This window comes from Myiozetetes cayanensis, unplaced genomic scaffold, assembly GCF_022539395.1.
Source record: "Myiozetetes cayanensis isolate MyiCay16 unplaced genomic scaffold, myiCay2020 scf4, whole genome shotgun sequence".
Lineage (NCBI taxonomy): Eukaryota > Metazoa > Chordata > Aves > Passeriformes > Tyrannidae > Myiozetetes > Myiozetetes cayanensis.
In genome coordinates, this window is record NW_026087631.1 from 52,379,467 (window position 1) to 52,624,270 (window position 244,804).

At 40.7% G+C, this 244,804-nt stretch overlaps 5 protein-coding genes across 15 annotated transcripts; 1 reads left to right on the forward strand and 4 right to left on the reverse strand.

The window, feature by feature from the left end:
• Nucleotides 1-70,907: 70,907 nt before the first annotated feature.
• Nucleotides 70,908-140,362, reverse strand: ARHGEF28 (Rho guanine nucleotide exchange factor 28). Of its 9 annotated transcripts, none has more exons than XR_007630584.1 (28): nucleotides 140,116-140,338; nucleotides 126,790-126,920; nucleotides 124,121-124,398; nucleotides 121,554-121,698; nucleotides 120,123-120,234; nucleotides 115,426-115,471; nucleotides 114,763-114,892; nucleotides 113,237-113,369; nucleotides 112,818-112,873; nucleotides 111,271-111,322; nucleotides 110,566-110,713; nucleotides 110,339-110,460; nucleotides 109,326-109,466; nucleotides 108,614-108,864; nucleotides 107,613-107,735; nucleotides 107,106-107,223; nucleotides 106,011-106,265; nucleotides 105,036-105,112; nucleotides 104,183-104,361; nucleotides 103,445-103,542; nucleotides 102,449-102,631; nucleotides 99,892-100,020; nucleotides 99,229-99,314; nucleotides 94,417-94,464; nucleotides 92,167-92,646; nucleotides 74,204-74,253; nucleotides 72,532-72,669; nucleotides 71,839-71,973 (listed from the first exon to the last, which is right to left on the reverse strand). XR_007630584.1 is itself a non-coding variant. In XM_050329612.1 (28 exons), the coding sequence occupies exons 1-27, from the start codon at nucleotides 140,249-140,251 to the stop codon at nucleotides 74,246-74,248; spliced, it is 3,789 nt and encodes a 1,262-aa protein (XP_050185569.1). In that variant the 5' UTR covers nucleotides 140,252-140,338; the 3' UTR covers nucleotides 72,592-72,669; nucleotides 74,204-74,245. The 9 variants fall into 9 exon arrangements, 8 of the variants coding, with proteins under 8 accessions (XP_050185565.1, XP_050185570.1, XP_050185566.1 ...); XM_050329612.1 differs by lacking the exon at nucleotides 71,839-71,973 and adding an exon at nucleotides 88,733-88,856 and having other exon boundaries at nucleotides 72,592-72,669; XM_050329608.1 differs by lacking the exons at nucleotides 72,532-72,669; nucleotides 74,204-74,253 and adding an exon at nucleotides 88,556-88,856 and having other exon boundaries at nucleotides 70,908-71,973; nucleotides 140,245-140,362.
• A 6,667-nt stretch (nucleotides 140,363-147,029) lies between these two features.
• On the reverse strand, nucleotides 147,030-192,202 carry LOC126647534 (rho guanine nucleotide exchange factor 28-like). The gene is made up of 6 exons (XM_050329832.1): nucleotides 192,175-192,202; nucleotides 168,970-169,114; nucleotides 155,196-155,379; nucleotides 153,764-153,944; nucleotides 150,474-150,546; nucleotides 147,030-147,061 (listed from the first exon to the last, which is right to left on the reverse strand). The coding sequence occupies exons 2-6, from the start codon at nucleotides 169,016-169,018 to the stop codon at nucleotides 147,030-147,032; spliced, it is 519 nt and encodes a 172-aa protein (XP_050185789.1). The 5' UTR covers nucleotides 169,019-169,114; nucleotides 192,175-192,202.
• A 2,095-nt stretch (nucleotides 192,203-194,297) lies between these two features.
• UTP15 (UTP15 small subunit processome component) lies at nucleotides 194,298-206,231 on the reverse strand. Of its 2 annotated transcripts, XM_050329640.1 has the most exons (12): nucleotides 205,996-206,228; nucleotides 205,542-205,634; nucleotides 205,273-205,457; nucleotides 203,917-204,095; nucleotides 203,008-203,133; nucleotides 202,250-202,385; nucleotides 201,065-201,149; nucleotides 199,821-199,970; nucleotides 199,542-199,643; nucleotides 199,212-199,345; nucleotides 198,681-198,739; nucleotides 194,298-198,188 (listed from the first exon to the last, which is right to left on the reverse strand). In XM_050329640.1, exons 1-12 carry the CDS (start codon nucleotides 206,083-206,085, stop codon nucleotides 197,965-197,967), a joined length of 1,563 nt encoding a protein of 520 aa, XP_050185597.1. In that variant the 5' UTR covers nucleotides 206,086-206,228; the 3' UTR covers nucleotides 194,298-197,964. The 2 variants fall into 2 exon arrangements, with proteins under 2 accessions (XP_050185597.1, XP_050185596.1); XM_050329639.1 differs by having other exon boundaries at nucleotides 205,273-205,634; nucleotides 205,996-206,231.
• An 88-nt stretch (nucleotides 206,232-206,319) lies between these two features.
• ANKRA2 (ankyrin repeat family A member 2) lies at nucleotides 206,320-215,517 on the forward strand. Of its 2 annotated transcripts, XM_050329650.1 has the most exons (9): nucleotides 206,320-206,364; nucleotides 207,504-207,892; nucleotides 209,836-209,994; nucleotides 211,380-211,445; nucleotides 212,663-212,760; nucleotides 212,914-213,039; nucleotides 213,437-213,503; nucleotides 213,595-213,675; nucleotides 214,724-215,517. In XM_050329650.1, exons 2-9 carry the CDS (start codon nucleotides 207,592-207,594, stop codon nucleotides 214,777-214,779), a joined length of 954 nt encoding a protein of 317 aa, XP_050185607.1. In that variant the 5' UTR covers nucleotides 206,320-206,364; nucleotides 207,504-207,591; the 3' UTR covers nucleotides 214,780-215,517. The 2 variants fall into 2 exon arrangements, with proteins under 2 accessions (XP_050185607.1, XP_050185608.1); XM_050329651.1 differs by lacking the exon at nucleotides 206,320-206,364 and having other exon boundaries at nucleotides 206,956-207,892.
• A 12,130-nt stretch (nucleotides 215,518-227,647) lies between these two features.
• On the reverse strand, nucleotides 227,648-235,150 carry BTF3 (basic transcription factor 3). The gene is made up of 6 exons (XM_050329655.1): nucleotides 235,086-235,150; nucleotides 234,720-234,788; nucleotides 231,385-231,498; nucleotides 230,985-231,186; nucleotides 228,541-228,597; nucleotides 227,648-228,007 (listed from the first exon to the last, which is right to left on the reverse strand). Exons 2-6 carry the CDS (start codon nucleotides 234,786-234,788, stop codon nucleotides 227,961-227,963), a joined length of 489 nt encoding a protein of 162 aa, XP_050185612.1. The 5' UTR covers nucleotides 235,086-235,150; the 3' UTR covers nucleotides 227,648-227,960.
• Between the last annotated feature and the right edge of the window lie 9,654 nt (nucleotides 235,151-244,804).

Below are 244,804 nucleotides of genomic sequence, written 5' to 3' on the forward strand. Positions count from 1 at the left end.
CCAAATCAGTTAGCTTCTGGGGTTTAATCACTTCAAGTAAATGAGCTATTCCAGTTACCAGCAGGGAAACAGTTGCCAATCACAGAAGAGAAGAAAGCAGACCAACTGCAGAGCATGAAATTAAATTTTTCAGGTAGTAGCCAGTAATTGATATCACGATGTGACCTTTGCCTAAAAAAAACAATTTAGAGCCATATGGAACCACAACTGGGGTAGGACAGTGTCTGTGACACCAGCAGGCTTGCTCAGGGAAGAATTACTCTGACAGTACTTTTCATCTCTACCTGCAGATAATTCTGTGGCTTTGTAATCTGCATGAAATGAGACTAACCTGATGCAGACAGCATCCCAAGACTATTTTTATATTATTTTGATATAATTTTAAAAAATTATTTTATAATATTGCAATAGAAGAATACAGCAAATTTGCATACAAATACAAAGGAAGTGACCATTTTCTTTGATACTAGCATATTAGTTATACCATTAAGCAATGATTTTTTCTTTGATACTAGCATATTAGTTATACCATTAAGCAATGATTTTTTTTTTTTGCTCAACCTTATAGCTCAAAAATAAAGGAATAACCTGTTTTGCTACTCCTCATTGTACCCTCTTTAGAAATCAAGCATAACTTCTTCCAGGAGAACTCTGTACATGACTTTTAAAGTGCCAAAGTCTCTGGGCTCCCACTGACCCATTACCAAGTGAAGCAGGGGATTCTCACATGAAACACACACTCAGCCTCCAGCCCTACCTACAAACCAAGGCTCCTGGGTAAGGCACACAGCTGGCCCAGCCATCTCAGGCAAAAGAAACATGCATCGATGGAATGGTATTTATCTCAGCTCCACATTCAGGGAGCCTCCAGAAGTGCCCATATCACAGTTGTTGTTGCTTAAATCGAGAATCAAGAGTCACCAAACTCCCAAACCAGGCCTCTCAGTTAAATGACCAAAGCAAAGACGGATCAGTCTTCATCTATCTGCTGAAGTCAACAAAAGCTTTTTCCAAGAACGTCAGATGAGGACTTAAACTCATCTTCTACAAATGAAATCAAGAGGAGCTTTGTCACCAACACCATGCTGTCCAATTCAGGCTAAAAAACTAACAGCACACATAAGGCAGTTGCTGTAATATGACTGTCTTTCGCACCTTACAAGATGCAACAGCTGCTTAAAAGTCCTCATGCCCACCCTACTGAGAGCCTTCCTATGGATTTTCTCCAGCACATTTTTTCCATAAAACTTCTAGGACTACATGTGTGTTTAAAAACTGGCAGGATTTACAAAATTGCTGTCTGGAACAAACCCAGTGTTACCACGCAGAGCACCATTTGTAGTACTGAATGTCAAATCTGCTGCTGACATTTTTACTTCTCTGCTGTAGGAACAGTAATGCATTCTCTCGTGCCACTAGAATCTGAAGCTTTGCACCAAATACCAAATTAATAGACCCAAGAAATGCTAAAAATGTTATCAGCTGAGAGAAACTAGATACGTATAATTTAGAATGCTTCTCCAATCCCAGTTGTTTTCTAGGTTATTTCTTCTTACAAGTATGCATTGATAATCAGACATGAAATTCTAGTTATTTCATTAGAAATGCTTTCTGTATTTGAGCCTATTAGAACACAAAACTAAGTTCAGAAGCAGGAAGATATTTTTAAAAAAATCCCCACACAATTAGATTTTGCCCTCTCAGCCATGTCATTTTATGATTGTAAAAAACCGGAAAACTATGGCTCTCTACTCAATTTAGATTCCAACCAGATACAAATTCAGATTTCAGTTAATATTCTAATTTTAGTAAGGGAAAAAAGGGCACAATAGCAAAGAGAAAAATGAGCTGCAAGGACTCTCCACACAGTTTCAAATTAAGGTCAAAGTTCAGAAACACAGGATGAATAGAAAAGCCACACTGTTCGTTATGACCACTGCATACTTGAGAAGACAACTAAGGAGATGTCCTTTTCCATTTTGCTTAGATTGCTACAAAAATAACTTCCCAACTGTCTCTCATCTCGCCTTCCTGCGAATGAGACCAATGGATGTCACAAACTTCTTTGATATGCTGGTACTACCAAAAAGGCTGTCCTACTGTCATAGCTAGAACTCAACTCAGCCTGCTGTCACTGAATTATATTACACTAGCAAGGAGGGCTCAAGTGTCTCTGAACCACATATAAAAACTGAATTTTGCTGCTCCAGGAAAAGGATGAAATTACTTCCTGGCACGGGAAGTATGTTACGTGTTGCCTTCCACCCCTGCATCCACTCATACAGGCACAAAACAGTTCTTTTTTCCTTCCTGGCACTGAAGCACATCCCCTCTGCCTGGAGCGTTGTAGTGTCCCCTGCTAGGGCAGGCCCTGGCACCTCCCCTGCACACCCTCTCCTTGCAACCTCTGCTTGGGTGCCTTTTGTACCTACTCTTCTGGCCCAAATGACCCTACAATGTACATTAACTAAATAGTTAAATCCATGGAAGAGTGGCTACTGACAGACATCAGCATGTATAATGGGGTAGGCTTCTCTTTCTGCTTGGTTTTCAGGTTGGTTGTGGTCTTCTGCTCATTCAGAAACTTCGGGCAAATTGTGAAAACCAACACAATAGGGCTAATGGAAAATTATAGTGCTGAGGACCTATATACAAAGCAATAAATATTTTCCCTGCTTTCAACAGTCAGAGAGTCATAAGCAGCTTTCTGGAAAGCAAACTCATTATAGGCTATGATTAGAATGAGAATTTTGTGTCAAGAAGCTGGTTGAAGTTATGCTGTGGAAGAAGAAAGAAAAAACTGAGATATAAAGCATAGGATAGCTTTTAACTGACAGCGTAGTCTTATTAGTGCAGCATTGTGAAGCCAGAAACATTTGGACATTATGCTGTTTGCCGTTGGGCCGTGTGCCCATAGTAGTCAAGCTAAAAGTATCCCCATGCAGAGGTGATACCATGGCACTGCCTGCTGAGGCACTGAAAGGCACTACTTTCCAGCACAGAGGAAGAGGCCAGGCACTGGAAGACTGGGGCCAGGCTGTGCCTGGGAGCATGGATAGATACCTGCACCAGAAACAAGGTGCTGGAGCTCTTATTTCAGCAATTGGTCAGGTGAAGAGACTGCTAGTACAATGTCCCAAGCTGATAAAGCATTCAAAAGATTAGGACTTATCTTCTGAACTCCAGACTGGCAGAGCAAGTAAGCACCAGCTTTGCATTGCCCTGTACTCACTCTTTACTTTCCATGACTGCTTAGACTTCCCAGTGCTGGTCCTACCATCCTCTCTCACACAGTGTAGAGTACCTGTACCTGACACTGAAAACCACATTCCTGTGCTTTCTTTTCATTTCAGAGACACTTGCTATTGAAGAGGGAGCTGCAAGTGCTTTGCTCCTTGTAGAAGTCTGGTTATAGGATCCAATGACTGCAAACGTGCTTGCTGCCTTCACATCACTTTGCCAGCATTCCTTTGCCTGTCTTGCTTTATGATTTGGGTTTTCTTTTCTCTGTCAAGCCATGGCATTTCAGTGTTAATCCCTATGAGGGATAAGAACAGACAGCCCATTTCCTGAATTTACTCATCATCAGCTGGATAACCTCCTAATGAAAGGAAATTCAGCAAATGTATTATTTCTGTCCTAATTAAGTCCTCTTTCAGTTGAGTTAAATGCAGTACACCCTCAGCCAGCCTTAGGTAGCCCTGACCTTTGCAAGGTGCCTAGTCATGGAGATTGACAGCTAGCCCAGGGCAAAAGCTCTCTGCATAGTCAGGCTGGGACCTTGTAGAACCAGTACAATGAGGAGTTCAATAGCCAATCAATAAGATAGCCATCAAAATCGGTGTTAAGGGCTCTCATAGGGAACATAATTAATTTTATGATAACATCTATGAACTAATAGTGGAATGTCACTAAGAGATGGCATTGTGCTCAGAGCTTTTGGTTAAAGCAATTATCTAGCTGTGTGAAGGTTATTGTTCTTCCCACATCAAAAGCTGAGGGAATTAAAGTATAAAAACAACAGTTTCTTTATAAGCAACAATATGAGCTGTGTTTCACAGCTCAGTGCTTACATTTGTATAGCCATGTGAAGTTTGGTGTCAAGTTTGAGACCTTCTTCCTTAGTGACTCATTTGGTTCACTGGTACAAGCCCTGTCCTGAGCTAGGAGTTAACATTTTTTTTAAACTGCTCCATAAGGAAGGGTGCTATTTTAAAAGTGTAAGAAATAGGCTTAATTTATCTAGTAATTATGGCTGAAATGAATATCCTATATGAAACACCACTGATGTCTGTATTTGTTGTTATTATTATTATCCCTTTATATGCATAATTATGCATAAACATACACATTTTTGTACCCATACAGCATTTCATGAAATAAACAACTCCTTTAACCTCAAAGAATGCTTTTATCCACATAAGCCAATAAAAACTTTATTTGGACAAAATCCAGATGCAGTTCTGAACTTCACAGCTGTCACTGTTTTCTTCAGCAAGCAAATCTAAAATACCAGATTTTAAATGCTCTTTCCATACACAGCAATATGCCTCAATCAGGGTCAAAAGTTCCTGAGTTTATGGCTTCAGTTTAATCTTTTTGTATGTCTCTTATTCAGACACAGCCCAAAATGGGAGGAAATATAAGAGGTTTTCTGCTTCTCAAGATGGCAATCACAAATTTGACAATTTCCCTGGTGATTTTATTTTGGGATGAAATTCAACAATACAGATTTTGAAATTTTGACAGGATTAGGCCCTAGTTTCAGTTCAGATGTGAGCTGTCAGCCATGGCAGCTTCACACAGTCTGATATTTTCCAGTCCTATTTTAAAAATTTAGAACATTACTCCACCTAACCTCACAGACCTCTACTGTGATATTCATTAATACTCTAATTTCTCTCTTTAACCATCTATTTCAGCTGTTTCAGAATATGGTCTGAATCTGCTTTGCTGTGAAACTTCAGGCAGGTTTTCTTTTCTCATTGTAATGATAGCGTAATGGATTTTTTCTTTTATTTCGCTGATGATGGGAAGGGGCAGGTTTTTTAATGAATTTTTTGTGTCGTACTGGCCTTCTTAAAAATATTTTTTACCTGACAGTAGATAAAGAAGTAACACAAGGAAAAAAAAAAAAAGGAAATAACAGAAATGAAAAAGCACTGTTGAAAAATGTGGTTTGTTTGTTTTTTTTTTAAGAAAAGAAAAAACACATTATATCTGTGTTTATTAGGATTATAACTTGTTGTTTGTGTGTGCAATTTTTAACAAGAAATAGAAATGGCCCCTATATAGACAATTCATGGTCTTGAATTCCTAGACTGCTGCAAGAACCAAAATCTGCAGGGCACCATCTCTATTGCTTGCCTGATGAGAATCTTGAAAGCAGCCTTTTTACAAAGAACTACTGTGCTGTCTTAATTACAAGTTTAGAAAAAAGCATAAGAAAATTTCTGGCACCACCCACACTGACAGGAAATTCAAATGTCTTCAAGCACATAAGCCAATGAAGCTGCTGAAACAGAACTCAATCAGAGCAGGACTTTGTTTTGATGTGTGTGAGATGAGCCTGAGGCTGGAGGTGACTGTGTCAAACAGAATGAAAGAGAAGAAGCAGGAGGGGGAGGGGAAGATGAATAGAGCACCAAAACTGTGTTTGGTGGGTATTTCCATGCCCAGCCTGCTGCTTCGCTGCTCCACCTGCAAGAAGCCGTTTGACCTTGGGCATGATGCCAATCTAAGCAGAGTAGCTGGGACTTGCCCAGTAGGAAATCATGCTCAGAGAGCTGGCATGAATTCTCCTTTCCAATATGTGCCAGCAACTTACAGAGACAGACACCATCATTTGATTTCTTTTACCTGTTTCCTCTGCTTGACACATGGTGCACCATCTCCTCAAATTGTTAATTATCAGTACAAATTCTCCCTCGATTCCTGAGTTGTTTTTAAAAAAATCCTTCATTTTTTAATCTAGTTGTATATTTATTCTTCCTGATCTCATTGGTATTTCTGCACATATACACAGACTCATCAATTTTACAACCACTATTAACATCAGCTCAGGGTGGACTGTCAGCCAGACAAAACGCAGCCCATTTGATCCGCCAGGCTTCAATGAGTAAATGTATTCAACTGAAAACAGTAACTGCAAGGTAACACCACAAAGTGAAAACAAAATCTTTACATATTGTATAAGCTAAGATTGTTTGGAACTAACACACTCAGAGAATGAATATATGCAGAAATCCAATTTGCCTCCCTGAGCAGCAGAGGGGAAAAAAACCAAAACCAAAAAACCATCAATAACAGACCACAAAACCAGCTAACTTTGCCATCAGTATGCTATTTAGTCCATTACTCACATTGAGGAATTTGACTTAGGTATTTTCTGAGTCTATTTCATTTTCTATAGCCATTGTGTTCTTGCTATTGCATTTACATGGCCTGCTCTCTCTTCTGGGTAGATTATTCTTCATAGCTCAAAGAGCTGTGAGCTTTTGTTTCTTAAGTGACAAATCTCTTTTCACTTCATGAAGATTTCTTGGCGAACACCAAGCATTTTCTTTCCTCACTAATAAAGAAACTACATATTTCTTTCCTTCTTGACAGAGAATGACATCTGGAGGACTATTTGAGCTGAATTAGTAATCTTAGCTAGTGACACTGCAAAGTGAGAAAGACTTTGCACAAGCAGGCTCTCCACATGCTGCTTCCTATGCAAGAACTGGCAGCAGTGTTCTTCACCAAACTCCCATCAGCTCAAGAAGGGACACAATTGTGATGACCTACAAGCCATTCCTGCTGCTGAACAACCAGTAAAGCTGCCAAGAGCAAAAAAGTCTGCAGGCTGAAATGCAGCTCAGATAGCACATGCTACCCCTTTACTCATCTGAAATTTTAAGGAACACTCAATGGCAAGGTCTAATAGCTGGAAGGGTTGTTTTGTTTTAGGAAACAGCTGAGCTTGTAGTAATGAAGGAGGTTTTCTGAGTTTAGCATTTAATTTATTAGTAGTAAAACTACACAAAATGAAACATCAATCCTTCTGCATATTCCATGTACAGATGACATTGAAATGCTGTCACAGAAGTCGCAATATTAGTGTCCAGAAAATCATGATTGCAAATCACTGTACAATCAGATTTAACAGACCAGGAAGAATTAACAGCTAATTTTTATGTTATCAGAATGCACATATCCTTATATTGTAGAGTGCACAGTTCCTTATATTGTAGAGTGAAAACACAGCTCTTGACTGGGCTGAGACCAATGACCTTGCTGAGGAATCAGGCCCTGACTTTTTTCTCTGCTTGGAGCCAAGTGCTGTTCTGCTGCTTTCTACTACTTACTCCTATGAGTTCTTTTATCCAGGTTTGAGAGAGTGGGGTTGTCCCTATAGGGACAGTAGTAAGTGTCAAATTCAGGTTGCCCTTTTCTACCCTGAACTGACTTTACTGTGTCTCATTCTCCCCTGGAGGCTCCCTCAGCCTTGCCGCTGACTGGCTATGATTGCTATTCCGCAGCTCTCATGCATTCTTTCCCACCATTTGCTAATGGCTGTCTTTCCCAAGCATTTCAAAAGTGGAATAACACATGCTTTGCAATTTGGCTTGTATATGTCTTTAATTAAATCTTCCTGTTCTGCTGAACTTATCTCACACTTTCTGCACCCTGCAGATTAGTTTGCTGTTCATTTCTCCAGCTCTCTGATGAGACAGGCTCTTTTTCAGTTCTGTGATATTGCTTTCATGCCTAATTTACTCTGTTAGAATAGGAATTTTATTAATCTACTCCCATTGCAAATCCTTTTCATCATGTTTTTAAGGATTTTCAAACTTCTAAGAAATGAAACCATTCCTTTCTCTCACTCAATTTCATAAATGTTACCATTTGCTATAGCATATTTTATGGTGTGCTTATGCAGGAGTAATATGTATTTATAGGACACCCATAATTCTGTAAGTATTAGCCAAAGAACCAGTGTGGGGAAAATGAGGATGTGAGTACATTCACCTACTTCTTGGATTACTCCTCACAGTTTATAAAACACTTGTTGTCTAGACCATAACTTCAGTGGGTGCAAAGGGTCAGCTCTGTACCAATAATAGCAAATAAAACTCAAGCAATTCCAATCATTTTATCTGTGTGCAGTAGCTGGGACTTGCTTACAAGTTGGAAACATTTGGCTTCCTCAGAAAGAGAAAAATCCTGCTCTCAAATAGTTTCTCTGTATTGTGTTTTCCAAAACAAACAAACAGAAAGAAGGCTTTGAGGTTCAGTCTGAATCCCTGACCTGGCCCTGAGCATAGTTCCACACATCGCTGTATCAGTGGCCCAGCAGGGAGTGAGACTAAATGTTATTTGGGATCAGAATGAGTGGCCAGAGGCAAGAAAAGGTAGGAATCTTTTGAAACAATTATATTGAGCCAGTTCTGTGCTAGAGTAAGTGCTAGTCGTTTAGCTCAAGAACACCCACAATCTAGTAGTTGTGACTGGTCCGTAACATGAGGCAGAGATATAGCTCAAATTTTGCCATCCCTTCCAAAATTGTGACAAAAATCTCCTCACACTTTACCCATGTGTTTGGGAGTCAATGGGCAACACATTCTTGAAAGCTGAGGCATTTAGGCAAATTGGTGTTTGTGTTTGTGACTGAGAAACTAGTGATTCATCATGATACAGAAATTCTTCTAATATATTTACTATATGTTAAGAATACTTCTTCATTCTAGCAAATCTGAAAGCTTGTTCAAAATAATGGCAAGGAACACATGACTTTGGGCAGAACTGAGGCAAGGTCAACAAGGAAAGAAACTCACTGGCAGACCAGAGTGGCGGGAAGGACATAATGTGTTTATTTGGGATCCTCAGCTACATTGTGATATAAGCATTGTGATGCCTTTAAACAACCTTCTCAATGAATTGCCCTGGAGCTCATTATCTAACTTTATTTGAGTAGCAGTTTAGCAACAGTCGCTGAGCTGTTCACCCTTTGATTACTGCCACTTGTTCCAGCTGCGCTTTCATGGAGACCTTGGATTTTCAAAGGCTCAACTGGTACAAACTGAAGAGGTAAACTGGACCCTCATGGGAGACTGAGGACACAAGATCCTCCTTGATGAGGATAGTGCTTTAGGAGTAAGACCAAATTATTCATTGTCCTAAGAGCTGCCTCAGATGTCAGCAATGCAGATGTCAAGACCTGCAGTCAACCACTGTCCACCTGCTCTGCAGCAAGGCAAAGCAGCAGATGTGAAGAATGTCTGGGCAGCTGAAGCCAGTTGAGCGTTCTGGCTGTACAGACACTGTGCTTTATGCTGGCATCTCCTGCCCTCCAACCACTTGTGGTTACACTCAGTGTAGGAACCAGCTTTACAGTGAAGATGTTGGCAATGAGTTTTCAAGACTAAATGGTAGTTACGTATTACAAGATAGTGCAAGTATTTCTCCTTGCCTGCTGCCCTAAAATATCAAAGAGTAGAAGCAGAAGTCATTGGTGCATCACTTTGTGTCATAGAAAATCTAGGTAAGAAAGGTGTCAGAGGGCAGCAGGGCCAGGATAAAACCCAATACTTCCAGTAGATGAGGGAACTGCAGTAACCTAGACAATAGCTCCAGGAGTTCCTCTCGCCTAAGCATGGCTGACAGCCATCAGGTTGTCCTGGCAGGCACCCATTCAAGGCACTAATTTTACTCCTCAGCTCCTTGAGATCTTACTACTGAAGAAACAGCCTTTATGAGGCTAAAGGCTTCATTTCTATTCCTAGACATAAGTGATTCCCCTCAGCAATTCTTATTTATGGGCTGAAGTGCTGCTGAAACCATAAAAGTTGAAGGGCTCAGCTGCTTTGTTTCCTGGGGTGAGAATAAGGTGGCAGCTTTTGCAGCCCCACTCTGGCCATTTTCTTCCTGTCAGGGTGCAAACGCCAGCTGAGGTCTGGCACCTTATTTCATTGTGCTAAGACTGGATAGAGATTTCTCAATTAGCTTTAAATTAACTGCCTCTTGTCATTATGAGTTCCCTCAGGATGGGTGTGAGGGTGCTCTCAAAAAGGTCGTTAGGCAGTCCGCCGGTGTGCCCACTATCTGAGCACCTACCAGACTGCATCTGCCATTTCTCATCTCCAGGTTTTAAGCTTTAATTAGGAACCTTCTGCATGTCTGCTCTTCACAAGCACCATCTGGCACTCTGCAGAAAATATGCTCCGTTTTAGTTATTGGCAAATCCTAGGGAAGTCATTTGTGTGTGTTAGAGGCAGAGATTGGAGGGGCATAGAATGGGGGTAAAAACTTCCAAAGCATTTCAGAGTGGAAAGAATCTAATGGCAAAATGAAACCTGCATCCAAGTTTGGGTTAGCACTTAGAATATTTATGGACATGAACATTTGTGCAAACGTTTTCATTGTTGGGATTTCTGCATATGGACTGTGCTGCAGCATGTTGGAGTATGACCAGGTTTACCACTCCCCAGGCCAGAACTGGAAAATACGAGACTACTTATTTTTTATGGCTTTGCTTTTCAGTGTGTATCATCACCAAGATTCAACATTTTGTTTCCTCAGAATTCATGGGCACGTAATGTATTTTGTTACAAGATAGGGTTAAACGCAAATCCTTGAACTGTCTCTGCTCCAATTTTGTAATACCCTCCACTCAGAAACATCTGTAACTTTTTTATAATAATACATGCATCTTTCATTTCTATCACTCCTCCTAGTAGACTGCTTAGCTGTAGATTGTAATTCTAAAAAATACCCAACTGTAGTTACTGCGACAAGATTCTGACTAGCAAACTTGTGAATGAAGAACAACCACCACTCTCTCCAAAGTCTTGAAAGCCTGTCAGAAGGTGGTTGCCGGTGGTTGCCTGCAACACCTGTCAGTCCAAGAGATAACAACATTTTCTAAGGCATGCCTTGAAACCATTACATTTGATAGGGAACCCCACAGACTATGATTTGTATTTGTAATGCCTCTTTCTCTAACAGTCTGCTTTTGAAATGAACTGTGATTGCTCCAGCCTTGCATACCACAAAAAAACCTCACAGCAATGGGACAAAAGTGTAACCCAATCAGGGCTGGCTGCTGAGAGGTCAGATTTATCCATGGCAAACTCAATGACAGCAAGTAGCGCAATGAAAGACACCACCCCCAAAATCTTTCTTCAGTGCTGAGTATTATGCAGAAGAAAATCTGGAGGTTTAACAATACTCCTTCAACAAAAGCAGCATGAGTCCAACTAGAAAAGTGAAAAAAAATACAATTAGGATAAAGGGACAGAGCCTTAAAAAAATTAAATAGCACTTGAAAGGAACATTGGCAAATACAGACCTGGTCAGACTACGTTTCTTATTGCAGGAAGTACTTTAAAAGGTGTCTCTTCTTGAGGTTTATTTTGGACAATTATCTCTGCATGGGGCTAGTGAAGACATCTTTTGGATATGACAGCTTTCACAAAAAGAAGCAAAAAGATTCTATTTACTTGTGGTCATTTTGAAGGGTACCTGCAGTGCAAATAGAATTGTTCAGGCTAAACTATAACTGAGCACCAGTTTCTCTCAACCCTCCTTTTGACCTTGTGTTTAAACCTGTTTTTTTCTGACATCAACTGTGATATTGCTGTGGTGCCATATTTTATGCTGGAATTATCTGTACTCTCATGATTAAAGTATTTTATATCAAAAATAACTGCAGGATCATTAGCCTAATGTGTGCTAAAATAATGTACATTCCATGGGAACTATTTGTCTTAACCCTGAGAGTTTAAATTGTCAGGTGATAAAAAATGCCATACAGTCTTCTTCACTGAGGAAACCAAAACACATTGGGCTATTATTCTTTGTGGTTGCACACATAGGGGAAAGAGAGACTCTTTTCTCATCTTTAATTTTGTTTCCTGGTATTCCCTGGGGAGCTCTGGGGTCCCCTGCAGACACATATGAGAGTGGCACTCAAGAGTTAGGTCTCCAAAATTCACGTTCAGTGGCTCCTCACCAAAGCATTTGGAGGGGTTCTTTCCAGAAGCTCCCACAGAGAGCAGTCAGGATCTGGTGGGTGCCTGCTCACTCTGTTGAAAACTCGTCCCTAATTGCAGACAGTGAATGGTCTAGTAAAACTGCTCCCTTCTCCTCCCCTGGAAACTCCTACACTTTTGAACTCTCTAGACACAATCACAGGTCAAAGTCTTTGTGACCAGTCCTGACACTATGGTTTCGATGGCATTTTGCCTGGGGGCATTAACATGTTCTTCTCTCAAGTCGAGCTGAGAGGAAATTTATTAGCACTAGATTAACTGTTGTTCTGTTAATCTAGTGAATGGCTCTTCAGGAAACAACAGAGAATGCTTCACCCATTATAAAAGACCATGCCTCCAAAGAGATCAGAAAATTATGAAATGTATAAGGAAACGTTACTTTGACCATAACCATCAGTCTTAATTACTTATCACAGCACAAATGCTGTTGGATCTGTAGAGAAGGTAAAGGCCTGCAGCTCACAGACCCATTGTAATAGGCAGTGACAGCAAAATGGTTATTTAAGTGAGGATTTTTGCCAAAAAATAACATTCTCTGCTGTGTTTGGCTAGGATACTGCCCAGATAAATTACGCCAAGTGAAAAGTGAGCAGAGAACTGGATTTTATGTCACTGATACTCTAAGGCATCTTACTTATTTTTTGAAAGACCTAAAATGTACCAATGTTATCTCAAAAAAAAACTTTTTTCTTTTAATGTGAGGCATTTTTTGGAACTCAAGCAGCACTTACAGTGATAGTCCTATTCCAACAGGAAAAAATAAAAGTAGAATTGCTCCTTACCTCGTACCCTACTATATGATTTTTCACATCTGATTTATCACACTCTAACGTAATGACTCAGCTGCACTTCTCTCGTACACTATTCACTCTAAGAAAGAGGAAGAGGAAGCAACATACTTGCTGTGCAGAGACCTTTTTCAGTTACAGCTACAGAACAATTAACATTACCTCATTAACTTTCGTGGTTCCTTGAAAGAAGAAAATCCCAATTTTCCTCTCTCCATCTGCCACTATTATTCAGCACAGATGGTTGGGTGAGAAGTGAGTTGCCTTAATTTGAACCAAATCTTAGGGGCAGAAACCCATGACTGCTAAAGTGACTGTCCAGACTATCCTACTTCTCTCAAACTGACTAACTTGGAAGGCAAAAATCCTTTGTTTTTTGTTTTTTTGTTGTTTTTTTTTGGTTTTTTGTGGTTTGTTTTTTTGTTTTTTTGTTTTTTTTTGGTGGCAGAAGTGAAACACTTTTGTAAAACCCCAGAAGAGATAAGGCACAGCTTTGTACTCCAGATGGCTGGTAGAATGCATCATATTCCTCCTGCCCTTGAATCCTGAGCTACAGACTTTTAGTAGGTGTAAATAGGGACATGCAGAGCATGCAGTAGACACAGCCGAAAAGCTGAGATTGTGACCCTCTCTATATTTAGGTCATGTATTACAAAGAATCAGGGACCTCTGAGTTTTCTACATCATCTGAAGGAATGGCCAGGCATCAATCAGTGCCTACTGACCCTCCCAGGAGACGCAAGGTATGACTGCACTGCACCGGGAAGTGGGACTCCAGCATCTGAGCCCTTCCAGTGCCAAGACTGATGTAACGTGATGGCAGAAAAAGCCTTTAACAGGCACTGACTCAGGATTAGAAAGCCCTTCTAGATATGCTTCTGTGTGGGACTTTCACTTTAATGGCCCTTCAGCACATTAAACATCTATGAGATCACTGTAAACGAAACAACAGACTATTACAATATATTTTGCCCTCTGTCTCTATAATTCTTGAGTTACACTGAATTCACTCCAAGTAAGGTATAGCAGCACAGTGAGTTAGGAAAACACCCAGCATATGCATTCCTAGATAAATTTATTATCAACATTCTCAGTGGTCTCAGTGTAAATCTCTAAGTCATTGTCTAGAGGTTTTCTCTGGAACATCAAGGAAAATGGCAACGCTGTTCCTCAAATGAGATATTTTATTATCAGTAAAGTTAGTGCTTTTCAAGTCTTGGTATGCAACTGGGCACAGCTGTTCAAGGTAGCTATTGCATGCTCTGGATCCTTCTTAAGAAGCAGGTGAAAACAGCAAACATTCGACTAGCCCAAATGTTCCCAGCACAGTAAGGACAAATACCTTAACCCTTAGTTGCCTATTTCTGGTGAGGAGTGGTCCCTTTGGAAGCACAGCTGTCTTGAACTTTACTATGCTACACTCCTACAAAATCTACCTGAGGGAAAGTTCAGACTGATACTTTTCCTCCAGTGACACTTAAACCAGGATTAATCCTATTTATATCCCAGGTCAGTAAAGTGTATAAGCAACTACCTAATTTAAAGGAGATATGTACTGCCATTGTTCTTAGAGATATGGGGTAAAACTCAGACAAACAAATCTAGTGAAAATACTCCTTTGAAGAAGTATCAGAATAGTCACTCCAGAAAAAAATTAGACAAAGTACAATGACAAAAAACAAAAAGAGAAAAGTATATCTATTTTTACCATTTAACAGAAATTATATTATTATATGTCTGTATTGTGCTTAATTTTTAGAATTTTTGAGTAAAGAAAGGCAGCTGTTCTCACTGTTTGCAAAAGATTAAACTCTGTCTAGCAGAATGTTACTATGGTGACAACTGCTAAAGGAAATATTGTAATAGACAGGTAGATAATTTTTAAAAACTGAAAAAAATTTAACCTTGCTGGGAACAGGCATAACCATAGTGACTTAAAGAGTTTACTACTGTTTTCAAGGCTGTAAGGTTGACCTAGTGAGTGAAAACTGTCAGGCTCTGAATGTGTACTTGCTACTTATGCTCCATCATTTGCTGGCTAGACAAAAGTAATATAAAAAATAATCAAATATAAATTAAAAACATTAATTAAATGCTTTCTTACTCCTTCAGTCTGCTGAGGAGCTCTAAAGGATTGCTATAGCCATATTGTGATCCTTCTGTGACATCATTCTTAACACCCTGCTTAGGAAAAATGCACGTGAAATGACTTTTGGTCCTTCTGATTCTTTCCAAACTGCAGCTTTCTTTGGATTGTCATGGTTTAGGAATGGTGTTCCCCAAATTAGTCTCCCACCAAAACCACGCTGGCACTCAATTTCCCTCCACCTTCAGTTGGAGGCATGAAAGGCAAAGATCACCAGTTGAGATAAGAACGATTTACTGGAAACAGCAATGAGATAAGAAGACTAACAGTAACAGCAACAATACTAATAATGGAAGTGGACAGAAGGCAAAATGCTCACCAAGCCTGTGACAACAGAACAGTGGCAGACAGACCCTCAGCCTGCTCCTTTTCACCTGAGTGTAAAGGAATGCTGGAAAGCCCTTTCTTGACAGAAGTGAGAGACAGTCTCTTTTCCCTGCCCCTGGCAATGACATAAGATGGTATTGAATAACACAGTGTCTTGACCACACTCCCTCTCACTGATCTGGACTGGAATCAGTATATTATCCACCCCTTATTCTATACCATCTACATCCTGCCCACTATATACATATACGTATATATAAATATACACAAGCACAGGTATCATTTCCATAGTCAATGGCCGTCCCTCCAAGATGTCTGTTGAGTCCATTTAGTCCATGCCTGTGGGTTCTATCCATCCTAGATGTCTTCCAGGGCAGGTAGATCTGGTGTGCTGTCGTCTGATTGCAAATTGCATCAGGAGCTCATGACTGATGAGCTGGAGCATTCCATCCTCACCGTCCATGGTAGTTGCATACAGTGCCAGTGCCATTCCGCAACCAATATTAAATATACAATTCAACATTACAGACAGTTCTTACCCAAAAATCAAATCCTCTTGAGGCACATGTCATGTTTCCCCGTCTCTCTGCATTACCCACCAACTGCACCTAGGGCCTTGAGCAAAAACAATTTGGGTTTGCCTTTGCTTGAGGCAGGACTAATCCAAATTGTCTTCCCTGACACATTACTCATATACACCATGGGGACTTTATATGCAGTATACATGGAGGTTTTGATTGAGTGAGGCCAGCTGGACTGGTGGAGCCTCTAGAGCTAACTAATCAGGTGACCTTCACTAAATATAGATACCAAAGTTTGAAGGTCTCACCATCCGTTGCTTTCAATGTGGTTTTTAGCAGTCCATTGTGCTGTTCAATTTTCCCAGAGGCTGTTCCACAATAGAGAATATTATATATCCCTCAATACTGTGCTCTCTGGCCTAGGTGTCTATTTTTGAAATGGGTCCTGTTGTCCGATTCAATCCTTTCCAGGGTGTGATGTCACCACAGGACTTGCTTTTCAAGTCCCTTGGTGGAGTTCCAGGCAGTGATATGAGGCACAGGGTATGCTCCAACCATCCATTGGTTTCTTCCACCCTTGTCAGCACGTAGTGCTTGCCTTGTTGGGTTTGTGGCAGTGTGATGTAATTAATCTGCCAGGACTCCCCATAGTTGTATTTTGACCACCATTCCCCATGCCCCAGGGGCTTTACCTGCTTGGCCTGCTTGATTGCAATGCATGTTTCACAATTATTCACTATGCTTGGGAGATAGTGCCCATAGTAAAGTTAGTGCCTTGATCAACATGCCCATCTCTATGTTGCATCTCTTCACCTAAGATTTAAGGGCATCATGGGCCAGTGCAGCCAAAAATAAATCACCTTTATGTTACCAGTCCAGATCTACCTGAGGCACTTTAATCTTGGTAGCTTGATCAATCTGTCTGCTGTTGCAATGCTCCTCAGTAGCCCAACTCTTGGACACATGCACGTCTACATGACATTCTTTTACAGCCAGCTTCTCTACTCAGGCAGTGATGTCTTGCCACAATTCAGCAGCCTGGGTGGATTTCCCTCTGACAATTGGTTATTTCTCCATCAGTCTACCCCCTCACCAACCAGAGCATTTTCTACCGTCCACAAGTCAGTGTAGAGGTAGAGTGTTGGCCATTTTTCTCATTCAGTGATATCTAAAGCCAGCTGGATGGCTTCCAGGCTCTGTAACCTGACTTGATCCACCTTGTCCCTCAATAACTTCTGTGACTTGCTGCATAGGACTCCATACAGCAGCTTTCCATTTTTTATGTATCCCTACAATATAGCAGGAAGACTCAGTGAAGAGAGCGTATGGCTTCTCATTTTCAAGTAGCTGATTATATGGTGGGGCCTCCTCAGCATATGTCACCTTTTCCTTCTCCTCTTCTGATGATAGTCTGAAGTTTTTGCCTTTGGGTCAGTTCATGATGATTTCCAAGGTCCCTGAATGATTAGGATTTCCTGTCTGAGCTCACGGTGTGATCAGAGCAATCCACTTACTCCACATGGCATCAGTGGCATGATATGTGGAGTGGACTTTCCCTTTGAACATTCAGCCCAGCACTGGCAGTCAGGGTGCCAGAAGGAGCTGTGCTTCAGTGCCAAGCACATCAGAAGCAGCTCAAACTCCTTCATACCTTTCCTACCAGTATCTCTTTTTTCAGTTGGGGTGTAAAAGGCCTCAGATTCTTTGTACCCCTGACTCTGGAACCCCAGGGATCTTCCTCGAGTCTTCCTGGGTACTTTCTGCCAGATACTCCAGGAAGGACTATTCTTCCTGGCTGCAGTGTAGAGCACATTTTTCCCACCTTGTCTGACCCTGACAGGCCAAGGCATACTGCATGAACATTCTCCATTGTTGTTTAAGACTCCATTTGAAATCATATTTTTTCCATGTCACATGATAGAGAGGGCTTACAAACTGACTACTCTGAAATATGCATCCTCCAAAAACCCACGGTGCCTAGGAAAGCCTGTTTTTCCTTCTTGCGGGTTGGTGGGGACATAGCTGCTATTTTGTTGACCATGTCCATTGCAATCTGATAATGTCCATCTTGCCATTTTACTCCTAAAAACTAATTTTCTGAGCAGGTCCCTTGACTTTACTTTGCTTTATGGCAAAACTGTCCTTCAGGAGGACATGGATTATCTTCTCCCCTTTCTCAAAATCTTCCTCTTCTGTGATGTCCCACATGATGATGTCATCAATGTATTACAAGTGTTCTGCAGTCTCATCCTTTTCCAGTGCAGTCTGGATTAGTCCATGTAGTCCATAGTAGAAATAAAATCAGAGAGACAAAGGCAAAATTTGAACTCAATCTTACCACTTCTGTTAAGGATAACAAAAAGTCTTTCTACAGATACATCAATAGCAAAAGAAGGGGCAAGGAAAACCTCCATTCTTTACTGGACATGGATGGGAACATAGTTATCAAAGATGAGGAAAAGGTTGAGGTATTTAACACCTTCTTTACCTCAGTCTTCAACAGTAAGACAGGTTGTCCTGAAGACAGCTGGCTTCTGGAGCCTGTAGACAGAGATAAGAAGCTGAATAGCCCCCCTGTAATCAAGGAGGAAACAGCAACCTGCTGAGCCACTTGAATCCTCACAAATCTATGGGACGAGAGGAGATCCATCCAGGGGCAATGAGGGAGCTGGCAGAAGAGCTCAACAAGCTGCTCTCCATCATTTACCAACAGTCCTGGCTCACTGGGGAGGTCCCAGATGGTTGGCATTGGCGAATGTCACACCGATCCACAAAAAGGGCTGCAAGGAGGACCTGGGAAACTCCAGGCCTGTCAGCCTGACCTCAGTGCCTGGCAGAGTTATGGTGCAGATCATCCTGAGTGCAATCACACAGCACCTGCAGGATGGACAAGGGATCAGACCCAGCCAGTACGGGTTTAGGAAGGGTAGATCCCGTCTGAAAAACCTGATCTCCTTTTATGATCAGGTGACCCGCCTGGTGGATGAGGGGAAGGCTGTGGATGTGTCTATCAGGACTTCAGCAAAGCCTTTGACACCCACAGCACACTCCTTGAAAAGCTGCAGCCCATGGCTTGGACAGGGGCACTCTGTGCTGGATTGGGAACTGGCTGGAGGGCCGGGCCCAGAGAGTGCTGGTGAACGGGGCTGCATCCAGCTGGCAGCCGGTCACTGGTGGTGTCCCCCAGGGATCAGTGCTGGGCCCAGTTCTGTTTAACATTTTTATTGATGATTTAGATGAGGGGATTGAGTCCATCATTAGCAAATTTGCAGATGACACCAAGCTGAGGGGGGAGTGTCAATCAGCTGGAAGGCAGGGGGGCTCTGCAGAGGGACCTGGACACACTGGAGAGATGGGCCGATTCCAGTAGGATGAAGTTCAACCAGGCCAAGTGCTGGGTCCTGCACTTTGGCCACAACAACCCCTGCAGCGCTACAGGCTGGGCACAGAGTGGCTGGAGAGCAGCCAGGTGGAAAAGGACCTGGGAGTTTGGACTGACAGGAAGCTGAACATGAGCCAGCAGTGTGCCCAGGTGGCCAAGAAGGCCAATGGCATCCTGGCCTGGATCAGGAATGATGTGGCCAGCAGAAGCAGGGAAGTGATTCTGCCCCTGTACTCAGCCCAGGTGGGGCCAGACCTGGAGTGCTGTGTCCAGTTCTGGGCCCCTCAGTTCAAGAAAGATATTGAGGTGCTGGAGCAGGTCCAGAGAAGAGCAACCAGGCTGGGGAAGAGACTCGAACACAAGTCCTATGAGGAGAGGTTGAGGGAGCTTGCTTTTTTAGCCTGCAGAAGAGGAGGCTCAGGGGAGACCTCATCACTCTCTACAACTCCCTGAGAGGAGGTTGTAGCCAGGTGGGGGTCGATCTCTTCTCTCAGGCAACTATCAGTAAGACAAGAGGGCACAGTTTTAAGCTCTGCCAAGGAAGGTTTAGGTTAGATGTTAGGAAGAAATTCTCTACAGAGAGGATAATCAGGCATTGGAATGGGCTGCCCAGGGAAGTGGTGGATTCTCCATCCATGGAGGTTTTTAAGATGAGACTGGATGTGGCACTTAGTGCCATGGTCCAGTAACCATGGTGGTAGTGGATCAAGGGTTGGACTTGATGACCTCAGAGGTCCTTTTCAACCTGTCTGATTCTATGATTTCATGATTCTATGGCAAATAGTGGAGCTGTGGTTACAGCCCTGGGGTAGTTGATTCCAGGTATGCTGGATGACCCTTCAGGTGAAGTCAAACTGTGGCCTGAACTCTGCTGCTAAAGGAATGGAGAAAAATGTGTTGGCAATGTCAAGGATGGCACCACTTTGCTGCCTTGGAGTCCAGCTGATACTGAAGTTCCAGCATGTCGGGCACAGCAACACTCAGTGATGGTGTGACGTTGTTCAGGTCACAATAGTTTATCGGCAGTCCCCCCTCTCCACTGGACTTACGCACTGGCCATACAGGACTATTAAAGCATGAGCGAGTCTCACTGACGCTCCCTGGCTCTCCAGCTCATGAATCATCTCATGGATGAGGGTCACAGTGCCCTGGTTGGTGCAGTATTGCTGACAGGGCACTGATGTGGTAGTGGTTGGTACCTGTTGTTCTTCCACCCTCAGCAGTCCCACAGCAGAAGGGTCCTCAGAGAGACCAGGCAAGGTATTCAGCTGTCTAATTTTCTTTGTCTCCACAGCAGCTATCTCAAAAGCCCAATGATAGCCTTTTGGATCCTAGAAGTATCCCATCCTGAGGTAATCTATGCCAAGGATGCACACAGACTCTGGATGTGATAGACTGGAATGTTAATGATTAATGACTTAAAACAATCCTCCATTTGCAGAGGTAACAGGGTGGGTTACTGAGGCTGGGTTTGCACCCCTGCTTAACCAAAGGGGAGGAGGAGGTACTTTTGTGTGCTGGGTTTTGAGCCAGATAAGGAAGAAGGCCGATAACAGACAGACCCTTCGGAGGCAGGATAGTATTTTTTATCATGCATGGCCTCACATTGATGTGAGGGGCAGCTGTCATGTCTTTGAAGATGTCATAAACCACCAGAGAATCCCTGACTTATTTCTGAGTCTTTCCACCAGGGGACTGAGCAAGATCCACAGTGTAAAACTCCCCTCCCCAGGGGAGTTGTTTGTGTGTTCCACCTAAGTGTAAACTTATATTAATCCATTGAACTTTGTGCTTCATAGGCTTTCCCCCACCCACGATGGATCAAGGCTGTGACCATCACTTCAATGAACAGACATCAAAATTGCAACAAAGTAATCCTGATTCCTCTACCTGCACTGAAAAAGATGCCCACAAGAAGCACATAGGGGAATATATATAAGGTTAGGTATCACACCCACATGAGCAGAACAAGCACCATTGTGGCCATTGGCTCCACACCTAATGCACAAATGCCCAGATCAAATTTGTTTCCAACCCAAGCTGGGAAGATATGTTGTACCCCACCCTGGTCACCAATTAAGGCTGCCATAGTTTAGGAATGGTACTCCGCAGTTTAGTGCTCCCACTAAAACTGCTCAGCACTGGCTTCCCCACACCTCCAGCTGGAAACATGAAAGGCAAAGATCATGGGATTTGATAAAAACAATTTACTAGAGACAACAATGAGGTAAGAAAATGAACAGTAATGGCAACAATACTAAAAACAAAAGTTTATAAAGAGGGAGATTGACATGCAAAATGCTCACCATGCCCAGAACAATGAAAGAATGGTTGATGGACCCTCCGCCAGCAATGCTTTTATCCTGCCAGAAAAGAACACCCTTTCTGGAGAGAGTTCCTTTTACCCCACCTCTGGCAGTGACATAAGATGGTATTGAATAACATAATGTCTTGAACACACCCCACTGGTCTGTGCCGGAACAAGGACATGTATATAGACAGTACCTTTTAACCACCTACCTATCCAGTCATAACTCCTAATTTTTTTATATGAAGCAAGAGACTCAGTTTCAGCAAGGTAGCATGGCTCATGGCTTTTGTGTTTATTTTATTTACACAATTAAAAGTTTTAATGTGAGCAAAAAAAGAGCAGCATAGCACCAGCACTGCACTGCATATGACAGAAGATATGCAATTAGTAAATCTGTCAGGAAAGTAAGAGGAATTCAGCCCTTGCTATGAAAACCAGAATTCACATGGAGATCATTACAATTCAAACAGCTATTTGCCCTGACTTTCTAAAAGACCAGAGTAAAGTAGCATGATTGGATTCCCCAGGGAATCTGGTGTTCAGCTGGGGAGACTTTAGCTTTGTTAACTGTCTATGCACTGGAAAGTGTTTAAACTGGAGTAATAAGGTTTGAATTCCCAGGGTCAGGAGGCCAACACAGAGTGTATTTTTAAAAGAAAAGCATGTTTTATAAAGCAATTAATGAAACTTGGACCTAAGGTGGCATCTGTTCCATTTATTTCAAAAAAGGCCTTGCAGAGTATCAGCAAATTGCCTATTTCTTTGTTTGGGTTTATTTGAAAATGTATCTAATTGTAAAACAGTCCCCAGAGGTTTGCCATCAGGTACAGCAGTCATATGTAATTCTCCTGGGCTGGCTTTGTATAACAAAACATAAGACGCAAACTGAAACCAAACCCACAGTATGAGGGTGACAGCTACACATTCTCATTTTCAGGTAGGTTGGTGCTACCAGACAGAGCAAGCTCTTGTGTAGTCCTCATTTATAAAAAAAGCTGCTAATTCTATTCTATTATTATTATTATTATTATCCTTTTTTTTTTTCTTTTTAGTTATAATAATCCACCAAGTGACAAAGAAGTAACACTTCTCTTTTAGGACATTTCAGTCTGGCAAGAATTGTAATTACATGGACATTAGATTTATTAATCACCTATGGCTTTTGCTCATGCATCTGAAACATTACTATCTGGCTTGATTCATTATGAGTTACACTGTAACCTTTTATGCAACCACCTTTGGCTTGATCACATAGATCCACTGTAAATCAAAGGCATCTGTAGGTTACCATGGAGCAAGCCTTGCCTTTATACATATGCTGTAAATGCCACATAGCTTTTATAAATCAAATAAACTATTGGAAATTGTCAAGATTTAGGTTTGTACTGCTTTCCTCACAATTCTAGGCTTGCAAAGAATATTTCAGTCTCACAGACTCAGTCAACAGTTAAACAGCATTAACAAATCATTACAAATTTGTAATAAAAAGCAAAAAGTAAAATAATATACATTTTTCATCTTAGGAAACATTAGTTTAAATTTCCCATCACAGTTGGATACAGTGTGAGAGTTGGATACAGTGTGATTACTTACATCATTCATTTCAGGCCCTGATGCAGTTTTAGCTGCACTGCAGAGACTGTGCAAGTAAATTAACAAAACGTATTCATAACCTGACCTCTACACCTGAGCTTGTGGAAGGCATTACCATGCGAAGCCTGCATATGTGATCTGAGTGTCTGCACAGCTGATAATCAGAGAATGTTTTCAGGAGTATACCATATGTTACCTTCAGGATCTGTTTTTAAAATAGACATAGGTACCTCTCTCCTGTTACACTCCGTATAACAAGGTACCAGCATATTTTCTCACATATTTATCTGGTTCTTATGGTGACAAGTATAAGAACCAAGTATATGACAGTTCACTTGAGCTGGTGTTAATGCAAGAGCTTACCCCGTCCTCACAACTGAATCAGATCCTTAACAGTTGCAAATGGGACACGTTACCCTGTCCAGCCAAAATTTCTGCACAGTAATTGATGCTATTGACTCTGCAGCAAAAGTGCATCATATGGATCAACCTATGCCTGAAAACACAAGTCTGAGACCTTCATTTTTATTTATTCTGTAAAGTGTATTTAGAATTTTAAAAATATTAAGGGTTGTTTTTCAAAGAAAACTTGACCAGCCAAGTCCTACTCCAGTGAAAATGCTGTTCAAGTGCCTCAAGACAACCCTTCTCCTTGCTTAGCCTTTGAAGATAACTTCTACTAATCTTTGAAATGTGTTCATCTTGGCAATTATGGTAGTTCAGCTGTATGTGAGCCTGCTCAGAAGGTGTAGTTTTACCTTGTTAGTTATAACAGTCTTGCAGAAAACTACAAAGAGGAGGAAGAGTTTTGATTACATTTTTTTGAATGTGAAATAAATTAAATCCAAAGTAAATATGGGGCATGGGATTTCCAGGGTTAACTCACTTTGTATCAATAATTACTTCTTTTACAATCACTGTCTAATCCTGGCAGTGATGTTCATGACTCATTATCTATAGTTAATTCTTCAAAAAAAGGCATGTAGAAGGTCAGCTTTGTTAAACTATTTTTAAAACCTCTCCCTGTGGGTATAATTGATCAAAGCTACTTCTCAGTCAAGCTCTATGTTCCTCAGATAGTACAGAATAGCCTTCTGTCATGAAACTTAAAAGTACTCTGTGTTTCTCCCCCTTGGGTAAACAAACATCTTATGCCTTTAGAGCAGTCTGAAGCCCAAGGCAGGACAGGTGAACTTGCCTCCTTGTAGTTTCTATACTAACCACAGAGCATCCTCCTCAGCTTCTAGAGGCAGGAGATGGCACACTCTTCTTCAGTGTTAGATGTCAGAGTAGAAGCCTCTTCCCTTTTGTCACCTCAACCAGAGTCATAAAGAGGTAAGGTGAAGGGTGTTGGCTTGACACAAAGAGCTATGATTTTCAGTCATTATCTTCAAAGCAGGTAGCATCCCATCACCCACTGTTTGTTTTACCTGCTAATTAAGGTAAGACACCTTCACTTTGATGTATACGGTTGGCCAACAGCACAGCTTCTCCATGGCGTTGTTCACAGTATGAGGAAATGTTTAATTCAAAGCTATTCAATGTTTATTAATAGAACAAAGGAAAACACACCCATGTCTCACTTTTTCATGTACATAAAGCATTACCATGGAATGCTGACCTGTAAACTGGCTTTTAAATAGTATTAGTCACCTGATTTGGGGGATAGCGAAATTTCACTGCCACGGGGGAGTCATTGCTTCTTACAACCCTGTCCCCTCACTCCAAATGGAAACATTGTCACTTCCAGTATCACAAGGATGATGACCTTACTGAATTTCTCCAAATACTGACACAAAATGGAAAAGCTGCTAGTAGTTTATCTTTGTGTGTTTTCCAGATGGTATTGTTGCTGCAGGACTGCAACTGGCATGATCAGATCACATCCCATGTGGTCTACTGTTATCCCATGTGAGTTGCTGGTTGCTTAGTGGTTTCCCAGGCTGGTCACTTAGGCTCACATTTAAGAGTTTAGGATGGCAATTTAAAGTGAAAACTTCCAGGTACATTAGTAATACTACCTAGTGGTTGGAACCTTATTTATAGGAGTTTCAGCAGAATAACTGTGGCCAAATCTTTTGTGAAAAATTGCTGTTGCCCCTTACAGGAATGCCCCATTATAAAAAAATAACACTCCCATGGGATTGAGGAATAACACCACTAACACAGAATCAAATGAGGTCCTGAACTATCTTTTTTGTGTTGCCTTTTCAGTTATAACCACATTCTATAGCCAATGCAAAAAATTCCAGGCTATGGCATGGGTTTTTGTGTTTAGAGCCAGCAGCACTCAGGACTTCAGAATACCAAAGCTTCAGCTGTGGCCAATCCTACAGCTTGGCACCACTGAGAAGAGTCTGGCTCTATCTTTTTGGCATCCTTCCTTCATATATTTCTAGACACTGATGAGGTCCTCTCTCAGTTGTGTCTTCTTGTGGTTGAACAGGTCTAGTTCCCACAGCCTTCCCTTGTAAGAGAGGTGCTCCAGTCTCTTAATCAAATTTTTAGCCTGCTGCTGGACCTGCTCCAGGAGTTCCATGTCTCTCTTGTCCTGAGGAGCCCAGAACTGGACACAACACTCCAGGTGAGGCCTCACCAGGGCTGAATAGAGGGGCAGGATCAGCTTCCTCAACCATCTGTCAATGCCCTTCCTAATGGATCCCAGGATACCACTGGCCTTCTTGGCCACAAGGACACACTGCTGGCTCATGGACAACTTGTTGTCCACCAGGACCCCCACATCCTTCTCCACAGAGCTGCTTTCCAGCAGGTCGGCCCCAGCCTGTACTGGTGTCTGGGGTTATTCCTTCTCAGGTGTAGGACCTGCCCTTATCCTTGTTGAATTTCAGATGTTTCTTCTCTGCCCATCTCTCCAACCTGTTGAGGTCCCTCTGAAGTGCAGCACAGCCCTCTTGGGTATCAACCATTCCTCCCAGCTTTGTGTCATCAGAGAACTTGTTGAGGAGACATCTGTCCCTTCATCCAAGTCATGGATGAACAAGTTAAACAATACTGGGCCCAGTACTGAACCCTGGGGACATCACTAGTGACAGACCTCCAGCTAGACCCTGTGCCACTGATTACAACCTTGTGGGATCTTCCATTCAGCCAGTTCTCCATCCACCACACTGTCCATTCTTCCACCCCACACTTCCTGAGTTTATTTATGAGGATGTTGTGACAGACAGTGTCAAAAGCCTTGCTGAAATCGAGGTAGACAATATCCACTGCTCTCCCTTCATCCATAGAATCATAGAATCATAGATCATAGAATCAGATGGGTTGGAAAGGGCCTCTGAGGTCATCAAGTCCAACCCTTGATCCACTACCACCACAGTTACCAGACCATGGCACTAAGTGCCACATCCAGCCTCTTCTTAAATACCTCCATGGATGGAGAATCCACCACTTCCCTGGGTAGTCTATTCCAAAGCTTGATTACCCTCTCAGTAAAGAATTTCTTCCAACAGCTAACCTAAACCTCCCCTGGCAGAGCTTGAGACCATAAACATAGTTGTTTCACTGTAGAAGGCAGTAGGTTAATCAGACATGACTTACTTCTAGTTAGCCCATGCTGACTGCTCTGATCACATTCATGTCCTCCATGTGGATAGAGATGTCCTCCAGAATGAGGTGCTCAATTACCTTTCCAGGGATTCAGCTGAGGCTGACTGGCTGGTAGTTCCCTGGGTCCTCCTTCTTGCCCCTTTGAAGACTGGGGTGACATTTGCTATCATCCATTCCTCAGGCACCTCTCTTGATCTCCATGACCTTTCTGAGACGATTTTGAGTGGCCTCACTTTGGTGTCTGTCAACTCTCTCGACAATCATGAGTTCATCCCATCAGGGTCCGTGGACTTGTGGATGTCAAGTTTGCCTAGGTACTCTCTAACCCTATCTTCCTTGACCAAGGGAGATTCTTCCCTGCAGCATTCATTTGCCCTAGGTCTCCTAGGTCAGAGATTCCTTAAGGCTGATCCTGTCAGTGAAGACTGATGCAAAGAAGGTGTTCAGTACCTCTACCTTCCCCGAGTCCTCTGTTACCAGGATCACCTCTCCGTTTACTAATGCGCCCATATTATCCTTGGTTTTCCTTTTGTTACTGATGTATTTGAAAAAGCCGGTTTTTATCTTTGACATCCTCAGCCATTTAATTATAGACAGGCCTTGACCTTTCTAATCTCACTTCTACTTACTCTGACCACCTCTTCCAGGTGGCAACTCTGCTTTCACCTCCCCTATATTTCTTGCTTATACTTGAGTAATAACAGGAGTCCTTTATTTATCAATGGAGGTTTCTTTCCCCACTGATCCAATTTTTTTCTCACGGGGATGCATTGTTCTCGAGCCTGGAGGAAGTGATTCTGGAATATTGAACACCTTTCTTGGACCCCTTCCTGTCTGTTCCCATGGGATTTTTCCAACAAGACCCTTAAAGAGGCTAAAGTGAGCTCTCCTGAAGTCCATGGTTGTAAACTTGCGCACTATCCTGGTACCTCTTCATTCGATACCAAACTCTATAATCTCATGGTCACTACAGCCAAAGCTGCCCCCAACCTTCATTATTCCTGAGTCATTGGGAACAGGAGTTTATTATAATCTGTACAGCAAATCATAGTGGACAACATTAAAATCCCATCTTTATCTGCATTCCTGCAGAGCGTTTTGTATTTTAATTCTAGGAAGAAATCAGTGTCACTGAAAGTAGTTTTGGTAATGAATCTTACAGCATCATTCCATTTGGGAAAGTGCCAGTGTTATTGTCATTGTTGCTCCTACTACCTAGAAAGACTCCTCACAGTCAAAAAAAGTAGTGTGAGATACTCCATGAACCTCTGTGTAAATGGATGGACTGGGAGAAGCAGGACACTTTGAAACTCTTCTCTTGCCACTGAGACTGCATGTGGGAGGGTGAAAATTTTGTGTGGGATTGGGCTGAGATAAACAACCTTCACTTGGGTCTAAAGAAACTTGCTAAAGGCAAAAACTCTTTCAGTACAATGTCAAATCACTAGGTTCATAGCAAGGAAACTTCGTGGATTGAAAAAAGTAGAAAAATCCTGCATAAGGAAAGCTGAGTTCTGCAGATGAACATACCCCCTTCTCTAGGAGCCACAGACAAACTGTGGTATTTGTCTGACTCTAAGCAGGGAGATGGGTACAAGGAAACTCTAGCTGTCTCTCAGGCAGCTATATTTCACTTTCCTCTGATTTGTTGTTGGATACTTTTTTAAATCACATTTTGATCTCCATTTGAGGATCATAAATTGCAGTGAGAGCACTCAGTGGCCTAATATTTTAGGATGGTGACAGCAGGAGTAAGTCAATATCTCTTTCTTCAATTTACACAGTGCCATGCTTCAAGAAAATTTGACAAAATTACAGCCAAACCCTGTGATCCCTCCTCCTGACAAACCCTGCAAGTCAGTGCCAAATTCAATACAACCCATCATTTTTGTTCAATTTCTCTCTCAATATGAGCTCTTACTTTCTTACTTTGGCTTCTATGAAACAAAGCCTTTGACCAGTAAGTAATGGCAGATCCTTAGCACTGTACCATCAGCTCTTTACCCAATAAAAGATGCTGCATGCAGCCACAAGGGAAATGCAGCCGGCTCAGATGGGTGAGACCCTCATCGCAGGCCATGAGAAGACCAACCCCACTGCCTATCCTTCCCCCTGTCATGTGACAGGAAGGACAGCAGCAGAGCTGCCAGTGCTTCTCTTTGGATGATCATCACCCATTTCAAAGCCAGGGCAACATGCACAGTGCTGTTTGCAAGTGCACCTAACCGTCTTGTTTTTCACACCATATGCTCCTGTTACCATCCTACAGCCCCTTCAGTATTTATACTCTCAGCAAGGAAACCCAGTGCTGCTCACTGGCTATAAAAGATGTAAAATGGTGAGGGCATAAGCCTCACAACTGGCCACAGCTTCAGGGCATTGCCTGTTGGCTGCCCTTTGTGCGTGGCCCACAGCCTTGGCAGCTGCTAAAGACCAAGTGCTCCCCAAGTGGGTTGGGGCAATCCCAAGCACAAATACATGTTGCATGGAGAATGGATTGAGAGCAGGCCTGAGGAGAAGGACTTGAGGATGCTGGTTGACAAGAAGCTCCACATGACCCAGCAATATACACTGGCAACCCAGAAAACCAGTTGTATCCTGAGCTGCATCAGAAAAAGTGTGGCCAGCAGGTTGAGGGAATTGATTCGCCCCCTCTACTCTGCTCTGGTGAGACCCCACCTGGAATACTGCATCCAGCTCTGGGGTCCCCAAGATAAGAAGGACATGGACCTATTGGAGGAGTCCAGAGGACACCCATGAACATGATCAGAGGTGAGGGACACTTCACCTATGAGGACACCCTGAGAGAGTTGAGGTTGTTTGGCTGGAGAACAGAAAGCTCTGGGAAGATCCTATAGCAACTCTCAATACTTAAAGGGGCCTGCAAGAGAGTGGGAGAAGAACTTTGTACAAGGGCATGTAGTAATAGCGTGAGAATCATTTTGGATTAGCTATTAGGAAGAAATTTTTTACTGTGAGGGTAGTGAGGTACTGAAAGAGGTTGCCCAGAGAAGTCATGGATGTCCCACCCCTAGAAGTGCTCAAGGCCAGTTTGAGTGGGGCTCTGGACAGCCTGGCCTAGTGGAAAGTGTCCCTGCCATGGGAGGGGTTTGGAAAGAGTTGATGTTTAAGGTTCCTTCCAACCCAATCCACTGTATGATTCTCAATTCTATGACTTCCTCAGCCTCTCCAGGGCTGGACCGGGACTGGAAGTGGTACATACCAACCCCAGTGGGATGCCAGGTGTGGGTGTCAAAAAAACTACTATTTTTAGGAGTAAGAAAATACAAGGATCTCTAGAGCATAATTCAGAAAAATAAATAAATAAATTATTTTTTAAAATTTTACCTGGATAACTTCAACTCTGCATCACACTACTGGGATAATAGAAAGATCTCCATTCTTAATTTCTGAAGAGAGTACCACAGAATTAGATGTTTCAGCCTAAAGGATAGTCTCTACTCCCCAGAGAAACCAAGGAAAATAAAGGATATTTAAAAATTATATATAAAAATGATCTTGAAGAAAGGCTACTTTAGCCTGAGCCCCAGAAACCACTAGAACAATCTAGATGATGATCTAATCTATACTCACTGCCCATGTCGACAGAAAAACTATTTCTGGTGAGTTCAAACAAGGTGCATGTGCTGCTTCTAACAGCATCCTGCAAACAGAGAGGTCCCTCCCTGCGGGGGCACATCACTGAGCAGCCACAGCTCTGCCAAGATGGAGGAGTTCCAGCTGAGGAAGCCATTATCTGGTGTTTGCATTGGTCCTGGTCATCTGAAAAGAGAGAGAAGACCAGCACTTAGTTTTCTGGAGTTTTTGGGAAAAGGGAAAAAACATGGGCAGGTAGAACTAAACTCTCCCTCAAATCTCCCAGCTGTCATATTTGACAGGACGGCTAATACAACAGAGGAGCAATCAGGAACCAGGAATCCTTGGAGCACAGTCATAAAATGTCCAGAAAATACGCTGTCCTGGCTTGAAGGGTTCCTGCCTCCCACATTGAGCATTAAGGTGGAAGACCTGCCAGTAGCTGTCCATGCTAGAACAGGGGTGGCAGAGAATTCAAACTTAGACACTCAGTGATGTGAAAGGCTTTTGGCAATCCTAGAGCTACTGGTTTTTAAACAGGCTGTTCAGACAGCACTGCACCTGACCTTTCCATGGTAAATCTTAGGCTTTGCCTCTGCAACTTTGACCCTCCCTCATGTGCTGTCATGCAACAGCATGTTTTCTTTCACAATCCACATATGAAAAAATATGAAAAGGCGATCTCTTCTTCATGCTGCACTTTACTTGTTGTAGGTACTTTGGCACATGTACAGTATTTGGTTGGAAAGAGAAACACAGGAGGAAGGAGACAGGACCCACAGAGTTATAATTCTTTTCATTTCCATAACCAGCTGTACCAGTGGTCTTCAAAGTGCATGTGAATGAGATTCAGAGATTTGCTGCTACACATTCACCCTCCTGCCAACCAGCATTATTCTGTTATCAATATTCTGCAGGCGCCTGCTCTTGGCTTTTGTGTGTGTGTGCCTGCATTGAACATCACCGCTCCCTTCCCTGGGTATGGCTGTAGTCAATTGTAATTATGCAAAGCAAACATGTCAGCTCACACAGCAGCAAATTCTGAAGAATAAAGTCTCTATGCTTGCCTCTTAGCAGTAGGAAGATCACAAGTCTTTGGTGTTTGATTCTGATCTCACACTTGTTCCCTGCTAATGGAATTTCCTTGACTTCAAAGCAGACACAATTTAACGCTGGAATGAGATCCTTGTACAGCCCCATGAGTGTAAACTGCTCTCAGGCAGTCACACATGCCAGTCCAGGAGAGTAATAATCACTCCGGGACGGAGTTCTTTCACTCATTTCATAGCTACATCCCACTGATGAGTTGTTAACAGCAGTGAGTGTATGTGAATCCTTCATTCTCCAGTGTCTGATATCACATCAACAACAATGGGATTAACTAGTCAGGCTCAATCACGTCTGACCATGATGTCAGATTTTAGACCTGCCCTCAATGCTAAGAGCTCAGCACTCATTTCTAGTAGCCAGCTGAAGGGACAAAAACATGACAACAGTCTAAGGAGGGCTTAATAATGACTAATACAATAATAATCCTGATGGGATCCATCTGAGAATACTTAAAGAGCTGGCTGATGTCATCACAAGGCTTCTCTCAATGATTTTTAATGGTCTTGGGAATCTGGACCAGATTCTTCAGTTGACTGGAAGCTGGCTAATGTTGTACCAATTTTCAAGAAGGGCAAGAAGGGTGACCCTGGAATGTACAGGCCTGTCAGTCTCACTTCATGGACTGGTAAAATTATGGTAAGATTATTCCGGGAGGTATTGAAAAACACCTGAAGGACAATGCAGTCATTGGTCAGAGCCAGCACAAGTTCATGAGGGGAAAGTCCAGTGTGTCAAACTTGATTTCCTTTTATGACAGGATAACCCACCTAGCTGATCAAGGAAAACCTGGTGATATAATCTTTTTGGACTTAAGGAAAGTTTTCAAAACTGTCTCTCACAGTATCCTTCTGGATAAACACATCATGTGGTGGGTAAGCAACTGACTGATGGCACAAAGGGCACAAAGGATTACAGTAAATGAGGTAACATCAGGCTGGTGACCAGTCAGTAGTGATGCTCCACAGGGCTCCATCCTCGGCCCAGCTCTCTTCAACATCTTCATAAACAACTTGGATGCAGGACTTGAAGGTTTACTAAGTTTTGCTGATGATACTGAATTGGGAGGAGCTGTTGACTCCCTTGAAGGCACAGAGGCCTGACAGAGAGACCTCAACAAATTAGACGACTGGGTAATCACGAACCATATGAAGTTTAACAAAGACAAGTGCTGGATTCTGCACCTGGAGGAGGGCAACCCTAGATATATGACAGATTAGGGAATGCGAAGCTGGAGAGCAGCCCCATGGAAACAGACCCATGGGTTCGGGTTGATGGCAAGCTGAATATGAGTCAGCAGTGCCCTGGCAACCAGGAGGGCCAACCGAGTCCTGGGGGGCATCAGACAGCCGACTGAGAGAGGGGATTGTCCTACTCTGCTCTGCACTGGGGTGACCTCGCCTTGAATATTGTGTGCAGTTTTGGGCACTGCAATGTAAAAAAACCCATAGAGCTCTTAGAGAGCATCCAAAGGAAGTCTATGAAAATGGTGAAGGGCTTAGAGGGGAAGGCTCAGGAGCGGCTCAGGTCACTTGGTCTGTTCATGTGGAGAAGAGGAGACTGAGGGAAGACCTAATTGCAGCCAACAATTTCTTCACAAGGGGAAGAGCAAGGGAAATCTTTTCACTCTCATGATCAGTGACAGGACCTGAGGGAATGACATTAAGCTGTGTCAGGGGAGGTTTAGGTTAGATATCAGGAAAAGGTTTTCACCCAGAGGGTGGTTGGGCATGAAACAGGCTCCCCAGTGAAGTGGTCACAGCACCAAGCCTGACAGAGTTTAAGAAGCATTTGGAGAATACTCTCAGGCACATGGTGTGATTCTTGAGGCTGTTCTGTGTGGGGCCGGGAGTAGGACTTTGATGATCCTAGTGGTTTCCTTCTAACTGAGGATATTCTATGATGATATGATTCTAAGGTTAATTGCAGTTTCCAGCTGGAGAACTATGGATCTGGTTAAATATTGTTATGTGTTTCTTAAAAAAAAAAAAATGCCCACATGAATTAGTAATGGCAAAAAAATATTAGAAGCTCCTTCAGATACCAGCAGAATAAAAAGCATGTATAATTGTTTTTCGGTGTACATTGTTTGCCATGCTGAAAGAAACTGATCTGCTGAAAGAGACATTTTCCACGGGAAAGTCTTTATCTCTTTATCTCAGACCTATGAATAAACACAGGGCCATGAAGGAGATGTATAAGAAAGTTGGTTTGTTACTGCTTCCAGATGCTGTGTATTTTATAGTGGGAGTAGGCACATGGCAAATTTTACAGAGCCATAATAGCTTCCCTTATGAGGAAGAACAATATAAAATAGCAAGCCAAATCTTTATCAGGTAAATTATTCTACAAGGAGTGATTTCCTGCATCTAAATAATTGTTTGTTCATAAGAAAAAACCCTCCAGCAATAGATGCTGATTAAAATGAGGCATTGGAATATTAATTTGTGACAACAATCAAGATCAAGCCTGATAGCTGAAAATTTCCACCATAAAATTTGCACCAATACCATTCATGTAAAAAGCATCATGGCAACATCATAGCAAGCTGTAGGAAAAGGGCAATAAAGGACATCAGAAGTGGATAGGGAGGCTTCAGACTACCATCATGGCCAGATGAGCTTGCAGACAGGTTTCCAGACCCCACATAATAAGACCCTGCACAGAAAGAAGCACCCTGTTCCCCAGAGAGAAGACCTAACTTCTGTTTTTTGCAGACAGCCACCAGACAGGAACATGCAGTGTTTCCCCAGTGCAGCTGATGCACTGCCAACACATGACCTGCCTTATGCTGCAGTGACTTGTGCTGTTTCCAAGAGCTTCTTCTGAATGTGAACTGTAAAATAAGGAAGGCTGTTTCCTGACCATATGAGAGCATACCAACATTGTCATGTCTTTGCAAATCATAAGCAACTGTTTGAGCTGAAAGAACAAAAGTAAAGTTGTTTATGAACAGAAGATGACAGAACTGCTCTAGCCAGGCTTTGCTGCATCCTCTACCCAGCCTCTGCTAAGAGTGCTGGCAGATTCCAATGGTCTCACTTCTTCCCCAAACTGGTAGCAGGGGAAATCTTTCCCCAAAGCTTTCAGCATAGTACTGTCCAGCCATCATCTGTTGCTGAGCCTCCAGCCTGGGAGACACATTTGCTCATTTGCTATCCTTGAGAGCTACATGTTCCTCTGGCACTGCAGCTGGCACCAGTGTGGGAAAATGAAGAATTGATAATGTTTGTTCTGGCTCAAAAGCAGGAAGAAAATGCATGATGGTTGGTGGGGGACAGCCAGCATAGAACTAACTGCAGTGTGTTCTGCTGGTTTTTCCAAACTGGATTAAGCCAAATGGCAGAAGATATCAGATTAAACTGCATGCAAACTATAGAATACGCATAAATATTACATGCATTAAGATATATGCAGATTACAAGGCACAGCAGTGGAGGCACTAGATCAACACAAACGTAAAAATACCAAATAGACTTTTAAATTCCCACTTTCACCTTTTACACACTAACAGTTCCCTAAATACCTAATGCTAAGCTCATAAACCCAGTACATTAAGCAATAGATTTTATCAGACTTTCCCACTCTCCCAGATTATCTAGGTTTGATAAACCTTAATGATGTCACTTTCTCTATTTCCCCACGGTGTTTTACCCTCCCAAAGAGGTTAGAATTCAACTTTCTAACACTGCTGTAAAAACAGTGTCTAGAACCACAGTGCACTGAAGCCTCATGTCTGTGTTGCCGCATAGTACAGTAAGTACTTTCTTTAAAGTGAGGATCCCAGAAACCCCAGGGAATGTGTGGAGTCTGCAGAAGGCAACTGAGAAAAGTAAGACCATGTCAGCAGGCTAAAATTTACTATGTAAGCATCTGTGCTATCATTAAAACCAAATAAAAACCCCACACACTCAAAAAAAAAACCCACCAAAAAAGCACCAAACAAAAAAACCCTGCCAACCCCCCCCAAAAACAACAAAACAAAACCAACAAAAAAAACTCCATCAAGCAACCCTCCCCCCAAGAAACAACCCAAATACCTGATATAGCACAAATACAAATTACAATGACTTTTTTGCCTTAGTGTGGATGCGTCTGTAACTTATGTTTTTCCTCCAAAGAGGAAGCAATATTTTGCACATAAGACAGAAAAAGAGGATGAGATTTTCTGTTTGTTTGGTCTTCAATGTCAATAATAATCTACCATCCATGTCAGAAATTACTTCAGCATAGAGGATCAAGGGGTTCTTGAGTTTCGGTGACACTCCTATTTATTTTGAGGATTTTCAATGTTTAGAAATCTGTGTAACCAGTGCCCCAGAGAATGTGTGCTAAGGGGTCACAGACCAGTTACTTGACCATGGAGAGTTGAGCTTGGTGTTGCATTGGTCCAAATGGTTTGAGTGGCACTCGCCTAACATTGAAAGTATTTAATACCTCAAGAGAGGAACAGTTGGAAATGGACACATTTTCAGGCTCAGTTATTTCTCTTCAACTCAGTTCATTCATCACTACAGTGATGTTATTGTGGAGCATATTGAGAGTTTTAGCAGGCATCCATCACTGAAAGGGCTGCCCCTTCCTCTGGGGGAGGCATTCGTCTTTGCCTCTGTTTTCTTCTCTGAACTGCTGCTTCTGGCTCCCTCCTCCTGCCATACAGCACTCCCCTCCCTGTCTGCACAGCTTTCAGCAGTCAGGCTTGCTATCAGTCTGAAGTGGTTACAGTGTCCATTAAAGAGCTAAAAATAGAAAGATGGCTGGATTTTTTGTTTCCTCAGTAATCTATAATCCCTGTCAAAAATGAAGTGACTTGTTCTTAGGCTAATGTTTGCTGACTTGTGTTCCTGTATGAGGCAGTAATCCCTGAGACCCATGTTTCCATTCTTAGCCTACCTATTACAAGGAACCAAGCAGCCCATGACAAGATTGGTATGTATTTTATAGCAGATATAGCTTAGGAGATGCAGGAAGGAAAGGACAGCAGAATTCTGGAATTCACACCTCCCTTTGTTTAAATGCCAATACAGAGAAGTTACATATGCAAATAATTTCAAGCTTGTCAAGTGTAAGCAGCTATTTAGCACCAGCTAACGCTGTATTATTGCTGAATAAGTAACAGCACACTATCAGGAAATCGTTAATGTTGCGTGGTGGGTAGCAGAAAGCCATTACAGGCTTTTTTATTATTATGACTTTTTCTGAAAAACTTCATCTTTAACCTTATACAAGTGTATTATTTTGCCCTTACATACAAAATGTCCTCAGAGGCAACTGGCACATTTCACCTGTGCTGTGGTCCTTTTGACTTCTTTGTCCTCCTCTCCTCTGGCACATCTTTAGACACATCTGGTGATAGAGATGTGGTGTAGTGTACTGAAGGGGAAGAAGCAGTGATGATCTAACACTCTCAGACAGTGTAATCTTGCTCTTCAATTCAGTGTGCTACCACTTAGTAAAACTTTGATATCACAACTAGCCCAGGACCCCTTTGTAGCCTGCCCTGTTCAACTCACTGGAGATATTAAAAATTGGTGCTGGTGTCTCAGTTTCTCATTACTGCTGCCGCTGTCTGAACCCTAACTTGCAATCACCACAAGTAGGAGGACTATGGGAGTCTGGATATGCAGAGTGAAATCAATCCAAAGATTATTTGCAACACATTGATTTTTTTCTGTCATTTGCTGCATGCAAAAAAAAGAGGGTCTCAAGTGAGGTAATGCACTTGGAAGGCATTGATTATATATTGTGACAGGTATAGTAAATTAATATGGAGACTACTATAAGCAGTGTGAGAACACAGATTTTATTGCAGTTTCTTCTGTGGAAAGATGGCAAAATATCTCATTTCTAGTAATTTAAGAGACTACAGTTGCTTCCAAAATACTTTGATGAAAACTTCAGCTTCTGAGACAAGGGAGACTCCACTTGACTGGCCAGAGTCCAGCAGGGCTTTAGCAATTTAAACCAGCTGAAACCATGGCCCACAACATTGTGTTTACACCCTCAGCCCTGGAGAACATTTAAACAGGACAGATCCAAGTTTCTACAGCCAGTGGAAAGACTAACATTAATTTCAGAGCTAAACTGAATCATTTGCCAAGCTTTTAGATGAAATGGAGGCATAGATGAAAATAAGTCAGATTACCAGTTCTGAAAGCACAGTTTTCAGAAAGTGAACTGATCAGTGAGGCCAATCAGTCCAAGGAGTTGTAAGGTACTTCAGTGAAAGGAGACCTATAATTTATTTTCAATAAAAGCTGAAAGGAACTTTCTGGAATTCATTTCACAAGGAAAGGAGGAAAACTTGCAGGAAGGGGCTACAGACCAAAATGGATGGAGAAGCCCCTTAGAAAGTCCAGCACACTAATAAGCAAAGAAAACTTTGGTTGGAAGGCCAGGAAGCACAGGGTTGGGGTAAACATTGCCAGAAGTCAAACTGAGTTAGAAATCCACAGAGGAAATTAAATAGTAATAATAAAAGGAAATAATAAAAAGTCATTTAGCCATTGAAATAAAAAAATTTTAGAGAAGTAAAAAAGTGACGTTTTTACACTGTAAGGATTTGAGCTCGTGTAAGTGTGAGAAAACACTAAATGAAGCTCAGCTTCGGTTTTCTGTAAGAACATTAAAATCCAGAGAAAAGTAGGACAGATATGGGATAAGTGTCAGGAAATTGAAAGTACCTCCTCCTCGCAGATGCAAAACTCTGAGAGTTGGATGCGCTCAGCCAGCAGGGAGCAAATCCTGCACTGCAGGACTCTTGGAGACCTGGCAGCCAGTCCACATAATTTTGTCAAGCTGTGAAGGAGAGGAATCCACATGACTTGAGAACTATAGTAAATATAGTAACCCTAATTAAGAAAGTGAACTTGTAACTAAAGGCCCATTAGCTTGATTGTAATAGTATGCAAGAGTACATGACAAATTTTAATGGAAGGGAATAATTAATGATATGATGATTAATGAAAAATAAAAGAAAGAACAACAGCTTGTGTCTGCCAGCTGGAGGGTACCAGGCCAGCGTAACACCTCTGCTTTCAAGAGAGCTGATTGATTGCTTTAAGGAAGGTAGTTGCATCCAAGTGAAGCTGTCCAAACATCTAAGAAGCACTTGTGATATGGGAAATCATTAGGTAAAATGGAAAAGACAAAAAAGAAAAACACATAAATTGTAGAAAGAAAGTAAGAAATGGCTTTCAAGGGAGATGGCAAGGGGTTGTGCTGAAGAACATCTTGCAGGTTTTTCTGGGAATGAGGATCTTTTCATAGCTCTTTCGATAAAGGACTATGGTTGAAAAAGTAGGTGAGTGTTAATGAAATCTGCTCTTTAGACACTTGCAGGTGACAACATGGCATAGAAACATATCTGAACATGGTGCAGGTAGAAACAAGTAACCTACAGGTCTGTAAAACAGACTCATTTCCAGATCTTGTCTTTAACATCTAACAGGAGGATTTCTGCAGTGGTCTGGGGGTTCACTACTACATCGCTGCAGGAGTCTGGGGAAGTAACAGAAGAAGAAAGAATGGTTAATGTTATTCACTTACAGGAGTTACCATGAGTAATAGATTCATATTTAAAGTAATCATCCAGGAAAAGGGTGAGGAGGACTTAATACTCTCCTCAGCCTGGAAAGCTTTCTGTCTACATTTCATAGGAGAGGGTCCTAACCTATAAGCTGTAGGTGAATCTGGGGTGTGGATGTAGCTCACCTTTTGTATTCAAGTAATGCCACTTGGCATCTGAAAAGTGAATCTTTGTGAGGCTATGGGTAGAGAAAGTCAGAAGAAATGAGCTTATTAAAAGGGCTTGGCTGAGAGGAAGATAGCCAGGCAGAGCAAAGAGCATGAGTCTTGTTCCCTTAAGAAACTGCAATATATAGTTAATTAAAATGAACAGTTAGCCCTCTCCCGGAGACAGGAATTCAAACTGTCATGTGATGTATGTTATAAACAGGTGACAATTCCTCAGAGGACCTGGAATAGAAATACATATGTCCTTGTGCACAGTATCATATCATGAAATAAGCCTTGAATCACATCCCTCAAAGGACTTACAGGTAAAGACATAGCCAGTGAATCCCATACACACATGGGTGTTGAAATGGGTGCCCATCTGGACATCTTAATCTGTCTGTCATTTGGGTTAGCTCTTTGGGTGGAGTTCATCCCACTTGGTCACTATGGGGCATTAAGTGGAAGCTACTTATTATGGTGCCTCCATGATCAGAGAAAGGAGACAGGGGCTCAGCATTTCTACCTGGTGCGCTTGTCCCACATTGAGGCCAGATTGCTGTCTTCACAGGTATATCTGTTGGTTACAGGGAAAGCTGGACAGCCAGCTTAGATGACATACCCTGTGTCTGAGAGCTAACACCAGGTGAGACAAAGCCCACCACGTGCACCTTTGCGCAAAAAAAATCCCAATCATGAAAACGTGGGCTTCTCTGGTGTTCAGCTGTTTTGGGGAATTGTACCTGGCAAAAGGCAGGATGGAGAATGAAGATCAGCCTGCCTGTGAGAGACTTCAGGCCAAACAGCTGTGGATCAAAGAGTTTAATAACTCAATTGCTTCACTGGCAAAGATGATAGATTTTTGCATGTTCAGCAAACCTAATCTCTTCATTTAACTTAGGAAATTTACAAGCTCTCCTGGCGTAGTTGGTGGAGCTTATAAGCTTTGTGATCAGATTAAGCCAATAGAATATATGTATTATGAGAGCCAACTAGTTCAGATGTTCATTTTCCTTCCTTCCACCTTTAAGACAGAAGAAAAATAAAAGTAAACAACTACCATTAACAGTAAAAAATAGAGCATTCAAATCTCAGAAAATCTCACAAGTCAGAGTCCACTGCAGAAATAATTCTCATCCCATTTATCTTTCTCCTTTCTGTGAGAAGTATTTATTATCTACATGTAGCAATACCATAGAGATTATTATTTTACAGCTAGTGACATCCACTTCAGAAATAGCATTCCTGTTTCAGGGATTGATTTCTCAACCTGATTTTTTTCATTAACTTTAATGAAACTTTCATTATCTTCCCATTAGGAAATGGCAAAATAATTAGGAATGCTGATTTGATGCAGGAGTTGACTTACCATACACCTACTTATTTTCCTGTTTGCATTTGTGTAACTGGGCTCAGCATGTATAGATAAACAAAGAAGAGTCCTGCAGGTCCAGGAATAAGTCAAATATAAAGAAAGAAGCAACTAAGCCAAATTAACTCCTGCCAAATAATGTCAAATACTTCTGAGTTTGTTGGATACATCAATGTACCCAAGAAGGTGAAGTACATTAACAAGCAAAATGCTAAGAGGGAATATTGCATGGGGTTATACCTACTCTGTATTCAAAGGGCAGCCCTGGCTGCGCCAGTGTCTGCCACACACAGCAAAGATGCAGCAATCCTGGGGAAAGGTGAGGTGAAACCCTACCTCCTGGGCATATGGGACTCCTGCATTTCAAACATTCCCAACATGAGTGTCCTCTGCCTACACACACCTCTGGTACAAGTTACCCACAGGCAGCCTCTGCAGGTTGCCACTGCAGTGGGGTGTGTTGGGATAGGGTGGGAAGCATGGATGCCCTGGAGTGTATTTTTCAAGGCAGTAGAAAGCTTTTGAGTACAAAGTTTGGTTGAAAAAGAGTCACCTCAGAACACTTCGCAGAGAAAAGCAATATCAAGGCCTCAGGAGTGCTTAAGGTGGAAATTCTGGTATCACCTTTAGAGGTTTCACACTGTGGGAGTCTGATCCAACAACCAGGATGGGAAGAGATTAGCCAGAACCCTTTCTGTGTGGGCAGAGAAGTACCCAGCATTGCAAAGGTGCCATCAGAAAAGGAAGAAGTGTCTTTCAACTCTCCTTCTTCAGCTAATCATCCTTGTGAGAGTTGTTTAAAGCAACAGGTTCCTGTGCCTCCTCTGAGCCTTGTGTCAAGGTGAAGGCCTTGCTACATGAATAACACCCTGAAACACCTCTGGTATTGACAACACATTACTTAAAGGAACGGGGCCCTAGACCACGGCGGTTTCATGAACACCTGATTTTTTTTTCAGAAGAGATAGTAAGTATTGGCTTCCAGGAGTCAAGACTGGTGAATGTTTTCCAAAAGTGCAAGTGTGACTGCAAGGCAAAGTTCATCATGAGAAAGGACCCAAAGTCTTAGTCTGTGACTTTCAGCTTCTGTCTGGAGTAAAATGTGAGTAGTAGTAGTAGTAAAATCCCTACTACGTGTCAGGCATTCAGGCTCTATGAGCCATGTTGAGTTCATTGTTGAGTTAGGGCATTTGAATATGAATCTAGGCATGCATCTTCTTTTCCAGAAAGTCCAGAAAAGACTCTAACTAGAGCTTTGGTTTGAGCTTGCCTTAGGAAATCTTGTTCTTTGTCTTCACTGTCTAAACTCAGTTTTGAAGCTATATTACCATTTTTGCCTATGTGCATATGTATTCCCATGCATATATATTGCTTTTCCACCTTTTTGAAGAACAGCCTTCTTTTCATAACTGAAAATCAGTATGTATGCCTGCATTTGATAGCTCACAACTTAAGAGCTTGCAAACTGATTATTTTTACCATTACTTCACCAATCTTCTAAGAAAGCTAGATTTTACTACCTTTCTCTTGGGCTATCTTTCATATGAGCTTTTTGGCTCACTGCCCATTGCAATCACATTTGACAGAGGGACAAAAAGTTTTGATAAAATCAGTATCTATGTAGAGGAAAATATTAATTTCTTTACTGAAGGCAAGTCTTTAGGGTACCAGTTCCTCCATCAGCTGGCATACTTCACCTGAACTAAGCTCCCCAGCTATCTGCTGGTGGGGTGCAGCAAAGAGTTCAGATGGGAGGACTGGGGTGTGAGTGGGTGGAGGGCAGAGGAAGAAGCTGGAGTCTTTTTGGGGACCATGACCATGAGGTACTGATGGTTTTGCTCTGAGATAAAGATAGGCTGTTCTCATATGCTGAAAACAATTAAGAAACATGCCACAACCTGGCCACTTTGTAAACATGGAAAGAAAATGGTATCACACCCCCTTCAAAGATAGTGTTAGCGTACCTAAACAGTTCCCAGACATTCTTTGTATTCCACCAAACTCCTATGTATTTCTCTATTACTGGGAAAAGGCCAAAAATGTGTCACTTGGAAGAGATTTTTCTATTTATGAATAAAGGGAAATTTTGCTTTTAATGTGTCCTGTTGGTTGTCTGAATTATATACAAGTGCCTGATTCCTTTGGCTAAACATGGAATTAACCTATATGCAGGGGAACAATCTCTCTCTCTTTGATATATTTCTACAGTAGAAGAATAATAAAGTTCTCACTAGAACCCTGATTTTAGCTTTTTTAGAATTAAATGTAGTGTCTTTTTTTGCCCTTCTTTGAAATTGGGGGCAAGAGGACGTTGCTGACTTGTAGATCAGCTCTGGGTCAAGTCTTGCACAAACAGGACAACACAATGTTGCCAGGATCAACTGTACTTCTTATTTCCTTGTGTGAAAGTGGATGTATTCATGCTTGTTCTTTCTGATTGACAGGCTCAAATCTTTGCTGTTGCCACCCATGGTAAGCTCTGGTACATGTCTAGGCATCAGCTTTTATACTAGGGCTCTGCCCACATCAGCACAGTGCTATTCTATTCCTCATCGTTTGGATACTGATCACCTTTTCTCTTAGTGAGGTGGAGTCCAGCACAAATTTCAGTTTTATTTTCTCCCAGGACAGTATTTTTTGTTGGCAACATACAATCCTCCTGCAGAGTATGGAGGAAACCTCATGGTCAGCTGCAGCATGTTCTGCTGTGACATAACTAATGCTGACAACAGGCACCATTATTAGGCATTGAGCTGACCCTGCAGGATGAATCTGCAAGAGGAAAGTGCAGTGATTTAACCACAGTTATGATGTCACTATTACCCCCTGTCTTCTTTCTGCTGTTTCTCCACTCTACTGCAGTCTCATTATAACTCTCAAAATTCCATCATAGGTGAGTTCACAACTTGGTGCATCTGAATTAGTGGTAGCTTTGTAACTTGTGTAACAACTTATCTTACTCTTAGTAGTGGCTAAAACTTTGCCTCTTTTCTTCCTGGCCATGTCTTTACATCAGAAAAACACCTTCCTGCAGCATCTCAGAGCACCCAACACGCACATGTCCCTGGTTTTTCCCTTATGTGCTGCATTCTGCTGAGCAGGAGCATTCACAATCATGAGTCAATCCTCAACACTGCTTGAGAGCCTCCTAAAATCAACAGTAATTCTAGGTAATTGTATTCTCAAGGAACTTTTGTGGAGTTACAGTTTGCAACTTGTTTTATAGGAATGTAGGAGTCGTTGTTCTTATGTTCCTGTGAATCAAGTTTTGCCATCCCCAGGGGAGCCTAAGAATCCCATTGTTTTAATTACAGCCTGCTCTGGATCCACAGGAGCACAGAAACCTCCTGCAGTGCCTTTTGCTCTGGCCTGCTCTGAGAATGAAGGCAAATGAGACTATATAGTTAATCTTTACCAGGGAAGGCTAGGCAGAGGACCTTAAGCTATCAGGCTGCCAGCTACTGCTGCCTTGGCAATAGTTTAATGGGCAGCGGCCTGTACTTGAATGATTTCAAGAAGAGATGTAATCAACCATTCACTATCTTTCTTCTTTCCATTAAGTTCAAAGTACTATATAATCACTTCAATTTTCTTTCAGCAGTGATAAGGCTCAAGTATAAACCACAAAGCCTGAACTCTCAGTCAGCTTCCATGATTTATCCTGAATTTATCTTCAGCCATCATCAGGTTCTGTCTTTCTGTCTGACCCCATATGGAAACTGGCCTCCAAGGAGGCTCAAGTATTCACTTTCATACTCCTCTGTGCAGAAATGCTTTTCCTGGCAAGATTAGATAAAGCAATTCCTTTTCATTTCAGGCCATCCCAAGTAGATGCTTTATAAAAAAAATCAACTTTAAAGCAATTCTTTTTCTCATTTGCTATAGGTTTATTGAGTGAGACAATGGTCAGGCTATTTTTACAGTCACAGGGCAAGGAACAAAGCCCAGTAATTTACTCTGCTTGTAGAAAAATATTTATTTTTATCTCAAAAAGGCATTTAGAGGGTATTGTCAAAGACTCCTTTTCAAGTCACTACCTGGTCAGAATCTGTAATATGACTCAGACACAGACGCAGTAAAAGCATTAAAGGGTGCAGTTTAATTAAGTACAAATTAAATAAAATTTGCGTTATTCATTCATTTTACATTGAACACCCACTGATGAAACAGAGAGGCAATGTTGGCAACAGAAACAGTATATTCCCTTCCCTGAGTCCATGTGGCCCTCGTCTTGCTCACCAGAAGCTCTGTTTTCCTTGCAGCAGCACCAACCACAGCAGAGAGGAGAGTGTCACTAGTTTTCCAATAGCACAGAGTGGGAACACTAGCTGGAAGAGTCTCCTGAGATGTGGGAAATGAAAGTTCATACCTCCATGAAGAAAATATTAAACACCTCCCTTCCTGTCTGAATGTCCTTGCCATTTGGCTCTCAGTGAGTTTGTCTTTTGAAGGTGGGATCACACTTTCCAGTGGTTTCTACAATGTGCCTGAAAGCCTGGGGAACTACCACCTTGCAGGCACTCATGCACATGGTGATGCTCTGTCAGCCCAGCTGCTCCTCAGTCCCACCAGCCTGTGACTCCTGGACCCCACAGCTGCTACCTGTGCAGAGCAGCTGCTCCTGCTCCCTAGACCCGAAAGAGTGTTAAGACCATGCTGTCAGGGGTCAGGCTCATCCTTTTGTCTGGACACCAGACAAACATCCACACACTGAGGTACGTAGCCCATGCCCTCAGCCTGCACCACTCCGAATGATGCTGCTGTCCTGCCATTCTTTGCTGAGCTCACAAGAGGGATTTCTACATCTCTGCATATTTGATGCAGTGGCTGTGATGCCAGAATGTGTCAAATTGACATTGTTCCTTGGAAATTCTCTCCACACTGTCTGAACTGTAGCAAGTGTGAGGACAGGGTCTGATACATGCAGTGCATTGCTGCTGCTTTGGTCACACTATGCCTCCTTGCTTGGGGGAAATTTCCGGAACCAAAGGCCATGCCTCCACTTCCAATGTGGAGGCTACCGAGAAGAAACTGTCGTGAGCAGCAAGGGGCATGTCTTCACTGGAGAGTGGAACAGCAGGGTGAAACCTCCTTCTCTGAAACTCATTGTCAAATGCCAGGACACAGTCATAGATCTGGAGTGAAATCAGTCATGGAGTAAGTATCCCCAGCATCCTTGCACATGCGTGTGCATGTATGATCACACATGCTTGCAAGTATCTGCATACACACACACACCCCTCCTTCTGTGTACATGTAAGTATGATCCAGTGCACAGCTGGTGAACCTCACTAGCCTAGCTACACCCCAGAATTGAAATGCAGGTGTATATACCTATCAGAGTGTCTTGATCATAGAGAGAACTAAGGAGTTTTCTGCTGTGTGACAACATGACAGGACATGCAGTAAGGACATAGAACACTTGCAACATGCTTTGAAGCAGTGAAATTTAATATTACAAGTAGGGTTGGTAGCTCCACCCACTCTTAAGATTACTTTCCATTGTAAGACCCTCTTTTCAATTCCTTATACACTGAATGCCTGGACTGACATTTATGTGTGCCAGATGTTTGTGTCAGGTTTCTGCAGTAATGCTTTCTACAGTTGTATAAATTGCAGAAAGCTATAGCTCAGGCACTTAAAAGGTGCATAAATAGAGAAGATATCTTGCTTTGCATTTGTTAAAAAAGTCTTCCTGAGCCCTTTCCTCTGAGCAACAAAGGCATTCTGTTATCTTTAGGCAAGATTGACAAGCTGAATAAGACTGCTTTCTCCCTGCACATCCACCTTCCTGTGAATTTGTTCACAAATTAATCTAGTTTGTAAGTTGAAAAAAATCACCCCCACCAAGTGGAGACCTTAATATAATCAAATGAAATCCTGAAGACTATTTAATTACCAACTGTCCTGCACACATCATGGTGTATTCACACTTGCAGAGCTCTTGGGATCCCTCTCCATCCACCTTCAGTGGCTGAGTGACCAAGTCCAGTGGGGGAGCAAAGCTTTCCCTTTTGCTCCCTTTCCCCATGACCAGGGAGTTAGAGCCTTCAACACTAGATACAAGTCAAAAAAGCTAATTTCTGCTGTAGCTTAGCACCCGCTTCACCCTGCCTTGGATGGAAGAGACCTTGTGAGACTGAGGAACCTGTTTTGGTTGTAGCAGAAATAAGGGACAAAGAGACACAGGAGTGAAAGGGACCCCAGTTCTTGGAGACGCCACATACACACTTGCCCATCTGGAATCATACTAGTCTGCATCTTAAAGCACCTTTCTTTGACCATTCTCTGGGTAGAAGGGTACTCCATATTTTTCTGATATTTAAGTATTTTCAAATTATAGCATAAATATCTCAGTGGGAAGTTGGTAACTATTTGCTCTCATGCCAGTGCTGCCTTTTAACCATGGTTTTCTTGCTTAGGTATTTTTCCTTGGCTACATTTTTAGGCTGCAGTAATATTGGTAGTTGATCAAAGACAGAGCCAGTATGAGGATTTCAAAAGGTGAGACGAGTTTCAGTATGAGGAAAAAGCCCTGAATCCAAAGCAGAGATGGGGTGTAGCTTGCCAGCTCTAAGGGGTAGGTAACTCACACAATCATCCTACACAGCTAGTGGGAGAATATATTCCTTCTTGTTTGCAAAACATTCAGGCTTCATAATGGGAAGAACCACAGAAAAGTCTGTAAAGAAGTTGATATCTTTATCGTCATTTCAGGATTTATAGGGATGAATAATAAAAAAGGTGTAAACACTCATATTGAATAGCAAGGATAGAATAAAGCACTGAATAGTTGTTCACTAAAAAGACTCAGCTGTCCTGTGCACTTAATGAGGCATAGGTATATGGGAAAATTAATATGTGATATTCTTAAAACTGTATATACTGCATAAGGCATAAGAGCAACAGAGAAAGAGTGCAAATGCAATCTTCATTCTGGTATTTCCTACATTTTGGTTAACTGATATGGTTTTATCATGGTTTCCTCTGTGTGTGTGTGTGTGTGTGTGTGTGTGTGTGTGTGTGTGTGTGTGTGCTGTAATACAAATATAGAGAAAAAAAGATACCCATGAATTCATCATATTATTTGTACACCTTCACCACTGCTGCCCTTTTATTCTTCTGGAAAGCTTTACATAGGATTTCTTTATAAGGAAATTGAGGTTTCTAATACCATATCCTGGGTTTAGGTGCTTGTCCCACAGAAAGAAACATGACAGACTGGATCTCAGCATTCCCAGCAAATTAGATAGGGAGAGCAGCAAAGCTGTAGGTTTTTTTAAAACCCTCTCGCACCAATAGGGTATCTGACCACAATGTATTTTTCAAAGGTTTAAAAAACCATGAACTATTGAAATTAACATTTTTTCAGTACCTGCTAAGCCAGCAACTTTCCCAACACAGTGGATTTGCTGGCAGTGACAATGGCGTGTTCATACTTCAGCTTGAAAAGGCCAATTATTTTTTCTCCTGTCTGATTAAGGAACTGACACTGGAAAAGGGATTTCTTACCTATGAAAGTCCTTTTTAACTTCTGGGTGAAAAACCTGTGAAGGAGTGAGTGACAGAAATAACTGAGGTCTGTTCCCTGTGCAGCCAGTTGTTGTGGTACAGATGGGCCTCGGTGCTGGAGCATGGTATCCCCTCCAGCCAGCACTAGCACAGGCAGGAGCATGGATAAGGACTGCAGGAGGGCATGATATGATGGCTGCTGAGATTCACCACATCTAGGGAACGTCCTGTAGCTGTGTGGTGTCTCTTGAGTAATACTGATCTCGAGAGCTACTAAGTCCAAAGTAAAGATTAAAATGGACAGTGCGATTTGGCTTTCTGTTAATACAAACAACTTGCATTAAGGATCAAGAGGGGAAAAAATATAACATTCCATCCATTCATATATATGTACGTATACATACACACAAACGTATTTATTATGTGTCTGTGTTTCATGTATAGCACAACCATAGCATGTATCCTGATAAGGAGGTAGCACAGTGTCCATAATCACTCAACAGGCCAAGGGCATGTCTAGGTAGAGCAGGCAGGTTCCCTGTTTCTAGTTCAGCCTTGCTCTCAGGACTGTGCTTTTTAGTATCATGGGAAAACAGCTTGTTAACAGTAACGGCAACCTGCGACTCAAGCAGCATTCTGTAATTAAATGATAACTGTGTCTTCTGCTCCTAAGAAGGGCCAAGAACTTCAGCTGTGCACCAAGAGGAGAATACTCACTTTCTCACTGCACAGCCTGGACCTCCGGAGCAATGGTATGGACATAGTTGCCAGTACACAGCCCTAGCTCAGGTTTCCAAGGTAGTATCTGGAGCTTAATGTTCTGATGCCTCAAAATACAGGTCCCAAGCAACCTAGTGTAGTGGTATAGATTCAGCATTATGTTTAAGGTAATTGTTAATACATGTCTTTTATGGCTGTTCTTTCCATTTTTATTTCTTCTTCTGTGCTGGAATAAGTATTTCATGTGGTTTCTTTGTTTTCATTCTGAATTTTACAATTCTGGCACTTTTGTTTGTTTGTCTATTTGTTTTTTGTTATTGTTGAACTGCCTTGCAACTTATTACATCACCCTTTTTTTCTTTTTTTCTTTTATAGGGCAGCTTGTATGGTCTCCTCTATGTCTCTCTGGAGATCATGGTTTCAATAAATTAATTTCATCTGACTCTTATATTGTTTCTTCTTTTTTATTTCATATTCAGGAGATAAAGAAAAATACATCTGGAAATCAAAGAACACATCTAAAGTGATAAGTGGGAGAGAACCTCATTCTCTCTGGAGCAACAGCATCACTTCCCAGCAACTGCTGTGCAGGTCCTTCAGGACCAAAACAGGAGATGAGGCATTTATGTCTAGCATCACTCTCTCCTTTTTTATGAGTTGCTGGTTGTGGGCACTTAGTTTATTTCTGAGATACTTCTTCCAGGCTTTTCAATAATTTATGTTTCAACAATTAAAGTTGCCATATGCAGTACCTCCATAAATTCACTAATGACACCTCAGCTTTTGAAAGCTGAGACTACAAAACCCTCCCAATGATATAATTCAATGCCAAACTCCTAACTTCTTGACAGCTTTCTGAGACTTACATGGACAATTTTTATTGTTTAGTTTGGCTGACTGAGTCCTGGATGAGGAAAGAAAGCTCCTTTTCAGAGCTGTTCAGAACTTCAGCTGAGGACTGCTGGTCGTATCGAAATGCATGGCAAAGATCTGAACTTTTGTGGGTCTTTCCTCAGTCCTTTTTTTATTATCTTCATATTAAGAAAAGCAGACCATTGTCTATGCAAAATGACTTTGTGTTGTCTCCCTTTGCCTCATGTTCTGATGCAGATGAGGCTACTCTTGGCAGCTGCTAATTTGTATGACAAAGCCTCCCTTACACAATAAAATGCATCATCTTTGCAATACAGAAGTTGTGAGGGAAATAAATCTCTGCACCGACTGATTCAATCAGGTGTGTAAGAGAGATATATAAAGATACCGTAGTCTTCATATGAAGACTACATGCAGCATATTGCATACAGTGTATAATAAAACATGAAACAGTTACAGTGAGAGATTATTCTCATTTCTTCAGGACCCCTAAAGCTGTGGTAATTTGATGAGGGAAGATTTGAAAAATCGTGCATGAGAAGAGAAATTATGAAACACACCACATGAAAAAATCTCCCACCTAAACAAAGGCACTGTCATAATTTTGAAAGAAACCTCCAAGTTTTCATCCAAAATTAAAGGCATCTCCTCTAAAAAGAATAATATGCTTCTGGACCAAGATACTACAAATGCCACTGGTTAATGGATCTAGAGGCTTCTTAATGGATCTATTATTTTTCAGGGTTAAAACAGTCCCATTGGTAAAATCAGTGGAATGTGAACTCTCACGTGTTTAATCAAAATTATTATTCTATTGAAAGTCACCTGTAAGGCAGGCTCACTGCATTATCTCTGCTCAGCCCTGCTCATGCCTTTAGACCATCAGGATTATAACAAACATGTGAGTTACTGTTCTATCACCCAACACCATATTTTAAAAGGGGCTTAAAAGAGAAGGAACTAAACTAATCAACCTGTTTGGCTATTTTGCAGAAGAGCTGCCTCCCCATCAGGGCTCTGAGAACAATATGGAGGGCTATGATCTGGCAAGGACACAGAAGACCACCTTATGGTCCTTGGCAGAGCATCCATGCTGATGTGGTAGCTCTGAGGAGATAGCTCCAGGAGGAAAACCAGGAAAGGGAGTAATGGAGAATGTTAATGCTGCATTCACCTTTCTACTTTGATAAGCTTTGCATTTTGGTCTCTCCTGTCTTGCGAGATACCACTAACTGATGACAACTGTTGCAGTTCAGAGGCAGCGCAGTCTGTTTCTTCACAAGTGATCACCTGAATTGTGCACGTTAATCTAATGCTGAGGATGCAGTGGTGTGGCAGGGCAGGAACACAAGCAGCTACAATTCCTTTCAGATGCCATTTTGCTTATTTAAATGGGGTAAGGCTGTGCATGCTCCTGAAGTAGCCACTTTTACAAATGAGACTGGTAGTAACTAAGCTTAGCAAGTAATGATGCAGCTGTGATAGCATCTATCCAAAAGTCCTTAATGCTCATTACCTAGGTACTAGAAGATCCAGTCCCTACTTCCCACGGTGTCTGATGGCATCTGCGGTCGAGCCACACTTAAGAACCTTCCTTTTAACCCTCTGATATATGACCACAGTTCAGCCTCTGCCCAACAACCTGTTTTCTACTCTCTGTTTCTCAGATGCAGTCCTTGAGTGTAAGCACATCCTCTCTTGAAAGACTGAATCTCCTGTCCTACAAAATATCTTTTTGAAGCCTTGGACAGAGAGGAGCAAGAAGACATGCAGATATAAATAGCCTTTGTAGAGATCGTGTGAATACACTCCTGTGTTTCCTCAAGAAATAAAACACAGGAGATTTGATGTCATTACAAAAATCAGCATATCCCCTAAGTAAGAAATCCCCCAAACCAGCTACCCTTTCTTCCAGGTCCCTGGGACTCCACAAGAGGTTGTCTTCTCCAGGTTAGAAGGATAGCCAAAGCCAAGTTTTTATGGTCAAGAAGCCCACACCTGCCTACATCCTTGAAATAAATGCTGGGTAAGAGAAACAAGAATACAGTGTGCATCGACATCACGTACAGTTTTAAAGAGGTTTAATCAAAATTCTAGCTTGGACTGAAGGATGTGTTTCTGCGGCACAGACAGAGCTCAGGAAACATTGCAGAGCTGGCAGGGTTAAATTTATGTTCCTGGCTAGGACTGCTCAGAGATAAGGGGTGCAGAGAAATGAGAAAAAGCCAACAGCAGAGAGAGCTCTATAGGGTGCTGCAGAGAGTTGTGAAGCAGCTGGATGTTCTTCACTGGGCAATTAGGGAATGACAAATTGCAAGGGGATCAGAGGAGGATGTTCTAGTTCCATCATTACCGTTAAGACATTTTCTTGAAATTAAAAAACTTTAGTTGAATGGTCTGTGAGTTAGTTTATTCTGAGCATGACCTCCTCCCACAGCTGTGTGCCAGCAGGCAGTACCATCAGATTCCCTCACATCCATTTCAGGGCAATTACAAAACAGAGAATAACCTGTAGAGAGAGGATGGGTTTTAGTATTACTATTCAGACCAGTTAGAATGGCAGCACATACTTCCTCTCTCAGATGGATTTTGCTATGGTTTAATCCCAAAACAGAACACCTAGGGTACACACCTATTGGCCACCATGAAATTCTCTTTCTCAGTCCTATAATGCGCTCCTTTCATCCAAGCATTCCAAGCTTTGTAAAAGCTTATCAACAAGTTTCAGGGTGTTGTGATTTTATAATTTGAGAAGTTGAGTGCTTGGTATTTGTTAGTCATGGGCTTTGCTGAGCTAAATTTGCCTTACCACAAGGAATGCACATAGCCAGACAATTTCCTCCCATCTTTTCATCACACGCCTGGGCAGGCACCCAGTTTTGGAAGATGCAGAATTAGTCATGTGACGCTGCCTGTGGCTATTAGGAAACAATTCTCACATATCTTTTCTTAGCGCTGGACAAAAAATGCACTTACCCATCAGAAACCTGGCTCTTAAGAACCTAAAAGGTGTGCACAGTGTTTAAATCTAACCACTGCTGTTGAGGCAGCTTTTTAATGCTTCTCTCCCTTCAAATTCATGTTCCAGGTGTGTTCGTCCTCTAGTGGAGGAAGCCTCACTCCCATTCCAACACCAGCACCTGCTCCTCTTGAAGTCAGAAGTGAATATGCCGTTACCCTCAGCTGGAGTTTCAAAGGGTACAAATAAGTGTAACCTCTCTCTCCATTACATGGGAGATATGCCAATGCACAGTGGTTGCAGATCTGCCCTTGCAGGTTCGTGCACCATCTGCTCTGCAGTTTGCTGATTTCCTGGATTAAGAATGGGAAGACACAAACGCAGCCTCAGAGGAGATGAGTACTGTATGGCATGGCTATGCTTTCCTTGCAGTGCTAGACAAGCTGCAAGTTGCCAGAGAGAAGCTGATGTCATCTGGGAGTAAAAATCTGTAAGAACATGCCAGCTCCCTACTATATCAGAAGTAAGAGCTCACATTTCTCTTTCAAGTCCGTGACAGGCCAATGTTGGAAGACTTCAAAGTCTTCCCTTTTTTTCTGTGGAGATCAGCAGTTTCTCAGCTCAGGGTGGGATGAGTAACCAAAGCTTTGTAAGCATACTATAGCATTTATAGGGGATATAATTAATACAGAAATAATATATATATATCTGTAGATGTGATTTCTGAGATTTCTGCAGTCCATATGCAATGAAGGAAAAGAATGAATGTAAAACCTCAACAATTTGATGTGACATGTTTTACAGCCACAGCTCACTCTTCCCAAAAGTGCAAATAACTCTGTATGATACAACAAGGAGAATTAATCACATAGAAATAACTAAGAATCACTATATGCTTAAATCCTAAAGAATGTCCCATGAATGAAGCAGACTCTACATCTGCCTCAGAAAAACTTACTGTTCTGAAAAACTTACTGTCTGCTTCGGTAGCATTTTTGCAATATAATTTCTAATTTTAAAATAACATGCAATAAGACACTAGGGTAAGTTAATCCAGCACAACAGAGACAAACTCTGTGTTAGACACACCTTTCCCTCAGGCATAGTGTTTGGGGTTTTTCCACCCTGCTTACTACATGCTTACTGTCAGCCTTTGCATTTCCCTCATAACAGCTCCTGCTGTTCCACAACAATAAGTGCCCATACTCACAAGAGAGAAAATGTTGCCCTGACAGGAGCCCTTTTTTTAACACATTTCCCCAGTTCAAGATGGTCAAGCACCATTTTATGCACCGTGTTATGTTGTGCATCCAGTCCTCATCATGGCTAGGCTTCACGAACGAAGATTTGAGAAGGGCTCTACCCACGCTTGCTACAAGCGCGCTGATGGCTAAAAAGGCCAATGCGAGATAGACAAGTCTGGTTGCAGAAGGCACAGCAGAAAGACTCCCCAGGTGATATCGATGAGACGCGATTCTTTCTGCGTTGTCTTTTCTCCTCGAGAGTGATCCTGCGTGTGTTCTCAAAAGCAGCAGCAGCGTTATAGATGGTGTGTCTCCAGGCCTCCCAGTTGGAGGCCAGGGTAGACCAATGGTGGTGATCAATATGGCCAAGGCTGAGGGATTGTTTCAGGCAGTCCTTGTATCTCCTCTTTGGGGCTCCTCTCTTGCGGCAGCCAGTGGCAAGTTCCCCATAGAGCACGATCTTAGGGAGGCGGCAGTCCTGCATCCTGGAGACGTGCCCTGCCCAGCGCAGCTGTGTTCTCAGCAGCATGGCCTCAATGCTCGTGACTGCTGCCTGTTCAAGGACAGACGTGTTGGTCACACAGTCAGTCCAGTGGATGTTTAGAACTGTACGGAGGCAGCGCTGATGGAAGCGTTCTAAGAGACGCAAGTGGTGCCGGTAAATGACCCATGATTCGGATCCATATAAAATATATGGATCTGCATCCAGTAATCAAATGCAAAAAACAGACTTCCTGCTTGCTTTTTGTTTTTGCCTCAACCAGAATATGAGTGGTGAAAGGAACTTAATTACTTAAGACTGTCCCTAAGAAAACTAAAATACTTATGTCAGAGGTAAAGACTTATGTCCTGGTCTCTTATCATGATTTAACAATGTGTAGAGCACTATAAGAGATTTTTTTTCCCCTAACTGTGTCTCTCTCCAATTCTTCCAGGAGAATTATAATTTTCTCAATCTCTACACATCATTTGGCGGTTCCTCTTGCTTGGAAAGCACTGCTATGATTCAGTCCAAGCTCCAGAGTAACAAAGAGAAAGACACTTCCTCAGGCTGGAACAAATCTGGCCTGGTTTGAGGGGCTGGAAGCTAGCTTGTGAAACCAGGAGCCAACCAGACCCAGATCAAAGATTGATCACACCCTTTCAGGTAATAGTAAAGACTTAGTCCCCATGGAAATCAGTGGCAACATTTCTGCTGACAATCTGTTTTAACTCAACTGCATCATAACTTGACATTCATTTTCTAGGCCAGCAAGCAAATACAAACACCAAACTATTTTGCCATGTTGTCGTGAGAGTGGGAAAACTGATAAAGGAATTTAAGAAGCACTCACTCGTACAGAAAGAAAATGCCAAGGTGCAAGGCAGGTATGCATGCTGTGAGCAGCTGGGTCAGGAAATGTCCAAGCCCTGCCAATACACCCCAGCACTTTTGATGCAGTTTCTGTAAGTAGAAAATCTTTGCCATGGACTGAAGGGAGTAGATTTGTGGAGGAAATAAGCATCTGAAACATCAAGGATCCTTTCTAAGGTTCTCACAGAATCTCCTCCATCTCAGGAATACCAGGAATATCACACATTGACAAAGCAAGAGTAGCAGAAAAACGTCCTGAAGGTGCCAAGATCATCAAATTACTCCTAGTATGTTCCAGGATTTTTTAGTCTCTAAAGCTATCCTGGTGGTAGGGGCAAACTGTTGGTAGGTTTCTTTGCTGCCATGGTATTTGTTTGTAGGAATGTGCCAAGCCCTGCTTGGAAAACGAAATGATCCTAAGCCAGGAGGTCTCAGCCCTGAGCAGAACCACAGTCTCACATCCTGGTGATGATCAAGGACCATGAGCTTACTCAGTTTATCCCTGAACGCCTATAGATTACAGCCCTTGACCTGAGCCTGCCCTCCTGCCTTTCAGTCTACTGTCCATGGAGGCAGGATTTTTAAGCTGTCGTTCGCTTCCCTTTGGCCAGGCTGCTGCAATGCGCCTGGCACCCCCTCCCCTGGACTTTCAGTGTGCAGTCACAGCTCTGAGCCTGTGAGGCACAGAAAAATCCAGGTAGCAAATCTGCAACAGAAGGTTGTGGGGATGAGACCTGGACAGGGCGGTAGTTGCCTCTTTGTAGTGTCACAGTTTAAAGTTTGAGGTGTTGTAGGGAGAGGATGTGTGGCCTTATTTTGCGCCCAGGAACAGATCCACTGCTGAAAGGGCACAGCCCTACCCCAACTCGTGCTTTTCTAGGTATTAGATGGAGGCATGCTGCCAAATCAAGCAATTAATCACATTCATTAAACATTGTCAGCAGAGGCTTGTTTCTCATTAAACCACCTGAAAGCAGATCTCCTGACAGTCTCAAGAGGAAAATAAAGAAGAAAGGTATTTGTTTCCAGACACAGTTCAAAGGTAACAAAACAGAAACAATTATTGATTTTTTTTTTCTATAGCCTGAGATAAATTCCCCAAGTGATATCCTATGAGGGGGAGAACTACAGCAGACACACTAGTCTTCTATTTCATGTCTCCCACATGAGGTGACAGGAGTTAGCTTGAGGATTGCCAAACTGTTTGGACAAATATCTCACTCTCAAAGATAGAATTACAGGCTTACACCAGCATAATCAAGACTGGTTCCACATCTGCTCAGTGAAATATAGTCAGACAAGTACATACAAATGTGTTTAGAGAGAAAGAGAGAGAGAGAGAGAGAGAGATACGTAGATAGATAGAGCAATGCATCTGAATTTTCATGCCCCCTCTGTCAGCAGGTCCAGCTGCCACTGTACAATGCTGATCTGAATTAGCTGAGTGGAAGAGCTTACAGTCAGAAGTGTCAGCTTTCTTATGCAAATAGCAGGCTAAAACCCTTGCAGGTAGTAGAAGTATATGAGGCTTGAAATTGGCTGGGTTTTTTCGGATTTTTGTTTGTTTGTTGATATGGATTTCCTCTGTATAAATAAAAGGCACTTGTTTGTGTGAAAGGACACAGCTGTAGGACTTTGCATTCATTGTTACCCACAGTGTGTCTTATCTTTGTGCTTCCTGAAAATTTCTGCAGTCTGGTATGTGGTAAAGAGCTTGGCTGTGGTCAGGAGAGTCTTAGGAAATCCATATAGAAGAATTGCTGGCTGTTAACCCTTCTGTGGCCTCAAGATCTCCATTATAACTTTCCTAGGCCCTTGATTTTTACAGCATTCATGGCCTCCCAATGATGTGCTCAGGAAGGGCTGGTTGCATGATGAATATGACCAGACCTCTGACATCAATCATGGGTGCTGCTGAAAACTTTGTCACCGCTTGCTTTAGGAAATCAGTTCTTCCTCAGCTCTTTGCATAAAGTGGAAAGGAGCTTCCCTTGCTCCTGCAGTTGCACACAGCTGGGCTTTGCAGTGAGACATCCAGGTAACCCTCCAATCTGAGAGTGCATTAATCATACAATCTATTTCCTACAGAGAGCAAGCACTGGTGAGAGAAAGGTCACACAGGAATGGCCAGATGAGTCAAAAATGAGGCAGACTCCTACCTTCCTGCCCCTCTGCAGTCACAGAAAGAATGAAAACCTATGGTCCCTCATTTCCTTCTAGCACATGGATGATTGAACGACACATCATCACTAAACCAGTTCTCACCTCCTTTTCTCACAGTTTTAGTTCCACTTGGGCTTGAAAGGGAAAGGCATGCAGGTATTGGTCAGGCTCCAAAGAATCTATAAAGCCTGTAATTGCTTTTGTTTCGCTAATAATTTTTTCTGGTTGTCAAAAGGGAAAGTCACTCAGATACTAGAATATCAAAAAAAACAATGACAAATTGCTAACAAATGGGCATATCATCCTCAGATGTGAGACGATAGACATACTCCATTAGCCTTTGTTTTTTCCTTTAGCATGATTTGCTTTTTCCTTTAGTTCATGATTAATGAGAAAAAACCTATTGAAAATACCAAATAATACATCATCTCAGGTCAGTGTAGCCCTTATATCCTACTCTTCATACCAAGGAACAGCAGAGGTGATTTGATTTTCAAAATCTATTACTAATTGCTCATCATCTGTCAGAAAGCTCATTATCTCCTCTCTGCCATGATTTGCTAATCAGCTGCATCCATTCCTACAGTCTATTCTTTAAGCCATCAGCTAAGAACAGTGCAGCACCCAAATGCTGAAGTCTTTGCTTGCAAGACCTGAGCTTAGCAGCATCACCCAATGTCCATGTGCAGTACAACAATGCAGGAGGTGCACACTCGCACAGTAGCAGGACGAGTCTGCAAAATTTCTCTCCAGAAGCTGTTTTAATGCTCAGCATGCAGGATCCGACATTCCTTTTGCTGGTGCTAAATCCAGCTGTCAGAATCTGCTTTTCTGAACCGGCCCCAGCAGCAGTTTAACCTCCTTGAGAAAGAAAGGCCAGCTGGTCATTAAATAACGTGGATTTCACCCCCTTCTGCCAGCTCTGGAAGGGAGCTAGGGATCTCCGTGCCACTCCTGAGAGGCAGGATCTCCATGCCACCCCTCTGAGCTGTGACTGCGGGCAGCAGTCCTGGGCAGCCCAGTCAAGGTCAATGGAAGAAGGACCGAATGCCCCCACCATCTTTGTCACTGGTATGGGTGACATTCCATTTGGTCTGGCAATGGCTTTTGCACCACTAGTGCTTCTGTCCCTGGTAAATAAAGGGACAACTGTGTATCTAGCTGACACTTTCCCATAAGGGTATTTGTATGGGACTCATTAAAGCCAATTAAACTCTTCCCCTTTATTTCAATAGATTTCTTAAAAAGCTTAAAGAAAACCCTACATAACCTGAAGCTACACACCAGTGCAAGTGAAAGAACTTGACATTCAACACTCCATTTTGAAAATAATTAGTAGCATTTAAATGATAAAAAAGAGATACAAATTGCTTTGAATATGGACATAGTTGTGTGCAGGTTTTTGGCAGGAAAATATATGTTAGTTAATATTTTATTCTGTGAAACAACATGAGCTCAAGTTTATCACATATCAGATCCTTGGTTCCCTTAGGTATTATTTCTAGATAGCATGTGAAGCTGAGGCTTGTGTTCTTCAGTCTGAGAAGGAGATCTTACGAAAAAATATTCTAGCCCATGTCCTGAATCTACTACCAGCAGAACATCAGCAAACTTGAAGTTGAAACAAAACAAATCATCCAGAGAATCAAAACTCCTTTACACTGAAGGTATCACAGTTACACATTGTCCCCTACAGAGATCAGTTAGTGTAATAAAATCCAGGGTAAAGAACAGTGACCACTAGAATTGTATTGACAGAAAATAATTCTGTGTAATTGCAGAGTATGGAATTTGAAATGAGGATAAAGACTTATCTGTTCACAGCATGAAGTATCTGTTACATGCCTTCTAAGTAAGAATCAGAATGAAGAAGGAGGTAAAACCCAAATAAAACATCAAAACTCTAGTGGAGTGATGCAGACAATAAAATTTTTATATGATGGTACATAGGATGGGACTGATTAGATTTAACAGAAATTTCCACAAAATCAGAGAGTAATCTTAACTGAAGGAGATCTCTAGAAGTGTTTGATCCAATCTCCTTCTCAAAGTAGGGCTAACTCTAAGGCTAGAGATATTTTCAAAATATCCAGCGATGGAGGTGCCACAGTCCCTCTATACAAGCTGTTTCAGCGTGTGTTCCCGACCTTAGTGAAGTTTTTTTTTTAAACACAGGAATTCCCCTTGCTGCTATTCACATCTGTTGACACCTGTCCTTTCACACAGCAATTCTGAGAGAACTCTAGCTCCATCTCCTCTGTATTTCCCATTAGGCAGGTGAAAACAGAAGTAAGATCCCAGCTCAGTTCTGTCTTCCATGATCTAAGCCACTTAGATCATGGAAGCCACTTAGAATCTCCTTGTATGGCACCCAACTCCATCCTTCTCTGAATCCCCAAACTGCAGTTTCCAGTAACTATCTTGTGCTAGGTCTCCAAGATGGACACAGTATCCTTGAAATAGCCTCACAAGTAACAATTGGAGTGAAATAATTGATTCACTCTCTATTGGCTGCTCCACTGGGGCCCACCACTCTTTTCTGGGTCTCCAGGTCTCTTGGGTCTCAATATTTCAGATCTCTGTTACTGTTTAGTATTATTTCAGCTGAGTCACAAGACTCTGAATTTATCTTTGTTGACAAATACCCTGCCCTTTTTGGTTTCAGGAGCAATAGAAGTCATGTCAAAAGCCTTGCTAAAGAAGTCAAGTCCTAAATTCAGTAGTGCTAGGGAAAGAAATTAGGGTAAGTACAGAACATGAATGCCTGTCCCTGCCCCATTCAATAGTTTTAGCACCAAACAATTCCTGAGACATCCCTGAGCTTTTCTTACATAGAATATGCAAATGTCTTAACAACATCCAAGCTCTATTTCAGCAAATTAGTTTGGATAGCGCAAACACTTCAGACACAGCTGTATGGCACTTACTACGGGTCATTCACTCTGTCAAGGCACATGTGGCTCTTGATGTTGTCACAACTACATTTTGTCTGGTGTCTCAGCCTTTCTGAAGGCTTTTAATGGTGTTGGTTGGTGCAGCCATATTCCAAGAATCTTCAGATATGGATAATTTCAAGAGTTACCATTCAGTTACTCTTTAATTAAGGAAGACAAACATATATGGACCTCGGAGAAAATAAAGATTGATTTGAAGGCCAGGAAGGAAGAATAGTATGTGAGGGTGATCTAATAAGGAATTGTAGGAAGGCTTTCATGAAATATTATAAAAACATAACAACATCCCACTGTGTATTGCCAATGAAAGAGGGAAATAGTTCTATACAGAAAAAATGGCAAATATCTGTAAGATCAGCTAACAATATCCAAAACCCCAGAGTCCAGAAGCAGGGACCAGGGCAAAATAGTATTTGGACATTCATCTAAAACTGAGAAAGCATCTAAACTGTCACTGAAATCAAGTAGGTGGTAACTAAATACATGTGTTTTGAAACTATTCATATAAAGAAAGCAAAGTTTTCTAAATCAAAGTAAGAACAAGCAAGTCTCTCAGTAGCAAAAAGAAAACCAGAAATAAATCCAGACTCATTCAAAAAGCAGGCTGAAATATTTCCTAATTATTTCCATAACCCTAGGGAAGCCACATTTCCCAAGAGAGCCTATAAGACAATCTTTGAATATTAAGAAATGACTGGAAAATGCAGCAGATTTAGCAGGAAAACTGGAGAGCAAAAGAGAGGATTGAGCACCTGGGAAAGAGATATGCTTCATCATTCATTAGATTAACTGTTATTTCTCACAATCTGGAAAAAAACATTCATCACTTTTCATTTCGAAGTTACACAGGCAATTCGGCGAGTTTTACACTACAAATAATTCTATTTAAAAAAAAAAAAAAAGTATTTCAAGTCCCAGATTGCGATATGAGCAGCAGACTCAGGTATGAAATTTTGCCAAGAGTGTTTACAAAATGATTTTTAAAAATAGGACCCAGGATGACAATCTGTGCTGTAGAAATATTTTATTAATAATGCTCAGCAAGTTAATATCCTTGCTTTTGCCCTCTACCTATTTAGAGAAAAATGTCTAATTTTGTCTTGCTACTAGGAATGGTGGGAACCCATCTACTAATCAAGAAATGCTGGACACTTGTCTTCTGAAAATATGGAGCTATTAAGCTTTTTTAAAATTTCACTTGGAAACACTGTGATGATTTTTCCTCCACTGTAGAAAATGTGTGTAGTTTTGAGAAGCTGATTTCTTTTCAATTGAACACTCATGGAAAACACCGTGACTACTTTTTGCATTTCCTTTTCAAGCAGCTGTGATCCCAATGCCACCAGGTAGTCACACAACAACTGTGGCTGCTCTGAGGTAATGTATTCCCACTTCCTAAAGGCCCAAAAGAAAAAGTTCATGTAATAAATTTTCGTGGGATAGCTCATGAATTTTTTTCCTCCCTCTTGTTTTTGAATGAGGTTTTGAAAAATCGGGACTGTCCACCTCCCCATGCAAAGGTAGAGGGAGAACAGGGCTGGTATTGGAAGAGCAGATGCCCAACATCACATCTATCTCCCCCTTTGGAGAGTGCTGCTCCTATATGTGGTCCCTTGTGCCCAAAAAAACTTCCCTATGAAGCTCAGGGCACGTGCTAAATAGTCGGTAGAGAACTGGGCACTACTCCCTCACTGTCAGGCAAAGCGGAAAAGATTTAATACAGTCTTAAAGATTTCAAGCCCTGCTATGGCAACAGAGCAAATTCTTATTGAGCACAGGAAGAGGAAAGGGATTTGAAATGATATTTCACTTCTTCCTTAGAGCTCAGCAATTCGCAATAGACTTCAATAAAACAGTGAGGAGGCCTAAACTTTACATACACACATAATAAGTTATCCCTTCTCTCTTGGCATGCATGTAATTGTATTTGTATAAAATCCCCCCAAACCTATGATATGTTTGAGCTTTCTAGACTACCATTATTGACACTCTTTAATTTTAATCTATTTCACAGGTAAACTGGCTCTTCTGAATTCCTAAATTTTGTAGGAACAAGGAAGGAAGCTTGTGTCTTTGTCTCTGACATTCTCATATTAAACAGCTAGATACTGATTTTAATAGTAGCTTTTTTAATCTGTATTTTTAGCAGTGTAGAGGCATCACTCTTCATATAGCAAAAATTAATTTTACCTGAAAAGATGTCACACAAAAATTAAAGCGGGTGTCTCTCTCTTTCCTTGTTTCTCACCCCATGCACATATACGTTAATTACAAGCAGAAAGCACAAATGACACTACATACTCCACAGCATCTGCTCAGGACTTAATTAATCCAACCTTCACACAGTCCCCATGGCAACAATGCTCAACAGACTACCCTGATTTGGAATATTCAATAAAGCATGTTACACTACATATTTTATTCAAATTATGGCTGCAGAACTATTCTCTGTTAGCAGTGCAGTGTCAGTGCTGATGGAAACAGAATGAGTCCTTGCTCTACTTGAACCCTCCTCACACATTACCTCATTAAAATATATAATGATGTTCGAGCTAAGTCACATTAAAGCAGACTTGTTCTTTTTAAATACCTAGAAAGAAGCCCATTACCACATTTTTATGTTTAAAGGAAAGTTTCAGGCTTCATAAGGTAAATAAGAGTATTTTGCAGTGCTGTGCCTGCAAACCATATCATAAAGGTGATTATGAAAATATTGGTAGCAAAAGAGAATTTCCATGGTGTGTTTCATACCTTGCTACTTTTGCTATCTTGTCAGCTTATGCTCCAAATATGTGTTTTGGCAGGGTGTGACCCCAGCAATTAAATGTTAATGGCGGCTGAAGTAACAATGGCTGCTTCAGCTAAAGGAAGAGCTGGTTATTTCAGATGTTCAGTGGGCAAGGGGGCCCCATTCTCAGTTTTCATTTGTGCCTGGCTACACTGAAGGTGGATTACTCCACTCTGATGATGACAGGCCCCCCTGTCAGGAATTAAAAGCTCGTCTCAGCCCCCAAGCCCCCATAAATGTAGTCCTGATGGCCAAAGGACAGGAGCAAGCCATTGCCTTTCCCACAGCCAGCATAGCACTGGGAAGCTGTTTAGGCAAAGCCTCATAGGCCAGCCTTGAAGTGGGAAGTGCAGCTCTCTCTGCTGTTTTCCACCTCACAGGTGCCCAGCCAGTGCCTTCCCTGGGGACAGCTGTGGGAAGGGGCCAGCAGAGGACTTCTGTGTCCCTAGGCTTGGTAGGACTAGAGCAGGGTGCTGCACAGGGCAAGGATCGTACCCACCAGTTACCATCCTGTAAACCCACAAATTATTAATTTGTTAAAAAAACCAAAAACACAAAACCAAAAACATACAACAGAAAGCAACCAACCAGAAACCAACCAACCAAAACCAACGAAACAAAAAACCCACTTTCTAGAAAACTCACATGACAATTGACTCAAGTAGGGATTTGGCTAAAACAGCAAATGGGGAGGAGGCAGGAGCAGGCAGCTTCAGTCTGTGACTATGCACCAGTGACAAGTGGATGGAAAGCCCACTGGCTTGGAAAACCTCTCAGTGCTTGCATCTCATACACTGCCATATCTTTCCTCTGGGTATTAAATTACACCTTTAAACAGTGACAGCATACATACAGAGTTAAAAAGAATTATTTTGCTATTGTATGCATACAACTATGTTGGTCTGAAAGTATGCACAAATTAAATGTTAATCTGAGTCCAGGGATAATCTAATTATGGCTTCCTTTTGAAGTAAGAGGAACAATATTTACTGAGTAAATTATGGACGTCTAAAGGTAAAGCTTGCTTTGAAGATTAAACAACACACATGTTGTTAATTATTATAACCATACTTGACCCTTGTTGCTTTGCAAAAATTTGAATTAATTTTGAATTTTCACAGAGATGTTGCATTTCAGAAGGCAATACTTCATTGTCAGTTCTCTTTTATTACATGGCAACCTAACAAAGAGCGCCAAATATATGAGAAGCTGATTGCGTGATATGCGTAGTGCACAGCTCCTCTGCAATATGGGATAAAATACCTATTTTAGTATAGAGGGGCTGCTGGCAGTATGGGAAAGCCATTCTTATCACCATGAACCACATTTGGGGGCCAGTTCCCCACACACACCTCTGTCCTTGGGGAGACAAGCCCTGGCCAGATGCCTGCTGCAAACGGTCCCGAGCATCCTGGTTTTGGGCTGTGGGGGCAATCATGGCACAGCAATGGACACAGAGAGGCAAAACTCTCTCCAGAAGAATTTAGCTGCTCTGGCAGGACCATATGGTGTAATCTTACTGTCCTCCTCTGCCAGCTGTGGATTATCAATCCATGAAAAGCCTTCCTGCTATCTGACTGTGAAATGTTGCACATATTAAACCCAGGAGATCATATTCAGCTTTACTTTCATCACTAGAGCTATCCACTAATTTAATTATATATACTAAACCAAAGTTAACAAAACTCCTAATCAAATAATATCAAATAATTTTTTAAAAAATGTAATGTCACAGAATACCTATATGGATTTTTTTTCCTCAGTGACTCCCTGAACACTGTACAAAAGAAGCAGTTTCTACTATTGCTTGTGCTGTTTATTTCCCCATTCACTTATTTTTGAGTCCCAATCACTTTGTGATGTTCATATGACAGTTCATGACCTGACTTTGAAAAACACTGTGTAGAAGTGAAGCATTTTGTCTGAGTCTTTCGAACTTAGATCCAGGTCTGCCCATTCCAAATATCTGATGTCCTTCAGAACTCTTTTCTGTTCAGGCCCATCTCTGTAATTACCCCTGAAGAGCTGATTGAAATGGCAGAAATAATAAGTTGGAAACATCTGAGCAACGTTTAGGGAAATGTTTCTGCTTATCAGAGGGCAACCATGACATAAAGCGGTTAGCACTAGTTGAGTTACAGTTAATTGAAATTACAGATGGAAGGACTGCATTGTGGTGAACTTCAGTTGTTCAGGTGTTTTGAGCTCCAAATTTCCCAGAAGGAAGAATATTTTGAGTTTGGTGTCAGCAAACCATGCTCTGTTACTCATGATCAGTATAGTTGAGAAGTACATTGGAGTCTTAGCCATCTCATAGGGGTCTTAATTTGTGAGACTCCAACACAGTCCTGCCTACAAGACAAGCAGAAGTAACCAACCACTTACCAATAAATTAAACTGCTTCCTGTCTTTTTGGTGATCCCATGCAGTGCTCATATCTTGTCCTTTAAAGTTGTTATCCTGCTCTCTCTGAAGAATTATTCTGTAAATTAAATGAGAACAGCTGGAGTCAGAATTAGAAATTGAATTGCTTCTGCTGTGCCAACTGTGATTTCCAGTAAAACAGCTGATGCACCCTACCTTCTGTCAATAATTACTTTGTGTGAAATATCCTTCAGCACTCAGTATTTATTTTACAAGCCAAGAGAGGTTTCCCAAGGCTACAAGTCACCTTTCATAACCTGCACACAACCATTCAACCTCAAGACAGGCACTGTAGGGTTGAGTCAGGCAGGGGGTGACCTGGTGGATCCAGAAGTTTCCTCAGGGCCCTACCACTCTGCTGGGCGGCAGAGCAGGGTTGAACATGCAGCCAGCTCCCAGCATGACCTGTACCATCAGCTTCAGTGACACTTAATGGTCCTCACACAGCCAGGTTTTCCAGATTACCAAGCTGCCAGCATTGTTCAGCTGATGGCCATGAATCAGTCCCAGAGTTGGAACCCTTCCCTCAGCACCCATTGTTCTTCTTAAGGGTCACACAGAGGAATATGCCTTGTACCTTACCTTCAACATTAGCAGGCACCTGTACTTTGTGAGGGAGTCCACTCCCCATCTGTGGATCAGGTACAATCAAGCTTTGCCTCCTGTACCTGTGGGTTTCAAACCTCCAGAGGGGAAGAGGAGGGGCTGGCATGGATCTCTTCTCTGTGGTGACCAATGACAGGACCCAAAGGAATGGCCTGAAAATGTCTCAGGGGAAGTTTAGGTTCAATATTAGAAAAAGGTTCTTCACCCAGAAGTTGTGGTTCAGAAGTTGTGTTTCAGTGGTTGGGCACTGGAACAGGCTCCCCAGGGAAGTGGTCACAGTACTAAACCTGACAGAGTTCAAGAAGCATTTGGACAACCCTCTCAGGCATACACACATAGTGTGATGGACACAGGTTTAAAATCAGATCACATCTGGTCATGTGAGACTCTGCAAAGGAAAGGAACATTAGCAGAGAGGCAATTTCACCCCTGATGTTTTCCTTTTCTCTGACAATTTGAGTATTGTCACTCTGAAACCTTGCTCCTTAACTAAAAGCTGGAGAGAGGCCACAGAGGATAGGAATGGTTACCCTCCACTGACTGAAAGCAGATGTTCAGTCAGCACTGTTATTTTTGTCCTCTTGGCTGCTTTGTATCTGGATTGGGCTTAGTTTGATAAGTCTGACCTATAATGGCTTGTTGTAGCATTCATTCAGCAATGGTAGGAAAACTGTGTAGGAAATGGGGAAAATTTTCATTTTGGATGAGGCGTTACTTTCTTTAACCAGGAGCAACACCTATTTCTCATGTTTCTTGCACTACTCAAAAGGAGCACAAGTAGGTCCACAGCTTGGCCTGAGCATCTTCAATGAGCTGGACACAGAAAATGCAGACATCCTGTTTCTTTACTTGCATAGTAGGGACAGGGACTTACGCTGGTATTCACAAGCCATCTTCAATTCATGTGATTGTTTATCCATGCAGGGCTTTGTTGTTAGTGGTAACCTGGGTGAGCAGAATGTTCACACCTCTGCGTAGCTCCTCTAGTCATGGTTTGGCAGTTTTATAGAAATCTGATAAGAAAGTTCCCTTAGGTCTGGTAAGTAACCTCCATAGGAGAAATTCTTTGTTTCAACTTGCATGCTTCACTGTCTCTTTTGTAAAAATCTGATACTCGCTCTGTTTGGCACTGAAATTGAAATATGTGGCATCTAACCAGTTCTCAGATTCTCAGTCAAACAAACAATAGGTAGTGTGATAAATACCAACTTTATTTTCCTTGAATAAAAAAGTTTGTTCCACGAAGGAGCTTAGAAACATCTCATGGCAGGGGACCACTCCTCCTGTCTTCTCTACACCCAGACCACGTTTTTTGTGTTTCTTTTCTCCTGGTCTCTACCCAGGGCAAGACTCAGGGCAGTCTACAGCAACCCCAGACTCAACAATCTGTGAGTCTGAGAGTGCTGTAGGCTGCCCTGTGACAGAGCCCTTCCGTACAGGGGGTGGGAACATCCTGATCTGAGCCTGAGTGAAGAGAAGAGGAAGCAGCTTCTGCACAGATGATCCACAGGACAAGAAACTTAGCTCTCTGGGAATCTGGGAGCCACACACTGGCCTGAATAGAGCTGCTGCCAATACAGCTCTACATGTCAGTGGAAAACAATGACATTCCTAGATGAGGTACCTGGATCATTTCACCACCATGACCCACTAAATCCTTGCAAATTCTTCCACAATTCACTTAGTCTTTGATGATCTCCTGATACAAGAAGACTAGTAGCCTATTGTCTGATGCACTTTTGCAGAGCAAAGGTCTGTATTAATGAGAACACTTTAGATTAATCCCAGGAAGATTATCCTGAGATTTTTCATTTACATTGAAGAAATTAAACACTCTGTTTGACATCAGCCTGCCAAAGGGATCCTTTCTGCAAAATTCAAGAATTCAATTTAGGCCATCTTCATAGTCTTATCTCAGAACCTGGTAGTGAGAGGGAAAAACCTTTTTGGAGCTTAACATGTAGATACCCTTATGATTATCAAGAATATTCACAGCTAATTGTGCAGTGTTTTTACATACAAACCTTTACTAAGGATGAGAAAATAACAAACACTTCCATTTACCTTGGCAAAATGGCGCAAATCAACTGCAATTCCATTAAGAAAGAGCAGACGTCCAACCTGTTTCAGTGTACTAACGCCCCACAACCTAATCTGGTTTTTCTTCTGTAATATAAACTGGGCACACTGAAGGATTTGGGGCTGAAATTCTTTTCAAACAGAATATTCATTAGAAGGTATCCAAGTAGTCATGTTATTTCCCCATTTGTCATCAAGTGCATAAGGAAAACTCCTTCATCTGCAACTCTTCATTGTGTTCAAAATTCAGTCAGAGTAAGTTGTACCTTACTTACCACAGCTCAGCCTCTTTGTGTTTCTTTGAATGAACACTGCCATGAAAATATTTTTAGCAACAATATGGAACATTACCACAGAATTTGCACCTACCTGATTAAGAAGCAGTTAAAATCTTACTCACTTTTTAACCTTAATCAGCAGCATATAAATTAATGCAGCTAACAGGGCACTTTAAGCAAAATTATTCATGTTCTCTACATGGAAAACATTAACAGATATTTTTTTCAATCACTTCAGGAAACAACCTTCAAGGAGTTTCTTGAGAGCCAAATCTGTATTTAATTTAGTAATTTGAAAATAACATGGATGACCTTTGTTAAAAATCTCTTTAAAATGCAGCTGTGTTGTTTACCTTAATAGTCAAACAGCAGCCAAGTGAAGCATTTGCTCTATTCTGGCCTCATTCTACAAATGATTGAATATATAAATCCAAGATTCTGGATCCAGGCCACTGTAAGGTTGAGCTGTTCATTAATTCCTTCTTTACCATTATTATAGACTTGCTGAAAAAAGATTTGTTGCAAGTTTCCCTTAAAAATATCTCAAAGTTGTTTCATATGACAGCTTTACTAGCACACAACAACATTAAGGAGAAAATGCTGGAAAACTCTAGGTAATACAGAAAAGAAATCCCCCTTTTGTTAAATGGTGGAGAAAAAAAAAATTAAAAATAAGAAACAAGGAGAAAGCTCATCCCAGTACCATGGATATTTGTAGTAAAGCAACTGCTCCTTTAGCTTAATCACTGAAATGAATGAATAAATTAGATTCTGAGCTTTCAGAGGCAAGATGCCTTGAGGAGCATAGCAAAAAAACCCACAATATATATGATGAGTGAAAAACAACAGGCTTGCAAATAAGCCCACTTCAAAATAATGTAAAAAAGGCTAAGAGAATCTCTGAATACATTTTTCTAAATAAAAAGGAAGGCATACCATTAATGTATACCTCATGATAACTGAAAATGCAGCCTGCTACAATGGCTGAATCTCACTGGGGCTGCATTTAAATTCTGCTAAGTATTAAGAAATGCCTAAATAATGGACAGAGTTCAGGGGTGCACAATACATCTTGTTATAAAGAGCACCTGCCAAGACCATACAGGCCTATACTTTAAAATTTTTTTTCAATTAAAATACCTAAATCAATAGGCCATCTGTTTCCTGCCTTTGCCTTCCTCAAGTGCTAGAAGTTTTACTGTAAACACAGGTGAGTAAAATAAGATGCTGCCTGATGTTAGGGATTTGCACAACAGCTGAAGTCCTGGTCAGCTGCTTTTCAAATCCGAGCCCTTCAATTAAAACTGATGAGAGAACCAGCATCCTCTCTTCCTTCCCAGTGGCAAGACGCTTACATGGGAATTCCCACACCAGACTGGGACAGCAGCTATTCATCTAGCAGCTTGGATTTGACAGTAACCAGTACCAGATGTTTCAGCCAAGGCATAATAAAATGTAGAGAGAGTAACTTTGGAGAAAACTACTAATTTTTCCCCCAATTTCCCGCAGGTCCCTGGGCAATGCACATATCCTGGGACATACAGTGTCCCAAGAAATTGGTCTGGCTACTCAGAAATTTGCCAAAAAACTGTTCAGATGGCAACTCTGAATTCAGTGCTGATAGGTAAAACAGAAAGGCCGTGGACTGTCCTTACTGCAGGACCCTCAAGAGAAGCTGAATCCACATTTTAATTTTAGTCTAACTGTGAAAACTAAAGAAGGTAAAACAATTCTCGGAATTCTAAAAGGTTTTTTCTCTTATAAGGAGACATAAAAGTGCTGTCAGGTTAGAAGGAGTCTTGAAGGCTGGACACAGACACTGGAAAATATATCTGCAGGCCCAGTTTTTCCCTGATGGTATTTGCACACCAATTAATACCAGCTGAGAATTGGGTCCTGCTCATCAAGACAGTTAGGTGCTCAGTTGTTCGCCCAAGATACCATCTGAACAGCTAGTCTGGTAGTCCCGTGAGACGCAGCTCAGAAAGCTCTACATTTGAGTATTCCCTACAGCACACCCATCTCTGGAAGAGAATATTCCGCATCAGGAAACCCATGCTGACAAACATACACCATCTAAAACTCTGCTCCCTGCAAAAGATTTTGGACAACTCAAGGCTTAGGGTAAAATGGAAACCATATGACACCTGGGGCTTACCCAGACAAAGGGGCAGGAGCAGTCCAGCATTTCCCTGCCCCAGGAGCTGGGTAGAGGTGAGGCAGCTCTGACTCAGGAGCTGTGCAGCCACATTCCTGCTGTGCCTCTGCCAATCCCATCAACCACACAAAGCAGCAATAGGCACATCCTTGGGTTTGCCAGCTGAGATGCATGGAGCACAGCTTTGGCTGCGCTGGACCAAGGCAGACACATCTGCAGCAGAGCTGAGTGCAAACAAAGTTTGAAGCTTATTTTTTCATTTTCCTCCTGTTTTCCTATTTCTTTGGAGAATCTGACAATGAATCAAAGTTACAGTTTTGCGGAAACACACAGAAAATTTATTCAATATTACACAAGTGTACAAATACTTCTGAAAGACAGAAAGGCATGGAACAGTTCCTGATTTCTTACTGCCTAACACATAGACAACCCCATGAACCTGAAAGCAGAAAGCTAGCTGGCTCCTACATGGGAAAGCCATGCAGTTTCAGAAGGGTTCAGTTACCTAGAAGCCTACTATTTCTTCCCTTTCTTTTCTTTTGACCAGTGAGATGGTTTCACCTGGTAAAATTTTAATGTATAAGGGCACTTGCTGAAATGAGATATAATACAGTAACAAACTGATTTACTCCATCTCTGCACAGAAACTGGAACTAGTACCATAATTATGATAGGATTTGGGAATGAGCAAACACTTACAATTATGCATAAAAAACATCCTCTGCTGAACAGTTCCTGAGCCAGGGGATAAAGAAAATGACCCAACAGTGAAGTGTACATGGCACATTTCAGCTAAGATTATAGCCATCATTCTCAGATTGCTGTCTTCTCATGTTATATCACTTTTAGAAGGTTACTGATACACACACTCAAATCTCAAATAGCAAACCCATCCCTCTTAGCTTGTCCTTTAAAAAGAGGACTCAGGAGAAAATCAACACTGGCTTTCACAATTCCTGGTGGCATCTTTACAATTCCAAAATGTCTCTCCTGCTACCTATTGCTTCTTGCAAAATAGTTGAAATTACATCATAAATTAAAGATTATACAACAAAGGCTTCAAAATAACTTAATTGCTATATTTATCAAGGGAAAAAATTTGCATTTAATATTAAATACTATCCTTAAAGCTTGCTGGTCATACAGAGAGCAGCTACAGATATTTAGAAAAGCAAACATGTTATATTTCCAAAGTGCTACTGAGATTAGAAAACAAGCCATCAGAGGTAAATGATCTTCTCTTCTACTCTGCCTCCACTTTCTGTGTCCTGCAGGCTCTCAGGCTGATGGCTCAGCACCAGTGAGTCGACCTGTGGCAACGGAATGGATCCCTTGTTTGGAATGCTTGTTTCAGGACCCTGGATCTGTGACGTGTTCAGATCTGTAACACACAAGAGAAGGACATGTGACCATGCATCTTCTGCCATGTCAATGCCATCACAAAGAGAGAATTCTGACTTTTTCATAAGCACCATTTTCTAGTTTGCTGCATCTGTCTAGAAAGGAAAACAGCATTCTAGTACAAGTTATACTACAGTCCAGTGACAGGTACCTTATGCAAGTTTACTGAAATCTGTTCAAGTCTGTTCACTGTTACATGAAGGATGCTGTCCTTCATGTAAAATAACATGAAGGCTTAAATGACATCAGAGTTGGGCTGGATGGAAACATACAGCACATAATCAGTACCTTGGTTAGAAATAATACAATTCTAGAATTAACATGGGTTTCATCATTACACAGAAATTTATCTGCAAGCCTTCCTTTTACAGATGAAAAAGAAACAACTGGGCAAACTCAGTTAAAAGTCTACATGGCTGGCACTTGCATTCTGAGGTATAAACATTCACCTTTTTCTACCAAGTTATTAGTGCTTATTTGCACAAACTATCTACTCTATTCTTGTCTCAATCCTTTAGGTGTGATGTGGAGAGAATACCTGCACCCCAGTACTACAACATCATTTCACACAGATCTTCAATTGTTATCTTCCCAGTTTTCTCCCACAAATGCAGAGGATCAGGCACTTGTTTTCCAGCACTGAACAATGAAGATTTTTGTGATGATCTGTGTATGGCTTGAAAAAAACAAAACAACACAACTGTGGTTGGGTTTTATCCCTAGTCAGCATTCTGTAGCACTTTGGGCCCCACATCTTAGTAGCTGGCTTTTCTAAAACCTGTATGTTTTCAAAGTAGTTTTACCATAAAAACAAGCTGCATAACAAGGGAACATGTATTCTCATGCATAGTGATGAGAAAAGTCTGCAATGGATAAGCTGCAATATTTTTCACCGTAATCTTGGCCTGACCAATCTCTACTACTACATCAGGAGAGTTAAATTTTCATTCTTCCATCTCGAAAAAGGACTCTGCAAGAAGGGGAGCTTGGAATCCCACCCATGGCATGGTAACACCAAAAGCAAGTAAACCCAGAAATGGGGTCCTTTAAGCCTTGATCATTCATGCAAAAAGCTAAAGAATGTCATGCCTGCTCTGGTCCATACTTCTTCTCACATGCATGTGCAATGAAAATCTATTAAAAAGGAGTTATTTGGCTTTTTACGCACCAAGTCCCTCTAACTAGTGGGAATTTAAAATGACACTGCCTGCATTTGGCACTCCACTGATACATGTGGCTTTCACCAGTCTTGTTCAGTGATGCACAAGTTTAAGGCAAAACAAGCTTGCTGGCACCCTGAAAAGCTGAGGCTCCCCAGCTGCTCCCTGCCATGACGTGTGTGGAGCAGTATGAGATGATTATGTGATGGGCATGTGGGAACACATCGTATCATTGCCTCTGCCTTCAGCATCTTCTCCTCTTTGATATTCACACAGTTGTGGGGAGCAAACAGGTTTTGGGACTTCTGCTCCCGGGCTAAGCCACAGGTACATTATACATGCTGACAAGACTGCAGGGTCAGTGGTAGGGGCAAAGTATTTATAAACAAGCAGATCTTAGTCATAGTGGGATGACACATGACGTTACCAAAATTAATCCCCAAATGTCTTTCTTTTACTGTTTCATATTGGATTTAACAGATCAAGTTTCAGTCTTGATGAAAATTCAGAGTAAGTCTTGATTGCAGGTAAGCTGTTTGCAATACGTAACACAGCAGAACTTAAATCCCTAACTTATTTGAACAGCCCTGACTGTTTAAAGATTAATTCTTCATTTATTTTTGATAGTCACATTAGAAAAAGATTACAATTTGCATCAAAAGAAGAAAGCAGAAGTATGTCTGCTTTTCTTTTTGAAAGTTGGATACATTGAGTTTACTTGTTTATTAAAAAGACCCCTATTAGTGGAAGATCCTCAACCTCTAATATGTACATTTTTGATTATTTTACCCTCATTAATATTCCTTTTAAGTCCTATGAGTCTATTCACTTTACCAAAGTTATGCACATAAGAATACCAGGCAGTAAACATTTATTTGAAAGATCTGTTTCCAAAATTTATGAAGTACATAATTGGAGAAGCCTAATTACAAATTTGAAAAAACACATAAAGAGAAACACCTTAGATGCAGTTATTTTTCATCATCAAAACTAAACAGTAATTGCATCACCCATTAAAACAGTAGCTGTTTCCAAGCCATTTCTCATTACCTGTTTACAACTCTAAGCAGAAGAGCTGAGCAGGGGAGACCATCAGAGTTCTGCAAAAATAAATCAGATTCTGTCACTATCAAAATAAATTATTTATTGCTACTTTGGCTGCCTTTTTTGTTTGTTTGTTTGTTTGTTTTTTTGTTTGTTTGTTTGTTTTGTTAATTCTGTTGCATCTGGAGAACCTAAAGAGGAGGAGAGCATGTAGGAGGTGACAAGACAGCTGCTGCTGGGGTGACGAGTGGCTTCAGGCTGGAAAGGTTGTGCTTAATACAACTGAGGATGGAAGGAGCTGGTTTTGGTTGCACTTTAGGTGGCACTCAACACAGACTCTGCCTAATAAAAGCCCAATGTGTCTCCAAGGCCATACACTCAGCCTGCCACTGGGGAGAGTGCCTGTTGTTACTCTGCCCGGTGCCATGCTGGAAGCTGAGCCAGGAGACCAGCTGGTATCACAGACAGTAGTGTGATGTGCCTTGAGAAGAGCTGCACATGAAGGGTGTAAGGAGTGATAGAAATTACTATAAAAGTCACAGGTGAAGGAAGAGCAGGGAAAGGGGACTGAACTACCAGTCAGTACTGTTCTTGTAATGTAGAGAACCAACAGCAGCCAAGAAGCCTCTCCTGAGCTCTCTGGTACAGCACAGGGGAAATAAGCTGTCCTTATCACCAAGTAGGAGAATGCTGAGAGAAATCCTCCCCTTGAAATGCTCTCCTGAAACAGGGAAGAAACTTCCAAAACCAGACTTGAAAACATCAGCTGCTCTCTACTAGAGAAATCTGGGAGCTGAGGATGTTTAACAAAAATGCAAAACAAACTGATTATCTGTGCAGACACCAAGGCAGAGGGGCTGCTGCTAGAAAGTGACATCCAGGAAGCTCTCCTGGGCTCCTCAAGCAGCTGGAGCATCCAGGGGAGCTGCCCTGTCCCTCTCCAGGTCCGTTCTCTGCTGCATTGAGGTAGATAGTCAGAATTCATTACAGATCAAGAGTCAGGTAAGTAAGGATCTTTTTGAGCCTCCTTCAACGTCACTGTAATTTACTTGTCGGCATTGGCCACGAAATGAGTTTTGTATTACTGCCTTCTTTAAATTCAGCATTTACTTATCCTTTCCTCAGCTCCCTTCCAAGGTGCAAAGGGATGGTCCCTCCGGTAAGCTGTGTTTAGCTCAACAGCGCGCCCACCAGACCAGCACCCACATCACCAACGCCCGGCAACAGCTCTCCCACGGCCCCTACCCATACCCTTCTGGCCTGGGCCAGGCTCTGCCTGCTGGCTGGCTCCCACACCCTTGCACAGAGAGGACTAGCAAAAGAATAAGACACAGCCCTTCTCTTGCTCATTTACACCCTTTTTTTTTCCTTCATATTTATGTAAGTGCAGAAAACACACCCAGATTTCCAAAGCTTTAATGAAACTGACCTGTAGCTGAGACACTTCCACAGGGTCTACTGTGAGGCTGACAGCAACCTACTCCCTCCCACTTCTACACCAGCCAAGGGCTGATGGCATCTCTCTTCATCCTGGATCCTGCAGTTTATGCATGAACTGAAGCCCCTTTTAACTGTTTCTCACTTATGTAAAATATTTTTCTCCTACAACGCTCCAGGTAACTCTTTCCTAAAGAGCAAGCCAGATCTGCAGCTGCATCATGGATACCCCTAGACAAAAGTGAACAGCAAACCAGAGAAATACACTCTTTCAGTGTTGGGCTGGACAAATTCCCCAGAAAGAGAGATGTGATCGGGGCTAGAGACCAAATATTAGGTAATCTGTAGTATTAGGTAATATCAGGTAACCAGCACTTCAACATTTTGGTCGCATGTAGCCTGTTCAGTCCAGCAGTGCCACATCACAGCACAAAATACCCCTAAAGTACAGCTTTTTGTCCTTTTTATCTCAGCCAACACCATACCATTAAATAAACTCCAGGTATTCCGTTCTATGTATACCACCAATTTTCTCAAAAGGAGTCAGAGACTCTTTCTAACAAATTCTGAAAACAATCACAAATTGTATCATTCACACAGCCACTGCCAAATCCAACATTTAAAACAAATCCAATTTTTTCCCTATTTTCCATGAGTTTAGGTCTGGTACCATAAGGACAAGCATGAGGAACCGGCAGACAATCTTTCCATGTTTTTTTCAGACAACATAACAATAATGGCAGTTCTTTAAATGGGTTCTGGATCCAAACTCTGATAAACGACAGCTCTTGGCTAAAAACATCCTACTGTTATATGGAAAAGGGGGAAAAAAGCATTCTGCATCCTAACTACCACACCCTACCTTTTCCATAGCACTGAGAGAGGATTAGTGGTTTCTCACAAACTGCTGAGAAGGTGGAGGACAAAGCAGTGGTATTTGCAGGAATCTGAAATCAATACATATCAAAACAAACACAGCCCATGTTCCTGGGTGGGGCGGGGGATACAAAAGCCAAGTAAACAACTCATTAGTCACACTGATTCTCACCTCCTGTCTGTTGTCATAGGATGTAAGCACTTTCACATCAAACAAATGCCACCGTTTTTCTCCTTCACCCCCTTCACCCCTCCTCTCTCTCTCCCAGGATCAGAGCTCTTCATGTAAGCCTGGAGTGCCCACAGTGACGATTATGGGAAGGACAGGAGGACATTTTCAAGGCAAGAAACACTCCAGGCAAAAAAACCGCTCTCGAGCCTCTGTGTTTTGAATAGGAAGCCCTCAGTTTTCCTCCTCTGACTCTGGGGTTTCACAGCATCACAGGATAATTCAAGTTGGAAGGAATCTTAGGAGGCCTCTCATTCAAACTCCTCCTCAAAACTGTGTCAGTTTGATGATCAGTCAGGATGGTCAGTCGGGATCCTCAATCCTGAAGTCAGGATGTGCTGGACACTTTTTTACTTCCTAGCTGTTTCCATTAAAAATAAAAAATAATTTAAAAAAAATATATATATATAAAAAAAAAAGTAAGAAAAAATAAAGGGAGGTTTGGAAGGAATACATTACATAGATTTTGCAGACATTGAATTAATATTAATTTGCTGTGCCTTTCAGAGACCTGTGTCTCATTGGCCCTTTTTATAAAATAAAATTTCATTAAATGAAGAGAGATTTATGCCACTTTTAGCAACAAATATGTTAAAGAGTCTCAAAGCCATTACTCCTCTGAAAATAAAAAATGAAGTTAGATTTTGGTTTTACATGTATATATAATAACTGGTACCCAGTTCATCTGGACTGACAGCTGACACATCAGCTTCAGGCCACCGTTATGTGAAATGGCAGAGCTGCTCTATTTAATCCCCCCACTGGCACTCATGCATAATGCAAAGCGAAAACAGACACCTAAAAACCAGTGCTAAGTCTACCGGCTCTGGGACATTCAAAGGAATTCAAGGGTAACAGGCTCTCATTTGCCATTACAGTTTAATAGCAAACGGCAACCTAACTCCCAGAGGCTCCACTGAAAGTCCCCATCGGCAAATCCCACAGCACCTCTTTGCAGTGGTTTCCATGCAGATTCATTAGTGACAGACAGCCGATTCCCCAGGGAACTCCAGGCACCTCAGCCTCTCTCCCTTTGCTCACCATGAAAGGCATCGTGATCAGTTTTGATTGCGTTTTTTAAAGCCTACTAAGACTTTCCTAACTTGCAATGGATTTTCCATACTGCAGTTTAGTTGTTTATGATTGGTGGGAGAAAGGGAACAAACACGACGCGCAGCACTGCACACCTGGGACGGTTTGTCATCACCCTGGAACAACTAGGACACCGTGGCTACTGTGCCGGTTCAGAACACTTGCTACAGATAAGTCATCTGTAAGCCTCGAGGATCTGAGGACAATTTCCAGCAATTTCACTGGGAGCTGAGATCTCACATACCACAAACAAACCAGGCCCTTTGCACCTCAATAAAGCTCATTTCACAGCAGGAACTGAATTTAGCACTGGGTCTCAAAAAACACTAGGAAAAATATCTTGACTCTAAAGCTACCAAGGAGAGGAGCCTAATCCATTACCCAGCTGACTGAATAAGGCAGGAAATCAATCTGCGAATTTTAATGCTGTTATTTACTTTTAACCAGCCCAACTTTGTGAAAAAGCAGCAGCTGCATTTCTTAGGCAAACAGGCACCTTCATGAATAAGAGGTTTTTACACAAAAAGCAGATGAGGAATTATATCATAATAGAACCTACATTAATTAGTCTTATCAGCTTTTGGTTCATTTTTTTGTTACAAGAACAGAAAGAATTCAAACTCTGTGACAAATAACGTCTGTAACATAATCTTCTCCACGTCTGTACTTTGGATTTTTTGATCATGGTAAAATTACTGGGAATGCCATTATTCTGCATGTTTCTGCTCTTTGTGTAGTTCTTGGCTTAGGTAAAACAATGCAGTTCAGTTTGAAGGTTTTGCTTCATAATTCTTTTAGAAAACTTTGGTCTAGAGAATTTGAACCAAATTCTTGGCTAAGACAAAACATAATTTATTCCACCAAAACTACATTTATTATGAAGTTCCAACTCCTACTTGTCGTAAAGCTCCAAGTTATGGAGTAATGTGATGATGCGACCATCTTTTCTTTTATTAAGACCCAATAAACATACCATTTCTAACACTGGTGTTACCAAAGAAAAGATTTTAAAAACAACTCAAGCTCAGACAATGACAGTGACACCACTTTAACATCAAGTTCATAGCATGCCCCTGGGTCAATTAAAATTTTAACCTACTTACATGGCTATGTTATCAGCTATTTTTGGCATGCTGTTTTTTAATGCATATCAATAAGAGAGACTTAAAAATAGGCCTGACTTGAAATCATAACTTGTCTGTGCATTAAATACCCACAGTCTCACCTTGGCAGGACATACTGCCTGACAGCTGTCTGTTTCTGCTTAATATTAATTTATTTAGGTATGAATTCCTTATTAGATTGTCTTTGTGCTAAGCTTTGAAGCTTTAGATGGCCAATTACAGACACACACATGGTCCAACAGGTATTTTGCTAACAATGAACACATGTTTTATTGACCTACTTCTTTTCCAGCTCATTAAACACAGCTGCACTCAAATGATCAAGAGGAAAGAACCATAAAACCCCAAGAACACCCTTCCTACAAAAGATCAGAAGGAACGTGACCAGCCTCAGGCCACTGCTCCACCCAGGGTGCCCACACAGGACACGTCTCCAGGGGCACGGGCAACTCGCCTGTCCACTGACAGCAGTGATATGCAGGGGAAAACAGCCTCTAATGTGTCTAATGTGGGTGTGTATGAAGAGGGCTGCAACTGTTTCCTGCCAGCCCATTATCTGCAGAAGCCATTTTGAAGCAAGCTGAAGTCAAAACAAACTGCCACCAGTGGGGAACACTTCTGCTTCAATGTTTGCTGGAGAAACAGAAACCCCATAAAGTTCCAGACCCATAAAGCACTTTCAAGGACTCAGCAGATGATGAAACCAGCTCCCCTTTCTGCAGCCAGCCAGCGCATCCCCACATCTCACTCACACCCTGCCCCAATTTGCACCCTGACAAGAAAACACTGTAGTGAGGCTTTCTCTCCTTCCCTCCCCAAGAAACAGTTAGCATATTAACCCTGAAAAAACACTGTCTCTGGCACATAATTCAGTCCCTTTGAAACAAAAGGGGACATTTACACATCAAAACCATTCTTTTGAGCTCTTTGTTACCACAGACACAGATGTTATTGTGTTGATTAACTTTACCTCATATTTTATGGATGCTTTTTGGTTATGGGTTGTTTTGTTGGGTTTTTTTTTACCTACAATTTCACTTTGAAATAAATGTGAAATCAAAAACCTTGGCAAAAAAATCGGTTCAGTCCCCAGCATTTGGCCAATCTTTCAGGTACAACAGAAAGAAGTGCGCTCTGGACTTTGGCAAACATTTTCTTGAGTAGCAGAAGGATAAAGCTCTGTTACAAAAGCCAAAAGGGGGAGGTAATTTATAAAACACTCAGGTCTCCTCCTAAGCACCTTAGTTTTACAGGGTAATTTCCCAACAACAGACCAGATCCACTACTTCTTACTCATAAAAGCTCAAAGAGAGTAGCAGAAGAATACTAAGTCAATATACAGAATTGCCACAGAAGAAAAAATAAGGCAAAGCACCTGTTTCAAATAAATTACATGCTAATCTTACCCTTTAATAGAGCTGCTGTTGATGATTAACAGAGGAAAAAATATGGGCATTAGTGAAAAAGTGAGTGTCTGAGAGAAGCCGAATTATCACAGAGATAATTGTTCTCTCCTCAGCTCAAAAGTGAAGGAAATATTTGCTAATTTTTGACTGCATTTTGAGTATTTTGACTGTATTTTGACTTCAGTTTGAGTATTAGCACAACTATTTTTATCCATTTTTAGCCAGGGTGGCAGGAAGCATATGTGCTGATGCTTTCTTCTTGCAGTCATTGAAAAAAAAAAAAAAATCAAACACTGAAAAGTAGCATATTCCCCAAGTTTTGCATCATAAGCATAGGAATTTTCAGAGTGCGACTGAATATTTTGAAAAGGTAGCCCTTTTTAAATGCTTGCTAAAAGTTCTGTGAACATGTAACTAATGTGAGAACAGTCTGCATAAAAGCTAAAGGAAAAATTGTACAAAGTAAAAAAAAAAACACCACAATTATCAAATAAGCATCCCTTCAGCCAAGTGCTTTCCATGAGTGCATGGAGAGTACTCTTTCCTTACTTCTGCTCCCACTTCTCTCTGCTATGAGCTACACTGCTCTTACCCTTAAGCCCAAATTCATCACCTGGTTCTTCCACCCTGCCTTCACCATAGGTTTTAAAACACAGTCCTGTACTAATTTCTCTTTCAGTTCAAAAGTGCCTGTGTTCAATGCAGAAGCCTTTGTTAGACCTTCATCACCCTCCCGATGCTGTTGTGCTGCAATGGCAAGTTGCCCTGCACAGGAGACACCTTCTCTCCAGTTTTGCTCTCAGCAACAATTACCCTGCAATTTTCAAGCCCAATTAATAAAAGAAAAAAAGTATCTCTTTTCATCCTTGCCAAATATATCACTTTCCCTGTCAGTCATGTATTCTTTATCACAGAGTATATTCAATGATATTTAAAGGCAAAGATTTTTGATTTCTCTATGACAGATCCTAAACAAATATGGACCAATCAAAGCTCCTCCCCTCTGCAGCCCCACCAAAAATTTACACTCAAAGGAAAACTTTACACAGCATCTGGAGAGGGATTTGGATGACAACTGGGTACTCCTGTGATGAATGCCAGAAAACTACAGAAAATCTTCACCAGTTTCCCAATAAATATTTAGCAGCAGATGATGCTGAGGAGGTTTCATATTACTAAGACTTCATTACTTTTATGCAACATGCTACAGGCCATTTCCTGGAATATGTAAAGTATTATACTAAATAATTAAAATGAGATTGTACTTTTCAAAATAAGCCAGTCAGATACACTTAGTGATTCAGCTACATGATTTTAGAGGGTGTGTTTGCATACTCAGTGTCTTACAAAATTTGATCACCCATAAACAGCTTCTCCCAAACATTAAGACACATTATTTATTCACACTTGTGCATCTATTTCAGATTACAACTCTATTACAAAACATATACAAAACATATTTAATGTACTAAAGCAGGACACGCAACCAGGTCTCCACCCACAGCTCACATTTCCCAAGGAAACAAAGAACTCCTAAAGTATCTTCCTGCCATCAATCAACCCACAAGACTCTTGTTTTGTGACTCTTTTCCTCAGAGATCACCTCTTTCCCTACAGATTTGCTGTCAAAGTCACAGCTCTGCACAACCCTGAGCTACAAACCAACTGTCTGGCCATAGACCCTCTGCTCAGGATCTTTTGCTTCAAAATGTGCTCCTTTCCCTCCTCCTACTTCCCTGAAGCAGTCAGCCACTGGAATACCCTATGTAAGTAAAAAATAAATATTCATATAAGAGAGATGGTCCAAACCATTCCAGTTTCACTGACACCAATAATTCAACTGACTTCAAAAACCACTACATGGAAATTGTTGGAACCACAAATGAGAAGAAAATGAGAAAGATTTGACCCATCATCCTGTCACTGTTTAAGAAGTCTGCAGACAATGAAACCTAGTGTGGTGTGCAGATTTACACCAACATCAGTGGTACCTCAAAAGACAGGGACTAACAGTCTCTTTAATCCATTCATCACCTTAAAGATGTGCACTGTTTTAAACTTCCCTCCTAATGAATAAACTCTAAATGAGAAGATACTAGAAAGAACAAAATCAGACAGACGTTACACAGGAAATTCTGTACTTATATTAGTGTACAAAATAAAACCAAAATATCATCAGTTGCCTTAATTAAAGGGTTATGTAATAGTGCTGTATCTACTGTGGTTACGTTCAGAAATGAGAAAAAGTGTTTTGAGACGAGAAAATCAATAACAGAACAACAAAACCTGAGCGCTGCAGAGGTGAAATGCAAGGGTTCGTCGAAATATAGTAATTGCAGATGACATACAATAACATATTTTTCACTTTGGTATCACGCTGTCATGTGATTTAATCCCTTCTGTCATTTGGTTTAAACAAATGGAAGTGTGATTGCCAAGAGGAAAAAAAATACTTCCTCTCTTATTCACTTCCACCAAGTACCCCAGAGGCACTGATTGTCTTCCAGCAGAGCATGAAACTCAAGTGTTTTATGGTACAGAGAAAAGACAAATTTGCTGTTACATGTTTCAGAGCTAAAAGTAAGATCTTAATTGTTCTAATAAATCAGTGGGATTTTGAACTGGAAGATGAGGGTGCTGATGTTGCTCAGCTTCATATTCTTGTATATTTCCATTCCATTTTATTCTCACTGTATCTTACATTGAGCACTGAATGGGCTCTGTGCTCGCCTATATAGTCATTCTATGCTATGAGTAGAAGGCATATGCTGAACACAGAGATTAGGAATTAACTGCATATTCTCCATGTGGCATCTACTCAGTTAAAAAAAGACAATAAATTTAAAGTAGCTCAAAATACCACACCAGCTAAGGAGGCTCTCTGACTAACTGGGAACTCCACAGGTCATGTCATCCTTTACTTTTAAAAGATTTCTCTCTTTCCCTCTTCTCAAGTGAAAGAACAATAGAAAGAATTTGTTCACTGTGGAGGACAAACAGTGAAAAAAATGTCACTATTAAAAATTTTATGGAACACATCAGAAAAACATTAAAATAGGCTGAAAAGCATCTTCACATGCCATTCTGCAGGTGATAAGGGGTTGGCTTGTCACTGACTACAAAGGATACTGTTTAAACAGGAGACATGCAAAGTGTAAGCTGTATGGGGCACAATTACATTTCCAGCTCAGAAGAGGAACATTCAGATGTACTCAGAAGGAGTTATTTCATCAGCTTGTTCTTTCAGTATAGAAATTAACTCACAGTAGTCACGTATGCAGAAATCTGACGACCTTTTTGGGGGGGGGGGGAGAGTGCATTAATCATTATTTAATAGGTAGTCCTCAACACAGGATCCCATTAACCACCTCCAATGCTGGCAACAGTAGCTACAGCTCATCTGAGTAAGGCCATGAGTTAAGAGTTCCTCTCCTTAAGAAAATGCAGTGCTCAACTGGAGCCACAGGGAAACAACCTGTATGTCTTCAGATGGCTTTTCAACACTGTAGTGCAAAGCATAGTTTTTATGACACTTGGATCAGCTTTACATTGTATAGCTCTTCTGACTGCAACGAATTTGTCTTACACAAATATGAGAAAAGAGCCAGACCCATACAGCATTGTTCGCAACCTCCCTGATGCAAACATAGAAGAGGTACTTCCATACAATATCATTAGGCCATAACTGATGTCAAGGTAGCCTGTCATGGTTCAACTCCAGCCAGCCACCAAGCCCCACAGAGCTGCCTTCTCACTCCCCTACCAGCAGGACTGGGGAGAGAGTTAGAAGGGTAAAAGCCAGAAAACGGATGGGTTGAGATTAAGACAGTTTAATAGTGAAAGCAAAAGCTGTGCAAGCAGGCAAAGTTAAACAAGGAATTAATTCACTGCTTCCCATGAGCAGGCAGGTGTTCAGCCCTCTCCAGGAGGGAAAGGCTCCATCACACATAGCAGTGACTCAGAAGGACAAATGCCACTCCAAACATCCCCTCTTCCTCTTTCTTCCCCCCACATTATATACTGAGCATGATGTCATAAGGTCTGGAATGACCTGACCTGATGTCATATGGTCTGAACTGACCCAAGTCCCCTTTGGTCAGTTGCTGTCACCTCTCCCAGCTGTGTCTCCTTCTAAATTCCCACACAACCCCAGTCTCCTTGGCAGTACATTCCTGTGGCAGTACAAAAAGGAGAAAAGGCCTTGGCTCTGTGTAATCACTGCTCAGAAACAACAGGCATCTCTATACTATCAACACTGTGTTCAACACAAATCCAAAACACAGCCACTGTGAAGAAAATTTAACTGTATCCCAGACAAAACCAGCATATAGACAAAAAACGTGCTGTTCTAAAACTCATCTAAAATACCAAGGAAAATCAAAGCAAATGAATCTGATCTACACTATTAAGAACACAGTCAACAGAGTAATCACCATTAGCACAATCTGCCTTTAGAAATAGGAAGGAAATTTCATACAAAGAATAAGGACAAACAATGGAGTTACAGGACACTACAACTTGTTTCTGGAATTTTTGTTTTTTCTATTGTAAATTAAATACCTTACATCTCTAGAAACCACTCACATTGATGGAAACCATTATAAATGGATTATTTTTCCAAAATCAAACTATCTAATTTGCTTATATGCATATATGTACAAATTTCTGTCCTTTAAAAAATATTAAAATTACATTAGTCAAATTGAGTCCTATTTTTGCTCCCTGGTTTTGTATTTGGCCGTTTCTGGAGATCACAGGTTTTCCTACATTCCCCATAAAGACTTAAACTCTGTCTTTTACTATACCACACACAAAGATCCTTCATGCTAAATGTCTGAGGAAAAAAACCTCTCTCAAACAAGTTTCAGTGCAGTTTTCCAGATCTATCACTTTTCAACTCTATTTCTATAGCTACAGCATCTGAATAAAAGAAGTTAAAGGCAGCACCAGCAAATAATGCCATTCACTTCAAAGTTCAAAAGAATTAAAATTGTACTGATTACTGAAATCAAAGAGGCAAATCCACAGGTAAATCCCAAGGCATCACTTTGGCTAGGTAACCTAACATGCCAATTAAATGCAAGAGTAATTTATTCAATTCTCAGTCTAGTCTGACACAAAATGTATACTTCCCGATTCCTAATTAGCCAAAGTACTTGTCTTCTTTCATACAGATAATTTCATAACCATTAGTGTAAAGCATTAACACATTTTTCTTTCAATCATATTTTCCTCCTGTTGACTGACACACCTTTTCTAGTGAGTGTACTTGTGCCAGTTTCAGCTTTGTGGGAACTTGCCTGAAGGTCTTTGGTATAGTTCCCTCCCATACACATAAAACAATGTTATATAATCATGATGTTACCTATGTGAAGAGACATATGTCTTCCCTTAGAAAATATGAATGGAAAATTATGCACTGGAGGAATGCAACCATTTCCATCTGTGGATATTTATGAAGCCTAATTGAATAGTACTTAACATATGGTAGAATGCAGTGTGATTAACTCCTTGGAAATGTGTTCAGGTGGTGCATCTCTATAAATGATTTAAGGGTTTTTTTGACAGAGCAGACTTCTTACAGAATGCTTAATAATTCTGGGAAAATTAATCAAATCAAAAAATTCCTTTTGTGTACACACAAAACTTTAACTCTATACTGGGTCTGGCATGTATGTATGTGGTATGTCGATATATCCAGTAAACCATACTCAGTATTTGTTTCTTAGTTCTATTTTTACTTATTATTTAGAAATGTTTTTTGAAGGATGATTATGAGACTTTACACATAAAGCTGGTTGAAAAATGCATGAAAATGTTGTGAAACATTCACCATATGAAAGTATTAAAAGTTTCAGGTAACTTTCAAACATTTTCTAGTCTTTCACTGGATCTCAGCTGTTCTTCCTTCACAGTGATCAGAACTGACTATATCCTACAGAGGTGTCAGGAAGTGGAGGCACACGGTCAGAGATCTTCTTAAACTCTGCTAAACTCTCTGGGGAAAAAGCACAGCCAAAAATACCCAGCAAAATCAGCTTCCTTGTATGAAATGCTTCTACTGTTCAACTTGATTCACATACTTCAGGAACAAGCTATGTACTAAATTTTCATGTGCAGAGCTATTTTCTAGGGCTTTGTATGCCATCTATTCTTTAGGGGGAAGTTTAACATTCTTCTCATTCCCCACTCCCTGTACAGTGGCTCCTGATGCATGAACCACTGTCTGAACCATGCAGCCTCATGCACTGCATGATCAGAGCATAAAATACTTGTCACCTTTTGAATCATAAATGCAACTTAAAATGTGGTGGTGCATCCCTCTGGGGGGAGGCTTCCAGCCCTGCCTACTCTAGCAATGTACTGGTGAGATTGACAGCATCACGTGCACCGTCAGGATGCCACAAGGATTTGCTTCAGTCCTTTGCATAAGGCACCTTGTGGCACCATTCAGGCAGTAACTGCAGGTTTTACCGACACGAATTAGCCAGAGAGACTTATACTAGCCTACTAGCCTCTTGGGCAGGCTTTGTAGCCAGTGCTGGTCCCCAAGCTGCTAGTACTGCCCCGGTGCCCCGTTACCACAACAAGGATGTCTACACAAGATGAACTGACAACAGCTGAACACAAAGCTGGTCTATTGTAGGTGTCTTTATGTAGAGAAGCTCTACCAGCTTATCTAAGTGCAATTAAACTGGTACAAGCCAGTTTAATTAAACCAGATGCTCTCATGTGGGCTCAACAGAAAGTATCCCGGTTAGCTTGCATCTGAATGTTTGCCAATGCAAGCTAAGATACCTATGAGAGGTTTAAACCCACGTGTGTTGCTTTTCAAATTTGCACTAGCTTACCTAACCTATTACTAAAATGACAACTTCAGTCAAACTAGAACGAGTTTCACCAGGCTAATTATTTAGGCATTTTTAGAAATATTTATCTCTTTTACTAATCAGCTTGGTTTGCTGATTTTGGTGATGTGACTAGCCTGCCCTGCCTTTGATTATAAAATACTATTTTGGCAACCCACGTACCAAGGACTAATAAGGCTGTAGTGGATGCCTGCTTAATACATTACAAAGAGTACTAAGGAGCAAGTTCCTTAATTCAAGGATCTAAGACAATTAAAATCCATTGATTTGTGCCTGTGTATGTTTTCAACTCCTAATTCTGCTGCCCACCAGCCTTTGCTATGACCTGACCTGCATGAAGCTGGTGTGAAAACAGAAGTTATTTTGTACTGCCAGCTGCAGAAAAATGGGAGCTCAGGTACTGTTGCAGTGCTGACTTGCCATGTTTTCCCTGAATTTCACACCTGTGTGGGAAAACCCCAGCAGATTACTTAATCTATTACACTGAAAGTGCACCATTGTCCCTAAGCCTTTTAGCTGTTGTATTTTTACATGCTGCTCTACCTCTCAACCTAATGAAAGAAGTTAAATCAAAACTAATAGTGTGCAACACAAGAAATAAATCCCAGACAGTTTAGAGTTTCTCATTAGTGTTTTTTTAAGTATTTCAAGGAATTTTCAATGCAATGCAGTGCAATTTCAATGCAATAAGCAGCTTCTTCCTCTTATTTTGATAGCCACCATCAATAACTGCCATGCAATCTACATATCTTTGGAGGTTCTGGCAAAATACAAGAATAAAGAAAGGTAATGAGAAAGAGCTATTTTAGTAACATAGCTTATTGTCAAATATTACATTATGCCTTAGAAGTTATCTGTTCACAACTAGAGAATCTTTCAAGATATTTTCATTTCTCAATGAAGAAAGAAAAGAGTACTTGAACACTGATTATCACTCTAGGATAGTAAATCAAGAGGTATTCTAACCAGAAATCAAGTAATGTACACACGTTCTAAAACAATAAAATGTACTTGAAAAAAGAGTGACTTTAGCTCACCAAAAAAAAAGTCAAGTAGCACTGGAAAAAGATTTGGAGAGAACAACATTCTGAGTTCTGTTATGCAGACACAAATAGGAGTTTTGTGGGTTCTTTCAAAAGGTTTCTGTATTTCTGTTCTGCTTTTTTTCTCATCTACCCTCAAAAAGCTTGCAAAGAGGCATGCAATTATTTTATCAAAATGTATCACTTCCACCAATATCAAATTGTCTTTGTTCCTAGAACTATTCATCCTGAGAGGTGACAAACCGCTCATACTACTTCTTAATTAAATAAAGTGCTAGTTACCATTATTAAAGGAATCCTTGTTGCTTTTGCAGGAAAAAGACATCTGCTGGTAAGGACCAATGGATTTCCACAGTGCACTAGTTAAAGCTGGCTGACAAGAAGCATCCATTTTGAGGTCCACCTTATTCTCACTAGTCCTTACTACATCAGAATTTGAGATATTCAGCCCATACACACCATCCTCATAAACGAGAGAAGAATCTGATCTGTCGAGACTCCTTAAAGACACACATACTACAGCTTCATTGAAGTAGAATTCATTTTCACCATGTAAGCTGTCCAACTGATTATGTCCCATTATCTGCAGAAGGGGAAAACAAACAAACAAACAAACAAACAAAACAGAGAACAGCATTTTCACCTTTGTCGAGCACCAGAATCATAGAATCACAGAATATCTCAAGTTGGAAGAGACTCATAAGGGTCAAGGGGCCAACACCCTGCTCCTCACTACCTGAAACTAAAATGTATGACTATGAGGATCATCCTGAAGAATCCTTATACCAAGATACATAAAATTAACTGCCACACAGAATGAGGAGTCATAGCAAACAGTCACCTAATTTGCCAGACTTTAACCTCAAATGTGTTAAAATTTGATGTGAATAAACAGCAACAACTTAGCAGATTTTGCCTTAGCTCACTTCAAAACAAGTAATAATTGCAAAATAACAGATAACAAAGGACTGCTACTGCTTCTGTGATGAGTTCTGATAACTCCTTTCGGGTGGCTAATATTTTGTCTCATGGCTAAACGAGGTACCACTTCACGTATGTAAATCTGGATACTCTGCAATCCGAAAATAACACTGTTCCTCACATAGACAGGTAATCACAGAGAACTGTACTGCAGCAGTCAACCTATGGATGGCAAACAGCTTTCAGCAAACAAGCTATGGCTCTCAGAGGCTGAAAATGCACTCCTGCAGACCCTTTGCCTGCAGGTGTTTGTTAAAGCCAAGATCCCAAAAAAGCAGGAGAGCAGTGCAAGTTACTGCAACATTTGGTCACCCAAAACTACCTGGGTTCAGTATCATAAAAAAACAGTGGGCTGGTATTACTGGGCTGACTGGCAACCACTCAGCCATCTCTGCTACTGCAAGGAGTAAGGCAGTGGAAAACATATAGTGGCCAAAGACAATATCAAGGCCTGCAACAGCTACAAAGCCATGTAGTCTACTTGAAATAAAAATATAACTAGTCTTACAAATTCAATACTAGATTACAAGAACTACCACTCTCTGACACTCAGCATTTAATTATTTTGCCTCTCTGTCTGTGTGATCCTGGCCATCCCTGCATCAGGCAGTTAACCTCCAGCTTCCTCTCCTCGAAAGATTTTAGAAGTTGCATCCTTTAAAGCTGATGGGCAAGTTCAGTTTTGCTTTTAGATCCACTTCTTAAGCACTGCCAAACAAGTCAAAATGGTACAACACGCTACACTAGTAAAAAGCGTCTTTGCTGTTTGGGCTGGCAAGCATATATATGGCTAAGTCATGCTCACACGGTATTCATAAAAGCTGGATGAAAAGGGGGAGGTCAGGAGGCCAATCCTTCACCCCTCATGCAGACACAGGCTTAGACACCAAATGGTCTCTGCCTGTTATGGGTGAGTTGCCAGCTGAAAAACTATGGAGGTGATGGCCTGCAGAAAGGCTCTACAGATTTTCACGTGAAAACGGGAACCTGAGGGCAAAAAAAAGCTGTTTGGGTCAGTGAGCCTTCAGTATATGCAGAAGCCAGACAAAATGTTTTGAATTTCAGGTGCTTAAGAAAATAGTAATGGAAATCAAGACTGTACCCACTGAGGCGAGGATTAGAGGTGAGGTCCCACCTGGCAGGTGAGCACCCAGACAGCTGACTTCAGAGCCAGACTGTACCCTTCATCCTCAACAAAAACTTAATTGTTTTTGGTGTTAAACCCTTAAGCAGCTTTGGAGCTACTTTAAATTGCACCCCCAATAATGACTATCTCCAAGGATTGATACTGTCAGGGATGGAGCCACATACCAACGTCTTCCCCTTAAGGGGCTGCTTGTTTCAAGGGAACAGGACAGCAGGGCGTGACACATGGGGGTCACAGGAGCCTAGTGCTTTCTACTCCTGGAGATGCCCCTTTTCCTCACTGGAGACAGTGCTGTGGTCCAGGAACAAGGACTGCAACCAAAAACTTCACTAAAAGCCATATATGCCTAAGCATTACAGTATTTTAGCTTTCCTACAAGATGCAGAGATACAACGTATCTTGAAAACACAGTAGCAAAACAGAATATAGCACAGATTCTTACATTTAAAATTTCTGTTGCCTCAATTTAAGGAACATCAGCCTTGGTTTTTGTAGGGCATCCAGCTGAAAATCACAGAATAGTTCGGGTTGGAAGGGACCTCTGAAGGACATCTAGTCCAATCCCTCTGCTCATGCAGGGCCAATTGCCCAGGACAGTGTCCAGGTAGCTTTTGAATATCTTCAATGATGGAGAGTCCACTACACCCCTGGCCAACCTGTGCCAGGGATCAGTCACCCTCAAAGGAAAAAAGTGTTTCCTGATGTTCAAAACGAACCTTCTGGATTTCTGTTTGTGCCCATTGCCTCTGGTTCTGTCACTAGGCACCACTGGCAAGAATCTGGCTCCATCTTCTTTAGACCCTCCATTTAGGTATTTATATAGATGAATAAGAAACCCCACTAACAAGACCCATTTCTTCTCCAGGCTGAACAGTCTCAGCCCTTCCTCACTGAAGAGATGACCCAAACATCTTTGTGGTACTTCACTGAACATCCATCACACCACCCCCTCCACGCCTCCACCCCCCTCTCCACCCCATGGCTCGCTCTTGTACCAGGGAGAAAGACTGAACACAGTAGTCCAGGTGTGGCCAGAGAAGAAAGGAAGGATCCCCTTGCTTGACTTACTAGTGATACTTTGCCTAATGCAGCCCTGAAGACCATCTGCCACCTGCATAGCAAGGCCACGTTGTTTGCTCATGTTAAACATGGACCCTCGGGATCCACATGTCCTTTTCACAGAATCAAAGAATCATTACGGTTGGAAAAGACCTCCAAGATCACTGAGACCAACCTTTGACCAAGTATCCCCATATGGTCAACTAACTACAGCACAAAGTGCCATGTCGAGTTGTTTCTTGAACACTTCCAGGGATGGTGACTCCTCCACCTCCTTGGGCAGCCTGTTCCAATGCCTGATCACCCTTTCAGTGAAGAAATACTTCCTGATGTCCAACCTGAACCTTCCTGACACAGCTTGAGGCCATTTCCTCTTGTCCTGTCACTAGTTGCCTCAGAGAGATGCCAAACCTTCACCTTACTACAACTTCCTTTCAGGTAGTTGTAGAGGGTCAAGCTGATTTCCAGTTGGTGGGGACCTACCTGTGCATAGGGTTGCTTCTTTCCAGAGGCAGGACTTTGCACTTTCCTTGGTTAAATTTCATGAGATCCAAAGAAAACCCTTGGATATGCCTGAATCTCCAGTTTCCCACATGCTCACTTGTTACATTAACAACCAAAAAAACCCAAGACCTACTGGTCTATTCATCATGGCAAGTCTCTAAGTCTGCAGTCAGGGCTGTAATTAAAATGGGGAACCACACACCTCATTGACTGCTCTGGATGAAAACAGGTTACTTTGCTGACCATGCTTCCATTGCCACAGGAGTTTCTTCTGGATTTTCACATTTTCTCTTTCCCTCTCCACCATCTTCTGGCCCTCCTGGAGCCTCTCCAGGCTCTGCTGGTACTCCTGAAGCTGCAGTGCCAGTCCCTGCTGGCTCCTTTCCAGGAGTTCCTCCTTGCACCCACATTCTCGCTCCCGCTGCCCCAGACGGGCCTCCTGTGCCTCCTGCTCCCGCTGCCGCTGGTCGCATTCACGCAGCCATCGCTGTTGCTCTTGCTGAAACTGCTGCTTCAATTTGTGTATGTTGGCCAGTTCCACCCTTTGCTTTTCCAGATTCCGATATTTTTCTTGCTCCAAAAGGAGGTTTAGCCGAGAACCGTGGCCCCGACCAGTCTTCTCATTCTCTTGCAGGAGTAACCTATGGAGCTCTCTGTGGCTGTCCTGGATAGCCAGTGCTGCCTAGACTCCACAACAAAATCAGATACAAATGTTTAAATATCAGCATTAATCCACTTCTGTGTTTTTACACAGAATCATTATATGAAAATGCTTCAACCTCTTGTTGAGGTTGCTTAATACTGTTTGGGGGGTTACTCCACAAGCAAGTAAAAAAATTCTGTGATCATGCCTTTACAAAGAGATATTTCTAAAAGCACTCAAATATTCTGAGTACTTTTAACATGGTTCTGGTTTACACTTAGTATTACTATACGTGTTTATGTTACAGCTGTGGATATGCACTTCAGTTACAGCTGGGGTCCTGTTCTGTTAGAGGATATTAAAGCACATAGAAAAAATGATTTTTCATGCTTAAAGAGGGCATTAAGGCATTGGGAATGCTATACTCACTCACCAAAGTATTCCTAATGTGGCTTATACACATAGAACTGTCCTGTTTCCAGCACAGCCCACTCCAACCCCAAGGCTCTCCTTTCCAACCTGCAATACTGCAGTCTAATTAACATCAGCCCTATAGGCACCTGCCAACATAGCCATGCCACCAGGACCATACCACTACATACATCTGACTGAGTACAAGCATAGATCTGCAGTATAGTAGTGATTTCAAATTTGATGTTTCTATTTTACAGTCGAGAGCTCTATGTTCCACCCTTCACAAGAATGTTGTGACATTGTTTGCATTAAAGATTGTGACACCCTCCAATAACACAAAAATAAATAGCTGGGATTAAGAAGAAAGAAAAGCAAGCAAGCCCTACATCTGCTGAAGCACTTATTGCACCGCCTATCTTCAAGAGCTTGCATGGGAATCTATTTCAGCAGACATTCCCAGAGAATTCACACAGCTCCATTGCCCCATGCTGTCCACCCCAGAAAGTTTTTAACTTTAGGTAATGTGCAATCCCCACTTTATTTGGCTCTCTCCAGTATTAGGTCAGCTCCAGTGATTTACAAACAGGGCAAGGACAGGATCCTCTGCTTGTTTCTCTGCACCTTACTGCCAGTTCATGGTCTGAACAATTAAGGCATGAACCCAAGCCTTAGTTTTATTATCCCTATCTGTTTTTCAATTATTCAAAAATTTTGCCTGAATTATGAGCTTTTTATTTTGCTTTTGCATTGCTTCAACCCACTTAAATTCTAAGCCCAAGGTTTCCAGAATTATTATGAAATATGCTAATGTCAATAGGGTCTAAAAATTAAAGCACAATCAAATTAAAAATTTTAAAATAAAATTATAAAACTACACCTAAAAAAGAAAAAGTAACTTAAAACATTCAAACTTAGCATAAAAGAGGAAAACACTTCAGAACCTACAGAATATACAAAGTAATTAAGATTGAAATATCTAAAATGTGTTGAGTTTGCTATCTAAGTGACAAAGCCTCTGTTTACTACTAGCCAGAACAGTCAAAAGAAAATACTAAAATTTTTCAATATTTTGTACTATAATTTCAGAAATCTGTATGTGAAATGACATCAGTTCAATTAGGGCCATCATTTTACTTTCCTGCTAGATTTTTAGACTGTACAAACATTCTTTTTAGGAGGGAGGCTGATCTCCAAGCAAGTAAGCACTATTCAGATCTTAACAGAAACCTACTACTCATGCAGACTAAAAATATATTCTATGACAACTTATGCAACAATCAGTAGAGATCAGTATCCACTGACGTAATGTCTAAAAGTAGGGCAACGTGAAAACAAATCTTAAGAAGTAAATTATTAAGACTAATTACTCTATGAAGTTAGCAGTGGAATAGTCACCTGTATGCTGTACAAGAGACGGGTTAAGTTCTGGATTGCTTGTACAATCTAGAAAATAAAAGAGAAGAATTTTCAAAGCTTTGACCACTGTTAACTATAAAGTTAATACATTGTGTCTGAGGTTTAAATAAACTCATTTCTGTGCCTGTATATCCTGGGAAATTCATAGTTCCTTCCTAAAATAAACATATTTTGCTTTAAAAAGTAGGTTTTAACTTCAAAATTGTATCATCTAGGTATTTTTTTTTTTAAACTAGTGGAAACATTCATATTTCTAAGAAATGCAGTGTTGAGTCAAACCTTTATGTGGCTGTCGTGGTTTTGCCCTGGGTCAATTTGCTTTCACACCCCCCACACAATTATTATTATTTGAGAGAAGGTTTATACAGACAAAAGAGACCTGATTTGGGGAAAATAGTATTAACATTTATTACTAGCAAAATAAAAACTACTAAAGAACTGTATCTATAACAATTTCTACTTAAGTAAAAGTGCTAAATATTTACAGAAATATTCCTCCCCCCTTTTATATTAGTCCAAGGAGGAGAAGCAGTCCTTTTCTCCATTCTCAGAGTTCCAGCTCTCTCTCCAGTAACTCTGCAGCACCCTCATCGCAACTGGAACTCTTTTTCCTTCTCTGTGTCGGCCTCCAGGGCTGGGCCTACCACCCTCCTGGGTTAAGACCGGAGGCTAGGGGGTTACCCAGGTCCTGAAGGTTTTTCCTTCCATAGGCTTGCAAGGGGACACTTGCTTACTATGGATCTTCTTCCACAGGGTTACAGGGGATAATGGTTTAAGAGTTCACCCCTGTTTCCTACGGAGGTCCCTTCCCGTGGGAGAACAGTCCTTGATAGACTTCTCAGCATGGGTCTAGCATGGATCCCACACTCGGATCCCAACATCCCACCTGGGCCATCTCGCTCCAGCGTAGGTTTCCCTTAGGGTCACAAATCTCCAGCACTAGCAGCATGGATCTCTCACTGAGATCCCAAGCTTATCCGAGCCGTCCTTGCTCTGGCATAAGCATCATCCCCTTCAAGGGTCACAAAGTCTTCAACAGGACTCTCCCTCACCTCAGGTCTTTCATGAAGTCTCGATTCTCTTCGGTACATCCACAAGCTCCTCTGTGAGCTGCATGGGGGGGTCTCTTCACCCCAACAAACTTCTGTAGGTGGCAGGGATTTATTTTTCAATCTTTACCCTGCTGAAGGGAGAGAGTGAAAGGGGAAAGAAGCAAGCCCCCGCTCCCTTCACACTTCTCTCTCCTGTTGCAGTTTCAGCTGCCAACTTCGACCTTGGACACTCCGTTATCTCTTTGCTGGAATTTCTTCCACAGCAGTTTCTTTGTCCAAGCAATTAGTCTTTTAAACTTTTTTTTCTTCACTCTCTTACAAGAGAGAAGGGAGGCTTTGGTGCTGCACCTGCCCCCCAGACCAAGCCAGAAGAGGAGGGGGCCTTGGTCCTCCTCAGGCCCGCCGCCTCTCTCTTACATGGCTGCCGCTCCTAATTTCAACTGCGCCACAAGCCTTCTCTTCCATTTTCTTAAATTTGTAATTAGCAAAGGCATTACTGAGAGTTTTAATTGGCTTCTTGTCCAGAAATTCACCTGGACAAAACCATTCTCAGCCCCAGGGGCTGACCAACTGGGCAAAACCACGACAGTGGCTACATGGAAAAAATAGAAGCAGTAACCTATGAAGACTAATAGTTCACGAACACTGGAGTTTCCACTGAAATCACCAGAGACTCTAAGCCCAACTGTAAAAATAAAAATGCTTCATCCACAATTTTAATCTCTTGTGACTAATGCTACACAAAAAAAAAAAAAAATTCCATTCATTCTTTGTTTACATGACAGTTTTGAAAGACAGTAACCAGACCTCTGCATATACAGGACAGCAGATTTAGGTTACTTACAGTAGGATGAGACAGCATGAGACTCAGATACTAATGCAGTAAGAAACTAGCAGGAGTCCTGTTAGTGGGTTATGGCAAATACCTTAGATGTCCTGCAAGATACTTTCCCAGTATGTTCTGCAAAACGCACTAGCGTGGTTACTACTCTGCCTCTGCAGCAAGGTACAGCCACTTCACACTTTCCATACTTTTTCTTTTTTCATAGGAGCAGAGGAGGGTTTGGGAAGTGTTTGTTTTCTCTCTGATTCTCCTAAGTTCTCTACTGAGTCTGATTTTCCACCACAGATAGCTAAACATCTCCTACGTTTAGCTGCAATAACTGAAAATGAAGATGAAAAAGGCCAGGCTTCCAAACACAGCTCAAAGCAGATATGCATGGGGGAAAGGAGCACCAGCTGCAGCATTTCCTCCACTCCTTTCTCTCACATTATCTCCCTTCAGTATTGCCTGCCATTCCCCCGCCAGATCTTCATCTCCTCCTCCTCATTGCATCCCCAAGCCATAAAACTGCTCAGCTCTGCTATGAGAAGCAGCAGATTTTGCACAGATGTCTGTGCAGCGCAAGGACAGGCACAAAGCAGCTCTGCTTTCCCTTTGCTGGACAGTGAGCAGCAGGCAAGGAGGCAGAGTAGAGCCAAGAGGGAGAGAAAAAAGGTGATGCTGGAAGGATGAGGAAGAGAGAGCACACAAATTAGAGCCCTCACACTGAACAAGAGTAGAGTTTCTTTCAGATTTTGAAGCCCTTTCTAATTTGAAAAAGGATGTATGCAGGGGGGAAGCCCTTGGCTTTACCAAGGAGTTACAAATGGCCAGCCCCAGTGCCTATGGTCTTCTCACTGCAGCACCACTTAAGCCCTGAGGGAATGAGGCTGAGGTAGGTTCAGCTGAGCTGACCAGGTGACAGCACCATCTCTGCTGCATAGTTACAGCTTCAGCACACGCCCTGTAAGTCAAGCTAGGAGCAAGGCAATAATTTCAGGTGTTTAACAGTGCTGAGGGCTATCACCACCTCCCTGCCACTGTTCCCCTGCACCCTGGTTCAGAGACATGAAGATGGTGAGATCTCAGAGCAGGTTTGGGCTTTGGACAACTCCCACAGGGATGCGTTTACAAGACAGGAGCAAGGAGACAGGGGACCACCTCTCACAGGTACCTGCTTGAGACCTCTCAAGTTTCAGAGGCAACACTCTCCCTTCCAAAGCCTAGTCAGCATCTAATTCCCAAGCTAGAAACTCTTGCTCTGTCTGTCCAGCTCCTGTTTCCCCAGGCTAGCTGAGCTGAGTCCAAAACTGGCACTCCACAATCCCAAGACTGCACATCCAGCAACCGACATTAGGTAGAACACCCACCACCCTGGAAAGCCCTTGCCTTGCCTCTTTTCTTTGCTCATTCTGCCACCTCCTGGTAAGTCTGATTCTGGCACGGTAAGATGTGACACACGCCTTGCCGAAATAATAGGCCATAAATAACAGGATAATGACTTGGTGTGGAATAATAGGATAATGACAGGGTGAAAGAGTTGGGTGCAGGTCCCTTTAGCTTTTTGAGCAGGGATAGCTTCAAATAAGAATAGATTAGAGGAAGCTGCTCAAGTCCTTCTCCAGTTAAATCCAGGAAACCTCCAAGGGTAGAGACCCCCAAAACCCCTCTGAACAACCTGTTCCTGCTTGCTCATCCTTGCAGTACATTTTTTTCCTTATATAGAGTCAGAATTTCCCTTGCTGCAACTTGTAATCTTGGACATTCATCCTTTTGCTGTGCACTTCTGAGGAAAGTCTGGCTCTATCCTCTCTATAACCTCAGTGGCAAAGTTTTCATTGTCTAACTACTTTTAATGAGCTAGATCTGAGCTCCTCTACCCTTTATTAGGTTGGTTTATTTTTCTTCACCTAGCTTCTCTGCTCCATCACTTGGATTTTTTGTTTTCAACCCATTGTTTCCACTCACAGTCTTCTTCCTTCTCCTTTCTAACTTGGCAGACTGGTAAGTAAGATGATCTAGAGCTGAAAATAAGGCAGGGTTATGGGGAGATTAGTGTATTAGCAAGAGTCTTCCAGATACAGAAAACAAACAAACCAACCCAAGGTTTCAGGCACATAAGCCTTCTTTCAGATCTGATGCAAAAACAGTGTGCTAATGCTAAGTAACTACTTTTCTAGCAAAGTTTTATTTCTATTTCAAGTTACTTATCTTCTGTTCTTGTCTCTTCCCTGTATTCCTTTTGTGACCTTTCTTCTCTACCGAAGAACTACTCAATTACAGTTCACTTTTTTCCACATAGTAATTCACACTTCTTACTCCAACAATCTGCTGCTTCATGAAATTTGTCATTCCTAATTTTGTCCAGTACTGACTTTTGACTCTGCTTTTTTCCCCAGTTTGCTCATAGGACTTTGAAAAATGGGAAATTTCTCTTCTATTTTCTAATTGCTCCACGAAGTTCTTCCAATGCATAAGTCTTCCTTGCATTAGCTGAAAGGAGACTTTCATTATCCTGTGAATAGGAGGAGGGAGTAACCGGAACACTATTGTCTGCTCCTTAGAGATGCATCTATTGAATGAGGACAACAAAGAACCAGGCTCTTAAGAGGCTTGCACAAGTGGTTTGAAAGCACTGCCTGTTACTATAACTCCCTGATCTGTAAGTCTGGTAGGAAAATTTCTGTAGATTGTAGAAAAGTTCTGCAGATTGTTTATGACTGCTTTTCAAAATTTTATTATTGATTTCAGTGTCCTCTGTTAAACCGAATTATCTGGATCTGAGTGAAATCTGCCTATCCCATGTTTTCTGTTTTAGAACAGCCTTTAGTTACACCATAAGAATTTGGACAGCATGTACATGCCCAGTGCCCAGAGTGCTATGTGCAATGCAGAAAGAAAAACTGATTACAATACCTTATTCTCAAGATTGGCATCTGCCATTTCCTTTTCAACACTGAGATCAATTTCTGATGATTCTGCAGCTTCTTTTATTTCTGCATCTAACAAATAAAGCCCCAAGAAAATGTGAAATAAAGGTATCAAAACATATCCCAATTAGAAAAACAAAAGGTGGCATCCTTTTTTACAGTTTCTCACAGGATGCTAAAACAGAGACTGACATAATTCGGTGTTACGAAATGGATTCTAGGCTGGGTAAAAACAAATTTGGAAGTCAGGATGGCACATGTAGCATAATCCAGTTTTTCTACCTTAAAAATTAGCACTATGTCACAAGACTTTATTTGTAATTTTTTTATAAGAAATTCATGCTACCTTTTACAGCTGAAATTACTGGAACGTCAATCCTGGTTTTCAGGCCTCCTGACAAAAAGTAAGTAACTTGGGAAATGGCCTATTTTGCAGGATTTGCTGTGGAGCTGAGCAGCAGTGACAAGAAAGCATACCTTCAACCAAGCTATACGACAATTTATACTACTTGAGCACCTGCCCAAAGACAACCTCTATTATATTATTTTTTATTGATTTTGCCACAGACTGAGAAACTTTTCAAAAAAACCAATCTGGTATCAAATGTTTTAGCACTCTGAATATGTACAAGTATCAAATTTTACTCACCATTCAGAAGAGATTCCAAGATTTCATTGGCAGTAAATCTATGCTTCACACTTACTTCCTCAGTACTTTCCTCTGATCTGTCTATTTCGCTTACTTGTGATGTTGTGACAGCTTCACAAAGACTTTCAACTAAAGAGGAAAACATGCCAAATTACAGAAGTCCCATAAATAGCCCCTTAACACACAAATCAATGTCATAGAACCGTAGAATAATTTAGCTTGTAAGGGACTTTCAGAGGTCATCTTGTCCAACACCTGACTTAAAGTAGGTCAAACTAAATTGCACTGCTCAGAGCTTTGCAAATACAAGCTCTAAACTCTTTTTAAAAAAGATAGTGACTTCATAGTCTCCCTGAGCAACCTCTTCCAGTTTTTTAACACCCCTGTGGTACATAATTTTTCCTTTCAGCTAATTGGAATTGCAGGTGTTCTAATACGTGACTGTTGCATCTTACCCAAGTGTTTTTCTTTTATCATCACATAAGTCTGCACAAAACCTGGCTTCTCTGTATTCTCTGATTAAACAGATGTGGACAGTAATAAGACCCCATCAAGCCAGCTACCTCAGCTTCTCTCAGATGTCATGTCCTCCAGCATGCTAGTCATCCTGGTGCCTTTCACTGGATTTGCTCCACTTTGTCAATGTCTCTCTTGTCCAGAGAAGACCAGTATTAGTTCAAGGCACCTCCCTCAATTTGCTGGCAACTTTCCTCCTATTGCACCAGCCTAGGAAGCAGTTGGCCTTCTTTGCCACAAGACCACACTGATGTCTCATGGGCAACCAGCTGTTGAGTAGGACTCTCAGGTCCACTTAAACAAAGCTATTTTCTATCTAGTCGGTGTCCAGCCTGCACCAACACATGGAATTATTCCACCCAAGTTGCAGGATTTTGCACTTATCTTTGTCAAACACCTAGGTGTTCCTCTTAGCCCATTCTCCTAATCTGTAGAGACCTCTCCAGCACACTGAACGTCCCACCTCATTCAGTGACAGTCATGAATCTGCTAAGAGTGTGCTCAATCCCATGGTTAGCTGCATTAATAAGTATGCTGAACAGTACTGATCTCTGAATCCAGGGAACACACCTAATAACGTAGTAACTGATCACAGTCCCTTCAGCCCAGCAGTCCAGTCTATTTTCCACCCAGTTAAGCAGTTCACAATAGTTCAGATGTAAGGATACTACAGCTAGTGCAAGACACAACTTGCCCTAGATTAATCTGTTAATCTCTGGCTGTTCCAAATCACCTTCATGTCTTTCATGTTCTTGGAAATGGCTTCCAGGAGGATTTTCTCTATCACCATCTCAGAGATGCTGTTGAGACTGACTGTTTGGTAGTTCCCTATATATTCTTTCTTGAAGAGAAGTGTGAGGCTTGCCTTCTTCAAGTCATTAGGAACCTTTCCTGATCTCTGTGATCTTTCAAAGCTGACAGAAAACAGCCTCACAATGACATTAATAAGCTCTCTAAGAAGTCCTGGATTTATCTCATCTCATGGATTTGTGTATATCTAATTTGCTTAAGCACTCTGTAATTCTATCCTTCTCTGCTGTGAGCAATGCTTTATTCCTACAGCGTCTGCTATTAGCTCAGGGACTATTTCTGTCCTGGAAGATTGTCCCCACAAATTGTCTGCACTGTAAACAACTGTGAGCCCCTACAGACTGCTGTCGAGTCCTAAAATCCAAGACATCATCAACACCAACAACAGCATGAGAGAAAGTGAAAAATAAAAAAGTGGGCAGAAGAGGGTAAGTATAGGCTGACATTTAAACTACTTAACCGTTGCATCACAGACTTATATTCCCTACACAAGTTTAATAATTTTAATCAAAAATTATTAAAAAAGCTCTCTGGTTTTATAATGATGATGGAGACCAAGCTTCACTGTTTTATCACTTGAAATGTTTTAATAGCACACAGGTCTCAATTTAAGTGATTAGGGCTCAGTTTACCAAAATTCTTTTCAGCTGAGTTTAGCAGAAGTTTAGCTGAAGTTCCAGCCAGGGAAGGTATCTACAAATACCATTCCCTTCCTTCCTTCCTTCAGAAAACATTACTGTAGGTGGTCCAAGGTTATCCTCTCTCTGTTAGATAACAGGCAGAAAAAACACAGTTCCTACAGTGATTCTGGCAGGTGCTTCTTGGTAGATCTGAATTGGTCTGTATATGATCATACAAAATTCTCATGTGTCATCAAATTAGCCCAGGTAGGTGAAGGTCAGGAACCAGCTGCAATATCATACTGCAACCTTTGATGTGTTTCACCGAGTTGTACTGCAAGGAGTACAGCTAACAACCTAAACTCCATTTCCCTGCCTGCTACATTTGATGCTATGTGCTAAACATCCCTTATTTTACAGTTTGGCAGGTAGCATCTCCTGTATCTGACAAGAATAAACTTGACAGATTTCTTTTTGATATCCTTTGACAAGTTTTGACACTGCCAGTTCTTGAGACTTGAACAGAACTACCACACAAAGCAACACTTTGTTACCTCAAAATATCTGCCCATGTGAAGAGCCACCAATCCACTCTACCTGTGCAAACTCACCTTCTCTGAGTGCTGCTGCCAGCAATGGAGCAGCCTGTGGAGTTTCTCCTGAATCAGGTTTGATAAGGAGGTGAGGTTCCACATGAACATCATCAAACCCATACATATCTCCCAGTTCTGCAAACACATGCAACTTCTCTTCCAAATAATTGCAGATTTGCTGGTCTTGGTTACTCAGCAATTCTGTCAACCAAAATTGAACACTGTATCAATATTTTTTTGTCCTGCAGGGAAACACATTCCTCATTCACCCTTCTAATCTTTATGCTACATAGATATTGCTAATTCAAGTTAACCTTTTCTTAACTGGCCAGGAACAAAATTCATCCCATAGTCTGTCCTAATGAAAGATGGCACAGACCCTGGCAGAAGTCGAGAGCCCCACCCTGATGAGGTGGCCTTGGCTGCCCTCTTGGGCCCTCAGTTACCCGTTGCTGCACTCACAATAACAAGTGAGTGCTGCATCCTGGAAAATTATTTGGCTCAGGTGCACTGATTCAGGGCCTCCACATTAAAGAACACTTGCTTTCAGCAGAGGGTGTGTGGCTCTCTACAGGACAGACATTGCTGCAATTTCTCTTCCTGCAGCAGTACAAAGATTTGGGTGTTAGATGTAGGAAAACAAGGAAGCAGAATTTATCCCTATTAGCTATATTTTCAGATAAAAATAATAGCAGCAAAGCGCATAATCAAGCACGAAGCCACACAATTTTGAAGATTTGAGGTATTTCCACAAACACAAAACTACCTGATCCTGGTGCTAATCTGGGAAATTCAGTGTTTATTTTGAAAACATCCATTTTTCTTTTTCAGTCGTGGTAATGTAAAAAAAAAAAAACTAAGCTCTTTGGAAAAAAAAAGCTTCTCTTTCAATACACTCACATTATACCTTAAGACTCTGCCTGTTGAACCCACCAGAAAGTATTGGGCATATTATTAATTCATCCTGAATCTGAGGATGCCAGAGCTCTCAGAGCAGCAGGAAAGGTACCACACCTTGATATTTCTGAATTCTGTATGCTTTGGCCTCAGCAATACGTCTGTCCTCATCAGATTCACTCATTTTTACTTCTTCTTCTTCTTCCTCTGGACAACTTCAAAGATAAAAGACAAAGGTGGACAAAGTAAAATTGGCATCTATTCATCTTCAACACAGTGTTATCTTCGCAATAAACAGAACACAACATCAGCAACACCTTTTGCCACAACCCAGAGGCAGGCTATTTGTCTGCCTCTTTAAGAAGCAGTAAGTGGACATAAACCATAATGAAAGACTCTTTTTAATTCTGGTAAGGCTGCATTGTGTAGGTGGCCCACATGTAGGTTTGCAGTCCTAAGCAGAAGCTTGGGCCCCATGAGAGGCAATGGTTTCCCTACCATTCTTAAGGCACTGACACCAAGATAACAGGCATGATTCACAATTTCCTCAAATCGTTGTAGGGGCACTTGCAGGACTCTGGAAAGCATGCAGTGCCAAAGGCAAAGGTGAGGGTAGCTTACAAGGATGTCTGATGAGGAGAGGGAAGGGTCTGCTGATTCAGTGGGAAACCAGAAGAAATATGGGAAGTTTGGTAGAATTGATGATGAGGTTTTGGCATCTGTGAAGTTTGAGCTCAGAGGAAAACCCAGTCTCACAGATGCAATGCAGAACAAAGAGCATGCTGCCATGAATATCCAACTGACCTCCCACCTGCTTTGGACTGCCAGGATGAAAACCAAAACCTTTTTCCCTACCTTTCCACTGCATCTTGAATATGCCTCATCCAGTTGTTACGCTCTTCTTTGGAGTTCGTATGAACCTCATACATCTCAGGCCCTGAAGATGAAGCGCTAATCAGAAACATCCCCCTTTCTTCATTGGCTACTTCTCTTACTATAAGCCTCTGAAGGGAGATAACGGAAGGCTTCTGGTCCTGGGGGAAACAGTCACAGCGCATGCAGAATAAATGACTTCCTTGTAGAACACCACACTTTAGGAAGAACATGATTTTTCAATTCATTGAACTAATTCTAGTCCTCGTAAAGTCAGACTACTGAAAATTTTGAGTAATCAGACATCTTTTTAAGCTATTTTTTAAAATATGTTATACTGTTCATGAACAAATAAAGCACTGGCTATGTGATAAAAAGTAAATCTCAGAGACTCAATGATAAGGAGGCACAATGTTCATATAATGTTTATATTTATATACTTTGAGAACTTCTCTCCATTACCTTTCATATATTTTACATGTGTTTACTACTACATTGGTAGTTAAAATTATTCTTGTTTCTTTTACAAAACCAGAAATTAGTATTTATTTTAGACAACTGAAAGAGCCTGTATCACTTCCCACCTTCACAATCAGATGAGGCATGACACTAAAAATATAATTCTGTTATTTTCATCCTTCTTCATGAAAAAAATATTTATTTTTGAAAATAAACGTAGCATTCTATATACTGACATATTACAGTTCTGAATACACTACCAAGATTTTAGAAAAAAAGAAATTATGAGGTAATAACCTGGATAAGGACATAATTTTTGAGAGATATATAAATAAATGTGCAATGCATATATTCAAATATCTGATAATATACTCACAACAGCTGCAAAGATATATTTTTGATCCTTTTCTTGTAAAAACAGTAGTACATCAGTTAGAAGCAGAGCCAAGGTGTCTTAAAATTTTGAGACAAAAAAAATGGGTTTTAATTAAAAATAGTACAATTATAATTAATTTCTTATTATATCTTTATAGAGGGAGCAGCCCTGATCAATAAATATCTCATAGAATCCCACAGTAACCTAAACAGGAAATATCTGAATTAGCCAATGGTCTGCATGAAGCACTTGCACATCACCACTTTGTATCTCCCAGGCAGAGCACCATGATGGAGCACCAGGAAAAGAAGAAATCCTTGCACCTATGTCAGTACAGCTTCCCTAAGCCATTCAGTTGTGAAAGATTTTCTCACATAAATTTTACTTGGTCTATGCTGCAACTACACTCACAGCACAGTATTATACTTGAAAAAGTATTTCTGGAATAATAATGAGCAGGCAGCTTTATAAAGTTGTACAGCAAATATTGCCAAGCTCCAAAAAACCCCAACCCCTGCTACGTGATTAACACCAAAAATCAAATTTGAGCTTGTATGTAGAAACTGTGCTCCAGGCAAATGTGGCTTCAGAACTTCTTTTCTACTGTAGATGTCCCATTACCACTGAATTTTTCACGAGTTATTTTCCATGGCCAATACTGTGAACAATAAAAATGCACACCTAAGACTCTATGTTATGAGGTGAAAATGAAAAACAAAAAAAATAAAAGGAGGGGACTGGAAGAAGAAATGCAGTAGATGGCTTTGTATGTGAACTTGTCTTCTTATGCAGATTACCCACAAACCATGGCAGCTTCTGGAACTGCTCTTCCAGCAATTAGTGGCACGTTTGCAATACCATTACCTCAGACATTCTTATTTGCAATACAGTGGAATTTTCGTTCTTAAAACAAACAGGATTCAAACATTATTTGCAAATTAAGAGTTAAAGGACTTTACTGCTCAGATGAAATACCTTTGAAACGACCAGTCGCTGTCTTCCAGTACACTAAACCTTCATGAAGAAGTATCCTCTCTTTCCTCATCAAGTCTTGCTTCCTAAAAACATGGCCATTTTTCAGCTTTGTGTATGTTTTGTTTTCAGTTTTGCAGAGAATTTCCAACAGTTTTTGCTTTTTCTCATACTCATTCACTTTCAAATCTACTGCTGCAACAACATCCTTAATTAGACAAAGAGCTTTGCACAGGTCTTTATGTTCCTCCGTTCCTTCTGTATGAAAAAAAAAAAATTAACATGACATGTTCAAGAGAAGAAGTAATTCCTTACTTTCTGGGAAAAATCAACATAATGCAAAGTTTAAACTGATAAATATATTGATAAATATGTTATTTTAAACTGAATCTGTCAACCACCTTGCTTAGAAATATTAGAGGTATTTACCTTTGTTTGATTTGCCTATTAAAAGAACATATGTATCCCAGATTTATTCATTAGCCAAAATAACTCATTGAATAGTTTCTGCCATACTTATGAGGTGTAAGCATTTGAAAAAACTACTAGCTAAGTAAATCATATAGTATATCACTCTTTGGCCTAAGTAAAAAGTACCCTTACAGGACTGCAAGTACTAAGGGTTTGCATTTAGATATAAAAATTTCTACAATGCTCATTTAGGGGGTCTATATCTGTAAGTTATTGGTATTTGTAAAATGTTCTACAAAATTCCAGAGGTCATTCAAGCTCTGCTCTCAAACTAGAACGTAATTTACAAAATGTTTGCCTAGCTCTACTTACAAGAGACTCCTCCAGAATTAATTCCAAAGAAGGTGCAGATGTGTGTCTGAACTAGTTCACATCCTCTAGTCAAGGTCTTTTCCTAAAACAAGGATGCTCTTCTGGACTTCTACCTGGCTGAGGTATCAGAAATCTTCACAGCCCAACCTTGGCAAAGCCTACATACACACTGAACAGTAGGTATTCACGTTGCTCTGGTTATATCTTTACAGAGCAGTGATTATAATCTTTTGCTGTATTGCAGCTGTGCAAATTCCTTAAGTTAAAAATGCACTAGGATTTCAGACATGAAGCAACACTTTAGCTTTTATTCACCTTTTGAGTATTGCAATATCCTTTCAACCAGAACAGGGTATTTGGTGATTCGCTGGGTGACGAGTAAAATGCACTCAGGGATTCCTCGGCGTCGTGCCAACAGGTTACTATTTCTCAGCTGCACAGATACAAATATATACCCTAAGTAGTAAATGCATATGAAACCACCAACTGACTAATAAGAGACATGATCTAGAAGAACAAGAGTAAGTTAAAACAAATGCTGGGTAACCTGAACTATCCCCAAGGAACAGTTGCTCTGCAGAGGGATGAGGTGTACTATAATAGAAACATATGTAATACATGCTGGATGCCAAAGCATTCTAAAATTTGAAAGAAAAATATGATTTATCATCTCACTAGTTAAGGAGTGAAAACCTTTGCCATTTTGATTAGCTTCTAAAAGTGAGTTATTGAACATAATTCCAATCCTATATCCAAGTAAAACCTAAGTATCTTTCTCCTGAGTATTCCGTCAATGGTGATCATGATTCCACATTAACTTACTTTAATAAAATTCTGGAACTTCTTGCTTTGTTGCAACTCTTTGAAGAGATTAACAGCTTCTTTCTGATGGCTGCAAAACTCTCCATATATTTTCTCCATTTTAGTGGCATTTTCCTCTGAAAACTGAAGAAATTATTAAGTGAATTGTGCTCAACATTGACTCAGACAGGAAACTGTATACCTTAAATAATTGTATTTTGTATGAATTGGGAACTTTTATGCTACTTGATTCTCATGTTCTCTGAATTCACTAGAGGGCGTGTCACTACAGAATGAAAATGGCCTAGCTGTTTTTAGGAGGAAGAAGGGGAATATAGGCTGTAGAGAGCACAAGTGAACTCACTGCAGTCTTGACAACAGCTGGAACAGTTATTACAACAGTATTTCCTGCACCTCTTTGCAAGCATAGCTTCTTTGAGGTTTATTTGCTTCTGTCTGTTCTCCACACTGCTTCTAGACAAGATAACAGCTCAGTTCTTTATTTCAATGGAGAGAAAACTGACTGCCTGAAGGTAAGAAGCCACATTCTCCGTATTGCAAGGAACTGAAGTGTGAATGGTAAGCCATTAGTTAGCCATTCTTCAGCCACAATAAACACGTTGTGACCACCCTTTCTCTAGTGAGCAGTAGCCTGAGATCACTATAAGAAATGAACGGGTAGTTTCTTTTTCATCATCAGTCAGTTTTTCACACCTCTACTCAGCTGTTAAAAAAAGTGAATCCATTGAAAAGCGAATCCATTTCCTGCAGTCCCTTGTATGACAGCAGCCTTCTGCCACAAACAGGACCAAGTTCATAATTTTCCTTGTCACTCATACGGCATAAAGTAGAAGTTCATCCCAAGTTCATCCAAGTTACTTGGCAGCAAGTAACCATTTTTTGCTATTTCACCCTGAATAATCTGGACGGGACAGTTTTTGAATTTTATGAGGGAACTACAGCTGTCTTCTTAAATTTGGAACCTTGAGCATTTAAAGGCTTAACAGAGTTGATATATCTACCTGTTGCACAAGGATGTCTCCAATTCTGCTGATGACAAAATTACGTTCATTCCCTGCCTCACATGATCCCTGACGCCTGTCCTTCATTCTGAAGAAGAACTGCCTGTGCATCTCCAATAGTTCATCTAAGCAGGGGAATATTCTGTTCACTGTACTGTGATCAAGCTGCAGCTCTTCCTTCATCCCTTTCCTGAATATTTCAGACATAATGAACAGGGTATGGATGTGATGTACTTCTGTTTGCATCAGCTCTGCAGTATAAAAGAAAACAAAATAATATAGTAATCACCTGAATATTTTGCACACCTTCTAATATAGACTTAAATAACATTCAAATATACAAAATCCCTTTTCCTGTGTGAGCTTAAAACATAACAGACTATGTCAGGAGGAAAACTTAATTTGTCTGGCTCTGGCACAATTCTCTCAACTGCATCCTGCTGAAGCTGGGGTGGCAACTGCTTGAGCTGGGGACTGGATGAATTACCTTTCAACCCCAACCATTCTGTAAACAGGCTAGGTTTGTCTCTGGTATTCACTACTATCCATTTCTTTAGTTCTAAGACATCATAAATTTGATGACAAAAATTTTCTTTGAACCTTCTTACTGGTTTGAGTTTATTTTTTGTTCTGGACATAAACTATGTAGGTTACCTCTCTATTTGAAACAACAAATTACTTTTAAACCCACTCAAAGTTTTGAACTACTGACCAAATATGACATCCTGACGCTTGATGACATCTTTTTCTTGCTTGCTACAGAATACTGGGTCCACAACAAGACTCCAGGACTCTGCCTCAAATTCTTCTGCATCTGTGCGGAGATCAGTCCACTGAGACAAATCCACATCATCTATGACAAAATTTATATTTCTTTAAAACCAAGCATATGAATAGTACACAAAGTGCTGTTCAGGCAGATTTATTCATATAGTAAGAGGAACGCATCAGAGGGTTGAACTATAGATAAGGCTTCTGCAAACATTGGTACTGGTTTTACAACAGAGAAGTTTTCCAGATGTCAATATCATTACCAAAGTGTTGAACTGCTTTTGTGACAGCAAGTGAAGAGAATAAAAACATTTACTCTTCTTTTCTCAGATGAAATCCTTTTTATAATTCTTTCCTTGAAGAAATATTTTAAAATTTAAAACTAAATTCCAGCATTTCCAACAGTAGATGTCCAATGAGTGATATCTACACCATCCTATGTGAGTGAATGCCCTTCAGCTTTGAAATTCAGTCTCACACCTAGCTACAGAAAAAGCCTATTTCTTTTCACTTCGCAAGGCTATGTAACTATTGTAGGAGGGAAATTCACCAGTAGGATTAAAGACTTTGTGGGGATACTGAGGAAATGCAAGTATTGTAGGTCTACATTTTGCAATGGATGCTGTCAAAAGAGTTGGCTGGATGGGCACAGAAGAAAAGTATATTATGTTCTGGTTCTGCAAAGATGCCAAATACATTTATCCCTGTTATTTTGAAAGGGGAACAACAAAATACTCTAAAAGTTATAAAGTAGTTAGTTACATGGAAAAAAAGTTCTATTTTAAGACTAATGTGTCCATTTTATCGTTTTAATGAGGGATGCCATTGTAATTATCAAAAATAGGCGCTCTTGTTTTAGGAGATGAAGTGTCTTCCTGTATCAGCTAAGGGGGTTTCTATTTTGCACTTTCCAATACAGGCTATAAGACATAACATCTCTGCAATTCTTCTCACCTTCCACCATAAAAGCATCCATTGAAGAAAAGGTCCCTAATGCTTGTAACATCTCTTCAGACTGTGACCTGTACTTCCAAGGGCTAGTCTCAGAGTCTTGTTCAGAAAATTGTGTAGCTCTTCTACAGCAGAAAAAAAAAAAATCACACATTTATTTCATGGTTTCAATTTTCACAGAAATGTTGAATGATGTATTTAGCATACTGTCTTGACAGCTGCCCCTCTACCTTTCAAAACTGGCACTGGGGACACTTTTAGACAAGAAGTAGGACTGTTGTGAGGCTTCCCTCTTTCCGTAAGACAGTCCAATAGGCACAGAGGAAGAAGGATGCACTGAGGAGAGCACCATCTGTGGAATGTCTCCAGGCAAGGAATCTGTGAGGCAAAGCACAACACAACATTTTGACAAACAACCAAGAGTATGTCACCAAGAGCACACTTCTACTGAAAAATGTTATCTGGTTGCTCATATTGACCTACACTGGATACCAAGAATATCTGCTTGCTGAGGCACAAGACCACAATGCTCTCTCATGGAATATAAAAATAAGCCTGTAGGCAAAGTGGAATAGCTCCCTCATGGATATTATTTGATAAGACAATAATTTCAAACTATACATGCTCTAACATTGCAACTCGAACATAGGTGCACAAATATTTGTGCAAAAGGTAAATTACATATTTGGAGAGAAACGACTACTTTTTATTTTTGTTCTCACTGAAAATGTAGTAGATTTCCACTCATTTTAGTAGAAGATGAGTTAATTCAACAGTAATCTCTTGAAAAATTCTGTTCATATTAGAGACACACATAGTTTCCTATCGATATTGAAATGAAAAACACACAAATGATACAGCAAAGTTCATGCTGTCAGTCCCATGATTTTTAACCAAAGTTTAACCTAGAAGACTTAGGTTTACACCTAACTTACTTGTTACACCAGCCTGGGGCTTGTTTTTTTTATGGTACCTCTCCTGGGATTTCTAAAAGAAAAAGAAGTTTTTTAAATTGCATAGCTGATAACGCATTTAACAGCCAAGTCAGTAACTCAATTCTATATACCATCACACCAAGGGCTACAGAAAAGTAATCCTAAATTATGGTCCTAATTTCTTCCAATGACTTATTTTATTAGTTATTGGTAGATAACAATATTCAAAGTAGAATACTATTTGTACTACAATACAAAACTGTTTATTCTAAGCAGAGTCACTGAGTTACAACATTTTACCTCCTCTATGTGAGTATTCCCTATGTGAAGGCTACAAGAAAAGTGCACATTCAGGGCTTTATATTCAAATAATCTCAAAGCATTTGTGGCAGGACACTATCTAAGGAAGCCTGGATATCAAAGGCAGAATTGATCTCCCTTTCAAAGTGGACTTTTGCAAAACCTGTAGCAAAATCCTGCTGTGCTTAGGCATGTACTTCACTTCAGGTGGGTCAGTGAACATTTTCTGCATCTCATTCTTGTTGAGATGTTGGTGGGTGGGGGGGGGCACCTCCTGTCAAATAACCCACCAAATAACCCACCAACCCCAGGAACTAAAGCTGTCAGTTCAGCTGTCTTAATGCCCTAAAGTTGCCCAGAAATTTGTGTAAGGCTATGAGAATGCAATTATAACCAAAAGTTAAACCACTTGATTTATGTACAGTTTAAGGCTTATTTATGTTGAAGAATCTGTATGGAAACATGTTCTCCTTGCAAGCCACCATAATGCAAAACCTAGCTACACCAGAAAGACTCAATCCACTAATTTGAAAAATGACCCACATCACTGTGGCATATTTCTCTGCAAATCCCATTTTATTTCAAGATGGCAGAAGCCTTACACATCTGTTTTTTAAAATTATGTCTTTGTCATGATAACCTCACCATGCACGCATTCCTACTTAACAGTTAAGGCAGTATCCATCAGATCTAGTGCCGATTTTACCCTATCTGTAGTGGCAGCTGAACACTGGGAGTGCAGCCTAGGCAGGCAGCTACAGAGTCACCTCCTCCAGAGATTTTCCAGAACGGGTCAAACAAACATTTGTCCACATTGCTACCTAGAAGTGAGACTGCCCGAGGGTAAGGAGAATGGATCAGGTCACCTTTCAGGGCCCCAATCATCTTCGCTTTCCACTATTCCAAACATATGGGATCCCCCCCTTCTACACAAGGGTCTTTCTGTGGTTTTGAGCTTTTCTTTTCAATCCCTTTCATAATCCTTCAGGCACACCATTTCACAATTTGAGCTTGCAACTCTTCAAAAATATAAATACCTCTTTAAATTCATTTTTGATGCCCTACTAAAAACTGTTCTTTAAGTACAGTGTTTTCTCTGGTGCTCACATGAGACATTTTGATACCCTTGCAGCCCTTTGCATACAGACACTGGGTCTGGGCAGGCTGTGTGTATTGTCTTTTATCCTTCATGACACCAGACCCCTCGGAAAGCAGGTATGCTCCAGTAAGATCAGATAGGAGGTTACCTTGGCACACACAGGAGCGTGCTCCTTGCAGCTCTTATGTACAATCACGTTGCAATCTGAAAGAGAAGGGACGTTTCAAAGCCTGGCACCAAACAAGGTCCCCAGTTTGTGGAAAATGTGCTGTAAGTCTTCAGTTTTTCCCTTCTCCAAATTCGCTTACCAAACTAGTCAGAAGGATACTTTAATGTGCAGACACTGGCTAGGAAGAGGTCTCTGCCTAATGAGCTAGGGCTAGAAGATGGCTGACTCTGTCACCTGCTGCCCTTTCTCCCTCTCCCTTGTCAACCTCAGCTCATTACATAAAGTACATACTTCCAAATATAGATAAGGTTTCTTTTTCAAACAACACACTGAACCGGGATCTGAAAGCAGCATTCAGAACACTGTAAATTCACACGCAAAAGCCAGCAGCTACTTACAAGAACATTGCAGTGACTCCTTTCCTAGGAGGGCCTTTTCACAGACCATACATGGCATAACTCCTGGGAAGGTTCCATTCGTAAAATTGTGTCTGTTCAGTTTCTCTTTATCTTTGGTATCTTTACTTTTTGTCTTCATCCCCAACACCAGAAGCAGAAAGGAAAAAAAAAATGAAGAAAGATACTTAATAACAAGATAAAGCTATTCAATCTTCAAACCAGTAAAATATTCCCTTTTAAGAGTAAATTATTCTCAAACATTTATTCCCTGTCCTGGAAGACTTGCAACAGCATATTGTACTATTACACTCAACAGTGCTGAAATCCTAAAATGATACAGGCATTGGTTTCACTGGCAGCTAAGCCAGGAAGCCTTATCCAGGAAGACTGGCAGAAATACATTTATAAACCTAGAAAAAGGAGAGGGCCAGAAAATAAAATTTAAGCAGTGTTGCTGACTCACTGCACACACAAACAAATATCAGTGCCTACATCCGCCACTATATACAGCTCACGCCTCTGTAGTTAAAGCTGCAGTTATGCAAATTTATACAAGTTCTCTTTAGATCTTAGAAGACATTAGAAACAATCTACTTTTAATGAGTGGTAAAGAAGTTGATAAATTCTGCCTGCTTTTACAGTACTCCTGTTAGCATAAGTATACATATAGTATACCTGCAGGTACTGACAGTTATTCTTTAGGAGAACACAGAGACACAGGCCAGTGTATGGCTGCGGGACCAGACATACATGTTCATGGCCAGTTCTGATGCTCTTGAAGATACCACCTCACACAACCATCTTCACATCCACACAACATTAGAATATCCTGGGGCACAGAAGGGCATACTAGGCAACCAGCAAAACTGCCAAAAGGCCAGCTGGAAAAAGCCTGTAGGTGAAATCCCTCTCTCAAGCTGCTAACTGATGCCATTAATCTAAAACTAAGATGTCTCATAATTAAATTACAAATGTTCTAATGTTCCACAGTATGTAAGTTTGGCTGTGCAGGCCTCAAATCTCCAACTTTTTAATGCTAAGCACTGCTTACTCATGCAAGAAGTCCCATTAACTTCAAAGAAGTCAAATTAAACTAATTACATCCTAATGCAGAAGTTAAAGACTAATTACTTATCGAAAGCAATTCCAAGAACAGGCCCATATCTCTTATTTTTATTTAACAAAGAAAAATATTTCTTAAATGCAATTCATAGAATTACACTTGGGCTAAATCATCAAATGAAATTACTAATAACATAAAAAAATGGCAGAGGAAATACTTCATATTGTTCAGCTAAGGCTGTTGTTTAAAAGGAAAGCTGGTTTTTAATATGAAGGCTATTTCAGGGTATCCTGCATATGTTTAAAATTTTAAAAATAAAGGTAAAAGATTCTTCCTATTACTCTTGTGGTTTTGTAATAAACAACAACTTATCTTTACAAGACAATTTAGATTCTCATCTATAATTCATTTAATTACAGTGAAATAATTATACATAATAATATAAACATAAATCTCATGTTACCTTGTATTTATTTCGTGTGCTGGTCATTCTGCTCATCAGAAAACTGAAAGTCCGACTCACTTTACATTTTTCAGACTCATTTTTTGAGGTTACAATATATTTATTCCATTCCTCCTCCTGAATCCTAAAACTGAGACCAGTGAAAAAACCTCATTCCAGAGGGAACAGTCCCTTCATTAACACACAGCAGAATCTGGATGGTGCTTGTGTCACCTAACATTTACAATTACATGTTTTGTTGTGGGTACAGCAGACATTATGAAAAAGATTGTAATCCCTCTATAAAATGGAGGAACACTTGCCCATGGTGCACTCTGCATGTGCAATGTCTAACAAGCTTGCCTAGATTTTGGTTGGTATCAGAAGCTCCACTGCTTTTACTGCGGAGGTTTGGACACTCCTACAGTGGACAGGAGCTGCACAGTGGACAGGAGCCCATCCCTACTTAGCACATCCCACAGTGCTGCACAGCAAATCCCTGCTGCAGGACGAGTGCAGTGAGACCCAGGCTGAGCTTGGCACAGGGTTTAGGCATGGGCCCGCAGATGCTCTGGGCAGGGCCCACATTCTGGCTAGAAGGGGTGCCAATGCCTCTTCCCCACACGGCTCCCTAGATGGCATTCTTGCACAGCACCTTGTTCCCGGCACCTCCAGGACACATACCCATACTTTTTCTCTTGGGACTGCTCGGGCAGACTGTATGCTCTCTCTGCAAGACAAAAACAGCCATCAGGCACTCAGACTGCAAGGTCATCAAGTTTATTTGAATCTCACAACCTCCACCAGGCCATAAGCTTGCCATTGAAGGGTTGTAATGTCATTTGAAAATCAGGAAAGCAAAAACCTACACACATTAGAAACAGCTTTTCCTAGGTTAATACCACAAGCTTTTAGTTGACAGAATCTGCCAGAACTGAGATGGGTATCAATGAATGCCAGTCTCTGCAAACAGCCTGTTTTTAAGAATAACAAAAGATATTTATTTTGTTTTTCTAAACAACGCAGACTTTAATGATTCTTATTCATTTTGCTTTTTGTCATAATTTGTTGTAAAGTATCTTAATGACATTCTTTTAACATTCATAATTACCTGTCATGCAGCTTTATCTACAGTATTAAAAAAATTTGTGCTCAAGAAGATACTTTTCAAAAACTCTCTAAAATGCAAAAAGATAAGATATCCAGTTGAGTTGAAAAAAATAAGTTCAAAACTATAGAGACCATTTTCAAATTACAAGCCACTCCATTTTCCAGACATTTTTAGCAAAACTATCACAGATATTGTTCAGAAAGATCCCAAACACTTGTCTAAGTCAAAGCATCGGACTGTTTTCTTTAGATACAAACTTAAACACTCTTCACTGAAATCAGCATCTCTTCAGATGGATGTAGACTTCAGCTTAGTAAGAACTAAAATATTTACCAAAGAAGCAGCAAGAATCAAAGGGAGTTTCAGTTCATTATCAGGCATAACCTGTGCTACAGGATGCTTTCATGAGAAACCAACACCAAGCATCCATGGGACACGAAGACAGTCTCGTGCAGAACAGCACAGGGCACGGGCACTGAAGTGTTTACTAGAAGGGTGGAGCTAGACACTGACTTAGAGAGTGTAAGGGCCTGAAGGAGGGATGGACCACTGTTCTTGAGCACACCATCTACAGAGAAGGGACAAATCCTTTACTGTTACAACCTGGTAATACCCTCTCAAAGAAAAGCAGGTAGTTGCTTTAAACCTGAGCATACTGGAAAGCTTTCATCAGAAACAGATGGTCCTTTCCCACCCTTTTTCTCATACTTTGTGTGAAAAACACCATCCTGTTGCCATCCTGCATCCATCTGCTTTGGCTTACGTTTCATCACAATGTACAAGGTCACCTGAGCCTCCCTCCTGCATAGCTAAGCCCTGAGCAAGATGTCAAAAGTGCTGGCAGCTGGCAGAGCAGAAGGGGAAAGTTTTGTGTGCAGTCTCCTACACAGACCTAGACCCACTACAACCCACAGAAATTAGGATGAATTATCTGACCTAGCTTCTTGGACCAAGCTTCTGGACTAGTCCTGTATGCAGATACAAGTACTCAAACTGAACACAGTTATGCCTGCCTCAGACACTGCCAGTTGACAAACACTTCAGTGCTGCCACCCTTGCAAAATGCTGGACAAGGCAGGACGTGCTGGTGGCAAGCAAGAGCCATCAGGAACCTCAGCAGACCACCACCTTCCCTCCCAGGATCATACCACATCTGCAGTACAGGCTGCAGAACAGCCTGGTTTCAAAATATGGACAAGAAAGAGTTTCCACCTTCTCCACAAGATATGTAAAGGTCCAGCACTGACTGTCCCAGGAGGATGGGGAGACAGAATGAAAAGGAAACAGGTCCAAGCACAGATCAGGTAGGGGCAGATAATGGTGTGCGGGTGAAGTTTAATGGGCTGTGACACCTTCAGCTGTGGGATCAAAGGAATTCTGTTTAAGCACACGCCACAGGGCTTTGCTGATCTGCCGTCTTCTAATTCTGTGACATACATCTTACTTTCTCTTCTGCTTTGTTTTGCAAGAAACTTCTTCCCTGATCAGTTGAATATAAATGCTCACAAATATTTTAAGTGATAGGGAAAAATACAACACAGCTGCATGCTTAGTACATACTCCTCCTTACAAGGGGACATGAAATCTTACAGTGAATTTGAGCAACAGCAAAGAAGTTATTTGCTGCACAACTCAACTTGGTTTCTTAAGGACAAAAGAGGTTTGCAGTCATTGTATGTCTCACCTTGACAACAGCTTTTAAAGTTAAATGATTTCAAAGCTAATGATACTATTTCCACAATTTTGCATGTTTTCACATTCAGTGTCCTTGAATCATAGAATGTTTATGTTTACTGTCTGAAGGGACCCTAAAGATCATTAACGGCATGGAGAGAGCTGGCAGAATTGCTTGCCAAGCCATCCTCCATCCTTTATCATCAGCCTTGGTTAACCAGGGAAGTCCCAGGCGAGTGGAGGTTGGCAAGTGTGATGCTCACCTACATTCTTCTGAGTCAAAGAAGATCCAGGGAACTACAGGTCTGTCAGCCTGACCTTGGTGCCAGGAAAGGTTATGGAACAGATTATCTTGAATCTGACCACCTGGCATGTGTAGGACAACCAGGGCATCATGCCCAGACAGCATGGGTTTAGGAAAGGCAGGTCCTGCTTGACTAAGCTGATCTCCTTTTAAGACCAAGTGACCCACCTAATGGATGAGGTAAAGGCTGTGGCTGTTGTCTACCTGGACTTACAGTAAAGCCTTTGATACTGTCTCCCACAGCATTCTCCTGGAGAAACTGGCAGCACATGGCTTGGACAGCTTTTAACTTAGCACATGGCTGTGTTAAAAACTGGCTGGATAGCTGGACCCAGAGAGTGGTGGTGAATGGAGTTGGACCCTGCTGGTGGCTGGTTACCAGTGGTGTTACCCAGGGCTCAATACTGGGGTCAGTCCTGGTTAATACCTTTATGGGCAATCTGGATGAGGGAACTGAGTGCACCTTCAGTAAGTTCACAGACAACACCAAGTTCGATGGGAGTGTTGACCTGCTGAGGGTGGGAAGGCTCTACAGGGGATTTGGACAGGCTGAATCAATGGGCCAAGGCCTACAGCACGAAATTCAATAAGGCAAAGTTCTGGGTCCTGCACTTGGGTCCCAACAACCCCAGGCAGCATTACAGGCTGGGGAAGGAGTAGCTGAAAGTGTCCCAGTAGAAAAGGATCTGGGGGTGCTGGCTGACATCAGATGAATATGAGACAGTAGTGTGCCCAGGTGGTAAAGGTAGCCAGTGACATCCTGGCCGGTATCAGCAATAGTGTGGCCTGCAGGACCAGGGCAGTGCTTGTTCCTCTGTACTCAGCACTGGTGAGACCACACCTCAAATCCTGTATTCAGTTTTGGGACCCTCACTGCAAGAAGGACATTGGACTTGATGGAGCATGTGAAGAGAAGGGCAATGAATCTGGAGAAGGGTCTAGAGAGAAAGTCATATGAGGAGCAGCTGAGGAGCTGGGGTTGTTTTATCTGGAGAAAAGGAGGCTCAAAGGAGACCTTATCACTCTCTACAACTCCTACAAGGAGGTTGTAGACAAGTGGGAGTCAGCCTCTTCTCCCAGGCAACTGGAGACAAAACAAAAGAGGACAAGACAAAATGGCCTCAAGTAGTGCCGCAGAGGTTCAGCTTGGACCTCAGGAAGAATTTCTTCACTGAAAGTATAGAGAAGCACTGGAATGGGCTGCCCAGGGAGGTGGTGGAGTCACCATCCCAGAAAGTGTTCAATATACAACTAGATGTGGCATTTAATGTTATGGTTTAGTTGACATGGGAGTGTTCAGTGAAAGGTTGGAATCAATGATCTTGGAGGTCTTTTCCAACATTAATAATTCTATGACTCTATGACCTAGTTCCAAGCCCCCTGCCATGGGCACGCCTGCCATCTACTAGACCAGGTTGCCCAAGACCTATTCAACCTGGCTTTGAACACTTACAGTGATGGGGCATTCACAACCTCTCTGGGTGTTCATCCCATCTGGTTCCCTGTAACTCACATGTCCTGCCTCTTGCTCTGGACAACTGGACCACTAAAGGTATGCTGGAGCAAAAGACAAGCTGGAAGTATAACTACTGACAGGGTTATAGGGACAGAGGTAAAGCCTCTTGAAATGCAGGTGGTTTTTAACTGATGTGAGTTGTATGAAAAGCACAGTATGTGCATTTCGCACTTCACATGGTTTTCAAACATAACCCATACCCTCATTGTGAAAAGTGTGGGTTTCCTTCTAAATATGAAACTGTCTAGAAAGAACGCATGTCAGAAAGAATTTGTGAAAAATTACAAGCTTCTTGCAGAAACATCTCTGACTCCACTTAATGAAGAGGGTGGGTTTTGTTCCCCCGCCTGTGGAGATGACTACCGCCCATCTCTGTTTCAGAGACTCCCTAGGGTCTTTTGGAAGCTGGAGTCCCCTGCCCTCTCAGACATCTCTTCTGTGTCATCCTGAGCTTCCTCTTGGTCTTGGTCTTTGTCAGGCACTCAGCAGGATGCTGGGGTGAGAATCTTCCAGAAAGAAGATTACTGCTCTTAACTGCATTATTTCTTGTGGTTATTGCTCTCTCAGTTTGTGTGCCCTCCCAAGGATCAGCAGATAGATCAGGGGGAGGGCATGACAGGGTTGTAGATGGGAGGAGAGTGAGGGACAACAGTAGGGCTACCTAAAGGCTACTGGACCCACACACTGGTGAGCTGTGTACAAGACAGGCCTGAGTAAAGCCATCAGCACTGGGCCTGAAGCAGGCAGGTATGGGATGAGGCTGTGCAAAGCCTGACCTTCATTTGAATCCCGAACTGCAAAGTCCCGAAGAATGCGAGGTCTTCCTACCAAGCCTTTGGGTGATGAGCAGGAATAGGAGCGTGACCGAATCTCAAACATTGTGCATTCCTACAAGAAATTGCAACAAATTAAAACTGTCATTTTGAAAAGCATCAGCAACAGAAAAATCAGTCACAAAATTTCTGAAAGAAAGGCAGCTGACCACACACATACACTTTCCTGGTTTCATTAAATCTTTGAGTTGAAGTACAATTTGTGATGACTTCATGTGAATTCTTAGCAAGTCTGTCATACTTCCATCACGGTAAATTTTTGTATGTTAGAGGAAATAATTTGTGTGTGCAAGTTAGACTAAGAGAAAGCTTACAGTCTTCTCCAGTTTGATGACAGGCCACATCCAAACAGTGTTGTTGGCCATTATATCTGATGACCAAGCTGACTTCTTTTACCAATGGAGGCACTAATCTTAGCACTTTAATACCTCAAGAACACTTCATGGAGACCAAGGCCATGGCATGATAATTACTGATGTCAGAGTTTCTAAATTAAGGAGTTGACCTCTTTCTCTTTCTTCTGTGTTGTTTGTTTGGTTTCTTTTATTACTATTGTGTATGAAAATATTTCCCAATCCCCAAATATGTCAACAGTAAGGCTTGAAAGAAAATCCCCTAATTTTTGATGGATCATTTACATTTCAACAGAGCCTACTCCTGAAACTCCTGTAAAGTGCTTACTTTACTGCTTTTAAAAGTAGCCATAAAAGAATTCAGGGTTTATGCTGAACTGTTTTTCTCCCTTCATGTAATCATTTGCTAAAGGTCAGATAAAGCTCTACAGTGGCAACAAGTGAACATAAAAAAACCATAAAGAATCTTTACAAATTAAAAATAACTCTATATGTGTCTGAAGATCTCAGAAATGGCAGCATGGTCTAATGAAAGGTAACGTAGACAGGATACTTCAGAAAACTAACAAAGAGGAGAGATTTGCATTGCTCAATGTATAAAACCTAACTGAATTTCCTTCAGTGTAGAAATTGTTTTAAAACAGGTAGCAAGGCTGTTACACTTTACAAAGCTGTTACTCTTTCACATAACTACAGCTGGTTAAAAATTTCCTCACTAAATATGTTTTGGTTAGAAAATGCTGATTCACTGAACCTGAGATATTTCCTTTGAAATACTTCTGACAAATGATGGGGTTTTTTAAAGTCGAAGCAAATGTTTGATGGACTATTTCCACAGTTGCTGCCCAGCCCAGCCACAGTCAGGGAGTTTCAGCTTCACAACCCTGTATGAGTGCTCTCTGTTGACCCTAGCAGTGCCAACTGGGAACTCATTTCTCCTCTTCAGATTAGTATATTTCTCACATAGTTTCAGTGATTTACTTAAAAGGAAAACAATTCAAACCAAGACAGTATCAAATACCTTGGGCTGCAGACCTGTAGATAAGTCTAATCCATCTCTGCTAGAAGCCATGGCCTCTGAAGAGCCGAGGGGAGGGTAGTAAATATGGGATCTGTCCAAAGCACCTCCACTTCCACCATCTACTTCAAGGTCATCAAGGCTTGAACTGAAGCAGACAACAAAGTCTTTAATTTCCCTGAATTCCTCATAACAATTTATCTCAACCTTCATGCAAAAGATAAAGATACTGCTGAATGCTCATCAGTGACAACCCAAATCACCATCATTATGTCAGTTAAGTCATGCTCTGAGGCCTCTCTCAGGTCTGCAAATCACCTGGAGCTGTGTCCAGGTGATTACCAGTACCAGAACACAGGTACTCAGTTACTGTACAGGACTCCTCTGACCCAGCCTTGTAGACCTGCAGTGCAGATATCAGTATCACCAATGATCATGCAGACTCCCCCCAGAGCCAGCCATCTCTGAAGGACGATTTTTAGACCCATGTTCAGCATTTGCCTTGAAATGAGGTGCTTTGTTCCACACATGAACCTTCCTCTCTATATAGATGATAATAAGAACTCAGACAATTAGCTCAGATTTCAGTATTAAGATACACGGTATACAGATGGATATTTTGTGTGTTTGTATATTTGAAAGACATGATGTGCCTGTTCACAGAGATATTTTTTCTACATCTGTGACTTTATGATGGAGGGTGAAAGAGAAAAACATCAACAGGGTCTAAGACAGTTTATAAAATTCTTTTCAAAAGACACAAACTTAAAAACACATAGAACTACAAACAGACTGAAAAACCTCTGGCTACATCAATACACCAAATACCTAGACTCTACTTGATTGGCAAAAGTTCCTGAGCAGAAGAGTGCCCTAAGGTTTCTCAGCAGTACCAGGGTTTCCCAGGATGGGTCCTGTTACCTGCAAGTTAACAAGGCAAGGTTATAGCCTCTTGATCAGAGTAACTGGAAGGAATGGTTGACTGCTTGCAATAACATTCCAACCTTCAAACATAAAACTTTAAATTATGTGTGGTATTTCTAAATAGCTAGGGCTCCTACCAGGAATAATAGCATAAAAATTCCTTCACACACCACTACTTTGTCGAAGCACAGATCTATCAATACTGTCTGAAACTACTTCCTTATTACAAATCTGGAGACAGTATTTCACAATGTTTCCTAATAATAGCCCACGTGATGTCTCAGAACCAAGTTATTTAAATGCGTTATCAGTTACATGTTAAAATTGTAAAAGCAATACATGCCTTTGTCAACAGATAAGTATCTATGACTTACTGGGGGTAACTTACTCGGGGAATTTTTCTGACACAAAAAGCTGGTTTAAAAATATAATTACACACTGGTAGTCTTATTTTATGTGTAATATTTTTATCACTCACATATGTCTCTGGAAATTCATATACACTCTTAAAGTTCTGATACAGGTACCTGACCTAGGTCTTAAAAAGGGTGGGAGTACCTAAAAATGTATAGGATAAAAATGTTTCTGACTAGAGGCAGAGGAAGCTTAGATCATGTAGGTTACTATAAGAAGAATAATCTACATGATATCCCTATAGCTAGCAAAAAGAAAAAAAAAAAAAAAATAAAAAAAGAAGATTGGGAAAGAAAAAATCTTCATCTGACACTTACTGTATTATTTATGTTGAAGAATCCTCCTAATGGGACTTTATAGTTGCCGAAGAAACTCATAATGAAGGTAAAGAAAATTTTATTGCCCACTTCAATTAACAACTGGCTGATATTACTACTTGCTGAATATTTTTACACAGATCTGATATGTTTTTACATAGGCTATCTCCAATTAGTCCTAACACTCTTGAAAGGTGGGAACAAGATTCAAATTTCCTCCTGTACAAGAAGGAACTTATTTCATGGCTTATTGTTAAAATCAAAATTATAGTTTCATCTTCAAAGTTCTCTGAATTTCTGAAGCCAAGTTCTCACCATGACCTAATGCCAGGCTCCTGGCTTAAAGTATGAGGCTCCTCAGACAAATGGCTCTTTTGCCAGCAATCCTTAAGTACCAGCAGAGGAGTAGAAAACAATCTGAACCTTTCAGAAACAGTTGTACTCTGCACTATGTCTTTTGAGATAAAAAATATATATGCAAACAGAAATAACTTGGTCCTCCCATAGGCCAAGGCAAAGAATGGAAAGATTCTCAGAGACTTCCATGGATTTTGGACTATTTTCTTAATGGAAAATATTACTGAGAAAAACCATAGTGAAATTCTGGTTTCTGACAAAACTGATACAATGGCAGTGAAAGGGCTGATTCTTTTTTTGTAGGAGTATGTACATACAAGGAAAAATGGTATAAAAGTATCCATTTGTCAAAAAAAAAGTGGACACTTTTATTGGTTAAAAATGTCTTCATAGCTACTTTATGAAACAGATCATTAGGACAATAAATATCAGTGATGGAAAACAGTGATTTTGCCTCAGTAAAGTATTTATTGCTCCAGATTCTGCTTCATCTTTTGACATTAAAAGCTGATTATAAATATTCCTTATTCTGGCCATATTATCAAGTCAATTCCATACCTTCTTTTCATGTCAGCATAAAGTTGGCCCCTATCCTTAATAAATCCATGGGTCTTGAACGGAAGATATGAGTCTGCTAGATACAGACGAGAAGGTGAAATGGTATGTCTTAATCCTGGTCTTTGACTTCCTTCATTCGGAACATACATATATTGATCATTCTCCTCAAGGGAGGGAGACGAAGAGCTCTTAGCCATCGGGACTGAGTTGGTAGGATTCAGACACATTTCACTGCTGACACCATCTCCATGAATGTAGTTAGTCTTTAAATCTCCAGTCTGTAGGTAAAAATGAATGCTGGTAAGAGGCAATAACAAGATGTATTGTCAGGAAACAAGAACCACAATAGTTTGCCATTTTATTTATGGATATGTGTTTTGTGGGTTTTTTTCCCCTATTACTTTTTATAAAACATGAATTAAAGGCAAGTTACATGGCTAAGAGGTTCTATACCTTTCATTACTTTTTTCCCTAATTAGAATAGCAATGAATTACTATTTGCTATTACTATGCTATTACTATGAATTACTATTACTATTACTAAATTTCTCCCTCATATCTACACCTTTTACTAAATGTACTGATGCATATATTTATAGAATTTATTAAAAATAGCCTTGAGTCAAGCAAAAAATATGCATAATACATTAGTGTGGGAGACATATGGACAAGAATTCAAATGCAATTTAATTTGGAAAAATCAGCCTAAAAATCATGCACTTTTAATTTTTCATCACTAGTTTCCTAAGCTTTCAGACAAATAAAAATGACCTAGAATGGAGTTTCTCCAGGGCAGGAAGGGAAAAGACTCTTATTTTTTGCCATTAAGCAATTATGGGCATGAAGCACCCCTCATGTTGCACAAAGACAAAAATGGAGTTGGGAATTCTTTTTTCTCAGGTACGGGGATGAGAATTTAGTCTCTGGTAAAAATTCTTTGAATTCTCCTGTTGACTCTGCAGAAGATACTAAAACACAGTTCATTGTTAGTCTTTTAGGTAGAGGCTATTGTCATCTAAACCCAAACTGAATAATACTGAAAAGTCACACTGCCAGCAAAAACATTCAGTCTCTGAAAAGCACATGTATAAAAGTAAGAATAAAGGAAGGATTGCAAGCGTCTCCAAAGCCCTGGTCTTTCAGATTGCTGACTTCATCCTCTCCCATCTCTCTTGAGATATGCTTTCACCCCCATCTTAATTATGTTTCTCTTAGTAAAAGACAGAAAGACCTGCTGGCATTCTTAGAGCAGCCCACATACGCATTCATAGATATGGCACATGCAGATCTGGAAATACTTCTGTTGTGCTGTGCAGATGAGATGCACAGTGGTAAAATGCTTTTCCCACGTCTTACACGGCTGTTCCTCCCTGCAAAGTTATTCCCGCCTAGGCAGCACCAGAGGGACCTTCTCCAGCAGCCACTCTGGTTCCTGCTGAGTAGTGGTTAAGGGAGAACTTGGCCCCAGTCAGCAATTTAACAAAATTTACTGTGGCCACATTGAGCAAAGGTTAGCAATCCAAGCTGAAGGACCCCTGAGCAATATACCTGGGTAACATCTGCATCTGTAATGGAGATGCAGTCCTGTAGCTCTGTCTTTCCAATCTCCTTATTCAAAATCAAATGTACATTACAGTCTCCCTGACAGCTGCTTACTCCTGGGTCATTATTACATGCATTTTTCTATAACTTTTGGTGCATTTTGAACACACTTGGCCTCTGACTTAAGCTTCCATCTCAGCTGTCACAATTAACTGGATCTACAGTGAATGCAGTGGGTGAAGTGTTTCAGGGAATGGGGGTGGGAGGGGAGACTATAAAAAGAGAGAAAAAAAATCACACTTGCAAAATCTTAGACTTCTAACATCATGATCTGATAATTTCTTACTCCTATATTCCAACTTTCAGCCCAGGGAGAGCCAACAGCAAGTTACAAATAAATAGATCACTTAAACCATCACTGAAAAATAGCTTTGTACCATCAGAATCTTGCACCATTTGGCTAGACACAACCACCATACACAGGAGCTGGACTAGTTCTCCTTGCCCCAATTATGATATCTGAGTGTGATGATTTCAGATGCAGCACAGTGATGTCAAATACAATTTGCTCTGGACACTTTGGGTCATCTCCAGTGTTGGTAACAACTCAGAAACAGGAATACTAAGTCAGAAACTCCTGACTTTTCCATGGCAGTTGCAGGACATCAACTTCATCTTTTCGGCAATATCTTATTTCTATTGAGCATATAAGGTTTGCTCTGAGCTTATAATTAACTTCTGAAATTATCCAGCAACATCAAATTCCTCCCTGCTACGAGTGTACACAGAATTCAGAAATCTGAACTGCACAAGATCGAGTTATATTGTTCATGTTTCTTAGAAAGAAGCACACGCTGTTTAGCTCACGAACACACAGAAGAGACAGGAAGAGCTGCCTTAGGGTTCTCCATACAGGCTAGGAAGAGTAATTTCTGTCTTCAACTGAAATTGTTAACAGGAACCTTATAAATAGGTTACAAAATACAGTAAGGTGTTACTGGTTTTATTTTAGAACTTTACTAACTGACAACACAGCACTGCTGACACATCCAGAAGATCCTACTATTATGCAAATAAATAAACAGAAGATGAAGAAAAATTTGCCAAAAGTTCAAATATAAGCTTACTTGGTCTACTACCATGCAGTTTGCATATACTTCATCACTTCCACTCAGCATGGCAGAAAGTCTGGTTGCAGTGAAGAAAGTAGGGGGAGACTTCAATTTCCTAAGAACATCAAGGGTAGAGTGTCTGTGCTCTGGAAAAAAAAATTATGGAAAATATGGCATTACATCTCAAACCATTTCATTCTCATGTATATATACTGTCAGAAAAATGGCAACGTCAAACATTAAGCACCAAATCTTAGCATTACAATTTGAGTAATATTTGTGTGACCACTCAAAGACCTGTCCACTTCATAATTGCCTAACACTTGCCACATGTTCCAAGAAGCCTACAGCTGACAAGACTCTAAAGTGAGGCTCTCCATTTCTTCTTCTTTGTTCAATACCTACCCCAGCCTGTGCTCCCACTCGTGAATAAACCCACTGGGTACAACCACAAGCGTGGTGTACAGCTCCAGTTCTAGGCTGCAAAGTTTCAATGCACAGCCCTGAAAAACAGCCCAAGCATTAGGGATTCCCTCACCATGGTGAAAACCTCAGCCTAAGGAGGCAGTTTCTTGACCTCAACAAGAGTCTCCACTGCTGGAGTGTAGAAGCTTAGAAGATAAGGGAGCTGATGTGTATGTCTCAAACACTGATAGCTGGATGGTTGTGAAGACAACCAAGGATTGTTGGTAATAACCAGTGTGAGACAGAACAGGATGCGGCTGGAGAGGTGGGCCATAGGAGGTAGGGCAGCACTTTTTTGGAACAAATGTTCTGGATTCTGGAGACAAACACAATACAGTAAAGAACAGATGAGCAAATGAGGTTGAGAAAAAGATATGGACCACAGCGGAGGACCAAGATCACCCAAGAACCCCAAAGTCCCCATTTCCAGAAAAGTCTAGAAGAATGGACTGTGCATGATAACTAATTTGCATAGAAAGCAAGAAACTTAGCTCCAGGGTGGGGAAAAACCTATCTATAAAAAAGTACCCCCACAACCTGGACATCCCATCAGCTGGATCCATTCTGAAGTCAGAACTTTTGATTTCTCTTTCTCCCTTCCTTTCTTTCTCTCTCACCCTCTTTCATCCATCTTCCTGTCTCTCTTCCCCTACACCCTACCCCTTACCCAAAACTCATTGCTATGCACTTACCGGAGGAGATCAGGAACTAGCTTACAACAATTTCATGACAAGATTGTAATTTCCTAATAAAACTTCATAAGTTTCTGTGGACTCTCTGACTTTTTCCATTTATTCTGACCATGAGCATCTATGAGCATCTCGCATGTTCCCTTCCCCTTGAGGGTGGGATGCCACATTGGGTCTCCACAGTCACTTAATGAACTTCTCAATTAATTACACATACCAAAAAACACCCCAAATCCCCCTATTACTTAAAAGTTTGATTTATATAGCAACTTCTAATAATGCATTTTACATTATTTTAAAATTCTGTAAGAGAGTATCAACCTAAGTATCAAATTCTGGAGAAAGCTACTGCAAATATAGCAAACTGTATCAGAATACGTTATCTGCAGTATTTTCGGTCTGTAGATCTCTAATGCTTATCACTGTTAAATGCCATATGTTATCCTGGTAAAACTCAAGATAGTCTGTTGTTAAAGGTGATATGTCTAAATGATGTTTATTCACTGGGGTTTAAAATGAACAGACAAAAGCTAGCAAGTTATCTTGGGCTTCACAGAATCATAGAATAGTATAAGTTGGAAAAGACCTTCAAGACCATTGAATCCAATGGCAATGTCACCCCACTTTACCTCCTTACTCCCACTCTCCTCCCTCTATTGCAAACGTGTGAAGGGATGACTACATCAAACTACCTTTGTAACACAAGAAGTATTTAAAGACTTTGCTGAATGCAGGGGAGAGCAATATTAATTGCACATTGACTATTCTAGTAACTTATTTTCACCAGACAGGCCCACCTAGGTTAAAAAGTAACAAAATTCTCACAAATGTCCGTATCACACACTGCATTCCTACAGCCTCACTAACTTTCTCCAGCCCACCCTGCTGATTACACGTCCTCTTGATCTTACAGCAACCATCAGCAGACCTTTCCCACCAGGTTAAGATCAGCAGAAATACAGTTTGCAGTGCTGGATACCACTAATAATATACAGCGAGATTGTCTTTGCCTGAAAGATGAGGAATATTAACAAAATGCATCTTCAAACAACATGTCTCAAAAATCTCCCCTAGGCATTCAAAAGGCTTATTGTCATTGCAGATGTAAAAAATCAACACAGCTTGTGAAAAGATAGACAAGACAGCCAGAGTAAACTGCCAAAGGTGTTCCATAAGATTTTTGGCTCTGTAAGGTATTGGAAATGGATTTCAAGATGCTTATCAAGCAGAAATGTCTTTGTTACTCAAGCAACCTAGCAAGCACAGCTCACCAAGCTTATGCTCCTGCCAAAGCTGAAGGCTTTCTAAGTCTATACTGTTACCACTGAAAAAGAATAAAACTAAGACATGCCTCCTTTAGTTGAGTTTGTGGCTCTCTGCCCTCTGCTTGATAAAAGTCAAGGAAGTTGTATGCATTATTCAGATGCAGTGGTGGGAAGAATAATCTCCAAACTTGGAGAAAATAAAAGACCTGACCAACAAATAACTAGGCACAAGTTGTCTACATCTTCTGTAATGTTGTAGTTATACAGCAAATGCTACACATTTCACCAGGCACAAAAGCTTATACTTTAACTTTTTATACTTTATACTTTAAAAAGCACATGATCATAGCAATAATGTAAAGCATGCTTTATGTTGGCATAAGAAAATGTATAGCTTTGAATGACCTATGTCAGGAAATTGCAAGAACATAACACTCACTATTTTCTCACAAAAATCAAAACTTAAATCGTTCTATGGGAGAACACAACAAAAGAGCAGTGAAATTCATCAACAGGACCAAGCCAAGAGCCAGGAAAGAGATTACATATTCCCTTCTCTGGATACAATGAATAGTTTTCAGAGAGCTCATCATATTTACCCCCAGCAATCTAAGCAGGGGTTAATATATAACTGGAAGTCAATGAAAAACACAGACAGCTAAGCACATGGATCATGTGGGACTGTAGAAATACTGCCCTAAATCCAGAAGCTGTTAGCTGAATCTGAAGCTTAAAGAAGTTCCTAGTAAGGGGCCAACTTAAGTGACATGCATATCTGTAGATGTGGACCACATAACCATTTCCAGTGAGGGATCTGCACCCCTAATTCAGGTGTCTTAGGTCTTCATTCAAACAGTGCAACTACCCATGACAGCAAAATTAAGCAAGTATGTATGAATAACACTACATGGAAGGTAAAGCAAGGTGGACATTGAAGTGCTATTGTCATAAAACTGAAGTTTAACAGTAAATCTATAAAGCAGAAATCAAAGCATTGTGTTTCCTATATACTGCATGAGGAGGATCAGACTTACAAATGATGTTCAAGACGTGGTCCAAAAGTATCCACTATGAATAATGGCACTTGTCAATCACTGACATTAATCTTGGTCACCTAAATGCAGGCTGTAAGAAAGCATCCATTTCTAACATGGGATTCACAGTTCTGACTCTCTCCCTGAACAAGGCACCTTACCGACTATACAAATGAATATACAAACAAAAATAAGTTGGTGTCTCATTTTATGCAACAAATAAAGTTGTGGATATAGGTCTCTTGGTTTCACTTCCTAACTCCGCATGAGTGGACTCTGCAACTCCCAGTGCAGTGGGACAGACTTGTCAGAGACAGATATTCTCAGCACTCCTAAAGGTTTTTAAAACCCCCAAAAAGGCCCTGAGAGTCACTGTCTCTGAACAGGCAGAACTATACAGAGCAAAGGCAGGGGAGAAGAAACCTGCCTTGTGGTGATTTCACATAAAAGAACAAAATAAATGTATTTGGGGTCTTGCAGCAAGGAAAAAAAACTAGGTCCTCTCCCTAGCCTAATCACTAAGACAGAGTCATGGTCATGTTCTCTGTTGAGCCTAATTACTCTTTAAATATGTCATGCATAGCAGCTTCAGCAGGAGGTGGGTAGTCTGCAGTGTATGTCCCAAAGGTGTGAAGCCTGCCCTTGCCTTCTGACAGCCTCCAGGAGGTTCAGGGGAAGGGCAGGGGCTTTGCCACCCAGTCTGGAAGGTCCCCAAGCAGAGACGAAAGCTAACCTTGGACCATTCAAGGAAGTTAAAATCTGAAAACACTGATGCATATGGTGCAAAGTGGAGTGTGATACTTTATACTTTTGACTCTCCATTCCAGAGAGTGGGACAGTCTGCACAGCTCCCCTGCCTCCCATGAGGAGCAGCCACAGGCCAGGAAACCAAAAGCCTAATGCTTCAGAGGGGAACAGAGGCAACTGAAATTCCTTGTCCAGATCAGCTGGAGCACCCAGCACACATACCCGACTTCATGGCTTTTGGAGTGGGCTGGAAGAACCCTGAACTGTTTCCAGCACTGCAAACCTCACTGAGACCTGAGCCCCTACATGACAGAAATGCAACCACGAGCTATATGCCCCACACCTGCATGCCAGGATCAACTGGCATGTTCTGATTCTACCAGAAAAAAAACACAGATCATGAGCTTAGATCATGAACCTGCTGTCTCCTTGAAGAAGCACTTCCACCCCATGGGGAGCCAGAATTTCAGTCCCCCAATGTTCAAGTGAACCCTTGAACTTTACCACTAAAACAAGCACCTTTTTGCTTCAACAACTCCACAGATACGGTCAGTGGTACACACAAGCCACATATGTTGGTATACTATTAACAGGGATGGAAAACAATTCTGTAATATGCAAACACCACATCTGTATCCAGTTCTTTACAACAGGTGAAGTATTGAAAAAAAAAAAAAAGCTGTCTAAACAAAAGTGAATGAAGGATGGGTTCACAGCTACAGCATTTACAGACAAAATGAGTCCCTGTTAGAGACTGAGAGAACCACGCACTGTGCAACTTGCAACTCATTTCATCTTCTTTGCAAATCCCATGTGCATCCACACACAATGCAGAAACTCCTATGTACTGGGGAAATACTGGATATCCCCATGAATAAACATAAAAAGTTGAGGAAATGTCTTGCACATAAAAACCTGCATCCTGTACACATTTTTCACTCCAAAAAGTAGGTCAAAGTCTCACGTCTGTGTAGACATGATTCTCTTGGTTTACTGAGTTTAATGACAGCGATGCATCTTACTTCTCTGACTTGTGTTTTTTCCCTTTCTGAAACACAAAAAACCCCAGTTCTATGAAAAAAGTACAAATTAATTTTTTTTCCAATTCTTCTCTTCATTTTTTTTCTTTTAAATATAGTAAAAATTTATCTTTCCCCATTAAAGCTTTCTGTCATATTTCTTCCTAACATAAACTTGCTGGTCAGTGCCTTTTAGCCTCCTTAAAACTCTCTTTAGCATACTGACAACATTCATAATGCTTACCTCCAAAAGACTTCTGCACAAAGAAGGATAATGTCTAACCATGCAAAGACAGTAAGTGACCCTGCAACCAAAACCAGTAACTGACCCTTTTCATTTTCTTTTGCAGATAGCAAAAAATTTTTCTCTTCATTCTGGTAAGACTTTTGTACATAATAACAAAAAAAAAAAAAAAAAAAAAAAAAAAAGAAGAAAAATCCTGTTAGCTTTTGAAGCAAAGTTTAATTACCAAATTCTCCCTAAATGAAAACAACTGCAACCAGCAGAGCTTTTTGCAGCCGCTGCCATGCCATGCAGCTTCAGGGTGTCAGAATTGTTCAGTGAGAGCTACACATACAACAAGAAGGGGAAAAAAAAGCCTCAAGAGAGTAAAGAAATACAAACAGTTGTAAAGAACAGTACATAATCTGTAGAAAATACTTCCTTTTTACTTAAAAACATCCCAACTCCATTATCTAAAAGAGCATAAGAAACAGTGAGGTGGACTTTTCATAGGAAGAAAATCTACCTCATACAAGCTGTTTACAGCCACCTGCACAGAATCAGACAATTAAAAAGAGGTAGAGCTATAAAGCAAGAGTCATTTAAAAGAAGATAGCTTTTTCTACCTGGTTTGGATGCCCTTCTTCGAATCCTCATTTTAGGTAAGGAAGGCCAAGAGTAATTAAAAGGTGAATCAGAATCTGAGTCCATTTTTGTGCTAAATAAACAGAGAGCAGATTCCCAAAGTTGCACTTTGTTGTTCTCAATAGCAAGTCAAGCCTAAGAGTGATGTGCAATAAAGGAATGGACAAAGAAGGATCAAATTCCCCACTAAACACAGGGGAGGGAGAAGCTGTAAATGTTTGCTCTCTTCAGGCGTCCAGGCATGTAGACAGATCGGGCTGCAAACATCAAGGCAGAAGCAAGGAGGTTAAAGTATGAGCTGAGCTGTTGCATCGTGGTCCAGAGCTATTTGAAAGGTCACCGTGTGCCAATGAATCATTAACTCACCTTTCCATTTTGATGTAAATGAAAACAATAGAAGGAGAATATGGAATGAGAAAATACTTCTCAAAAGCAAACAAACTATTGCAAAGCTTTGTTTCCACGTTAAAAGTGGGGTTTAGAAGATCTCAAATGGAGGGCAGGCAAAACGCTGGAATTAAAGAAGCCAAAGATTAACACCAAGCTAAGAGCACTAATCAAAGCTCTACATTATTGCAGAGCAATACCCCACCTCTCAGAGTTTATAACTTTGGCAGACCTTGGGATGTTGCAGCTGGAAAAGCAGAGATAACCCACTCAAAATCTGTCACTCCCATCTTTCTAGCTCAAGTGAGCTTAAAGCTTAAAGTGTTATAAGGAAGATTACACTGTCATTAGAGGAGCACTTTTTCCAACAATATTTAGTCTGCACAGTATATTTTCCTTCACACAGTCACCAAGTTAGACAGTGAATCATAAGGATTTTGTAGAGCTGGCATCTTTACAGCGCTGCTCTAACCTCACTGCAATGCACAATACAGCCAGTGACTAATTTACAACAAATCTTCCATTCAGTTCAGTCTCCCCGAACAACTTGTAGGCAATTAGTATTCAGTAGGAACTCATTATCCCTTCCCCCAACATCTTTACTCTACACAAACTACATGTTTTTTTTAAACAGACACATATGTGGCTATACAAGAGCTAATACAAAAATAACATGTCCACTGTTTCTTAACCAGCTCCAGCAAACATTTCTTTTAGCTACCCCACAATGTATGCGGTTTTGTATTCCACATAAAGGAGGAGAGGGAATGTGGATCAGCTTAAATGTCAGTTTTTGGAAGATGATGACATTTGAGCTTGTTAACATTCCTTACTTCACTTCAATTATTTTTCAGGCTGCTAAGGTCTGCAGCGCTACTTCTGTATTATGTTTCAAGTGATTCCTTGATCCACATTTCAGTCGAAGATAACAACGTATTTGTTGAAAGAAAATAATGCAATTCAAATGCAAATTTAATTCAAAACCTATTAGAAAAATATCTATCATATTTTCAGGGATAAAATAATTATACAAGCCCTTCATAAAGTGCACAAATTACATAAAACACAGTGGAAACACATCATTGTTCTGCCCTTCCCTTAACTGAAGTTCTGCCAGCTTTGTTAGGCCTGAAAAGAATAATTCGCCCCAGACGCTGGAAGACTTAGACTTTCACTTTAAATGTTAGACACTCACATAGACTTTGTTTGATCGATATATATAATTAACAGCCCCAGGACTTACAGCAACAATGGAAAATACAGGGAGGATACAAATCCATGCTTTAATCATCCACTTCAAAATATTTCTACTCCCTGGAATGTCAGGTTAAATTGCACTGATAAATCTCCTGGGCATACAGGAACGCAGGCACTGACGTATGCCTTCCCACCTGCACACCACCCAGGGCACTCGCCTGCCTCCCATCATGGTCACAGTTTGAGAAAAGGAAAGGACTGTATTTGTTGGGTAACTTGTTCGCTTAAGGAATGTCTTCCAACTGCCCCAACACAATAGATTTCCCCTCTACATAGCAATTTTGCTTACACAAGTGTGCTCTCTTGCTCACAGGATATATTTAATGCCAGCCAGAATAAAAGTCTTCGTTTCAGACATGCACAAATGGCAGCACTCCATGGACAAACAGCAGTTTAAGAGAGAGATGTTTGTTTTACATGGGCTTTAAAATTTCTTGCTTTTCAATTTTATCAACTATTCTTTTGTTCTACTTTATGAGAAATGGTAAATTTTGATTACTTCTGTAGTATCTCTATTTGTGCATCTTTTCTGTTAATTGACCAATTCTGGCTTTTTTCACTTATACATTCAACTAAAAGAACTCACTCCCACTGGTCTTCCTGGACTTCTGTTTAGTCCAGGGAGGGATAACTAGCACCGAACAAAACACCCACCATGAGGAAATGCACCCAATGTATTTAATGGTATTAAAATATTTTACATGCCAAGACACTTACTTTGCTGAATGACCTCTGTACACTGCATAGATGTTTTCACTGACTGCTCAGTTATTGTCTGCTCCCTCCCTTAAACTAGCTGCATTCATTTACAACATTTTAACACAAATAAGTAATTAAGGATTGTAAAACAATTTTTCAACAGCAGCCCTATTACACAGTATTTGGAGAATCCATATATTAAATTTCCACAGTGATAAAAGCCTGATCATTTACTCCTGCCGTTTATCATCTATTTCTTAAGTTCTTAGGCTTTTCACCTGCTTAATGCAATCTTTCCTGAATAGGATCTTGCATGGAAATTTGTCAATGGCAGTCTGAAAGTACAGATAAATTATCAACCTTAACCCCTATTTCTGAACAGGTTAATTGAATATCACTCACATTACTTGCTCTGTTTGGACCTTGTGAAAGATTTTTTTTTTCTTATTTGTAAAACTCCTTTATGCAACTGTGAAAGACCTCATGCTGTTCTTTGCCACAAAGAAGGGCTTTGCCTTACAGTCTTTGGCTAAAAATACTGTGCTTCCCCATTCTTGCACTTTGTAGGATCATCCAACTCACTTTTCACCTTCCACTCTTACTTTCCAAAGTGGTGGCATTTGCAAGCAGCTGCCACAGAATCTGCTAACAAGATAAAAGGTGCTTTCTAGCTGAAAAAATATTAACCTCACTTTCCACTGAAAAAATGTTTTCAATTATATATACCAAGGTATAGATGTGAAGATAAAGACTAAATGGGGGGGTTGTGTGTACTAGCTAAGGCTAATGCTTTAGATAAATAATGTAATGCCTTAAATTCTTTAACCCAACGCTTGCCAAAACACATCCATAAGATCTAAATGTTTTTCAGAGATAGCACAGTCTATTGTCTATTGTCTGACCATTCCTGTGGCTTGTGGCAAGATGGAAGGAAGTAGAGCAGTGTCACCATTATCTACAGTCTCCATGGAACAGCACTGTTGCCTCCCCAGCACACTCAGTGGACAGCACCATGCTACCCAGCAAGTGAGCTCCTCCTCCCCACGCTGTTAAACAATGGGCTGGCAGCTACATCTCTCAGACAGATCAGGAGACAACCCTGCTGGGCCCAGTGCCCCTCCCCAGATTGAGAAGGGATAGAAAAAGGGGTTACCAACCCCAGATATGGGGCTGGGGAAGGTTGGATACAGGTAGGATGAGAGCCATCTGAGTAACAGCTCTGCCAAAAACACCCTGATACTAGAGATGAAAGTGATTTCCCCAGCTTGATTCTGCCTCACGCCCAGAAGGGCCTACAATCCTTTTCAAAGGCACTGAGCAGGCTCTGACAAGGTAAGATGGTGTGGAAAGGGTTAGGTGATCTTCACCACCCGCATCTGTGGTCCACAGGAACATGTAACTTTCCTACCTTCTTCACTCCACTGTTCTTACTAATTAGAGCGTATCTTCCCACAGAGAGGATCAGCCAATGTACCTGGAAAAACTACCTGCATTACCTCACATTAGAGTTAACAATCATGCTGAAATCTCAGCAAATATGAATTAAAGGCAACTAAAAGCAAAACACTACCAATTAGATACTACACACCAAGCACTCTCCAACTCTAACGCTGTTTTCATCTGTCCCCAAAAATGATGAGATGACCGTGCAGACTACAGCTGGCAACAGCCTCATAGGTCTTGTAGGATGGCTTGTCACATACACTGCTTTTACTCAAACCTAGCCACATTCTGACATGAGATTAAATGGTCCTGATCCCCAGCCCACAAACCTCCCACTCACACATCCCCTCATGCTCCATTCTTCACTCTTCCATTCAAACAGCTGATGACAAAACTCACCCACACTAGGGACACCTTTTTTCTTAACAAGTGTCTTCTACAGATGTTGTGTAGACAGACAACAGAAATATTAATGAAAAATACAATGTAACAAACAGTACTATAAATTTGGGTCAATTTTTCATTGATTTATTTGTGGAATTTCTTGGGACACTAGTTTGGAAAGGAACATAGAACAGCTGCTGCCTTCACAGACACTCTGCTGGGAGCAGCAGACCACCCTATAGTCTCTGAAAACACTGTTTTACACAGAACAAGTTTACTGAAACACTCTACAGTCATGGTAGTCTGCAGGAAAAGCAGAGACAATTTGTGTGCAGTGCTTTCTAGATTGCTTTAAGCTAGACTGCAAAAAACAAGAGTTTTTCTGCTTCACTGCACTTAACTTCCACATGGATATATCCTTTTATCAACCCCAGACAAGGCACATAGGATCACAGTATTACAGTATACCATGCAGACTGAGAGAAGACTGTGCTACCTAAACTTAAATTACCTCCTTACTATTTCCCAGCTGGTATATTTCTAATTGTAATAGGAATTATAAATAAAGAACAGTTAGGACTGTTCTTTTAATGCTTTCTTCAAAATTGCGGTAGCAACTACTATTAGAACAATTATAACAAGAATAATGTTTTCATGTTAAAATGTTTGTGATATTCAGTGAATTATGCATTATCCTGTTAAGAGCTAGTAGCTGTAGTCTTTTGAAAAGCAACTGTTTGTAAGTGGTGATACTTAAATTTTGTTTCTTTGATAAACTAAAAACAAACATATCTTCAAAAAATTAAGAGGAACAGTTTTGCAAAAACTATACTAGTACTACAAGATCCTTGGAAAACACCCACAAGACTGGGATAAAGAAAGGCTCAAAATCTTTACAAAAGTGAGGCAAAAACATGACCTCTGCCCAATCCTGAAAAAATATAACTCCAAAGATCCTGTGGGCATGCACACTGCATCACCTCAGGCTTTGTCTCGAACTCTTCATGCTGTCCAGTTCACTGTCCTGTTGCCAGGATTTCACAGTGTTCCTCCAGCTTAGACCTTTCTGATGTCTGCTTCATGACTGATGGCAGATACTAACTTGTTTTTTCCTTTTTATACAACACCAAGTTCACTCTAGGATAACAAGCAAGCTCACTTTAGGATAACAAGCTCATTAATACTACTTTCACATGACAGCGGTCAGTATGCCCTGACCCTTGAAACAACCACTAAGCACTGCCAACAAAGTACATAAAGAGAAAATTTGCTTAAATGCCCTCCTTGACCAGTACCTATTCACATCAAAAGACTAGCTGGAATATACAGTACAAACATGGATGAAAAGCTTGTTTCTTTTTGTCCAATACCCTGATGAAAAGCTCCCTTGAGTTTATTTGCAAAAGCTTGAGAACTAAGGGGATAGTCTTCCTAGTTTCAGCTCCATGGAGGCCTGTGCAAGGAGCAATCAGGAGCATGCACATCATGTGAAAGCAAACCCAAATTTTATTTAGACCTCGCTCCTACTGAAGCTGTGCCAATGACTCAGTTGTTGAGTCTGCACTCACACTGGCAGTCTCTGATTCAAAAAGTTCACCAAAGAGCCATCTAATTAAATATTCAATTTTCTATGTTTCAATGAAGACTTCAGGGGAAGGCTGCCTCTCAAGGAGGAAGAAAGCTGAGAAATGTTTTCTTGTGTGCACTTTCAAGATTACAACTATTTTTTTCACAATGTATTTCTGGATTATATTTTACATTTAAAGAATAACTTGACATTAGATATTCTCCAGATCGTTTATTTATGTTAACATGAAATGAAACTGGGCAGAAGACAGGAAAAAAACCTTATTTAAACATCAGGGAGGGGGAAGCCTCATTTTGAAGGATTATTTTGTTGAGTAAATTTGTTTGGGATTTCAGGCAGAGGAAGGGAACAAGTTCTGGGAAGCCAGACAGCATATGTTTGTAGCTTGTTCATTTTTCTTTCTGTCTTTCTTTCAATATTAACTTGAATTTTAATGTCTCAGAAAATCAAGAGTGGAGGAAACTCCAATAAACAAGGACAAGCTTGTTCTAGTGCCTAATGCTGGTTCTTCCAGACTTCCCCACGGCTTTTTAATTAAGCTCAGTTCAGGTTCACGTCCAAGGAAGACTCTACTTCCCACATCTTCTGTAGCTCTTAACTATTCTGAAGTCTTCAAACAACTATTTAGTTGTTTATAGACACTCCAAAAAAAAAAAAATTAATTATTTTTATCTATTGAAATAAACTACTGTTACATTTAAATGTTCTTTAATGATTGTTGCCAGCAGTATTCTGACAGATCAACCCCAAGTTAAGTCCCTCTAGCACGAGGATCCATGCAAAGGTTTTGCAACAGAAAGTAGAAGCAGCAACAAAAAGGAGTCAAAGCTGCAGCCCAAAAGGGCAGAGTGCAACTGCCACAGCCATTAGCTGCAGTTTTCTTCAGTTATTATTGTTCTCTGCAACTTTCATATCATCTCCCCTTTGACTGAAAATGAGTTTTTAAAAAGCATATTTAACCACAAACTGAGCTTCTTTGGCACAGCCAGACAGAGTATTTGTATTACCTTGCTCTCTATGGTCTTGCTTCTTTCAGGTGAAAAACTGAGTTACAGAGGAAGGACAAATGACATACCCAAAGTCCTCCTGTAAATCTGTTAAGGAGAGAAACTGAAGCAAAAGTATGAAGTTCCTGGACTAGAGATGCTATGCTGGATTGCCCAGCCTCTCCCAAAGCATACATAAGGGAACAATAGGATTCAAACCTGCCAGAAAAATACAAAAATGACCACAAAGAAAAGATCTTCATAGCCTGAATCACAGGATTCTTGCAACTGTCTCAGAGAGGCAACACTTAACAGGTAATGTTCACTCTTATCTATCAATAACCATAAAATTATTTCCTATAGTTCCAATGTCAAAATAGGCACACTTGACTCAAAACACTTCCAAATGCCAACACTGTCCAAAAAAAAAAACCCAAGAGCAAACAAACACCAAAAAAAGATTGAAAGATATGACAGTAGTAAGTACAAAAAAATAATAATTTTACAGACCTAACAAAAACTGCAGAAAGGTAGGACTCCAGGCAGCAAGACTATGGTCTTTTTCTTCACAAAGAAAAACAAAAACAAACAAACAAAACCCCAAACAAACAAACAAAAACTCCCTCTTTGAAGTCTTACCAACCATGCTGAGGAATAAAATCAGAAAAGAGAACAAAACAGCAACACTGAAACCAGATTTTTCTGCAGATTACAGTACAGCCCCACTGGTTTACAGAGAAGATCATTATGATCATTATGTTCTGTTCCTTAAACTGATCTGTGGTTAAACTGGGATTTCTGCGGAACCACGAAAATCAAAGGGTAGACTCTACTAAAAATGTTTTGTAGCTGCCTGGTCACATAAAGGGAACTGCCAAAAATCTGGCATGAGTAATTGTATCTCTCACAAACATGGCTTGCAGAAAAGTTTTTCACCACCAGCAGAGCAAACAGAATAGATTAAGACAGAGACTGCTAGGTCATTGGCACTGTAACTAGGAGATCAGGGAAAATATTTTGAAAAATTATCATCATCCTGCCTTCCTGAAGTTTAAGGGGGGTGGGGGGGAAAGTTGTACATACTTGGAGGAAAAACTAGGGGTTAGATTTCTCTTATCAGAAAAGAGAAACTTCTGCAGCTTTATACATGGTCTTGTGGACATCGGCTTTCCAAACCAGCCAGGCAAAACAGGAAGGAATTATAAATGTTTAAAAACACATACCCAGCTCACACTGTCACATGCCCAACAGTAAAAGCATTCTTTCGTCACCTCCTAGACTCTCTTCCAAAATGTACACGGTTGCTGAGTCTGAGGATGACAATATCTGGCAATAATATATATGCCATAACATTGAAAGGGAAAAAAAAATCCTTTTTTTTTTTTGTGCTTTCCATTTTTATTTTTTTTATTCATTCTCTCCAACTAGATATTGGGTTACTCTCAGTATTTCTCTCAATGCTTCCCTTCAATGAAAAAAAAGTATTGGGATTTTTTTGTTTGGTTGGTTGGTTTGGTTTTTTTCTCTCTTGTAAACATAAAACAGATCTCTAACTATTTTCAAAGGAGACAGAGAGTGGGGAGAGAACTCTGGCAGGTGTGATCAGCACTGAGGCATCTCAATACAGCCTCCTGTTCAGCATGGTCTAGCAGCCTGATGTGCCCCACTCCAATTGCTTCCATTCTTGAATACTGCAAAAACAAAACCCATCATCTTCTTGGCTTCTTATTAGCCCATCACACTCACAGGGCTGGGATCCCAGGGGCTCTCCAGAGATCCTGGAGGATAAGAAAGCTCCTGCACAAAAAAATTGAACTACAGTTCTCAAAACTGAACTACAAGACTCACTACTAAATCTGGTGTCTAAGGCTAGGTCCCAATACAAAGATGGAGAAGACAAGAAGAAAGGAGAGTTTTGCCCTTTTAGCATCCTACCAAATGTTGTAAGCAACCTGTGCAAAGATACTCTGCAAACTTTGTTGAGTGTAGGGAAAGAGCAATAACAGTCAAGATGCTTGAAAGGGCAATCTGAGGAAGAACACAGAGAGCAGGAACAGGAGAGCCCTTCCAGGAGCCACTGCTTCTTCAAATGTTCTTGCAACAAAAACCATTCCATGACAACACTGATTCTTGGTATAGAATCTAAAAGCAAGAACCACATGGAAAAAGAAGTGAGAAACGGAAGTGGAGGATGTTGTACCCATTCAAAGAGCCTTCACACTGGCACTCTTAGTTCTCTTGAAGTTCTCTTCAATTTACACATCCAACTACTAATGAGATTCCAGAGTTTGCTTGTTTCTATTCATTCTTTTTCATTCAATCCCCCTTAGCTGTTTTCCCTCTTCCTCTCCCCCACTGACAGCTATTTCCTTTTCTTTCCCACTGTGTGCTTTTCTGCAAAAAACATTGCCATTTAACAATGCTGCCAAATGAACAATTTTTTTAGAAATAGTTTAAAACAATCCAGGGTAAGGAAACTGTGATATTTAGCAATAAGGTTAAATGAGTCAAGTTAGAATATATGCTTGTTTTTACAGTCAAAAAAACACACAAAACAAAACAAACAAACAAAACAAATTTAAAAAAAAAAAAAAAAAAAAAGTAAAACCAGCTTTGGACAACTTACAGATTCCTGGCTGTCATCAAACTCTATTTCCCTCCTTCTTCATCCTCCCCACTTCCACTTTTTATTGCACTCCCAATAGCACAGTCACCTCCCAGCCTGCACTTCAGCCCCATCAGATCTCATACACAGTACTGACTGGAAGTCCTCCAGGCCCTGCTGAGGTCAATAGCAAGATCCCATTGGATGTCTATGTGATGAGTGTTTTGGCCAATTTGAGTATGTAACCAGTGGGCAAGGAGGGCCCATGGTGCAGCCAGCAGCAAGTCCATGCTCCAGCCCCTACATAGGACAACTAAATTTTCAGTTACAGTGCCTTCTAAAACAAGTAGAACCAAATTGCACTGCAGCTTGTCCACAAACAACTTCTTAATTGTACTATAAAGTAATTCAAATTTAGTGGAGAGATGGAGAGTTGGGTTTTTTCCATACAGGAGTTACAACAAGGAATTTTCATTAGTTTAATATAAGATGATCCTGTGCTCAGGACACATTTCATATACACAAGTGCATGAGCAGATACATGTGTATTTACATATTTATATATATATTTATAATTTTACTTTATATATAAATAAGACACCTAAGAAAATATATTTAAATCAAGTTTTAAGCAACTTAATCTTGTCCATGTCGTAGGCAAATTCACCATTCTTTTTTTACCAAAAAGCTCCTCTGAGAATATATACTCTACCACTCCTAACCTTATGAACTGTGGCCAAAGTTGCTTTCTTGTTCCTTGAAGAGGACTCAGGATCTGATGCAGCTGCTCACCATCAGAGAACAAGCTGGTCTGAAGCCAGATGACCTGGCTCCTGTTCCAGCTGTCACAAGCAATACTGTGCATACGATGCCTTAGAAGGAAAAGGCGTTTCAGGGGTAAGAAAAAAGAAGTATCAGCTATAATTTCAGGGTGAAGAACTTCCACTCTGTCAGCTTCTAAGCTACCTTATGTTCCGTGCAGATGGTATAAATGGAGCAGAGACTGAAGCAAATGTGGCTTTCAGATTAACAAACTTTAATCACCCCCCAGTGGCTCCTGAGATACAGGCCAACAAGGTCTTGCTTGACAAAAGAGATTTGAACATATGGGCACTAACATCTCATATGCATCACATTTTGGAGCAAGACAAGCACTTCTGTTCTTGAGACACTTTGAAAACAGTGTCCTATTCTCAAAAGCATTAAAGTTAGGCTAACTGTGAATATCGTTATTTTTGCTACTAGCCCCAATTCCCCTATGTAGCTCTCATATTCCCTGGATGGGACAGCAAGACAAACAGTGAAACAATATGATTAAATGGCTGGAGTACAGGTATTTGGCATAATAACTAAAAAAGCTGATGCTGATTTTACTGAGATAACAATCTCCCAGCTTCTTATCTTACAACTATTTCTGAGTTTATGTCGGTTCATTTCCCTCTCACATATGCCACCCCCATTCAGGCCATATACCCCCTTCTGCACACACAGAGCAAATCTTCATTTCATAGCGCCAAAGTCTGTGCACAGACTGTCTGAATGCCACTATCTGGGCTGCTCTTTCTGAGCTCAAAGCTGAATCACAGGCCAGTGATGCCAGTCTCCGCCTGGCACAGCAGCTTCCACTAGCAGAGCTTAGTTACTCATCATCTTTTTCCATATTGCTGTGCTTTGCATGAGCCCATGTTTGCATAGAGCTCTTGGAGCTTTCTTCAAAACTTGAAAATACCTTTCCAGTTGAGTTTCAGTCTCTAAATGTACTGTCTAGTGCAACTGGCTATATTCTTCTACCAGCCCCATAACCCATTGTTGCATCAAAACATTTCTATATGCTTCGTTTCACTTTCAGTCACATATGTGGATTTATCAGGTAGTATTTTCAAGACTGTTATTACAACAGCTAATATACTGCTGAAAAATCCTGGTATCATGATGCTGTCAGATACTCCACCGATGTATGCTAGAGACAGTTTGAAAGATGTTCCCCCACTGACACAGATATAATTGATTGACCTTTTGTCAAGTTAGGCTGCAATGCCAGTTACCTTCACCTCTTATAAAGAAACTGCCTTGTGTGTAATTGGCATCACAATATGTATCGGTAGCTTTTGGAAGTAAAAATTATTAATTCTTTGTTACCAATGCCCAAAAAGATAGGATCTTCATTTTCTTTCAGTGGAATAACAGAGTCTTGGAAAGGTTAGGAACAGAAAACTTGAGCTGTATTTGTGCTTAGTTGTAAGCTGTCCTATCGGCTTTCAGAATTTAGTTCAAACACTGTCAAGCAGCAGCCACTTCATTTTAGCCATTTTCATACTTGCAACTGACACGGTACGCTACTTCCAGACTCTAAGATATGCACTGCAAACTTCAATTTTCAGCCTGTTCTCTTACAAGTTTAATTGTACTCTGACTAGCCAATATACCGTGCTTTGAAGGAAAGAGCCAGGTGTTTCTAAGATGCCTACGTCCAGTGCCTGAGCTGCTCACACTTGTCACAGTTCAGTTCCTGCTTTATCAAGTCAACTACAGCCTTTCTGCTAGATCAAAATAAGAGACAGTCCATACAGAACCAGAGTCTTTTCCCCCAGCAAGACTGTTGAGCCACAACACTCTGCTCCAACACACACTTTTCAACATAGACACCAAAATGAGTGCATACTGCAGAGAAACATGTGAATCTCAAACAAACAGATCAATATTCTACACAGGTGGTAATTAAATTTAAAAACAAGGAAAAAAACCAAAACAAAACAACATCCAATCAAAACAAATGAACAAAAACCCTACAGAGGTCATGACATTTATAAAAATGACCTAACAAAAATGTCACTCAGAAACATTTCACTAAATTCAAACCTTATTTAAAAAAAAAAAAAAAAAAAAAAAAAAAAGCAAGCAGTAGTCACTTGGTGTTGAGAAATCTTCACAAAATTTTCCAGATTTGATCAGATTTTGTTTCTCTCAATTACTGAATTACTACTTTAGTGTCATACCCAGGTAATAATGAAGCTGCTGCTTTAACAAGTGATTAAAAAATACCAAGTCAAAGATTTTCTGGTTTTGTAAACAGATACTTATAAACATAAAGCAGAATTTAACACTAGAGGTCAAATACAACTGACTAACTGCAATAGGACTTCTGACATATATTGGTCTCTCCCAAAACTGTTTAGATACCTCCAAGAAGCCAATGAGCATTTTTTCCACTTAAGTCCAGTTAAGGACTCACAGTTACCCACAAGGTCTCCCTCAGAGACTAACTGCTCAGATGTAATAAACCATGCTGTCTCAAGGATGAAGCTTATGCTAGGCAAGCCCTGCAATTTCTCAGCCAGCTGATTAACCCCCCACAGGCTCAGAAAACCATCAGTTCTGGCGTTGCGCCTCACACCAATGCTGCTGAGCAGATGAGCTCTGCTTTTCTTGTGCAGGGCTTTCATGCATTTTCTGAAATTAGACCTTGCATTTTTAACCACAAAAAGTAAAAAGTAAAAAATAACTTCACATCCAATGCTTTTTTCTTTTTTTTTTCCCCCCTTTTTTATGGTTTCTTCCAAGGGCTGTGGGAAAGGACACAGTACATGCCAAAAAAACCCCCACACACTTTCCAAGTTTTGCTCAAATACAGCCTGAAGGACTACTGTGAAACAGCAAAGAGTAATCTGGCTATAGGAGTGCAAATGAACAAAAGCATTACTTGGGCTTTCAGGAATATGTTATCTAGTAAATCTGTTTTAAAAAATGAAATTATATAGACAGATTATATATATCATGATAAATGCTTCATTTTATATTGAATCTTTCAACTCAAGGGTTACATCTGTTCTCAGATACTCAAATCCCTCTCAATTTCTCCAGCTCCAGCAAGTAGTTAAACGAAGTAGGCCTCAACAGTCAGCATAGAGTGGCTTGAGTTATGTGGGGTTTGGGGACCTTTATTGGCATTGAAAAAAATCAACATGTCTTTGGAAAAACAGTTCAAAGCCTGTTACCTAAATCACATAATCCTCAGCAACAACAACACTGCCTAACTTGCAGGTTTCTGTGACATGAAGTTCTGGGACGCAATTCTGCTGTTGTCTCTATCTCAGCAGTGCCCCTGGACACTGGTAAGAGTTAGGACTGTCTCCATGCTGATCAGCATCTCAATCATTAACTTTTAGTTAATCCACCTTTTTTAATTAATCTTTTGCAGCAGTCACACACATATCTCCCCTTGCATTCTAACACAGTATAGTAACAGAGCACAAAATCCCTAGTGCTGTCAAGCAAAGACATCCCAAACATCACCTTTCAGCTACTAGAACAGACTATTTCATCTGTAACTATAGATGCAGAAACTTACTGTAAAAGTTTCAGTGGGAAGATTTTCTTTTTTTACAGTAATAGACATGCAATTGGCATTATTATTATTCAGTTCCATAATTCTCAGAAATAAAACACTGTTTTCTCTAAACCCAATATAATCTAGCAGCAATAGGCTTATTCTACAAGTAACAGTATTCGGTCAACTCATGGGCATGTGCTGTAGTTTTGCCCAGCCGGCCAGCCCCTGGGGCTGAGAATGGTCTTGTCTAGGTGAATTTCCAGACAAGAAGCCAATTAAAATTCTCAGTAATGCCTTTGCTAATTACATCTTTAAGAAAACAGAAGAGAAGGGTGTTGCGCAGTTGAAATTAGGAGCGGCAGCCATGTAGGAGAGAGGTGGTGGGCCCTAGAAGGGCCAAGGCCCCCTCCTTCCCCAGCTTGGGCCGGGGGGTAAGTGCAGCACTGAAGCCTCCCTTGTCTCTTGTAAGATAGTGAAGGAAAAAAAAGTTTAAATGACGAACTGCTTGGACGAAGAAACTACTGTGAAAGAAATTCCAGCAAAAAGATAACGGAGTGTCCAAGGTCAAAGCTGTCAGCTGAAACTGCAGCAGAAGAGAGAAGTGCAAAAGTATGTGGGAGGGGGTTTGCTTCTTCCCCCTTTCGCTCTCTCCCTTCAGCAGGGTAAAGACTGAAAAATAAAACCCTGCTACCTGTGAAAGTTTGTTGGGGTGAGGAAACTCCCATGTTGCTCGTGGAAGAGTCTACACTGGAATAAGCTGATGCATGAGGAATCCGATGAGAGACTTGAGATAAAACAGAGTCCTGTTGGAGATTTGTGACCCTGAGAAAACCTCACGCTGGAGTAAGAACGGCTCATGTGAGATGTTGCGATCTCAGTGAAGAATCCATACTGCTGCTGAAGATTTGTGACCCTGAGAGAAACCTCACGCTGGAGCGAGACGGTTCGGGTGAGATGTGGGGATCCAAGTAAGGGATCCATGCTAGACCCATGCTGAGAGGTCTGTCAAAGACTGTTCTCCCATGGGAAGGGACCTCCATAGGGAACAGGGGTGGACTTACAAGCCATTATCCCCTGTAACCCTGTGGAAGAAGATCCATAGTAAGCAAGTATCCCCTTGCAAGCCTATGGAAGAAAAACTTTCAGGACCTGGGCAACCCCCTAGCCTCCAGTCTTAGCCCAGGAGGGTGGTAGGCCCAGCCCTGGAGGCTGACACAGAGAAGGAAAAAGAGTTCCAGTTGCGACGAGAGTGCTGCAGTTACTGGAGAGAGAGAGAGAGCTGAAACTCCAAGAATGGAGAAAAGAATTGCTTCTCCTCCTTGGACTAATATAAAAGGGGGGAGAAATATTTTTCTGTAAATACGTAGTACTTTTACCTAAGTAGCATCATTGTAGATGTAATTCTTTAATTTTAACTTATTAATAATAAATGTTAATACACGTTTCCCCAAATCAAGTCTCTTTTGTCTGCATAAACCTTCTCCCAACTAATAGTAATTATGTGGGGGATGTAAAAGCAAATTGACCCAAAGCAAAACCACAACAGCATGGAATTTCAAGGACAGAAAACAGGGGGAAAAAAGCACAAACTATAGAATTACGATCTTATTTCACCTTTTGTGCTACATCCTCACTGGATAACGTATCACTCCATGTATTTGAATTTAATTAAGTTGCTATGGGAGATTCACTGCTAAGCAAGCAGCATCACCTTACACTGACCCACTGCTTTCATGATTGAATTTCACAAGAAGCGACATACAGCTATAGCAACCTCCTCTCGATAACAGCTCAGGGCTTCTGATAGCATTCTGAAGGTCAGTTGATCTTGACTTTAGAAGCAAGCGGTTACTACTTCTTGGAATGGCATCAGTTTTAAAATCTGAGGGGGATACTTTCAGGATATGAATGTGCCAAAATAAAGTCCTGAGCTTAGCAGCCACTTTAAAAAAGAGTTCACTGAATGTAACTGAGAATGTTGCAAAAAGTGCAGTCATTTCGTACAATTTCTGCTTCTAGCAGCAACAATTTTAACTCAATCACAAACAAAGCTCTTTTGGTCTCCTGAATGCTGGCAAATGGAGAGTGTAAGACAAGTCACCAGCAATCACCATTCACGTTTTATTCAGTTTTTTTTATTTGATGGTAGCTAGCAAAAAGTCTTGTTTACAGAAATATGGTAACCTATGACAATATTGAAATGCAAGAAGACAAAAAACCTTCATTGCCTAACAGTGTACAAACAGTAGTTACAGGCTTCTCATGTCTACAAGTAGATAACAGAGTGTAAAACATGCAAGTATATTTATTACCATTTGTTTGTATAGGTCCTGAATACTAACAAAACGCAGCTTGCTTTTCCTGCTGTTGAATTGAAATGTATTTTCTTTTCAAAACCAGGCACAAAGTAAGTCTGATGCATGAAGGCACAAAAGCGTATAGCTTCCACTGAAAACAAACACTGGTAGCTGTGCCTGTGCCACAATCTATGCCAAATATCTTTGCTGCTCATCCTCTATGCAAAACGTAATTGGCAAAGAGGATGAGCAGCTTTACAACCAGAATCCAAAATGAGAGTAGACATCCTGAAGTAGTGAGTCTCTCTCTGGGCAATGAATATTCATTGATGTTTGCACTCTGCTTGTGTCAAGTCAGACTGAATTAAAACTGCATTTTTGAAAAATATTGAAGTAATCTTCACCTAGAAGTCACACTGGCCAAGCTACTACCACATACAGTGTTACCAATGCAGGCCATTCACCTTCTATCCCCAAGATGCGCCATAAAGATAATGCTGGTCAGAGCACAGCTCTCAGATGAACACTCAGAGTCAATGCATTATTCACAAACCTCATATGATAAATCGTCACTTACACTTACAGTAGCAGATGTAACTGCTAGCAATTGCTTAACATTTCTCTGCAAATTTAACTTCTAATGGTAGAACACTTGTTGCCTGAACACTGCTAGAGAAGTTGGGTATAAACCTTTTTTTCCAATACTAACAATAGCAGCATACACATTTAAATGCACAATGACTATGTCCCTATTTTACCCATTCACTTGAAGTAACTAGCTAATGACACCTGGATCTACAGTCACTTTCCTTTCCCTCACTCTGGTCCTGGTCCTGTCAGCAGTTTATGCAGGTGCTCACATTTCTGCTGCCCTCATTAAGACTGAGCCTGTCACAGAGCTCTCAGTTTTCAGCCAAATATACAGTGCCAGCCACATAAGCAAATGGACAATTGATGAAAACTTTTAATTCATTCATAACTATGATATGTAAGCCCCCAAGCCTCATACTTCTGATGCTGAAGAATGAACTTTTTTTTTGAGATTTTCTCCTCAGATCTAAGACATACTTCCTCTGAGGTACACATGGAAATATTCCGGTAATGAAAGAGCTTTCTCACAAGCACAGTCCCACAATCCTTAGAGGTAAACCACTCATCAAAATACTGAATGCCTAATGGAAACAAATTAAAATTGTGCCACAATAAGAAGTCTGGGCTGGATCCCAAAATTACCCACACAAAACATTACTCTGCTCCTATCTTTATTAACTTATTTGGCTTTACTGGAATTTACAGGCTGGTGCATTCATTCAGTTAAACACTGCCCTCTCCTGGAACCATCTCACATTTTTCTGGATCTTAACATGAAATCAGTTAAGGCTTTTCCAGTCATTACAAATTCCATAATATTTTGTGAACAATTTTAGTCTGATACTGGAAAATCAACGCTTTGTAAGGAATATCATGATTTACACAACTCTAATAATGTATGATGTACATATTCCACTGTTCTATACTTACAGGTCTCTAACATCGTATGAAGTGTGATCTTCCTGGCTAAATAAATAGTTCACAAATCTGTGCCAGCTTTCTAGAGCTTTTAAAGATTGCAACATTATAGGAAAAAAAACAGTACCTTCTATAGAACTTGTTGTACTGCAGGGCATTTTTGGACTTTCCACTGTCTCAACTTGGTTTGAATTAATACTCTATTAAAAAAAAAATAAAAATTACAGTAACTGTACTTGATGCCTGTGACATTTATCTGAAAACTCAAGAATAATATCAAAAGACTAGCAAATCGATATGTTATAAGCATTACTAAAATGACTGATAGAGATTCCACTGGGAATATTTTATTGGCTACCTTCCAGGGGAAACCAACAGTAATTCCTCAAGAGGGAAACCAGTAAAATATTTCTAACCACAGAGAGAAGTTACCTCCTGCCTACAATACACAAGGGATATAAAGGGTGAGATTTAACATTTGTACTTCACTGCTTAGAACCTTTTTCTCTATGAGGAAAGTAGCACTGCAGCCTTGCACAACAGCTCTGTTCAGAAGTCTACTTTATGTTGAAAGCATCCCTATAAAGCAAGCAGTTTTGATGCATAGGTAATATAAAGAGAATAAACCCAGTCTAAACACTAACTACATGGTAAACCCAGCCTGCAAGGCACGAGCCACTCTCTTCCCATGTTTGTGACCCCAGTTCGGGCTGCCCCCTCATGCATATGCACACTGACTATCACTCCTACTCAAAAGAAACTGGGGACTGGGATCCAGACTTTTACTTCAGCAATTACCCTCAGAGATTACAAGCAAACTGGGAGGAAGAAAAAAGGTATCCTTTTGTGTAGTTTCATCCACAACTCTGCTTGCTCCTAGTGGGTTGACTATCTACCATCCACCAAGAGCAGCAAACAGAGTAAAAGACATGGTAATCTGAACAGAAAAGAAGTAGTAAGGGATGATCCTGGGCTGAATATTGCAGCCAAACCGATTTGAAAGCCATGAAGCTGTCAAGCTATCTATGATCCCCACCTCAGTGGGGCTAATTGCATTTTTCTCTGCTCATCTGTTGGTGTGCTAGGCAGTTTCCTACTCCCACACCTACGAGGCAGAAGTCATCTCCTCCTTGAGAAACTACTAAATTTGTTCACCACAATGCAATAAAATTACTTTAATATTCATAAATTATCTTAATAATTTTGGATTATTATCCTGGTTTGACCTTTCTGGTTTTTTCATTACTCTAACACCATTTCAAATATGTTCATCAGTCCCCAGATCTCTCTTCCCTGTTCCCCTGACCTCTCCCCTGCACTGGCTGTGCTGCCCAGCAGCTGAGACAGTCAAGTGGATCACCTTCACATGCTACCTAGGTCTCCACTGGAGGTGCACAGTGAACCACACAGCCTCACTGACGGGCCTCACTAACACCACAGCAATCTCTGCCCCAAGGAGGTCACACAGAGTTCAAGCAATTTCACATTGTTCCTCATCATCTTCAGAAATCTCTCTTCTGTACTGCCTAGTACAGCCACAAAATCTGTGAGTTTTCCCTTTCTGAACTGTTTAGTGGAGGCATGGCTCCCCTATAGGTGACTGTACCTTATTGACAGCTTGATTGTTTTAACTTTTACATTACCATTTTAGACTTTAAGGATTACTCAAGGAACTAAAAGAATCCACAGAGCAGAGAATGAAGAACACACTTGAGAAAGATTAGTATTTTACTGCAGGAATAAATGCAAAAATAGTTTGTGCTCCTCCCTAAGTCAGCCATTTCACACAAATCCACAGCTACATGCCACCACACATGAGAAAAGCTCCTTCTCTTAAGTTCATGACTCTCTGACTCAAACATAAAATAGCAATGTGATCATTTATGCAGTCTCAAGATACCAGCTGTAAAGCCTTAGTCTGCTGTAGATGAAATAAATACTCCAGTACAGCAATGAATTCTACCTCTATTTTAAAAAGACTGTGAAATCTCTAATGCCCACCAAAAATCTCTAATTCCCTACTAGTGCTTTGCATACAACTAAAGTGCTCAAAATCCTTGTTCACAATAGAGATAAAACTAATTTTACCTTTCCTTTTGAACATAATACACAATCTAAACACGACAGTTCGATCATTTTCCCACATAAAATCCAGGATGATATCTGGTGTACAAGAAATTGACTAAATAAACACCTGATCTTCCCAATTATTTTGGTTTATTTATGCTTTATTAAAAGTGGTTCAACACTGACACTGAGCAGGAGGGGAACAGGGTCCCCACAACAGAATCTAGACTGCTGCAGAGGAATGAGCAAAAGGGGAACTCACAAATCCAGGGCAGCAGACATTTTCCTGAAAATACCTAGTGCAGAATTTTTAGCCTTTAAGAGTCTTTGTCTTTGAGAATATCTAACATTTCACATTTCTTTTTCCCATTTCAAAGACTGAAGGAAAAACGAGGATTTTATGAGTGCAAGAAAAAGCCAGTTATAAAAATAACAATGCGTTCTTGATTATAGTCTTGGTTTTCCTATTGGGTTTACTATTGTTTCAATGAAAAAGCCACACACAACTGTAGGGATTCTGCTAGCTACACAGAATAACTTCTTTGTATTGGAACAAATCAAATTCTTGACAATGTAGATTATACATAAGGACTATACAACATACCATACCTTAAATTTCTATGTCACACATAACACGTAAATCATTTTATAAGTGAAAAAAGAAATACAGAATGCAATAAAAATAACTCAAGAAAAATCAGTGCACAAACAAGGAAACCTGAAGCAAAGCATGGAAAAGAAAAGCTGAATTTCAAGACTAGAAAAAGAGCCAACTGTATTGCTATTAAAGAACTTGTACATGCAAGCGTTCTCCTCCTTACTTTACTGAAATTGAGAGATGTCCTGAAGGATATGAGAACAGTGCTTCAGATATCATACAGTGAAATAAGACCAACCATACCATAACTAAACTCTATAGCAAAAGTCTATACTCTATTTCTGCCGTAAATAATAGACCAGGGTTGGCTCTTGATAAAGGTTCCCAAGTATTACACTACCAGACAAAATAATGGAACTACATTAAATATTTCAAAGTACTAAAGTGAATACAATGGTAATGCCACTGAAGACATGGAGATATCAGGGAAAGATACTCCTTGTAGAGTCCACCAAAATTAAAAAACGACTTGGGAGGCAAAGGAGGCTTTAACAAAGCTCTCAACATCTCTTATGCTCCAGCTTCAGTCATACAATGTGCTACCCTTAACACAAAATAGAAGCCCACAACAGTACTCCTGCAGTTATCTGGTGATTAGTGACATGGGCAGCCTAAACTAAAGGGCTACTTGAGAAAAACAAATCCAGCCTGAAAAGTTTAGAGCTGGAAATTATGAAGAAAAGCTATAGTACCTGGTAAAGAAGAGGTCTGTCCCAGAAGTGTTTTCTGAAGAGCTTAATGTCCAACTCCAGCAAGTGCTGTGCAGTGTGGCTAAATGTCAGCCTCAGAGCTCCCGATGAATGAACAAGCTGCACGCAGGCACCATCACAGATCTCTGCTCTTGAAATGTCAAGCAAGTGACTGCCCTGGAAGCTGGAATGATTACTCTTTGAAGTGCTCTGTGTACAGGTAGAAGCAAAGCATGGCCCCGATGAGCTTCCTGCTCGCCTTTGGCACAACTTGTCAGGACCCCAACACACCCACTACAAAAACCAGAGGTAGAAAATCTGAAGCACTAACTGAAAACACAGTTGGACAAACAAATACTTATCAATTGCTCCTCTTAGCCTTAAGGACACACAGCTACCTCTAGCTATCAACTGGTAAAAAAACAATATTAGCTCTAGATTGTTACTCACTAGTAAAAGAAGTCAGAAAGAGCAAGCTGTGACAACACCTATTTCTCCTGATTGCTACAAATGAGTAACAGTACCTTTTCCTGTAAATGTTGCCATATATAGCCATAGGACACAACTGGCAGCTAGCAGATTTGTTATCCCAAAACAGTGAAAAACAGAAAGTATCTCAAGGGAATACAGTATTGTTTGAACATTACAAACAAATGAGACAGTCATAACAGAACGCACCATACTGAAGGACGGGTAAGTCTCACATAAACTATAGGCTGCATGGAGCCAGAATTAAAACAGCCACATAACAAAGTAAAAATGTATCCCAATTCTTGTGTATCTCTATTTGCAAAGAAAATCCAAGAGTAAGAAGGGGTGTCTGATGCTGAACATTTGGAATCCCAAGACACATACACACACACACCCCCATGTAGCTCCTCAGGACTGTACAGAGGGAATTTCAGACAGCTGAAAGGTGCCAGAAAGCACTTGTTCTGTAAGTCATTTATCAGTGTGGCAGCTCTCTGGCAAAAGAATCATAACTGCAGCAATGGCTTTATGGTTGAGTCTCCCTTATTTGTTCAAACCCGAGCTTTAGAGAGGTCACAGTCTGCCAATGTTTCATGAAAGTCAGGCCCTATGGTTCTGCTTGTAACAAATATTTCTATGTATTATTTTTTAAGGGATGTCTTTTCTTGTTTGCAATGCATCAGGATTCAGCTGTAATAATTCTAGGAGAGGTACCTGATGGTGCAGCTGGTCCTCTGTCATTTAACTGACTATTAATTGACTTGTAAATGTAATGAAGGATGCAAATAACAAATTTTCTTTAATTATAAATACAAGTTTACCACTTTAAATTATAATACTGGTAAAAAGCAGCAGAAATCAGCACAAAATAGGCAACTCTTTCAAGATAAACAACAGTATTACCCGCATTCCTTAACTGACAGGACATTTGCAGAGGAAGCATGCTGCAAGCCATTATACTCACTTTGTGAAGACCTCAACTAGTTTGGAGTGTCCATGTTGTAAAGCCAAATCTAATGGTGTTGCTCCCTCCTCACCAGGTAATGCTAATGCTGATGACCCTCCAGGCTGGGCTGCCAGGAACAGGGAAAGCTTAAACAAGTCCAATTTCATCACAAGTTGGAGAAGAGTTACTTTATGTTTAGGCTCTGAAAAAACACAGCAAGCAAAACAAGATCATCAGTAACAAAACCCACCATTTTATTTGCTAGGAAGTATTAAAAGACATTTGTTATCATCTGCAGAAATATCACAGCTCACATTCAGACTTAAAAAATTACTTCAGCAGAAATGCTTTTAGTCTTTCACTGAAATCAACAGTTAGTTACTTAATTGCACATGCAGAGCTAAAGGATATGTAAATACCATTTAATTTCATCAGTCAAAGAAAACAGTTTGAATTAGATAATTCCATTATTTCTCTCTTTCTTTATATATAGTATAGTATTCAACATCAATAAATACCCCAATAAGCAGAAGACTTAAAGGGCAATTTTCCTACTGCTTTGTATTGCCTCAGCAACACAAAACATCTGGCAACACAGCCAAGTATCTAAATTTAAAAATTTAAAAGAAAAAAGGTGGTATGATTTTTCAAGGCAGGCTTTTTATCATGACAGTAAGAGCAGAGAGCTATAAGCTAACAACCCAAGAGCATAAAATATGCCACAAAATTCTTGTTTCTTCTCAGAAAGGTGATCTCATGTGACAATCCTTCCTCTCCTCTCCACTTTTCAGCACATAATCATCAAGTTCAATGGGATGAAGCTTAAAATGAGATCTACAACAATGACTTAATCACTAGATGCTGAATCACCATTCAAGACATTCCCTGGCCTTTATTCAAAGACAGATCTATCTGTCTACATACATTCTCAAACAAAAAGTCTTTGCAATTTAAAGGCGATAAATAAAATATTCTCAAGTGCCACTCAACCTGTTCCCTACACTGATATTTTGGTATGAAGTTAAATATGAGGGTAATTCCACAAGGGTCAAGTATTTAAGGGCAGTTACTCTACAGCTCTTAGAACAACCATCTGAAATCTATTAAGCTTCCAGTTATTTATAAAATTTCATCAAAATTTATGATCCTTATTCAACAGACTTCTTCTTCCCTTTTACCCAACCATTTCAAAACAAGCAATTGAAAATTATACAATCCAGCAGCAATGGCAAGGTGAAGCTCCTGAAGCATATGTAGGTATGTGCACACATTGGTGTAAATAATAAGAGTTGAAGTCAACACCAAAACTATTCAATTTCCTCTCTGCATCAAAATTTACAAGGTAAACTGTCTGACAGAATGCCATCCCCTAGCAGAGAGACCAGTTATGTCATCAAAAAGCTAATAAGCATGTTTTTTAGAAACACTTATACACTGAACAAAGGTGTTGTGTAGTTACACTCAAATGGATTAGCTCATGGCAGACTCCTATTCAGTTTAAATACTCCCTCTGAAAGTGTCAGGTATATTTAACTTTTAAAAAAATCTTGAAGAAACCTCAAGCGGTCTCTAGTCCATTCTTTGCCTTTAGCCTAAGGTTTGTCTCATCTCTTCTAAACACCTTTCAACAACAAGAGGTTTTCTTAACTTCCTTGGGCAATATACACCTGGGAAAATTTTACCTTCACCATAACAACGATCATCTAGCTCACTCTTTCTTACTATAAGCCTTCTGCTTCTTTTCCCATCTGAATTAAAAATACTTCATTTCTTTCCTTTCACAGTTTCCTTTCACATAATTGAAGGCTGCTGTCATGACTCAGCTGAGTACATGCTCTTAACATCTTAACAAGAGAGCTGCCTTCTGCAAAGACCTTTCTGAGGGCAGGGGGAAGTCATCAACCTTTTTGAAAATGTTGGACCTAAAGTGTTATTATAGTCAAAAGAATCCTTTTCACATCGCATAAAGCCAGAATGGCAGGGAACCTGAAGAAATTGCTCTACCACTCCCCAGAGAAAATTACTGTAGGATCTCCACTGGTGACAGAATTTTTACTCTGAGTATTTGATTGCAACCCATTCAGACTTTTTACCTTCCATTTCAAGTGGAATCAAAAGTTTCAGAGAGTCAAATCCCAGAAAACCAGGCTACACTTCATCCAATAAGCAAAATAAAATCCAGACATCAGAGTAAAAGGGAGTTTCAGGACACAGATTCTAGCACTGTAACAGCCTGCAAACCTAAATATAGTGTCTGAAACCTATTTTTACTGCAGTTCTAACAAAAATAGACACATTAACATTTAGATGCAGGAATAATTCTTTAAACCAGAATATCACTAAACATATACAGAAAATGTACTTAAGTATTTCTAGAACACACATACAAAAAGTCATGTCATTATTTATTAAAAAATTCACGTTCAAACTCATTCTTACTTGTGGCTAGCCAACATGTGCTCTGGTGCATTAGCCTACCTATGCAACAATTTTCTCCCCAGGTTTTGGGCAATAAAATTTTTTCTTGGTCTTCCCATTTCAGATTCTAGGTAAAAATACATCCAGCTGGGCACATGATTCAGGGCCACAGAGTTTTTTCCCTCCAAGGTCTAAAAAATATTTCTGATTTCAGTTTTTGCAGTCAATGATCACTGCTATATTTTAGTTACCTACTTTAATATGAACTATAGTGTTTTCACCACTATTTAATGAGATAGCATGTATGTTTCAAACTTTTCAAACATGTGCAACCCTAAAGTCCACTGAATCCAACTCAAGCCTTTGCAGATTGCTTTGCTACATGGAACCACAGAAAGCCTTGGGTCAAAAGGAACCTTCAAAGACCACCTAGTCCAAAGACCCTGCCATGGACAGGAACAGCTTCCATTAGACAAGGTTTGCTCAAGACCTTCTTCTATGGAGAAACATTTAAATGAACAGGGTTCAGGCTTCCCAAAACAAGTGGTTGATGTGCCACTTGAAAAATGGGAACCCTCAGTACAACTTCCTCCTCAGCTAGATAGGATTTGAACTCACACAGCTTCAAACTTCCTCTGATCATTCCTCTGGTGGAAGCATACCCTGTCCCCTCTGTTGCAGAGTAATTGAAATGGGTTACAGAGCAGAAGGAAATCCAAGGGATGCAGGGCAGAAGACCAAGAAAGCAGCAGACTGACTACAAACAATCAGCTAGGAGAAGCCTCTGCTGTTTAGACATGGATGCCCTTCTCATGATACTGTCATCCAAAGTGAAAAACGATGCTCAAAGCCTGGATCTCTCAATTGCTCAGAGAATGACATAACAACTTGGACACAGTATGAAAATGTTTGTTAGTATCTTCCCTTTCCCAAGCTATATTTCTGAATAGACACTGGTAACACCATTTGTGCTTTGCACTGGCCCCAGTGCTATTTCTATGCTTCAGAGACTCTCCATCACAAGTACTGTAGCAGACTCAACTCTGTGTCACCAGTCTGGACCCCAGCAGAGTACCAGCCAGTGATGCAAGTCACTAGCACTCCCTCGTCTGGAGCATTTATATGTACAGCAGGGAGCTGAAATACCCAGGAAATGCTGTGGTCCAGAACCAAGACCCTGAACAAACATTATGCATTCAAAGATTAAGATGTTCACTAAAAACAAAAATTCAGAATTGCTCTTTTATATGGAGTACTTAAATTCTGCTGAAGTCCAACTTTAGACACCAAAGTGGGCTCTTTAGATGCTTCCACATATATATTAACTATATATTTATATATATATATTGTTGTTAATGATGAGACAGCAGATAAATTTTGCTAATTCAAACATCAACCAATATTAAACACACCAAACATCTGAGCAGATACTAACCACACCCTAATCCTCAGATTAAAACCACAGAAACAAAAAGGCAAACTTTACTCTGAACTTTGGCCTGGGGCCACTGGATTTCAATGTATATTGCAACATCACAAAAAAAAGCAGGTAAACTTGCTCTGAGCATGATAAAACTAGGACTTTCCCACTCAGTAAAAACGGAGCCTGTAGGGAGCCTTCCCTGATGAGGAATAACCTTTCCTCTGCTCTGAACTGCAGCAGATAAAGTTACCCTTCTGGTGGCCAAATCTGGTGGTAGTATGAATAAGCCTGCTACAGAAGAAATGAGTTGTAAAAATTATAGTAATTAATCTTTGTCATTTGAAAACACCAACCATCACAAAAATTTCTATTATCTCACCACAAATAGTCTAGTAACTGATTTTTATCTGCCCACCCTAACAATCTTCATCTAACTTTATGCTATATTTGTTCATGACCAGCTTGAATGCACATAGTAGCAAAAGCACCAAAAAGCTTCACTGGTTGCTTTCACCCCTGGTGAACTTAGAAATAGCATTCACATTCCCCCCCATCCTTTACCTCTCTATATGATGTGTTTGCTGGGCTCCCTTCTTCTTACTACTCCCACATGGCTTGCCCAGGAGTGAGCCGAACCTGATGACATAAAGCAATAACTAATAGCTTTATGATACTAAAATCTGAAATACAAATTGTGAAGTTGTAAGTATAAATGGAAAGGTAAATATGTTCTTTCAATACAAGAAAGGTATTTTTTACTCCAAGGATGGTCAAATGCTGGGACAGGTGACCCAGAGAGGTTACAAACCATCTGTCTGTGGAGGTGCTCAAAACCTGATCCTTAGTAACCTGATACAACTTTGAAGCAAGCCCTGCTCCGAGCGCAGGGTAGGACCACGGACCCCTTCACCCAAAATCTGCTGCAGTTCTATTCCAGAATCAGCAATATCAAAGCAAAAGAATGAAAAAGACCAGATACTAAGCTTTTTAAATAGATCTGCCTATAAAGAAAACGCATTAAAAAATGGTGAAGTTTGGAAACAACAGGGTTTTACTAATTTTTTTGCTTAAAAATATTTTCTAGTTTCAGTTCTTTTATCACCTCCTGTTATAGCTCCTCACTGTGACAGAATAAATGGCATTTTTGCCACACTTTTCACTTTATTTTTCCACTCCCTTGAGGAAGATTTCAAATGTGAAACAACTGGAGGGGGGGGGGGGAGGGGGCCCAAACAAAAAAACTAACACAACAGAAAGAAAATCCTTAAGAAATAGACACACAAACCCCCTAACAGTGGAAAAAATCCAGTGTAATTAATTTAACTGCACTCTTGGAAAGCTGGAACAGAATAAGGAAAAAAAGGAAAACACAAAGCTTCTTCAACATATTCATATTTAATTGGTATAAAATGCCCTTTAGTTTAAATGGTATAAAATGCTCGTTTTTCATCAATACACGAACACAACAATTCCTAAGATTTGAAAGACACACTGCTGGCTGATTCATACAAGGTCGGCTACTGCAAAGCAGGTGGTGCTGTAAATGATATGCACTATCAAGACGTTGCTTTGTATCGCAGTTTTCCAGCCAACACATTCTGTTTGAGTTACACAGAGCTGAATCAAACTCAGTCTGTTTTAAACATTAAAAGAAACCTTTTGTTCTTCCTTGCACCTGAATCCCTTCCTATGTCCAAAAAAATAAACTAAAACCAAGTATTTCTCTCTGACAGAAATGACTAAGCCCTTTCCGGGCCCTGAATCTCATTCATTTCCTGGAAGGAGACTGAAAACCTCAAGTCTTGACAAGCAGGGGGAGACATCAAAACTGGCTGAAAAATTCCATGTTTTTCTGACTTCATACTTTTATGCATTACTGCTAATTTTTCTATTTTTCCATTAGCTATAAGATTATTTATAAAGGTGTCTTCAGTACACCCTACTTTGATGCATGAAGTCAGGTATGTGAAAGCCCATCTGACAGCATACCTGTGTGAACACCCAAAGACTGGCATCAATCTACAGAAGAAAAGGAGATAAGGGAAGTTTAAGCTCCATCGCAAAGGTGGGCTTAAAGGAGTTTTGTTCCAGCAGTTTTAGCAGCAGGAGGGTTAGAAAAGGTTCCCATCCACTGGCCCCACACAAGAAGGGCTGCCTATGGTGCCACACCTATGCTATCATGAAGTTTCAAAATCCCCAGGATTATTTCTGGAGGGATATTCCTCATTCTTTAATATTGCCGCCAAATGCTCCCTCCAGCCGTCTTATTTAAGCATTGTTTACTTAGCACCAGCCAAGCACTCAATGCCATGTGGGGACACCCTTCCAGCAAAAAAAGCAGGCCTCTCCAACCCAGTGTTGATTGAAAGCTGGGTTGGGTCAGACCAATCTGGTCTCTTGAGTAACAGAGCAGGCTCCTGAGTCCCACTATTTAAATATTGTCTTAAATAGGAAACTTTATCTCTTGTATTTCTTGCTCTCTTATCGCTCTGCGCATCTCCAAGTGCTCAGTGCTTTTCCCAAAAAGCCCCTTCATGATCAGAGGAACCTCAAATGCCTCCTCTCTGCTGTTACTACCATTGGCCTGGAAAAGAGAATCATACACTTGCTGGGGGCCCAGAGGTTGAAGCATGCTTGCCAGTATCTTGCCCCTCGTCACAATTTTCTGGGTCAGCAGTAGGCACTGGAAGACATTCCTCTGCTTCCCAATGCACAGGTTGGCATCCTACTCCATCTGCCATGCACAGCTTCCAAAGGGGTAAATTCCTACTAGGCCGAAGATTTGTCTGTTTCTCTAACTCCCCGAACATAGTGACCACAAAAAAATTACCCCTCCTCACAAATCTTACCAGACCTATACATACCTATCCAGTATTCACAGTGTTTTCCTAATTCCATGAAGAACAGGCAGTTTTCTCCCTTTCCTTCCACAGGAATAAAAAGTAATCTAAAATTCTCACTGAGGAAAAGACAGACAAAATTTTCTTTAATTTACATCAAAAACATGTCATCAGCCAAGTTTGAATTTATGCACGTTAGCAGGAATGTATTAATACCAAGTGGAAAGAGTAACATGATTTACATAGAAAAGGGCAGGGAGAGGGCTATAAAGTGAAAAATGCCATAGAAAATGGGAAGGTGTCCCCCAAAGGCAGACTATAAAGCAGCAAGGTTGAGTATTTCAGTTCACCCTACAAGACCTATTCCTAGAAAACAATTGCAGTGCATTTATGAAATAAAATGGAAAATCTCCTTGTTCATGAGAGGGAACTAAACAAGTACAAGACACTGTTCCCTTTCCTGTGATCCACAATTAGTTTTCATAACTCAGACTTTAATTGTATTGCTTCTATTAATAGCCAAAAACCTAAAAGAGCAGTCTTCCTCTTGAAAATAACTAAATAGTGGTAAAGCTGGTGTAATGGGGTGAGTTCGAAGGATGCCGAGATTGAAAACCAAGACACTGCTGAAAGCTCAACAATAAACTCAATATTGATTACAAAAGTGGCCAAGTAAATGGGAACCCGAGAGACAGGAAAGGAGAGGAGTGAACAAAGCCCTCAGTGAAACCCCCACTCATGCAGGTCTGTTTTATGAGGTTGTCTCACCGACCCCAGGATAACCAGAATTCCCCATAGCAGAGGCTGCATCCTCGGAGGGTCAGCAGGCTCACAAAGATCACAGGAGTCCCTGCAAAAGGCAATGTTGTCCTTCATGTGAAGCTTGAGAGCCCCGAGCACGAGCCACCTGCATTTTTTATCCAATTAGCCGGAGATGTCTCCCTGGGCCGGTGTGGCAGCACCGCCCAGCCAGAGGCCTTCGGTCCCTCCCCCGTTATGTGAGTGCACCCCTTCAGTGCTGAGTGAGAACTTTGGGATTCCCCTCGCACTTGTGCTGTTTCACTCAAGGGGTCTTATCTGTTTGGGTCTGAGGGCTTTACTTCATCCTCTCCTCTTCAGTTTCTCCTTCAAAATGTCCTCTACAGACAACCAGCCAATCACAGAACAGCAACTAAAACAGTTTGTACAAGAAACTGTCTCTCCAAGGACAAAGCTCCAGTTTATCGGTGAACTTGGCAGGCAAAGAACAAAACTTTTGCAGGTGGTTGGGCCAAACACAGACCAAAAAATATCAACAATCCCTGATACAGCTGGCAGCAACTGTTCTTGTTTGATTACCGACACAGTTAAGTCACACAGACAACATGAACTCACTATCTCAGCAGTGCCCCTAAAACAATCAGAAACTGAGAAGCCCTGACCTTCCTGTCTGAAAAATGCACTCCTTGCAAGGTGCACTCCTGTGCTCCCAATTGCCTCTGACAGCTGAGGAATGTAAGCCTGAGTATGTCAAGTACAAAAAAGTTGCACAGAAGATGCTGAACCTATGTCTGATGGCTCTTGGGGACTTGCAGTACTAGAAGACTGTCATAACCTGATACCTGATGGTACTAAAAAAGGAAAAGTTACTTGGAAGCATTTTTCTCATTCAGATTCATTTCTTCTTTCTCTTTTTATTTTTCTTTCCTCCCTTCCTTCTTCATTTTCTTTTTTTTTTTTTTTTTTTCAAACAAAAACGTCTGTGGGAATTTTATCTTTTTTTTTTTAAGCAGGTCTAAAAAGTTATTTAATACTGATTATCTCCACAAATTGAATAATCCAGTTCAAAAGGAATATATCCTTTATGAAGATGCAATAAACAAGAAAGTCAGCTTCTCCCTCCTCCCTACCCCTCCTTCCCTTTTCTTGGAACACACCAACAAACAAAGCATCCAAGCACAGAACCTCTGCTGGGTCCCCACTTTTCTCTTGGAGCAAACTGTTTGTGGGCCAGCTGATCTCAACATCTGACCAGTCCATGAGAGGGAGCAGCTCCTGACATGGTTGTCCCACAGGCCATCTGTTACAAGTAAGGATTAGCAAAAAGCTGACGCTTTCTTGGTTTTTTTTTGTTGAACTTTCTATAATGCGACTATCAACTCTTGACTTGTGCAACTGAAATAATTCCTGAATTATCTGCAGTGCTCCCTAGACAATCCAGGGTTTCTTTATCCAATCCTTCTTACACTGTATAAAAGGAATACAAACACTTTTCCTGAATACCAGAACTACTATGAATAAAGTGTTCCTCCATCTTTCCATTGAACCACAGGTTTCTAAATCCTCATAAAAAATGAATGAGGTCTAAAAACACCAGATGGCGCAATAATTTTCTTCAGCAATGTCACTGACAAGTATTTTTTTTCCAACAAAAATAGTCCAGCAGCTCTGAAAATTGACAGAATCTCACAAGAATGAGGTCCTAACAAGTGGTGAATGATACTACCCATATCTTTCATGACACTGACATTAAAAACAACAGCCTTACAATATTAAGCATCGAGACACCATTAGACCTTTGAGAAAAGGAGCTGTAGGGACAGTAGTTAGAGATAAAAGTTCTCATTCTCTTTCAAAATCCTCACAGATTTCTAGCTCCTGTTTCTCATCCATTTTGATCTTTTGGAGACAAAAAAGAGTGCAGGGACAAACCTTAATCACTTCATAATGGAAGATGAAGAACCTTCTTCTTTCCTCATGTGCTGAGATCTGAAGCCCTTCCACCTCAGTCCATCTCCTTCTCCCTCCCTCTCCTGCCCTGCACACACAGGACTCCCTCAGCCACATGCAACCCTCAGCTGTGCTTGATCTTTTGGCTTTCAGGACAAAAACACAGTGATGAGGACACCACAAGGAAGCAACTTGAGTTGGTGCTCTCGAGTCAGATGACAGGATCAAAACTATACTTTCAGAAAGGAGAAAGGATTAAAGGACCAAAGAAAAACTATACAAACCACGTAGAGGATAGCAAAGTAGATGTCAGGCCTAGCCCAAGCCTGGACCTCAGAGAGAGACAAAAGAAAGGACTGCCCTCCCCTGGGCTAAAGGAAAAGCTGTTCAGAAATCTTTCAGTAGCCCCTCATTCGGTGAGGGTGGCCAGTAAACACTGTCCAACCAGGAGTGCACTGGGAGATCCTCACTGTGCATGAGCATCACTACCAGGCCCAGGGAATTCAGATTTTATTCAGAGAGAAGGCAAAAGACAACTGTGCCTTCATTTAACAGCAATGTCTGTGGTACAAAGGGAGATGTCAGCTCTTCAACTGCAACCGTGCCCATGAGGCAAACCCAATGCAGCATGCTGAAGACATGCTCATCTAACACTTTGAATGTTCAGAGAGACTCTGGGGCACACATCTCAGCTTTTTCACTGTATTCAAGTTTTGTTTATGTATATATATAAATATATATAATGTAGTATATATTATATATCTATTTAAATCCGAAAAGTGGAAAAAGTATGAAAAATACATAGAAACAAACAAAAAAAAAACAACAAGATCTGTAAAAGTCTCACAAGGGCAACATACTCTTTTTCCATATAATGTTGCTGTAAACCTGAAAATTATCAATTATCATAACTAAAAATTAAAGAATTTTGCTGTGTGGATAGCAGTTGCCTTGGCAGAGCTTACTCTGCACCCATAACACACTCAGGATAACTTTTCCCTGTGTTTCAAGTAGGAAGGTACCCAGTTGGCTATACCTAAGCATCTCTCAGTACCACTGGTATTCTGCTGCTGCCTGGGTTGTGTTTCAACTGGTTTTAATGAAAAACTTAGCCAAGCTTGTGAACAAAACTACAGCTGACTTCTTTGGGATTTGAATTAAGGTCCTCATTCTTAAGATCCAACACTTGTTCCAGAAGTTGAATAATGTGAACAAATATTTACTACACATCAAAATGAAACAAGTAATGGCCTTTTATTTTTCCTCTCCTGTCTAGACAATATTTGAATGAGACTTGGTACTTGTTTTAACATCTGTTGAAAGAATTTTTTACAACATCCAGACAAAAAGCATCCTTCAGATTTCAAGCTATCTGTCACTAAGAATCAGAAAACTTTAAGACAGGAAAAAAGTGCTCGCCCAAAGAAATAGGCTAAGTGCTGTGTTTTTACCTCCTAAAAGCTTGTATGAATCTCTCTTCCTGTTTGGCTCATATGGAATCTGCCAGTCTTCCAATTTTTAACAATTTAAAGTACTAAAAAGAAAGCAGCTAAAAGCACCGAATTTTCAATGAAAAACATGTGAAACCATCAAGTTTCCAATCTCAGCTATAAATCAGCTGGGTCTGCAAAAAAAAATTATACTCTTCAGCAAACCCTAACTACAGTTTTTTGTTTGCAATGAAACCCAAAACTAGGAAAATTTCACGTGGTTTTCTTAGAAAATTTTTCAGTAGTATACCCTAATGTAAAGTTTCACATATATTTTCATCCCATTCTTCTACAAGAAAAAAGGCCACACAAAAAAACTTGTTTAATGATATGCTCCCCAAAGAATGATCATAAAGTAAAGCATAAGCACTAACAGAACAGTGACAAAAATTACATTTACTCTGTACATCATAATGCCTACAGCAACATATTATTCTCTTTTATGACCACTTCCTTTTTGTCTGTGCAGATAAAATATCTCACTTGGTTAGAATCAGGGAGGTAAAGCTTCACTGCTACAGTTCTTGCTTTTTTAAAACAGCTCTTTAAAGCTTTTAAAGCTCTTTAACCTTTCAACGGTAGAGTCCATTTATAAATAAAGAACTGCATTCACAGAGAGTCAAGGCAGAAAAACTTCCTGAAGAGACTGAGTTAAAATAACCATTATTATCCTTTTTAACTCTCTGGGCACAAACCAGATCTCTGATTACCCCTCTCACACCTGAACAATTGTTTCATGTCAACCACAAAATAAAGGACAAGGGTTGAGAACGTGGATAAAACAGTGAGATACTCTGCTCTGAACTGCGCACCAAACCACTGTTAAAAGCTTTCTAACTTAAAATAAAACCCTACCACCTTCTGGGCAGTGTCCAAGGGTGTTCCAAGTCAATGGTAGTTCTTCATAAGCAATGGCCATCATCTGGTTATTATCCAGCAACTGTAGATCTTTCACCCTTAGCCCAAATTTATCCAGCAACAGCTTGTGACTAGTGGTGGTGACACATTCTGCATGATTGACCAGAAAGCGAGACAACTTGCAAGACAGATTCACTCTGTAAGTGGCAGGAGAGCTGAGGACCACAGATGAATAACTCCCTGTGTATTTCCATTAATACAGAGACAGAAACTGCTTCCTGGCATCTATGGCCTGTAATTTTAATTAATCACTATCTACGTTCAGAAAATACATAAGTTATTTTTTATTCCCCTCCACTTCTTAGAGCTGTGACTGCTCACTCAGAATTATTTAATTCTTCCCTCTCATTACATTTATTTGTCATAGGGCATCCACCAACCATTTCTAGTGATGAACTTGGATTCAACTAGAGTGCAAACTGCCATTACTCCCAATTATACTAACATAATTAAGTCTAGAACCAGTCTTTTAAGGTGAGCGTTCTTAACCACAATGGAAAGAACTGAAGGTTCTTGGATAAGCATTAAGAAAAATATGATGCTCATGAAAAGAGTAGGGGAATGGCCTGCAACATGAACTCTGAGTAAAATATCTATTAACATCCTTTTTTGTACCTACCCAGGCCAAAACCCAAAAGATTTTAACTAATGCATGCTTCAAGCTCTTGGCAGACTTGATTTAATGTTGTATCAACTCTCTAACTTACAGCTGGGGAGTTTGTCTCTCAAACCTCTTCAAGACTTCGTGTTTCCTCTCTAACTGCTTTGACATCTAAGAGAGGGTGGATGTCATACATCTAATAGAGGGGCAAGCTGTACCTCTCAGTGGAGAGCTAACCATGATGTACTAAGGGCACAAATCTAAATTTTCCAACATACCCCTGTATACCCCTTGTATAACTACAAGTATAAGTGCCACCTAGTAACTGCAGAAAGAAGCATGTACTTACCACAACTGCAGTTGTTTTTAAAGTGCTCTGTGTTCCCTTATGACAAATTTGGCCACCACAAAATAATACTAATATCAGAAGGCTATATTTTAACCTCACATTTTATTTTCATCTGTTCATGTCTTCTGCCATGATTAAGTGTTGCCTGCAGCCCTCTGTTTTTATTCCTAGCCCAGAAGCAACCATTTAACAATGTCATTTCAGGCACCTTAAAAAAAAATTTAAAAACCTTGGAACAAGCCTAGCACTGCCTTTTCTCCAGTTGTAATCCATGACAATCATTTACCATTTACAGGATTAAAGAAGCCACCATGTAGAGGTGATGAACTTTCCCTTTTTATACTCTGCACTTATTTTCAGCTCCTTTAGAACACACAAACAAATAATAGATCCTACTGCACAGGTACATCGCATCTATAGCCACCTACTCGCATAAATGAAAAGGTCACAAAGTACACAACAGAGGTGACGAGCAGGGTTTATGTCACCTCCATGAAGGAGACAATGCCAAGGCAGAAAGCCAACTGGGAAGCAACACATATACCCCTTGTTCGCAGTGAGGTGCCCCTGGAACAGTTTCCCAGACACCTCTGTACCATGTGCAGCTCCAGCAGAGCTCCAAGCATCACAAGCTTCCAGCAGGAGGATCTTACAAGGCAGGCTGACTGCTGAACTGAGAGAAGGCTCAGAGAAAACAGGACTTTTGCAGGTGTTAGGATTCCCAGAGACAAATAGATATGGCATAGAATTAACACATTAAAAATTATGCCACCCCTGAAGACTGCATTTTAATGCATACCCAACTACGCAGGTCCAGCAACACTACATCTGATACTGTGCTCACGTGGGTTGCTACAAAAGGCAGGATCACTCCTGATTGGTCAAACTTAGCATGGATCCCAAAGGCCATCATTCAAACTCCTGCATTTTCTCCATTGCAGAGCCATAAAACAGTTATACCAAACTGTGCAGTTATGTGCAGCTTTGAAATAGGATTGGGGTATAGGAAAGAGTTGAGAAATGTAAACAGGAGTTAAGGCTCACCTAGAACTATGGACTGAAGAGCATTGTCACTAACTTGCTCAGCAAACATTGTGTGTCTTTTCAGGGATCCATCATAAACAAAGTAAAACTCGGCGTCCTCTGGGAGATAAATGTTGCCAAATTTTGCGTGTATAGTCACCTGTCCCTGAAAAAGAAAAGTGCATTGAGAAACATCCAGTAAATTTCTCATCTTCAACAAATCCTGATGTCCATTTCAGATGCAAGTTTATTATAACCTTTATAACTCTACTATAGAGAGGCTGTGATACAATAACAAACCTGCAGTTTTCTACTTCCACTTAGAAAATAACACTGGTTTTATGCTTGCTCAAGCAAAGGTGATTTTAAAAACTGCCTTTTAAATAATGTCTTTCAACTAATTCCCTTCATCCCAACCCACAAAAATGTAACTGACTTTTTATTTAAAATGCATCAGAACAATTCAGTCAGTGAACCCAAATATTTTGCTATTTACAAAGCAAGTTTTGTTTTAAAAAATAAAAAAAATTCAAAAGTGCTTTGAATGATCTTAGACTCAGTTTGCAAAACAAAAGTACCAATGTAATTCTAAAAATGACTATGCTGGTTTCAAAGAATACTAGTTCCCAGATATCTGCTTATGGGGGTTTCTTTATAGTAAATAGAAAGCAACCAGCCAAGAAAAACCTGTCATACAATAGCTTCAAAAAAGAACAGGAAAGGGATCTGAGAAGCAGCAAACAATAACAAATGTCTGATAAGTCTGAGGGAGGAAATGTAGATCAAGCTGCATTTCCTTGAGGAGGAGGACAGTGTGCTCCAGCACAGTCCCTGACTCCCTGACTGCCACAGATGTTCTACATAAGACAGAACTGTTTCAACTTCTGTCAGAAATGGTGTTTTCTGGAAAACTGGCTACAGAAGAGTATCTCAGCCATTCACACTTCCAAACGATGCCTGCCCTCCTCTGTTTAAAACACTGACTTCACCAGCTCCACAAACAAGTCTTGTAACAAGCAAAGCACAACACAGTAGCACGGAAATTCTGAGGCTGAAAAATCACACTGTGGTGAGTTGTTACCACACTGTTACCTCTCCCAATTCCTATCCTTATCTCAAAATCCTCATGACTTGCCCTCATTCTCCACAAAACGACTGTAATCAGTTGACCCCGGCTGGACACTAGGTACCCACTACAGCCACTCTCTCCCTCCCCTCTGCAACTGGACAGAGGAGAGACAAAAAAAAACACCGAAGGATTCCTGACTTAAGAGCTGGGAGAGGTCACTTACTGATCACCATCACAGGCAAAAGAGACTCAAAGTGGGGATGTTAACTGAATTTATTACTAACAGGTCACAGCAAAATAGAGAGAAGTAAAATAATCTTATAAGCACCTTCCCCCGACCTCTCCTTCCTTCCATGTTCTACCTTCTCCCCCCAGTGGTGCACAGGGGTGGGGAATGGGGCTTGCAGTCAGTTGTTGTTTCTGCTGCTGCTCAGGGAGAGGAGTCCTTACCCTGCTCCCGTGGGGTCCCTCCCACGGGAGACAGTCTTTGATGGACCTCTCTGGTGTGAGTCCATCCCTCAGGCAGCAGTTCTTCCCAAACTGCTGTCCCGTGCGTCACTCTTCCGTGGGGCGCAGTCCTTCATGAATGAGCTGTACCAGTGTGGGTCACCCACAGGGACCACAAGTCCTACACAAGAAAAACCTGCTCCAGCGTGGGCTCCCCTCTCCAAGGGCTGCAGGTCTCTGGCAGGACCCTGCTCCAGCCTGGGCCTCCCATGGGGTCACAGCCTCCTTCATGCATCCACCTTCTCCAGCATGGGCTCCTCCCTGGGCTGCAGGGGGGTCTCTGAACCCCAATGGTCCTCCATGGGCTGCAGGGGCACAGCTGCTCCACCATGGGCTGCATGGCCTCAGCTCCAGCACCTGGAGCACCTCCTGCCCCTCCTTCTGCACTGACCTTGGTGTCTGCATTGCTGTTCTCACTCTGCTCTTCCTTGGCTGGAATTCTTTCTGCACAACCACATTCTGTTCTTAAATATGTTATCACAGAGGCATCACTGTCATTCCAAATTGAATCAGCCTCGGTCAGCGGCAGGAAGCCCATCCTTGAGCTGACTGGCATTGACTCCACAGCCAGAGGAAGCTTCTAGCAGCTTCTCACAGAAGCCAGCCCTGTAGCCCCTGGCTACCAAAACCTAACCACAGAAGCCCACTGCACACACTTATGCCCCTGACTGTCCTTACCATCCTCGCCTTATTGATTATATGGCAAACACACACTTCAGTGTGTGCCACTGCCCCCAGTATCACATCTTTAACCTGCCTTCCCCAAGGACATCTTTCTCATCACTCATAACAATGGGAATCCTGCATTTGTTTTCCCCTTAAATACAACTGAGTCTAATGAACAGGGGTGAAGAGACAAAGGCTAATTTCCTGCCAGCATCCACCCTACCCTAACAGTTTCCAGCAAAAATTCTTCCTCAAATAGGATTGTTCCCATAAGAACAGATGTAAACAACATTATGAGTTCAAAATCAAGAGCAATACCTGTCATCCCCAGAAACTGATAATGCACCTCTTTTTTAGTAGCCTGAAGTGTTACTATAACTGCCAAATGTTTTCTCATATTTCTCTTTGGGTTTTGCACTATTGTAATCAGAATGTATTATTATTATTATTGTAGTTGTTCTTATTATTATTGTTATTAATTCATCATATCTTTAAAAATCTTTTTCTGTTAGTTGTGAATAACCCTTTTAGTCTGTTGAGTAATAATGTGGATGCCTACTTTGATTTGCAAAAAACTCTGGCACTGACAGGTAATTTTATTTAAAAAGTGTGAAGAAACTAAAATTATGGTTATCAGCATTTAAAAGTAGGTAATTAAGCCCTAATTCATGTATCAGCTCAAAACAGCAAAACCAGCAGCAATCAATTACAATACACATTACCTGAAATGGGAACACTGTCCTTCTATAGAGTGATGTTTGTTCCGAGTTTGTTCCAGACATTGAAGCTGGAAACACATTCCAACTGGTACATTTCTTCTGCATTTCTAAATACAAAATTTAGGCTTAACACTTATCCTTCAGTACCAAAAGCTCAAACTAGGTAAGTCACACAGGTGCCTCATGTTTGGAAAACTGGTCAAGTGGACTGAATAAAAGGCAGCTGGAAGAGCATGGACCCAGAGGACTTTGCTGATGGAGGATTAGGGAGAGGAGGCTGCAGCTATGGCAGCATTAAGAGAGCCACTAAACCAACTCTAAACCCGTGGCTGAGCAAGAGTTAGTATCTACCTCTCTGGGATCCATAAAGTAAATCATACCTTTTATTACTAGTGAAAACACTGCCCTGGCACTGCACCAGGGAGGAGATTATCAAAGTTTGTATTTTTAGCAGGATTTATAGGTCTACAAGCTCTTCGAATGTAACCAAAGAGGTTTTTCAGGCATACATTTTTCCTTGGTTTCTCCAGAGCGCTTGAGAGCTGATGGTGTTCAGCACACAGCAGCAGGGTCTCCTGAACCCCACATCATGGGTGGGGAGCAGAAAAGACTGGACTCCCCAAACCCTTGGGACAAGAGTTCCTATCTCCAAACACTCTGATCCTCTTCTGCATCCCAGCAAGGCACTGACTCTCCATGAGGAGAAGAGGGAAAGGTAGGTAGCAACCCCTCATGGCTGAAGCATGACCACATCTAGGCAGGCAGGAGGAGCTGAAGAGATGACCATGGCACTTCCAGTTGCCTGATCACTACTCTGCTGCAAGACAGCCCATGCCTTAATTATTGGCCATTAATCTAAACCAAGCTTCTTCCCCTTTGAAATCATTTAGATAACACCATCTTCTTCACCAGCAACCTGCCCCAGCAAAACAGGTGCAATACAAAAAGACCTTTAGCAGACTGCCAGATCCAGGCCACCATGCTGGCTAACACTTAGATTTCAACAATTGCTCTCTATCCTTGCATACACAACCTGGATAAATCTGTTTTCCTAAACTTTTACCATGAAAATAACACATTCTAAAGTACATTAAAAATGCCTTTACCAAACTATATAAGTGACATAATAGCTTGAGAAGTAATCTTTTATCCAGGGTTTTTGAGGATATTATCTGTAAATATAATGGTATAAACAACCACCAGATTTGTAATTACTTGCTCCATGAACAATATTTATGTGCTCAGGCAAAATAATGGCTTATTTGTTCTCAAAATGCAAGTCCCAACACATCAAAGTAAATGCAAACACCCAAGTATTTCCAGCAATAATGGAGCTATTTTCGTCTATGTCAGCTGCTACTGGCCACTACAATTTAACAATCTTTTTTTCACTGTTCAGAAGTCTCACTTCAGAAAATCTTTATATTTAACTTGCACTCAGACAAAAATAGTGGCAGCCATACAGCTTTAATGACCTTTGCTGCAACTTAGTTGCGACTTCGAACACTTCTACACAACCGATGCAAAAAAAGTAGCAGGGAAATTCTAAATAAACACAAATCAACCATACTCAAAACCTTAATAACAAGAAAACAGTTTTAAACATGCCTTTCTAATGTTAAGTGATATTTTTTTAATGTCCACCAGGCAGTTCTTGTTGACAGATTGCAATAAGCATTGTAATGGTCTTGTTTAAGAAAGCATGTGCCCTAATGGCATTGAATGCAATGGAATTCAGCACACAATGAAACACCAACCACAAGCAAGCAAGGAGTAAGAAACTGAAAAACAAGATAGGAGATAAAAGCTGAACATTTCTCTAGAAGCATTAGCTTTCTAATGGTATAGGTAATAACATTCAAAGCAAAAATAGGGTGTTTTCCCCTATACTTAATGACTTAAGATTAAAGTTTTTTTCTATTCAGAATAACAAGACAAGCAGAATTCCACATATAGACTGGAGACAAGGTATGCAATGATAGGGTCATATTTAGTATTACATATTGCCCAAAAGCCTACACATACACTTTTATAAAAACTGAATAGGCACACAAGAGCTGCTTGAGAAGAGCCAGTCCTCATCTCACTTACACTACAAAACTCTAGCAGCACCCTGAGAACCTCACTCTTTTGCACAAGGTAAAGGGCTGGTTCCTTCAGCCTCTGAAACTGTGGAGAAGACATTGAGCACACGTGGGAAATACACCACGGCAGGTTCTCCAAGACACATCAGCTTTATGCACCAGCTATCTGTAGGTATTCCTCAGTATAAGGCAGCTTTTTCAGAAATGCGGAGGATGTCAAAAGAGTAAGGAAAAAAGCGTTCGTGACCATTTGAGTCCCAGAATATAATCTGAAAGATGCTTCTATAAAGGTCCCAGCACAACCCTAAAGAGAAAAACACTAACAGAGAAATTTCCTAATGAAGACAGGTAAGCTGCTCTCTTTTGACATGAAATATCAGCAAGTATCAACTAAGTTCCTCACTTTGGTTTAGATATGGTGCCTTTTGCAAAGGAAATGTTGGTAGAAGCTATAACCACCTTTTTGACCGCTAAGTAGCCCACATAACCTGGAAAAAAATTAAACACTCTGATATACCCAAACCAATGACAAAAGTACACTCCAAGCAAAGAAGAACAAAGACAGAAGAGATCCACAGAAGCTAACCAGCTCATTCCCCTGCCTCAAGAAAGGATCAAAAGTGCCCAAGTTACTCCTCAAGGATGAATTTTGCCCACCCTGTTTGAAAGCACCTCTCACGTGGTCCCCTAATACACAGCACAGGGAACTTCCTCCACCCAAACAATCCCCATCTGGCCTCTCCCACCTTCTGCAGCTGGTACATACTTTGTGCTTCTTTAACGATTAACAAAGTCTTTGGCCTTGATAACAGGGTAGCCAAATGATACAGAATGGCCAGAGATGTGCCAGAAGGTCACACGAAATAATTATGCACAGCCTCCATTTCTGCAGAGTTGTTCTCAACCACAAGCTATGTTTTTTGTTTTGTTTTGAAGGGGAGGAGAGATGAAGGCTTGTGGTTTACTTCGTTGGGGTTTAATAGGAGATCAGCCTTAAACCTTGTGGGTTTTCAGTCAAGCTTATTGCAGTACTCCTTCCTCAGTGACAAACTCAAATACATGTGCTGTATCGGGAGTTTCTGAAATTGAATACACTGGGATTTTCCCAGATAATGTCAAAGTAAGTTACACCTTCTACCTCCTCTCTAGCGTCAACATAGGCTCACTCTCTTCACAGACACAAGCAGAAGAATAAGTTTTTTGCTGAGAAGTGCAAGATTTGCCTCCAGGGAAAAAAAAAAAGGCATCAGCCATTTAAAATACTTCAAATATTTCTGATTTACTGCAAAATAGATATAATTCCTCTAGAAAGAAAAAACACAGTAAAAAATGGGTAATAACGTACATATGGGGGCAAGTTTCTATGCTACTCCACTCTAGGCTAAGTTGCCTCTAATACCCACTTTAAAAAGAAATATGTATTACACATATTGATTCATTTCATTCAGTGCACATGCAATATGCCCAGGTTCTTGATTTCTATGGCATCATCTTATCACAAAAAATTGTGCTCTTCAGTCCTGTTTCTTCTGTTTAAGTCTCTCAGTCAACTCTTTGCTCAATTTACGGTACAGCTGGCAGCAAGAGCAACATCCAGACACACTAAGCTGACCCATGCCAGACTTGGGAACACAATCTCATTTTTGTTGAATTAGCACATGATACAGGGCTTATTCTGGCTTTGTGCTTTTTATGTCTGCTGTATGTCAGCAGCAGGGTAAGAGACAGTCAAGGATCTGACTGCTGGTGCAGAATTAATCTACCAGTGTTTTTAAGCAATCTGAACCACAGAGCAAGTCAGCACTTTGCATCAAATTGACTACTTTTTAACATATCACTATCAATTTTAAAGCTGTGTTTAGCCCATCATCAAACTGTGACAAAGGTAAGGTGGAGAAAAATTTTCAGTCTCCCATATGGCAAAGGGAGAAAATGAGGAGAAAATATCCTTAATGCTTTTATCAGAAAGGAGTGGGGAAGGAAGAACTAAAAAAACTGTTTTCAAGCCCAGTTCCAAAACATATATTAACATTCTTGCTGGTCTGTCATTAAAAATATTATTCAGTGTTTTGCTGTCAACAACAACACAATTTATGTCCATGCACAAAATAATACAGAGGAATTAAAAAACTTGTGAATAAGCTCTTCACATACACAGGTCAAAAAAACTTCTGCAATAAGGCATATTAATAGAAAATTACCATCCCTTCTGACATGCAACCATTGACTTAAAAGAAAAGGAGTTATCACTTTCAGTTGACTTGATTTAAAACACACAAATCTACTTATTATTCTCATGTCATATATGACATCAGGGCTCTACTTTTGCAGACACTACACAAATACATGTAAGCATAAGAAAAATGCCCAGAAAAATCTCAATTTAGGGACTGAACAGGAAAACAAAAAGCAAAGGAGAAATAATACACCATGGGAACAAAAACTATCTGCCTGCTGATGGACCTGATTTGAAGCACCTGTTCTTTTCCTTCATACCTTTTCAAATAGATCCCATTCTTTCACATGTATTTCCTCAGTCTCATTCTGGCAGCAAGTCTGCATCCAAACAGAGGCCAGCCAGTGCACACTCTGCTGTGTGTTCCCATGCAAGCCACCCATGACAGACCTTGCCAGGCTTGCACAGGGGTCAACAACAAAATATTCGTGACCCCAGCCAGAGCTGGATCAGGCCAGTGAACACAGCTCTGTGCATTAGCAAATGCATGTTGAAAGGCCAATACACAATTACATTTTAAACCACATTTCTCTTCTGTGTTATGAAACTACCCTCTTGTTGCCTAAATGGCTGTGGGAAAAAAAAAGACTCCAAGCCAAGCTAGGCAGGAGATAAGATAAGGATACAAAGGCTTTAATGAGCCTCCAGGCTTTCCAGAATACCCTCAAGGCGCGCTCTTGAAATACAGATGTTCACAGTTTTTATAATGATTTTCACCCAATCCCCATCCAGCCACCACCCACGTTCTGGCCCCGCCACGCCTCTTGGGAATTGGGTCTGGGGGCTTTTTGGGACCCCCTCTTCTTCATCTTCCCCAGAGCACGTAATGTCCTTGGAGGCCTTCCAGAATTCTAGACCTGAAGGTTGTTGCGCCTATGGCTATATCTTCTTCCGTAGGGTTAAGATGTTCTCTATAATTCTACCTTGAAAAAGAGACAAAACAGGCCAGTGGAATTTAGGGGAATTGATATGGAATGGGTAACAGGGGTTTGAGCTGGTATGTTAAAGGGTAAAGGGATAATATGCTGCTACTCTAAAATCTACATTTACTACATAACTACTTCCAAGATCTACAAAAATTTAAAAAATCAAAACATCAAAACTCCAAGGTAACACTCTAAGTAATTTTAGTGATTTCAGCCTGGTTGAACACACAGATGGGCTCAAAAATATGGCCAACCCTATGCACTAGCAAAGAATATGAAAGCACAGAATGGACAAGGTAGGCTAGGAATTGTCTTCTTTCCACAAAGGGCTGTCTAGAAGACACTGAACACCTGGCAAGAGCAGCAAGTACAAAAGCTGTATATGACTAAGGAAAATTATCAATTCTTCTTGATAACATCAACTCTTAGTTCAGCATGGATGAAGTGGCAAGGCAAACATTTTGGCAAGGTGGACAATGAACTAGTCACTTTAGAATCAATACATAAGTCCTACTGCCACTTCCTACTCAAATCATGCAAACCCACACCGGAATCAGGTATCAATTTGAATTTCAACCACTTAGAAAACAGAATAACATTTTTTAATTATTTATGTTCATTCTGTTTCCTTTCTGCTTTTGTGAGGAAGGTAACAATTACTGCTTATTTGCCCCTCTAGCTCTAACCAAGCATACAAATAACATATTTTAGAAAAAAAGTTTGGAATTTCTTCCTCTCAAACAAGATGATTCACAACTTTTTAACTGTCTAACCAAGTGTTTTAAGAGTCCCTCTGCCTATGAACCTCTGAACATTTTTCAGCAGATATGCTCAAATTATTCCCAGACACATTGCTAGAGTACAAATAAAACCTTATTTATTTAACCACCTTTTGCATGGAGATCAGTGCAGAACTAAAGAATTCAGAAGAGTCCAGGACTGCATGAATATTACAGTGCATTCTAACCCTGTCTTCAGCTGGAGCAATATCAACCAATTTGGAGCAATTTGGAAGACTGTCACTTTGAGATAACAGCAGCCCAAACAATTAAAAGTTGCTGACAGAGTACCAAATTAATCCAATCCCTGAATATGCATTGAAATCCTCTTTTCAATTTGAGCTTCCTACCACTTTTGTTTTCTGATCTTTACAACAGGACTTTGCCTCCTAATCCGAAACTTCTGTCTTTAATTTTCTCTACTGTACAACAGCCATGCTGTTGTATTCTGAAGCTGGCCTGGAAGTAGTTTATGCAGATGTCCATTATGGAATTCTGCAATTATTTTTACCCTTCCACGTCCCCTTCCAGCAGTCAAGTGTACAGACAGAACATCAAGAGAGCATGAAAGCCAGCAACAGGGCCAGGCAAGATAGCCTCTGGCAGCTGGCTTGCTTCATTCTTTGGCCAGTGTCAACTGGATTATGTATTTTTTTTCTACATTTTTAATGTATTTTGGATAATAAAATAATTTGTTAACTAAAACATTTTAGAATTAGCTCTGTTTCACCATGTTTCTCACCTACAGAAATCCAGGCAGATGGTAGTTGAACAGTACAGCAGGCTTTGTTTTCAAGAACATTAAAAATCACATCAGGAATTGGCTGTTGTTATCTGTACCCCCCAGGTATGAAACACATCCCTCATTTCACTTTCTCCTCTCTGTGCCTAACTCAAACTCCTTCTATGGCCAAGGTACCTGTGAATTAGTAGTTGGACTTTCAGCTGAGTCCTGAGGTATTATGTCAGCCCATCCTTGACGAACCACAAGATCACAGAATAAGAAAACACTGAAGATGCTAATGACTATGGCTGGAGCACAGGCGTTTGCCCAAAAACTGCTGCAGAGAGGGCATATCCTGTGAAAAGTAGCAAGAGATCAAAAGAACTTAAAAATTGTTATTTAGTAGCAAAAGTAAATAAAACGGCCTGGATCTAAGGGACAATTAATTGAGGTTGTAATACAGACACGCCTTTGTAGGGATAGGCTACAGGTATATTGCATGTGATAAAAAAGTGGCCAGATTGTCTTGCCCACAATAGCACTTAATTTCCGATTTGCACTGCCACTGTCTTTTAGGAGAGCCAACCTCTTGGGTCAGCAGTTAATATGGAGGCACCAGGGAATCTCAAGTTGCTCAGAGCAGAGACATCTTGAAGGGCAACCATGACCATCAGGCTGCACTCACTCCTCCTCCTTTGCTCCTGCCTGAGCTCTGGCAGTGCAGTGGTGATGGGAAATGGTGGCATGGATGGATCCAGGCTTGCACATGCACGTGAACAAGCATATGAATTCAGGACATGCTGCCTCAAGTGTTCCAAATTCTCATGAAAACAAGCCCTGGCCTCAATCCCACTTCACTGCAGGAGAAGGGGACAAAGGTTGAGACATGGTTCCTCTGGCTCCCATTTATTCTCAGAGAGGAGAGAGCTGTGAATGCAGACTGAATGCACCTCCTTCTCTCTGCCTCCATCTAAAGCAGCTGTACTCCTTTCTTTGGAAGAGTAAGTGAGATGGGACACACCTTCTCTGATAGGGCATGCCAAGAGCAAACCAAATAAGAAGTAGCTTCCACTTGCTGTCAAAGCAAAGCAAGCTACTGTGCAGAAAAATGTTCTTCATATAGATATATTTTTCTTCTAAAAAGGGGACCAAGGAAGGATGCTTTCCCATCCTAGAATTCTAGGTAAGGATCTAAGAAAGCTGGATGGGATTGTTTCACTGTGGCTTTCTTACATGTGCTGCACTTATATCACCTCAGACCTTCTTTTCAAACAAAGCTAAAAAACACCTCCTGACTACAAATAAAGCATTGCGAGGAAAGGGGCACTACAAAGATCCCAGGCACTGACATTATCATACTGATGGAAAACAAAGGCTCCTAAAATAGAGAACATTATGCCAATATCACACCACCCAGATCAAGTCACCAACCCCCAAAAAAATTTAACAAAAAATAGACAGACAAGCAATGAACTCCCATGACCATGCAAATTCTGTCAAGACCACTAAGAGGAGACATGTTGTACAGAAAAAAAGTAAGGTAAATAGAAACCCTAGAAAACTTGACGTTTGGCACTTTGCAGATGCAGACCCAGCCCGGGCAAAAACTGTCACTGAGCTTATCCAAAATTCAGGAGTCTCCAAGCAGTCAGATGCTCTGTGACTGCAAGCAGCCTGGTGCTGTCCTACTCTCTGCCCTTCCTAACTCTTCAGAGAACAAGCTGCTGAACACTCACTGTAGGAATACTTCCATACATGAGTATTAAGCATCTCTCCCTCCTCGGCATCTGCTTCACCAAGGAAACTGTAACAGTGTTAAAAAACAAAACCCTCCCCAAACAATGCACAAAAGTGCATTTTGAGAACAGCAAGTACTATACAGAGCAGAAGCAAGTGAAAGTTTTTATCTTCCAGGAGATCTTGAGCCTTTAAGCTACGAGCCTGTGCTTTTGCCTCTTCCCAAAGAATTAACGCCCAAATGCTCCTTTGGAAAGACAGACACATAACCTCCAGCACCATCTCCTTGGGAGATTAGGTCCCTTTGATGTCTACAGGAAACTGTTGTGGTTATCCTCTTTGGCAGAGCATCTTTTTATTCCTCTCTGCTGCTCCCATGGAAAACATTCATCAGCTTATAGCAGAGAGTAATTTACAAACGTCTGAGAACACTTATTTTCTGCTCTTGAGAGCTGACTACTCCCATATCATGTTTGCCCCATGGCAGTAAGACACTTCTTTGGCAAAGACAAAGACCAAACTTGATAATCGATAACATTTTTTTAAAGTGAAAAAATAGTCACCTACAATAAAATAAGAAGAAATGATTTTCCTTGAGGGACATTCGTTTCTCCACACTAGAAACTGCTTTCAATGGGAGGAACAACTGGCATACATAAGTTCTTTAATATCTAAAGAGTGCTTCATCAAATATTTTGATTTTTTCTTTCATCTTTCATTAATAGTCTTTTTCTCATCTACAGTCAGACCAGTGTTGGCCTGAAGATATTGTGGCCTTACTTCATATACGGTGTTTAGTACATTATGAAATGAAAAGACTCAGCTTGTTGCTCTTCTTACAGAGAAAAATTATGATTTTATTTGTATCAGTTAAAGCAGCACAATTTAAGAGGGCAAAAGCTACTTACATTCAAGTTCTTTTTATATGATATATTATTAGCACTGAAAGAAGAGATAACATCTATGAAGTTTTGGTTTACCCTTGGCTAGTCAATACTGAAAACTAGACTGTCTAATAAAGAATAATTTTATACTGTGGTTAACAGTAATTTGCTATCTAGAAGCTGGAAACAGTCTCCTCAGATGAACTGGAAACATGTGCTTAAAATATTTAATTTTCTATTTCATTACCATTTATTTTTTAAATCATGGCATGAGTGTGTTGTAATTAGATTTTAATGTACTGCTGTCACAAAAATTACATAGAAGAAGAAGTATATCAAAATAATGCATTTTCAAAATGGAGTAATTGCATAGAGTATTTTCAAATTATATTTCACCAAAATTACATTATTCAGCAAGGTCCTTAAGCTTTCTGAAAGGATTCCCTCCTATATAACAAAAAAGAATAGCCATCATTCGTCCAACCAGACTACAACATACTTTTTCAGATTGTCAAAGAAATTCTGCACTGATGAAGTGTGACAGCTTGAAGTAGAAGCACTATGTGGATGCATCCTTCAGCTGTGTAACAGCTGCTCACAGTGAGTCAACAAAGTACCTTGCATATAATCTTTAAAAACACATATTATAAACGCAGAACTGCATTTATTATCAGATAATCTGACATGAAATACAAGCCTCTCAGACAGTTATTCTCAGAATAAAGAAGAGTGTAAATCCACTGGATACAGATGCTAAGTATGTTTAAATACAGTGCGAAAAGCATCCTAATTTTGGACCCAGCATACAGCAGATCTCTCCCTTTCTCTTAATGAACAAAACCTATGCTTTCATAGAGGGGATTAATTCCTACCTTTTGACCAATTTGACTTTTCCTATTGTATTATAACCATATACTGACATTTTTGAAGCTACATGTAAAACAGTATGCAAATGCCATGACATGGTATTCTTCAGTTCCACTGTGGCCTTCAAAAGGGACTGGAATACATCAGAGAAATACATCAGTACTAACCAACATCTCCCAAAATTATGGTGTTGACAGATTTACACAGATTTCACAAATTTATATATGGTTCTTAGGGCTATAATCAAAATACTAAACAGAACTGGCCTTAAGTACAACACTTATGAACTATCACTTGTAGTATCTTTCTCTCTACCCTAATAGCAGTTCCTGTAAGTACCCATATACCTTTATTTCTTTATATTAATCTTCACCCCCTTTATCTTCCTTAAGAATTTCCTGTGAGACACACATGAATATCAAATTTTCAATAACTTGGACCAAAACCATTGTACTGCCCTTTGTTAAGTAAGTTAGTTACCTTAATATGAGAAGATATCAGTTTGATGCAGCTGCCATTATAAAACTAGTTGAATTTTATCCATTAACATCATATCCCTGATTGCTCTTTCCATCAAAATTTGGTTTTAAGGCCTTGCACCTCATAACAAACATCACATGAGCAGGCCTCAAAAATACCTTCCCCCTGATGCCTTTAAAGATACTGCACCTAATTTATGCAAGCCTAAGGTTCCCACTCTGAAGCTGACAAACACAACAAAAACTCATGCTGGTGCATTACCAATCATATGTTCCTTCAATACTCCAGAGTACAGATTATTTGTACTCCTCCATTTCCATCCCCACCTCATCAAAATAATTGTTTTGTTTCTGTCTTTGTTTCATTTTTTACCATCTTTTGAAAACTGTTCAGTGATCTCCCATTGCCCTCCTAGAGATCAACATCCATGTACCCCTGGTACTACCATTCTCATTGCAAAACAAGAACAAGCAAAAAAAGACAATTATGGCTTTTAATAATAACTAGAGTTTCCAAGTTACAATACTCGTAATCACATCATATTAAGGGCACAAAGTAAATTAAGTTTATCTAATGCGTGTCCTCACTCCTATTAGTACCTTTTTTTTTAACTCCGGGCTCATCTACTTTAAGCAATCAACTTCAGGTTTTGCAGAAAAAGAACCCTCTTGATTACAAACTTCACCTTATTTTTTTACATAACACACAACGTCCTGATTTGTGGAAGCAGGGAAAACAGTATTTTGGGACTTTATAGAGAAAAAGCAGCCATAAGTTGTGGGAAAGAGAGAGGTGTCTCTACACAGGCTCTGCTTTTGAAAACCGCAAATGAGACTCTTGCCTTCAAGGATCAGCCAGGAGCCAAAAAATTACTCACCAGGCAATTATTATAAAGATAAGAGAGCAGTTTTAATAAAGGCCTTCAGCCACCATGGGAGTACAAACCCCCGCTCCCGTGCCCAGGGGTTTCTGTGGTTTAAGGTATTTGTCCGTCCAATCCCAGATCTATCCACCCACCCCCTGATCCTCCCCCTGGTACACCCCTCTGGGAATTGAGGCAGGGGGCTCTGGGACTCCCTCATCTTCCTTGGAGCTCCTCCAGGGTTCTGGGTTTTGAAGGATGCTTTGTCCGTGGGGTATCTTGTTCAAGCCAGGGTGCAAATGTTCTTAAACAGAAAGAAGGACTACCTTGAGGGAAGTCTAAACAAACTAAGGAATTTAGAAAGTTAGATATGAAAAGGGATAATAGGGTTGGGTAATGTGTCAAGTACTGTGCTAAAGGGTGAGATAACCACAGCTACTTCTAAAATCTACAAAAAGCTAAAGATCAAAAAAATCCATAGACATCAAGACTACTGAAAGAAAATAATGATCACAAGGGGGGAAAAAATTGAAATTTCCTTCAGACAGCTAAGTTACAGTATTGAAAACTACCACCTCCAGACATCCCTGCATCAGACAGCAACAGCCAACAGTCTCCAGTCTCAGGAAAACAAAGAATGGTTTTTGGTTTCATTCACCCTGCTTTTGAATGAGCTGTTACCCAAAAGAAACCAACTCTCCAGGTAGAAGCCTAGTGTTGTAGGACTTACATAAAGAGGTACTTCAGCACAGCTTAATTCCATTGTTACAGCATCTACAGACAATAAACCAGTGGAATTATTACACACCCATCAGGAGGTACTGCTATCATTATACATGATTCATGTCTGCAAATTAGGTCAACATCTTTCAGATTTAGGATGAAAAAGGATATTGGGCTTATCAGCTACCCAGTTGCACCAAATGTCCCTAGAATGAGAAAACACTGGTGTAATGCCTATGTTAAGGCTAAAGCAGGAGTGGTTGGTCTTAGTTAATATGCTGTGTGCATTTCACATAATAAACACAGTAAACAATACAGATCATGCTGACCCTGAGACATTCATAGCTGCAGCAAATGAAGTAGTGGGAATTTCATTTCTTATTTCTGGAGGCAAAAAATTATATTTGACCTCAAGATACATTGTAGCAACTTTTACTCCACACCAATATCCTAAGTGTCTGGCGTTAGTTTTCTAGCAACTTCATAGAAGTTATTCCCAAGGCAGGTTGCCTTAACCACGCTAAACAGCAAGCAACTGATACAAGTCATCACTTGAATTAATATAATTACAGTCATCATAGCAATTCTGATTTCTACTGTTATACTTCTGATTCACTACATTCTCTAAATTCATAGCCTAAAAGTAGTATTCCTTTCAAATAAGAGCATTCCAGAAGAATCTCCACATCTTTACAGTAGCAAGATCTGAGCTCATCAGCTACGCACAAGTCTTCTACTTGCTAAAACACGCCATTGAAAAAAGTCTGTCTTAAGAGAAGGCTGTCTCAGCTCAGATATGGCCTTGTTTTTACAGTTGAAGTTTCCAAGAACAACGCAGTTGTCCACCTTGTTGCTTGTTAATGCACAGATACAGCCTTCTATGAGTCAAATACGACTTGAGAATTTCCCTGCCTACAATGACCCACCCACTGTCCCAGCATACCCTTCTTTTAAACCATGAATTTGTTAATCCTTATCTCTTGGTGCCCAATGATTCATCTACATTCACAAGGACATATGTTCTTGCAGTTTTAAAAAGGAAGACAAAATCCTTTACACTGGTCACAAACTGTTCAGCCAAAAAAAACCCAAACCTTTCATATAGTACGGAAAGAGTGTCGAGGTAAACACTAATCCAGCCAGCCTAGTCAGCAGTCAGATTGAGACAGAAGAGTTTCGTATTTTCTGTTGAGGGAGGAAGTATCCTGCAGCTGACTCCAAGGCATCTCGTTCCAACAGACAAAGCCCTGCAGTTTCTAGCAGCGCCATCCTGAACCCAACCTTAAAAGTAGCAGCACAGGAAGCACAGACTTGTTTGTACAGAAGAAACCAAGGTTACAAAGTAAGTTAAGAAACAGTAACATTATTTCCACAAGGAATAGTTTAAGGTAGAGCTTTTCACAAGTGTCACTTTACAGAATAGGTGAAGTACATTAATATCTAACCCAGACATCACAATTACTGCTATTCACAGGGCATCTCTTCATGGCTGGCTGAAAAAAGACATGTCAGTCAGCTGTCTGATGCCATTGCTCTATTCTACTGTATAAAATCCCTTCACCTACAGTGGTTCTCAATCTTTAATGGAACACATCCAAACTAAATTCCACCATCTCCACTGCAAGAAAATATGAGCACAACCAATATCATTAGGCCATGAGAAGAGAATGAGAAGTACTGCTGGTTATTTCTGTCATATGACATCTTCCTCCTCTGAGGATGAAAAAGGCAGGTATCAGTTTAGTCTACCTATTCTACAAGTGTGCACAAGAGAACATAACTTAGCTCTTCCTTTGGAGGATAATCACTGCATCACCAGTACAACAAACTTTTTTTGTGTTGGATAATACAAACACAACTTAATGGAGAGATGGTGCCATCCTGGCTTCTGTTCCCTTCACTCTTTGCTTGTGTCACACTGTGGGTCCCCTGGGAGCTTGTGCAATTGTAAATAGAAAGTGCCTAGATCAACATGAATCCTGAGAGGATAAATAACCTGAAGATTTAGCTCATCAGAAGCAATCAGTGTTATTTATACAGCCCTGACAAGAACCATGTTGAAATACAATCTGTACTTTCTGCATGTAAAGCCCTGATAAACCAGCTTCTAATGGTGTTTCCTGGATACAAAGGGGTACCTAATGGTACTCATTGCTTCCTGCAGAAGAACCAAAATATGTCAGCATAGAGCACTGAGTGGCCTTTTCTGCTTTTCTCACACTTTCAAGAGTCCTTGTTGTTTAGGAAAAAAATTTCCATGAATGGCTCACGTCTTTCCTCCATCTGGGGCTTACAGTAACTCAGCCTGCCTCCTGGAAGTGGCTGTGAGAGGCAGGAAGAGGATGCACATAGGGAGGAAATACTCAGCTCTGGCTATGGTGCAGCTCTTATGCAAACTCCATTTCAGAGCAAGGGACTGAAGGAGACATCATCACATGCATCTCACCACTCACTCACCTCCTGAGCAAAATGCTGCTCAAGTCTACAAAAAGCAGCGTCGACAATGCACACGGGGTGCCACATTGACAAATGCTCTCCAGGGCTGAGTAGTCCTACTCCACACAGCAACGGGAGGGTCCAGCTCCCGGCATCATGAATGCACGTAATTTCACAAACCGATACCCGACCCCTTCCTCTCACATCTGCACCTCTGACAAAGAAACCAGTAGGATGGGCATCTAACAGACAAACAGGTCCAGTTTCAGGCATTGCTCACGTTACCAATGGCAGCAGTAGCAGGATTCATCTATACACAGAAAAAACCCTTTTCAGCATCCAGCTTAGCAGTAAATTTATTAGAATCTTTTATTATGATGTGCTGCAAACTGAAGAGATTTACAGCAGCCATTTCATTCAAGCAAAGGTAAATATACAAAAATGAACAAAAAATCTTGAAAATAATTTTATTTAACTAAACATTTTTTTAATCTACAAAAACCTAATGGCAAATGCTATTGCCAGTCCCTGACCAGCTCAAGTTATTACGACAAACAGTAACATATATTTAGATTTTATCAAAGATGCAAGAGATTTCAATAATCCCTCGAACACTTTTCCTCACCCAATATTTTATTTATTGGTTGTCAATTATGGGACTGTCATATATCCAATTTTTGCAACATTACAAATGTTAGCGTTTTACAGCATGGTGTCCCTGATTATCAAGATATGTTAGAAGGACCACAATAAGGAAATAAACCAATGGAAAATAAAAACAGCCAGTATTGGATTAACTGCATTTTAAGATATGACTTATCAAACATTTTTACTCTGTATCTACCAAATAAATTAGATAAAGGGAAGCATTATCTCAGCAGAAAAGCATTTCTACCAGTTGACAAGGTGACCCTCCAGCCAACACTGCGACTACTGTTTGGTTGTCTTAGCATCAGCCTTTGGCTGTCTATCATCAGCCTTTTCCTAAACACAAAAGAACACTTTTTGATCCTACAACAACCCAGCTCACAACCTGCAAGTTGACTCTCTCCCCTTCCCTGTAAATAAAGCATATTACTGTGGCAGAAAGGGAGAGGTGAAGACAGGACTCTGGCTTTGATGCTGCTCTGTGATCCAGCAGTCACCCCTCCAGACTTCACTTAACTCAGGGCTCTGTGGCTGCCAGAATGAGCCTCCATGGCTCATTAAGCAGCACCAGACCACAGTCTGTGCAAGCCTTGCAAGCAGGTGCAAAGCAAGAAGACATGAGGTCTTTGTTCATGCTCTGCTCATTATATTCTCTTTTCACACCATAATCCCACACCTCTGTGCCACAGACCTGCTATTTCATAAACTGTAAATCAACTCACTGAGTGTCAAAAATGTCATATTATGTAAATAAACCACCAGTGATGCTTCACAGATGCCCTGGAATTCAATTCTTCCTTTTTTTAATTATATTTCTTTTTGGTGATGGTCAATGGAAACTCATTCCTGTAAAACACTGAAGAGAGTCTTACAACAACCATCAAAACAAGCACATTAAATCTTTATTTCTGATAACCTGAAACAATAGGAACTGAGAGACAGGCAGGAATACCTAGAGCATCCCATGTGATGCTTTAAAATGTAACATCTTCGCCTAAGAAAATGTCTTGTGCATTGTAAAAGCTAGCAGCACATGCATATCAAGAGGTCTACTGAGCTCTCTTCTGCCTGTTGACTGTGTTACAGTCACCATTATCACTGTTTCATTATTTTTAACCATGCAATAGTCTGTAGGAGGTAGGTGCTACATCAACCCACAAGAGAGCAGACTCTAAGATGGACATGAATTACTGTAAATACTCAATATCTCTTAGATCTTAATACTCTTCAAAACCACTGAGATTTCAGTGTGGTTCTCACAGATTAGGCAGGTTCCACTAATAATGCTCATCCCACAGATTCCTCTAAACAAACACAGCTACAGAACCTAACTGTGTTTCTGAATTTACAGATTCCGTATGAGTTACATTAGATTACTACACTGAAGGCTCGCTCACAGTTTCCCAAGAAGCAGGAACTGCACTGCACAGCCTCCGGGACAAATGTGGTACAGAATGTTCTTTTAAGTGCAGATCCTTTCTCTGGATCTGACTAAGAGACCTTGGAAGAAATAAATTAAAGGAAAAAGTAGCAAGCTGAAAATACATGGATAATAAATACCACATTCTTACCACTGAAGTTTTAAACTTTACAGACAAAGTTTTTGACATGACCTTTTTGCATCATTTTTACACTTGGGTTTCCTGAACATCTAGAGCACAGAACATCTAGAGAGAGGACAAAGCAAAACCCTCAGCTAGTAGCTTCACAAGCACTTTCAGTTACTGCCTTCTGACAGTATTCAAACTGAGAGGTAAAATAAAGCTTTGCCTAGTAAATTTATCATGAAGCAGCTTGCACTAGTGTTGATTACTTCACCAGACGTTAACTGCTCTTGGAAGCAAGTGAACAGAAGAAATGCAGCTAAACACCTTTTAAAACATTGCTCTTTTCAACAACTGGAGAAAAAAAGAAACTTAAATCTTTCTCCAAAACAACATCACCCAATTCATGGCTATCATATTTCTATTAACTTGTTAGAGGTACAGCCATTTTGTGTTCCTTAGAAGGGAAAATATTTAAAGAGTCTCCAAGAAAGGATCAGACTTTTTAACCTTTTAAAAATAGGCTTGGGTTTTAAAACACAGAAACAACTCTAGGAAAAAATGCCTCTTACAACAGAAGCCTGCTCCTGAGGTTGGCAAAATACATTCTTTATGCATTCCTGAATAAATATTCTTAATGTAGTGTTTTCATTTCAACTAGAAATAAAACGGGGCTCTAGATTTTAGAAACCTTTAAAATGTGAAAGTGGGTTACACATTACTGAAAGACAAAAAAAAAAAAAAAAAAACACACGAAATTTATTTGTAAGGTTACTGAAACAAAATAAAATATGTTTGATAATAGTGCCAGATACCTGTCTTACCTCCCTTACCCTTTCAACACCCAATTTGACAGAGAGAGTAGCTGTGTAATTATGAAAGTTTTATCGGCTTTTAGAATTAAGTACTCCCTGGTTTGGGCCCTAAGAAGCCATGGGACTAGAGCAAAAGCAAACCCTTTACAGAGTTCATGCAGCACAGTTGTACAGTTTACTGGCAAGGTAGAAAAGAAGTGGATCAGAAATGTTTGGTTCTACATATGCATTTAAATGCATGCTCCAGTGCTATCTGTGACACTTCATCATTATTCGGGCTTGGCCATCCACCAGACTGCTACAACTAACAGGGTAAGGGGATATTCTGTGTGTTTAATGACTCTTTTGTAACCTCTATTCCACTGTCGTGGACAGTTACAGACTGTGCCACAAACTCTAAAGCCATTAGGAGCTAGAAATAAATTTTTTATACTAAAAGTCATTAGACATAATTTTTATATTCAAGGAAGCAACTTCTATTGAGAAGGGTAACTATTCCACCTGATAGCCCTCTTCTAACTATTAATGTAGTTTGGTGGTACCTGCTTGTCTTAATGCTGCTAAACCTGGAAGATCCAACTCACAGAGCTCAACTAGTTGCTACAGAAATCTGTAAAATTTTGAAAATTCTGTAATTTTTGAAGAATTTCAACGGACAACATTAGGGAAATTCCATAAACATTCCTAGAAAGGTGGTGAAAAGATGCTACAGATGTAGTAATATTCAAGCTAATACAGAAGAGGAAAAAAATAAAAAGGAGCACTCCAGTCAAAACATACAAAAACTCCTCATACAAGCAAAGACTTTTGCAGCTTCAATACTTGGGCACAAACATGCATTGTGATAAAAATTCTGCTTCCTCTTCTAGGCAGCACCTTGGAAACTAAAATACTTATTTGTAGAAGGTACACAGAACACATTCCCGACCTGAGATTACCATATTCCCCCATGTATAACCAGGAAATCAAGATATGCATGTGCTGACTGATGTGTGCCCATGCAAAGAGCTGCTTTTTGGATGGCAAAGCCAAAATCTGGGCAAATCTGAGTCACTGCATTAGTCATAGGCTATCCTTCCTATATCCTTGTGCACGCTCTTATTCAACATATTATACAGATCCAAAGAGCATCAGGCCACTACACACCATATCCTTTTGAAACGACCCCACAAAGGAACTAATCTCGGGAGGAGAGAAGGGGAACTTCTGCATAAGAGCAGCAGTTTCAGATCAAGCAAAAGGAATATTCATCCATGATATTACAGAACAAATGTTGACATAATGTATAATTTACAAGTCAAATGAGATTCCTGGTAATGGCCAGTCTTCACGAGTGAAGATCCGGGGAAGGTCTTTACACCTTCCAGCCTGCGCATTGGATTTTTTAGGTGAGACACAGTGTGCGCGGAACTGAGCCCACCCTTTAATCCTAAGGTTCATATTATTATTATTATGATTCCTGGTAGCATATTAAGATATATCTACACAACACTTTCTTAGTTACAGTCGATATTCAAACACCCCTCTAGAAAAATAAGAGCACGTAAGTACTAAAACATTTTCACCATTTTGTCCTGTCAATTTTCATACTGAATTCACAGAATACAATTAATTTTTTACCTACATGGAAAAATCCCTCTTAATCAAATCCTACTTACACAATGTGTGGTGAAGAGCTATTACCTCTGTAAAAGAAAACATCTGTTAGGTTTTCAATCACAGTTGTGTGTCTTATAATGACTTATGAGAAGAACTATCTTCATTTTTGTATAGGACATCTATATCTCTATATAGATATAGAGCAGGAATAAGTCTTAAAAATGACGTAGAATTTCACAGCCTTTTTTTCTACAGAAAAATCACTGTGCAGGTTGAAAACTGGCGTATCTCTAAGCTCTGCACACCAGTGTCCCAACAAAATCCACCTAAGAACTGCTTCAAAAATTGCTTATTATTTTACTGTTAGAGAAGCTTTCATTTCCTTTACATTTTTTGTGTGTTGAAGAAGTTAAAGGAAACAAGTTAAAAACTTTTTTTGCTCTGAGAAAGGCAAGCACATTTATGATCAAAAGTGAGTACCTTGTCCACACTGTGGCAAAAACTTGGAAAAAAACCCACTAACAGCTTTTATGGCCAAATAATGACCTTAAGAAAAAACCGTAACATATAATTAAAAAAAAAAACAAAACAAAACAACAAAAAAAAACCACAAACAAACAAACAAAAACAACAACCAAACAACCAGAAAAACCCACACCACATAAATCCCTTTACCCCGTTTTGGGGCGTTGGAAGGCAAATGACAGCCCAGGCACACGCTGTGCCGGGACACTGGCCGGGCACACCGCGCACCGCCCCAGCCGGGGAACATCGGCGCAGCTCCCTGGCGCTCGACGTCGCGCCCCGGCGAAGGTTCGGGACAACGCAGCGCTTCCCCTCAGCGCAGCGGCCCCGGGGCTGCCGGGTAGCAGGTGCCACGGGCCGGGCTCCCCGCTCCGCCCGAGGCAGAGGCCGCCTTACCTGCACCGAGCGTCCCGGGAGCGGCTCGGCCGCCACAGCCGCGGCGGGAGTAGGCGGCGGCGCTGACGGCCCGCCTGCGGGAGCGCGGCGGGGCGGCCTCGCCAATGCGCCGCCCCCGGGCCTCGGCAGCCCGCAGGGCGAGGGAACGGAGCTTTGTGACGGCCCCGAGCGATGGCAGGGTGGTGCCCGACTCCTGGGGAGCAGACCCAGGGGCAGCTGCCCGAGCTCCCCACCGGCAGCGAAAGGACAGCGAAGGCACGGTGGGAGCCCCGCCGAGAGCCCTGCGCGGCCCCGACGGCTCCCCGGTCCCGGGCGGGGGAGCCCCGGCGCCTCTCGGAGGGGCGCGCTGCCCTCTCCCGGCCGGAGCGCGGGGTGCCAGCCCGCCGGCGGGGCAGGGGCCGCGGCAGCCCTGGCACTCCCGCAAGGCCGCCGGAGCCCTCCCCTCCGCTCCGGTCCGCTAGTCGGGCGACGGTCCCGCAGTCGGCAGTACGCGGCTGGGAGCTACCCACGCAAGGCGCTGGCTCACCAGGCTGCTGCCTGGCCTCTCCACGCGTGTTTCATGTGGCATATTGCGTTGATCCCGACAAACCACACCGCGTTTCGGCTTTTCAGCTGCCAAACATACACAATACATAACTTCAGCTGTTCTTAAAATCATCGTATGTTGATTCCCTAAGCCTTTTCTGCCATCCTGTTTCAATGGTAATGACGGTGAAGCACTGAAGATGTTGCGTTGTGAGTACCATGTTCGGGGTAGAGATTTCCCAAGCTCCCTCTTACTGCACTGTAATTGAATTCGTGTATATGGACAGCATACTTTCTTCGTAATAGGAGCATTTTAGCACAATGTCATGGGGATGAAAAAAGGTTTACCCAAGTGCTGTAAGCAATGTATGAAAGAATTAGTGTTTTACTGTGAGACAGTGGCTGGTACGTAACAAAGGTGTGTATCTGGGAAACACGAGAGACTAAAGGTAACCAGAGTGAATGAGAAAGCATAGGAATGCTGGTTCTGTTCAGCCCAGAAGCAGAATTTAAGTAAGGTCTGAGTATTAGTTTATTGAGCAATGCTACCACTTTAAAACTAATACTTAAAAATGTTATCCAAGTCCTCCAGTGCTGTCATCTGAGATCAAAGCTCTATTGCCATACTTTTCCATCCTTTACTCTTTTCCCATACCTGCACAGATTCTTGCAGCTTCTGACTTTTAAACTGAAAACCACTTGCAATGAGAATAGTAAGAACATTAATAATGTGTTGATAGTTTAAAAAAATCGTATGTAGGATAATAAAATCCATCTGACAGCTGATATTCCAAGGCCTATATATTGCCAATTCAACTAATAAAAAAGCTGTATCCAAGCTGGTAAATGCACTGGAAGACCCTAGTTAATAGCACAGGATCACAACCTGACTCACATTTCATAATAAAAAATTTCAAGCTTCTAGTTACTGTCTTCCTACCAGATTAACACAATTAAACTCTGCTAATTCACTTACCTAGAACCAGCTAAATGCATGATAGTTTCACCAGCATTTTTGAAATTAAGCATATTAGACTGCTGTAACAGAGCACAGACCACAAAGGTACCTCCCTGGAGGAGAGAAGCCAGTAGAACCCCATTACCACGCTGTGTGTTTCAGCAAGAGATTCATGGCTTTACAGAGGTGTGCATTCATCTCTAAAGTTTAAACTTTTTGTTGTTTTGCTTTGGGTGGCTGATCACACAGGAAAACATCTGTGCAGAGTACAAGGAAAGAGGGACTTCCTGTGCTGTACTTGTCAGAACAAGTCCGGAACTTCAAGCAGCAGAAATAACCTGCTGGTTACGGTGTGGTCAGGACTTTGGAAAGTTAAATATACCAGAAGGAAAAGATACAGGTTAATGGGGTACAACCTGCAACCACCTTAAAGCACCTTTCCTTTATATCCAGCCTCAGCATACTTTACTGGAAACATAGATAAGGATTGCTTTACTTCAGTTGCTGTATTCACTCACCACTGAATATAACAAGCTATCCAACTGCATGTTATCCTAGAAAAGAAGACTAGGTGCATCTGCAGAAGCTTTAGACTCAGGATTTCAATTCCAAATTTTCACAACTGAAAAAGATACAGAAATTACAATCTAAAGGTTGTAATTTAATTTATGTAATTTCCAACAGGATGTAGTATTACTATAGGATACTGACAAGCCTCAGTTCCCGAGGAAACCACCCCTTGTATTTCTATAATACAAATCTGTTGAAATACAAAGGTATTTACCCTTAAGAAGTTAGAATATATAAGTGATCTAGCAATAAAGGTTTCACTCATTAGCTGAATTAGTCCGGGGAAGAGAGATCAATGCATTTCCCAGGGAATGTTCAGTTGAAGGCTTGATAAAATGAACAAAGTGACCAACCAGCTCATCTCTGCATTTCTCCCACATAATTCAGGTGCCTGTACACAGGAAAAGAGAAGTGTTTACTATTCTTTTTGAAACACAGTCTAATTCTGGGTGCATTAGGAAAGCCTCCATGTTAACTGTGCTCCTGAACCACAACATTTGGTGAAAAGGAGGTATTCCCTCTTTCCAACAAACAGCTGCAAAAATGCTTCCTAGGAAAAGTATATTAACAAAAAATTAATAACAGACATGCTTTTGTAGGTAACTGTCTGCTGTAGGGCAAGGTAATTTATTAACCATATTTTAAACACAAATCAACCTGGTTATTCCCAAATGACCTACAAGTAAAGGAACAAGCTGTGTGCAATAAATGCTCACTTTTACACATAAACAGAGTAATATCCTTTCCCAAAACAGGACACCCAGCATTACATCCCTGCCAATCTAATGCACAATGAACTATTTCAACTATTTCAGTTCATGACATTCTATCTAAATACTTTCAAATATTAGATTCTGGAGCATAAGGTAATGGACTGCTGGAAAAATAACCACATTTCGTATAAATAAATTACTTTTTCACTCATAGAACAAAAAGATGTATGCTTAGCACTGCCATAAAGCATTTTAAACATGCATCAGCACACTGCAAACTGGAACTTTTTTTCCTATTCTATTCAACCATCAACCTGTCAAAAAAGCCAGAATTTGAGGTTTTATATTACATTACATAATTATTATGTATTATATAAAATAAGAACATGAGCAACAGGCACCACAGTGGTAATCTTATTCAAGCTCCTCGATAACTTATCTTGGTACTGAAGAAAAGCTTGCATGATGTAAAAAAATCTTATTAAATGAGAAAAAAAACTATTACTTTTCATTACAGAGAATAACAGAGACACAGAGATCACACAAGTTTGGCAAGTTTGTCACCTGAACAAATACTAGCTTTCAATGCAGAGGTAGTAAATCCAGTAGAATTCATTATACAACTGGTTGGTCAAACAAGTCTTCCAAATTTCATTTTACATCTTGTTAGACATCAAGATCTTAAATAGCATTTGTTTCCCTATGTTTTCATCAGATTTCCATTTGTGTAGACAATATCTAACACCTGTTTTCATGTCTACCTTGGCAAACTCACTTGGAAGACTATCATGAATGGTAAACATCGTAACACATCAAATTACTGTAAGATCAGAGAATCATTAAAGTTTGGGTTGGAAGGGACCTGTGAAGATCATCTAGTCCAATCCCCTTGCAATTACTTGAATATTTACAGGGATGGAGAAACTACCAACTCTCTGGGCAACCTGTTTCAGTTGTTTCACCACTCTCATTGTAAAAAATTTTATGTCTAGTCTGTACCTACCCTTCTTTAGATTATAAAAATTACACTTTGTCTTATCACAACAGGCCCTGATAAAGTTTGCCCCCATCTTTCTTATTAGCTCCTTTTAAGTATTGAAAGGTCACAAGGTCTCCCTGGAGCCTTCTCTTCTTCAGGCTGAACAACCCCAAGTCACTCAGCCTGTCCTCATACAAGAGATACTACAAACCTCTCATTATCTTCATGGCCCTCCTCCAGACTCACTTCAATAGGTCCATATCCTTCCTGCACTGAGCACCTGTCTTGGGTTACAGAGAGTCTGGTATCCACCTTTTCTCTTTTCCCCAAATATGTCTTTGTGTGTGTGTGTGTGTGTGTGTTTTTCCTTCTTTAAAGAGACTGAACCGCTGGTGATTATTGACTCAAACATTCAACCACATACAGTGACCGCCCAGGCACTGTAAGACACTATTGGTGCTCATGGCTCAATCAAGTGTGCTTTGCTAATGATGTGCAGAGTGGGCACCCAGGCCAGGGGCTGAAGGCAAGCACATCCGACACCTCAGGCTATATAAGCTTGGGTCACACTGAGCTTCTCATCCACCAACACTTCCAAGTCTTTTGACACAAAGCTCCCAGCTTGTGCTTGGGATTGCCCTGACCCAGATGTAAGACCTTGCACTTGGCCTTGCTGAACTTCATGAGGTTCACATGGGTCCACTTCTCAAGTCTGTCCAGGTCCCTGTGCATGGAATCCTGTGCTTCACATCTGTCAACTGCACCACTCAGCTTTGTGTCATCTGCAAACCCACTGAGGGTGCACTCAATCCCACTGTCAATGTAACTGATGAAGGCACACCCAATACTGGTCCTAGTAGAGACGCCTGAATGACACCACTTATCTATCATTCATCTCCATCTGGACACTGACCCATTGACCACTACTCTCTGGATGCAACCATCTAACCAACTTCTCATCCACTGAACAGTCAATCCATCAAATCTCTCTCTCTCTCCAATTAAGATCAAATTAATCGCTATTTTAATCCAACTTCTTCCTATGCTTCTGCTAGCCACGCACTGAACTTTGACACACTACAATGGATACATAGCTTAGACATGAATATTGCCAGTAAGAACTGAGAACACATTTGATGTCAAGGTTTGTGGTTTTCAAGCCATGGGACACTACACTGCCAAGAGAAATGTGTGCCTTCAACTCCAGGCAATACTGGTTAGGAGGCTCTAGGAAGAGCCTAGTGTCATCCTAAATGTACTCAATGGCCTTTGCACACCTCTGTTTCCAATGTGTATACAGTGATACAGCACTGCCTGAAGTTACAATAATCCATTACCCTAGCATTCAAACACATACTGGTAATAGTGTAGACAGGAAGTGACAGAATTATACAAAAATTGAGTTCTGACATTTAACTGATTATTTTCTCACTGCTGTCCATTTCCCTTATTATAATAATTTAATTTGAATTAATTTCCCTTTAGAAGTATTATCTGCTTTCTATATAATTCATATTTTTCAATATACATAAGCAAGTATTTCTTTTCTTGAGTCATTTTGTGGTTTCCTATGAATTCATGGAAGTCTGAAATGGAGATGAAGCAGGGAGAGAAAACTCAGTGTAGTCAAGTGTTATCAAATGCATATGCCATTTTGTTACTATTTCCAAGGATGTGAGACAGGATACTAACCTCAAATAAGGACAATGACACATCAAAATTAGACAAACCTCAATTATTTTCTGGTAAATAAAATCAAATAATGACAGTACTGGATGACCAACACATACCTTAAAAAAGTTACATAACTTCAGAATAAAACTTTTAAAAATTCAGTCGTTCAAAAAATATTGCAAGAAAAGTCTTGAAAACTTCCTTCTTTCTCTGTCTTTAGTAATCAAGCCTATTCAGCAACACAGTTTGGAAGACAGATCTTCAACACAGAAAGGCTTATTTTGACAGTCACTATTATAAGAAGTTACAAGGAGAACAGATCATATATTCCAACTCCACAATATTTTTGTGACAATTTGCTGTGATGGCTGTCAGTCATTCCTATTTGTTTCAATGGTCTCTGTAAGACCATTACTTTCATTCTCTTCTAGGTATGTATCTCTTTTCTCAGTAAAAGTAGCAAACAGTGTATCCATCATTCCCAAGACTTCTAGTAGTTCCTCTTGATAGTCAATCTCTTTTCCTATAGCTTCCTGAAGTTTCAAGAACTGTTTATCAACAATTGCTGACTGCCCAACCACAGGTTGATAAATATCTGTAAAGAAAAACATCACTTAAGAATCCACATATGTATAAAAAGGTGAAAATTGTATTAGCTAGTTAGAGATGCTTTCAAGGAATCTGGCACAAGTCCAACCCTGTGGACAAACAAAACAACTTTAACAGTGTTCCGAATACAGCGGTCATATGTACTCAATGTAACAGTATGTCAAACTAATAAAAACATGTTTTTATGATCTCTAATACTATTTTTACCTCACAGAAGAAGTTACTTGTACTATGTAAGCATAGAAACATGAAGTATCAAAGATACTTAGGGACCGCAAGGAGCTTCCTGCAGCCACTGCAAATCAGATACTGACTGTGGTCAGAGTTATCTGGCAATGTCTCTTTTTGGATCATACTCTTGACACTGAGTTCTTACTTATAAACGAAACCATAAAGGTTTGTTTTCTTAAAAATATAGCACTTTCAACCTTATTTCCAAGCTAACTAACTTTGAAAATCTTTTTTGTGTTGTCCTTACCAGTGATCATATCTGCAACAGTCACCAGCATAGGAGTAAATCGTGGCTCAATCACACGCCTGCAAAATTGGAAGACATTCTAGTTTTATTCTTTTATCCACTGCATTCCTACCACCAACAAGCAGCTTTCTCACACAAGCATACAGACTTTTTATTCATGAAGACATAGCACAGAACAGCAGTCAGAAATGCAAGTCAAAAAAAAAACCCTGTATGTGGTGTTCACCTCCTCCTTTTGGGAAGACAGCAGGGGTTGGAGGACTGGCAAAAAGCCTCAGGTACATGAAGACATAATAGATCAAGGGTTGAATGTCTGTCAAAGAAGTAGAATATCTCATACTATCAGCAAAAGTGTTCTGTGCTAACAGGTAAACTGTTACAGACCTATCCTAGATTTTGCTATCAGAATGCAAAAGGCTTGTGAGATTTCAAGAGCAACAACGTTCTACCCATGATCCGTTGAAACTCTGTGACAAGTTATTAGAAAATAAGAGTCAAAATAGTTAGAGGGAACTCAGGTTAAAATAATACCTTGCCACAAAGGTAAGGAGAAGATTAACTTGTTTCTCATCTCGGCCTGCAAGTGCACTCCTCAGTGTTCCTCTGCGATGTAGTTCCTGCATGACTGCAACTGTAACTTCAGGAGTATGAAGCATGATGGGTGGCTGGACACACATAAAAGAGTTTAGCACCAAAGCAGTGTCTTTATGCACAACACAGGGCTGATATCAGCAAAACCAAAATGAAACCCAAGTTTGATTCCTTCCTAGTAATACACTAAGATAAAATTAGTTTGACATACAGGAAGAATTCACATCAGGTGACAGCATACAACTCTGATGAGAAAAACCAGTGTCTTACCTCCAGGACTGCATCAAGAGCCTTGGAAGACTCAAAGCTCTTCAGTAGCTTGTCGTATTTCCTCAAAACACGTTTTACAGGTTTACTGACACAGAAATCTTCCTAGGATTCAAAGATGAGTTCAGAATTAGACAAATACACACACATAATAGATTAGATGTATTACCACGAACAAGCTTGTATGTCTTTATGTACTTCCTCTTTTCCCTTTCTCCAACCCAGCACATTCCAAAAAAATTTGACAAGGGCTTCAGAATATATTTTCTTACCACCTCATACCTGTTTTGGCATGTAAGTTCTTCCTTTCACGTAGGTTCTATATGCTGGTTGTCTCTTCTTTTGAGACTTTTCATTCCTTTCTTCAGGTTTCCTGTGTTTAACATTTAGCACCCCATTGGTCATGCCTACAACTATAGTTTCATCTTCAGGCTAGAACAAAGAAATCACAGAGTTAGGACCCAAGTGCTTTATTTGGTGCTCTATCGTGGCGATTTTTAAATTTTTACGCTTTGTGATAAGGCTCAAATAACAGTATCATAGATACCTCTTTGAGGTCCCATGATCAAATACTTTGTTCAAAACAGGGACAACTTCAAGGTTATGTTCATAAATAATATTACAGACTGACTAATGAATCAAGCTCAACTATGCATTAACATCCTTTTGTAAGCATGAGTTTTGTTTTTTTTCAATGGCAGACAACTGCCTTTGGCTATTACATGCCATACAACAGGCATGATCACCACCTAGGAGAAAGCAAAGCGGTCATGGAACAGCAGGATTTTGAGAAACAAATGAAAGTTGTTCAAAACACTGGTCACTTACATAATAAAGTAAGTATAAGTTTCACTCAAAGAAGCTGTGGATGCTCTTATCCCTTGAAGTGTTCAAGGCCAAGATGGATGGGACTTTGAGCAACCTAGTCTACTCCAGTGTGTTCCTGCCCATGGCAGCAGGGATGGAACAAGATGATTTTGGCCTTCCAAGCCAAACCATACTGTGCCATAATAAATAATATAATACAATACAATACAATACAATATAATATAGTATAATATAATATAGCCTACAGACTTATGACAGGTATGATGGAGATCAGCTGGTCAATGTCTCATTTGAGGGCATCAGCTGAAGCCAATGAAACTAATAAGGGTTGGACTTGATGATTTCAGAGGTCCTTTCCAACCTGGCTAATTCCATGATTCTGTGATTCAAGTGGAACAATAAGAAGCAATTCTTCACACAACAAGTATCAGAGATGTGGAACTCTTTGTCAAGGAATCTAGGCAAAGTTTCAAGTTTGCCCAGATTCAAAGAGAAATTCTTTGACTTACACAGAAATCACACTCTGCTAATTTCTCATGTATTTATTAGTCAGCAGGAATATAATCAGTCATCCCACTTTGCATCCAACAGCACTCTTCTGAAAAACCTCTAATAGCCATGAAAGCAAAATTAATTACTTCAGTGACTTAAAAGGTATCAGTAATTACCTTATCTAGTAAGATGCCTACTGTACTTACCGACAACGCAAGACTGAGGATGGATGTTGCATAATTAAAGCTGTGGACTACTTTGTAGGATGTAGTACTGTAAATCTTCACATGCCTATACAGAACAGTAATGATAAAACTATTGTTAATAGTGCCTTATCATAGTAACTTTGCAGGAATTTCATCCCTCTCAACTTCTATAGATCACTTAAGGAAACTGAGTATTGACATTCCTCAGACTTCCACTGAGCTTCTTAATTATTACTGTTAAAAAATATCCACAAGTCAAGACAGGATTGCTCTTACCCCAGAAAAGATGAAAATGGGACAGGGACAGGAGAAGAAACTGAAGGCACATGTAGTGACTATTTGCCTTCAGAAATGCTTATTGGGAAACAGCATCATCTCAAATTTGTTCTTAAATTTCAAATGTAAGATCTATTAACAATTTCTGGAAGTAAATCCATAGATATTGTACCTGGCTCATCCTTAATGATTTCACTGAAAGTATCAGATATTAAAAAGATGGGAAAATAAAACATTATCTTACAACAAGGATGAATTGTAGTGTTATGTAATCATAAAGCCTGAGGTAACCTAGCAAGTACAGGAGGGAGGAGGGAAACAGACCACTGTCATTTCAGACCACTTCATATTTCTAATGTCTTGGAGACAACAGACCAAGTAGCAGTATTCACCAACTTAAACCAAACAAACAAAAAAGCCAGGAGGTCATCTTTCACCTGTCATCTCGAGTACAAAAAACAACAGCAGGAGACAGAAAACTCAGTTTTTTTAAAAGTGAACACTAACACACTTGCAGCTATTTAAACTGTATTAAAAAATAGTTACTTTACAGAGACTGCAAAGGTCAGTTAAGAAAATTAAAAAAAAAAAACAAAAATGCTTATTCAGAAGTTGCCCATGTGCATTCCCATATGGCACATGCAATCCTTACTGACATTCAGGTTAGTAAGAGAAAAGGTTAAGGTATATCATAGAATCATAGTACTGTTCAAGCTGGAAGGAACCTCTTAAAGGTCATCTAGACCAACTCTCCTGCAATAAGCATGGACATCAGTTACATACCTTGGCTCCAAAATCTGTTCTCAAGTAAAACCCAAAAAACATGCACAGCTTCACAAATTCTTTATTTTCAAAGGACAGAAAGTTCTAAAGAATTTAAATCTCAACAAAGCCACAAAATGCACTAACCTGTCCAGGGATCCTGACAATAACCTTTGTCCAGAGCTGTTCAAGCATAAACAAGTTACAGTTTTGTGGTGATTTTTAAGTGAAACCAGTAACTGTCCACCTTTTAGTACATCCCAAACTTTGACATATCGACCTCCTGTGAAAAGGAAGCACACAAAAGAGTCTTACATATGTACACATTTATGTTTCTCTGAAGACATTTTCACAGAATAATACATAGCACAGTTTTCTGTACTACTCACCATCCCCTTCCATTATGACTATCTCCTGGGACAAGACACACTACAAACGTGCTCCTTTTTAGGCCATTCTGAATGGAGATGAATGATTCAACATACTCCTTACCAAAAAGACCAAAAATCTGTAAACCGCTGGGTCACAGGACTTGTGATGCAATGGCAAGAAGAGACTTAAAAACCTTGCCAACACTAAGAGAAAGACACAGTCCCATCTTTTCAAAACTTCTTAAATACGTTGATTCCTTTAACACTGGGCTAATTAAAGTCTGCAGTTTGCCATTAAAAATGTTTTTTTTCTGGGTGGTCCTACTACAAGAATATCAAAACAGAGACAAAAAGAAAAGACACCTACTCACACCCTCCAGATAAACGCAGCTTCCTAAAGAAGATATTTGAGAAACCTAGCTGTTACATCACCACTTCATTACCAAATTGAAGCACCACACATAAGCAGCTGAAGTATTTCTCAAATTACGACCACAGAAAAGATATTTGATTTATTTCAGTTTATTGAATTACCTGCAGATACTAGAAGTCCACCAGAAGGGAAGAGAAGCACGCTCTCCACAGGATGGCCATGTTCTATTGTCATGACACTACTTTTTGTTCGTGCATCAAAAAGTTTCACAGTGTGATCATAGGAACCTACAAACCATAAATGGTTTCAGTTTCAAAATTTCAATTATTTCAGGAACTAAAACAGCCATGTTCTACAACCTAAAGGAGCTCTTGGCTAAGAGTAATGTTTTAAACCGTACCCTTAAAAACTCCTCATGGTTTACCTTAGTTATTTTACAGCCTTCAGGCAACATAACTTTTCTAATTCTATTTTTATGGAGTAAGATGAAGCTAGGGCTAATTTGCTTTAATTTTATTTCACTTCCATTAATGAGCTGTATTTACAACAATAAATATTAGACAACCTGATGAAATCTAGACTCTTGTGCCTCCGGATGTAAGGAATATTAGGTTTTTTTCACAGCAGTTTATCACAGGTTAGCAGAAAGCTACTGCCAGGAAAACCAAAAGGAACTGGTTGCAAACAGCTCCTCACCTGACCTTTCATTTTGGAGCCAGAACTACTGTTCTGCTCTGGAAACCCGATAAAACACCTCCGTCAACCCCAGTCAAAGGATTCATTCACAGCATTTTCTTAGCTTTCAAAAGCTAGTTACAACAGTTCTGTTAACTCTAATAGGCTAAAACAAAAGATGTTAAAACTCAGTTCATGCTGAGTTTTCCCAAAACGTCAGCATCAAGCTTAAAAAGTATGCAAAAAAAGGAAACAACAAAGCAGCTATTGTGTAGGAAAACTAATCTTCCACTATTAAAATATAATAAACAAGATCCTACTGTATGAAAAACTTCCTTTCTGCATTTTTCTTCAATTCAATCCACAGGAAGCGCAAATAATGAGTAAAATCAAACCTGTTATAAAGACATCCGCATTCACTTTACTTGCACAGCCGCATCTCACATAGTCAGTATGTTCATTATATGAGATGATTTCTGTGGCACTTGGAATATCCCACAAATTTGTTGAATAATCATCACCACCAGAAAATATTCTGTATTTATCGGACAGGAAACCCACTAGATGAACCGGTCTAGAAAACAAAATCCACAATAGTCAAAGTTAAAATACAACATATTTCAATAAGAGTTAGTCTGTATGAAGAGTTTAATAAAGTAATTTAACTTAAAAGTGCAAAGTGGTTCTTTACATCAGAAGTTACAAAGTCTCACTTTAGAGGTTTAAGTATTTTAGGTTTTGTATTTCCAGGCAGAAAAGGGTCATGCTGACAGATTCTTACCTAAGCACTAATATGGTATGCCTTAAATGGTTTACAGACTTACTAGATGTCATTCGAAAGCTCTAAATTCTGCACTTGTTATTTAGAGATCTGTGTGCTAGCACTGTCCTTTAGAAAATATTTACAATAGTGAATTTTAAGAAAAATTTATTATAGTAAATTTTAAGTACGACTGGTTTGGACAATGTTTTCATCCTTTAAAATTGCTATTTAAATCTTTATTATCACCATAACATCCCAACAGAGAATGACTTTTATGGAAAACACAGATATAAAGTTTTTACTAGAGTTAACCTTGTCAGGGGAACATAACACCTGATCTACAAACACAGATCTCAAACCGAAACACTCACAACATCAGCCTGGGTGCTTCCCACTGAAAGGGGGGTTGTTGTTCTACATAGATGAAATACACATTGGTCTTTCATAGCACAGCAATCTTGAACAGACAATGTTGAGGCATTGTCTTCTTCTCACTGATACACAGAACTAAATCCTTCCCCACCTCACCCTATCACGATAAACTTTTCATGTTTTGGTTTGGTTTTTTTTTTTTAAGGGATCCTTCTCTTCCTGGCATATTTCTTCATGGTTTTTGTTTAGACACTTTTTAGAACTCTTTTCCTGCCAGCATCAAATAAAATGTACGTATCAGTGCCAGGTAGTCATAAGACTGTATCTACACAACATATTAACAGACACCTACCGGATACGGGAAACGTATTTACTCTTCTCTATACCCGATGCATACTTAAACTTAAAAAAAAAAAAAACGCCCTCCAAGTTTGAATTTAATTGTAAAATCTACTTCTCAGTTAAGATCTGCAAGAGACAGTTGCAAGCAACATGGAACAGTATTACTCATATTTTCACCAACACACGAAGCAGGTATATAAATACTATATACAGGTGAGGCAGCGGCATGGGTTGCCCGGGAAAGTTATGGAGGGAAAAGCCAGGACTATCTTACTTGGTGTGCCCATCGAACTGCCTCAGTGGTGCTCTCCCGCTGATGTCAAAGAGGCGGATGCTGCTGTCCTCGCTGCCTGCCACCAGCAGCTGCCCGTCATCCCTGTACGTGGCACCGTACGCGGCGTCTCGGAAGCGGGAGAAAGTTTTTATGGGCTCCTGGGAGTAACGGCCGTAAATGTGGATCTGGAGAAACAACAAGGCGTTAGATTTTCTTGTATCATATGAACACAAGGATAAGATCATAGAAACCCCAGAGAAGCCACTTACCCTCGAGGAGGCTGTGACAGCATAGTTGTACGGCGGGACTGGGGAGAAGTCAATTTTATTTACTGCACCGAACTCCTTTATCTGAACTGGTGTCTAAAACAACAGCAGCAAAGATCATTAAAAAAACATTACCACACCATCTGTGAAAACAGAAAAATAAAAACTACTCTTCCTACGGAGAGTTCAAAACGCCTTTAGAACCAAATCGTTTCTTAATTACAACGATACCGAATTTCACTTCTGCCAGGCTCGACTCCGGCTGTCACAGGTTTTTTTTCCAAACTGACATTACAACTGACCCATTCACTACGTGTTTTCATGACGGGGGAGGGGGAGGGGAGGGTGTGGAGACACACCTAAATTACGCATATTTTAAAAATACTTCGATTAGTTGCATGAAACCGGTAAGAAAAATTTCCAGGCTAGTAACTGCCGCTGTTGGGTCGCCTCCTACCTTGTACCCTCGCCAGTACAGCGTGTCCTGCGTGATCTTCTCGCCGAGCTTGGGGCACGCCTGCACCACCACCGGCTTGTACGCGGCCATGGCGCTGCGGGCGCGGGGGTCTCCGGGCTCGGCGCAGCCTCCCGCCGCGCCTCCTCAGGCCGCGGCAGCCGCCGGCGAGTGGCGCTGCCCACGGGTCGGGTCCGGCGGGGCTGCCCGGGAGAGGCTCGGGGGGCGCGACGGGAGCGGGACACGCCGCGGGATATGGCGGCCCCGCGCCCACCGCGAGGAGAGGCAGCGCGGGCGCGCCGGCAGCGCGTCATCGCGTCACGCGTCATCGCGCGTCACCTCCCACCCGCGGCGCTGAGGGAGCGCGGCCCGGTGAGGCCGGACGGGACGGGGAGGCGGGGCGGGGAGCGGGACGGGGGAGCGGGACAGGGAGCGGGGCTGGGGAACGGGGCTGGGGAGGCGGGGCAGGGCAGCGGGGCCGGGGAGCGGGACGGGGGAACGGGGCCGGGGAGCGGGACGGGGGCAGGGCCGGGGAGCGGGGACAGGGGAGCGGGGACAGGGGCAGGGCGGGGGAGCGGGACAGGGGAACGGGGGCTGGGGAACAGGGCTGGGGAGCAGGGCTGGGGAGGCAGGGCTGGAGGCAGGGGCTGGGGAACAGGGCTACAGGGCTGGGGGGTGCAGGACAGGGGAACAGGGCCGGGGGAGCAGGGACAGGGGGAGCAGGGCCGGGAGCGGGGCCGGGGGAGCGGGGCAGGAGGAGGGCAGGGGGAGCGGGGCCAGGGGAGGCGGGACAGGGAGGCAGGGCTGGGGAGCAGGGCTGGGGAGCGGGGCAGGGGAGCAGGGCAGGGGAGGCAGGGCGGGGGGAGCAGGACAGGGGGAGCAGGGCTGGGGGAGCAGGGCCGGGGGCACCGCCGTCTGTGGGGCTGTGGTGAGTGTTTCGCGCCTCCCAGGCAGCAGGGACGGCTCCAGGCGTGCCCGGGGCCGAGCGGAGGCTCCCGCGGCCCTGTGGCCAAGCCTCTGCTGTCTCGGGGTGTCTGCCGCCATCGGTGTGAAAGGGACTTGGGGTTTTTTTCCTACATGTGTGGTAGAAGCCGTTTATTTTACGCAGTTTGCAAAAAGACGCAAAGGGGAGGGGCTTTAAGTTACTTTAGCTTTTCTTTCAAGTCTGACGTTTTTAGGAAATAAAATCATCTTTTTCGAGCTTGTTCGTGGCTTGGTATAAACCTGGTTGGTTGTGGTGTGGGGCTTGTTGTTGAAACCAGTAGAATATTCTAAAGCATCACTTAGATGAAACTTCTGCTGGCTTCATTATGGAATTTGGTTTAAACATCCGCATGATAAAATGTCAGTGGAGAATTCAGTCACTAGCTTGTGAAAGCAACAAGATTGATATTTCACCAATGTTTTTAACTGTCAAAACTAAATGCCACAAGCTTAAACGAAGCCAAATTTGGTGTATTTTTATTCACTGTTTCACCAGAACGTTCTTAACCTGTGTTATTTTTGTTCAGTTGCAGCTTGTTCAAAACGCTGGACCTGGCTGGATAGAATTGGACTTAGCTGGAAATTATGAAGAAACACTTTGCATGAAACTTTTATATGATTGAAGCCATGGCATCATCAACAAACTTAGATGTTGGGGCCCAGTTAATTGTGGAAGAATGTACCACGAGCTACAATCTGCCACCCATGCCAGACATTAAAGTGGAGCATCAGCTGGACTCCAGCACAGAGGAAGGCCCAGCTCAGAGTGTCACCATGGGCATGAAATTCATTTTGCCCAATAGATTTGATATGAATGTCTGCTCACGATTTGTGAAGTCTCTGAATGAGGAGGACAGTAAAAATATTCAAGACCAAGTCAACTCTGACCTTGAAGTCGCATCTGTCTTATTTAAAGGTTGAATTTATGGTACAAACTGTTATCTGTGGACCATGTCATCCTGTTAAGCTATTATGTTTTCTTAAAAAAAAAAAAAAGCCACTACCTTATGTGTGTATTAATCAGTTTTCTAAGACTTATTCCCCTTTTTATTATATCATTAATGGATTATTAATGTAAAATTAATTTTCATCAAGATTATTTTTTAAATCACCTTTCAGTTTTTCTTTTACATTGAAAAAAGCAGTGGCACAAAAAGTCCAAGTTAACAAGAGCTGATGCTGATCATGGAAACATTTGTGTAGCATGTCCTACAACAGTATGGATCTTCACAAAACACTACTGAATGCACTGTGCAATGATTTTAATTTCAGTAGCTTTCAGCAGCATGTTTTATCTTTTCACTAGTATGAGGAAAAAATAATGCAGGCCTTGTGGTTGCCTGTTTTATCACTGTGGCTGTACAAAGCCTGTGGTTGCAGAAAAGGGCTTGTCAGCTCAGCTTCACGCTACTTGAAAGCAAAACCTGCTCCAAATCTGAATGCCTGCAGCTAATCCAGCCATTGCTGGGCAGCTTCATCATGACTGATCCATGTTTTTCATGGCTGGGGATACTGATACAGAACAAAATTAGATCTTCCATTTATTTCCCCTCAACTGATGTCATATCTCAGACTGTTAATGGTGTGTTTTTTCATGAGGTTGAACATCACCCATTTCCTGAAACAAAATACAGGCCTATTGTGAATTTTGATGGTTTCACTGATTGGTATTGCTGGGCTGCAGTTCAGCCATTGTAGTTTTCAGACTTTTATGAGTTGGGAGGCCCTAAGTGCTCACCAGCAGAGCCACAGGTCTGAGCAGCAAACTTAGATCCGTCAGCAATAGACATTGCCGTCTTAGAAGTAGTCCTGCAGATCCAGGGACCATGAGTCAAAATCTGTGAAGTCAGCTGTAGCTATTTGATTGGCAAACAAAATGTAATTTAATTTTTATCCTGTAAAGCTCTACTTCTTTTAATTAGTTCTTTCCCAGAATTTGCACTTGGGTTTATGATCACAAAGTTCTCTATGGTGTTAATTCAGCGTGTGTGTTAATTAGCTTCCAGGCATTAATTACTGCTGCACACTGGTTTAAAATCAATAGGGAGTTTAATCCTTCAATATCTTTCCAGTATTTAATTAGTTAGCTTCTTTAAAATTACTTGGCTTCTCAGCTACTTCTCTAAACCATAAGCAACTTTGAAATTAGAAGCCAAGGCAATATATAAATATATTCTGTAGTAAAATACCATTAGCTTCTAAGAGAAAACAAGGAAAGTTAGTATGAGGGAACACATTACCACTGAATGACTTCATGAATTCTTAGGGGTGACCTGCTGTTGCATTTTATGTAAGTTAGTGTGGAACATCTTTTTTCCTGGTGGATAAGTATTCATAAGGCATTCATAATGCTGTTAAAATATTACCCAGGACTGGGAAAAGCCCTGGTGAAGAAAGTTAGTGAAGGTCATCTCCACCCATGTAGTGGCCTGGTTGGGAGCAGGCAGAGGCATGATCTGAGCAGTTACCTGATTGTGTGTCTGACCAGAGGTGCATCATGTCATTTCATTGGAGTGTGTGTAAGGATATGACAGGTTGAGTGGAACCCTCCTACAGATAAATCCATGCCAGGCACGTTGAAAAATCTAGACATAGGCTTACCTCATTTAGAGTTTTTGGGTGACATTATGCCATACTGAATGTGTGTGGTAGCAGCATTGTTTTATGCTAGAAATGAATGCAGCCCTTTATTCAACTTTCACAATACACAGTGGGAAAAGCACATGTCAAAAGCATTCTTAACATGGATTTTAAAGGTCTTGTGATACTGCTGCTTTCTAGTTTAACTTAGAATCTATGGCTTGCTTTTAATGCTCTTACTAGTACTGAAATCCTGTCTGGTTTTTTTGTTCAATGTAGCTGAATGCAACAGCCACACTTCTCCTTCCCCTGGTATCCAAGTAAGACATGTTTATACTCCATCAACTACTAAGCATTTCTCACCAATAAAACAATCAACCACTCTAACTAACAAACACAGGGGAAACGAAGTCTCTACAACACCTCTGCTTGTGAACTGTAAGTATCATTCTGCCTTACTGTTAATAATTATTTTGTGAACTGCATGTTGAATGCTTGACAGATTTTTCCCATTTTTTCTTTGGTGTTGCAATGAACTTTGACATAGGAAGAAAACACTGAAATTAGTCTTGTCTAGTATCATATGGTTCCAACCACAAAACAGTCATCCACCTTTGTATTGAATTAATGACTGAAGTTTATTTTCCAGAAAGAATCTAATTACTGATTTAAATAATACAGGTAAAGATTTTTCTAATTTTTTTCTAAGCTGTAAGTTAATGCGCGCCATAGACGCTTTTGGAATTTGTGCATCTTGTAAAATTTATTAAAATTAGATGATTGGTAAGTGCTACAGAAAACTGCAAATATCATGATTGTCACGGATCTTGAAAATCAAGAAAGTAGTGCTATTTATGGTGGGGGGTTTTCTGATTTTTCAAGCATTTTCTTCATAAATTAATTTGCATTGATTTACTTTATCTGTAAAGTATTTCCTCTATAAATTATAGTGGGTTTTCTTTTCAAAAAGCCACTTGCACAGGAAGAATTAATCTGGAGCTGAAGTGTAGGCCTCTGAATAAATGTGATGTTTTTCTGAAACTTTCCTGTAGTGACTGAGGACAGTCAATATTTACAGCTGATGTAAACATTAGCTGATTTTATTATTATATAGTGTGGATAATTTATTACATATTCCCTCCTAAGCATTATTCAGGCCTGCTCCAAGTTGCATTTAGGAAAACCATGAACCCATGCAGTTTAGTGTGGGATTGGAGATTTTTTCGTCACAATCTCTTAAGAATTATTTAAGACATGGTACCTTATATTAAGTAATAAAAAAAAAACCCCACAATTTTTTCCTTCCCCTCTGTACTTCAGGTTGTATATAGTTTTGTAATGTCTGATCTGTTCCACATTGTAGTGAGTGAGAGTTACACTAGAGGTTTTCTCTGTTGAATAGCAGGAGAGCTCTCCTGATGATATGCGGTGTCTTAGGTGTAATTTTTAAATTACACATCCCTAATTTATCAAAATATGTTTAATTTCATTTGATAAATGGTCTTAATGTGATCTTGGTTTGCTGACCAAGCAGTAGAGAAGAGATCATGTTGCTTTGTAAAAAGTCAGCATGGGAAGTATGTATCTTTACTTTCAAGTATGACTTCTACAATGGTTAAAAAATTACATAAACCTATGGAAGTCTTTGAAAACTTTAGTTTTTAAGAGAGCGATTTCAGTTCAGAGTATAAGGTGAAACCTGTATACCCTCTCAAATCCACATTCTGTACTGCTCGAGCCAATGGATACATTATACTCAGCTCCAGTTAGAGTAGAATGAAAACTGGTGTGTGTAACACGTGCTTTTGCTTCCTTTTCTGCAGCTTTATCAGTACATCAGCTGGCTGCTCAGGGAGAAATGTTATATCTGGCCACACGTATTGAACAAGGTAAGACAGAAAGAGGTTAAATGCCTTTCTTTCTCCTTTGGGCCGTTTACGTGCTGTTGTATTTGACCTTTCCTTGAAGCTGTATTAAAAAATAAGTCCTCAGTTCTGGTACAAATTGAAGGATATTTGATATATCTGTGCTTTGCAGATGTGGACTGTTGTTCCACATCAGTCTATTATTTGCTTAGTGCTATGATTTGCATTTAAATTAAAACATTAGCATTAATAGGAGTAGTAATTTTATTTTTAGATATTCTTTGTAATTTAAAACACATTTCTTCCAATGATGGCTTTCCAATTCTATTCAATCAATCAGCATAAGGACCTGCGTGCTGCTAATTTAAGCCGTGGCTCACACCTGCACTGTCATAGTACTACACATTCTGAGTTGTGTGGTAGTCTTCAGTGTGGCATTTGTTGTCCGCAATACATATACAAAAAAATTTCAACTTTACATAACATATTGAATTTTGTACTTTTTAGTTAATAGTGTATTCTCATTGTACTAATAGTAATCAGCCATGCTTTCAGTGCATCCTTGTTGAAATGTTTACTGGAAAGCAGGTATTGAGTCACTAAGTCTATCTACTTTGTAATGAGCCATGTATATGAAAAGCGGGTCAGTTCTGGAGTGTTGGTAATGACTAAAATTGTTTATTTTGTTACTATGATATGCATGGGATTTTTAAAGTATAGGTATTTTTTTAAAAAATCCAGCTGAACTATTTCAGCCAGCCAATTGTTAAAAAAAACTTTTTTTTTTTCCAGCTGCACTAGATGTAAACCTTAATTGTTTTCATAGACCACCTTATTGATTACATGAACTTTGGGGGGAATGGAGTTGTTCTATTTATATTGCTGTATAGGCATATTCTTTACAAGATTGTGTAGCTCACTGAATGAAAAAAAACACTGCCTACAGTATAATATACTTTATAAAGTTTAAAAACTTAAATTTTAAATGGAAAGTTTAAATTTTACTTTGGTCAGCTGGATGTGTTTTTCTTTCTTGGACAAAGGTACTTACTTCTACCACCACTGGGAGAGAATTTTGTTTTTTAAGTTAAGATGAGAATGACTTTTAGGCCACACTGGTACCTCGTGAATACATGGTATTCACCATGTATTCACATCAACATTCACATCAACACATTTCACCAGCTCTTACAGTGCATCAGTGAAAGGGATTACTAAGTTATATATTTTTCTTTAAACAGAAAATTTAATCAATCATAAGGATGAAGAAGGATTTACCCCTCTGATGTGGGCTGCAGCTCATGGGCAGATAGCAGTAGTGGAATTTCTCCTCCAGAATGTAAGAAAAAAAACACACTTAATTTTAAATTCATTTACTCATTTTGCCTTCCTGAGTTTGTCAATGTTGCTGTAGAGTTAAATGATTTAAATTTAAGTTCTATGTAAAACCTAAAATTTGTTTCTTGTTTTTAAATTGATACTATTATTTCAGGGTGCAGATCCTCAGATTCTGGGAAAGGGGCGAGAAAGTGCCCTCTCACTGGCATGCAGTAAAGGGTACACAGATATTGTCAAAATGCTGCTCGACTGTGGAGTTGATGTCAATGAGTATGACTGGGTAAGACTCTAGCTTACATTTATGTCAGAGGGTGCTTTGGTCAGAAAACTGAAGCAGGACATAGCACTGGCTTGGATTTTAAAATTGTTCTACCTCTTCTGAAATATATGAGAGTTTCAGAACTTCCACAGGATAAGAGAAGTTGGTTCTACTAGTTCTGATTTCTTGGGAGAAGGAGAACGAGATTAATGCTGGCTCCTTGTAGAAGTGTGAGCTTAAAGTTTAAAAAATAGACAAAAAAAGGTGGAAGTTGTGAAGATCCAAACCAACCTAATTTTCATAAAATTATAGTATGAAGTCTCTTACTGATACATAGAAGCATATTGGTGTTTTAGGGAATTAGAATTGCCGACTGCTTAATTACTAAGTGTCTTAAGGCATTTCTCTGCTTTTGCAGAATGGAGGCACACCCTTACTATATGCAGTACATGGGAACCATGTGAAATGTGTAAAAATTCTCCTTGGTAAGCAGACTGTCCAAACAGAATTACCGGTAATAATGTACTATCAGTTCTCATTGTCAGAAATACAAGATTCTGTTCCTGTTTTACGTAGAAAGTGGTGCTGATCCAACTATCGAAACAGATGCTGGCTATAATTCCATGGATTTGGCTGTAGCCTTAGGCTATCGGAGTGGTGAGTATTGCCAATGTAAACTCTTCTAAAAAAATTTTAATTTTTACAGCTCCTTGTATATGTAGCTGCTTTAATGGCCTGATAGGGGTTTTGCAGTTCTCAACATGTTACCTGTCCTACAAGTCTTAATACACCTAAACCAATCAGGCCAAAATGGGTAGGGGCTTTCCATCCCTTTTCAGAAAGCCAGGTACCTAGTAAGAAAATGTCACTGACCTGGATCTGCATCAGTGGGAACAAATATTGGTGTTTAGGGCTGATGCAGCCATGATTTAGACACAGGGAGCCAAGCTGCTCCTCCATCCCTGTACAAAGCAGTGTGTTGCACTGGACAATGGTAAGAGGCTTGCAGCCTTCCTGAACCCCTCACTGTGGTTGACTGGCATGTAGCAATGTAGTTTGCAAAACCTTCTTCCCCTGTCAGACCAGCTCTATCTCTAGTTTGTCTTGGAGGCACACAGTAATAGGATCAGTAGTGAATATACTACCTCACTTAGTTATGGAAAACAGAAGCAAAGAAGGGACTCTCATTGTTTTTTTAACTCATGCTGCCTTCATTTTGAAAGCTGTGAAATGTCTGCCATTACAAAAATGAACTGAACCCAAAAATACACCCAGCACTGCATGTGCTGCTTCTCCAAGCAGAGCCCTCTGCTTATGAATGAGCCAGTAACTTCACACGTCTAGATGTAGGACTGCTTCAAAAGCTCAATCTCAGAATGTTCTATAGAAGAAATTCCTAATAATTTTTCCCCTACTTTGTAGGCTAAAAATTTGCTTTCCATATGCTATCAACCTATTCAAACCACAGAACAGATGAGGACCCCCAAAACTCATCATCTGCCTTACTGGATGTATTGTTGTTGCATTATATAAGGCTTTTATTTTCTGAAGGGATGCAAATTCTCTTCACAAAGTGAATTTATTCCCGTCTGGCTTTTAATAAATCATTGTACAGGACAAGCAAGCATCTGGCAGAAAAAACAATACAACCATAAAAATATGAAAAAGGAACACTGATTAACCTCATCTTTTTTCTCTGATCTAGTTCAACAGGTTATTGAGTCTCATTTATTAAGGCTACTTCAAAATATCAAGGAATAAAGGTTGGCTCTTCTTCGGGTTCAGTTCTTGGCTTGGAGATTTGAACTGCTTTTTAGCCCTGTAATTGGTGACAAAGGCTGGTGGTTTTGTAACTTTACCTCAGTTCAACTATTTGCTGATTTTAGTTAAGCTATTTAGTATTCTTCTTCTTCTTTCCTTGTTGTTCATGCAAATACACAATGTCATCCTTTTCTTAAATTTATTTTATATAATTTTAGAAGAAAAAATTGTCATGCGTTAAAAACTTTGTAAATAAATCCAGTTTTGACCATCTAAGTGTTTACACTGAGTGCAGTGGGTGGCACTGTGCTAAGTGTCCTACTCCAACCCATCACTGATACATAGTCACATGAAGAAATGTGGTTAGGTATTGAAGTATATCACCCCAAAAGATAGATGTCTTTATTGTTAATAATACTAAAATGTGCACTGTGTGTGATAGTTTTTGATATCCACAGTTCATATTTGTCCTGGCTCTGGCCAAGACAGGTTTAATTTTTGCAGTAGGCAGGAGGGGGCATGGCTGGGATATTTTGTTATTACCAGGGGTGCGGGGGAGGGAGTCTCTTTCAGAAAGAAGGCGTGGCGTGGCTGCAGTGGAGTTGGGTCAAACTCTGCAGTGATAATTTTTCCATGTGAATCACTCTCTCTGTGTATACTTTTGTTATTAATATTGTTGCTGTTACTGTTTGTTTTCATATCTCATTGCTGTTTCCAGTAAATTGTTCTTTTTCTCAACCTGTCATCTTTACCTTTTGTGCCTCCAATTGCCCTTTCCTTCTGGCCTCAAGGGGAGGGGAGATGGAGTGGGGGAATGAGCGTTGTGCCTCCAATTGCCCTTTCCTTCTGGCCTCAAGGGGAGGGGAGATGGAGTGGGGGAATGAGCGAGCAGCAGCATGGTTTGGAGGGTCTCATCAGGAGCACTAAATTGGGAGTACCATTCCTAAACCAGGACAGCCTTATTTGGCACCCAGTGCGGGGCACAAAGAGTTGAGATAACAGCAGATCTGGCCAGAACAGGTTGGAAACAAAATGGATCTAAGCATCTGTTGTTGTGGGTGCGGAGCCACTGGTCACAATGTTGCTTAGTCTTTTCGTGTGGCTGTGGTGCCTAACCCTGTAGATATTCTCATTTGTGCCCCTCATGATGATATTTTTCAGAGTAGGAAGAGGGATCAGGATTGCCTTGATGATGTACTGTGGGATATCAGTTTATGGCATGATAACATCAAGGGCAGTGAGGGTTATTTGGGATGTGTATTCAGTGCTGCTCTCCTATCCTTACTTTGGGTGCTAGTTGTGGGAGCCCATTAATAACTGTACCCAGGCTGGAACAGGGAAGGATGATTTTCCCCAGCTTTTAACCCCCCTTTTCTCCTTCAGGCCTCTTACAACAGCTTTTGAGAATTGCAAATTCCCTCTGGATATTAAGGAAGGCATGGTTTAGTTGCTAAGTCTGCCAGGTCTTCTCAGTGCAGTCCACACATTTAGAGTCAAGAAAGGAATTTCTAGGAAGGTCATTCAGAGATCTGCCCTGAGGGTCAGTAAGTCATGAGTGACATGGAATGCAGGATAAAACAGCCACCTTTTGAAGGATTAATTTGCTCCAATGGTTTGGAAGTTCACCCCTGAACAACTACAGGACCCTGATAAAGTGGTAGAATATGTGAAGGAATAATGTTGTGGCAACTTGAAAGAGGCACAAAGTTATGCAATGCGCTGGGCCCTGGCTACTGTTTATCAGACGCTGATGGTCACTAGATGGCATCCTCGGGGAGCAGGAGGAAAGCAGAACAACAGCCACTGCAGCCACTCAAACTGCAGCTGAACCACAGGAACAACTCGTGCCAGTAGCAGTTCCACCTATACAAAAGAAATCCAAGACTAAATCAGTTCACAAAACTGCCCACAATATTCAACATGAGGCTGCCCCAGTGCAGAGCAGAGTGGGACAATCCCCTCCCTCAACTGGCTGGTGATGCTTTGCCTGATGCCCCCCAGGACACGGCTGGCCTTCCTGGCTACCAGGGCACTGCTGACTCAGATTCAACTTGACCCCAGCCCAGATCCTCAGATCTCTTTCTGCAAGGTCATTCTCCAGCCTCTTGTCCTCCAGTTTCAGGAATGTCTCATTTTAACTCTTTCGTTAAAACAGCAATTAGGATTTTGAAATTAGTTGAAAAAAAAACAGGCAATGTTAACTGATTTTCCGGAACCCCTGCACTTAAAGCTACAGTGAATGATGGAACATGATAGTTTTACACAAATAATAGATAAGCCTTTGAGACTTTTCAGGAGCTTTTGCCCAAAAATACTGTATGGGTCTCCCCATGCAGTATTCACATTTCCATGAGCATTTCTCCATTGTATCCACTAGAGGTCTGGAATCTATTGACATCCATACACCCCTAATCCCTGCGTTCTTCCCCAGTCCATCCATGGGTAGTGAGCCCAATCTCCAGTTTGCTCTCACCTAGAGTTCACAACACATGACTGAACCCAAGTACGTTACTATATTCCTATTACAGTGTCTCTGCCATGCTTGTTTTTGTATCTGAAAAGCATTCCATACCCAAAAGAAATCAATACTATTTAAAGTACATGCACTGTGATCCTGACCAAAGATACTAATAGCTGGAGAACAATCCAGCCAGGTTCTCTGAGTCAGAGCTAGAGAAATAATGAATTAAAAATGCCAACTTTGAAATAACAGAGTGACTGAATACATAATAGGGGAAAATGTGGAAAAAAATATCCAAACCTACATTTCTGGCTACATTTCTCTCTGACTCTGTACTGATATATCTGTGGTGCATAGAAAATTTACATCAGGTCAGAATTAACCTCTGAAAGGTTGTGTGAGAGCCAGTCCAGAGATCCATTTCTTTCATGAAGCTGAAATCTGAAATGGAATAAGCCTTAAGGGAGATGAAGCAAAAAAATGTAACTGGTCTTGCAGGTGTTGGTGAAATCCCTGCTGCATTGAGTATTATGTGTCTCCTAGGCTTTGACACCTGTATTCTTAGGTAGCATTTACACCACTTTTACTGTATCATGTATGATTAAATCAGATGAAAAAACCAGCAAATCTGGCATGCCTTGGAACCAAGAGGAAAAATGTTTCATAATCAAAATCCAGAAAAATACATCCTCTTGTAATTTTAAAATAAAATAACATGAAAAGGCAATTACCATTGTTGCATATTAAAAATACTGAGATTTAATATCCTTTGTAAAAACAAATGCTGAAATTCCATGTATGTGGAAAAGCAATGCAAATAAAATGCAAATTGCCTTTTCTTCAAATACCATAACCTGAGCCATTTCTTCTTAAAGACATCTCATAAATAGACAACCTACATAAGTATGCGTAAGGAACAAAATTTCCTTTTTTCTGAATTATCTGTGTTACAGGAAAGTACTTGTTCTAAATAAACTTTCAATATCTGCTTTGTATTTTGTCTTGAATTTCAGCAGTGAGTTAATATATAGGAAATAAAAGAAACTGCTTCTTAACTATTGCCTGAAAACATACCCTAGAAAATACTTTTTTTAATTATATGCAAAGACATTGGAATACAGGAATTCTAATTAAGACAACAAAACATAAAATTTATTCCACCTTTTTGCTGTAAAATTTCAAGCAATTGTCAGGTAGTCATCACCACACACCCCACAATAGTGAATACAAAGATGAAAATAGTAATCTTTCAGAAGGTGTTTCCTGCATGATGGGCCCTTTTGTATAATTTAACATTATGCTGCTAATATGGAAGATTTCTGTGTCCCTTGTGAGGGCCCTGCAGGGATCAGCCAGCGCTATTTCATAAGCTATGATTCAGACACCCTGAGGAAAACTTAGTCAAGAGTTAGCAACTGGGAAGGGAAAAAAAAAAAATCTGTGCAAAGAAGCAGCTTTACTCACAGGAAAAAAATCCCTGTCAAAAGAGCAGAGACAGCTCTTGATTATGCAATACTAAGAGCATACTTCACATACTCCGTATTTCTCTGATGCACAACACTGATTGATTGTTTCTCCTGGTGTAAATACTTCTCGGTATTCACTTTTGTTTATAGAGGTAAAATTTGTAAAGCCCCTGATTCAGCATTGTTAAAGTGTTGTGAAATGTCAGTCTGCTGATTTTGCTTTAGTATTTCTGTATTTCTGTAACCTCTGATGGCAGTGAGGAGACATTAGGACTTACCTTTGAACCACACCCATGAGTCTAAAGGCAGCAGTGTTTCCTTGCCACAAGACCAGGAGTTTGAAAATTCTGCAGTCAAAATCTTAATTCCAAGTGATTCTCTTCAAACATTTTACCAAAAGCTCTGGCCCATCTAATTTCTTACAGTAATGTTAATCTTTTACATGTGAACTTCAGTGACAGTATACTTTCAGACTGTTAGTAAACAAGCTGCTTTTCCTGATTACATTATTTTTGCCAAATTCGATGTGCAGCATGTAATCACAGATGCCATGAACTCTGCTCACAAAGCAGATTGCCAGCAGTTTCATGTAGCAGTAACAGCCAAATGCTTCAGAGCTGCACAAAGTCTTTGTTTTATTCATTCCTGTTTGACTTTGCAGGGGATTCTGGTTAATCATGTACAATGTTAGCATTACTATTTGCATGTAAATTTGATGAGCACTTTGTAACACTCTTCCCTGTCTGCTCTGGTTTTCCCTGAGGCTGTTACTAGTTCCACTCTGTTGCCTTCTTTGTTCATCTGTCTTGTACTTTGAATTCCCCACTTGTATTTCTGAGACAGTTACAGAAAGCAGCAACCTCCTGCCAGATCTTCCCAGGGCAGAGCCTAATCTCTCTTCAGCCCTCCTGTGAGTTTTTGCTTGGTATTTAAAAAAAAAAAAAAAAAAAAAAAAAAAAAAAGGAAGAAGAAGAAGAAAATCAGTATCTTACACCTCCTTATGCCACACAGGGAGCAGGTGCCCACAGCAGGGAGCCAAGTGATGGAAGATGGGGCCTCTGCTCTTCACCTTTTGCATGATCCAGGCAAGGTGATCACAGCTCCCCACTGTGGTACCAGATGTAAACTCTGTCCCATTGTCACAATGGAAGTGCCCCATGGCACTCTTTTTTTCCCCAAAAGAATTCAGCAGTTGGTATCCCCATGGTATTCCTGCAGAAAGAAATAATGTTACATAACTCCAAGATGAAAATCAGCCACTGAACCTTACTCAGCTGAGAAGCAACAAGAGACAAACTTCTGCTTATGGCATGCACCAACTTTGCATTTCCAAAGCAACTTCACTGTGCGCCTTGGTCCTACAATCTATCTTTAAGCAATCTTGAAGCTTGTTTCTCTAAACCCTGATGATGCTGCTTAGTTCTCAGCCTGAAAAGACAGCTGTAAACTAAAGCCAGAACTATTACTTATTTTCCACAACTGTTTTATAATACTACTTGGAACAAAAAAATGTTGGAAACAGAGCAAACATGAAAGTTTATCCGAATTCTAGGTAACTTGTTTTGCCTAAGCAGTTCATATTCACAGCTGTAGCCCACCCCTACCATCAATCATAGATACAACTCCATATTCTCAAGAAACTGGAAAGAATATGGAACAGAAAAAATAAAATTACTGTATTTACTGGGATGATAGACTCAAATACCTTCTGCATTTTTCATTAGTAAGCTGACTGTTAGGGACATTCCAGCAGAGTTTTTCCCCGAACACTGTGGACCAGACTTTTTTCCTCTACAACAACAGTATAAATCACTGGAGTGCAGACACTGCCCATCACTAGAATGATCATCATTAGTATTGTTATAGCAGTTCCGCTTGCATGCACCTCCTGCTGTGCAGCACATAATGCTTTCAGGAAGTACACTGCTCCATCTGGCAATGAATGTATATCTGGGTGAATTAGGAATCCAGTCACTTGGAACTTTCAAGATCAAAGATATTGTTAGGGGTTAGTCCTAGGAATGACGTCTGAATAGATCTTTCTGTTGAGGGTTATTTGTCACCAAATTAAGCTAGCAACTCTCCAGGCATACAGGACTGTAAAGCACGTCAGTCAGTCTTCAGCAGATGAGCAGTGATGAGGCCAACCATGTACACAGAAATCAGCAGGGAAAGTTGAAGACCCCACCAGAAAGGGAAACTGGACACAGCAACAAGGTGGATTACAGCTGCACTGTGGACTGTACTGTGTAGATCATCTTTTTACTGCAAGAATAAACCTAAGTAATCCCTGAATAATCCTCTGAAAAAAACCCCTGACCTGCATTGTGGGAGATACTGTTTTGATTCATTATGCAAATCAACTGTATGTGCTCTTTTTTTAGCACTGAAATCAAAGCATAGCAAATACAGAGCCATCACATGCTTTTCAGAGCCTACAAAATTTTCTAGCACATCAGCACTTCTATTTCATAAATAAAAATAGAGCTTACAGGACAGCATCATTTTCACACAAATTCTAGAATGGATCACTTGCAAGCATTTTAGGAGGACCTATCATAGGCTGGACTCAACCTTTGTGTGTTGTCAGCTGGAGGACACTTAATGACATGCAATCTGCAGGGAAACCTGATGTGCCAGAATTTACTCAGGGTTCTAGAACAGTGGAAATATAGGCAAGTTCTACCTAAACCCTATAAATCCCAGCACCTTGCCTTTGTAAGCCATTAGGTTACGTCTAGACTGTCTTAAATGTTACAACCTATAAGACTCAACACACAGTTGTTTCTGAAAATGCATTGCAAAAGCAGCTTGCTTATCTACTCTGCACTTGTGGTATCATATCTATCCCAAATACAGGGTAAAATCACAGGTGTAACAACACTGCCACTATCTCCAAAAATGCTTTTGTTTAGAAGTGTTATGGTTTTCTGTTCACATAAAATGCAAAGGTTTCAAGAAGGTCCACAGCCTACATGAAAAATATACTGGTGCATCCTTGAAGGCTTGCATCTCCCTTGGAATTTCATTTACAGCCTGCTGACATAGTTTGTCTGTCAAATATACTGTATTTCCTCATGAAACTAGAGCGCAACCAACGTGGGACATAACTGAAAAGTGGAAAGTAAAAACAACTCCACATTTTGAAATAATCACCTAATTTTCAAGGTACAAATGATTAAAATAGGACAATGCTAAAATATGAGGAACAAATATAATGGGAGTAAAGGGTCTGTTCTACAAACGCAAGGGCTGAATGACACACTAAAGCAGGATGACAATGTATCTAGACTACAGTTCATGACAGAGGTCAGCCTAGACACCAGTGTATACGTGCACAAGGTCACATCTAAGCAAGTCTGAATTTTGTATGCTGGTGGAAGATGATGAGTCAGTGAATTCTAAGACCTGTAGGCTATTCTAGCTTCTACACAGTAAAAACTACACACACAAACACACAAATCTTAAAGATCACCACCCCTGGGTAGTAATTACTGGAGCATGAAATGCTGCAGATGTACATGGGGATTGTTTATCCAAATGCTGTCCCCAAAATAAGGTAAAGGCAAACCCCAGCTGCATGAGCTGGCTATGCTGGTTTCACACTGTTTAGGAACCTCCCTAACCCAGAAAGAAATGTACCATCTCCCGATTCCTAACACTTAACTGGTGCAAAGCAGCCAGAAGGAAAATAAATGAATTACCTAATTAACTCCTCCCTGGTTCTCTAGATACCAACTGTCCCAGGAACAAAAACTTGTAATGGACACCTCAAATCAGTAAGTCTACCACTGTGCTGACATAACTGTTTGATTTTTTCATTGTATCTCATTTTTAGTTTAAATCTGAATCCTACAAACACTCACGTTCACATTACCTTTATAGGATCAGGAGCCTTCAGGAGTAGCTGTCTCTCACCATATGTTTAGGTGAGACTAATGCCTGGTGGGGGTAGATGAACTTCCTTCCCCAATTATAACACAACCAAATGAGTTGACTGACCTGTACAGGTGAAGCCAAATAACATTAGAAACCAACACAAATGCAGAAGTCCTAAAGACGTAGTTGATCATACTAAGTATTGTAAAAATGGTTCCTGCCCACTCAAGTCTGCTGACTGCTATAATTAGTCAGCTGCTTGGCTCTAATGAGGCATTACCACTTTTAATTTCTGCTAGTTCTCCACATTCAACAATACTGAAGGGACAAGGAAGATCTTCATCACCACATGCATTTTAACATCATTCTGCTGGGACTCACAGTCACACTGTGTATTTAATACCACAGATCAAACACCAACGTCACATATCTAGCATAGATTTTGGCTCCCACAATGATCTTAATATTATCTTTGTCCTGCACAGTCACAAGTTAAGAGTGCAAGAAGCCCTCCTGCATCTCAGCTGGGCCCTTAAAGATGGCTGGAGTCTTGCTTATACAGTTATTAGGACTTCATCACAAAACAGAAGCCCACAAAATGCTACTGTTGAGAGATCTGACTGTCAAGTCATACTTGGTTACCTATGCAATTGCCTAATGCATGTTGCTGGAAATAACAGAAAAGAATGGCAGGACTAGCCACAGTTCCTGGAGTTGCGGCCTAAACCCAGAGCTCCTCCCGTTTCAGTATACTTCCAAGTCCAAACCTTGCTTAATCTTATTATTGAGTTTAAAATGATGCAATAACACACAGGTGCAAACACTTGCCACAACTTACATGTTGGTTGTGAAGCAAGATACTGATCAGCTGTACATGGCTGAAATTTCTGAGATTCCAGCATAAGCCCAAAAGACCTTATTAACTCAGGTGCAGCTTACATAGAGAATGTAAGCACTTCAGGTAGTCCTAAAAATTTGGAGTAGGATACAACCCACAACTACGTTTCTCCAGTACTCAGAAACAAACAAGCACTACTCAATAGAAATGCAGAATAAGGACTTCAAGTACAGCAGATACTTCCACATTTATCTGCCTGTATCCTGCAGCGCACATCAAATCCCTGACTGTGTGAAACGTGTTGCAAATGTTGGTTATTGGTTAGCAAAACCAAAAGCACTGCGCTGCTAGGTCAAACTGACCTTCAAACAATCCAGTAACTGAATAGCAGTAAGATATCCTAGAATTCTGCCTTTTTTATAGCCAGAATACTTTCAGTGCAACATAAAGGCATTAAGTTATATTTGTTAAATCTCCTTCTTGCAAAAAAAAAAAAAAAAATTACAGTAAGACAGTACAGTAACAGTATCACATAAGCTCCCTTCCTTCTACTCAATAACATTCTATTCTATTCAATAATATTCTAACAATAATCCCTGCTTTAAGGCAGAATATTAACAGAACAGTTAAAACTTTCATTATGAGACTGCATGTGAGACCATATGTTACCATGGAACCATAGCTTGAAGTCAATTAGAATACACAGAAAGCTATACATCCAATTCTCAGAGCTTTTATATATATCCACTTTTTATCCATTTTTAAAGTTACCGAGTTCAATTCACAGTCAAACTAATCATCTCATGCTATAGACTGTTCACCTTAGCTAAGTAAACTTGGCTAAACAGCTGCACTGTCAGCTCTTTTTCTGTAATACACACATCTTTCCAGAATTCAATCTCTGTTATTAGTCAGGATCTTTCAATTATCATATCCAGTAAAAAATGTTTTCAGCAGTTCTCACAAATTTCTGGATGCAGCTAAAACGACAGATCTGAAAAGGAACAAAGAATAGCTTAGAAAAATCAGAAGCCACATTGCATGTATTAGGTAAGGGCAAGACATGTTGAGTATTTGTTAATATTTTAAAGAATCTAGCTTAGAAATCCCTCCTTTTTACATACACCACTCTCTTGCCCGTAACTTAAGGCTGTAATTTAGTAATCATCAACATGGACTTCCCTATAGGCTTTCCTATCAGTGCTGAATATTAACTCTCTAGTTTCCTAACTTACTTGAATCCGTTCTCACAAACAGGATGATCAAACAGCTTCCATATTCTGGCTTCTCATCACTTCCTCTGCTATCCTTGAAAAATACTAACTTCCCCCACTCGCCTCCCACCACAGAAACTTTTTCCTTAGCCACTGTTCCGTGCATCTCGTTTCTCCTTACATTCTTCCACTGCCTCTGACAACAAATACAACCTACTCTGTTCCAAGAAAAGAACAGATTATTACTTTATCTGTACCATAACATGACACTTAGGCTTCAGCAGATAAAGCAAAACACTTAAAGAAAAGTAAAGTGTCTACATGATGTGTCACCCACAAAACAGTATCAACACAAGAAATATCAAAGGTGGCAACTACACTGAACTTCCCTCACACCCCTAGCAAATCAATATAATCAAATACAAAAGTACTGATTTGGCATTTGAAGTACTTAGCTATGAACATTTTAAACCAAGTGTTCTTCCTTGGTCACATATGTTAAACTTGCACTACTTTATGTGAAATTCTCACTGGTTACATTTCCTAAGAGACACAACCATAGACTCACAAGCCTTTAATAATAAAAGTGACAAACCAACCTGTAATAGAGCTTTAAAAACAATACCATTTTAAAACAAGAGTAGGAAGCTTTTTATTTTTATATATGCACCACACTAGCTTAATAAAATACATAGTTTCACCATCTTCCAAGAGGGTTTTGGTTTTTTAGTATCAGCATATACTAATTTTAAACCAGTGCAAAGCCCTTGAAGCAGATTAACTATTTTGAAAATATTTCCAAAAACCTGTCACAAACACTATGAAAAAAATCTCTAGGACCCACTACTGCATTGAATCAAGCTGTTTCAGAACTTCATGTGACAGAACGTAAACATTCCCTTAGCTTTTAAAAAATAAAAAGCTCAAATAAACCTTTGTTTCAACAGAAACACAGGCATCTGTTTTCATTTCTCAATTGTCCAAAATATTTGGAATGGAAATACAAAGCCAGAGTAAAACTACAGATATGAATCCATAATGACATAATTACATTATGGTCCCATAGAAGTTCAACCTGATAAGAAACATCATGACAACTATTCTCAGTTTCCAGCAGTTAATGACAGACTAGGAAGACCATAACCAAACTCTCCTTAGCAAGAGGAAATCATCACAGCACTGAGTCCAGGACTGAGCATTTAAGTTAGCCACGAAGACTATTATACACTTCCAGTTCGAATCTGCAATAATGAATAACACATTTTGCTCACATCTTTGTCCTCAGTCGAGTCTGGGGATGCAGATATGCCAGTATTTCCTGACTGAGAGTGTTGGGAGTGTACCTTTGCACACAGACTTCCAGATTATGTCACATGGCTGTTTATCACTAGATTAGCCTTTCTTTGCATTTCAAAGACACTGCTTTAGTAACGATCTTATTTTTTAAGCACCAAGTATGTCTGTTAGTGGCAAAAAAACTGTCTGGAACACCTAAGCAAGACATTTAAGTCACTTCATAGACATTTAAGTCACTTCATAGGAAACTAGTATGAAGTATTTCATTAACAGCAGCTACAGTGGCTTAAAGTATTTATGAGGACTTACACATCTGAATCACGGAACAGGTAACACATTTATTGACTTCTAAGAAAAACCCAGCATGTCATCATTTACTGATTTGACAGGTCACAGGAAGTCTGGTAAACTACTCTGTAGAATCTGGTTACCTTTTAGAGGTCAATTACATTCACCATCCGCATTTCAAAACATAAAATCACACAGTCTGTAGTTTTTCTACCATACTTCCACAATTCAAGGAACATACTTTTTAAAGTAATTCAATGGTAGAAGTATAATTTACTCATAAAGTACTTACAAACTGAGACAAGTGCACTCATATTGTTATTCTAAGTTCTTGCACTTGACTTCAGCCATGGCATGCTCACATCAGACTGTGTCTTACTTCAAACCACAAGAGTTTTATGGCTTGAATAAGTTCCTCCAGTTTCCCAACAGTAATGACTTACACCACGACAAATGTGCTTGGCAAGTTAGACACCGATCCACCTTTTCCCAAGCACAAGTAGAACTTTGTTATGGCTATAGCAAAGTCTTACCTGGATTTTATCCTGGACAAGTCAGGGTGAATTTCCACTTCCAAAAGTACTTGTTCTAGAAATAAGTTAAGAAGGCTGGTAGCTGAGTGCTCTTCCATCCTAGCTTACCTTCTGTTATACAAGTGATCTGATCTATCACTAACATCAGTGACTCACACACATGAAGTTTAGCCCTCACCCCTGGAAGCTCCAGCTATACAAAGGTCAGAATGGAATTTGAAGTCTTTCTTGTGCCCTAAAACCAAGTTATTTTTTTCTCTGTAACACACAAAAGCAGTAACGTATTACTGAAACATTCAAACAAAATTATTAGTTAATAGCTCTGGAGCTCATAAATACAGACTTAATAAAGAGCCATTAACAATTTTATTAAGGCTTTTCCCCCTTCCTATAATTCATTCCCCCACATAACTGATATTTTCAGATAAGTAAAATTAAAATAATGGGAATGTATCGTTTAACCTGTTTAACAGTTATGTCCTGCAAATACCTATTAAACTATTAAATACCTATTAAACCCAGTAAATACTGAAGATAAAAATGTAACACTCAAAGTTCCCCGAGATGCCAATTGCTTGCTGCTGTTCTTCATGGCCAAGTAAATTTCTTTCTCAACTTGCATGTTCTATGGTATATTATGCCACCAGTAACTGTGGCTAGAATACTAATTTATTTCTCAAATTCAGGTTACAAAGTGACTTACAGCATATGTAGCTCTGACCTGCACACACTGGGAATTGAATGATTAAATACAAAATGCTTTAGAATGCTTTTTTTTTTTAGGGAGGCCAGCTTTTTAACATAGCAAAAGGAAGATGCCCTGCAGAAAAGCAAAACCTTTTAATATTTATAGCCATTTTTCTTTCTGCTTTTCTGACAAAAAGCCACACCAGAAGCTTTAATATTTTTATTGTATGTCAAAGTTCATTAAAAGATAGGGTTTTGCTTGTATACAAGTTACTCAAAAAATGTGTCTAGGCAGAAATTTGTTAGCAATCTGACTTATTTCAAAGCATATGTTTCTTCAGGCCACAAAAATAATATTGTGTACAAGCAGTAACTAGAGAGCTGCAGATTCAAGGAGTTTCCAAATATGATAGATCTTGAGATCTCATCAGGAAATTAGATCAAAGCAGTCACAATATAAAATAGCAGCTCCATGTAGCTTTTTCAAGTTTTAGTTTTATTCAGAAAGTGACACTTAGTTCAGTTTGCCTCATTCTTCGAAGCTTCATCAAAGTTTTCAACAAGATCTAGAAAAAGAAGATTGTCAGAATTAAAGTTTGACCCAGTTTCCCTTTTCCAAACATTTTGGGTTTGGATTTTTTCCAAAGTTCCACTTCATCACAAGTTTTTACAACATAAAAACTTTCAGCTTATAAAATACAGACCAAATGAGCTTCATGATTCATTCTCTTTGCTCAGCCACAGAAGTTTTGGATGATTCATTATAAGCACAATTTTAAAAGTATTTAACTTCACTATACCCATAACTGGGCAAAATCATACTGAGAAGGTACTTTCTTCATGCACTTCTTATGGAATATTAAATAATTATCTTTTAAATAGCCACAGTTACTACTCCTACACAGGACCAAAATGCTAGCTCAAACTACTAAGTCTCTCATGGTATCTGAAATCAAGAAGATCATCTGCAGAAATTCTGTGGCAGCAAGTGACTAGCCAATACTCTTACCACTCCCAGCCTGATCTTATATGCTCTGCTTATGCTGAAATCTCTCAGAATAATTAACTTCCTTGTCCTCCATTGCATGCTTGTTCTTACCTGGAACTTCATCATCATCATCTTCACCAGTAGCAAGAGGTGCTTTTCCCTCCACAGCTGCAAGAGCAAGAAGTTCAAAAGTGTCACTCAAACTCACCATAGGCATCTTGATTAGCTGTTTTGCTTTGTGTTTTCTAAAAGCATTATGTGAGATTCTGAGGTAAGATACAATGCTTTATCCAGTTCCCCTGCTGAACAAAAATTTTCAATTAACCTAGGAAGTTCACACTCCCTTTGTTACTGATAACAAAGTCTAGCAGGGAAATCAGAAGATGTGTGGTAAACCAGCTTACTAGTCACTGTCTTGTATCTAACTATACTGAGTGCCCTGCATGGTAATAATTTTCAGATACAATGCAGAGACTGATTATACTAATTTCTCTTAAAAGTAAGTTGGTTTATTGACTACTACATGTTACTCAAGATTTATGTATTTTACATGATCAATTTTAAAGGAAAAGAAAGGATCTTATGATCCTAGACATTCAAAGAACACTGAGGTTCAGTTGGGAAGTTGCAGGCAGACACACATGACTGAGAGTATTTAAAAGACACTACTGTTCCCTGGCAAAGTCAGAGAATTAGGGGACTGGATGCACAATTTTATACACTTCTTAAGTGGTTGAGGTGACCAAGTGTTCTGTTCCCATGTTTGCTCAGTAATTTCTTTAACCATTCCCACTGTATTTGACAAGAGGTAGAAAGTTAACCATACCCACGGCAGCAGACCAACAAGCATTTGCTGAACTGCAGCAGTTTAATGCTAAGAATAGGTATCTCAGGTGCCTGCACCACTACTTTTACTGCTATTCTTAGCTGTACTACCAAGGGTAAGCTGTCTCATACTCTCTATCACTTCAGTTTTGTTCTGATTCATCCTTCTCAGTTTTCAAAAGAAGCATGAGGAGTAAGATGGGTTTATACTAGACCTGTACAATAATTTCTAGAGAACCAGAACCAGTGAATGCATACACTTTGGTTTGAAAGGGTTTGGGATAAGGACACCATTAACCTTCATTTGCTTTTTTAACAGCAGAAAGCTGTGTCAAATGGGACATTTTAAAAGCAAATGATGTTATGTCCTCCTAAGTTGCCTGCATTGTCCCTCATTCCCATGTTTACTTTAGCACCTGCAATCATCACAGATGCTTCACTCATTGATGTTAGGCTTCCAAATCTAGCTGACAATTTACTGAATGGAAAATTTTGTGCATACTCTGGCATCCACCCTAACTGGAAAAGAACAGCTATTTACTAAGTCATACAAAGCAATCGCTTCCGAAAAAACTCCTCTTATTATAACTATACAATTTATCTTAGAATATAACCACCTTGTTATAAGACAGAACTTCAGGGATCATTTTAAATCTTTCAAGTACTTTTTTCTTTCAAGCCTACGACTATAACAAGGAAGCCACACAGATGATATTAGGAAGAAGAGACCCAAGAATCATGGGGAAAGAAGCACTTTACCCCACATCCTGAAGACTACTTCTAGCAGGATTTTTTCAGTGGGAAGTTGACAGGAGGGTACTATCATCAACTGTAGGAATGGAAATACAGGCTGTTTCATTGGCAATAGAGTAAGAAAAAAATTAACAACCAAGTTAGAAACACCAAAAACTGAACACAATGATATTCTTCCGGTTTTTCCATATTTAGGATGTTCCATACCTTGAAAGGAACAGGCTTAAGGTATTTCAGAAAGTAGGAAGACTGTATATACAGGACACAAGGAATGTTCCCAGTGCCAACAAGCCTGTCTTTCACTCCTAATTCTCATCCTGTAGTGGCAGCATCTTTTCCAAACGCCACATACTCAAGTCTCTCCTCTACTATTCTCACACAGTTTTAGAAAGACCAAATGTCCCAGTTGTTTTGCTAATGTAAGGATGGAACAGGAAGCTGGTGTACCTAGCCTGATGCTCATGACAGTCCTGTTCTCTCCACTGTTCTATGCATACTGAAATTATGATGTACTTCCTTACAAATACTGTGTAATTCCCTCCTACCTATTAAAAAGCTCACGCGACAAATACCTTCACCACACCTGCGAGGCAGAAAAGCAACTAAAGATGTTTTTTAAGTCCCTTTCCCCGTTACTTATACTTCCATTGAAGGTGTCCCTTTAGAAAACCTAACTGTTCAAAAGTAATTCATCCACCTAACTTTAATGAACAAGGTATGTCAAAATATGATAGCTACATCAAGAAGGAAACTACAACATCAAGTCTGGCTACAACTTTCCAGTGCTAGACCAGCCGCAACACATGCCAACAGGTGACATGACTTTACTGAGTTATACTTGTCATTGGATTTGAGCTATAAATAAGATCTAAGGAGTTCCATTTCTTTATAAGCGTTTTATAATATGCTTGCAGGCAGCAAGAGTGCACTGCCTCACATCAGCTGCCAGCATAGAACACATTCAGGTTTCAACTTACATTGCTTGGGTAGGGCTTCTGCCAATCTTCTCAGGCTGGTCAGACTGTCAGCTCCAAGCTGGTTTAGGATGCTAGGAAGCATTTCTGTCAGCTGCTTTGTCTCAGCATGGCCAGTGATAGTGAAAGTGTTAGCAGCCAGAGATGCCTGAACTTTTGGGTTATTGAAGTGAATGACTGTTCCTTGATTGGTAAACATGTTTACCTGCAAGAAAAAAAAATCCAGTACTTGAAGCAGTTTAGCAAGATCTTTCAATTTAACAGGAAATTGAAGTCCTTAAAGCTCCATGAAGTCCTATTGATATTTTACAGACAAGTTTGGGAGCTGTGTTACTTAACAGAAAATTGATTTTAATACCTTTTCTATTTACATATAGAATGTTTTCTCCTTTAAATTAATTACCTCTTCAATTCCAGAAATATTGTTGACTCCCAGTTTCTTCAATGAAAACTGAAGTTTCTTGTCATCTGCTGTAGCTGTTCTGTGCACAACCTTCTTCTTTCTGCGGGCAGTACCCTTTGCAAAAAAGAAAAAAAAACTTAAGTAGTTCTTCATAAACTCTAATCCTCAGGGCTGTGTAACTACTTTACAACATCTACTTTACAACATCAACAAATCAACTTAACATACAAAGTTCTACTGCTATGTTTCTGTGTTACAGTGCATGCAACCCCGCCCTCCAGCTGCACTACAGCAGTCCTTCCCTTGCTAAAAGGCAGTATTTGCACAGTCTGTGAGAAGCATTTATTCCACAAACCTTATGGTATTCTGCAACATCTTAGAAAAGAAAAATTGCAGGTTTACCATTGTTAACCCAAGCTATCACAGACACAAAACTAAAGAATGAACAGCTTTAGGTAGTTTCCAAAGCTTACTACTTTTTCCTTAGATCATCTTTCTTAAATTATAGTCAAATTTTAGTAACAGTCAGAAGTTATGAACATGTGATTAATAAATGAATATGAGGAAATTCAAAATACTAAATTTTTATTCCAGATAGCCATCTCCCATCTGATGGACTTACATATTTGAAGAACATCTCTTTTTCTAAAATATTTTATAAATTCATTTGTAAAAAATGTTCCAGACCAACCCTATGTAGAAACCAAACAAGAAAAGGTTAAGTTCCTTGCAGATCCAGAGCTGTAGATTTCTCCAGGGAAATAACTGTCCCACATTAGAAGACAACTATAGCCATGAAAAAGCAGAAAATGTCATTCTATACTCCCTTGCAAAATCATATGGGTTCAGTAAAATATGACATAAAATATACCTAGGAATAAGTGAAACTAAGCTCCTCTTTTACATACTGTAACTATGAATTTAAGTCCTCCTACTCCAGCTGCTCATCTGCCACACACAGCAGTAAGAGAACGTGTTGCTGCCCAGCCATACAAACTGGAATACCTTTTCAGTTAACTGCCAGAAGTTAGAAAACTGGCTGGACACTAACTACTCTAAAGTAACTCAGTTACCAACAACAAGGAGTGTGAATGACAAATTTCTATGAAACCAACACTTGGAAGACTACACCTCAGAAGTTTAGGCTTTTTTGTCTAGACAGCTTGATATTCATTCCTAAGTTAAGCACTTAAGAGTGGTTTGGAAATGATTAAAAATAGCAGAAATGGCTTCACTTTAGTGCCTTGTGTACCCAGAAATTGAGACAGATAAAGTATTTGCTAAGTCTCTCTGGACCAAAGACCTCAGTAAATTTCAAAACATTCAAGGACTATGTAGAAACATGTACCTCTTCCACACCTATCTCAACTTATATGGCAACAATGCCATGAAGAATCCCAGAAATCATTTTGAACTATGAAAAAAAAAAATTAAAAACTCAAGTTCAGGTATTCTAAATATTTCACAGGCAAATTTTAAAAATAAATTACAGCACCATCATTCTAAGCTTTGTTTAATGTCTCTAAAAGACTTTTTTTTTGATAATGACCAGAGAGCTGTGAGAGCTGTAATCTGAATGCGTGCCATGCTCTTATTTGACAAATATTAAAAGCCTCTAGAGTCAACAAACATGCACGGGTTAACATGCACAAAATCAGCAATATAATACAGGAGTACTCTAATTAACCAGTAACTCATACAAAGAATATCCAAAATCACCAAGGCAACTCATTACTACACTAATCCTGATTTAAGGCTGCCTAAATCTCCAGCAATCAGCCAAAAAAAAACCCAAAAAGCCAAAACCAAACGCCACAGGAATGAAAGCTCCTGGAAACTCCTCAGCAAGAGTTCTGTTGAGTAACTTGCATTCTAGAATATTGTGTATGCTCCCACAGGTATAAAAAGCATTACTGACAAATTCCTGAATTAAGACTCACTCTGTAATTAAAATGTATACTGCCCTATGACTATACTAAACATACTTTTTATCTTTTCAGATTATAAGTAAACACACAGGTGCACATATTCAGATGTCTTAACAAAATGAAAGGGTCTTCTGAGCTTGTTAGTCTACAACTACAGGCATGTAACAAGTGCAGAATTTCCAACTTGTGCTGAAAGACCGAAAAACAGTTTTAAGCAACCTTAATATTTCTGATGAGTCTGTAACAAAACCCTCTACAAATTGTTATGAAAACTACACCCGAGCTCCACTGTTGTAAAGCCTACTCACTAAAAATACTTCATGTCTTCTAAAATGGCCCATACAATAATCATAAAATCATAGAATGGTTTGGGTTGGACCACAAAGATCATCTGGTTCTAACTCCCTGCTGTGGGCAGGGACACCTTCAGCTAGACTAGGTTGTTCAAAGCCCCATCCAACCTGGCCTTGAGCACCCCCAGAGACAGGGTATCCACTACTTCCCAGGGCAAACCTGGGTCTCCAGTGTCTCACCACCCCCACAGTGCTTTTTTCTAATATCTTATCTAAACCTACCCTCTTTCAATTTAAATCCATTCCCCCTTGTCATGTCACTACATGCTCTTGTAAATAGTCCTGCCTCATCTTTCTTTCTTATAGGCTCCCTTCAAATACTGAAACACTGCAACTAGGTCACCCTGATGCCTTCTCTTTTCCAGGCTGAACAATCCCAGTTCTCTCAGCCTTTTCCCACAGGAGAGGTGCTCAATCCCTCTGATCAAGTGGGGATCTGTTCCTCTGGATTCACTCCAACAGGGACCCCAGAGCTGGACGCAGTGCTCCAGGTGGTGTCTCACCAGAGAAGAGTAGAGGGGCAGAATCCCTCTGCCCACACTGCTTTTGAGGGCAGAAACCCTGTTGCCCACACTGCTTTTGATACAGCCCAGGATACAACTGGGTTTCTAGGCTGTGAGTGCACATTGCTGGGTCGTGTCCAGCCTCTCCTCCACCAGCACCTCCGAGTCCTTCTCAGCAGAGCTGCTCTACATCTGTTCATCCCCCAGCCTGCACTGATACAGGGGCTTGCCCCGACCCAGGTCTAGCACCTTGCACTTGGTCTTGTTAAACCGCATGAGATTCCCGTGCGCCCTAATATCGCATATTAAATCTGCTGTTACGTAACAAAAACAAAACGAAATAGCTGGAGATTCAGCTACTACATCCTGCTCCTAGGGATGTGACTCCAGAGCGCCCTGCATCACCGTCGCTACCCCTACGAACAGTCCAGCCAGGCTAGGAGTGCTCAGGTCTGCTCCCACCCCAGTTCCAGAACCCCTTGTGCCAGGCCCGGCGTGGGTGCAGGACGCGCAGCCCCGAGGGCAGGGCGGGGCGGGGTGGCCGCTCCTACCTTGCCACCGATGCGCACTTGGGCCTGCAGCTTGGCCAGCTTCTCCTGGTTCATGATGGTCTCCTTCATCTGTGGGAGCAACGAGAGCGCCCGGTGTGGCACGCAGGTGGGGCAAGCGGGCACCGGGGCCCCACGGCCGCCCCTGCCCGCACACCCACACGCCCCGTCACGGGGCCGGGAGCGGGCTCACATTCCGGGCTGGGCCGCCCAGCCAGGCCCGGCCCGGCCTGGCCGAGCCGAACCGAGCCAAGACGAAATTCCCTTCAGGCCCAGCCCGTAACCGCCTCCCCTTCCTCTACCCACCGCCGCCCGCCGTCCCGCAGTCCCGGCCGCGCCACATGCCCCCCCGGGCCGCCCCCACCGTACCTCGGCGAGGGAGGCGGCGCCGGAGCGGCGGGCAGGGCGCGGGGCCGGAGCGGGGCCGGAGCGGCGGGCAGGGCGCGGGGCCGGAGCGGCGGGCAGGGCGCGGGGCCGGAGCGGGGCCGGAGCGGCGGGCAGGGCGCGGGGCCGGAGCGGGGCCGGAGCGGGGCCGGAGCGGCGGGCAGGGCCGGGATCCGCACGCGGCCGCAGCGAGATGGCGACCGGAAGGAAGGAGCGGCCCGCGGCGCGCGTGCGCAGCCGGCAGTGCCGGCAGGGGGCGCCCTCCGCCCGGCGGGGCGGGGCCGGCGGGCCAAGGATGAGGGAGCGGCTGGAGCGGCAAAGAGCGGTGCGATCACCGTGTCAACTAATCCAACGTACTTAATGCCACGTCCAGTCTGCTCTTAAACGCTTCCAGTGATGGGGACTCCGCCACCTCCCTGGGCAGCCCATTCCGACGGCCAATCACCCTTTCTGTGAACACGTTCCTCCTGATGTCCACCGTCCCCGGTGCAGCTTCAGACCATGTCTTCTCTTCTGTCGGCTACTTACCGATTCCCACCTTGCGTCAGCCTCCTTTCAGGTAGTTGTAGAGAGCGATAAGGTCTTCCCTGAGCCTTCTCTTTCCCAGGATGAGTTCCCCCAGGTCCCTCAGCCACCCCCGAGTGGCTCCAGACCTTTCACCTTCTCACCTTCATTGCCCTTCTCTGAATGTCCTGCAGCACCTCCATATCTTTCCTGTAATGGGGACCCAGAACTGAACACAATACTCAAGTTGTGGCCTCTCTAGTGCTGAGTATAGGGGAAAACAATCACTTCCCTAGTCCTGCTGCTCACACTATTTCTGATACAAACCAGGTGCCATTGGCCTTCTTGGGCACCTGGGCACACGACTGCCTCTTGTTCGATCAGCTGTCAGCCATCACTCCCGGATCCATTTCCACTGCAGCCACTCTGCCCCAGCCTGCATGGGGTTATTGTGGCCAAAGGCAGGACCCACCACTCACCTTGCCTTGCCATGCCACGCCTCACGTACTTCACGGCTATCTTACCTGTCCTGCCACCTGCAGCCTCGCCAGAGAAGTTCCCTGCCACAGGTGTGACCAGCCCCAGTTTGGCATCACAGAATCATTAGAGTTGGAAGGGACCTGTGAAGATACCCAGTCCAACCCCCCTGCTAAGGCAAGGTCATCTAGAGCAGGTTGCACAGGAGCATGTCCAGGTGGACTTCTAATGTCTCCAGAGAGCGAGGCTCCATGACTTCCCTGGACAGCCTGTTCCAGTACTCTGCCCCCTGTCTTGTAAAGAAGTTCTCCCTCGTGTTGAGTTGAAGTTTCTTGTGTTTAAGTTTATGGCCATTGCTCCTTATCCTGTTGCTGAACACCACTGAAAAGAGTCTGGAATCATCCTTTAGGCACCTGCCTATGAGATATTTATATACATTAATGAGATCCTGTCCCAGTCTTCTCTCCACTAGATAAACAGGCCCAGCTCCCTCAGTATCTCATAAGGGAGATTGCTCCAATGATCATTTTTGTACATCTGGATCCTCCCAAGCAGTTTGTTGTCTTGTACTGAGGAGCCCAGAACTGGACATGGTACTCCAGATGTGGCCTCAGTAATATTTTACTTCCTAGAAAACATGTAATTGTGTTTCTCACCTGTGCAGTGCAGGCCCCCTCCCCAAACCCATGGCTGTGCTTTCCCCACTGCCCCTAGAGATTTGCCTCCTTCCTTCCAGTGGGTCATTGCAAAGATCCACAGTGGGACCTCTTAGATGAACCACCCCCCTGACACCCCGATTGCCTCATCCAACCAAACTGCCAAGGCTTTTTCTGTCACCACACCTGTGTGTCAACCTTTGTCCTCTTTCATGTTCCTTCCACCTCAGGTGCTTTCCATGCAGCTTTGCCTTATCTGTTATGTTGCCAGGCTACTTGCTGCTGGTCACTGGACACCCTCTGCGTGCCCCTGCTGGACCTCTCAGAGCTATTCTCCTATAGCCATGTTTTCCATCACTGAGGCCTTAGTGTGCTCTTTTCTGGTACTGTTTGTGTTATCCAAATGCTGTTCTGAGAGCCAAACACACACCTCCCAGGCCCTAACTCAAGCAGTTACTATTGCATTTGAATATATGTAAATCCTTTTCCCAGCCTGTGTTCCTCAGTGTACCAATCATTCACAGCCTAAAACTTCAATCCTCCCCAGTTTTGCCAATGTGTTTGAGTTTGGTCTCTCTCATAGAGTCTTATGGGACTAATCTCATGGTCATCAGAAATGCGCATGTTTGGCTCCAACAGAAAGCTATACAGTCTTTGCAGGGTCTGGACCTTTGTTGCGTATAGGCTGAAGAAGTAGATTTATGGGGGAAGAAGCCTGGCATTCCCATCAGTGCTACACGTGCTCATGGAGTGATGCCAGAGGAGTAGCTCTGTTGCTCTGTGACCCTGCTCTAATTAATCACCATCGCATCTGAAACCAAAGTGCCCACTGGCATCAGTAGAAATACTGTTGACCTTGCGATCTCATCCTGTATTTTAATGCCTTTTATGCTGGTTCTTCTCTGAAATATCCTCAATAAACTATTTCTTTGTTCTTGCTTCTGTAAAACTATGTTAATAATTTATACTTTTTTGTTGATAATGTTAAGTCTCCCTTGTTAGTAATCCTCAGAGCCAAGGCTTTGCCAAGGCAGTGCTTTTTATATGTCTGTAAATTTTATTTGTTCTTATGTTATCTTTTGAATGCTCCAGAGCTGAGTGTTAATTTGTACAAAAGATTTTGGTCTCTATTAAAACTGAGACTTGTAATTAGTGAAAATTTGTGATAACCCTGAAATTACTCCATCTGGTGGTGACAGATCTCAAGGAAGTGATGATTCAAAAGGTGCTGCTGAAGAGCAACCTCTGCCTCCCAGACACATCACAGATGAAAATTAGGGGATGATCAAACAACTGTAAAGGATGGTTGGACACCTCTAAAAATTTGGTCCAGCATATCTGCAAAATTGGAGCAGTGACGCCGTTTGAGCAGAAGAGATGGGAGGAGAAGCCAATATTACTGTATCTGAACTAGCAAACCCATTATCTAATTCAGAAAGAAAAAAAACAGATTCAAGAGAAGGGAGTACTTGGGGTTAGTTTGGGGAACAGAGAGTTTGTTATGAACTAAAAAGAAAGCTTATAAATTTATTGCAGTATGAAACTGGCAATGTGCCTGTAGCAATGTACCTGCAGTAAAAGGGAGGAGAACCACAATAAAAAAAAAAAAAAAAACTTAACCTGAATCACTGCAAGGTATTGAAAGTAAAATTCAATCAGCTTCTGATTTATCACAGTCTGCCATCAACGTACGAGAAAGATTTTAGAGTTACTAGGCTAAATGATAATTACAAACATGCAAAATGATTTAATAGGCTGAAATGCTGAAGTGAAAATGAGTCACAGAAAGATTATTCCAAGAGAGATGTTGTAGAAAATGCTGTTCCAGCTGTCATCTTGGGCTAACTGATCTAGAGGTATGATCTCATATTCCCTTGTGTGAGATTTTGAAGGTGAATTATGTTGAAAACCACATCACTGAGTTGTATCCGGAATCAACTAAAGCAGCTCAAGAATGACAGTTCAAGGGACTCTAAGATTTGGTTATATTTTGTGGATCTCAAACAGCAGACCTTCGAAAAACAAACTTTGCATCAGAGAAAAAGTTATTTTAGAATGCTAAACAGTATTGTCTTGTTTTCTTGAATTGTTTTTGTGTAATTGCATAATGGAAAGCATAAACCTGAACCTAGATTTAGTTGTAGCAGAACTTCTACTGAAAAATTAAACAGATCCAAAATCTGTAGCACTGAAATGGAGCCTGAGCTCAGTAAACATCTTCTCAGTTCTGTAAGAATGAGAGTTATGATCTCAAACCTATCAAAGAATATACATTGCTAAAGCAAAACTCATTAACTGCAGAAAAGTAGCATAGGAGTGGGAGAACTAAACTGGTTACTTGGGAAACCTTCTGCTATCAGTGAAAATGTCTCACTATCAGTGTCTGATAGTCAAAATCTCATTGGGAAGCATTTGTTCAGAAGAATACTGTTTTTAACAACAGGACATAAGGAGGAGGAAGCACTAAGTTATTTGGGAAAATATCTGTATATGTCAGTAATTTAATGGAGGAAAATAGCTGCATTATGGGGTAGAGGAGCAAAAGTGTTCAGAGAGAAGCAAATGAAAAAGAAACCATCTCCAGATATCTAGACTTAAAATTCACTGAAAAAATCATAACTTTTTAAGGGATACTAAATATATAAACATTGAATAGGAGCCCAGGAAGATTGAACTCAAGTCTGGTGCTGTTTTCATCTCATATGTTGTACTATGTGCTGCTGAGTTGTATGGAGTGATCTGTAGTAGAATTCAGTGTCAAGAGAGAGTGCTCCTCAGCGGTGTCTTTTTCTCACCGTGCCTGTAGCTCTTAAACTCAGCAGGTAAAAACTGGTAAAAAAAACTGGTAAAAATTTGCTAAGAAAGGCTTACATGTTAGTCTTTGACAGTAACAAAGATCTTGCTAGAAAATAGGTAAGACCCAGAAGTCAGCATATTCCTCACTGTGAAAAGGGTGGTACCTTAAATTTATGCACAGTTGTCAAACAAACAGTTTATTCCAGTAGGTATCCTATACACAGGATTCAAGAGGACTTGATCTTTTAAGCCATGATCACAGAAATGTTTTGATTGCTGCTAAGACAGTGGTCTTTGGATTGTCTTTAAACCATTAATACTTACAAATCAGAAACACAGTTGAGATGTAACCCAAAATCCACATAGTTCCATCTAGGCATAGCACATTTACCCCAGGATGAATAAGGACTAAATTTGGTCCACTTTAGAAGTATAGGTGTCAGTGTGCTACCTTTGACTAATGCCTTGGCAACTGCAAAGTTGTGATTCATTCGAGTTGACTTCTTTGAGTTTCTAGTCCAGCTGGTGCTCAACAGGAGGTAAGCGGTGAATGCAAGTGGCCAGAGGTGGGAAGGCTGGACAACGCAAGGGCCTTCCTCCTTCTGCAGCAGCTAGCTGTTATTTCTGCTCAAGCCCTGGCAGAACCCACCACCCACTTAGTTCTAGATGGAAAAATTATCTTCTCTATCTTCATTCACAGTATAGCTTATCCCCAAGGATTTCTAAGTGAAAAAAGATCATACCTGCCAATATTCACTGCATTTATGAATGGGTTTGTACTCCTTTGGGGCTTACTTCCATCTCTACAAAATGAAATGGAAAATATATCAAATATTTGAGATATTAATTATGGGCTCTCCCTCTTAGTTTGATAAAGCTACAGCAACAACAACAACTTTGTCTACAACAAAGAACTTAGGGCTTATGTGGAAAAAATTCGAAAGACTTTCAGTAGTCGGTGAAGTAATGAAATCAAAGGTAACCTAAACAAACATGATTTGTTTTAAAAATCTAATATCCTTCCGCTAGCATTGGGCATAGGCACTGGCTTAAAAGAGTAGAAATAATAAAGTGAAATTAAAAATGGAAAAGCAAATTTAGGCATCTCATGCTGTTCAGAAGGATTATTGCAAAAATAATAGGCCTGAGCTGAACAATAAAAGGTAGAATTATAAGGATTGTCAGGAGTACAGAATTACTTCTGTGCTAATCCATTGATTCCAAAGCAGAACCCCTCAGCCTGAAAAAGAGAGAACCAATCAAAAAAATTGTCACAGAATGTACAAAGCCATGAACAGCAGGGAGAAGGTGTTTTACAACAGTTATTCTTTCTCTCTTCTAGTCCAAAATGAGAGCACATCAGATTAAATAAGCAGGTGACTTCCTTAAAGCAAATGACAAGAGACACTTCATACCACACATGGTTAGAGCTGGGGAACATTCTACTGCAGAATATGTTTAGTGGTGTAAAAGTACATGATTTCGAAAGATGACTGGACAAATTCACAAAAGAAACTCCCATCGGAGGCTATTAAATTCAGATATTATCTCTGGCTTAAAAAAAAACCCCAAACCTGAAAACTAGATTTGGGGCAGTATGAATCAATTTTACACACTTGCTCTGTTCCTATAGTCTTCCCTAGACGTATGGTCTTATGTTGAAGTCAGCTTATGCTGCTAGACTGGTCTTGGTCTAAACTGGTAAAAACTGTCTTTAAGTTCAAAAGGGTTGTGAGAACATTAAATCACATTTTACAGAAATTAAAAGCCCAAAACACCTTAAAGGAAGTGATTTTCACTTGTCAGAGCAAATTTACTGTCCTACAAGAATTATAGGGCTGAGAAGGGAAAACAAAAACCAAAAACCAAACTCAAAAAAAAAAAAACCAACCAACCAACCAAGCAAGCAAACAAACTTGGCAAAGAAGAAAAACATGTTTGACAAGAGGAGTGGGGGCGGTCATCTCCAAGGGTGACAAACTCTTTTTCAGTAGTAGGCATGACTGGAAGCCACAGATTTTTCTTTTGGTTTTCAGGTGACTGCTGCCAACCCTCACAATGCATTGTGGTCACACAGACACTCTAATCCCAGCCTCTGCAGAAGCCTTAAAGAGAGTATTACCTTCCCCAAAGCTACATGGCAAGGGAAGAGGAGGATAAACCCCTAAAAAAGTGGAGCTAAAATGGTAGTCACTGTTATACTGGGCAAAGAAAACCACAGCTGTCACTGCTATTGTCCTTGTCATAGACAAAACCATCCTGTTGCAAGGTCATCACTGGAGATTTATTCTTTCCATGACACAAGCAGCTCAGAATTCAGTCCAATCTGTGGCATAAGGCACTACATAGACAGAAAATGTAAATTATTCAAGAAATTATTATTTATATAGTAACATGAAGTCTAGTCCTGCATGTAAGACATGGATCTGGATGTGGAGAATGGTAGCCTTTGGTGTTGGAGACTTTCAAGGCTGAGAAGGCCCAGGAAAGGCTGTTCAGCTCCAGCATATGTCAGTAGTGCCAGGCTCTGCCTTGATTTCCACTGACTGTACTTAGACAAGCACTCAACAAATCACCCGGGGGTGCACACCACCACAGACACCTGACCCATATGGTGATGAAGAAGCCTTTGGCATCCTTCTGCATGGTCAGGGGCAGTTCCAGAAAACTTGAAGGACCTCAGCCAGTGTGCAAGTGTGGCTGTTTGCAAATGCCCTAAATGGTGCCCAGGGTGCTCTTTGATTTTGAATAAAAGACCAGGGAAGGTATGTGGGCTCATCTATTCCTTTTGCCAGCATGGGCCCTTCTTGGACACAGGTTCCCTAGCTGCAGAAAGATGTGTGGCCTGGGATGCTATGGAAGTCCCAAGGGATACTGCCTCCCATAATAATAGAGAAATCAAGGGGAATTCATGACAGGTTCCACCCAGCCTGGCTTCTGCCCAGTGTCCCTGGACATACCATGTGAACCAGAATACTCCTGGTCTGGCTACTGTGATACTGTGGTTTTAAGTGCATGTTATGTCACATCATTCACAACCAGCAGGAAGCCATGGAAGGCAGCCCCCGAGGTCCTGGGCCAAGGGTGGTCCTTTCAAGGTTGGGTGTGTGGACAGAGAGCCCTGGGGCAGAGGTGGGGAGGTGGTCATGGACGTTCCAGCCATTCCATGAAGGGGAGTGTTCTCAGGGCACCTCCAAAACGCTTCTTTTCCTTAGAGTTCTTGGGGTCAAATTCAGTCCCTGAACGCGGGGTTTCTGCCCGGCCCTGCCCTTCCTGGGGGCTGCTTTGGGCACACACCATACCAGAGCCGGCGCTCCTTGCCGGTAGATGGCATCCCCCGTCTGCGCAGAGAAACGCCGGGGGCGGAGGAGCGCGGAGCGGCGCGGAGCGGGATCGGCCGCGAGGTGGGGGACAGGGCAAAGCCCGCGGGGCGGCGGGGTCTTACCACGGGAATTGCCACTCGTGGTTCTGCCGTCGCTGCTCGTTTTTCTTTTCTTTCTTGCCCTTGTAAGACGGCACCTGGCCAGTTGGGACGGGAGCGACTGGAAGATGCTCAGAGACAAGTCGCGACCAGGAGTTATATGAACACGAGGTCGTAATTGTCCGCACTGGATGCTGGCTCAACTGACCCCCTTCCCTGAGCAGCCCTCCCACACACACACACCACACACCTTGCATCAACAGGCGGGGGCTTGGGAATACTGCCCAGGTCTTCCGGGGGGCGGGTACCCACCGTCACCCTCCGAGGCCACCCCCGTCGGCCACCTTCGGGACGAGCCACACCCAGCCGGGCCCCCGGGGACCCGGTGCTACCGAAGAACCCCCACTGTCACTCGCTCAGTGAAACACCGGTGCATCCTGCGTGAGTGATAGTAGCGGATCGAGGGCAGACCCAGTTCTTTTGGTTTGTCTCTACAGCGGTTCTTTCCCATGTAACATTTAAACTCCACCGTTTTTCATACGTCAGAGGCTGTTTTTTGGTTTTAAGATTTTTTTTTTTTTTAAATTTCTGGGAGAATATGAAGAAAAAAAGGGGGGGGGGGGCAAAGGAGTAAAACCGAAAAATACTAATTCGTCGTCAAGACGAGTAACCTCTTTAAGAGGAAAAATCCTGTCTGCCTTTCTTTTAGTAGTTTGCCCTAAGACCTCAAAACTAATTCGGAGAGGCATCTTATGAACTGTATGAACTGTAAATCTCGACTGACATCAATATTTCTACAGAAAAAAAATATTAAATTACTAGGTCTAGGGGTACTTTTTTTCCTTTCCCTTTTACTTTTTTTTTTTTTTTTTCTGTTTTGTAACATTTGGTGTAGGCGTCTGTATGCGTCTTAGTAGTGAACAAAATGTAAATAGGATTATTTGGAAATAGTAGAAAGGATTATGTTGTAAATCCATGGAAATGGGTTTGAAACAGAGTGGCTTGTAGTTTCGGGTTAAGACAATATATCGAAAACGTATTTCAAGAAATGGAGTGTGTGATTTGTTTGAAAAGTGAGATTTGATCAGTTAGAATCCATGCGTCAGCCCACCCTTGTCAGGATGATTTCTGCAGGAGAACGAAATGCTCCCCTACTTTTATCCCAATCGAATCCTATTGTGGTTTATCCTGCCAGAACATCCTGGGAACGATGGGATTTTTCAAAGCTTTACTTTTGAAGATCACAGTAATTACATTTCTCTCCAAGTTTGTGGGGTTTTGTTTTATTTGGGTTCTTTGGTGGGCTTTTGGTTGTTTTTTTCCCCTCACGTAACGGGGGGCCCGTCTTCTGTCGTCTCGTGGAACACCTGAAACGAGGAATGGTGCGACTTAATTAGCTAGCAATCCTTTGTGTTTGTTTCTCAGGGATGTTGCTCCGACTTAGAGCAAAATTCGCATTTTAAAGTCCAGCGAATTGTTTTCCTTTACAGACTAAAGAAGTAACTCTAAGTCTCTGTTAGTGTTTTCCATAATGGAGGAAGCTGCTTCTCTCCCTTTAAAAACAATAGGCTTAGAAACAAACTGAGAATAGCGGTGTGATTTGGAGGCTGTTCTTTGAGAGCTTGTGAGGTCGACTTGGAGAGATATTTTATTTCATTCTTAAATAAGTTAAACTCTGGATGGGGGAAGGGGGAGAGGAGGGGAGAGAGATGTCTCTAAACCATTCCGCGGACAGAAGTCTGAAGTTTATTAACTCACCACCTCCCTCTCCGGCCTGATTTTTTTTTTTTTTCCTCCTCCTTTCCATGGGAAACGGCACCCCATCTCAGGAACCAGCCCTGGAAGACGCG

What these genes read in the sequence shown, in the direction of transcription:
- UTP15 (XM_050329639.1), bottom strand. Translation starts at nt 206,085, where the DNA reads ATGGCCGCGTACAAGCCGGTGGTGGTGCAGGCGTGCCCCAAGCTCGGC. An exon ending in TTGTCAGGATCCCTGGACAG is followed by an intron (nt 201,150 to 202,249) that starts GTTAGTGCATTT and finishes TGTTCTGTATAG; the next exon opens with GCATGTGAAGATTTACAGTA. An exon ending in TGTTGCAGATATGATCACTG is followed by an intron (nt 198,189 to 198,680) that starts GTAAGGACAACA and finishes TTTTCTTTACAG; the next exon opens with ATATTTATCAACCTGTGGTT.
- BTF3 (XM_050329655.1), bottom strand. Translation starts at nt 234,788, where the DNA reads ATGAAGGAGACCATCATGAACCAGGAGAAGCTGGCCAAGCTGCAGGCC. An exon ending in AAGTGCGCATCGGTGGCAAG is followed by an intron (nt 231,499 to 234,719) that starts GTAGGAGCGGCC and finishes TTTTTTGCAAAG; the next exon opens with GGTACTGCCCGCAGAAAGAA. An exon ending in ATATTTCTGGAATTGAAGAG is followed by an intron (nt 231,187 to 231,384) that starts GTAATTAATTTA and finishes TTTTTCTTGCAG; the next exon opens with GTAAACATGTTTACCAATCA.
- LOC126647534 (XM_050329832.1), bottom strand. Translation starts at nt 169,018, where the DNA reads ATGTTTGCTGAGCAAGTTAGTGACAATGCTCTTCAGTCCATAGTTCTA. An exon ending in ACAGACCTCTTCTTTACCAG is followed by an intron (nt 150,547 to 153,763) that starts GTACTATAGCTT and finishes TTTTTTTAATAG; the next exon opens with AGTATTAATTCAAACCAAGT. An exon ending in TACAACAAGTTCTATAGAAG is followed by an intron (nt 147,062 to 150,473) that starts GTACTGTTTTTT and finishes TTTCTTTCACAG; the next exon opens with TAGTTTCTTCGTCCAAGCAG.
- ANKRA2 (XM_050329650.1), top strand. Translation starts at nt 207,592, where the DNA reads ATGATTGAAGCCATGGCATCATCAACAAACTTAGATGTTGGGGCCCAG. An exon ending in CGCATCTGTCTTATTTAAAG is followed by an intron (nt 207,893 to 209,835) that starts GTTGAATTTATG and finishes TGTTCAATGTAG; the next exon opens with CTGAATGCAACAGCCACACT. An exon ending in ATGTCAATGAGTATGACTGG is followed by an intron (nt 213,040 to 213,436) that starts GTAAGACTCTAG and finishes CTGCTTTTGCAG; the next exon opens with AATGGAGGCACACCCTTACT.
- ARHGEF28 (XM_050329606.1), bottom strand. Translation starts at nt 140,251, where the DNA reads ATGGTTGGTAAGACTTCAAAGAGGGAGTTTTTGTTTGTTTGTTTGGGG. An exon ending in CTTTCTGCAGTTTTTGTTAG is followed by an intron (nt 126,921 to 140,115) that starts GTCTGTAAAATT and finishes TTTTTTTTCCAG; the next exon opens with AGCACAGACACTCTACCCTT. An exon ending in GATATTGCAATACTCAAAAG is followed by an intron (nt 106,266 to 107,105) that starts GTGAATAAAAGC and finishes TTTTTCATACAG; the next exon opens with AAGGAACGGAGGAACATAAA.